The sequence below is a fragment of the Gopherus evgoodei genome, chromosome 9 (assembly GCF_007399415.2).
Source record: "Gopherus evgoodei ecotype Sinaloan lineage chromosome 9, rGopEvg1_v1.p, whole genome shotgun sequence".
In the NCBI taxonomy this organism is placed as follows: Eukaryota; Metazoa; Chordata; order Testudines; family Testudinidae; genus Gopherus; species Gopherus evgoodei.
In genome coordinates, this window is record NC_044330.1 from 50,655,826 (window position 1) to 50,899,618 (window position 243,793).

The window sequence follows — 243,793 nt, forward strand, 5'->3', positions numbered from 1 at the left end:
CCTTAAATGGAACAAACCATCCCATTTCATACCCAAACAGTCAGTAATTCTATCTGCCAGATCTCCAGCTCTCTTTCCAGCTGGAGAATCTCTGAGAGCAGCTAATCTGTTTCCCAGAGCACTCCCTACATGCTCTGTACCTGTAGGCAAAACCCCTCTGACATCATCCAGTATCTCTCTAGAATTCTAACCCTCTATTTTCCTCAGCTAGCTCATTCCTTTCTCTCAGGGTCTGCTGCCTAGCTTCTTGCAGATCAGCCAATTTCTCCTTGTACTTCTTAGCCAAAAAGACAAGGGATTTTATGCAGGTTTGGTAATTTCACAGGAAAAGCTAGTTTAGGACAGGGTACTGGTAAATACAGATTTAAACTGGGAGAAATAAAAATATTATTCTAATTTACTAATTAAAATTGCTGAAAAATATTTAGCGATTGGATAATACTTTTGCCATAATATGGACTGTTTAATTTAATTAAAGGAAATAAAATAAAACAAAAGAGACCCTCAACCTAAAGCTATACCTCTTGGATACTTTACCTAGGGGACAATCTGGCAACGTGTTTCATCTCATGAAAACAGGATCAGAGCCATGCTTGGCTGAAAAACGTTGAAAGGACTTTGGTATGAGCTTTGCTCTACAAGACAGGAGAGTATATAGTTAAGTCTAGATTCTAGAATGTGTGTTATAATTTTATATGTAACTATTTGTTTCCAATATTTCTGCTTGCTGTCATTTGAATCTTATCTCTTTGTTAAGCAAACTTTTGCATGTTTTCACTATAAATATATCTAAGTAAGTGTGTTAAATTGAGCGGCGTTCTGAGGTGTAACTAGTAAGCTGCACTGCACTGCTTCTTTGGGAGCAGCGAATCCTTGAATACTGTGTGTCCAGTGGAAGAGGGGCTGGACACTCCAGGGAGATGCTCGGGGATTGGAATGTGCCTAATGCTAATCTGCAGAGGAACAGTGCGGAGCCTGCATAGACTGGGAAGGGAGTGCTTGTGTTGTCTGTGGCAGTGGAGTCATGGCGCTGACCATAAGGCTTCATCACACTACAAGAAGGTGCTATTGAGATGTCTCATGGCCATGGTTAATCCCAAGAAGCATCATACTGAGCTATCTCCCATTACTCTAATTAACTTTCTCTTCCTTCTCCCCTTTCAGGGCCTCTCCCTGTGCACCAGCCTGGCCTCTTTGGAGAGTCTTGCCCTCAGGTCTTTCTGGACCCAATCCTGGGCTCTAACTTTTTCCCCCTTACACAGAGCTCTTCTTCATATCTGTGTAATATTGACAGCTTCTCTCTCTCACCAACAGAAGTTGGTCCAATAAAAGATATTACCTCACCCACCTTGTGTCTGTAATATCCTGGGACTGACACAGCTACAACACTCCATAGGCTAGGCAAATATGCCTTTACCACATCTTTACCCCCTTCTCCATCCACTAAGCCCCCTCACAGTTTTGGGGTAGCACTCAGGCCAGTGTCAGAGCAGTGAGATTCACTTAGACAGTCTCTTTACAGATCGTTGGGAGCAGCTGACTGATCACATGCACTGAGGCTCCACCATCTATTCCAGCTATACTGATTTCAGCCTTGTTTAGGCGCTGAGTAGTAAAGGTCTTACCAGAGATCATTCAGCTCTGCTGCTTACTTCTGCAGCTTCAGCGAAGAACACTCTCTGTTTCCACTCTCTGGAGGCACAAAATACTCCCCCTCACAAAGCAGGAACACTTGTCTCCTCTCTCAGTTCAGTTCCATTACCCAAACAATTCTGAGTTTGTATACCAGGGGTCGGCAACCTACGGCACGCGTGCCAACGGTGCCAGGCAAGCCGATTTGTAATGGCACGCCAAGGTCCCAGCTGCTGGCCCCACTCAACCCGCCGCCAGCTTGGGTGAACGGAACCACAGGCTGGCAGTGGACTGAGCAGGCCGGTGGCTGAGACCCCGGCTGGCAAAGGGCCAGCAGCCGGAACCGAAATCCATCCTGAACTCAGAGCCGGCCAATGCTGGGGCATAGCGCGTGGCGCACTCTCAGCTGGGGGGCTGCTGGCTGCGAGAATTCTCCTGCAGGCTGGCGCAGGCGGCCGAAGCAGCAGGCAGTCAGGCAAGTGAAAGGGACCGGTGGGAGGTGCAGTGGAGGTGTCCCCGTCCCAGCCTGTCCTACTGCCCCTCTCTCGCCACTGTGGCTGGACACCAGGGCACTGCAGGCACGAGCCCTCCCCGTGGCCCCTGGGGAAAGGGAGTGGCAGGCCAGAGGGTCTTCTGCAGGGCCGGCTCCAGCATTTTTGCAGCCCAGAGCAGAAAAAAAGAAAAAGAAAAAGAAAAGCTGTGATCGCGATCTGCAGCAGCTCTACCGCCGTCGCTTCAGTTTTCGACAGCTGGTCCTTTTCTCAGTGAGGGACCCATCGCCAAAGAGCCGGACGTGCCTCCCATCCATTGGTCATTCCCCTGGTCTTCTGTCGCCGCCCACCATTTGCCTGCAGATGTAGTGCCCCCACACAGTTGGCCCACAGATCCCTTGGCAGAAACAGGAACAGCATGGGGCAGGGAACAATCCACCATCCAGTTAACCCAGCCACAACCGGGACTGTCCCAGGCCATCCCCAAGTCCCCATGCCCCCAGGACTTCCCCCTACACCCCGCAACCTCCTGCCCTGAACCCCTCATGCCACCCAACCCTGACTCCTACACTCCCCATGCTCCCAGACCTGACTCCTGCACCATCCACATCCCCACCCCTTGCCCTAATCCCCCCACACCCCAACCCCTTGCTCTGAGTACTCCCACACCACATCCCAGCCCATGAGCTCCTCCCCCTGCGAGGGAGGTTGTAATACGACAGTACCTGTAAGAAATTTAAGTTACTTTTATCCCTGCCGGAACCCCAGACCAGCAGTGGACTGAGCGGGGCCAATGGCAGGCTGAGAGGTTCAGCCCGCTGCCAGTCTGGGGTTCCAGCCACCAGCTCCCCTTGCCAGCCAGTATCCAGACTTCCAGCCCCACTCAGCCCACTGCTGGCCTAGGGTACCGGCAGCCAGCCCGGGGCTCTGCTCCTGGCCTCCGCCACTCCCTGCTGTGATGCACATTGGAAAACTTGGCAAGGAAAAGGATCACACTAAACTGATAAGATCGGCATTTTAATTTTATTTTAAATGAAGCTTCTTAAATATTTTTAAAAAGTATTTACTTTAAATACAACAATTGTTTATTTATATAATATAGACTTATAGAGAGAGACCTTCTAAAAAAATTAAAATGTATTGCTGGCACGCGAAACCTTAACTTAGAGTGAATAAATGAAGACTCAGCACAGCACTTCTGAAAGGTTGCCGACCCCTGTTGTATACAGTTAAAGTGTATCACCACAGGAAATCTGGGTAGAAAGCTCAGTACAATTCCCCCTGTTTACCAACAAATGGAAACAGAGCGCTCCTTAACCTCAAGAGTGCCAGGCCACACGGCTTACAAGTGCAATGGGTTGAGCTCTATGTGTGCATCATACAAAGTTAGAAGAACTGGAAAAAAATTTCTCTGGTTCTTTTTTTTTTTTCAAGGCACTTTATGATGGGAAATCCTTGTTCAAATAATTCCAAAATTGCACCATTATACCTAGCTCATATGCCCAGATGACCCACCAATATTCAATGCAATCTGAATATATTGTGGATTTTAGAGAACATAAGAATGGCAGTAGTGGGTTAGACCAAATGTCCATCCAGACCAGTAGCCTGTCTACCGACAGTGGCCAATGCCAGGGGCCCCAGAGGGAGTGAATCTAACAGGTAATGATCAAGTGATCTCTCTCCTGCCGTCCATCACCACACTCTGACAAACGGAGGCTAGAGACACCATTCCTTATCCATTCTGGCTAATAGCCATTAATGGACTTAACCTCCATGAATGTATCCAGTTCTCTTTTAAACCCTATTATAGTCCTAGCCTTCACAACCTCCTCAGGCAAGGAGTTCCACAAGTTGACTGTGCACTATGTGAAGAAAAAATTCCTTTTATTTTTTTAAACCTGCTGCCCATTCATTTCATTTGGTGGCCCCTAGTTCTTATATTGTGGGAACAAGTAAATAACTTTTCCTTATTCACTTTCTCCACATCACTCATGATTTTATATACCTCTATCATATCCCCCCTTAGTCTCCTCTTTTCCAAGCTGAAAAGTCCTAGCCTCTTTAATCTCTACTCATATAGGACCCGTTCCAAACCCCTACTAAGTTTAGTAGCCCTTTTCGGAACTGTTTTCTAATGGTAGTATGTCTTTTTTGAGATGGGACCACACATCTGTACGCAGTATTCAAGATGTGGGCGTACCATGGATTTATATAAGGGCAATTAGATATTCTCCGTCTTATTCTTTATCCCCTTTATCTTATTCTAATTATTCCTAACATCCTGTTTGCTTTTTTGACTGCCACTGTACACTGTGTGGACGTCTTCAGAGAACTGTCCACAATGACGCCAAGATCTCTTTCCTGATTAGTTGTAGCTAAATTAGCCCCCATCATATTGTATGTAGTTGGGGTTATTATTCCCAATGTGTATTACTTTAAATTTATCCACATTAAATTTCATTTGCCATTTTGTTGCCCAATCACTTAGTTGTGTGAAATCTTTTTTAAGTTCTTCACAGTCTGCTTTGGTCTTAACTGTCTTGAGCAGTTTAGTATCATCTGCAAACTTTGCCACATCACTTTTTACGTCTTTCTCCAGATCATTTATGAATAAATTGAATAGGATTGGTCCTAGGACTGACCCTTGGGGAACATCACTAGTTACCACTCTCCATTCAGAAAATTGACCATTTATTCCTAGCCTTTGTTCCTTGTCTTTTAACCAGTTCTCAATCCACGAAAGGATCTTCCCCCTTATTCCATGAAACTTAATTTACGTAAGAGCCTTTGGTGAGAGACCTTGTCAAAGGCTTTCTGGAAATCTAAGTACAGTATGTCCACTGGATCCCCCTTGTCCACATGTTTGTTGACCCCTTCAAAGAAATCTAATAGATTGGTAAGAAGGAGCACTTAGAAAGGTTGACTGTTATACAGCAAGATCATCCCAATGTTAATTGTAATGGTGCTACCACTACTCCTGGGAGAATTCTGCACCACTGCACAATCCATAATTTTAATAGAATTAATATTCTGAGCAGAATTTCCTTTTGTTCTCTGAAGAATTGGCACTGCCAGGGGAAGTGGGAGAAGGAGCTGGAGGATTCCCTTCAGCTGCAGTTCCTGGCAAGCTCTGAGGGGAGAAGGCAGAGTGCAGGAAACTCCATACAAGTGTAGCACCCAGCAATGAGCATTAGGCTGTTTCTCCCTCTGGATCCCTGGATTCTGGGGTTGATGAGGTATGGGAGCCTCACCTCGAGGGGATGGGGCAGAGAAAAAGGAACTGGATGTGTCATAAACATACAGCTAAGGATAGCATAAAATCCCTCCTTTACCTGTAAAGAGTTAAGAAGCTCAGATAACCTGATTGGCATCTGACCAAAAGGACCAATAAGGGTCCTAAACTTGGAGGAACATTTTGGGGAAACAGTAACTCCAAGAGGTCCTTTTCCTAAATATTTGTCTAACTCACTTGGTGGTGGCAGCAATACCATCCAAAGACAAGGAAGGATTTGTGCCTTGGGGAAGTTTTAAACCTGATCTGGTAAAAATAAGCTTATAGGGTCTTCCATGCAGGTCCCCACATCTGTACCCCAGAATTCAGAGTGGGGAGGGAACCCCGACAGGGTTGTTGTAGGGATTTCTTTAACTCTACTCCTGTGGAAATCTTTTTTGTTGTCTGTGTCGTTACAGACATAGTTGCTGACAGGGTTTTCTGAAATAAATGACCAACATAATTTAAACTGGCCTGATTATATAGTGTTATGTTGATGAATAAAATATGCAGAATTTTAACATATTATGTGCAGAATTTTTTAAGTTTTTGGCACAGAATTTTTAATTTTTTGACATAGAATTCCCAGGAGTATACCACCCAGGATAACAAAGCAAGTTACTTTTGAAATACTGAGAAATATTTAAGCTACGTCTATGCTGCACTTTTGTCATTAACACTTTTGTTGGTCGGGGTGTGAAAAAAACACACTCCTAGCTGACAAAAGTTTTAATGACAAAAAGTGGTGATGTGGACAGCGCTTTGTCGGCAGGAGACACTCTCCCACCGACAAAACTACTGCATGTCATTGGAGGTAATTTTATTTTGCTAGCAGAACTCTCTTCTGCCAGCAAGAGTGACTACACTGTAGTGGCACAGCTGTGCCACTGTAAGATACACAGTGTAGACATAGCCCCACATGGCACATCACTGACTTCTCTTCTAACAGGAAGATGATCTGCAATGCCCTAGAATTTTGCTGTTGCTCAGCAAATGGGCAAGTCTGGTGTCAGAAGAAGGGGCAATAGTATCAATATTTTGGGCAGCCTGGAGAATACAGGGTGTCACAGTGCAGGGCAATTGCGCCTGTATTTCCCCCTCATGATCCAGCAAGGACCCAGTCTACACTCCCAGCTCCTCAGCCCTCACCTCTCTTGGCTGGAAATCTGACTGGAGCTTTTCCAGGCTGCACAGTTCCCTGCATGCACTGTGATATCCCCAGTAGAACAGATTCCAAAACAGTCCAGCACCTGCACTTTGACTTCTCCTCAGAGGCTATGAATAGTTGGACTTGCCCACAGTTATAAGCAGGGGTGGCAGATTTGTAGAAATTTTAGTGGTGCCCAGAAGCCGCCCCTGCCCAAACTCCGCCCCCCATCTGCCCAAGGCTCTGGGAGGGAGTTTGCGTGGGGGAGAAGGTCTGAGATGCAGGCCTTAGGCTGGGGTAGGGGATTGGGCTGCAGGGTGCAGGCTCTGGGAGGGAGTTTGGGGATGGGATGGGGTGCAGAGGTGTGGGGTGTGGCTGCAGATGAGGGGTTTGGGGTGTGGAAGGGGCTCAAGGCTTGGGCAGAGGGTTAGAATGTAGGGGGTGAGGGCTCTGTCTGGGGCTGGGAATCAGGTGTTTGGGGTGTTTGGAGAGGCTCAATGCTCGGGCAGGGGGTTAGGGTGTGGGGGGTGAGGGCTCTGGCTGGGACTGGGGATAAGGTGTTTGGGGTGCTGGAGGGGCTCAGGGCTTGGGCAGAGAGTTGAGGTTGTGATGGAGGGGTGAAAGCTCTGACTGGGGGTGTGGGCTCTGGGGTGGGGCAGGGCTGGGGATGAGTTTGGGGTGCAGGCAGGCTGCTCCGGGACAGGGGCCAGAGAGGAGGACTCCCCCCAGCCCTTTCCCTGCCAGCAGCAGCAAGCTCTGGGGGAGGAGTCCCCCTTTCCTGCCCCCCCCCCCAGCAGCACATGGTCACTGCATGTGCTCCTAGGGCCCCTCTCAAGTCCAGGAATGTCCCTCGCTTCCCCCATGGTGAGTGCCGGGGGGTGCTGCATATGCCTCCTCCCTTGCTGTTGCCCTTGACTGTAGCTTCACTGGGGGGTGAGGGGTGGGGCTGCCTCCTTGCCCAGCATGGGGCAGGAGCAGTGACTGCAAGCGGGGAGGGACACAACACCTGTGCTGCTGGAGGGTCCTCTGGAAAAGGGAAGGGTCTGAGGGGGAAGGGCAGGCTCAAAGTCAGTCTGCCATGGCAGTTGAGGTGGGGGGCACTAGGACCCCGAGGCAGCAGTTGCTGCAGGGAGGCAACATGGAGCTGCATGGAAGAGACAGTGTGTCAGTTTTCAGAGTAGCAGCCATGCTCCGGAGCCCCAGGAAGGCAAGAGCCAGACAGGGGAGGCATGGGGGGAGGGAGGGCCGGGGAGGACACTCGGCCCCAAATATTGGTGGAGCTGGGCCCCTGGGCTCTAAATATTGCTGGTGCCAGAGCACCACGTGCCTATGGAAGTTGCCGCCTATGGTTATAAGGTACCTATAAATTGCCTTTTCTAACCAAGCATGTTTATTCTTAAGGTAAAAGCATTTCAGATAAAACATATTAAAAACAATAAAGAACTTATCATGCCAATAAGCTTACCAGAGGTCACCACCAACTCCAGCAAGGGCTCTGGTAGGAGTCAGTTCTTCAAATCCCACAAAGGGATTTTTTGGTGGTTATAAGTTCATAATTGCCTGGTCTCAGAACAAGCACATCCATGAATCTGTGAGTCTTTCCCTTTGATATCTTGGTCCTTTAATCTTGGGACTCCAGGAACAGGTAATCAGCAGACAATTGTCCTCTTCTCAGGGTGTAGATTCAAAATGATGCTGTTTTGCATAGCCAGAGGTGGGATGGGGAAAATAAATGTATTCACCTCCCACTAAATATTTCCCAGGAAATCCACTTCACACATATTGCTCCCAGAAGTCCATTCTGTCTGGCACATTGTTCAATATAGTCCTTTGATCATCCAGGCCCACAATAATACATAAATAATTAATTTAATACAATGGACCCCAAAGACATGTAAACTTATTCAGTAAGGTCTCTCTTGCCCCTTCCTGTGTCCAGCTGGTACATGGACTGTTCACAGCCCCACCACCTTCCTACGACCCCCTAAATTTACCACTATAGGGACACAGAGTGGCAAGGAGGAGGAAGGAGCGGGCACAGAGGTGAAGGCACAGACCAGAGTATTTGTATGTGTGAACTCACAGCAGCAGGAGATATGTGTGTGGTCAGAGCAATGGGTGTGATGGAGGGAATGTCGGAAGGGCTGGAGTGGTGTCGGATCCGTATTTGAGGTCTATGAGCAGCTGGAAGGAATACGTGGGTTGAAGCAGCAAGGAGGAGTGTGGGGGGGTAGAGTGGAAAGGAGAGGATCAGAACTGTGCAGTGAGGAATGTGTGGAGGCTTCATCTCTGTCCCAACCCCTCCTACATCTCTCACTTCCCTTGGGATAGCATGTCCCTTAACTTTGTGTTTCTTGGTTTTCAAAGGTTTAAATTAAGCCAGTCCAGTGCGCCATGGCAGCAGCCAGCTACATTCTGGAAGGGCACAAGATGCCAGCCACGGAATAACTTTAACTCTATGTTAATAAAACATTCTGGGCATTTAACAGAGGTTAAGTTAGCTTTACTAACAGCTAAGGGAGTTTTTCTTTTAGCTCAACTGATGGAGGTCTCTGCAGGAGAACCTTAATTCTGGCATTTCCTAACATTAGAGTGTTTGACCTTGCAACCATAACAGTCTTTTAATGTAATATTTTATATGGAATATATTGTTTGCAAACTACACGGAAAATAGTACCAGAGGTGTAGCTGTGTTAGTCTGGATCTGTGAAAGCAGCAAAGAGTTCCGTGGCACCTCATAGACTAACAAATGCATTGGAGCATGAGCTTGCATCCGACTGAAGTGGGTATTCACCCAGGAAAGCTCATGCTCCAATACGTTTTTCAGTCTGTAAGGTGCCACAGAACTCTTTGCCTCTTTTACATGGAAAATGTAATGGATGAAAGATGCTATATAAATGTCGCGCTTCTGGAAAAAGGCGATATTGCTAATGGTTATTCAGAACTTGCTGAGTCCTGTGCTAATTGAAGAAAAAGGCTGACTGTCCGGTGAACTGTGTGCATGGAGGTGGACCGGTACTGGTAGCTTCTGCCAACAGCTCCCACAGAACACTACGCCCTTGTGGGGCGCTACTACATACATGGACTCGCAATGGACACATACCCACGGTGGGCATTCACGTGACTGCACACTCCCACACTCACAGGCACCTGCACGCAGCACGCCCACGTGCACACAACATGCACGTGGCCAGGCACGCACAGAGCCCGGATTTTGCACTAAGCCCAGAGCAGCACGCGCACGCCATGCTTGTGTCCCGGGAGCGCGCACGCCAGGCTCTGGCGCGGCCGCAGCTCAGCCGCAGCCGGGCGCGTGGGAGGGGGCTGACGTACAGGCGCGCTGGTGACGCATTAAGCACGCGCCGCGCGGCGGGATGAAGGTGGCGGTGGCCGGCTGCTGCCATGGCGAGCTGGACAAGCTTTACGAGACGCTGGAGCTGCTGCAGCGGCGCAATAACGTGCAGATCGACCTGCTGCTGTGCTGCGGGGACTTCCAGGCCGTGCGCAACGAGGCGGATCTACTCTGCATGGCCGTGTCGGCCAAGTACCGCCACATGCAGACCTTCTACCGGTGAGCGCCGGGGCTGGCCGCTCGCGCTGGAGTCTCGCGGCCCCGCTGCCAGATGCGCTACCGGGGACTTACAGCGGGGGGGGGGAGGGATGCGCCCTCTGCCCCGACTCGCTGGGTAACTGGAGCTCGAACCGCCCTCCCCGCCGCTAACGGCGGCTGTCCTCAGGCCCGGGCCTCCCTCGTCTCCTCAGGGTCTCTACGCACTCCGCGTCCCTGCCGGGTTCGGCGGAGATCGGGAGAAGACGGGGTCCCCCTGAACTGAAACGCAGCCCAAAACTGAGCGTTGTCGTTTTCATATACAAATAAATAACAGTAGCTTTGTTTTCAGTAAAAAAGACCGAGGAGTACGTGTGGCACCTTAAGACCTGCACAACTCATAAAGCGGCAAGGGCCATATTACTCTAAAGAGAACAGCTGAGGGCTGAAACCCCCTGGCCCCGCTGAACCTCCCCCAGCACCACCTAGCCCCCCTAAAACACAACCCCCCTGCCCCCCCCGGCGGAAACAAACCGTCCTTTCCCAGGGCCACCTGCCTGAAGCAGCGGTATTGAACCTTGGTAATATGTTATAGTGGGCCCTTAAGGTAGTAAAATTAAGGTAAAAGAAAACTGTCTTTTTGCTAGAAGTAGAATAAGATCTTCCCCCCACTTTGTAATCAGTTGCCCTGTTGAATGAATGAGATGTGAATGAGGAAGGCCTGGAAGGCAGCACCTCTAGCCAGCTGCAACCCTTGGAGAGGGGATGGGAGCCAGACCAGGTCAGCAAAACAGGTCAACCACCGACTCATAGCTCATATCCTCAGCACCACACCACCCACTTGCCTCCTTATCCCCCCTCCCCTGCTGCTGGCTCACTCACTCTCTGCCACTGCCTGCCTGTTTGCCTCCTCCGCCTCCCATGGCACACCTGCGCCTCCTGCCACGGCTCACCCACTCACCTCCTCAGCCCTTCTCCTCTGCTGCCAGCTCACCTGCTTGCCCGCCAATGCCTGCTTGCTCACCTCCTCAAACTCACAGTCCCCCGGCTCACCTGCCCCCCCACTCATCTTCTCAGCTCCCTTCTCCCCTGCTCACATACTCATCGCCCGCCACTGCCTGCCCCCTTGCCTCCTCAGCCTCCCACTCCCCTGGCCAGTGTTGATCTGCCAAAACCTTAACAACTGGCTCTCTCCTCACCCCACAACAGGGTCGTGGCCCACCCCCCTGACACTCCTGCACCATCCAGCCTCCCGCATTCCTTGACACCTCCCCCAGGATCCCTGCCCCATCCACCCCCCTTCCCTGTCCCCTGACTACCCCCTGCCATCCCATCCAACCCTTCCTCTCGTTCCCGATGGTGCCCCTGGGACCCCTGCCCCATCCAAAACCCCTTCTCCCTGTCCCTTGACCGCTCCTGGAACCCCTGCTGCTCCATCCAACCCCCTCCCCTTCCTGACGGCCCCCCCCAGGACCCTTGCCCCCATTCAACCATAAGCTTTTGTGGGCGTAAGTTTTCGTGGGCTAAAACCCACTCCATCGGATACATGCGGTGGAAAATACAGTAGGAAGATATATATATATACACACACACACACACACACACAGAGAACATGATAAAATGGGTGTTGCCATACCAACTCTAACAAGACTAATCAATTAAAGTGGGCTATTAGCAGGAGAAAAAAAACTTTTTTGTAGTGATAATCAGGATGGCCCATTTCAAACAGTTGACAAGAAGGTGTGAGTAACAATAGGAGAAAGATTAGCACAGGGAAATGGTTTTTACTTTGTGTAATGACCCATCCACTCCCAGTCTTTATTCAAGCCTAATTTAATGGTGTCCAATTTGAATGAAACAGGTTGTGTGGCTGATGTTTTCTGAAGGCTACACATTGTCTGCTACTTTGGGACTGTAAAATAATGTCTATCTTTTTAAAAAACGTAAAAATACAACATTTTTGCATGTAGACTTATGTAGGCCCACTCTCTTCTGCTGCTTAAGAATGTAAACATCTTGAGATATCACTTGTGTATTGTTAAGATGTTGTTTTTCTGTTTCTGAAATAGGTATTATTCGGGAGAGAAGAAGGCTCCTGTTCTCACGATCTTTATTGGGGGTAATCATGAAGCCTCAAATCACTTGCAAGAACTGCCATATGGAGGATGGGTGGCACCAAACATATATTACCTTGGTATGGAATGTCACTTAATTCTTTGATTTTTACAGATTTATTGAATAAATATGGGCTTGAACTTCTAGGGGTTAAATATTAAGATATTTTCTATAAACTCTTAGATTTCTGACTTGGTTGAGATGCATATTACTGTTTTGGATTTTGTTTTTGGAGTACTGGCTATATATTATTGGGAGAACCTCAGAAGGAATCAGTTTTGCTTCAGATGCTCAGTTGAAGATTAGCAGAATGTAGTAAGATGTCTTTGTCTGGGTTATCTCGTGAGCCTGAGTCTTCGTTTTTAGTGACTTCTGGGTTCTGTTTTTGGTTTCTGTCTGTATTCTTCAAGTGCCAGTGTTTAAATTATGTTGAGAATTTGCCAGTTTTTCTCTTTACCCTCCACCTTACCTTTTCTTTCCAATCTTTGATTTCAAATTGGCTCTGAAATTTCTTGTTGGATGACCTGCAAATGGATGGATTGCATCAAAGAAGATGGTAAGCAGGCAGACTTCAGTGCTGCCTTGTACAGACGAAGATGGCGATGCTTGCATGACGATCTGACAAGTTGATGGGATAAGGGGTAGATGACCAACTATCATATCAAACTCTCTCTGCAACTGAATTTAATCTTCCTTCTTAATTTCTTTACTCATGCTACATTCTCTCATCTCTGCTTATCTTTCCTATTTCCCAGGACCACTGTCTGAGTATTCTCTGACCTATTTTCTTACTTTATTTCTTGTTGGTGGTTTCGCTCTAATATTGCCCAAACTAGCTTCTTTATTATCCCTACTACTCCTAACGCCCTTCCCTGTGCCTTGGTCACTTTTTACAATTAATGTAACCCACCTTCTTCTGGTTCCCTCACTACTGTCCTGCTTCCGTTCAAGTCTATTTCCGTTCCAGTCAGTTGGACGTGCCGCTGCTAATGACCTTTTTCTCCTGCTCCTATCACTAAATTGGCTTTACTGCTTTCTGGATTAAGTTTAGGTTCTTTGCTTTTATCTACAAGATCTTATTTTGCATTAGAAAAGGGATGGCTAAGGGGGATGATATGATAAAGGTCTATAAAATCATGAATGGTATGGTGAAAGTAAATAAGGATGTGTTATTTACACCTTTGCATAATAGAAGAATTGGAGGTCACCCAATGAAATTAACAGGTAGTAGACTTAAAACAAACATAATTAAGTACTACTTCACACAATGCAGATTCAACCATGGAACTTATTGTGACCGGTGGAGCTTGGGCAGCCCTCACTGGAAATGTCAGTGTCAGGTCAGGCTGCAAAAGGGAGAGCAGATACTCCCAAGACTGGTGGGTAATACTGTAGTTAAACTCCCCAACCAATCACAGACTGCTGCTGATTCCCCACACTAGTTATCAAGGAGCAAACAAGAAATCAAATAGCTCCCTTTATTGCATTCCAGTCCTCGGGCTCCGAGTCAGCACATAGGTCCAGTACAGTGCAAATTTATTTAAAAAACTCTGCTTGGTGTACAAAATATTCTTCTGACTACAAAGGGTCAGCCACATTATCATATCAGTATAGGTTTGGATCTTATCCAAAATACAACTATGACAGCCAATCTTTTAGTGTCTAAAACTAAAGGTTTATTATGAAGAAGAGAAGAATGACCAAGAAGAGAGATGGTAAAGCAGTCAAACACATACAAAGACTTCAGAGTCCATCAGGTTCCTAGCAGTACTGGTGAGTTTACTGGCTTGAAAGTCCCTATGGAATACATCCACAGCTTGGATGGGTCATTCAGTCCTTTTGCTCGGCGCTTCAGTTTATTAGAAATGAGGTTTGATTAGACCAAATTTGTTACCCGTCATTGTTTATAAATATCTTGGTCATACCATTCCCCTTGTCTCACTAAGGGCTAGTCTACACTGGCAACGCTAAAGTACTGCCATGGCAGCGCTTTAATGTGGCTTTTGTCGTCGCGGCAGAGTACTGGGAGAGAGCTCTCCCAGTGCTCTAATAAAATCACCTCCACAAAGGGCATAGCTACCTGCGCTGGTGCTTTATAGTGCTGAAACTTGCTGCACTTGGGTGTTTTTTCACACCTCTGAGCAAGAAAGTTGCAGCATTGTAAATTGCCAGTGTAGACAAGCCCTAAATCTCTTGGCTGGCCATGTGTGTCCTCAGTGCTGCCAGTTATAGGGCAAATCTTCCCCCTCATCTGCCAGGTAGATTGTATCAACCCAGACACTAACTTTCAAATTCTTAGCTGCTACCAATTTCGAGGCTGACACTCATTCTTCCCCTCAGCAGGATTGGGTCCCTTTCTCCTAGAAGGTTGAAAATTGAACTTCCCTGCTTACAGGAATCCCTTTACTGGCTAGATGTGTTCACCAGCTGCAGCCCCTCTGTTCTATGAACATCTGTAGAGACCCTCTCCTGCATGTTTGCTTGTGGATCATCCATCACCACCAGCTAGAGACTGGACTCTGTCTTAGAGATACCAAACAAATTCAAAGTGTCTAAAGCAGGGATTGGCAACGTTTGTCATGCAGTTCACCAGGGTGAGCATGCTGGCGGGCCGGGCCGGTTTGTTTACCTGCTGCGTCTGCAGGTTTGGCCAATTGCAGCTCCCACTGACCGCGGTTTGCTGCTCCAGGCCAGTTGGGGCTGCGGGAAGCAGCACGGGACGAGGGATGTGCTGGCTGCGGCTTCCCGCCGCCCCCATTGGCCTGGAGCAGCGAATGGCAGCCAGTGGGAGATGTGATTGGCTGAACCTGCAGACATGGCAGGTAAACAAACTGGCTGGCCAGCCAGGGTGCTTACCCTGGCGAACCACGTGCCAAAAGTTGCCGATCCCTGCTCTAAAGGGTGAGGAGTATCACGGGGTAGCTGTATTAGTCCGTATCCACAAAAACAAGGAGTCCGGTAGCACCTTAAAGATTAACAGATTTATTTGGGCATAAGATTTCGTGGGTAACAAACCTCGCTACTTCAGATGCATGGAGTGAAAGTTACAGATGCAGGCATTATATAATGACACATGAAGAGAAGGGAGTACCTCAATCAGGGTGGATGTAGGCCTCTCCCAATAATAGATGAGGAAGTGTCAATTCCAGGAGAGGCAAAGCTGTTTTTATAATGAGCCAGCCACTTCCAGTCCCTATTCAAGCCCAAATTAATGGTGTTAAATTTGCAAATGAATTTTAGTTCTGCTGTTTCTCTTTGAAGTCTGTTTCTGATTTTTTTTTTTTTTTTTTTTTTGTTCAAGAATAGTTACTTTTAAATCTGTTATAGACTGTCCAGGAAGATTGAAGTGTTCACCTATTGGCTTTTGTATGTTACCATTCCTGATGTCCGATTTGTGTCCATTTATTCTTTTATGTAGGGACTGTCTGGTTTGGCAAATGTACATGGCAGGAGGGCATTGCTGGCACATGATGGCATATATCACATTAGTAGACGTGCAGGTGAATGAGCCCTTGATGATGTGGTTGGGTCCTTTGATGGTGTCGCTAGAGTAGATATGGGGACAGAGTAGGCAATGAGGTTTGCTACAGGGATTGGTTACTGGGTTGGTGTTTCTGTGGTATAGTGTGTAGTTGCTTCAGGTTGGGGGATTGTCTGCAAGCAAGGACTGGCCTGCCTCCCAAGATCTGTGAGAGTAGGGATTGTTTTCCAGGATAGGTTGTAGATCATTGATAATGCACTAGAGAGGTTTTAGCTGGGGGCTGTATGTGATGGCCAGTGGTGTTCTGTTGTTTTCCTTGTTGGGCCTGTCCTGTAGTAGGTGATTTCTCAGTACCCTTCTCGCTCTGTCGGTCTGTTTTCTCACTTCCCCAGGTAAGAATTGTAGTTTTAAGAATGCTTGATAAAGATCTTGTAGGTGTTTGTCTCTTTCTGAGGGATTGGAGCAAATTCGGTTGTATTTTAGGGCTTGGCTATAGACAATGGATCGTGTGATGTGTCCTTGATGGAAACTGGAGGCATGTAGGTAAGTACAGCAATCAGAAGGTTTCGGGTATAGGGTGGTGTTTATGTGACCATCACTTATTTGCACTGTAGTGTCCAGGAAGCGAATCTCTTGCGTGGACTGGTCAAGCCTGAGGTTGATGGTGGCGTGGAAATTGTTGAAATCCAGGTGGAATTCTTCAAGTGCCTCCTTTCTGTGCATCCATATGATGAAGATGTCATCAGTGTAGTGCAAGTAGAGGAGGGGCACTAGGGGACGAAAGCTGAGGAAGTGTTGTTGTAAGTCAGACATAAAAATGTTGGCATACTGTGGGGCCATGTGGGTACCCATAGCAGTGCCACTGACTCAAAGGTATAAGTTGTCCCCAGATCTGAAATGGTTGTGGGTGAGGACAAAGTCACAAAGCTCAGCCACCAGGCATGCTGTGACCTCATCAGGGATACTGTTCCTGACAGTTTGTAATCCAGGGGTGGGCAAACTTTTTGGCCTGAGGGCCACATCGGGATTGTGCATCTGTATGGAGGGCCTGGGTTAGAGCCACTCTTTCCCTCTGCAGCTTTCCTCGCTGGTAAAATGCAGGTTACCCCACACAAGCTTAGGAACGCTTCCTTCTTGGGTTTCAGTCAAGTCCAGAACCACTCTGGGACAAATGAAATCTCCTTAACCATCATAGGCTGACCAGCACCTTCTGTCTGCTCCACAAAGGACTTGGAAGTACATTCTGCTTCATTAGGCACACCGCTATTTGCAACAGACAAAGAATTGGAAACAGTTTTTTCTTCAACAGATAAACTATTGCTTTCTACAAACAGTGGCTCATCATACTGAGTTACTTTAAGCAAATAACTTTTTACTTTGTTCAGTCTCACTTTTATAAACTTCAGTTGCCAGCAATCCATCACTCACTAGAAATCTCTCCTTTCCTTCCTCACTTAGGGCTTCACGCTGACCATCAACTCTAATTTTCACTAAAGAAATGTTTTCCTGAGCTTCTTTCTGTGCTTCATTTAACTCCAGATTTATTTCTGATATATTAGACAGACATTCAGAAATATCCTCACCATATAAACTGCTTTTCTGACTGGACAAACAGCTATTTTCCACAATCCCAAGGCTTGAGAGACTCTCTTCCTTGTTATAGCATACCTGGTTAAACACAAATCTGCCTGTTACAGACAACATACAGAGGATTCACATTCATACTTTATCTGGGACTGGGTTATGACATTACCCTGATTAACATAGTTACCACATCATTATTAAATGACATACCAACATTCTTATAAACTGAAGTCTCTATCTCTATTATTGCTGTAGAGAGGAGCTGAGATTCCAGGATAACATGGTACCTGCTGTTCTTTTATTATTTTGATTTGGAGTTTGTCTGGCAGCATCGGTCTCAGCTTGCAGCAGATCCATTCGCCTCCTGTGAGATTTTCTCTGTCTCCAGCTTGCTTAGTTCTTTCCTCAGCTCGCCTGGCTCTCTCCACAGCTTCTTTTTCCAGCTGGGCCAAGGCTTGCTTCTCTTGCATTCGAAGTTCTCCATTTCTCTCTCATGCTGAAGATGCTGACACTTGGGGCTTGCAGTTTTGATTGTGGATCACTCATTGTGACTAACCTTAACCTTTGACACTCTCAGTTTTAAATTTCAAATTTTGAATAGCATGGGGTTCTGATCCAAAACCCAAATGATCCGGTTCTATGTTAACTACACCAATGTGACCTGTGGTGCCTGGGGCAGGCCTCACTGGAAATGCTAAGGTCAGGGCATGCTGCAAAAGAGAGAGCAAATACCCACCAGTCTGTGAGTAACACTGAAGTTAAACTCCCCAACCAGTCACAAACTGCGCTTCTGATTCCCCACACTGGTTATCAAGAAGCAAAAAAGAAATCACACAGCCACCTTTATTGCATTTCAATTCTCTGGCCCCCAGTCCACACCTAGGTCCAGTACTGTGAGAACTGTTTTCAAAAACAAAACTGCTCACATATACAAAATGTTCTTCTGACCCCAAAGGGTCAGCCACATTACCAGGTCAGTATAAGTTTGGATCTTACCCAAAATACTATGCTGCCAGCCAATCCTTCAGTGTTTAAAACTAAAGGTTTATAATAAAGGGGAGAGAGAACCCACTTGGCTTAACGACATCTCCTGGCAACAAAACTATAGTGGGGTTCAAAAGAGAATTAGATAAGAGCATGGAGGATAGGTGCACCAATGCTATTAGCCAAGATGGTCACTGACACAACTTCATGCTCTGGGTGTCCCTAAGCCTCTGACTGCCAGAAGCTGGGACTGGACAACAGGTGATAGATCACTTGATGATTGTTCTGTTCTCTTAATTTCCTCTGAAGCAGTGGTGTCAAACCTTTTTACACACAAGATCACTTTCTGAATTTAAGATCAACCCAGGATCTACCCTGCCCCTTCCCCAAGGCCCTGCCCTACTGACTCCATTCCTCCCACCCCCATTGCTTGCTCTCCCACACTCACTCACTTGCAGGGGGTTGGGGTGCCGGAGGGGGTGCAGGCTGGGGCCAGGGGGTTCAGAGTGGGGGAGAGGGATCCAGGCTGAGCCTGTAGCAGGGGGTTGGCATGCAGGAGGGTGTGAGCGGTGCAAGCTCTAGGAGGGAGTTTGGGTGCAGGAGGGGGCTCCAGGCTGGGGCAGGGGGTTGGGGTACGGGAGTGGGAGAGGGATGCAAGCTCTGGGACGGAGTTTGGGTGCAGGCTCTGGGCTGGGGCAGGGAGTTGGGGTGCAGGAGGGATGTGAAGTGTAGGCTCTGTCTGAGAGGTGCTTACCACAGGTGGCTCCCGGTTGGCGGTGCAGCATGGCTAAGGCAGGCTCCTGCCTGCCCTGGCCCCATGCCACTCCCAGAAGTGGCTGGCATGTCTCTGTGGACTGGGGAGGGGGAAGGCAGCTCCATGCACTGCTGCTGCCCCAACCCCCAGTGCTGACTCTGCAGCTCCCATTGGCCAGGAACTGCGGCCAATGGGAGCTGCAGAGCTGGCACGTGTGGACATCTGCTGCTCTCCCTCCTCTTCCCCCCACCCCCCAGGGGCAGCAAGTGCCGCCCCCGCAGCTCTCATTGACCACAGTTCCTGGCTGACAGGAGCTGCAGTGTTGGCGCTGGGAGAGGGGGCAGCATGTGGAGCGACTCCCCCCCCCCCCCCGGTCCGCAGAGACATGCCAGTCACTTCTGGGAGTGGTTGGGGACCAGAGCAGGCAGAGATCCTGCCTTAGACGTGCTGCGCCACCGGACTTTTAGTGGCTGGAGATCACGACCGACTGGCAGAGACTTCAGGTTTGACTAGTCAATTGCAATCAACTGGTTGGTGACCACTGCTCTGAAGCATCTGGCACTGGCCACTGTTGAAAGACAGGATGCTGGGCTTGATGGTCTAAGTATGGCCGTTCTTATAATTCTACCCCTCCTAAATCTCATCTTACTTCTAAAATATTTCTCTTTACTGCTCCCTTCTTTTCATCTTACCTTTTTTTTTTGGTCATCTTTCATGCTGTGTGACTGAAAGTCTCCATGTTTGCTTCTGCCAAGTATTTCTTATCCTTCAAATTTCTCTTTAAAAATCTTCAATCAATCCTTGCTTTTCACCTTCAGTTATCCCCAAATGACTGACTTGTCTTGTGCTTTTATTTTTGTCAGTCTTAAATTGTAAGACTTAGTTTTATTTTATTTGTAAAGAATCATGAAAATGTGTGGTGCTGCTAGGTGAATGACTTCAATTGTTTTGGGCAGGTTAGAAATACAAAAATTGCTTTCTACAATGATAGGTTTTGTCTGGAATTGGAAGTAATGCAGAGGCAAGTGAACATTTTCTACAATGTAACTCATTTGAACTATAGTTCTGGATGAGTTATTTTATCTGAACCAGTTCTTTTGTACCTAATGCACATTGTGTTAAAGTTGAACAGACTAGATTACAATTCCTGAAAGCTCCCTGTTTTCCTGATATGCAGAGAATTTTATTTTAATCTCTTGTCATTCTAGGTTATGCAGGCGTAGTAAAATATCGTGGTGTAAGAATTGGTGGAATTTCTGGCATTTTCAAATCTCATGATTACAAAAAAGGTAATATTTTATGTAATGTTGACTTTTTATTAACATATACATTCAGAAACATCTTGCAATTAAAATTCCATGCTCTTTTTATTAGATGTTCTATTTATAGTGTGTGTGTTGGAGAATTTAGAAGTTCTCCAAAGTTGCCTGTGAACAGATTCCCACAGTTGAGTCCATGTGTTTGTGTGCAGACTCTTCAAGCTGAAAACAGCCATTGACACCAGCAAAGGTGTCTTACATCTGGAGCACCTAAATGCTTGCTCATAATACTTTGGCAGTCATGATCAGAAAAAGAGCTTCCAGTGGATGTACAAGTCTTTGTAGCAATCATCCTAATGCTTCTTTGACAGCTTTCTTTAGTTAATCAGTTTTATAGATAAAACTATTATGTAAGTTGGCGTTTTGTGTATAAATCTCAAGGGACTGACTCAACTTGAATTTCAGAGCTTCAGAGTCTCAATGCTTTATTTCCCCACTTAACGCTCTGAACACCCCAAAACAGGCTCACTCCTTGCAATTTAATTCCCCTTGCTCCCTCTAGGAACCCATTGTTTCATGTTCTCTCTGTGTGTGTGTGTGTGTGTGTGTGTGTGTGTGTATATATATCTATCTCTTCCTACTGTATTTTCCACTGCATGCATCTGATGAAGTGGGGCTGTAGCCCACGAAAGCTTATGCTCAAATAAATTTGTTAGTCTCTAAGGTGCCACAAGTACTCATGTTCTTTTTGTGGATACAGACTAACACGGCTGCTACTCTGAAACCAATCTCTTGTGTGACCAGTTTTTCTTGGTATGTTTCAGGTCATTTTGAGTGTCCTCCATACAATCAGCAGACTGTAAGGAGTGCGTACCATGTGAGGAATATTGAAGTCTTCAAACTCAAACAGGTGGGGAGAAAAGCTTTTTAAAAAAAAAAAGAGGGTAGATAATACTGCATGAGATTAGGCTAATCTAGAGATGAGCATGTTGGTGATTCAAATTTACATTATCTGTTTCCATTGACACAATCAAAGTTTGCTTCTGCTATTCGCAATAGAAGGGTAATTCTACAGGCCTAGTCACTAGTCTCTGCATTGTCTCAAGACTGCCTTCTTCAGTTGATAAAGAAACACATCACACAGGTCTCCCTCACAGCATGATGCAAATCCTTAATTACACCCTCAGCAATATCAGGAACTATTCAAGGGGACTTACATTGCACACTTAACGCATGCACATTATTGGGAAAGCTGGAGGCTGTAGCTAAGGTTTTATTTTAGCATCTGAGGGAAACTAATGGGTTTCAGTTGGAAACTGAAGGACGTTTCCTGTAGTGATGCAGAGTCTAGCACTGTTAGCAGAGATGTACTGTGTTGGGATTGGGGTATAATTGAAAGGTGTGGCATCGACTGGCCCTTTGTGTGGGAGGAAGGGAATGCTACTTAATCAGCCTTAATTCCTTGCAAACAAAACTCAGGAATTTCCTGAGTATTTAATTCAGTGTGTTTTGGGAGAAGGCCTGAAAGGGGGCGCAGGGATACCTGCCTCAACTTCTCTGAGGTGTGTGAGGATATGGCAGGAGCAAAGATGTCTGTGGGTGGGGTGGAAGGAGGACCTTCATGTCTCTCTTTTGTCTCTCTCACGCCAGCACAAGGGTACCTGTATTCTTGGGCAGGGCGACCTCTCAAGTGCCATATCTGCTCTTCCAGGCTGTCATGGTTCCTCAAATGGGAGGAGCCTCTGTTAAAGCTACAGCGCTTCAGCAGACGCTAGTGAGCTTTCAGCACTGGAGCTTGTAGCTTCTCCCCTGCAAACCCTAGAAGTTTCTTCCTGACTAAGACAAGGTTTCAGTTTCCTGTCCATATAGCATAGGGAGCAGTCAGCTTCCCTGAAGGAAAGGCAGAGCTAAGGTGACACTTCCCATGTAACCTTAACTCTGCTTCCTTTGATCCCTACCCTAAGGAGGGAGTGACTGAGATCACAGTACTGCCCCTCCCTCAGCCTTTTTGTGAAGTGGGATCTCTGCAAACCAGCAGCGAATACTCCCCAGTATAGTCATCCTGCATGGAGCACAATGAGTTTGTTGGACTGTGTGAATAGGAGTGTTCCACTGGAGTTGTGCTGGGTACAGAGAATGGCATTCTTGGTTAGGGAAGGTAAGGTACTGTCGTTCTCAATACCTACTGCCATTCCTTCAGAGACCGTTAACGTGGTGTGGGAAGCGTCAATATAACTTGCATTTCGTGATTTTCCAGCACTGAAGGAGGTCCCAATCACTCCCCAAAAGATCCATCTCTGAATCCTGGAAGGTAAAAGGAATACTTTTCCTCTGTTCCCATTCAGAGACTGCTGATAGCTCTGATGGGGGAGGATGGTCCCTCCTAACCTAGGAATCCCGTGGCACCTTAAAGACTAACAAATTTATTTGGGCATTTCACTCCATGCATTTGAAGAAGTGGGTTTTTTACCCATGAAAGCTTATGCCCAAATAAATTTGTTAGTCTTTAAGGTGCCACCGGATTCCTCATTGTTTTTGTGGATAGAGATTAACACGGCTATCCCTCTGATACTTGGCCGCCTAACCTAATCCTCCTGTAGCCACTGGGAGGCCTGGTCTACATTTAAAACTTATATCAGCATGGCTATGTTGTTCAGAGGTATTAAAAAAAAACAAACAAAAAAACCCCAAAAAACAAAAAAAAAACCCCAAACCAAAACGCAACCTTTGCTATATAGCTATGCTGACAAAAGCCCCAGTGTAGACAGTTATGCAGACAGAAGAGGACTTCTGTCGGCATAGTTAATGTTCTAGGAGGTCGTGTTACTATACTGACAGAATTTATTTCAGCACTAGGGGACTATACCAATTTAGTTGTGCCAACATAGGCTCTGTAGTGTAGACGTAGCCAGAATGAATGAGTGACTGCTTCTGCTGCAGCTCAGAACTTTCCCAAGTTGCAAAAGAATGAAACTGACCTATTGCACTATGAAAATCTCTGAGCATGGTGCTAGAAAAATCACAGGCTTGGAGATGGAAAAATTATTATGCCTTTAAGCAGGGGATAGCTAAAATACTTCAAGAAAATAGCATAGATGGGGATTGAGAGTAACACAGGGAATCTCACCCATGCTTAAGTAGCTTGCCAGCTCAGAGAAGATAATGTATGTCAATAGAATATAACTAACTTATGTTTGTAATAACTATAATTCAAGTATAGTGATACTTTCTTCCAATGTTTTCTATTGTGTGAATTTGCTTTGTATATAGCGCTTATTATATGGCTATTATTTTAGAAATTCTTATGGCCTTATAACTGCTTGACATTTGCCTCTGAGGAGAGATATCAAAATGATACTGTGCACTAAAGGCTGGCTTACCTGTCCCAAGGAAAGCAAGAAAATGGCGCACAAACCATAGAGTTTAGAGAACGCAAGATCAAACTCAGTGGCACTCTGGAAGATTGCATCCAGTGATATAACCTCAGTGTTTAGAAAGTAAGACTGTCAGTCAAAATCCACTTTGGTCAGACAAAAAGAATCAAGTATGCACTCCCTTCATTGGTATTCATTCAAGTGCTGTTCTTTTCCTATGTTTATTTTTTGCTTTATAGCTAAAGCATCCTATGGATATATTTATGTCACATGATTGGCCAAGAAGTATTTATCACTATGGAAACAAGAAACAGCTTCTTAAAATGAAATCTTTTTTCCGCCAAGAAGTGGAAAACAATACATTGGGAAGCCCTGCTGCTTCAGAGCTTCTGCAGCACTTTCAACCCACGTATTGGTTCTCAGCACATCTTCATGTAAAATTTGCAGCTTTAATGCAACATCAGGTAACAAATAAACAAAAGCATGTCATGTATATATCTCAGGTTTCTGATGCCAGTAGCCAGATCCACACAAGCATTTTTCTCTTTGTAAAAACTTATTTGCTTTTCTTTTTTATAAATGTATTTTCATATCGCATATAGAAAGAACTCCTACCTATATTAAGTAACTATTAATTCACCCTAATAATCAAAGATTTAACATAATCTAAAGACTCTTAACTCATGAAGACAGAGAATGTTATAACTTATTCTGTTTATAAGACATAAGATACTTTTTGAAGCTATTTGTAGAACTATTACTTTGTTTTGAAAAAGATTGGCTTAAAACTATAAATTATTCTGCCCTGATGGTCACTAAACAAGTTGAGTTGCTGAATTAGAAAATTATATTTAATTTTAAAAATAGCTGGATTTTTCACTTTGTGAAGCAGATAGTCTGTAAATATAGTGAAAGGAGGGCAGAGAGCAATTCAGGGAAGATACTCGTCTCAAATAACCAGGTATTTTTTTTGATGCCTGAGATATGGCAAGGGTCAGAGCAGACAGGGAGAGTTCATGAGTAGCCCAGACAAAGCCAGAAAACCTGCTAGGTTTAGACCTGTTGGTTTATTTACTAGTTTCTTGTCAACCAGAGTAATGCAAACTAGGAAAATCATTGGCTACATTCTCTTTGTGCTCCTTAACAGTTGGTAAACTTCAAACAGTATAAAAATCACAAATAGTTGACAGCTCTTGTCTCTAGAGCTTTCTGCCTTGGCAAATCTCTTTTTGTCCTTTATGAGAATAGCCCCTTCCGAGGTTCTGAGTCTGTGGCCTAGTCTACACTAGCGATATAAGTCAATCCGTTATGCTAGGTAAGTTTTATGTAACTAAGTTGATGTAATTTACATTGATTTTAATGCTGTGTTGACAGGAGATGCTCTCCTGTTGACATTAAAGTGGATTAATTAAGTAGACAGGAGAATGCTGTCCTGTTGACTTATTTCTTCTTCACGAGACCTGTTAAATCGGTGCCTGCTGCTGCGATGGATGCAGTGGGCAATTTAGTCTGTAGCGTAGACAAGGTCTGTGTGCTTGATTAAACCCGATTGCTTCAGCTGAAGGAGACTTGCGTCTCCCCCCCAGTGTTGTTGCTGTCATCTACTCCAGTTTCCTCTGACTTCAGCTCAAGCTCTCCCTCTTTTTACCTCAGTCTTCCCTTTTTATCTCCAGGAACTTTGGAATATTCAGTTTTAATAGAAAATGTTTAAATTCTGCCCTGGAATCTCCATGTATAATTTGGTTATTAGGTCATATTTCAGGGAATCTTCAGCATTGCCAGTAATGCTTTCATTCCTGTTTCCTAGGCAAACATTGAAGGACAGCTGCCAAAAGCAACAAAATTTTTGGCTCTGGATAAATGTCTGCCACACAGAGACTTCCTGCAGGTAAGACCACCGTAAGTGGTCATCTACTACCATTTAGTACTTTATACATCTGGGCTAGGGAGTTCACAGTTCAGCAGGAAGCTGAAGAATGATTCTTCCATCCCCAGAGAGTTAAATCTCACAGTTGCTGCTCATGTACAGGAAGAGGATTTAATGGGGTAGTGGAAAATTTAAGAGGATCCTCTTGGTCTGCACAGAGGAATAGGAGGTCATAAGAATCCCTCCATATGCCCCTGTACAAACTGCCAGGACTTTGTAGCAGGATACAGGAATGAGGGGCACTGTGTATTTACTTATTACTACTATAGAGCATGAGGATGGGGGAATATGTGGAGCTTTTGCTCTGACCCCTCAACGTGCTGACCAGTGGAGCGTGTGTAGTGGTAACTTGCTGCTGGTATAGATCAGAATTAAATTACTTTTCTCTCCCACCCTCTTCTTGAAGCAAGTGGGGGTTGTGGAGGGAATTGTGATGTATTGTGACTTAATACCTCTTTCCTGGGAAGGTGCAACAATGGACCCCACCTCACTATGGGCTGTGTCCTGGTGCCACTGTATAGCCACATGTATTCTTCTGTCTTTGGAGGCAGTAGCTAAGTAACTGAAGGCCCCTGTAAAATGCCTGAAACATAAGCCTAAGGGAAATAAAAACGGAAAAAGACAAGATCCCCCATTTGAGGAAAGTGAACTTCCTGAGTCTGTCCTGGTGAGGGAGAGCCCCTGAACAGGCTTTTTCCCCCCTCCCTTATTTCATGATACTGTGGTCAGGTGATTGTGGGATGAGAATTTGACCAGGGTAGGGTGGAAAAGTAGCTGGTGATCCAGTGCACAACCCCTTAAGGACAATTATTTGGTATGAAATTCCGGAGAAATCCTAAAAGACAATCCAATCCAGACATCTTATTGAATTCAATATCTCACAGTACCCAAAAGAGGACTTTTTCCTTCTATCTGTAGTGGACTTTTTAGAACTTGTATTGCTGTAGGGCCTAAAGACCCTACCTGGCATTGGGATTGTATTGTGCTGGGCACTATATAAATGGAAAAGAAAATGGTCCCTGCCCCAAAATACAAGACAAACTGATACAGACAATCAACAAAATTAAGCTTGCCAGAAATACAGTACAATTTTTTCCAGTTTCTCCTTCACATAAGAACCCCCTCTTCTATGTACTACTGCCAGTCAAACTTCTCAATCCCTGCTCAGCCAGATTTTCCTCCTCCATCTCATCCTGCCCCATTGGGAAACTTAGCCCCATTCTGGGAAAGACACACAAACAAAAAACAACTCAAGCTGCCAAATGTCTGAAAGCGGTGGATCTCAGCCACTTCCTGAACTTGCAGTGTGGGCTGAATCCCATGCTTATTTCTAGGGGAGGTGGAAAGTGGATTACCTGACACAGGGCTGCTGCACCCACAGCCCCGAATCTGCCACTGGTTCATGAACATGTCCCCTTCCTTCAGTGGGGTGAGATGCTTTAATCAAGAGGATAGTTATTCCTTCTTTGGCAGAAGCTGCAGCAGTTGCTATGCAAATACTGTCACATCAACCTGTTTTACTGGGGTAATAGCAGCAGGAACCGGGCTAATGATTGAGGTATGTCAGGGACTGGAGAATTAAATTGGTACTGAAGAAAGTGTTCCCTGGCAGATGCATCATGAGGCACTCTGCATTAGAAGTAATAGATTAATTCTTAAAGACTTGGCTTCCTACAAACAGGGCCAAGTGGGTTTTCAGCGGTCTACAAGAGTGCCTTTCTGTAGTCTGGAGTTTTGAACTTGACTAAAACCAGAGACATAGTCTGGTTCAGAGATGGGAGGTAGAGCATTGGGGTTCCTGGCTATTAGTCTACTAGATCATTCTGTCTCTCAAGCTAATGAGCTTTACCTTTTGTGGCAAGAAGCCACACAGACTGCTCAGGATATGCACTGCTTTACAACCAAATATCAAGACCATTGCCCAAGGTCAATCCTACACGTAATTGTAAGGAAGATTATTAATGGCTAGTACTAGTATAGAGAAAAATCAGTGACTAATACAACACCAGTGATCAGTTCTGTGTTTTCAAGGCTATCTTCAAAAGGCCCAGGATCTCTTTCAGAATCCTTTAAAACAGGGGATGTTCCTTGCCCTATGAATCCCCTTCTTGGGCTGAAAGAGAAAAGCAGCTCTGTTCATATTTTGCCAAACATTATAGGTTGGATAGTTCTATAAATGCAGTTCTTGGGAGATGCAACTGTTCTTTCCCCACTGCCTTCCTTTTTTTGAGGGAAGGGTTAAACAAACCAGTTTGGGATTGGTGAAAACAAATGGACTAAAAAGTAACTTCTGCTTGTTAGTCTGTATATCAGATGCACCCACCTGGGCAGATTCGTGAATATATTGCCCACAAACTGTTTTCAACTTTTAACTTTAAAAATAAAGTCAAGCACTCACAAGGTTAGGAAATGCTAGAATTCATGTTGCCTGTGCAGCCTTAATTCAGCCTCCTTGCGCATATGCGTTATGATGATCTCTAATTACATGATCACATACTACTATTTTCACAGAACCCCTGCCTTATTCAGTGGGCAGGTATACTGAGCTTTTAATTAAGAACTGATTGCCTGAAGATAATGCTTAAAGATAGAATGTCTTCCTGTCAAGTTGAATTAAATGCCTCATTTGTCAATATTGTTTTTCTCAGGTAATAGATATAGACCATGACCCCAACGCATCTGATTCTCTGGAATATGACATTGAATGGCTTGCTGTTCTCAAGGCTACTAACAATCTTATTAACGTGACTTCAAACGCGTGGAACATGCCTGAAAACAATGGCCTCCATGCAAAGTAAGTAAAATGAGTATTAGGTTTAGGCTTTCTTTTTATTGAAAATATGCATATACGTTTGAAAAGGGAGATTTGGAATATAAGAGATAGGATGGGTGAGGTAATATCTTTTAATTGGGGGCCTGGGGTGCATAGTGTAGCATTCTCATCCTGCAGCCAGGCCCCCATCTTTTGTAGTATCTGGTTATCTGTGGCGTGCTATGCCAGATGGGCCCACAGAGCCACATTTTCATCATGGAACTGGGTGGATTGCTTGTGCAGAGCTTGGTTCTCTGTTGCGAGCTGTGATGCTTGGGCTCGAAGCATGGGGTGGTTTTCCTGGGAGTGGTCAACCCATTCTGCCATCTCAAATACCCTCTAGGGCATTCCAGGCAGGGAGTGGCCCACTGCCTTCATGTTCCCCCAGGGTAGGCCTCCACCATGTGGGAGAGTGCTCCAGACAAACTGTCAAAACCCCAACAAGGGCAGTTGGGACCATAGGTCAAAGAAGAGGGAAACCTGAGGTTGAGGGTCGTAGAGGAGTTCATAGTCAGGTTCCAGGCCAGGGTCAATGTCCAGGGTCAGAGTCTGTGTCAGGTTTCAGGTTCTAAGTCAGGAGGCAAAGTCCAAATCAAGCCAAAGATGAAGCCTGGAGTTCAGAAGCAGGAATGGTCACAGCAGCTACAAGAGATCGACACTGTTGCCTGGACACTCCCTGGAATACCCCTTTGGGTCCCTGTCCTATAAAAACCTATCAGGAACCAGGAGTTGGACTTCCCATGGTCTGTGTCCACAGTGGTTTGTGGGCAGTAGAGTGCAAGCTGGTTACAGCTGCTGTTGGTTGGCACATGGAGATGCCAGCTACTTGGCAGCTCTACTAACCTGGTTCTAGATCCATTGGGCTGTATGGCATGTTGGGGAGCTATCCTAATACCCATGACTGGTCCCCTGGTTTGGACAAAGTTATGTGTGTGTTGAATGTAAAGTTGTGGGTGAGGATGAAATAGATGAGTATGGTGATGTGTTTGAAGTGAATATCTGAGTGTTGGCTGCTGTCTTGTAGGTGTTTCAGACAGGCAGCAATTCTGTCATTGTGAGGGATGTTGGTATATAGGGAGGTAACATCCCTGATGGCAAGGATAGTGTTCTGAGAGAGGTTGTTAATGTTGCAGTTTCTAGAGACTCTGTGTGTTCAGAGCCATAGCCTGGGTGGCTGATGTTCACTGCTGCAATGGCTGCAAAAATTGTAAAAATGTGAGCTCTCATTAGTCCTGGTGGCAAAGAGCTAACCAGTTTTAGAGACTAAAATGCTGTGTTTGTCCACCTAAGCATTTAAATGGTCTCAGACTTTGAAAGTTATGCTGCTTTGAAGAAATGTGTAGAGCTGAGTCCCCACCTTTGCTGCTGCTAGACTGGAAACAGTCTTACACGAAACTGAAAAAATGGGGCAGCCCATATGTGTATATTGGGCTGCCTGTATCATCACAATAGAAAATGCAGCCAATTGTTACTTAAAGTACAAGTTCAGTTTTTTCCCCCAGTAGTTGTGACTTTCCTGTTCCTGATTATGCTGGCTTGTTTCAGTGAAATTCTTTATTGATTGAAAAATCAGTTTCTCTTTGGTCTTCCATGTTAGTCCAGATGTTTGGGCTATAGTCCCTCAATCAGTAGATGGAGATAACAGTAAAACTTTGGATAATGCCCCCATCCTTGCTTATGAGAGTCTGACCATCATTCAGCCTTCAGTTATTTGCTCTCTCTAGCAGCTGGAGAATGTTGTTCCTGATAGGCTGCTGCTAGAGGAAAGCAGCAAGATGCTGGAGGCTTAAAGGAAGTCCTGTGACACTTAAAGTGTGCAGCTGTTCTTTGCAGCACATGTACTATAGGGACAGTCTGTGGCCCTCAACTTCATGTACAATAGGGGAATCTTCCCTTAGCAAATGTTGATGTTAGCCCTATTGAACAACTCAGAGCACCTGAGCCCCAGGCAGGGTTCAGGCTCCAACTCAGCCTAACATTGCCAGCTCCTTCTGTGTAGACGTGAGTGGGAAGGGACTGTACTTGGCGAGTCCTGACAAGGTAGGGAAACCTCGTAAAGAACTCCACTCCACTGGGGACTCAGCCCTTGGGTACAAAGCTCTGGGTGCAGAGTCCTAGCAATAGGGGGGAAGCTGAAGAACTTCCTCCAGACCTGGGCCCAAACAAGGTCCAACCACTGGGTCCTGGAAATGGTAGCGTACAGAGATAGAAATAAAGGCTGATGCGAAACCTTGAGCAACTTAGCACAATGCAATAGACTTGTTGGCCAAATGGTGCTTGAGACCCTAAGCCACTTTCTGAATAGACAGCCATCTCCCAGGTTCTGGAGGATGAGAACAACATGGGGATCTAAGTCTTTCTCACTGTCTCCAAAGCAAGGAGTCTGTACTCAGTTCTCCATTGGAAAAAGTTCAACTTTTCTTAGGATACAAAGTATCAGAATGGAGCCACTTTAAAGGCAGTTTCTCAAGAAATGAACTTGGGTGGATTCTTATGCTTCCTGGTTATTCTGGGTATATCCCTATATGTGCCAATTCTGCAGTCTGAACAGAATTTTTGCAATTTATTATCCTGGACCAGCACTTCCGGTGCCAAGCCTTTCCTCCCTTGGGGCCCTATGAAAGGGCATATATTCTGTTGTACCTGGATAACTGGCTGTGTCTAAGGTGGTCTGTGTGTACTTGTAGAGGCATAGGTTGGTGATTAAACAAGAGACCTTGATCCTAAAGAGCAAATGTACTTGGAAAGTGGAGTTGATTACATCAGATGTTCAGTAAGCCTGCAAGATGTCTAAGTCTCACCGAGAGCAAAGTCTTTTCTTGACATTTTCTCAGCTGGATTTATCCTAGACTTGCCAGCATGGGAAGCTTTGACAATAGATACTGGCATATATGTAACTGAAGGATTATGTATCTGGCACATTTCCGGTTTATACTACCTCCCCACTAAGCCAATTTTAGAGTAGACTTCAAATGAAAAATAGTGTACCTTGTACGCAAACAAAGCCAGTCTACTTGTACTCAAGCTTTTAGAAAAAATCTGGTCTTGGGCAAAGACCAAGCATGGATCATTTCAGCCCCAAAAGGTAGAAGTTGGATCAGTTGTAAGCAACTGAAAAGAGACCTTAATGTTGCAGAAGCATATCCATTCTAAATGTTGTTATGCATTAAATTTTGTCTACAACATTTTGATATGAATACAAGTTTAATAAGATACATTAAATTGCTTTATAAAGTTAAGAAATATGTATTGCCTAATGAATATAGTTTGTGCAGAGACAGACTTCAAGGACAAAATCATGTTTGCAACCCATGGAAGACCCTCTTAAATTACTATAAAAGAGAAGATGGCTAATACACTCTGGGTCAAGTTCATCCCTATACTGAGAGGCCCAGCACAAAGCTATCCCATCTAAACCCTACTTAAGTTTTAAATGATGCATGCCTTGTGCTGACTTTATTCCCAAGAGCAAGTTTCACTCAGAGCTTTAGCTCCTTGTGCCTATATGTTACAGTAGATGAGTAAATCAGAATCATACCCATCAGAACTGCTCAACTGTTGGAAATTTTTCACATTACCTCTGGGGAAGGTGTTGCGGAAGTGTTTTCTGCTTTTCATTTCTTTTACTGTTCTGATAGACAGACAGCTCCTTTCAGGAAGATTTGAATGATTGAGGAACTTCTGCAATCAGGCAACTTTGTACAGTAGAACCTCACTATAACATGCTTCACAATAGCCAAACCTTGGGCTATAGCAGTGTTTCTCAAACTGGGACCCTTGAGGGGTTCATGAGGGAACTCCAGGGGGTCCATGGGTCCTGCTGATCAACTCCTTCCCTTCCCTCCCAGTGCCTTCTGCATGCTATTCCCTGAGGTGCTGGGGAAGGAGGGAGAGAGGAGCGGGGATGGGGCACTCTCAGTGGAGGGAGTGAAAAGGAGTGGGGGCAGGGCCTTGGGAGAAGGAATGGAATGGGGCTGAGTGGGCGGGGCGGGGGGGGCTGGGGTCCGTGGCAAAATTTTAAATCAAAATGAGGGTTCTTGGGTTACTAAAGTTTGAGAACCACTGGGCTATAGTGAACATGGTCACTGAATCCTTCCCTGGCCCTGCGGTCACAAAGGTGGAGGGCTTGAATGTGCTCCCCCGGGGCTGGAGCTATTCCCCTCTCCTGATATAAGGAACCCCTGGCTACACCTAACGAATGATTTGGATCCCCAGGGGTTCATTATAGCAAGGGTGTACTGTATATGCAAGTATGGTCTCATTTCAGGAAAACAGGTGACATCTTTTATATATTTAGCCCTCTTTCTCCCCTGCTTCAGACACCTCTTTAAAACCCACCTCTTCAACCACTTCTTACCCTCTTACTGGAAGTGTTAGTCCTTCCTTTCTTGACCTGTTTAAATATCTTTGTATGTGACTTGTTTTAGACTGTAAGCTTCCTGTAGCTGGAAAGGTTTTTAATCAGTTTTGTAAAGCACCATATAAATTTGATATGGAGAAATTTTGCTTGCTTCTAATAGCTTCCTCTTTCTTCACCAGTTCAGATGTTCGGGTTATAATTCCCCCCAAGGTACACATTGAGCCAGAATATTAAGGCTTTTGATTTCATATCACAGACAGCACTAGCTGTTTCTTCGTTTTCAGCTGAATACAATTAAAGCAGTACCAAACAAAGTCCGTCAATTGACAGTATTCAACAGCCATTAACTGATACATTTAGCAGTAGCAACTTGAACATACTGCAAAAAGCTTCAAGTGATTTGCTGGTGTGATGTGCATCCAAATCTTCAGGGAGCCTTAGAATGAAAAATGTTAAAAAGATGAAACTTTCTTTACTAAGTCCAGATGTTGAAACCACCCAAAGCAGTTATTTAGTTTAGGAGGGATTATTATTTGACTACTGCCTCCACTACCTTTCTTCAGAGCCTGCAAACCGTGAACCTATTCTATAAACTTTGGCAAAAGTGCAAGCAGAAGACAGCCTTGCAAATATCCATTAAAAAGGATTTCACTGCCCTGCCTGCCACACGTGTGTCCCTCCCTCCCCCCCCACTGTAAAATGAGAGCAAAAGTTAACTTTCCTGCTGCAGTAGTAAGTCTCTGATCAGTATCCTAATCCAGCAACAGACTATAGCTCTGGAGGCCACTTTATCTTGAAGCCTTGGTGATGGATCAAATGTCTGAGACTTCCTAAAAAATAGATCTTATTGTACTGTGGACATCCAGGTGATGTAGCCTTCCCTCCTTTAGGAATTTTGGGGTCAAATGAGGCAAGGGTGATTCTCCTGTTGGAAGACTGATTTGTTGGGCCTACATTCTGGCAGAGACCCAAGCATGACCTTTACCTTGCAATGTCATACGTTAGCTTGCAAATGTTCTACTCTTCTTACAAAGCATGCTACTACTAGAAACTGGACTCAAAAATAGAAGTTGCAGGAACACAAATTGAGTCAGTAATGTGATGGAGGTGCAAAAAAGGCAAAGGTCACTTTGGGATATAGTAACAGGAATGTCATATGTAAGACATGTGAAGTAATTGTTCTGTTCTACTCTGCACTGCTGAGCCTGGAACCCAATAAGTACTCTGTGCAGCTGAGCTCTCAGCTGGAGTACTGTGTCCAGCTTTGGGCACCACACTTTAGGAAAAATGTGGACAAACTGGAGAAAGTCCAGAGGAGAGAAACAAAAATTATAAAAGTTTTAGACAATATGACCTAAGGAAAGTGTGGGTTTTTTTGGTTTTCTTTTTTTTTTTTTTTTTTTTTTTTTAAATCGGGACATGTTTAATTTTGAAAGAACACTGATAGGGGAACCTGGTAAGTCATCAAATGTGTTAAGTGCTGCTATAAAGAGCATGGTGAGCAGTTGTTCTCCATGTTTGCTGAAAGTAGAAGTAGTAATTGGCTAATGCTGGATCAAGAGAGATTTAGGTTAGATATTGGGGGAAAAAACTTTATAAGGATAGTTAAGCTCTGAAATAGGGATGTTGTGGAATCCCCATCTTTGGAGGTTTTTAAGAACAGGTGGGACAAACACCTGTCAGGGAGGGTCTGGGTATATTTGATTCTATCTCAGTATGGGTGGCTGCATTAGATGATCTCTCAAGGTCCCTTCTGCGATGGGATCCCTGGGGTGCAGCCTGGGACTGTGGGACCGCTGTGCCCCTTAACTCTCTTCAGCCTGGGATGTCTTTCTCAATGCCTTGCTAGTGACAAGCAGCAAGCCTCTCCAGGTGCTATCACTGAGCACTACAGCATGTGGAGTCCCACACCCAGCTAAATTGTGTGAATGCTCCCAGAGCCACTCAAGAATCACACAGAGAAAGGGGCACCAGCCAGATCCTCCCAGCTTTCTACATTGGGAATACACGGTCTTGCACTGCTTAAGCAGTGCAAATTTATTAATTGGTTCACCACTTCATCAATGGAAAGTGGATATACACCAGCCTTTGTAAACGTGAGCAAACACCCTTACCAAACACTTCAGGCAAACTCACTGGTAAAGATGAACAGTTAAACAAATTTATTGACTAAAAAAGATGGATTTTAAGTGATTATTAATGATAGGCAAAAAGTTAGTTAGTTACCAAAATAAAATATAAGGGTTGAGAGTTTAGACTGCATGCTATTAGACTGGGCAACATATAGATTAAGCATTTTTTCTCACCCCACTGGATATTGCAGTCCTAAATATACAGGTTTGTCCTTAAACCTGGGCCAGTCCCCTTTGTTGGCATCTTTGGTCTTCTGGGTGATATTTGTTGTTTGAAGCATAGGTGGTGGAAGGAGAAAAGTCCCAGCATGTGGCCACTGTGTTCTGTTTTATACCCTCAGTCCATGTGCTTGGAGAACACAAGTCCAAGCATGTTTGGTGGGCATTGCTGAGTCTGCAGGCAAGGTTGAGCAATTCCCCTGGTATGGCCTTGTGCAAGTGTGTCATTGAATTGTAACTCCTCCGCTGGACAATGGCTGGTGATGTCTGTTTAGCACCCACCCGCCGGGCATTGATTACCTCCCTTGTCATTCTCTGGAGAGCTAGTATCTGAGTGCTTCCCAAACCCACAGCATATTTTAGTGACAGCGTACACACATTATCATAACTTCATATGCATTAATGATATACACATTTAGATAGAAAAATGACTTTCAGCAGATCATAACCTTTCCTCTGATACCTCACATGGCCTGCTTTATATGCAAGATCACAATTGTATATAAATGTGGGATAGGGGAGTTATAGGATGCTCCCCCAAAGTATAGAATGTCATACCCTCCAGCCCTACATTTCTGTGATTCTGTGAAATCCTTCCCAGCGATTCTAATAGGAGGTCACAAGACCATTCCCAGTACCAGGGGTACTACAGTACACTACAGCAGGGGTGGCCAACCTGTGGCTCTGGAGCCACATGTGGCTCTTCAGAAGTTAATGAGGCTCCTTGTATAGGCACCGACTTGGGGGCTGGAGCTACAGGTGCCAACTTTTCCAATGGGCCAGGGGGTGCTCACTGCTCAACCCCTGGCTCTGCCAAAAGCCCTGCCTCGACTCTGCCCTTTCCCCTGAGCCTGCCATGCCCTTGCTCTCCCCCCTCCCACACCGCAGGCCACAAAACAGCTGATCAACGGGTGAGGGGAGGGAGGGGAAGGCACTGATCAGGTGGGAGATGCTGGGAGGGGGGGAAGCTGATGGTGGGGGCTACTGACATGTTACTGTGGCTCTTTGGCAATGTACATTGGTAAATTCTGGCTCCATGTCAGGCTCAGGTTGGCCACCCCTGCACTACAGTATTGCTGCCTGGACTTCCATGAGATTGGTATTCAGGCCCACGATTTGATCAGCTTGCAGGAGCTCTAGGATGACTGCCACTGTGGTTTAATGAATCTCTCTTCATTTGCTAGAGTGAGGGGTTAAGAACCATATTCTTAATGAGCGTGCCCTGTTTTGTGATAACACTCTTTGCTGATATGCCAACATTTCACTGGCAGTACATGTGTGCATACATATGTTGAGTGGAAACTTCCGTTCCTCACACATTCTATCAATATTTGTGTTCATTTTGCATATGCCTGCATAAGAAAGCTGAGCTTTTGGTTTAAAGAATAAATCCTCCATTCAGAATAACTGAAGAACGGGAGTCTTGTTTAAAACATCTATTTGGGTTAGTTTAGCATAAATTAACCTATCCACACTAGTAATTATATTTTAGTCAGCCATAATATTTGGATGGGAATTCTGGCTTTTCCAGTATAAAGTAATTGTGCCTCATTGTTAACAGGTTAGAAATAATTATCTTCCTATAATGGTATCTCCTATCAACTGGGGCTTGCAGTTAAAAAGACATTAGGGTTTCAGGGAAGCTGAATCTATAGTCCTTATGTGGTGATTTCTAGCCTAAAATGTAGATAATAGTTCAGTCAAATGTAAAAGTTCCAATATTCACATCAGTTTGAGTGATCAAAATATTTTAGGTAATCTTAAATTCTTATGCACATCAAGGAAGACTTTGCCTCTGTCTATGGTATTTGTGAGATCATTACTGGACTCCATAATCTTAAAAGGATAATGATGAATTAGAGAGAGTTCAGAGAAGAGACACAAATAGTTTGAGGGATGGAGAAAATGCCTTACAGTGATACTCAGAGCTCAATCTGTTCAGTTTATCAAAAAGAAGATATGTCTATAAAGAGAACCTCTTCAAACAAGAACAGGAAGAGAGATGTCTTGGCTAATTGAGCTCATCAGAATCTGACATTTGTTTTTTATTCCTGTAGGTGGGATTACAGTGCAACAGAAGGAGCCCTCAAAGAGATATTGGAAGAGCTGAGCCATAACCTCAAAATTCCCTGTAACTTCAGTGTGACAGCTGCTTGTTATGACCCCTACAAACCGCAGAAAAATATGGAACCAGTTCATATAATCAATCCACAGACCACTGAGTTTTGTGCCCAGTTTGGCCTCACCGATATTAATGACAGGATTCAGCAAGTAAAAGAAGAGGGCTCAGTTCGGGGAGAATATGAGGAGGAGGAGGAAATGGACAGTACTGAGTCAGCAGAGGAGCCTAGTGAATATTGTACAGATAATTCTGGGCTGTCTTCATCTATTAACCCAGATGAAATAATGCTGGATGAAGAGGGTGGTGATGAAGATCAAAGTACCTGTTCTGTGGATCCTTCACCTGATCACCCTCCTGACTTTTCAGCAAGTTTTTCTGACACCAGGATCATGCCAGATTCCATGATGGTATCCTCTGATGATGCTATAGACTCCACCAATGAAGACCTGGAGAAATCTGGTGTGAGTGAGCAGACTGAAGAGAAGAGTTTAAATGAAAGAGCTTTAAAGCGGATTGGTAAAAATGAAAACGGAAACAGTGCCATGAAGAAAATTAAAAGACGGAATCAGGCTATCTATGCCACAGAGGATGAAGATTAAGTATAATGAAAATGCATTAAGGTCACACAGGTTTTATTAACTGCTGTAACTAGCTACCTTTTTTGGTGTGTTGGGGGCAATGGTGAGAACTTTTAAAATTCAGCATTTGAAGTGATCAGTACTATTTTTATGCTACATACTACAGTATGCTACAAAACTTCTAATGAAGCAGAATACCTGTTTAGTAATAGTCTTGCTCAGTCCTTTTCAACTAAGTGTATTGTAGAAAGATTTTAAGTTTGTGTATAATCAGTTGGTTCTGCTTCAGCTTTTGATAATTAACTCATTTTATTTACATTCTGCTTTGCCTCCATACAATAACTGTAATACTTAATTAACCGAGAGAGAATTTCTTTAAATTGTAGTTAGGTTTGGAAGGAGAGGATCTTTGCATTGCCTTTAATGCTATCTTTCAGCTAAAGGTAACACTTAGTACAGAATAGATAATACAGTAATTGTCTGCAGTGTGGTTAAAAGCAGTACTCTCAAGATAAAAAGAGCAGTAAGAGAAGATGATCATGATTTTTATTTCTCTGGAGTTACTGTTTCTGCAGTGGAAGATCTTGGCAGTTGGTGTCTTTAAAAATATGAATATGTATTATATGCATTGTCTAATACTGGTTTTAAATTTTAGTTCTATCTATACAGAAAAGAAATCTCACATTGCAAACAAATTATGACTGAGGTGGTTACACTAATATGTTGAAGGCAAGTGCATTTGTTTTCAATATCAATTCTCATGTGTTTCTCTCCCAAAAGTTCAGAACAGTATTTCAAAATTAAAATACTACTGTAAGCTAAAATTATCTAGCAATAACCTGATATACATTTTGTATCTGAATTACTGCCTCAATAACTCTAAATTTGAATCTTCTGACTTTATGGGTAAGCTGTTGTGTTTGGTGCTTTCAGGGGAGAGGGCTGAAAGTTTATACACTTACAGTAGGTAGTGATGCGTGTAGTAAATGTTACCTAACATGTTCCATTAAGATCCTGTTTGCAGTTGCTTATAACTTTGTCAAACTCTAACTATTTGGGCTAAAATGTTTCATGCTAGCTCTCTTACTTTGAAACTTGAAGTAAAAAAACTATTTCCTAATCTCATTTTGAGATAAGGAAATAAATGAAAGAACTAGGCACCTATCCTCTAGAGAAGAGAAGGATGAGGGACACAATCTTTAAATATGTAAGAGATTATCAAGGAGGATAGTGAGCTTTTGTTCTCTCATGTCTACCCAGGGTGGGAGAAGAAATATTCAGCTTAGTTTGTAACAAGGAAGTTTCAGGTTAGTTAGAATGTGTGTTTTCTAGTATCTAAGGATAGTTAAGTACAGGAACAGGTTACTTAGGGAGGCTGTGGAATTGCCATCACTGGAGGCTTTTAAGAACAGTTTAGACAAGCACCTGTCAGGGATGACCTAGGTTTTACTTGGTCCTGCCTCAGTGCAAGGGGGATGGGCTAGCTACCTGATGTCTCAAAATCCCTTCTAGCCCTATATTTGTGGGTGGGTTTTTTTTTTTGCACATTAAATTTAATTGTTTTGTTGAAGCTCTAGTGCCTCCATCATTTGGTGCTAAAATATGAGGGGGTTACCTTACTGTTAGTGATATGCCTTTCACTGTCCCCATGAAATTCTGTCAGAGTTATGAACCTCTGAAAATTGTTGCTTGCACAGACTCAAACTTCTTAGGCCTGGTCTACATTGGGGGGGAGGGGGGGTGTTGACCTAAGATACGCCACTTCAGCTACGAGAATAGCGTAGCTGAAGTCAACATATCTTAGGTTGACTTACCTTGTGTCCTCATGGCGTGGGGTTGGCTGCAGCCACTTCCCTGTCGACTCCACTTCTGCTTCTCGCTGTGGTGGAGTACAGGAGTCGACAGCAGAGTGATCAGGGATCAATTTATTGTGTCTATACTAGACACAATAAATCGATCCTGATCGGTCACTACCTGCTGATCTGGCGGGTAGTGTAGACGTACCCTTAGTTTGGCATCTAAGGAGGAAGTAGCCTGGTTAGAATGCAAACAGATGAGGAAGTGGGCCTGAGCAGAGTAGGGGGGAGACTGGGATGTGGAGTCAGTGGAGGGCATAGGACTGGGACGTGGTGTTGAGGAGGGAGGAGACTAGGAGTAGGACAAAGAGAGGTTCATGGGACATCCTATAAAAGTCTTAACTACTGTACACACCTGCTTCAGAATCAGAATGTTAAGGTTGCAAAGTCAAGGATTCTCAAAAGCTGGACCTGAAACCTGATCTGGTCCCCTTTGTTCATATGCATTATTGTAAACTTGCGTGTTTATTTTTTTTCCATAAAACCCCTGCTTCTTTTGGGGCACAGAATGAATGACATTTTGAGCAGATAAATCATATACTCATTTTATCCTTATCATTTAATGTGTGTGGCCCTATTGCCTTATTTACTGCACACCATTCACTCTTGATACAGTATTTCGTATGGGCAGTCATTGCTGTAGCATCTGAGTGCTTCACAAATGAAGGTAGCCTATGTCACCGATGGTGGTGCAGTCTCTGCAAAGCAGTAAAATGACTAGGTGGGAGTCAGTTTCAAGGTTGCGGTACTGATCTTATAGGATCAAATTCACTATCAATTTTGCGTGCATCACTCTAATGTGACTTTACTGGTGCACAGTACCCATAAGTACAAGTGTGCACCTTCCACCCAAAACATGGTGAGACAAGCAAAACTTCCAGATATCATGGAATGGTACAAGCCTTGAGCACTAGATATATCCAATGTACCTTTGGGTCACATAGACCAACTGTTGCCATTCAAAGAACACCTCAAGAAGCTGAAGAAGAAAAGTTATGGAATTATGTACTCCCAAAAATGGCCACCACAAAATGGGGAGCTGACCCCAACCCACTCTAAGGGCTGGTCTACACTACGGGGGAAAATCGATCTTAGATATGCAACTTCAGCTACGTGAATAACGTAGCTGAAATCGAAGTATCTAAGATCGAATTACTCACCGTCCTCATGGCGCGGGATCGATGTCCGCATCTCCCCTTGTCGATTCCGCAACTCCGTTCGGGTTGGTGGAGTTACGGAATCAATATAAGCACGTTCGGGGATCGATATATCGCGTCTCATCTAGATGCGATATATCGATCCCCGAGCAATCGATTGTTACCCGCCGATACGGGTGAAGATGTACCCTAAGCAACTAGTTTTGCTCTGTGCTAATCAATTATGGAGTATAATTATGTCTTAGTATTCCCCTTTTACTATATCCTCTGTGCACTGTAGTGTTTCTACATAGGTTTTTCTGGAACTCCATATTAGAGGTCTGCTGGTGTCCTTAGCTTATGTCTAACACAAGGAATGTTTAAACCAATAAGCCACTATCCTTTTATACTAGCTCCATCCCTAAGCACTAGCATATGTGTATACTATAAAGGGGTTTTGAATTGCAAGTAGGTTGAGAGTAGAGGGGTCACAAGTGTCATTAACACTGAAAGCCAAATCACACTATGGCAATGGTTTCAATTTTCACCCAGCTATGCAATGGTTTAAGCTCTATTGGCGAACCCATGAATGAACCTCCTGTACTATGAGCAGAGCCCCGCCAAACGCTGCACATCTGCAAATGTCTGGGGAGTCAGACTAATTTTCTTGTCAGTGGAAATGCCTGTGTTCCTCAAGACAGACTGCTACTTTAGAATCTGCTTGTATTTCTTTGGTTTCAATTTCAGATTGGCACACAAATCTTTCACAGATCATTTGTAACCGCATCAGTTCCTCCTCAGAAGTGTTAGAACTCACCAAGATATCTTCTTGCTAATACAGATAGGCTGAGAGTACTATTCCATGGAATGCTCTTTACATAAGAGTCCCAAAGCTAATAAGGGAACATAAGCCAAAAACCATTAATTTGCCACAGCTAATAAGGGAACATAAGCCAAAAACCATTAATATTGCCCTGCAGTAAAAGTGGTCTTTTCTCTGTCATTTGAATTTATTTCTATTGCCAAGATCTAGTGTAGAAAACCAGAATGAACATGTTTCAGCATCAAGGATATTTTTCTATTTGTGTTAATGGATAAGAATCCTTTACCTTAGTTTTCTATAGTACACACAATTGACTAGTATCTAGCTCCCAATCCTGCTGGAAAGGTATAACAAGTGGGGTTCCGCAGGAGTCTGTTTTGGGACCGGCTCTGTTCAATATCTTCATCAACCACTTAGATGTTGGCATAGAAAGTACGCTTATTAAGTTTGCAGACAATACCAAACTAGGAGGGATTGCAACTGCTTTGGAGGACAGGGTCAAAATTCAAAATGATCTGGACAAATTGGAGAAATGGTCTGAGGTAAACCGGATGGAGTTCAATAAAGACAAATGCAAAGTGCTTCACTTAGGAACGAACAATAAGTTTCACACATACACAATGGGCAGAGACTGTCTAGGAAGGCGTATAGCAGAAAGAGATCTAGGAGTCATAGTGGACCACAAGCTAAATATGAGTCAACAGTGTGATACTGTTGCAAAAACAAACATGATTCTGGGATGCATTAACAGGTGTGTTGTGAGCAAGACACGAGAAGTCATTCTTCCGCTCTACTCTGAGCTGATTAGGCCTCAACTGGAGTATTGTGTCCAGTTCTGGGCACCGCATTTCAAGAAAGATGTGGAGAAATTGGAGAGGGTCCAGAGAAGAGCAAGAAGAATGATTAAAGGTCTTGAGAACATGACTTATGAAGGAAGGCTGAAAGAATTGGGTTTGTTTAGTTTGGAAAAGAGAAGACTGAGAGGGGATATGATAGCAGTTTTTAGGTATCTAAAAGGGTGTCATCAGGAGAAGGGAGAAAACTTGTTCACCTTAGCCTCCAATGATAGAACAAGAAGCAATGGGCTTAAACTGCAGCAAGGGAGATTTAGGTTGGACATTAGGAAAAAGTTCCTGTCAGGGTGGAATAAATTGCCTAGGGAAGTTGTGGAATCTCCATCTCTGGAGATATTTAAGAGTAGGTTAGATAAATGTCTATCAGGGATGGTCTAGACAGTACTTGGTCCTGCCATGAGGGCAGGGGACTGGACTCTATGACCTCTCGAGGTCCCTTCCAGTCCTAGAGTCTATGAATCTATTTTTTGCTATAACTATGCACCTGTCCTTCCACTCACCACCTTGCGCTCCCTCGCCTTCCAGCCCCACCCCCCCACGTGCTCCCTCCTACTCCATCCTTATTCCAGTGTGCTCACTCACTTTGTGCTCCCTTTCCTTCCATTCCCATCCCACGTCCCTGCACGTCCATTCCCCGTGTGCCTTCCCTCCTCCCACTCACCTCCTTGTGCACCCTCTCCTTCCATCCTCACCACCCTGTGCTCGCTCACCTTCATAGGTTCCCTTCCTAATCCCACTCATGTCCCTGTCTTCCCACACCTCCCTGTTCTCCCAATCCCCATGCCCCTTCCACCTCCCCCAGCTCCCATCTCCCTACCTCACCTTTCCGCATTCCCTCCTCCCGACCCTGTCTCCCTGCGCTCCGTCCCCGCTATGAACAGGGGAGTCTGACGGTACCATAAAGACCTCTGTGGTGCTACTGGCACATGCGCACTGTAACTCTCCCCCCCCAACCAGGAAAAATTCACACCCCCCCTTCCGCTCTTCAGGGCGCCAAAGGCCTCAGTAGGCGCATGTGCACCGGTTTGGGCCACCTACAGCGAGTTTGGGGTTGGCGCTAGCCGATTCGTTAGAGCAACTCCTGTGGCCCAGCCGGGCGCTAGTACCGCCCCCTCCCCCACCCAAGCCGATGGGGCAGGCTCGGCGGCGGTAGCGCAGGCCGCCTCGCGCGCGGTTGGGTGCTGTCGTTGCCGCGCGCGCCCCCAAGATGGCGTGTGTGCTAGAGACGCCGCTCCGCATGAGCGTCCTTTCGGTGAGTACCTGGCCCTTCCCCCGCGGGGCACTCGGGCCTGCTCGGCGGCTTGTCTTGTGCGGGGTCATGTAGGTGGGGGAAGCCCGACGGAGCCCCAGTGGGGACGCGCTGCCGGGGGCTCTGGCTCCCCACTGCCCTTCCCCCGGGCGCCCCGGTTCCCTTACTGAGGTCAGTGTGGCTCTGTCCCAGGCGAGCAGCGTTAGGTGCTGTCAGGCGGGGACGCTTCCCCAGACTTGCCCTGTTGGGCCCGCGGCCAGAGGCTTGGCTGTGCCTGTCAGTTCAGAGATAGGAAGTGCCCCCCTGGTGTGAGTGTGACCCCCAGTGCCCGACGCCTGTGTGTCCCGGGGGAGGGGGAGGGAGACTTGGGAGAAACCACTGGGGCCCAGGCTGGGTAGAGAGCCACCTCAGATCGCTTTCTCGTCCCTGCCAGCTCTTACTCTGCTACAGAGGACGGTGGGCCCCAAGCAAGATAAGGCACCCCTTTGTGGAGCTGGGGAGGATCCAGGAGGGATGCACTGAAGGGGAAAGAGATGATAGTGTGGGTGGGGAAGCACATATAAGACATGAGGAAGAGGTGGAAAAGGGTAGAGGAAATAGATAAAATTGGACAAATTAGATAAAAGCATGAAAGAGGGAGAGAATGTGTCTGTTGGGGAAAAAAGGGAATACAGAAATGAAAATGGTGCCTCTATGAAGAAAAAAAACTTATAGCTTAGTGTATTTTATGTATGTATCTGTATTTTATTGTGTAGCTAATAGATGCCTTATAGTTTGATGTGAGGAAAGATGTAAGAGCCAAAACAGTATTTATATACTAACACTTCGTGTTGGATACTCTAATTTAAAAAAAATCAATGTCTTGGATGTTAAATATTCAGGATTCTCTGGTTCTTTTTGTTGCAATATATTCAATTCTCAGTGTTTTTTTTCTCTCCCCTCCCCCCCATGCAGATATGGTAGTATTACTTCCTTTTTTCAGAAAGTATTCATTTTACCTTCCTCTACCTGTATTATCTACACACACTCACTATAAACTTTGCACCGTATATAGGGGTGCAGGGTCCTTGCTTATGAAAACTGCTGTCAGTTCATGGCTTCTGAAGCTCCCTTGCCCATTCATCACTGGCAAGTGGTAGTTTTGTCTTGGTCACAGAAGACTGCTCTTTGTGGCATGTCCGATGGCCATGTTGCTGCTGTCTCGTGAAGAGGCTCATCCACTGCTGCTATGCTGACATGGTGTGTAGACAACATGTTGCCCTCACTCTACAGCACTGGAGTTTTAGAGTGGAAAAAAACAGGAATCATAGCATGAAAGCATTTCCTCTTCCTGTTGGCCTGAAGGGAGGAGATAACAGACAGAATACCCATGGTGGTTCCTCTCTAGTGCCACCGACTATTGCGCTGAGAAAAAGTGGGAGATTGTGATTAGAAAAAAAGGAAAGTGTGTCATTGTGTTTCTTTGACTTAGTTATAATTGGCAGTGTTTTTGTTTAAATAGCAAAATAAAGGAATACATTGCTGCTTCACCTCTGGGTAACAGTGTTTATTACTGAATGCAGCTGTCCTATATCTTAAAATGAAAACATTGTGAACCAAAATCCTACTCGTCAGTCTGAAATGGGTACCTTAAAAGCTGAAGTATCTCTGTCTTTAATTTTTATTATTAAGCTTTTAAGCAGCATGAAAGTAAGTGTAACTTGTGTTTGAATGGAATAGTGCCAAGGTTATACCCCAATCACTGCTTGTTTTTTATATTACAAGTTCTGTTCACTACTCCTTACAAGATTGAAGGTTATATATTTGAAATTGTGAGCAAATAAATTCTGGTAGCAATAACTATGAAAAAACTGTGGAGGTTTGACAGACTGCTTCTTATGGTTATTGGTGATGAGATGTTCCGCCCAGCAGTGAGTGAACAAGTTAACCTTTGTGTGGCAGGGTTAGTACTAGTCAATAGGCCAAAGGACAGTCTAGATTAGAATCAGCACTTATTGGGAGGTCTTCATTTTGCATCTATACACAATTACGGTTTGCTTTGGATATATTTCTGGTGGCAGTGAAAGTCCACTACTGAGCCCATTCTGTTCTCAAAAGCTTCATCCTTGGGACAGATAGCCAAACACTCATGCAGAATGTATGTGGCATAATGAATCGGGGCCTTTAGGTTCTTCTTGCTTCTCCCAGATAGTCATGAGATGGTAGGGAGGAAGATAGTGGACATTCTTGAAATCCAGCTTGAACAAGAAGAGTAAACTAAATCCAAGGGCAAGTATTTCCCCACTCAAAAAGCATGATTGAACTTATAGTTCTCTTTAATTCCTCAAGGAAGTCACTGGGGAGGAATGTGAGAAGTCCAATAAAGGGAATAGACTCAGCTGGCAAACGATACCATTTTTCCAGGTTGGCATCCATTCTTCTAAACTAGATGCCTGTGGTTAGCTCTATATGTTAGTTTAGGAAAGCCTACTTAAGTCGTCAGACTTTCAGGAGTGCTGAGTACCGGCAAATTCCATTAGTCAGTGGAATCCGTGGGTTCTCTTCACCTTTGAAAATTAGGCCACTTCTATTGTGGCCTGATGAATTCATTTTCTGGGAAGTTGAGAACAGTTTGCTGAGATAAAGGAAACGCTTTGTTGTATGTCATTGTGAGCTTGGAGTGGAAGCTTTCCCTCCCTTCTTCCACCGTTGATTTTGGATGCTAGTCACCTGCATGCACTTCCAACCTTGGACATCTTAAGGGAAAATAACTAATCACTGGCGCATAAATATTTAGCGGATACATATGTTGTTTCTGAGATCAGAGTTTTAAATTAGTCTTGTGAGGAATGCAGTGTGTATTGTTACTGTATGTGATGGAGTGTGTTGGACTTATTTATAGAAAGGCAGATTCTGTCAATGAAAATGATGAATGTGATGTGTGAGGGTAAGGTGTATTAAAGGAGGATACCTTAACTGAGCACTTCCTTGTTTTTAGGGCTTATGTAGGTGGGTATTCCTCTTGAGCAACCTTAACTGTTTTATTAACTTTTTTCCTGTGTGGGGTTATAATACATTTACGCAGAAAAAGTTAACCAAGCGGTAATGTTCTGCAAGTGTTGCTTTTCCATTCAAAAACAAAAAAGTGGTTAAACTGCAAATTAATACAACCCTGACATCTAGACCAAACATGACTCATATGCCTCAAACACAAACATTAGAATGCCCAAAAGCCCACACAATGCCTGTACAACTCCCTTTCATTCCCAATGTATGAATACCAAAATATGCACATCCCATTCAAAATTGCACTCTCAAACACAGTGTTAACTCCCAAATTAGAAGCTGTTTGGTTGTAAATATTATGCATTTGAATGTGATCATGCAGTTCTATCGCAATCTTTTCTGGTAGGTTTTATAGAGTTTTGTGTCTCATTAGGCATTGCTGTTAGTTTGGAATATGCCACTACATGAATTGACAAAGTTTAAATTGTCTTTTTCTCCGTAGGAAGTAACTGCTAGCAGTCGCCATTATGTTGACAGATTATTTGATCCTGATCCCCAGAAAGTCCTTCAAGGTGTCATGTAAGTAATATGAACCTGAGTTTAAAGTTCTATCATAAGTAGTCTGTTTGCTTGAAACCCAGCAGCTTTGCACTTGAAGGGAAAGAAAGAGGTACTCTGCAAATTTCTACATGAATTTATTTTGGAAAGTATTACACGGATCGATTACAAACACAATCACATTTTAGTATATTATCGCTTTGTAATGCATACTGTTGGTAGCGGAACCTCACAATCACCAGAAGAGCAGCAGATGCTCTCCTTTCAGGTCTGATTGGAATTCTGTCCTTATTCCGTCACCACAGCAGATGTGTGCAACCCCTGCTTCAACAGTCTTCCCTTGCTAGTATGTATAGAACATTGTATTGACCTTCTGACTCAGCCTCAACACAGGGAAGCCCTCTCTCAACTTGCTCAGGCAGAATCTATTTTTTCTCTTCCTCTAGCCTAGCATCAGTAGTAGTAGGGAGAGGGTGTTGATTTTGAAGGAAAACTTTCAGGGTTTGTTGACTGGTGCTATAAGGTTGTTTCCTGTCTCCAGTTGGGTCCACAAATGCTTCATCCCTCCACCTTTACACAGCAACACTGCAAAAAAGGCCTTGAGCTGCCCAGGACTCACTTCCTGTGACAGGCTGTCTCCTTGCCTTTCAACTGTCTCTTTCTGGCTGATGTTAACTAGGTTTACTAGAAGATGTGAAAAGACCAGGTATTCAGAGGGCCAGGAGACAGATAAGGGATGGGGATGTCTCATACTGCCCGTGGACAGCTTGTTTTTCCATGTGTTCCAGAATGTGTCTTGGTGCTAATGCCTGGCCCCTCTGTGGATTACTAGCTTGAAAGTCCACAAACACACTACAACACTGCCTCTTGAGTCAGTCTGCTCTTATAGAACTAGAAACACCTCAGGCTCCCAACTGGCTCTTAAGCCTCAAGTTGTTCTCTGTTTAAACAGCATCTCTGACTTGGATCAAGACACCCTTCCGTACCCCAAATTATGAAGTGTAAATGTTACAGATTCTTTGTCCTCACTCAGTGTAGAAAGATCAGACTCCATCTCCACTCTCCTTTTCCTCATGCTTGCTTTTTGAGAAGGCCAAGGTCCACAGTCTCACTGATGGTTCCTTCCCAAGCCCATCTCATTTTCTAGCCAAGTTTGGCCATAAGTCTCTAAGGAAAAAATGAAGCAAAAATTGCAGTCAGCCTCTTCAGATAACTCAACTAATCATCAAAAGCATTTCCCTAGGTCAGAGGCATCAGACTCATTCTGTGGTGAGGACTTTTCACTCAGGCTGTGGACTAGGAGTAAAATTCACTGGCAAGAAGTGAATCTTGCAATCTAGTCTGACTGCAGAATGTGCTCATCAGTTAGTGAAGTTAAATATTGCATTAAAGACAATTTTAAATAAATGCATTTTGTTTCCTCGCTTTTTGTCAAATTAGCTCTTTGTTCCCACTGTAGACAGTCATCCCCACACCCCTACCCCCTTTATCAACTTTTCGTGTCTCAATCCTGTATTCTGGACACTGCATCTTGCCTCTTTCTCACTGCACTCCTCCACATGGTACTTATATGCACTCCTTTCTCACCCATCCTTCCCCTTTGGGGATCTGGGGTCTCACCTCTTGCTTTCCCCACCTTTTGGGCACTAGTGCTGTGGGGTACAGCAGGGGACAATTCTCCCCTGAACTGGTTGCTTTAAACAGCCAGTTCTTCTGAGCCTGTTGCTGTGGGCCTTGGCAGCAACATGTGAGGGAGAAGCTTCCAGGAAGATCCTGCCTTGAAATTAGAGCAGTAGCCTCTGGGTGGTGGAGGCAGCCAATACTTTTTAAATTTTTAAATCCATAGGTCCAGGTAACTTGTATCCAAGAGGTTTTTAAAAAGAGACGGTTGAAGATCTTGCTTGAACATTGATGTTCATTTTCAAAAGGTCTTGGAATACTGGAAAAGTTCCAGAGGACTGGAAGAAAGCTAATTTGCAAATACATTAAAAGACTAAACTGGATGATCTGTGTAATTATAGGCCTGTCAGTCTGACATCAGTCCCAAACAAGATAATGGAGCAGTTGATGTGGGATGAATAAAGACTTAAAGGAGGGTAATATAGTTAATGCCAATCAACATGGGTTTATTGATGAGATAAAGTTTGATTGAGAAAAGTAACATTTTGATGTAATATACTTACCTCTGGAATGTAGACCAGCCCTAAGTCGATGTAAAGCAGCTTACTTTGACCTAACTTTGTAGGTGTCTGCACTACAATGGTGCTCCTGCTGATGTAAGTCTCCCACTACATCGACCTAGTAACTCCACTTCCACGTTCCCCCTCCCCTCCCCAATCCCTCACCAGGAGGCTGTCTTGCGTTCTTCTCTGCCTCCATCCCCCAGTCCCTCACTGGGAGGCTGTCGGGCTCTCCTTCTCCCTCCCTCCCTCCCTCAAATCCCTCACTGGGAGGTGACAGCAGGGCTCCAGATTGGCAGCCCCAGAAGCGGGGCTGGTGCTCTGGGCTGTGAGGGGCCATCAGTGCCCCATAATGCCTCACTTGAGTTGGTGGAAGAGCTCCTGGTGAGGACCCACACTGCCAACAGAAGGGGCCACTGTGGACATGAAAGCTGCTGTGATTACTGCTGTGGCTATATGTCGGCTTAATTTTTATGTGTAGACAAGGTCTTAGACTTCTGTGAGGCATTTGACTTGGTACTGCACAACATGTTAATTAAGAAAAAGTAGAACAGTATCAAATTAGCATGGCACATATTAAATGGATTAAAAACTGGCTAACTGATAGGTCTCTAAATATAATTGTAAACAGGGAATCATCATGGAGTGGGTGTGTTTTTACTAGGTTCCCATAGGGATTGTTTTTTGACCCTATACTATTAAACATTTTTATTAATGACCTGGAAGAAAACATTAATTATTACTGATAGTTTGCAGGTGACACAATAAATGTGGGAGTGGTAAATAATAAAGAGGATAGGTCATTGATACAGGGTGATCTGGATTGCTTGGTAAGCAGGCGCAAGCAAACATTATGCTTTTTAATATGGTTAAATGTAAACATATACATCTAGGAACAAAGAATATAGGCTACTCTTACAGAATGGGGGACTGTATCCTGGGAAACAGTGACTCTGAAAAGGTTTGGGGATATTGATGGATAATCAAGCTGAACATGAGGAGTTCCCAGTCCACTGTGTCAAATGAGCCAGTGCAATCCTTGGATACATAAACAGGGGAATCTCGAGTAGGAGTAGAGAGGTTATATTACCTCTGTAGTTGGCACTGGTGTGACTGCTGCTGCAATAGCATGTCCAGTTCTGGTTTCCACAATACTGGAAGGATGTTGATAAATTAGAGAGGTTCAGAGAAGAGCCTCAAGAATGATGAAAGGATTAGAAAACATGCTTTATAGTGACAGACTGAAGGAGCTCAATCTGTTTAGCTGAACAAAGAGAATAAGGGGTGACTTGATTACAGTCTATAATTATCTAGACGGGTAACAAATATTTGATAATAGGCTCTTCACTCTAGCAAAGAAATATATAATACGACCCAATGGCTGAAAGTTGAAGCTAGACAAATTCATGCTTGAAATAAGGGGTAAATTAACAGTGAGTAGTTAATCAGTGGAGCAATTTATCAAGGGTTATGGTGGATTCTCCATAACTGGTAATTTTTAAATCAAGATTGGATGTTTTTCTAAAATATATACTCTAAGAATTATTTTGGGGAAGTTCTATGGTCTGTGTTACACAGGAGGTCAGACTACATGATCCCAGTAGTCCCTTTTGGCTTTGGAATTTATGAAGAAGATATGCTGAGCACTTTCAGTAGCCACAGGCCTCAGTGAGATTTGTGTGTCCACTAGGGACATAGGAGTTATGTGTGGGTGGAGCATAGGGTGACCAGATGTCCCTATTTTATAGGGACAGGCCTGATATATGGGGCTTTGTCTTATATAAGTGCCTGTTACTCCCTAGCCCCTGTCCTGATTTATCTGGTCACCCTAGTGGAGTATGTTCATTGCAGGCAGATTCTTTGGAGAACAGCTGCCAGCCTCTAACAAAGCTCTGAGCATCTGCATATAACTTGGTCAAATTTGGGTGGATTTTTCACAGGGAAAGCAAAAGCCAGGCGCATCTGACACTAACGCAAACACCACCAAATTTCAGTTCCATGTTCCAAAACCTATAGATGGTAATGCTTCTGAATTAAACTTGGGAAACCTTTTTTAGCACAGGTAAAATGTGTATTTCCCTTCATTCTTGGATATGACTGAACAACTTTTGCTGACGGTTTCCAAAATGTCAACCAGAGGCAGGCATATATATGTGGATATGGAAAGTTTTTACCTGAACAGCTTGGCAGAGTTATAGACAATTGAAAAACAGGTTTTTGTAATGGAAAAGTGTTAGACAACAGTAGCTGCCAGTTCTGCCTAAAATTTCCTTGTTTTTCCATGGCTTTTGGGGGTGGAAATCAGGAAGAGATGAAAACACTAATTTTTCTGTTGACCTTGCTTAAATAGCGGTACAGAGAAAAGCAAACACAAACTGACAAACAAATCCAGTTAAAATTGTGTCTGTAAATATATAATTCCATGGATTGCACTGAAACTCTTAAGTCTTGGTGGAAACTTTTTAGTGCACCTGTTGTGAATTTTGTTTTCTTAACACTAACTCTTTCATAGTTGGTGTGGTGACTAGCCTTCAGTTAGAAAAAAACACACACACACAAACTTAATCTTCTAAAGTTTATTCTGATGTGTGGGTTTTGTTTTTTTTTTTTAAAAGGTACTTCACTTGTTTTGCTCTTATCTAAATCCCCCAAAAGGCCCAACATGGGAACGCTTTGGCTGTAAAGGGAGATTTTATTGAAAAAACTGAGAGTAAGGGAAAATAGAGGGCCTTAATGGCAGTCTGAACATTGCTTTGGATAGAGCGCTCTCTAATAGTGAACACTGAAGATGAGAAAGCATTTGAAAAAATTTGGGGTACAGTTTTACTTAATCTGACTACTGAAAGATTAGAGTTGTGAAATGCATGAACTGAACTTAGAGGTCTTGTGTGTCTTGCCTTTTTGCTAGTTAAAAGGGTTTTGAATAGTCAAAGATGAATTTTTTATGCTTTCTGCATTTGCAAAGTCTAAGCTCATTTAAATCTTGATACAGTTTTAGAGAAGCTAAGAAATTTGTTCTGTTGAGTTGTCTGTAAGCTGGTAATTTAACAGACCGCTGGTCTTCCCTGAAACTCGTTGAGAATCATGTGTATAATAAAAGCAACTAATGTTAAAAAATCCAAGTGGGTGCTTTGTGGTTTTTAGTATACAAAGTAACTTTCTGCACCATATTAGATTGCAAACTAAGCATTTCAACAGGAGCTTGGCTGGAATGTAGAACTCTTATATTAGACAGCTACCTCTTGTTTGGAGTAGTCCTGCCTTCTTATCCTAGGTACTATCTAAACCCCACTACCATGCAATCTGAGCACCTTGCAGTCTCTTAATGTATTTATTCTCATAACACCCCTGTGAGGTAGGAAAGCGCTGTTGTCTCCACTCTACTGCTGGGGAACCTGAGGCATAGAGGCTGTTGTTTGCAGTGTTGTTGTAGCCGTGTTGATCCCAGGATATATGAGAGACAAGGTGAGTGAGATGATATCTTTTACTGGACCACCTTCTGTTGCTGGAAGACGTGAGGTCTTCAAGCTTGTCTTTTCCACGAATAGAAGTTGGTCCTACAAAAGATATTAGCCCACCTTGTCTCTTGCCTAAGGTTGTAACCTTCATTAAGGTTATACAGGAAGCCTATGGCAGACCAGGGAGTTGAACCTTTGTCTCCAGCGTCCCAGGCTTGCACCTTAATCACTGGACTTCCTCTCCTCCTTCCTCTGCCCCTTGGTTAGAAGTGACTTTTCCCTGCTCCCGTCAGAACAGTGCTTATGATTTCACGTTACTGAGGTTTAATGTTTTCCCCACAGCTGACTTATTTTAGATGCTGGATGAAGTGGGTGGGCATGAACAAGTGGTCCATCTGACTTCATCAGTAATGATTCACTTCCACATGTGATTCTAATGTGAAGTGGTGTGGGTTTTTGCTCATTTGAATGAATTGGGGCATAGTGGAAACCTGGAGATCTGGGTTTTGTGGCCAAAGATGTTGGAAAATACTGTGTCCTGAAGCAGTGTTCAGCCATGTAGGTGCAGCATGGAGATCTGAAAGACTTTGATAGAATCTGTGGAAACAGGGCTCAATTCTATAAAATTTACTTAATACCTCAGCATCATTTACCAGGGTTTGTTTTTCTTTCTGGATTTACAGAGATATGAAAAATGCTGTAATTGGAAACAACAAACAAAAAGCGAACTTGATTGTTTTGGGAGCAGTTCCAAGGTATGTCTTCTGCTACTCTCCTTTTCACTAATTCGCATTAGGTTGGGGATACAGATCTCTACGTCACAGGCACTGCTTTTGACCTGATTTTGAAAGCTGTAGTTGACTGATTACTTTCCCTAATGTAACTTTGAGAGACTTGGAATTTCTAACAGGTGATTGAGTAAATATGCTTTTCATTGGGAATGAAGGAATTCATTAAAGCAGCCTTGGCATATTTTTATGAAAACCTACCAGCCTAAGTACAAAATCTAATTTCCAACTTTTACAACATTGATGATAGATAAGTGATTATATTTTACTCCCATGCTGTAGGAAATCACTTGGTGAGATGGCTAGCAGAATTTTACAGTTTTACATTAAAGGTACCATTCTAAAGCAATAATGTAATAAATACAAAGATAACCTTAGCCTCTGTCCCTTATGCAGTTCAGAGAACAACAAAAATAAAGAAATAATTTCACAGTATCACCAACTTATTGCTTCAGCAAGTGTTAATGCTTCTTGGTTCCACTGGTGCAAATTAATGGGATGCTTCTTTTATGCTTCTCTGGTATCCAATGAGAAATTGTCATTTTGTGACTCTTCCCTTCCCCTTCACAAGGCTTGGCTGTCATTCAGCCTTTAGCTGCAGCACGGTAACAGGATGGGGAATATGTGGAAGAACAGAGCGCACCAATTGTACTGTCATTGTGCAGCCCACTCTTGGTCCCAACTCAGGTCCTGGTCCTCCCTCCTGAGGCAGGTTCTGGTGGCTCATGAAAGAGTGATTTGCGTTAACAGGACCTATCTGCTCTTCACTGGCAGGATGGTGAGCTTCCGGGGTGACGGTAGTCTTCCAGATTCCCCAGGAGTTTACAGTGATGAAAAGGCTCTCCAAAACCTGGTGAACTTTCCCTCTTCCTTCCCTCCTTACCAAATGCAAATAGCATAAAGGAAGACCCTATCTTCAGGGTTGGTAAAAAACAGGTATTTGCTGGAGTACAGACAGAGTTCATGGTAGATTCCACCCCCCAAAAAGATGCCTGCTGAGGTTCTCCCTGTGGCAGAGCATTCTTCCTCTTGACTCTTCTAACAGGTGTATTTATTCTCCAGTTTTTGAATCTGGCTTTCCTTCAGACTGAGCAGATCTTACAAGCCTTTGTTTGCCCTGCATCTTCCCATCCTGTGCTATTGCTGTGGCTAGAGAGGATGGGGAGATCTCCCTTCTTCTGAGCCTGATACTGAAATTCCAGAGTCTGCATCCCAAATTCCAGAGTCTGCCAAGATCCTCAATGTCATGAAAATATGTTGTGAGGATCCTAAAGATTCATCCTGTAACTAGAAAAAGATTCTCCATTTATCCTGATAAACTTGTAGGGAAAAGACCTTGTCTGTTTTCATTTTGTACTCCTGGGGGTATTCTGTACTGTAAAAATAAAAATTCTGCACACTATTTCAAAATTCTGCAAATTTTATTTGTCAAAATAATACTACACAATCATGCCAGTTTCAATTATTTTGGTAATTTATTTCAAAATACCTGTTAGCAAGTATGTCTGTAACAGTATACTTACTCTCTCTCTCTTTCTTTTCTCCCCCATTCCCCCAGGAGTAGAGTTAAAGAAACCCCTGTGACAACCTAGTTCCTCTTTCTCTGTCCCCTTCCACTCCACCAGAGCCAAGCCAAGGGGCTAGGCACCCACAGCCCCTCCCCCTAAGAGTCCAGCCACGGAGCTCCCCGACCAGATAATATACCCAACCCCCTTCCTCCCCAGAGCCCAGTCATAGGGGGGCCCCTCTTCCCCAGACACTTGCCCTCTCTCCCTCCTAGAGCCCAGCCGTGGCTTCACCAGCCCAGACACCTGCCCCTTCTACCCCAGGGATCCAGAGGGAGAAACAGCTTGATGCTTGGTCCCAGGCTTGCATAGAGTTTCCTGCATGCTGCTGTCTCCTTCTCTCAGGGGAAGCTGGGAACTGCAGCTATCAGGAACCCTCTAGTTCAGGGGATCTCAAATTGGGGGTCAGGACCCCTCAGGGGGTCGTGAGGTTATTACATAGGGTGTCAGAAGTTGTCAGCCTCCACCCAAACCCCCGCTTTGCCTCCAGCATTTATAATGGTGTTAAATATATTAAACAGTGTTTTTAATTTATGGGGGGGGGGTCACACTCAGAGACTTGCTAAAACTTGAGAATCACAGCTCTAGTTCTCTCCCCCTCCCTCCAGCAGTGTCTTCTATGTCTGAGCTGGGCTCTGCTGGGTCCAGTGGCCCCTGTGGCGGCTAGCAGCACTGCAGCCAAGTTCTGTAGGGGAAAGCAAAAAGAACGAGGTGTACTTGTGGCACCATAGAGACTAACAAATTTATCTGAGCATAAGCTTTCGTGGGCTAAAACCCACTTCATACAGACTAACATGACTACCACTCTGAAACCTGTAGGGGAAAGGAAATTCTGTGTGCACAACATTCATTTCTGCAAAATTCTGCATTGTGCGGTGGTGCAGAATTCCCCAAGGAGTAATTTTGATAAAGATAATGCTGGGAAGTATCATATATTAAGGATTTTAGGCCATGTTTATTAATAAGTATAAACTGGACTGGGAGACCCTTGGGAAGACTTTTCTCCCTGGCTGGATCATTCAATGACAGTGTCCCCCAAATAATCCTCTGTCCCTTTAGAGGCTGATATAATCACCCCAGGGCCCCTTAGGCAGGGATAAATCAGATCACAGAATACTGCTTGGGAGACTTGTTTTGCTTCCCATAATGTGGTAGTGAAATTTCAGTTTAAAAAAAAGGAATGAATGAATTCCAAATCAAAATCCTCAATGTCCAATATAGTGAATGCTTACGGGAAGAGGGTAGGTTTAGAAGATAAAATAAAAAAAGAGCAAGTAAAAAATCACTTAGAAAAGTTAGATGCCTGCAAGTCACCAGGACCTGATGAAATGCATCCTAGAATACTCAAGGAGTTAATAGAGGAGGTATCTGAGCCTCTAGCTATTATCTTTGGGAAATCATGGGAGACGGGGGAGATTCCAGAAGACTGGAAAAGGGCAAATATAGTGCCCATCTATAAAAAGGAAATATAAACAACCCAGGAAACTACAGACCAGTTAGTTTAACTTCTGTGCCAGGGAAGATAATGGAGCAAGTAATTAAAGAAATCATCTGCAACCACTTGGAAGGTGGAAAGGTGATAGGGAATAGCCAGCATGGATTTGTAAAGAACAAATCGTGTCAAACTAATCTGATAGCATTCTTTGATAGGATAACAAGCCTTGTGGGTAAGGGAGAAGCGGTGGATGTGATATACCTAGACTTTAGTAAGGCATTTGATACGGTCTCGCATGATATTCTTATAGATAAACTAGGAAAGTACAATTTAGATGGGGCTACTATAAGGTGGGTGCATAAGTGGCTGGATAACCGTACTCGGAAAGTAGTTATTAATGGCTCCCAATCCTGCTGGAAAGGTATAACAAGTGGGGTTCCACAGGGGTCTGTTTTGGGACCGGCTCTGTTCAATATCTTCATCAACGATTTAGATGTTGGCATAGAAAGTACGCTTATTAAGTTTGTGGACGATACCAAACTGGGAGGGATTGCAACTGCTTTGGAGGACAGGGTCAAAATTCAAAATGATCTGAACAAATTGGAGAAATGGTCTGAGGTAAACAGGATGAAGTTCAATAAAGATAAATGCAAAGTGCTCCACTTAGGAAGGAACAATCAGTTTCACACATACAGAATGGGAAGAGACTGTCTAGGAAGGAGTATGGCAGAAAGAGATCTAGGGGTCATAGTGGACCACAAGCTTAATATGAGTCAACAGTGTGATACTGTTGCAAAAAAAGCAACCGTGATTCTGGGATGCATTAACAGGTGTGTTGTAAACAAGACACGAGAAGTCATTCTTCCGCTTTACTCTGCGCTGGTTAGGCCTCAATTGGAGTATTGTGTCCAGTTCTGGGCACCGCATTTCAAGAAAGATGTGGAGAGATTGGAGAGGGTCCAGAGAAGAGCAAGAAGAATGATTAAGGGTCTTGAGAACATGACCTATGAAGGAAGGCTGAAAGAATTGGGTTTGTTTAGTTTTGAAAAGAGAAGACTGAGAGGGGACAATAGCAGTTTTCAGGTATCTAAAAGGGTGTCATCAGGAGGAGGGAGAAAACTTGTTCACCTTAGCCTCTAATGATAGAACAAGAAGCAATGGGCTTAAACTGCAGCAAGGAGATTTAGGTTGGACATTAGGAAAAAGTTCCTAACTGTCAGGGTAGTTAAACACTGGAATAGATTGCCTAGGGAGGTTGTGGAATCTCCATCTCTGGAGATATTTAAGAGTAGGTTAGATAAATGTCTATTAGGGATGGTCTAGACAGTATTTGGTCCTGCCATGAGGGCAGGGGACTGGACTCGATGACCTCTCGAGGTCCCTTCCAGTCCTAGAGTCTATAAGTCTGAGTCTATGAATCTATGAACCTTTACAGTCCAGTTCCTTTTGGAAATCCAGCCAACAGGCCAGGCTTTCCCAGAGTCGGGGGTCAGAATAAGCATCCCCTAAATGTCAGTTCACTCTGTTCAGTAGGGTAATTAAGGAACCGATTTCAACCCCCCCCCAAATAAAATAAAATATAAAATGGACTGCAGTTATCAGGGCAAATTGATTCTCTCCATAGTGACATGGGGGCTGGTGGTGGTATGTTACAGAATTCTTCTCTCCCTCCCACACTGGATAGCCAGATAGAAGAATTCTGTAACATTACCCCCCCCCCCATGTCACTATGGAGAGAATCAGTTTGCCCTGAGTATATATAAATAAAACCTCACCAGCCTCATCTTTCTTCAGTGTAATTATTTTCTGTTCCTTTCCCTGTTCTTCCCTAAGCATTCTTTTGGCAAGTTTTCAATTTATCTTCTTGACAACGGAGCCACTTACTAATTCTCCCATCCTGATTATTTCTTTGGAGCATGCTTAACTTTTTTCCATTTCTCAAAAAACAAGAGGGACACTCATCTAAAACTACAAAACTAATTAGTTCATTAGTCCATTGTCAAAAATTAAATGGAATCTCATGGGTCCCCCCTTCACTCCTCAGACCAACGTTTTTTCTGGTGAATATAGATGTGCAAAATACTTTTCTTCACATCTGTATACCACCAAAAGTTCCAGCTGGAGTAGCTCATTAATTTTGTGCACATCTAGGAAATGGTCAAGGTGAGATCACTTGCCTCTCTACTGGGCCTTGTATCTTGTCAAGGTTACCCCACTCCTCTCTTCCCCCAGTCCAGTTACACCTCAGATCCTTAGAGCAGATTATACTGTGTTTGTGGATGCAGCTGGAGATGTTGGTGCATCAGTAGTCTCAGTGAAGAGATGCTCCAAACAGTGCGTTGGCCAGATATGAATGGAACGCCCCTACAAAATCTTCTTGGGTTGTATCTGACTAGAGGAGATGATAGTTTTATATGATGTGGGGACAGTGCTTAGTTTGAAAACTACACAAGATGTCTGGTACCTAATGGAAAGAAATTTATATGTTGTTATTGTGGAACAGATGCACGTTGGCTTTCAGAAACAAATCTTACTTGTCATCTTTTGAAGATGGACTGCACAGCAGTAGCAGCCTGTGTGAACTGTCCCTGCTTAAACAGAGCAGAAAAAACATGCTTTTTGGTGGAAAGAAACCTTAAAGAAGTTATTCGAGTGATTGCTCATGTGCATTCCAATAGGTGTGTGCGCATGCCGCTTGCATAAGCATCTGAAGGTTTTTCCCCTAGCGGTACCCGTTGGGTGGGCTGTGGAGATCCCTAGAGTGGCGCCTTTATATAGTGTATATAGGTCCCTGCCGCCTACTCAGTTCCTTCTTACCGCCAGTGATGATCGTTGAAGCAGCTGAGTCTCGTGCATTCACAAGTGCCTACCTAGTGGTTCCCTTTTCTTTGTTGTATGTAGTTGTTAGTTCATTATATAGTAGTTTGTGGTTAGTTGGACGTACTTCAGGGGGCTTCCCCCCACCCTAGTTTCCCCATCACTGTGGTATGCTTCGGTCGCAGGGGTTTAAGGTGTGCGAGAGGTGTGCAAAACTTATGCTCACAGATGATCCGCACTGTCTCAAGTGTTTAGGAGAGGGCCATCAGACAAATAAGTGCCCAATTTGCAGGAGCTCTAGACCCAGGACTAAGAGAGAGCAGGACTATGCTCTCCTCCTGATGCAGTTGGCCCTCCGCCCACAGCTGGCACCGGAAGCATCATCAGTGTGAGATGTCCCGGCACTGAGGAAGAACTCCTCTAAGGAGCACCAGCACCGCTCCTCGACTCGTAAGGGAGTGCTACCAGGCAGCACCGCTCACAGTCCCCGGTGCCGTATAAGAAAAAGAAGGCGGACAGGGATTGTTTCCCCTGTTAAGCCACGAGGGGACTCCAGCAGGGTGCGTCCTTCGGTGGGGTGCCCACGGTCTGGGCCTCAAGATCTGGCACCTTTGACTTCAGCCCCAATTGGAGGCCTGTTGAGTCCGATGCTAGTGGGGAGGGGGACGGGTGTCTGGGCAAGGGGGAGGCCCAAAGCTGGCCTGTTGAGCAGGTGGCGGGTATCTGGGCTGGAGGGGGACGGGGACGATTGGGCTCTGGGGAAGAGAGGTTTTGGGTATATTGGCTGGGTGGAGCCCCTGCAGGTGAGCTCTGGGGCGGCGGGGTTGTGGGTGTCTGGCCCCCTGTCTGGGCTTTGTGGGGAGGGAAAGTGGGCAGAAAAACAAGAACTGGGTTGTCATGGGGGTTTCTTTAACTCTCTACTCTCTGGGGAATTTTTGTGTGTGTGTATATATATTATTACAGACATACTTGCTCACAGATATTTTGAAATAAATTAACAAAATAATTGAAACTGGTGTGATTATGTAGTGTTATCTTGACAAATAAAATTTGCAGAATTTAAAAATAATGTGTGAAAAACTTTTAGTTTTTTGGTGCAGAATTCCCCCAGGAGTAAAAAGTTTAGGTCATACTTTCGGTATCCTGAACATGATCTTCCATTGTGATGCTGTGGCTAAAAAGGCTGATATGGTACTTGGGTATATAAGCAGGGGAATATCAAATTGGAGTAGGAAGGTGATATTACCTTTGTAATATGGCTTTGGTGAGAGCATTAGAGGAATACTGTGTTCCACTGTGGTCATATTTCAGACTGAATGAAGGAAAAGTGGAGAGGGTTCAGAGAAGAACTATAATAACAACTTTAAATCTGGAAAACATTCTACAATCAAATTAAGGGAGTTCAGTCCATTTAGTTTAATAAAGAGATGAGAGTTGACTTGAATAGAGTCCATATTTTGCTGTCACAGAGAGAAGATATTTTAATTGTTTACTAGCAGCTGATGGAATAACAAGGGCTAATGATTGGAGGTTAAAATCAGCTAAAATTGAACTGGAAATAAGATGCACACTTCTAAAAGTGAGGGTAATTAACCATTGAACAGCTTACTGTGGAGTGTGGTGAATTCTCCATCACCGGAAGTCTTTAAATCAAGATTGGATGTGTTTCTAAAGATATGCTTTATGCCCAACTAGCTTCTTATTTGCTACAGTATGCAGTTCAGGATGCTGATTATGATCTGTGTTGTCTGGGTCCTGGCTGCCAAAGGGACTCTCTTTTTTCCTGTTTACTATCCTGATAACTAACATCAGCCAAGGTGCTTCATTTATCATCTAGATTTGAATTAATATAGTCAGGATGTTCTCAGTGGAATCTTAAATGCTGGAATTTGCCAGAGCTCAACTTGCAGAAGGAGTTGTTTGGGGACGTTGTTATGTTCAAGGATGGTTTGGAATGTTAGTATTTGTCCTTATTGGTGTATTATTGCTTATTTTAGACATGGTTGTGGGATTTTTGTTGATGTAAATGTATGAGATATAGACGTGTTTTTTCCTGATGAAATGGAATTTAGCTTTGGGGATAAGTGCTACAAATTGTTTATGCTGATACTTAGTATTTGTTACAGACGTAACTGATAAATCTAATTTTTCCTGACAAACATATTTTAGGTGCCCTGTGCAATTTAGATCTTAAACGTGGCAGCAGAATTAATGCAATATTCTAGACTATTCAGAGTTTAAAGGGGTAAACTAAAATAAGCTTTTGAATACCAGCAATAATCTGTCTTCTGTTAACTATTTTTTCAGAGAAGTGGCATATTCTCTGCTCTTCACATTATTTGATTTCTAGATAATTGATCGGAATATGGTATGTTTGTGTATTGTGTAAAAGGTACAAGAAATTCTGATTTTGTTACATATTTGATGATATAAAGCATTTTATAAAGGGAGGCCATATTGTAAGGCATCTGCATAGGGATGCAGTGTTGAGATTGGATGTCCAACCTTCATGTTTCTAGACTTTGAATGCTCGATTTCTCAACCAATTAGTATTAGTATTGTATGAATTTCCATTTTTTGGAAAAAAAATAGCTGTACGGTTTTCTGAAACTATACCAACTTTGATCTCGTTTTTCAACTTGAGGGCACTGATTCTCCCTGCAACTGTTTCTAACTCCAGGCCATCTTGCGTCTTCCTGAGTGCAGCTAACAATCTTCCACTTCATGGTGCTTTTGAATTTATATGTTCATAACCTCAACCTTATTGACTGTTTTATTAGAAGTTAAGTTTTTAGAGCTGTGTAAGACGTACAAACAATGGTCGAAGAGCCATTTATATTTAAATTTGGCTAATTTGTCCGAAACTTGGGGAGGACCTTAAGAAGGACCAAGGTCTCTTGGACTTTGCAGTAACCTGGTCCTAAATGTTGCAGCAAGGTTTCTGGATTCTGTGGCATCTTCTTTTAAACAAAATACCCCTCCCCCCAAAAATCAGCTAGTTAAATGTAAAAATAATACAATAATATAAACTTCCTGTACCTTTTGTTATATTATTTTCAGTTTGTTTTATGCTCTTCTCATTTGTTTAACTTGGTTTGTCAAAGATGTTTCTGCTGACAAAGTGGAGGTCTTGGCAACTGAACAGAGAAGAGCAATTGGGGTTTTGGTCCCTATGAAGAACTAGGAGATTGTTTGATTGCTATGATAAGCGTAGGTGAATCTTATAATAATTATTAATAATAAACCTCTAAGAGAGTACTGAGAATATCTGTTTCTCATTCGCCCCTGCTCTAAACTTCCAGCTCTAATGGGGCAAGGGGGAACAGGCAATGTTTTTACTATTCCAAATTGTTGCTGGGGATGGGAGGCTGCAGAAAGGGGAGTGGATGAGAATGTGATAATGATTGGTCAATAGTACTCAGTAGGTTTCCTCCTGTAACTGCTATTGTTGATCAGTTTTTTTTGCTGACTGGTGCTATAGGAAGCCACAGCTGGAACCTTCTGTCTCTAGAGGTTGTGCTGTCCTCTTCTCAGGCAAGAGGCTGAAGTTATGATATCTGCCCTCCAGCTGGGTCAGTTCCATCCCTGTCAGGCCCCTACAGCCTGCCCAGACAGCTCTGAGAGTTTGCAAAACTGGAGAAACATGGACTAGAGCAGCAAACTTCCCTTTTCCGCCACTTAAAGGAGAGGTACCGGGGGGAAGAGTTGGGGTGGGATAGGATGGAGGGGGTTAGCAGTGTGTGTGTGTGTGTGTGTTAAATGCAGTTAGCTGGGATCCCTTCATCTGGCGACTGAGCAAACTGCGCATTTTAAAGGGACACCATGAACTTGAAATCTGCTCAGTTTCAAAATACATTTAAAAGTAGCTTCAGATACTGTGCCTGCTCCTGAGCTCCCTGCCAGTTCTTGTGGCTTTACTGTTTTCATTAAAAACAAAACAATTTTAAATTTGTTGTTGTATGAAAGACTGAGGAACTGAGGAAACTGACCATATAAGGGAAATATTGAAAATATGAATGGCAGTTATCATAAGCGACTCCATATTAATAAACATGGAAAGAATTCAGCAAGAGACACAAGGATACCTGTACAGTGTACTCTCTTTCTGGAGTGAAGGGATTCTGAAATTGGCTGGCAAGTCTCCATCGGTAATATACACTGGGACTGGTGATATGGCAGATTATTGAAAACTTCAAAGATCTCAGGAGGAAGCCGAAGAAGAGGCAAGTCCAAGTGATATTCTCAGAGATTCTTCTAGTCCCACGAGTGAAAAAAGGCAGAAAATCTTGTAGATGTACCATTGGCTATGCAATTGATATGAAATTGAAGGCCTGCGTCTCACAAATAGGGGCATAATCTTGATGGGAGACTAGTTGGAGCAGTCAGGTGGATGTTAAATGATCACAAGAGGAAGGTGTATGTGATACACGTACATACAAACGTATAAATAAAGACATTGTGAACATATAGAACCAAAGTGACAAAGAAGGTGGAAAGAATTTTTAATTGTTAGTTTCTGCTGTTGCGAGTTATCAGTAATGCTAAAACACAATGATATCTTCAATGTAGAACACCACCCTCTTGTCCACCCTATCCTTCCTAAACAAGTTTTAACCAGCTACTCTAGCAGTCTAATCAGGCAAATCGATCCACCAGCTTTCAGTAATGCAAATTATATCGAGTTTCTTCTCATTCTATTCCGCATAGGTTCTTAAAGATCATCAGAGTGTGTTTCAGTAAAGCATTAAGCAACATGACTAACATCTGTCATGTGTTCTTTGTTCTCTCATTCCCTCCCCAGGGACAGAAGAGTGTACAGTAAAGTGTCTTGCTTTGGTAGGCTATAAAGGGAAGGAGCGTTTCTGTGTTAATATACATGTTGCTATGTATTTATATTAGAGAAGATATGGTCAAAAACGAGTCTTACATTTGGAAAATGCATGTTGCATCAATGAGAATTTCCAAAACCTCTTTTTTATTACCCATAATCCTTGCATTGGTAAATAAACAAAGTCCAGGAGCGTATACTTGGAGGACTAGGGGTGTTACTGACCACTGAATGAAATTAGAGAACAGAATGAGTTGCCCCTTAAGTGTCTATCTGTAATATGTGGAAATAAAGCTATCATTGGGCACTTTAGTCTAGGGGAGATATGTTGGAGGTACCTCATGCAGCCAGTAATAAAACATCATTATCTTCTAAAAACTTATGATTTTCTCATACAAAAGGTCAACACAAGGTAGAATTGATCACTGGACTGGAAGCTAGTGTTTGCCTAGAGACTGGTGATTATGACCTGATTACATTCACTATGGGCAAACTGGATAGTCTCAATCACTGTTTGTTTGTTTGTTTTAAAGTGATCCTAATTGCCCCTCTATACCAACTGGAAAAGGCACGCTAATCACAATCACAATATTTAGTGAATCAGTGTCTTGTAAGGTATCCTGTAAAAGTTGGTGTCACGCTGGTCATGCATATGGTGCCCAGATAGCAAGTGTGAAAAATTGAGATGGGAGTGGTGTGTAATAGGCACTTATATAATATAAAACTCCGAATATTGGGACTGTCCCTATAAAATCAGGACATCTGGTCAGCCTAGTCATGAATATCGTGTGACGGATGTATGGTTGTGTAGGAAGCTATATATATGTGCTGGAAGTGTGTTTGTTTTGGAGGCACCAAATAAACAAGTTGACTAAGACAAGAATGTGGATTTATCTGTCTGCCTGGGTTGGTTACAGGCAGAGGATAATGAAAGTACATTTACATGTAAGGTAAACAAAGTGATCAAGCTAACAATTGGCAGAGGAAACAGCATAGTGAACACACCAGGGCACGCACTGGTGTCTGAACCTCTCAGGAGGTGGTCTTGGCTCTTAAGTGAGAATTAATATACTTTAGGAAATATAAGGGGAGCAAAAAGACATTCTTGTATCCGTCACTTAAAGGGCAGAGAGGACAGCGCACTCTGATTCTGTGAACATTGGCTGCTCTTACTGGAAGGGCTGGAAACTCTGGTAACTTGATGTAAGTGAGAAAGCTGTTCAGACAAAGATTGTAACATACTAAATTTAAGTCTTAGACACTAGGAAGTGTTTTTTATTTGTAACATTTTCTGTTTTTATCTCTGCTTAGTGTCATTTAAATCTCTGCCCTTAATAAACTTACTCTTAATTTTTCTATAAATTATCTCAGTGCTGTTTTAAGGTAGAGTGTGTCTTCAGCAAGCCAACAGGCTGGTGCGTACACTGTCTCTCTGGAGGCAACAAATTTAATTTGTGTGTGTCCAGTGAGAGGGACTAAACACTGCAGAGAAGATGTCTCTGGTGATCTCTGAACCTGTGGTCTAGTGAATATTATGTGCATGGCAAGGTAAAGACTGACAGTGTCTTGTGGAGTTTGCTGTTGAGGTGGACAGACTGCTGTGGTAGGGAGCTGCACAGTTTAAGCTCCAGCAACATTCTCCCTTGCTGAGGCAGAGAGGTAACATGGTGGCTTATGGTTCTGCTTGCCTTGTGGACATTATCACACATACACAAACACCACACAGAGCTGAAGAAAATTGAGTGAAATTTATTGGGAGGTAATTTTAGGCAGAAAAATGTGAATGAAAAGTGGGAGGAGTTTAAGAAGAATTTATTGGATTGTGGCTTTTTGGCAATCATGAAAGAGGACTACTTTGGTTAAAAGACAATTGTGCTTCAGAGAAGTGAAGAGAGGAATTAGAAAATTATATAAAAACAAATGTTAAGAAAAGGAGGGAGGTGGATAGGAATAAGTAGAAATCAGAAGTTATGAAGTATAGAAAATTGACCAGGGAAGCTGCTAAAGACACGGGAAAAATCATGGCTGGTATGGTTAAAGACAAGGATTTTAAGTATATCATGAAAAGAAAACCTGGCAATGATATAGGCCAAGGGTGGGCAAACTACGGCCCGCGGGCTGCATCTGGCCCTCCAGACATTTTAATCCGACCCTTGAGATCTTGCTGGGGAGCGGGGTCTAGGGCTTGCCCCGCTTCAGCCAGGGAGTGGGGTCAGGGGCTTGCCCCACTCTCCGTGGCTCCTGGAAGCAGTGGCATGTCCCCCCTCTGGCTCCTAAGCCTTGGGAAAGGCAGGGGGCTCTGCACACTGGCCCTGCCCCAAGCGCTGCCCCCGCAACTCCCATTGGCCAGGAACCACGGTCAATGGGAGCTGCAGGGCTGTGCTTGCAGCCAGGACAGCGCACAGAGTCGCCCGGCTGCACCTCCGTGTAGGAGTGGGGACATGCCTCTGCTTCTGGGAGTTGCTTGTGGCAAGCACTGCATGGAGCCTATACCCGTGACTCCCCCTCTCATGCCAACCTCCTGCCCTAGCCCTGATTCCCCTCCCACGCTCCAAACCCCTCAGTCCCAGCCCGGAGCATCCTCTGGCATCCTCAACCCCTCATCCCTAGCCAGAAGGCCCCCCCCCCGACATCCCAGCCCTCTGCCCTAGTTCAGAGCCCCCTCCCACACCTGAACTCTTCATTTCTGGTCCCACCCTAGAGCCCGCACCCCCAGCTGGAACCTGCACCCCAACCCCTAATTTCATGAGCATTCATGGCCTGCCATACAATTTCTATACCCAGATGTGGCCCTCAGGCCAAAAAGTTTTCCTATCGCTGATACAGGCCCATTACTAGGTGGAGATAGTAAAATGGCTGTTGATGCAGAAAAGGTAAATTAAAGAGATTTTTTGTTTGTTTGTTTTGTTCTAATTTTGGAAAGTAGTAGTCTGATGATCTTCTGTCACATGAAGGTGACAAGTGCTTTCCAGGCCATCAGTAATTGAGGATGTTAAACAGTGTTGACTGGCATAAACTTATTTAAATTAGCAGATCTGGAAAACTTGTACCCCAGAGTCCTGAGTTAATTTTTGATAAATATTGGAATATGGGCGAAATTCCAGAAGAGTGGAAGAGTGCTGATGTTGTGCCAGTATTCAAAAAAGACAATTGGGATGACCTGAATAATTATAAGCCAGTTAGCCTAAAATCAATCCATTGCAAAATATGGAAAAATGAATCCCAGATCAGTAAAGAACTGAAAAATGGGAATATAATTAATGCTGATCTGCATAGTTTTATGGAAAATAGGCTTTATGAGAAAAATCATGTTTGTTTGACATTAAAAGTTTGGTTGATAAAGGTAGCTGAACAGATAGAATATGTTTGGACTTTTGTAATACATTTGACTTAATAACACGTGACATTCTGATATAAATAAAGACATTACATGGATTAAGGAATGGCTAAACGGCCTCTTAAAAAGTAGTTGTCATTGGAGAATCATTACCATCATCATCAAATGGAGGTGTTGCTAGTGGGGTCCCTGCATGGGTTTCGTTCTAGGCTATTCAACATTCTAATCAATGATCTCATCAGATTTGCAAATGACACAACATTGGCAGAGTGGTAAAGAAAGATGAAGACACAGCTGTCATACAGAACTATTTAGATCACTGAGTGGGCTGGGCCTATTTAAGTAAAATAGAGCAAAATGCAAGATAAGGAATGTAGGCCATTCCTACATAATGGGGGACTATCCTAGAAAGCAGTGACTCAAAAGGATATAGGGGTCATAGTGGACAATGTGAGCTCCCAGAGGGATGGTGTGGCAGAAGGGGCTAATGCTATCCTTGGATGTACGAAGAATGGAGGGGAGAATAGTGGAAAGGTGATTTTTACCTATATACATAGCACTGAGACCAGTACTGGAATATTGAGTCTAGTTCTGATGTCCACATCTCAAAAAGGGTGTTGATAAATTGGAGAGAGTTTAGGAAAGAGCTACAAAAATGATTTGAGTGCTGGAAACAAATGTGTTTTAGTGAAAGACTTAGAGAGCTTTTATTTGTTTAGTTTATCAAAAAGAAGATTGAGAAGTGACTTGATTGCGGTTTGTAAGTATAGTCACAGTGAGAAAATACCAGGTACTAAAGGGCATTTTAGTCTAGTGGAGAAAGGCATAACAAGAACAAATAGCTGGACATTAAAACTAGACATTCAAATTAGAAATTAAGCACACATTTTTAAGTGAGGGTGATTTAACCATCGGAACAAACTCCCTAGGGAAGTGGTGAATTCTCCATCTTAGATATATCCTGATCAAGGCTGGATGCCTTTCAGGAAGATACATTGTACTTAAACACAAGTTATTTGGTTTCCTACAGGAGTGACTGGGTATTTTTCTTTGAGTGGTTCTGCATATTCCCACTTCTGGGTACTGTGCCACGTTGTGGTGCCTTACGGCAGAATCTTCTTCTAACAGTGTAAACTAGAGCATTCACACTCTCCCCTCCCCACCCCAGTCCTTCTCACTAGTGTCACCAGCTTTCTGAGGGAGAGGCTATGTAGTGGGCAGAGTGCCCTCACTACTTCAGTTCTTTCTTGTGCAGATGTGGTTTGCTGTCCTGTCCTATGCCTGTGCAGATGTGATTTGCTCTGGTGTCTTCAGAGTCAGTTTTTCTTTCTTCTTAGAAATAGTCAGTGTTAGCTTGTTCAGTATACTTAGTGTTTTCCTGGTACTGGGTTATGTAGGAACCAAAGAAACAGAGGAAACTAAGCTTCGAGAAGTGTGCTTCCTGCCTAGCTGTCTTCCTGGCATCTAGTGACTATGTGCAGTGCATCAAGTGTCTGGGAGAGGGGGAAATGCCTACTGGATGTTCAATTTGCTGGACTTTTACTCCCAGAGTCCACAAGGATAGGATGTCTATTTTGCAGCTCTTCCTTTTGAAGGAAGCTGTTGAGGCTATGCCCTCTGGATCCAGTCAGACCTTGCATCTTAGGTCTGAGAGGCCAGTCTCTGCCCTGTAGCTACCAGCACCACGTTACTGAAAGATTCCAAGAAACTGAAACCCTTGTCAGGCCCGGAATCAGTTCCCGCGGCTCCCTCAGTCAAGCCACTGAAGCTACAGGTGTCTGAAACGAGGGCTAGGTGGCTGAATCTGACTGCCCTGGAGCCAGAAGAGAGGTTCAGAGACCGTTTGACCACCCACACTGGTGCAGTATTTACTAGCTGCAGGACCAGATTCAGGAAGATAGAATTGATCAGTGTGTCAGAATCTGGGCCCTCAGCACCTTAAGTTCCATCTGTTGCAGCTCTGAAGAAAGAGACAAAGATAGAGACAAAACAGCTTCTGTTAGTGCTGCTGGTTCCCATGCATCAGAACTATTGGATACATCTGATTCTGACAAGGCTGCTACATTTCTGAAGTGGAGATCCTTTCCACTCCCATCTCCAGTAACGAGAAATGATTTGTGTATAATTTTGCATCAGATGTTGTCCACCTCATTGGATCTGTTGTTGGTCCTGGCAACATCGTCTGTTTCTGAAAGCTCTGTCACCGTGGAGCTCCAGTTCATTCATCAGATCTAGGTGTAAACCACAGGGTTTCAAGGAGGCATGTTTCCATGGTTCCAAGACCATCTTTTTCATCCTGTTACGAAGAGGCCAGAAACCATTGCTGGTTTTTCCCCTGACCCCCCCATCCTTTCTCCTTCTAGGACCCCTACGGGGTCCCCTCAAAGAGTTGGATCTCCATTCTTCCCTTTGGATCCACTGTTGTTCCTAGTGACAGGTTTCAGAAGGGTAGCCATGTTAGTCTGTGTCAGTAAAATAAATGGATACAAATCAGACATCAAGAATTGTAACATTCAAAAGCCAGTAGGAGAGGACTTCAATTTCCCTGGACACTTAACAGATGTAAAAGTGGCCATTCTTCAACAAAAAAAACTTCAAAAACAGACTTCAATGAGAAACTGCAGAGCTGGAATTAATTTGCAAACTTGACACCATCAAACTAGGCCTGAATAAAGACTGGGAGTGGCTGGGTCACTACAAAAAATAATTTTCCCTCTGATACTCTCACATTCTTATCAACTGCTGGGAATGGGCCACATCCACTTTGATTGAATTGGCCTCGTTAGCTCTACAAAAAGTAATTTTCCCTCTCTTGATATTCACCTCTTCTTTTCAACTGTTGGGAAGGGCCATATCTACCCTAACTGAATTGGCCTTGTTAGCACTGACCCCCCACTTGGCAAGGCAACTCCCATCTTTTCACATGCTGTATATTTATACCTGCTACTGTATTTTCAACTCCATGCTTCTGATGAGCTGGGTTATATCCAACAAAAGCTTATGCCCAAATAAATTTGTTAGTCTCAGGTGCCACAAGGACTCCTCGTTGTTGTTATTCCTGGTGCATTCTATCTGATCCAGACCCAGATTCTTACTGAGCCCACGTCCACACTACAGGGTAAAATCGATGTTATTAAAATCGATTTTATAAAGCAGGCTTTATAAAATCGATTTTGCGCGTCCACACTAGGGCTACTTACATCGATGTTGAGCGTCCATGTTCCCTGGCGTCCATCTTTTCCCTGAGCGTTGCACTCTGGGTACCTATCCCACAGTTCCTGCATGGGTCCCTGCCCTTTGGAATTATGGGTTACTAGCCCAGTGCATGATGGGATCAAAGTCCCCGTCCTGGGTGGTTCTGGGTACAGCCCCCCCCCCCCTTCCTGTAAACGGCACACAGTCAGTTCGCGCTGTTTTTACTGGCTGCAGTGAGGGAAATGCCATTTTGCAGCAAGCATGGATCCAGGTCTGCTCTTGTCCTTGATCGCGAATGCTGTAAATAATTCATGCATTCTCGTTCTATCACTGCTGACCCATGATGCAGAAATGCAAGAGAGAATGCTTGAATGCGGGGACGACAGCGATGACGAACTGGAGAACGAGTTTTCTGACACCCCGGGCCCCTGCACGTTGGAGCTCCTGACGGTTATGGGTGAGGTTCTACCCGTTCCGCGCCGCTTTTGGGCACGGGAAACAAGCACTGACTGGTGGGACCGCATAGTCCTGCAGGTGTGGGACGATTCGCAGTGGCTGCGGAACTTTCGCATGCGTAAGAGCACTTTCTTTGAACTTTGTGACTCGCTTTCTCCTGTCCTGAAGCGGCATAATACCAGGATGAGACCAGCCCTCACAGTGGAAAAGCGAGTGGCAATAGCCATATGGAAGCTTGCAACGCCAGACAGCTACCGGTCAGTCGGGAATCAATTTGGAGTGGGCAAATCTACTGTGGGGGCTGCTGTGCTGGAAGTATCCAAAGCAATCATTAAGCTGCTGCTTCGAAAGGTTGTGACTCTGGGAAACGTGCAGGCCATTGTGGATGGCTTTGCTGCAATGGGATTCCCTAACTGTGGGGGGGCCATATATGGAACCCACATCCCTATTTTGGCACCGGAACACCAGGGTTCCCAGTACATTAACCGCAAGGGGTACTTTTCGATGGTTCTGCAAGCCCTGGTGGATCACAAGGGACGTTTCACCAACATCCACGTGGGATGGCCAGGAAGGGTTCACGACGCACGTGTCTTCAGGAGCACTACACTGTTTAAACGGCTGCAGCAAGGGACCTACTTCCCTGATCAGAGAATAACAGTTGGAGATGTCCAAATGCCTATAGTTATCCTTGGGGACCCAGCCTACCCCTTGATGCCCTGGCTAATGAAGCCATACACAGGCAGCCTTGACAGTGCTCAGGAGTTGTTTAATTACAGGCCGAGCAAGTGCAGAATGGTGGTAGAATGTGCATTTGGCAGGCTTAAGGTGAGATGGCGAACGCTTCTTACTCGCTCAGATCTTAGCCAAACCAATATCCCCTTTGTCATTGCTGCTTGCTGTGTGCTCCACAATCTCTGTGAGAGCAAGGGGGAGGCCTTTATAGCGGGGTGGGAGACTGAGGTAAACCACCTGGCCGCTGATTATGCGCAGCCGGACACCAGGGCAATTAGAAGATCTCACCAGGATGCTGTGCGCATCAGAGAAGCACTGAAAAGTAGCTTCCTCATGGGCCAGGGTACAGTTTGAATGCTGATTTTCCTTTCAATTGATTGCTGCCCTCCCCGTCTATGCGGTGTTGCTGCTGCAAGATACTTTGCCTGCAGCATTCCTCAATTGCTTGCTTAGGTTACTTGCGATAGCTGTCCATTGGAAAACATATAATTCTGTATTTCCCAATTATTACCTACCTCCACCATTAGCTGCTTCCGTCTGCTGCTAGGCACAGGACCTGCAACCTTCCTTAACTGCTTTTTTATTGAAAATAAAGTTACTACTATGTGTTACAAGAATTGTGTTCTTTATTTAAAATCAGATCCTTTCATCAATCAAGCATCATGCTTGTTGTTACAATACTGTGCATGAAATTTCATAACTCAGCGTTCTATGGGGGACGGAGCGAGGGAGGTTTGGAGGAAGGGGGAGGGAGGTTTGAAAGAAGAAAGTGCGTCAGAGAAGACAGAACAAGAATTCTCATGGACCAGGTTACGGTATGGCTGCTTTCTTTGTTTTCCCTTTATTACCCATATCCCCAATTGTCAAATCCTGATGCTGATAACTAGCTTCCGTGCAGCTTTCCAAAGCTGCTTGCTTTAGTTCATTACCAAACTACAGTCACACTGCCTTAATAGCATGACCTGAGAGTAAAAATAGGCAAAGGTGCCACGGGAGAAGTTTGGATCATTAGAGGAGGGAAAAAACAGGACACAAAGGGCTTTTCAATCTAATGAAAGCCTTCTGGTTGGAGTGTCCGCAGCAGTGGAGGGGGCTGGTGCAGAGAGCCTTCCCCCACGCGTTCTTACACGCCTGGTTCTGGAAGGTGTGGGACAGGGTGAGTACTGAGGGAGGTTATACACGGGCTGTAGGGGCATTCTGAAACCACGGAGCTCTTGCAGCATATCACGGAGGATGTCAGTCTGATCACGAAGAAGATCCAGAGTTGCTGCTCACCAGCGCTGATCTTTCTGCCACCTGACATCATTTTTGGCGTCCCTCCTGTCTTCGCGTTGGTCCCTCCTGTCTTCGCGTTGACTGGCAGCCTCCCTGTACTTTGCGACCAATTGCTTCCAGTCTCCCTGCTGAGCTCTCTCTGTACGGGTTACTGCCATAATTTCGGTGAACATGTCCTCACGCGTCCTCCTTTTCCTCAGTCTTCTTATGATACCCCCCCCACGTAGATGAGAAGCGAGAGGGAGGCTGGAGAAATGTGCAGCTGTGTGGGGGGGGGGTGGGGTTTGGAAAGAGTGATAAAAGAATCATGAGACACATTTCACACAACCATTCATACAGTCTTTCTCCTCACTGACCTGTGCCTGTTACCGAACCTTGAACATTTTACTTTACCACAAGGTCACCTTAGGATTCCTTTAATACTTATTGCTTGTGGCTGAGGACAGAGAGTTCTGCTCAGACGCAGGTCAGGGAAGCACACAGACCTTGTCCGGAGAAAATGGGAAGTTAATAATGGCTAGTAATCCCTGTAGTAGATTGTACTGGTAATCAAGCTACTGTCCTTCCCTGCTTTGCTCTCGCGTTCCCCGAACAAGCAGGTCTCCTTGCCTGCGGTTTGCTGGGTGGTTCGGGGAACGGGAGAGCAAACCGCGGCGAGGCTGGTCTCCTTCCCAGCTTTGCTCTCGCGTTCCCCGAACAAGCAGGTCTCCTTGCCTGCGGTTTGCTGGGTGGTTCGGGGAACCGGAGAGCAAACCGCGGCGAAGCTGGTCTCCTTCCCTGCTTTGCTCTCGCGTTCCCCGAACAAGCAGGTCTCCTTGCCTGCGGTTTGCTGGGTGGTTCGGGGAACGGGAGAGCAAACCGCGGCGAAGCTACTCTCCTTCCCCGGTTTGCTCTCGCGTTCCCCCAACAAGCAGGATGGAGACTTTTCTAAAAACCACCTCATGGGTCAGTGTTTTAGGAAAGGTTTTTAATCTACTTGGTCAGTGACTCTAAGTACAGGTAGTGATTTGAAGCACCCAGTAAAAAAGGCTTTCATTAAACCAAAGCTTTTAGTAAAAAAAATTACACTCACCAGAGGACGGTCCCTCAGCTTCATTTTCTGGAGTACTGCCTTGAGATGGCTGGCAGGGAACCTCAGTAAGGGTGAGGAAAAGATCCTGGCTGTTTGGGGGGATAAAATGCTCTGTGCTCTCTGATGGAGCCTCCTCCTCTTGGTCCTCATCATACTGATCATCGCCATCAAATAAATCTTCTGTAGTGGCAGGAATCACGACGCCCACCTCTGAATCAACAGACAAGGGGGGGTTCGTCGTTGCGCTGTTCCCCAATATTGCGTTAAGCTCGTCGTAGAACCGGCATGTTTTGGGGGCAGAGCCTGACCTGCCCTTTGCTGCTTTGGTCTTCTGATACGCCTGTCTGAGCTCTTTCACTTTCACTCGGCACTGTAACGAGTCCCTGGTATGTCCCCTCTCCCGCATGGCATTAGAAATTTTTTCAAAGGTTTTCTCATTTCGTCTGCTCGAGCGCAGTTCTGAAAGCACCGACTCTTCTCCCCATACAGCTATCAGATCCTGTAACTCCTGTGTGCTCCATGCTGGAGCTCTTTTCCTATTTTCAGGAGACTGCATTCTTCTCTCTGCTGCTGAGAGCTCCACGCTGTGCAAGCAGGAAATGGAATTTCAAAGTTCCCGGGGCTTTTCCTGTTTACCTGGCCAGCAGAAGAGTACCTTTACCTGTGTAGAGCGGCCACTAGAGCACTGTGGGATACGTCCCGGAGGCCATTAACTCCGATGGCCGTCCACACTATCATAAAATCGATTTTAAAAAATCGATTTTGGGGTTACTCCTCTCGTTTTGATGGAGTTCCAAAATCGATTTTAGGGACCCTTAAAATCGATTTTATGCACTCTGTAGTGTGGACGGTTACAGCTTTAAATCGATTTAAAGCTCTTAAAATCTATTTAAAGCTCTAGTCTGGACCTGGCCTAAGAGAAAGATAGAGGAAGAATGCAGAGACCTGTCGCTCTGTTTGTAGCAGCTTATGCTTTGCCTCCTGTAGGCATGTTCCTAAACTGCAGTTACTGGGGAGACTGGCTATCCTGGAGTCCGTGGCCTTACTGGAGGCCACTTTAGGAATTTTTCAGTTACTCTGTGTGGCTGAAGAGTTAATTTTTTGTGTATAAAGGATCTGGCAATCCAGTGATCCCACAGATATAACTCCTATGGACCTTGATACAGATAACTATGCCTGAAATGCTGTCTGAGAAAGAAGATGAGGAGTTATCTCCTGCTCAAAAAAAGGAGCTGTTTGGAAATAGACCACGAATCCGATTTATCAGTGGGCGCTACTCAGTTCCACTGTTTGGTGAAATCATATTGTTGATAAATTGTATAGTCAATTGTTTGACCACACTTTGGTTTGTTATGAAATATATTCAAGAGTCCAAAAAATCAGTATCAGTCAGATATCCAATAATACTGGAAAAAGGTTCTGTAAGATACCGGTCTCTGGGAAACTATCTCATGCAGCATTGTAACATTCACCTTACACAGATGTGCTCCCAAAGTTACATTCCCTAAAGCCATCTTTTATCCCCTACCTGTTTACCAATAAAAGGTGGTATGTACATCATCTGAAATTAGATGTAACCAATCAGCTTTCTACCTTGTTTTTCAGGTACCATGATGTATCACTTTGTTTTGAACACATGCATTCCAGGTACCAAAGGGCATGACAGCACCTCTGAGGTCTGTACTAGGGTAGAACAATCATGTCATGTCCTCTTTCTTTGGGACACTTAAGTACTGGCCTCAGAGACTTCATAACCCTTCCTGTTATGATGAAGCACTCATCTGTCTTGTTGGTCTTGACAGCTTCCCTATTTGCTTAAGCCAAAACTTTCTTCAGTGAATGCAAGGGGATACTTAGCTTAGGTGGGCAGGGTTATATAAAAAGCATAGGCCAATTTAAGCTATATTATTGCTATTATATTACTATTATGTGCTTAATCAATACTGATGTGTGGTGTGCATAATATATTTAGGTAATGTGATTTATATCTAGATATGCTAACCTAGTGTATATTAATCAGCAGTATGGTGTCCACTTTTAATCTTCTTGCAGTGCCTGTGAAAGATACTTGGTGCTACTTGGAGTAGAATATCCTAACTAATTTTGGATAATTTTGCTACAGACAGCTGAATTTGTGAGAGTGATGTCTGCCTCTTCTGAGAAAGATGACAAGTTGCATCAGATGCCCTCTGAGGGGTTTTCCTACTTTCATATCCACCTTATTCCTAATTAAATTGTGGAGGCTACTACCAGTAACAGGGAAAGATCTGAACAATCATACTCCATCCAAACTGATAAAAATGGGAAGAGGCTTGATTCTTTGGAGAGGAAGGTGTTCTCTTCATCGTCCCTCAGTTTTGCGTGGAAAATTTTTAGGCAAGTTGTGGCTTGCTACCAATTTCATTTATGGAAAAAGATTACATTATTTTTACAGGATTTACCTGACTGAAGAAGACTGGTCAGTCTCATATTAATGGAAGGCCAAAACGGAGCCAAATGTTCCCTTAGGGCCTCTTTTGAGACTTCGGACTCTGCTGCCAGAACGTTGGTATCTGCTCTGACCATCAGGAGGCATGCCTGGTTTGTTCTTCCTCCTTAGCTCTAGACACGAAAATTAAGTTGGAGGACCTTCCCTTTGAAGGAGAGGGTCTTTTCAGTGTGAAAAACAGACAAGTTACTGGAAATATTAAAGGAAATGAAATGGATAGCCACTAGTTGGGTTTGATTTCCTCTGCTAGGAGACCCTCTACTTTCTGGTGTCAGAGACAGCACTACCCCCTAGTCTTGGTCTTACTCTTAATCAGGTTAGAGACTTCAACAATACCAGCAGCCTGCACCCTTCCAGAGTCGTCAAAATAAGAGGCTTCTCAGACTTAGGTCTAGGTCTAAAGAACTTGCATCTTCAGCAGCATCTTAGCCATGGAATAACAAGCCTCAGTTTTGATAAGATAATTGGCTCATTCACAGCTCTCAATGAGCTCCAACCTCCCCTTCTTTGCAGAGGGGCTAGCTCACTTTATCAATGCATGGAGACTAATTATGTCAGACCAGTGGGTTCTAGAGTTTGTAGAAAGGGGCTATGCCATACAATTTGAAAGATTATCTCCCACACAATCTCCTCTACCCTTCTGTCTCCAACAACCCCTCTCATGATGGTATTCTTCCTGCAGAAGTAGAAAAATTGCTTCTAATAGCAGCAGTTGATGGGATCCTTGAATACCCAAGAATCAGCTTTTATTCCCGTTACTTTCTGATGCAGGAGAAGCACAGGGGACTTCATCTGATTCTAGACTTATCGGAATTGAACAAGTACAGTTTGAAGTTCCATTTTCACATGTTGACTTTGACCTTCATAAACCCTTCGTTGTTGGTCATGGATTAATTCATGACTCTCTATTTTAATGATGCATTTTTAATGTGTTGATTGATCACACCTATCACAAGTACCTCTGTTTTTAGTGACCAGATGGCATTTCCAGTACAAGATGCTTCCATTTGCCTCTCCATTGTGCCCAGAGTTTTCACAAAATGCCTCTTTGTGGAAGCTTCTCATTTGAGAAATCAGGGTATTTTTTGTTTACCCTTATTTGGATGATTGGTTACTAATGCCTGGTGTCTGTGAGGAATTGTTAAGCCATATTGTTTTTACAGCAAGTCTCTTTTCAGATCTCTGGCACCTTCTAAACTGCCCAAAGTCAATTCTCTGTCCTACTCAGAGGATTCCATTTATAGGCTCCATACTGTACTCTGTGAAATGGAGAGCTTTTCTATCAGAGGACAGATTTCTCAAAATAAGCTAGTTTCTTTTAAAAATTCAACAGTGCTGCTGCTGCTCAGAGTAAAACCCTTTTTGGGTCTTATGGCAACCACTACTTAACATGACTTCATTTACTCGACTAAGAATGAGAAATATGCAGTATTGGATATCTTGGGTCTATACATCAAGTCAGGGCAGGCTCCATACATTGATCACCATACCTCAGATCATCATAGTCTGCCTAAAATGGTGGTCAGTCTAAATGAATTTGTTTAGAGGTGTGTGCAGTTCAGTCCCCCAGACCTATTGCCAATGGTGATGTCAGATGCATCAAGAAAGGGCTGGGGAGCCCTTCTGAATCAGTTGACAGTTCAAAGGCAGTGGTCTTAGCAGGAGACAGCCCTGCATATCAGTGTGTTGGAATGAGAGTAGTTTGGTTAGCTCTCAAGTCATGTCTTCCTCTCCTACAAGGGAGACTGGTGCAGGTGGTGACATACTGCCAATATATTGTCTATTACATGAACAGGCAGGGGTAGGGGGTGATCACTCCACTTGCCTGTGTGCACAGGCTATAAATCTATGGGATTGGTATATCCTTCATGATGATTATCCTGTGGCCCTGCATCTGACAGGGAAAACAATGTAGTTGGGGATTCTCAGCACAGACAGCTCTCAGAAGCATGAATGGTCCCTAAAGGATTAATTGATCCAGAGCATAGTCTCCATCTGGTGTTGACCAGAGGTGGACCTGTTTGCAGTGAGGTCCAACAAAAATTGTTCTCTTCTGTTCCAGTGTGTGGAGGGACTGTCTGTCTCTGTCCGATGCTTTCCTTCTACTCTGGGGAAAGGGCACGATGTATGCCTTTTCCCCCCTTTCCATTCATCCAGGAGCTACACCAGGTCAGGATGATTCTTGTTGTCCCATCTTGGCCATGTCAACAGCTGTTTACTGGTCTCCTGCAACTATCGGGGAGAATCTTTATGCATCTTGCTCTGTCTCCAGACTTCTTGTTTCAGCAGGAGGGCAAGATCTTTCACCTGGACCCAAAGTCTCTTCACTTGATGGAGTGGGTGATAGGACTTTAGGTGTGTCTGCTCTTGAGTAGTTGTGTTCTTGCCCTGTGCAGGATGTACTAATTATCTCCAGAAAACAGTCCATTAGAAGCTGTTACCATTTAAAGTGGACCAGATTTTGAGCATGGATGAAGGGAAAACCTGATTCCCCTGTATCCAGCTGTTTGGCGGTGCTTAGGACTTGCGGGTGTGGGGGGAGGGAGGGATGTGGCGTTCTCCGTAGAGGAGGTGGAGTGGGGGTGGGAAGAGGTGGGCCTGGAGTGGAGCAGGGACAGGAAGAGGCAGGCCTGGAGCATTCCCAGCAAAATTCAAGCCTGTTCTCTGGGGAAGCTGCCGCTGCTACTGCAAAGGTGCTTCCTAGGGTCCTTGCCTGCAGCGAGCTGTGCCTGTGTTGGGTAAGCCGGGGCACTTCCCAGCCACAGTACTGTACTGTACAGTATACAGTATAATGCCTTTTGTCTGCCCCCCCCCCCCCCCCAAAAAAAAATTTCCTTGGAATCTAACTCTCTGCATTTACATTAAATCTTATGGGAAAATTGGATTAGTTTAACATTGTTTCACTTAAAGTTGCATTTTTCAGGAACATAAATACAATGTTAAGTGAGGAGTTACTACATATGGTTTCTTCCCAAACTGCATTTTGATGGATTAAACAACATATTGCTGAATGTTATATGCTAGCAAAAGTTCTTGTACCTGCTTTGATTCAACCATATTCCAGTAGAGCTTGTGGCTACTTCCTTTGCTTGTCTTAGGCATGTACCAATTGCTGAAATTTGCAGAGCTGCAACTTGGACTTCAGAGCACACGTTTGCTAAAGCATAGTGTTTTGGACCTGGCCTCTCAGACAGAATCTGGTTTTGGTAAAGTGATGCTGCATTCCGTATTCAATTAGGATTCTGTTCCTGCCTTCAGATCAGTTTCCAGCACTGCTTAGCAGGCTGTCCTGTAAGTGGAACTATGCAGAGCCACTCAAAGTGAAGGTTTCTTACTTGTAACTGAGGTTCTTCAAGGTGCATACATACGCTTGCCACCTGCCTTCCTCTGTCTGGGTCTTTGTTCAGTGTATCCGGCTTTGTGGTGGAAGGAACTGAGGTGGTAAGGGTGCTTCACCCCCTCTATAGCCTTGCCCTCAGAACGTTAGTGAAACTTAGGGGAGGGGTGGAGGATGCAAGAGTGAGTTAGCTTACATTGCTAGAAGACTGTTCTGAAGCAAGACACCACAAAGTGGCTCAGTAGCCATAGGTGTGACATGGGGTAGTGATCGATCTATCGGGATCGATTTATTGCGTGTAGTGTAGATGCAATAGATCGATCCCCGATCGCTCTCCCATCGACTGCTGAATTCCAGCTTGGCGAGAGGCAGAAGCAAAGTTGATGGGGGAGTGGCGGCCGTTGATCCCGCGCCGTGAGGAGGCGAAGTAAGTGATTTTAAGTCCATCTAAGATACGTCGACTTCAGCTATGCTATTCTCATAGATGAATTGCATATCTTAGATCAATCCTCCCCTGACCTCCCACCCAGTGTAGACCAGGCCTAAGAGACATCTTGAAGAACCTCAATTTACAACCTCATAAATTCTTGGGTCTATGTTGGGAGGTCAGACTAGGTCAGGGGTGGACAAACTACTGCCTGCAGGCTGGATCTGGCCCCTCAGGACTTTGGATCTGGCCCGCAGGATTGCCTGCCATGGACCCCGCACTGCTCTCAGAAGCGACTGGCACCATGTCCCTGCAGCCCCCGGGTGGAGGGGCAGAGGGTTCCGTGCATTGCCCTTGCCTCCAGGCACTGCCTGCTGCAGCTCCCATTGGCCGGGAACAGGGAAACGCGGCCAATGGGAGCTTCAGGGGAGGTATCTAGAGGCGCATCAAGGGCAGTGCATGCGGAGCCCTCCACCCCCTTTCCCCCCAGGGGCTGCAGTGCTTCCTGGAGCGGCGCGCGGCCAGGAACAGGGCAAGCATGCAGGGAGCCTGCTCTGGCCCCAGTGCGTGTTGCTGCTACCCCGGAGCTGCTTTAGGTAAGCGGTGCCAGGCTGGAGCCCGAACCTCTGCTGCCCCCTGCCCCCCAACTCCCTGCCCTAAGCCCCCTGCCTGCACCTCACACCCCTCCTGCACCCCAACCCCCGCCCTAAGCCCCCTGCCTGTACCCTGCACGCCTTCTCTGTCCCAATCCCTTGCCCTGAGCCGCTTCCTGCACCTCACACTCCCTGCACCTCACACTCCCTCCCGCACCCCAACCCCCTGCCCCAGCCCTGCATACATTTTCCCCACCCAGATGTGGCTCTCAGCTCAAAAAGTTTGCCCACCCCTGGACTAGGTGATCTAATGGTCCCTTCTGGCCTCAAATGTTTTTCTTAACTTGACAAAAATTTTACAGAATTATAGCCTCCGCTAATATACGGTTATGGGACTGCAATAATGGGAAGCTCTGCTAGAGAACATGGCCTTTGGTATTTAATTAGTCACATGTGCAGCTTTTCTTCTACGCAATAGATTTTGAATCTATATTTATTGTTGTAACAACTAGAAGACAAAACCAGAAAAAAGTCTAATCTGCCTCACTATTGAGAAAAGCAAGAGCAAAATCTAACAAACCCATGTATAAATGGGAGAAAGCTATGATTTAGGAAATTTCTTTTTACTCTTAATACAAGAGGTAAGTTTGGGGGTGGCGGGGGCAGGCAGAACCCAGGAAATTAGTGTCGGTACCTATAAAGAACATTAGCATATGTCTGGCTATGTTTTGTTGGCTGCTCCTGACCTTTCAGCCATCCTGGGAACTTTCTGAAGGTGATCTCTGTATTGCATATCTTTGCAGGCAGAGTTTTTCTCTAAAAATACTTGATCACACTAGAAATCCTTTTTTCTTCATAGGCTTTCCTTTGGTGTGTCAAAGATTCAATTGGTGCCACTCAATTAATTCCCTGTGTTTCAGTGAATTCTCTGACTACATTATGCTTTTGGGTAATTGTCTGCAAAAACCCTGTAAAAACATGTAATTGGATTTGTTTGTATAACTCTTATGCCAAAATATTGCTCCATGACCTTTTACCATTGAGAGAGAATATTTTTCCTCACCTTGGAAAAATCTCTGATGCTGAAAGTTTTATGGCACCCTACATTCCTTATTTTCCTGTTTTAAAAAGTAGTACTGATTAGTGATACCTGAATATAGTAAAGGATAAGTTAAGTGCACAGGTTCCAACTCTTAATAGGGTTTATAGGGCATCAGGAAGCTCATATAATACTTTCAAAAATAACTGCTGGGCCTTTCCCGCTCTTAAAATTGCATCCAGATGTGGCTCTCTAAACATGGCAGTGGCTTCACATGCTGATGTCTGAGGATGTGTTAAATCAGATAATAGTAGTGATTTTGGCTGTTGTCTCATCTGTGAAGATCATGTCGTTGAACTTCATGTTGCTTTCAAGCCATTCTAGGGCTTTGTTTGTTGCAACTGTTAGTACTTAGGACCTCCTGAAGCAAAGGGCAATGTGTATTAAAAGAATATTAATTCTGTTACAGTTTTTACATTATTGTATTGTACTTCATACTTTTTCATACATTTAATTTCAGTACTTGTGCTTTGTTATTACATTCGACATCACTGTGTCTTTCTGTAGCACCAGCTGTTCTTTTGATCAATTCAGTTAACGTTTCTGGGGGTTATGCCCACCTCAAATTTCTCCGTGTATTCACTGATCTTAGGTGAAGCTCACAATCTTCTTCAAAATCACTTCTCTTTTTGAATATCACTTCAAGATAAAGAAAAAGAACAAAACTAGACCCAGACTTCCTTTTTATAGTACCATTTCTCTGTATTCACCATATGCATTTCCTTGGAGATCTCCTCTTATCCATTGCACAAACGTCCAATGACAAATATCTCAAAGGACTGGAACAAGAAATTTGGATGCCCATCCCAGCAAGTAGTGTGTTCCTCTGTGTGGCATCTCTTAGAGAATAGTGCTAAACTTTCAACTAATCTTGACCAAGTTACAGCTGATAAAATTCCTCATCTTTTTATGAAATTTGGTCTACAGCTCTTTTTAAGTAATCTTTTAAACAGCTTGTGAGCCAAGAGCCACCAATTAGTGGTCAAGCCTTGCTACTCCCAATTGTTCCAACAGTGTTAAAAGGCTGCTTGACTCACAAGTGGGGGACAAAGTCAGTTTCTTGGCAGTACCAGCTGGCATTCCATTGTGAACTAATTGCAGCATGTCAAGATGGAGCAGTCACAGATCATCCAGTGAGACATGAAGGCTCTTCAGTTTCTTAGTGAAGACAGCGTAATCATGGAATTTATGGAAACAAGACATCGGAAGGGTGAAGTTGAGGAAGGTGCCAAAGTAATACTTCACCACAAATGTCCAAGAGATGACAGGCAGTGATTTGAAGTAAAACTTCTCAAGATAGGAGGTACTGTAATTTGAACCACTATTCTCTGTGTTGTGTTCCACATGCTTGCTTCTGGGGCATGATGGAATACTACAAATGTTCCACCATTTATTAACAACTGAGTTTCACCATTTCTCTTCCTAGATTTCCTCTTCTTTCAAGAACATTGGAGATGTTGTGATGACTTTGAGATGGGACAAAAAAAGTCAAAAGAAAGCAAAGTAAAATGAAAATGTAGCTGAGAGAATAGAACAAAATCAGGGCCATTGTTGGAAACCCAGTCCAGGAAATCTTGGAGTGCTGGAAGAGGAGAAAATGTTTCATGAACACTGGGATTGGAAGTCTGAGGGTAAGACCTGGTTATTGGCCTTAGTTCAGTCAAAATGTATATTTTATGTAGTCTCATTGCTTTAGCTAATTCCTTGATGTTGATCTATTTTGAGACCAGAACATTGTTGCAGTTTCCAGTTGTATACAGATTAAAACTGCCTCATTCAAGTCTGTGCTTGTTGGGTGGGTTTAGTCAGGGCCCGGAACCCTCCTCACAAGTTGTAAAAGAGAAGGAAAATGTGAGCTATATGTCTTCCTTGCTGAGTTTCCCTGTCCATCAACTAACCCGTATGTTGTGCAGCAATTGTGTTGTCTTATATTTTTGTGTGCTCATTCTGTAGCATATTGTCGAATTCTCCGTGCTGAATCTCTGTCAGCTGTCTAGAAACTACTGTGTATCAATAATTGTCCTTATTCACCTGTTTTTCAGGCATGGAAGTTCCTGGAATATATCAAGAACGCCATCCTCAACCTGAACAGGCTTAAGCTACCATTCTATGTAGATGTGTTTGATTTCCTGGACACCATCACTGACATATGACGATGAGGTGCTCATCAGTATACTGACCACGAAGGTGCAGAAATAAACCTGAGAAAATGAGATTCTACATGCCCATTTGGGGAAAGAGCTCAAGAAACTAAGTAGGAAGTTGAAACAATTGAGTCCAAAGCGTAGGCATGGGCTCAGGAATGGTAGCCAAGGGCGATTACGTTGCAAGAATTTGCTGTTGGGCTTCCTGCCTTTCTTATCTTGCAGTGATGGACTTACCAGGGATATTGCAGACTGAAGATTGAGTGAACAAGGACATCAGTGTCTTCAGTGGTTTCTCCTAGATGTTTGCTCTATTAGTGCCTGCGCACAACATTCTTCATCTGTGGCTGCTGAAACTTTTCTGCCCTACATGTATTCTCATCCCCAGTTTTTGATGATGAGCTGGAGTTCATAGTGTATAGTGTAGAGCTGAATGTTATTGTTTTGGAAGTCACAAAAACCACAGAAGATCTTCAGAAACAGCACTGCTGAAGCCTACTGCAAATAGCCGAGAAAAGCCAGTGTACAGTTGGTCAATGGAAAATCTCTACTATTGGAGAACTTTGTGAGTTGAAGTGGAACAGAAGGAAAACTATTTTCAGCCTTAAAGAATGACTAGTATTTTTAATCACAGTTAAAATCAGTGAGGGTGGAACATTTTCAGCATTCCATCTTCAAATCTTAATAAATACCCCAAAAAACAAACATAAAAACCTCACTCCCCCCGCCCCCAAACCTCTGCAGCACATGATAATTGCTTTCCTTTCTAATTGAATAAAGTTATTTTTGTTGATTGTGTTACTTTAATGGATCCTTAAGATTTTATAATCTTTAAGAGTCTTTGCAAAGACAGGTTTGAGATAAACTTGAGTTTTAACTCTTTGATTAATTCCACCTCAAGTGATTACTTTTCTGTGAGATGGTGGAATGTCCGTTTAGTATCCTGTTGGTTCTTAAGAAAAGGTGGAAGTTCTTGGAATAGGAGGAGAGGTGCTGTATGATCTCAAAAGCATGAGATTCTGAAGCTGTTCAGTGGGAGGAAGTGCTCAGCACCTGATAATTTGTTAGAGGAGATATGAAAAAGCTTTCCATCCTTTTGCTACCACCCACAGTTCTAGTGATCATAGTGCTACTTGGGTCAACTATTGTGCGTGAACTCTTGTGATGTGAGTCAGACCTTGGCACAGGTAAGATTGTATTCTTGAAATCCCTCTAAAGTTAAAGAAATACATAGATACGTAAGTGAATGAATCAGATGCTTTTACTCAATGTAACCTTTTCAAGCAGTGTTGTAACAGGTAAACTCCAATACCTATAATCAGCTTCCAAGGAGAGTAGAGTTTCACGTTGTTTGAATTGGATCTCTTTATTGGCTTCATTCATTTCTATAAACCCATGCCCCCCAAACATGTTCACCTTTGCTCTAATGTTCTCGGACAGTCCCATGTTTTTGCCTCTTGACCCATCACAGTTCACTTTGCTAGCTCAAGATTTGTACTGTTGGTCTCCACAAAAACAAATTCTGCTAGTCTTATGGAGAAACTGAGGGAGAGTTTTGACAATTTCATTCTCTTTATTGGTCTGACAGTCTTAATGCTCTTATCTATCTGTGGCCCATCAGCAGTAGGTCTCCTGCATACAAGGCCTGTCCTCTGAATATTAATATTCATATTGTCTGATCCTTCTCCACTTGAGGGTACTAAATTGTTCTTCTCTGAAAAATGATTATTTAAAAATATTATAGGATACCATGGTCATTATTTTTTTTCATTTATTCTCTACCATCTCTGGAATGCTAAATCTTAACCTGAACGGCAAACTGACCCTGGACTTCTGCATTACAACAGAAGACTAATGGGGTTGTACCAGTGTAAATGAGGGCATAATCTAGTCACTGAAATATTTATTATTGATGATACATGAGAGAGAGAGAGAAAATCCAGCTCCTCTTTCAGACGCCAGGTTGAATTTGCTGTGCTGGCTGTTCGAGAGGGATAGGGGGAATCTCTTATGTGTAAGCTGAGCAAACTTGGAATGGAAATCGTTGAGAAATGTGGAACCCCACATTAACTCTTTAAGTTACTTTTCTGAATGGAACTGCAGTTTAAACCTTTCAGAACACTAAGCAATTTATTGTATGATATAGGGGAGAGTATCTTCCATCTGTCCACTGGAAGAGTGGAAGACGCATCTTCCCCTGTCCCCATGTGTTCCTGCACCCCCATGTGTCCTTGCACCCACCTGTCCACATGTCCCTTCCCTCCACTCAGATACCCACTTCCCCTGTCCCTATGTGGCTCTGTACCTGCTCCCCATCCACATGTGTCTCAGTGCCCCACCCAGCCACCCCCTGTCCCTATCTGTCCCTGTACCTCCTCCCCGTGTCTCTGTGCTCCCACTCAGCCGCCGTGTCCCTGTACCTCCTCCCCCTTTCCCCATGTGTCTGTGCCCCCACTTAGCCATTCTCTGTCCCTATGGAGCTCTGCACCCCCTCCCTCCCTCTCCCCTGTGGCCCTGCCCCTTCACTCCCATTCAGCCCCAGCCCCTGTTTGACCCCCCAGCACCTCATGCTGGCTGTCTCCCCATCGCCCCTCTCTCCTGACCTGACCGGCACTGCAAAGAAAGCAGGATCTTTCTCTTCCGTGGCTGGCTGGGAGCTGCTGCTTTGTTCTATTGACACAATGCCCTCTGGTGAGTAAAAGGTGGAACTGCAGAAGTGATTTTCTGCTGGGAGTGGCTGCTATTCTTCTACCACAGTGCCCTCTGGTGGGCAAAAGGCGGAACTGCAGCATGTTTCAGCAGCAGCTTTTTTGCACAAAAAATTAAAAATATGCATGGCTTATTAATTATGCATGCGCACAGTAGTGCAGAATTCCCACCGGAGTAGAGATTTTACTACTGAAAGGGAGAAATAGATAAAACTAGACTCACTGATCAGGGAATTCAGTAGAATAATATTGCTGTTTGTATTTGGCATTGAGATTCCCCTCTCCTCCAACTTCTTCTGAGAAATAAAAATGCTGCATGGCATTTCTGATTAGTGAGACATTTATATTTCAAAAGATACAGTAGGTGACTTGGAGAAATGTATATGAAGTGTAGGGAAATTTGCTATAGAACACAGCATTCAACATCACTAGATAATTGAAGTATAAAAATGTCTTGAGCTTAGAATTTAGTTTTAATCTTAGTGCCATGAGTGAACTGCATGGAACGACAACATATGTACATATGTGCTCCTTCTAAATTCAGAACATCTCAGTGTCTCAAACAAGGAAGTTGGAGCAGCTTGAGGAGCATGTGGTGGAATCTGCAGAGATTTTACCTGTCCCCACTTTACAGCAGAGTGTTAAATAATTAACCAATAAAGATAACTACTTGGACCAAACTTTAAATAAACTAATTGAATAGCTGTCAGGCCTTGGAGGCTTATTAGATAGAGGAGGTATGTGCCTTATTTTTGTGTGGTATGGTGTTTTAAGAGTTCCCTCTATTCAGACTGCAAGAAAGGCCCAAACTCTCAAGGAATTGGGCTATGCCTATGGGCTGGTGGGTGGGTATCAATTTTAAAAAATGTTTCAGTGTACAGGCAGTCTAGGACCCTGCTCCTGCAGATGTGCACTGTACTTTAAACACATGCATAGTCCCATTGAAGTCACGATACAATATAATAGTCAATGCTTAAGTGTATTGTTCCGTAAACAGGCAGGGGCTTAAAAATAAAAAGGTTTGAATTAATAGATATCTAGAAAATTGAGTTAAACTGAAAATCAATAAGAAATAGGCAGACGTAAAATTGACAAAGCAGGAGAACAATAACAGCCTCTTTAGAAGAGATCTCTGTGGATAGTTGTCTGATTGCACCTCTTCCTGAATATCTGAAGTGTTGGGTGCTTCAGGGTGCCATTTGGTCACTCTTTTGTTCAACGTGTATATGGGGCTGTTGGGAGGACTAGTAAAAAGCCATGAGATGTGGTGTTTTCAACATGCTGTTCATACCCAACTTGGCTGATACAGTTCAGCTCCTCAGCCAGTGTCTAGCTGAGATTAGGGCATGCATGAGTGTGAACTGGCAGAGGCTCAACTCAAACGAGAGGAGAGAGGTGATGAGTGGGTGAAGTAGCTGTGGGAGATGGTAGAAGTAATATCAGTCCCTTTGACTGAGGTAGTGCATCTGCCATTAGTCACTAGGGTTTGGAATTTAGGGGTGATTCTAGACCCCCTGCTACTGTCTGACCATCATGTTACAGCAAAAGCCTAGTCAGCTTCGTACCAGCTGCATCCGGAGAGGAGGCAATGACCTTTCCTTTTGCATGTGGTCATTGCCTCTGTTATCCATATCTTTGTCACCTCAAGATTAGACTGTTGCAATGTACTGCACATGGAGCTAGTCTTTAAAACCATTCAGGGACTAAAGCTGGTGCAGATAGAGGTGGCTAACTTACTGAATGGGGCATCTCATAGGGAACGCATGACCCCAGCACTCTGGGTTTGACACTGGCTGCCAGTTGGTCTCTGAGTAGAGTTTAAAATATTTGCTAAGATCTGTAAAGTTCTAACTGGCCTGGAATCTCCTCTCACCCTGTGCCAAGCTGTCATGGCTGTGGTCAGCAGAGGCTCTCGAGCTGAATCTCCCTTGTTATAAAAGAGAAGGGGCAGCTGGTAGGCTGTTCTCTGTGAGGGCTCTGAGATCCTGGAATTTGCTTGCTGCCTTGTTCAAAATGGCCTGAATTTGGTGACCTGGCATGCTGCAAAAGACATCTGTTTGAAAGGGTTTTGGGTAAAGGCTCTGAGTATGGGATGGGAAGGAGTTACTGTAGGTGGCTGGCTGAACTGATCACTTGATGCTGCTGAGATGTAACTGTGTAATTAATGGTGTGTTAGCACGGGGTTTCTCAGAACAAATTTTTGGTGGCCTCAGTGTGCAGCCACCAACTCTTGCTGGTTGCTGTGCTGACAATTTTTCCTAAAATACTTACTTAATTTTAGGAGACAAAAAGAAATATGCACATATACATGTCCAAATCATTGTAATTTATTTATGTAGGGTTTTTTCAGACTCAGTAATAAAAATAATGTACAGTGTCTGTATTCTTTACTGGCCCTAAATAGAATAGAAACACAAATAAGGTGCTTTGCTTGTTTTTCTGTTTCTGTTGTTGTTTCTTTTGCTTTTTTGAGATATATAATGTAATATTTTTTTTAATTTGCTAGCTAGTAAGTCTGCTGCGGTGATATTTGTATGTTTGTTAATATCACTTTTCAGCAGACTTACTCAGCCTTGGCAAGCCCTGGGACAAATTAAACCCTGGATGGGGAGATGGACAGGGAGGCTGCAGGGCCTAGGGGCTATGGCATGAATGGAGAGCCTGGGCCCAGAGCCCAAAGACCCACGGCCGACCCCACCGGCCACCCATGGAAAGTGGTGAATTAACCAGTGTTTGTGTCTCCAGAGGTTGGTAGGGCCCAACCCCTGCTGGTGGCCCTGGGGAAGCGGCCACTGCTCCCCTCCCCTCCCCAGTGACAACCCAGGAGGATGTGGCCCCAAGAAAAGCCCCTGGTGACGGCATTTGAGAAACACTGTGTTAGCGTGTATAGAACCCTGGATAGGTATCTTTTTAGTTATTATGTAAATAAAAATAAATTTGGGGATCCTTGCTTGGTGCGGTGGTGTGTCCAAATAAAAGAAAATGGCTACAACTACCTTGTAGTGGTGATCTCAGGCTGTTGTGGGCAGCCAATGCAAATTAGAGCAGCCTAATGGCTGCTATAACTCAAGCTGGAAGACTGGACTGGCACAAAGTGGCTTCCAGGGTTTTTCAGAGGAGTATTTCAATTGGATCTCATAATGCATGGGGGAAATCCTTTGTTGAAAACTGAGGTGGGCTAGTTGTATACATGGAATACTAAAATTGTTTATTTTCTATCTTGTATTGAAGATTTATGGAGTCTTAAGAGTTTAAGATATGTTGTTGGTGTTTTAATATCTAAGCTCAAATTCCTGGAAGCTAAAGTGTCATCATGATTTATTATGTTTTATCTCGTGTGGGGAAAACCCAGGAGAAGTGGTGAATGGTTAGGGTGGTTTTGATTTTTAACATAGATTTTAAGAGTTTATTTGCCTTTTTCTATTCTTTTCTGTAACCATAAATGGAAGTTTATAAACTAAGCCCATTAAAATTTTAAATTTTGAATGATGTAAAAAAGCAGATACCAAACAGAAAGTTCTGGAAAAAGTTTGATGAATTTTATTTTTGTAGCTCACCAATACAGTTTAAATTCTAAGAGAATGTACCATCCTCTGTGTAATTAGGGAACCAGAATGTCCCCCCCTTTTTTTCTTCTATTGACTGTGATGCTATGGAAATGAAGTACTAATATAGTCTTTTTAAAGGAAAAAAGGCATGAATTGAACATGGGGCCATCGGAATAGAAACAGGAATTAGAATAACATGTTAATCTTAAGGTATGTCTACACTTGGAGCCAGGGGTGTGATTCCCAATTTAAATAGCAATATTTGCACTAGTGCTCATAGAGCTAGTGGGCTAAAAATAATAGTGCAGCTGTGGTGTCATGGGCTGGCTACCTCGAATATGTACCTGTGGGCATGTGTTTGGGATGGCTAGCCAGTGCCACTGTCTATGCTACCGAGTATACTACCACTTTTAGCACACTATCTCGAAAGCAAGCATAGGAATGTCTGCATGAGCTGAGAATCACACCCCCAGCTCCAAGTGTAGACATAAACTTACAGAATGGCTGGTGAACTAGAGCACCTCCCAGGCTGATCTAATTTATGTAGAGGAGCAGACTGGCACTGAGGTGGCTGCCTCTTTGGGAGCTCTAAGCTACCTTTGCATAAACTGCAGCCTACACAAGTTTTGTTGAGCTTTGTCCAAAGTCATGTTCTGATTGGCTGGTTCTGCCTGTTGACGATACCTTAGCTGTGCACAGCCGTGGCATGATCATTGAAATGAACACCCAGTCCCTGGCCTTATGTTACATACATGGGATGAAATATTAATAGGAGGCAAAATTAATAAGCAGTCTTTGTGTGATGATGGGGGGAGGAGTTAAGAGTAATTATGGGGAGAATAGAGGAGCTGAAGGAGTTAAGTGTCAGTTGTTTACTGTCCACTCTCTTTCATCAGCTGTTTATGGCCTATTTAGCTACTTTTAAACTTAATTTCTGGTCTAAAAACTAAATTGGTAGCTATACTATAATACTACATTTGGACTATTTATTTCTATTAAGGCAACACCTAGAGACCTCAGTTGAGGATCAGGACTGCATTGTGTTAAACACTGTACGTAACAAAAGAACAGTCCGTGCCCCAAAGAGCTTAGCGTCCAAGTACAACATAGAATCATAGAACTGGAAGGGACCTCGAGAGAGCAGGACTAAGTATTATCTAGACCATCCCTGACAGGTGTTTGTCCAACCTGCTCTTAAAAATCCCTAATGATGGAGATTCTACGACCTCCCTGGGCAATTTATTCCAGTGCTTAATCACCCTGACAGTTAAGAAGTTTTTTCTAACGTCCAGCCTAAAACCTCCCTTGCTGCAATTTAAGCCCATTGCTTCTTGTCCTATCCTCAGAGTTTAAGAAAAACATTTTTATTCCATCCTCCTTGTAACAACCTTTTATGTACTTGAAAACTGTTATCATGTCCCCTTCTCAGTCTTCTCCAGACTAAACAAACCCAATTTTTTCAATCTTCCCTCATAGGTCATGTTTTCTAGGCCTCTAATCATTTCCCCCCCCTCTTCTCTGGACTTTCTCCAATTTGTCCACATCTTTCCTGAAATGTGATGCCCAGAACTGGACACAGTACTCCAGTTGAGGCCTGATCAGCACGGAGTAGAGCGGCAGAATTACTTCTTGTATCTTGCTTACAATACTCCTGCTAATACATCCCAGAACGATGTTTGCTTTTTTTGTTACACTGTTGAGTCATATTTAGCTTGTGATCCCCTATGTCATCCAGATCCCTTTCCGCAGTAATCATTTCTAGGCTGTCATTTCCCATTTTGTATGTGTGCAACTGATTGTTCCTTCCTAAGTGGAGTACTTCGCATTTGTCCTTATTGAATTTCATCCTATTTACTTTAGACCATTTCTCCAGTTTGTCCAGATCATTTTTAATTTTAATCCCCTATCCTTCAAAGCACTTGCAGTCCTTCCCAGCTTGGTATTGTCTGCAATCTTTACAAGTGTACTCTCTATGCCATTATCTAAATCACTGATGAAGATATTGAAGAGAACCAGACCCAGAACCAGTCCTTGTGGCATCCCACTCATAATGCCCTTCCAGCCCAGCATTACTGTGAACTAGTAGTTGCATATCTAGTGTTTGTTATATATAAAAGAATCCAAATAGTCTGCAGCTGAAAGTGCAGTTTGCTTTCTGGGGGCAGTGAGAAGAGTCTAAATACATCTGGGAACTGTGGGTGTGGGTTTTTTTGTGTGTGTGGAAGTGGAGTTGAAAATAAACACTCTTCCCTCCAGTGTGATGAATATATTTCTTAACTTTCCTCCTCCTCTTTTCTCTGTGTACCCTTTTTACCGGAACTACTTTTTATGCTGGAAGGATACATTGCATAAATGGCCACAAACTTGTAAAATGTATAATGAGCCACTCTGACAGTAATGAGCCAAGGCAGGGTATGCATTAAATGTGATAGGTGTACTTCCCTCGGGTACATTTGGCCTTTGACTCTGCTACAATAGATTGCTAATGCACACACTGATGCCTTATTGTCATTCTGTGAAGAGTTAGAGACAGCTCATCTCATTAAGTTTATTTTTGTGTGAAGATACAAAGAATAACACTGGTAAAACTGGGATCAGTCAATTTTAAGTTTTACTTCTAAATAATGAATTGATATTAATGAAAATTAGGGGAAAATTAGGGGAAGGGTGTGCTGGAGTTCACGGGATGCAACCTGGATTGTGGGACCGTTGACCCCTCTGTCCCACCAACCTGCGTACCCTCTCACACTGTGATGCTGTTGGCAAGCTATAAACCTCTGGCAGGTAGTGCACTTACACAGACATCCACAGGGAGAAACACAAGCAACTGAATTACATGAATGCTTCTCCCAGCCACTCATGAACCACCAATATAGAAGCTTTAGCCAGTTCCTCCCAGCTTTGCATCCCAGAACTGTACCGTGTTGCCCTGTTCAGAAGCCTAAACAGTCTTAAATTCATTACCTAGTCCGCCCACCCCCCTCACACCTGATGTGGAAAGGAGACAAACTAGCCTTTGTAAACAGCTGAGATTTCCCAAACACTTCAACCAAAACACATAATTTACCTAAAACAGTAAAACAGATTTATTAAGTACAGAAAGATTTTAAGTGATTATAAGTTGCAGGTGTAGAGATCAAAGTTGGTTACCTAAGAAATACAAGTAAATTGGCAATCTGAGTTTTATAAACTAAACAGGATTTGAATCAAGCAATGTCTCACCCTGATAGATGGTACAAACAGGTCACATATCTTCAATACGCAGGATAGGACTCTTTTCCAGCCAGGGACCACCCTTCCTATTTCAAAGTCTTTGTCCTGTAGCAGGGCTTCTTCATCTCAGTGGGTCCCATGCTTCCTTCTAGTGGTGGGTCAGGATACCGTCTCGTCTCTCAGAATTCCCCCTCCCCACCTGTTTATAGTGGGTAGGGAAATTCTGTCCCCAAGTGGTCTTCCTGTTTCTGAGCCTGCTAGGCCCTCACTGCTTCACTGGGGCTTCTGGCCTCATCGGTGGACATCCAGTGAGAGGAAAAGAGGGTGTGGGGGGGCTCTGGGCCCCAACCCAGGGACCCTACAAGTAACAGCCTCACACTGCCAGTTCCCAAGAAAGCTGCTAGCTTCCCTGGGTTATTTCCCCATGCCCCTTGGCTTATTGTCCCCACTTCGTTTGGACAGGGTTCTGCCCAACCCTCCTGCTGCGGGAGTGGGAGCCCCGGGTCTCTGGCGGGGTCCTTTTCTTCAGGTCTTTGGAAGGGTCCTTAGCTCCAGTTTAGGCTAGAGTTTCTCCCCAGTCTCTCTACCTGTGGGGTTCTCCCCTAGTCCTTGTCAGCTTCCGCACCACTCAGCTGTCCAGAACCTCACCTTCACTGTCACAATGCCTGTTTCCCCTGTTGACTGGCTGGGGAGAAGACTTTTAACCCATTCTGGCAGGTTCTTAATTGGCTCCACGGTTCCTAATTAATCTAGAGTAACCCCTGCTCAATTACTGGGGAAAAGGGACCTGCTTATCCTAAGGCTAATACCTTCCTTCCTGCACTCTCCTGTAGCAGTGTGGCCTGACCCTGGCACAGTCCTCTATATGTTTCTTCCAGGTGTTGAGTTGGGGGAGTGAGGCCAAGTCATGATATCACTGACCCTCTTTTATAGTGTCTTCCAGCTTGCTGGAAAGATCTGTGCTTGTGATATGGGGGTATAGCCCCATTGGTCAGGCATTCTCCACTGTCTATATGCTGTCTCTACGATGGTCATTGGGAGAGTGGATTCCCTTCAAAGGGCCATCAGCCTACCTGGCTACTCCATTGTTGTACCTGAAAGACTGCATGTGGATGTTCCTAACCTCATAACATATTTCAGTAACACACATATAGCAAAACTTCATAACCTCGCTTACAATGCTAACACATATACTCCAACAGGATATTAATGTTCAACAGATCAAGACTTTTTAAATGATACCTCACAAGGCATACTTTGTATGAAACATTTCATAATTATATGACAGTGGTAAATATGGGGGTTCCAGGTTGGTACTTTGAGATCCAGAGTGTCACGGCATTATTTTGGTCTGTGAGATCAGATCTCTGAGCATTGAAGGATTACTATCAAGTTAAATCATAATATAGATTTTTTTTTTATAATGTCCTTGCCTGTGTTGAAATAATAAGTGTAGAATTAAAATAGGTTTGATGTTTTTCTAAAAACCATGCTGTAGAAATTAGTGTGGTGAAGTTCTTTGGCTTGTGCTATGTGGGAGGTCAGTCTAGATGATCACAATGGTTTCTTCTGGTGTTAGAAATGATGAATCTATAGAAGTTTAAAATTGCATTCTAGAATTTTTCCATGTGTATGTATCGACTTCAGCTGGATAGGATACAGGGGCTAAGAAAAATTAGCTTTTGTTTGTCCTTTTCTCCATCTGTGTTTTAATAGAGAACTCCTTTCACTCCTTCAAAAAAAAATCTTGGTTATATTAATAGAATCATAGAAGATTAGGGTTGGAAGAGACCTCAGCGGGTCATCTAGTCCAACACCAACTAAATGATTCCAGCCAGGGCTTTGTCAAGCTGGGCCTTAAAAACCTCTAAGGATGGAGATTCCACCACCTCCCTAGGTAACCCATGCCAGTGCTTCACCACCCTCCTAGTGAAATAGTGTTTCCTAATATCCAACCTAGCCCTCCCTCACTGCAACTTGAGACCATTGTTCCTTGTTCTGTCATCTGTCACCACTGAGAACAGCTGAGCTGCATGCTCTTTAGAGCTCCCTTTCAGGTAGTTGAAGGCTGCTATCAAATCCACCCAGCCTCCCTTTCTTTTGTAGACTGAACAAGCCCAGTTCCCTGGCCTCTCCTCATAAGTCATGTGCCCCAATCCCCTAATCGTTGCCCTCCGCTGGACTCTCTTCAATTTGTCCACATCATAGGATATCAGGGTTGGAAGGGACCTCAGGAGGTCATCTAGTCCAACCCCCTGCTCAAAGCAGGACCAATCCCCAGACAGATTTTTGCCCTAGATCCCTAAATGGCACCCTCAAGGATTGAACTCACAACTCTGGGTTTAGCAGGCCAATGCTCAAACCACTGAGGTATCCATCCCCCCAAAAAAGGTGGCAGGGCCCACATGCTGTGATATCGCTGTCGAAGTGATGCCTTGACTCGGATACGAACCGAGGTTGCTGCATCCTTTCTGTAGTGGGGACCCCAAATCTGGACGCATACTCCAGATGTGGCCTCACCAGTGCCGAATAGAGGGGAATAATCACTTTCCTCGATCTGCCGGCAGTGCTCCTACTAATGCAGCCCAATATGCCGTTAGCCTTCTTGGCAACAAGGGAACCCTGCTGACTCATATCCAGCTTCTCATCCACTGTAATCCCCAGAAAATTTCTGCAGAACTGCTGCTTAGCCAGTTGGTCCCCAGCCTGTAGCAGTGCGTGGGATTCTTCTGTCCAAAGTGGAGGGCTCTGCATTTGTCCTTGTTGAACCTCATTAGATTTCTTTTGGCCCAATCCTCCAATTTGTCTAGGTCACTCTGGACCCTATTCTTACCCTCCAGTATATCTACCACTCCCCTCAGTTTAGTGTCATCTGCAAACTTCCGGAGGATGCAATCCATCCCATCATCCAGATTATTAATAAAGATGTTGAACAAAACCAGCCGCAGGATTGTCCCCTGGGGCACTCAGCTTGATCCTGCTGCCAACTACACATTGAGCTGTTGATCACTACCCATTGAGACCGACAATCTAGCCAGCTTTTGTCATTCATCCAATCCATATCTTTTAAACTTGCTGACAAGAATACTGTGGGAGACCATATCAAAAGCTTTGCTAAAGTCAAGATATATCACGTCCACTGCTTTCCCCATATCCACAGAGCCAGTTATCTCATCATAGAAGGGAATCAGGTTAGTCAGGCATGACTTGCCTTTGGTGAATCCATGTTGACTGTTCCTGATCACTTTCCTCTCCTCCAAGTGCTTCAAATGGTTTCCTCGAGGACCTGCTCTATGATTTTTCCAGGGACTGAGGTGAGGCTGACTGATCTGTAGTTCCCTGGATTCTTTTTCGCCTTTTTAAAGATGGCACTATATTTGCAATCGTCTGGGACCTCCCTCGTTCGCCACGAGTTTTCAGAGATAATGGCCAATGGCTCTGCAGTCTCATCAGCTAATTCCCTCAGCACCCTTGGATGCATTACATCTGGACCCATGGACTTGTGCATGTCCAGCTTTTCTAAATAGTCCTTAACCTGTTCTTTCAGCACTGAGGGCTGCTCACCCCCTCCCCATACTGTTGCCCAGGACAGCAGTGTGGGAGCCGACCTTATCTGTGAAGACCGAGGCAAAAAAAGCATTGAATATTTCAGCTTTTTCTACATTAGCTGTCACTAAGTTGTATTACTTCATGAAATAAAACAGTAAAACGTACGTTAGCAGAACTTACAGCGTAGTGCATGATTGTTTTTTCGAGTTGTCCCTGTAGGTTCACCACTTCAGGTGCACCTGCATCTTTGATTGGAGATTTCTGGTATCAGTGTCTATTTGACCCACACATGTACCCCACTCATCCTCATGCCCTGCGGCAAGAATATGGGGGGCTGCTCAGGCATTTTTGTGTGGATATTCTTCACATCACCCCTCAACGTAAAATAGCGTTGCCTGTTATTGAAGCACTTTTGTCTCTAGCCCATTATTTGTGGCAGACCCCTGACGCTCTTGTACCTACTTGTAAATGGACAGACAAAATATACATATCAGCCAAAAGGCTGAAATATTTCTTACCCCACATCCAGCTCTGTTGTAGTGCTTGCAGTCAACAAGAGAAGCAGCAAGACATACTCAAGATCCACACTTTCGGATGGGGAGGCAAAACACTTAGACCTCCCTGCAGGAAGAGCTATTACTCTGCTGCTCTTCAGTTTCAAGTAATAAATTTATCAGACTCTGATGACAAAACTAATGATTTCAGTAACTGCAAAATTTACTCATTTTATTGATGATTTTCCACAATACCAAGCCCTCTTTTCTGAAGGCTAACTAATCACCAGAGCTTCCTTACAGGCTGTTCTCAATGAGGCTGTGGCTGTGCAACGAGCATCTTGCCACCAGTCTTTTGGCCTCGCGAGAGAAGTACAAATAGAAGCCCTCCCCTTTGAAAGGCTGCAGCTGTTCAGTGGTGACAGTGACAGCTCACTGTGCGCCCTCAAGGGCAACCTTAGGTTGCTCAGGATTTATGGACCTGGAACAAAGAAGTTTCTTAGTAAATCCCAGACAGCACAAAGATCCTGGCCATTCCAGTACCATCTGGATCACACCTATTCCAGCCTTGCAGAACCTCCCAGAAAGAGATCCAGGTCTCAAAAGAGAGATCATGCCCAACAGAGACCCCTACCTGGCCTCCAAACAACCATTTTGACAGTCTATTTGGCCTCACAAAATTCCCTCTCATGAGTCTGCTGCATGTACTCCTCCTTTACCCTTCCTTCTGGGATCGCCTATCTTGATTTCTATCTGTTTGTTAGCTTATTGCCACAAACAAGTAGATTTTAGAGGTGGTCACTACTCTCTGCTCTGTATACTTTCAATCTATCGCTCGTTGTCCTTCCCTCTTCAGGGATCCCTCTCACAGGGATTTTTTTAAAGTAAATGGTTCAATCCTTTCTGCATCTGCGGATGACAGAGCCAGTTCCCTCAGAATTTGAAGAAAGAGGGTTTTATTTCATATTATTTTTTGGTTCCCAAAAAAAACAGTGGTTGGCAACTGATTCTGGATCTCAGGAACCTGAACACCATGCACAGTATTTTATGATCGTGACACTGGCTGCCATAATCCGATCCCTAAATGGGGGAATTGGTTACTGAGCCCAACCTCTAAGATGTGTATTTTCATGTCACCATACTTCCCTCCTACAAACAATTTCTGTGCTTTGTCGTCTGCTCAGAACACAGACAATACTGCATCCTCCCCTTTGGACTTTCCACGGCCCTATGAGTTTTTACAAGGGTCCTCTCAGTAGTTGGAGCTTACCTGCATCGAAACAGTATTGCAGTCTTCCTGACTGAATGATTAGCTTCTCAAGGGACGTTCTGTAACAGGGGTTCTGTCGGCAACCATCCAGGCCCTAACCTTGTTCCAATCTTTGGGCCTTCATATGAACCTGAAAAAGTCCACTTGAACACCCATTTAGAGGATAGATTTCATTGGAACTATGCTGGACTCCTGGACTGCCAGAACCTGCCTACCAGAGGACAGGTTTTCTGCCATATCTAGTCTATCACCATCCTACAGCTGAGTCCCCTGACATCAGGAATAACTTGCTTCTAAATTGTAGGTCATTTGTCAGCTTTGACATTTTGTGATACAACACGTGAGAGTACATCTCCAATGTCTTCCGGCTTGGCTCAAAATCCTATATACACTGAACAAACACAGCCTGGCCTAATGAGTTTTCGTACGTCCATGGGTGCTTGAGTACCTCACGTGGTGGGAAGACCCTTGAAGATCTGTATGGGAGCACCATTCTCATGCCTGCCAACAGTATGAATCATTACAATGGATGCCTCCCTCTTAGGCCGGGGAATTACAAAGTTCCACAGCACATGGCAAATGGTCTCCACAAGAAACGGTGCTTCACATCAACGGTGCTTCACATCAACATTTTAGATCTAAGAGCAGTTTGTTTGCATGTCAGTCCTTTTTCATGTGAGAATTAATGATAGAAGGGTGGTAAAGTACTGTATAAATCAATAAAGGGAAGCAGGATCTTAGTCCTTATTCACAGAATTGCTAAAACTATAGAATTGGTGTGTGGCGCGCCACATAGATTTCTATGATTTACCTATCAGGCCTCCAGAGCATGACAATAGATGCCCCGAGCAGAAACTTCCATCAGGATTATGAGTGGGAGCTCAATTACCTGATCTTCCACAGGATCCTGAAAGCCTGGGGCCTCCCCTTAACAGACCTCCCTGCAACCCCGACCAATAACAAATGTTCTACTTAAAAGGGGATGTGGCCACAACTTTTTATGAAAGGGACAAAAAGTCCTGTGGCACCTTATAGACCAGGGTTCGGCAACCTTTCAGAAGTGGTGTGCTGAGTCTTCATTTATTCACGCTAATTTAAGGTTTCGCGTGCCAGTCATACATTTTAACATTTTTAGAAGGTCTCTTTCTATAAGTCAATAATATATAACTAAACTGTTGTATGTAAAGTAAATAAGGTTTTAAAAAATGTTTAAGAAGCTTCATTTAAAATTAAATTAAAATGCAGAGGCCCTGGACTGGTGGCCAGGACCAGAGCAGTGAGAGTGCCACTGAAAATCAGCTCGGATGCCATAGGTTGCCTACCCCGTTATAGACTAACAGACGTATTGGAGCATAAGCTTTTGTGGATGAATACTCACTTTGTCAGATGCATTCACCCACGAAAGCTTATGCTCCAATATGCCTGTTAGTCTATAAGGTGCCAAAGGACTCTTTATCGCTTTTTACAGATTCAGACTAACACGGCTACCCCTGATACTTAACTTTTTATGAGATACCCTTCTAGTTTCCTGGCCCTATATTCTCTTCTGTGCCTACCCACCAACTCTTGTAATCCTCAGGACATTAATCAGACAGAAGCAGGAGGAAGCAAGGGTCATCTTAATAGCCCCATCTCGGCACAGACAAATGTGGTACTTAGATTTATCCCACCTTTCTGTTTTGATACCTTGACACCTCCTGCTCAGATCAGACCCCCGACACGCAACTCGAGCACCATGAGCCACCTCAACCTTATGTCTCTGGACCTCATAGTAACCTGGCTCCTCAATTCTCTAATTTAGAATTACACTGCTCTGTTGAGATCCAGTCTATACTTTTGAATAGTTGGAAGCCTTTCACATGTAAGACTTACCTGCGGAAGTGGAAACATTTCCTTTTCTGGTGTTCTCGTCACTCCATATTCACTTCTGAAAATCCTCTCTCAAGGATCCTTTATTACCTGCCGGAATTAAAAATATAAGGTCTATCTATGAGCTCTTTCAGGGTGCACCTGGCAGCTATCATGGCTTTCCATTTGCCTGTCAAGGGTTTCTCAATTTTTGCTCACCCTAGCATGACCAGATTCTTTAAGGGTCTATCTAACTTGTTTCCTCATGTCTGGAACCCCACACCCCAATGGGATCTTGACTTTGTCTTGAATGCCTTTAGAAATATTCCTTTCAAACCTATGGTCCCCTGCTCATTCCTTCATTCCTCCCTCAAGATCTCATTCCTAATAGCCATCACCTTGGTCAGCAGGGTAGGAAAAATTGGACTGGTCATGGCTGACCCACCTTACACTACCTTCTGCAGTGACAAGGTCACATTACATACCCATCTTCTCCTCCTGCCAAAGGTCTCTGTAGACTGTCATGTCAATCAAAATATCCACCTGTTGTAATAAGCCATAAATCCAGTGTCTGTATTAGGACCATGATTTTTAGTGTCTAGCAATTTAAGCTCCCAGGCTCATCTGTTGAAAGGGTTGTGTATGAACTCACCCCAGGGATCTTCTACAGGCTTTCCAAGATACACAAACAGGGGAATCTAGGCAGACCCATCATATTTGGCCACAGCACTCTTACTGAACCACTCGCCACTTCCTCCAGGACACAACTGACTTCCTCCACAAACTCCACAATATTAACAACCTCCTTCTGAACATCTTCTCCATCATGGATTTCACTACCCTGTATACCACAATGACTGCATAGCTGCCTGCCTCAAATATATTTACAAGACAGTGGACAACCCTCAGATATCCACCCCAAACACATAGCCAAACTCATCCACTTCATCCTCACCCCTAACAATTTTACCTCCAATGACAAACACTTTGTCCAAACCATGGGACCAGCCATGGTTACTAAGTTTGCTTACCAATATGCCAACTTCTTCTTAGGCCACCTTGAAGAAGAATAATTTCTGGACAGATGCACTACAAAATAAATGAAATGCCTGAGAGATATCAATGATATTTTCATCCTCTGGATATATGGCTTAAACTCCCTCATAGATTTCTACCACAACTTCAACAACCACCACCTGTCCATTAAACTCTTTCTGGAACACTCCCGCACGAGCATCAACTTCCTGGACACCAAAAGCAGCTTCAACAATGTAACCCTACAGACAATCATATACAAGAAACCCATGGACCTCCACCTCTACCTTCAAGATTTTAGTAACCACCCAAAACACACCATGAAATCTGTTATCTACATCCAGGCACTCGGATATGACAGAATGTGCTTTGAGGAAAAGTTCAGGATATACACCATAACACATTTAAAACCGCCTTCACCAAACAAGGACACTCCACCAGAGGAGGAGATCACATCATAGAACAGACAACCGAAATACCTCAGAAGAACCTCCTTCAATACAGAAATAAAACCCATGCTGACTGCACGCCCCTAGTTGTCACTTACCAGCCCACGCGGTTCCCGTACAGGGTATCCTCAAACAACTACAACCCAAACTCAGCGGGGACCCCATCGTGAAATAAATCTTTCCTGAACACCTCTTGTTCTGACCTTCAAACAACCCCTCTCCCGCAGCCTCTCTAAACTCATCATCAGAAATAAGCTCCCCACAGACCAGGATGCACCACCTCAGAGTGGCACCAGACCCTGCCAGAACAGATGCAAAATCTGCAGACCTATCTTCAGTGATAGAATAATCAACACCTCCCACAACACAACTTTTAAGAGCTGTGGATTCTACACAGGCTTATTACATATGGTATACCTCATCCAGTGCACTAAATACACCAATAACTGTGTGGTAAAAGCAGACAATCTCGTGAATGAACTCTCATAGGCAAATGATAAAAGATAAAAACAGCATCACCTACCTATGCATGAACACGTTTCACAAAGTGATCACTCCTATATCTGACCTATCATTCCTCATCCTCAAAGGAAACCTGCATAACACTTTGAAAAGATGAGCCTCGGAGTCTAAATTCATTACTTTGCTAGACACCAAAAATCATGGACTGAACCAGACAAACTGTATTTATGGCTTACTACAACAATCTGTAAACCACTAACCCCCACCTCCCTTTTTTTGTCTTATGACTGCAGAGCTGTTAATGGGCCACTCTACTTTGTATAGTTCCTTACAATGTGTGCGAACTATTTATGTTAAACAGTCTGTTCCACTTTGTATTTTGCTGTGATGTGGGAGTTCCTTTCTTAGGGTATGGCTACATTTGGAATTTCAAAGCGCTGCCCCGGCAGCGCTTCGAAGTGTGAGTGTAGTCAGAGTGGCAGCGCTGGGAGAGAGCTCTCCCAGCGCTGCATGTAAACCACATCCCTTACGGGTGTAGCGTGCAGCGCTGGGAGCCGCGCTCCCAGTGCTGCTGCCCTGATTACACTGACGCTTTACAGCGCTGTATCTTGCAGCGCTCAGGGGGGTGTTTTTTCACACCCCAGTTGCAGCGCTGTAAAGTGTGAGTGTAGCCAAGGCCCCAGACCTGAAGAAGAGCTCTGTGTGAGCTTGAAAGCTTGTCTCTGTCACTAACAAGTTGGTCCACCCACCCAGTCTCTCAAGACAAAAAAATAAATAAAAAAAAAAAGTTAAGCTAGAGTTAAGATTGAGAGTATGTATTTGAGATCTGGCAGTAAAATTATTAAGCAATGGTGTAATTATTCCCAAAGTAAGTATTACAAACCCAGGAATTTAGAGTTTAACCTTAACTTAAAAATCCAAACACACTGAGGTGTGCAAACACACAGATAAGGCACTCAAACGCTGCTAACTGTGCCTTGTAGTGACCACGTGCATATATATATATGTCTATAAGGCATTTGTTAGAGTATATTAATAATCTGAAAGGTCTGAAAGTGCTCTTTTGAGAACCTCCTTCCAAAACCTGTTGACTCTTCCCAAGACTCTGTTCTCAATTTACGTTGGTATAAATAAAGTATAACTCCATTGGCTTCTGCATGAAGTTCTCTGCAGTAGTGAAGTGAAGATGAGAATATGTTTCTGCATTCTTGTACACTGGAACAAATTAAAGGGTTAGGTGCCCCACAGGCACTCGTGGAGGCAGCTCATTGGTTAGAAGTTTTGGGATCTCACTGCTCCCCTTATATAAACTGTGAGGTATGTCACAAGCCCAGTGTGCTGTCTCTGAAGGAACAGGCTGTGCTCTCAGCCTGTTTGAGCAATCCTGACAGCTAGTCTTTTCCAGTGTACTCTCTCCTCTCACACTCCTCACCTAGTAGACTCTGAACCCAAATTCGTTAGCTGAGATGACTCATAGCAGGAAATGCAGCTAGTTCTTTGTAATAGTGCCTACTCCCCTTACTGCAAGGAATTGGGCTTCCCCTTGCCTTGGACAAGCATTAGACCATAGGTCTATACTGACTCCTCGTAAGGGGTGACAGTGTGCACTGCTGTAGGCTGGAGATGAGGCCTGGGCTGCCCTCTGTCTGAAGCATAATCCCTGCAGGGTTAAGGAAATCTGAACACTGGTCTGTGGGGTTGGGTTTAGGGATGTTCTCTGCATTTGTGAGTCTTCTGAGGGAAGCCCATTACTAGTGGCTAAAATACTCGCTATTTAGCCTCCCAGCCTCCACAGTCTGATGCAGCACAGTGAAGGACTTGTGAGGAGGAAGCCAAGCCTGGTCAGTGTGTGATCTCGTAAGGCTCAAGTCCTCATCTGTAGACAGAGGTGAAAGTAAGCAGGTACGGGTCGGTAGGGAGGACCAGTAAGAAAAGGAGACTAGTTAAGGTGGGGAGAAGCCTGCTCCCTGTATAAGAATAGTTTAAACTCAGCTGTTCCCTGAGTGGTTCAGGCCTCAGGGTTAGGAGTGGTTTCTGGCATCCTTGTTAATTTCACTCACGGTTGCTGGGGGGAATGGGGAGGGTGTGTTTGACCATGGCAGGGGCAGTCCTTGTCTGCCCCCAAGGAATAAGGGGATCTCTCTCCAATACTAATATACACAATAAATACAAGCATTTGGCTGCACAGCTTAAATCTGGAGCTAATAAAAGCAGGTGGAAGGGGAAAACTCGCAGTCACATTGGTTTCTCGTCTCCTCCCTCTCCTTCCTCCAGCTAGGCTGCAGACAAGGCTCTGCATTCCTCCCCCAGCAGGGGTTCTCCTCTAGGCTCTAGCTTGCAGTAGGGACACTGGCTGAGATGCCTGCTGCTGCTGCCTGCATAAGAACAGTTTAAACTCAGCTGTTCCCTGCGCATTTCAGCCCCCAGGGTTAGAAGCTGTTTCTGGCATCCTTGCTAATTTCACTCCCAGTTGTTGTTGTTGGGTGGGGGGGAATGTGTATGTGACTATGGCAGGCCCTGGGATGAGGGGATCCTCCTATACACAAAAAACACAATCAAAATCAGGAACCATTTCCAAGTTCAAATCTATCCCATTCCCTCCCCAGCAGAGGATCATAGTTATGATGTCCAAACTGCTTGCAGATCCTCTTTGAAATGGTACTGAATTGAGCAGGGAACAGTTGAGTTTAAACTGTTCTTATGCAGGAGGCAGGCTTCTCCCTCCCTCAGCCAGTCTCCCTGCTCCCTGCTGCAAGCTAGAGGGAAGCCCCCGCAGCTGCTGCTCAGTGCCAGGCAGGGAGAAAGCACGGAGCTTAGTGTCTGCAGCCTGGCTGGAGGAGGAGGAGGGAAGACACGGAGAAAAATGTGACAGTGAGTTTTCACTTTTTTAGGCTTATTCCAATAGTAAAGTTTTATTACAGACAGTACTAGTAGTAGTAATAGTAGCTTTATTTTCTCTATCTATGTTATGCAATGGGAGGGATCCATGAAGTACGCAGGAGAGGTGAGTTGCTTGCGACTGGACCATATGGGTAAGAAATGTAAATTACTTTCACCCCTGCCCAACCCCCAGGGCTACCAGCCGCCTCTGCAGCTGGTAGCTCTGGGGGTGATTTAAAGGGCCTAGCCCCTAGCTTCAGCTGAATCCCCGAGCCCTTTAAATCCTGATTTAAAAGCCCTGGGGTTTAAAGGCCCCACCTCTTCCAAATACAGGCCATGCCTCTTCCAGTTGAGGCCCCTCCCCCTCCACAGGACTCTGGAGTACCAGAAAGTCCTTTAAGTTACTTTCACCCCTGCCTGTAGATATCATTCCTCACATTTCTTTTCCCCTCTTCCTGCCTCAGGTCCCCACACCAGGAAAAAGAGATTAAGCTAAAAGTTAGAATCCTCGAAGAAGGGTCTTTGTTGTATTGAAGGAGAGGAAAAGCATTGTCCTTTCTAGACTCCTCACAACAATTTAAATCTGATTCATGATGCACATGTTACTGAATAGAGCACACCATCTTAATCCAAGAGATCTAGGAAAAGGACTACAGTAGAATCTCAAAGATACAAACATCAGAGTTATGGACTGACCAGTCAAGCAGACACCAAGTGAAACTGGAAATAATCAATCAGGCAGCAGCAGAGACACCTGCCCCTCCCCTGCAAAAAAAGACAAAAAAAGACAAATATTGTACTGTGCCTGTATTGCGTCTTAGAGATCGGCACATTTGGGCTGCCTGTCCCCACCCCTGTACACGGGGCAGCCACTTACAGCGAAACGCTTCTGCTGCTGGCCCAAGGCAGCTGGAGCCAACAGAGCAGGAGGAGCATTGGGGTCTGCACCATTTTCTTCACCCCTCCCCTGGCTGGGAGGGGCATGTGCTGTTTTTAACACCTCCCCCCCCTAAGGAGGACATGCTATTTATACACACACACAGCCCGCAAGGAGGGGGACAAGCTTGCAAACTCATACCAGTACTGAGTAGGGAACTCAGCTACCACTGAAACCTGGCCTGGAGAGTCAGTTGCTGGATCTGGAGCCCAAATTGCACTTTGTTCAGAGTTAGGAATATTTGAGAGTTACAGACAAATTCCATTCCCAATGTGTCTGTAACTCTGAGGTTCTAGTGTTTGTATGCTCCACAGACCTCAGAGAACCATTTCTCCGTGTCCTAGTCCATTCTTCCGACTCAAGACACTTCAGGTTTGTAGTGGGGGAGACTTAAATTCAGTAAGTGAACCTCCTCCTTCAATCCCATGAGATGTCTCCAAAATATTAGCAGGTGCTGATTTTCCTTCTGCTGAGGAGAGAGTATCCACATATTTCTCCAGGCAGTGGGTCTCTTAATTTGATTGCAGTGCTGATAAAAGGGAGTCCAGGTCTCTCTCTCTCTCTCTCTGGTCTATCAGCATAGATGTATGATCATCTGGGAAAAGAGCTGCTTATCTCCATCACAACAATCCATCTCGACAAAGTTATCCTGCTCATGGACTACAGAGAAACAAAGCCTTGGCTTAGACCCAATACTTCATCCAGCAAGTCCTTCTTTTCTGAGGCTTGATAGTATCATGCTGAGATGCAATCCAGTGGCCTTTCCTCTCAGATATTTTCTTTTATAGTTCTCTTCCTAGTATCTCTGCTCAATTAGATCCCGGGGTTCTCCTCCTAGTATCTCTGCTCAATTAGATCACTCCCACCACTGCAAATTTGTCTCTAAAATGGTGGAATGATTCTAGAAACCTGGCCTAGGGGAAACCTCAACTCAAGATCCCAATCTATCTGGATCACAGCAGACACCTGACCAGCTAGGGGGACATGCATGGATTTTTTTTTTTGCTATTAAGGAAAGCAATCACCTATGGCATGCAAAGGAACATCATTCTGCTGGAACAGCCTTTTTATATATCATCATGGTAGCATATACACCTTGTACCTGAGAATGGAAACTCTTCAATCTACCATCTTCTAGAGAATCAAAGCATTATAGTTTGTGTACTGTATTCAGGGGAAACTCAACATTCAAGCTGAGTTTTCACACATTGGGTACTGGGAAGCATTTTAACAGCACTGAATGGAACTCTGCAGAAGTGCTTTTTGCACCAAAATGCAACTAGAAGTAGCATATTTTATGGTCCAAACATTAGGAGAAAAACTTAAGGAAAATAGAAGTCTTCTCACCTGGTTGGATCTTCAGGTATGCACTTCTCTTTCCCCTTTCAACTCAGGTGGCCAGTAAAATGGGAAAAGACAAGGTCAGCATGTCCCTTATAGTCTGTATTTACAGCATATTTCTCCAATCTGAAGAAGTCAGCCTGTCTTCCCCCGCAGTTACTCCTGAAAGATTTCTTGAAGAAGGGTCCAGTTGGTTCCCAAAGCCCTGGCAAGTTCAGACTTACTGCCTGGATTGTGACAAGATGTGCCTATGGAACTGGAGTCTCTGTGAAGAACTCGTGGAAGACCTACTTCAGTCTCGAAAGCCATTCAGGAAAACCACTGCCTTGTTAATATTATACAATAGTAAGAACAAAGGCCTTGGTCCCTGTAAGATAGCTTTCACCTGGTGAATGTGGGTAGCAGTTAAGTCACTTAAGGAGAATGGTAAATCTTATCACCTTTCAGTTTAAGAGCTTTGTACAAAATCTATTTCCATTGTATGAGAAGAGAAATAAAGCATTTTTTGAGAGAGTCTGCAACAGAACAACGTTTGTTTTGTTTTTAAGGACTGTTTTTAAAACATTGATGCCTTTGATGCTAAATTTTTGTAGTCTTCTGTCCTCCGTTCATATATAGGTTCCCTAGCTCTCTTGCCTTTTTTCTAGGTTTTGGACTTGCTAATTCCCAGCAGTCTGTTTCAGATGGATTGTCTATGAATGAGACTAAGGCAATTTTGTTCTCACTTGTTAACAGGGTGTGAGCGTGTATACATGCCCGCATGCATGTTCTCTGGAGGACTCCACTGGGTTTTTGGCTCAGTTCCTATGTTTCTATAAGAGGAACAGTTGGGCCCCAAACTTCTCACTATTGACCTGCTTTCATGATTGCTAAAGGGTGTGGCTTACCCAATATTCCATTACAAATTGATAGATTGTCTCTTAACAGGGAATCTATTTACAGGCATGGACAAGATTGCCTATTTGTCAGTGATTGTGTGTGTTCATGTAAAGATGGGGCATTAGGACACTGATTTAAACTAAATAAAATTATCACAAGTCTCTCTCTCAAATTTTGAATTGTACCAGTATCTAGTAGGATGTTTTCTAGGATGTCAGTCATTATTGTGCTGTTATCTTTCTAGAAGATTCAGAATACAGTACCTTTCTGTAATAATGGGAAGTCTACTCCCACAGATACAGTAATATTTATTGTAAAAATACCTGAATGACTATTGTAGGATGTTTGTTTTATCCTCTTGTTTCGATTCTGTCATTCCCTCCAGTAGGAACAGTGTTCTTTTTACGTGACAGGCTGCGCTTGAATTTGAAGCTGTGATGCTATGGTTTTCTTCAGGCTGAATATTCCTCTGTAAATTCAGTACACTTTCTTATTTATTCAGATGGCCTAGGGACATCTAGAAGATTAGATAACTAGGCATTTGGATGAACAGAAGTACTGTGTTGAGCTGCAGTCTCACTAAGATAGAAATATGGGGAATGAAGGGAGTAATGTTGATATTTGCTTAATATTTTGCACTTTAAGTTTATTAAAACACCAAAATTGTATTAAAACCACTGTGTACATAATTCTGCATTTTTCTGAGCTGCTATACAAATACTAAGCTACTGATTAGTGCCAGCAGGCGATAGTAGATTGACTGAGAATTTACTAGCAGGTGATTGATTAACATAGGGCTACATGGGGGGCACACTGGGATTTGGATAACTAGGCTTTTTGGGTAAAGGGTAGTTGTATAACTGGAATTATTCTGTAATTCCATTTACAGGTTGCTGTATTTACTTCAGCAAGAAACCTCCAGCACGGAACTGAGAACTGAATGTGCAGTAGTGCTAGGAAGCCTTGCGATGGGTACAGAAAACAATGTCAAATCTCTACTAGACTGCCATATTATCCCAGCCTTATTGCAAGGTATCTTGGCTTTCATTTAATGCAATATACTTTGGTAACTATTTCTACAACACTTGTGTTTTAAATAAGCAAAAAGAATGAAACTATATGTATATTCACAGGATTGCTATCACCAGAACTGAAGTTTATTGAAGCTTGCCTACGATGTCTTCGTACCATTTTTACCAGCCCAGTAACTCCAGAGGAACTATTGTATACAGTAAGTTTTAAGCAATGTATCTTTGCTCTTGTACATAACTTCTGTTCATGCAATGCAACCTGTATTATGTGTGTGTGCTGATGGCATCTGTTTGTGATAATATTTGGGTATGGTGCTACTAACACTATTAATATTTCACTCATAGGCATCAGGAGTCTAGATAACCTGATCCTGTGAACATTAATTTTTTGGCAACGGGAGATTCTGACTACTGATGCCACTTGTACACCAATGAACTGAAAATTCTAGCTTTGTGGCCTATTGTGTATATAGAAGATGTGAGAATACAGATGGTTTGGTTTAATTCAAGGATCATTTAAGAGGGAGAAAAAAACCATGGTATCACAGAATCATAATAGTTACAACTAGAAAAGACTTACTAAGGTCTAATAAATCATGCAGGCAATACAGCATTTTCTTCTAACCTTACATTTTTAGTGCTTTATTCAGTTTTAAATATTTCAGGTAGCTTCCGTCATTTAGCTTGGAAGATCCTCACTGTCAAGATCTTTTCTTCTTATAGTTAATCTACATTGTCTCTTCCTTAGCTTGTTAGAAAGGGCAGAATTTGTCTGGCATAATCTTTTTTTCTGGCTCAGGCATCATCACCAGCAATAATCTATTTTGAGTCTCATGTGCCAGGCTAAATTAAAAAGGCTTTCCGTTAAAGGAAAAAACACTCCTGTTTGTACACTTAGGCCATGTCTTCTAAAATTTTGCAGCGCTGGTTGTTACAGCTGTATTAGTACAGCTGTATAGGGCCAGCGCTGCAGAGTGGCCACACTTACAGCAACCAGCGCTGCAAGTGGTGTTAGATGTGGCCACACTGCAGCGCTGTTGGGCGGCTTCAAGGGGGGTTCGGGGAACGCGAGAGCAAACCGGGAAAGGAGACCAGCTTCGCCGCGGTTTGCTCTCGCGTTCCCCGAACCCCCCTGCAAACCGCAGGGAAGGAGACCTGCTTGCTCGGGGGTTCGGGGAACGAGAGAGCAAACCGGGAAAGGAGACCAGCTTCGCCGCGGTTTGCTCTCACGTTCCCCGAACCACTCTGCAAACCGCAGGGAAGGAGACCTGCTTGTTCGGGGAACGCGAGAGCAAACCGGGAAAGGAGACCAGCTTCGCCGCGGTTTGCTCTCGCGTTCCCCGAACCACCCTGCAAACCGCAGGGAAGGAGACCTGCTTGCTCGGGGGTTCGGGGAACGAGAGAGCAAACCGGGAAAGGAGACCAGCTTCGCCGCGGTTTGCTCTCGCGTTCCCCGAACCACCCTGCAAACCGTAGGGAAGGAGACCTGCTTGTTCGGGGAACGCGAGAGCAAACCGGGAAAGGAGACCAGCTTCGCCGCGGTTTGCTCTCGCGTTCCCCGAACCACCCTGCAAACCGCAGGGAAGGAGACCTGCTTGCTCGGGGGTTCGGGGAACACGAGAGCAAACCGGGAAAGGAGACCAGCTTCGCCGCGGTTTGCTCTCGCGTTCCCCGAACCACCCTGCAAACCGTAGGGAAGGAGACCTGCTTGTTCGGGGAACGCGAGAGCAAACCGGGAAAGGAGACCAGCTTCGCCGCGGTTTGCTCTCGCGTTCCCCGAACCACTCTGCAAACCGTAGGGAAGGAGACCTGCTTGTTCGGGGAACGCGAGAGCAAACCGGGAAAGGAGACCAGCTTCGCCGCGGTTTGCTCTCGCGTTCCCGGAACCACCCAGCAAACCTCAGGGAAGGAGACCTGCTTGCTCGGGGTTCGGGGAACGCGAGAGCAAGCTGGGGAAGGAGACCAGTTTGATTACCAGAGGCTTCCTCAGGTATGCTGGGATACCTGCTTATTCCACGGAGGTCAAGAAAAGCGCTGGTAAGTGTCTATACTTGATTACCAGCGCTGGATCCTCTACACCCGAGACAAAACGGGAGTACGGCCAGCGCTGCAAACAGGGAGTTGCAGTGCTGGTGGTGCCCTGCAGATGTGTACACCTCCTAAGTTGCAGCGCTGTAACTCCCTCACCAGCGCTGCAACTTTCTGATGTAGACAAGCCCTTAGTGAATTCAATATGGCATTTGAGAGAAAATGAACATGGACCCCCTACAGTGACATTTTTACAAACACTTTTCAGTGTTGACCCACACTGTAAGCTCGCAGCATACATGCAGCACTCTGCATCTAAGCAATCAGGAGCCAGACTTGGGCTAAAAAGCATTAAGTCCAAAATTTTTAAATGTTTGCACTACTAACATTGTAGGATGGGTGGCTAAAATGTGTTGTTTAGACACTTTGAGATCCATTGCATTGTCATTGTGGGCTGAGCTTCTGCAAGAGTGCTTATAGTCTTCAGGTTTGAGCTGGGAATAAAGGGGTGATGAAAGGCATGGCCCTTAATTGAATTTTCAGATGCACTGAGACCGCCTCCTATACATCCAAACAAATATTGCTGCTCTAATCTTGCTAGAAGCATTGAGATGCATTCATATGGAAGTGCAGTTTGGTTTAACATCAGATCTAAGTATGTCGACTTCAGCTACATTATTCACCTAGCTGAAGTTTCGTAAGTTAGATCGATCTCCCCCTCTAGTGTAGACCAGGCCTTACATATTTTCTCAGTTCATATAGCACGTTTTAATTTTTATTGCAGGCACATTCCAAACATTGTAGAAAATCATCACCGGATAGATTTCTTGTTCCTTCAGTATGATGGGTTTTCTGTACAGTGTTGGTACAGCAGGATATTTTGATTAAAAAACTAAGGCTGCTAAACGATTAAATTAACAATTGCAATTAATCATGAGATATAAAAAAGTGATGAATCACAGTTTTAATTTCACTGTTAAGCAATAATAGAATACTATTTATTTAAATATTTTTGGATGTTTTCTACATTTTCAAATATATTGATTTCAGTTGCAACACAGAATGCAAAGTGTACAGTGCTCACTTTATATTTTTAATTACAAATATTTGCACTGTAAAAAAGATAAAGAAAAGAGTATTTTTCAGTTCACCTTATACAAGTAGTATAGTGCAATCTTCAAATGTAGAATTATTTATGCCTCTTGAGGGGGGAGGGGTGTAACAGGGTCCTGGCTAGGAGAAACAAGCCATGCCCCTGTTAGCCCTGCTCCAGAAGAAGAATGGTATTAGTTGGGCTGGCTGAGGGGCCACATCCTAATTACCAGAGTGGAACCATCTGCAGGCCTGGGTAGCCAGCCTGCCCTATAAAGCTGGCTAAGAGACAGGAAGCAGGGGGAGACAGGAAAGGGAGGAGTGTGGGCTCTAGATCCCTGCTGGCTGGGAAGTTAGTAGTCTCCCAGAGTGTTGGTCTCTGTAAACACTTGTAAATAATAGGTGATGGGAACGGACACAAACAGTAAAAGGATGCGGGTGCTGGACTTCAGCTGGTCTCTGACTGCGTTCTGTATAGGGGCCAGGAGCAGGCACCGCTACACTCACCCATCCTGCAGAAGTTTTCAAAGATAATAGCTAATGGTTCTGAGATTGCTTTCAGGTAGCCCTTTTAGTACCATAGGGTGAACCTTGTCAGGTCTTGCTGGCTTAAATTCATCTAATTTACTTAAATATTCTTTAACCTATGTTTTTTCCCTATTTTTGTCTTGCATTCCTCCCCCTTGTTAATATTAATTGTGTTAAGCATCTGGTTTCCATTAACCTTTGTAGTGAAGACTGAAGCAAAATAGGCACTACCTACATCAGCTAACATCCTTTATGCCTCGTAATCAGGGTTGGGACCAGGGTGGAGTACAGAGATTGTGCTAGAAGACAACCTACTTGTGGCTGCTGAAGCCCTGGCCGTCCCCGTTCCCTCACTAGACTGGGTCCGCACTCCACTGCATGTCTGCAGCACAGGGAGTCCCCCTGGCTCTGGCCGCCCCATTTTTTTTCCCCCCTGCTTTGCCCATCCCACAGGTTGTTTGTTTTTTTGTGTGTGTGCGTGTGTGTGCTTTGCCGCTCCAGCTGCCCCGCAGGTATGTGGTTTTCTTGTTTTTTGGGTTTTTTTGCTTCGCTGCTCCACGCGCCCTCCTGCGCCCCCCAATTTTTTTTTTTTATTTTTTTTTTTTTTGGCTTGAGGTGGCAAAAAAGCCAGAGCCGGCCCTGCATCCTGTGCAATGAATGAAGGCAGGTGTCTTATGAAAAAAAATCATGTAACTAGACTGTCGTGCATCTGCACAAAGGAGCAACCTTGACTCTGGTATTTCCTAACTTCAGATGCTTCACTTCGCAAACTTAGTAGCATTCTTTAACAATAACATTTAAAAAAATATTTCTGGCATCCTTAAAAAGAGAAAAAAAAAGTTATTTTATGTTCAACTGTACTATCTCCCCCTACGATCATCATTAGGCTTTCAACCCTAGACTTCCAGCATCGCATCACAGTCTTTTAGCTAGGCGCAGATTAAAGGATTTTGGGGCCTTGTGCAGTATGGGAATTGGGAAGCCCCTAGACCTTCCTTAAACTAGACAGAGCATGTGGTATACAGGACAATTGTTGCTCTAGGCAAAACTTCAGTGTGCCTAAAATCCACCCCCTCCCCCGCCAGAGAGGTTCTCAACTGGATGGGCACACTGAACTTTCAGTGGGGAGTGGTGGTGCAGAAAGCCTTCTGATGGTTTGGTATTTATGATAGTGGGGTGGGGCCCAACCACCACAGCACAGCACCAATCACTCAGGTTTGGCCCAGCTGCCCATCCATTGTGATGGGGAGTGTGTAGCTAGACCATACTTCAGTTAGTGGCATTGCAACCTGGTGCACAGAGTTTCAGTACCACTCAGGTTTGGGTTTTTTCCTGGTGGTCGGAGGGTCCCCTGAGATGGGGACCCTGTGCAAGTGCATTGTGTGCACATTGTGGTTAATCCGGACCTGCCTCTAGCACAGAGGTCGGCAACCTTTCAGAAGCAGTGTGCCGAGTCTTCATTTAGTCACTCTAATTTAAGGTTTCGTGTGCCAGTAATACATTTTAACATTTTTAGAAGGTCTCTTTCTATAAGTCTATAATATATAACTAAACTATTGTTGTATGTAAAATAAATAAGATTTTTAAAAATGTTTAAGAGGCTTCATTTAAAATTAAACTAAAATGCAGAGGCCCTGGACTGGTGGCCAGGACCAGGGCAGTGAGAGTGCCACTGAAAATCAGCTTGCGTGCCAAAGGTGGCATGTGTGCCATAGGTTGCCTTCCCCTGCTCTAGCGTTTGAGCTAAATGATTAACTAATATCTTCCACCTATTAGAAGTCCATTATCCTCTTCCAGCAACTACAGGAGAATGCATATCTCAATTAAATAGTGGGTTATGTATTCATGAACAGTCACATTTTACAAACAGCATAACCAAGTATTTAGATTTGGCAGATTCTGCAGTGTAGTGTGCTAAGTATTGATTGATATTTGAGTTGGTCATATTAGATAGAAACTGGATTCTCTTCCCTGTTGTGTAAACTTCCAATGGAATATGATACCTTACTCAGTAGTAATTGTTGTGAAGGGCACAGAATTATTAACACTAATCAGTAGAAATGAGTCTTCAACTCATGGGCTTTATTCTCAGTTATGCTGAGGAGCCTTTACACTGGACTGTAACTGAAAAATCAGACTCCCGGAGTTTCCTGGGTCCCAGTCTAGCACTCTGCCCACTGGATCAGTTTTTTTTTTCATATGTCTGCTTGTTGCAGCTTGTTTTCTTTTTGAACATACAGTAGAACCTCAGAGTTATAAACACCAGAGTTATGAACAGACCAGTCAATCACACACCTTATTTGGAACTGGAAATATGCAATCAGGCAGCAGTGGAGACAAAAAAAAAAAAAAAAAAAAAAAGACAAATACAGTACTGAGTTAAACGTAAACTACTAAAAAAAAAAGGGAAAGGGGAAAACATAATTTTTCTTCTGCATAGTAAAGTTTCAAAGCTGTATTAAGTCAATGTTCAGTTGTAAACTTTTGAAAGAACAACCATAACATTTTGTTCAGAGTTACAAACTTTTCAAAGTTATGAACAGCCTCCATTCCCAAGATGTTCATAACTCTGAGGTTCTTCTGTATTTCAATTGTCTTCCTCTTCCTCTTCAGGACTAAGTTCTTTCAGAATAGATATCTTTGGAGAAGAGAACATTACTGGCCTTTAATTCTGCTTCTCTGAAGATATCATTCCAACGAGTGCTAAATTAGCTTTTGACAGAAGTAATCTCTTCTGCTGGGGCAGAGAGTGTTTTCTCCATTTTAGTTTATTCAACTAGTTCAATTTAGTTCAATGATCAATTCATTCTAATTGGATGTTGAAAAAGGAGAAAAGTATGTTTTCCTCTTCCACACTGTAAATAAAAAGTAGGTGTGAGAGAGGATAAGATCTACTAGTTACAAAATCTTGAAGGACATGATGAACAGAGAGACATGGTGGGTGAGATCTTTTATTGGACCCACTTCTGTTGATGAGAGAGACAACTGTAAGCTCAAAAGCTTGTCTCTCTCAGCAACAGAAGCTGGTCTAATAAAAGATATTTCCTCACCTACCTTTTCTCTCTAATATCATTTAGTTTCTCCATTGCGGAGAAACTAAATGAATTCTTTGCATTGGTCTTCACAGCTGAGGATGTGAGGGAGATTCCCAAATCTGAGCCATTCTTTTTAGGTGACAGATCTGAGGAACTGTCCCAGATTGAGGTATCATTAGAGGAGGTTTTGGAACAAATGGATAAATTAAATAGCAATAAGTCACCAGGACCAAATGGTATTCACCCAAGAGTTCTGAAGGAACTCAAATGTGAAATTGCAGAACTACTAACTGTAGTCTGTAACCCATCATTTAGATCAGCTTCTGTACCAGATGACTGGAGGATAGCCAATGTGACGCCAATTTTTAAAAAGAGCTCCAGAGGTGATCCCAGCAATTACAGGCCTGTAAGCCTGACTTCGGTACCAGGCAAGCTGAAACTATACTATACTGAAACTATAATAAAGAACAATATTCTCAGACATATAGATGAACATAATTTGTTGAGAAAGAGTCAACCTGGTTTTAGTAAAGGGAAATCATGTCTCATGAATCTACTAGAATTCTTTGAGGGTGTCAACAAGCATAAGGACCAAGGGGATCCAGTGGATATAGTGTACTTAGATTTTCAAAAAGCCTTTGACAAGGTCCCTCACCAAAGGATCTTATGCAAAGTAAGGTGCCCCGGCATAAGAGAGAGGTGCTCTCATGGACTGGTAACTGCTTGAAAGATAGGAAACAAAGGGTAGGTATAAATGGTCCGTTTACAGAATGGAGAGAGGTAAGTAGTGGTGTCCCACGACCAGTCCTATTCAACATGTTCATAAATGATCTGGAAAAAGGGGTAAACAGTGAGGTGGCAAAATTTGCAGATGATACAAAATTACTAAAGATACTAAAAACCCAGGCAGACTACGAAGAGCTACAGAAGGATCTCTCAAAACTGGGTGACTGGGCAACAAAATGGCAGATGAAGTTTAATGTTGATAAATGTAAAGTAATGAACATTGGAAAGCATAATTCCAACTATACATATAAAATGATGGAGTCTAAATTAGCTGTTACCACTCAAGAAAGAGATCTTGGAGTCATTGTGGATAGTTCTCTGAAAACATCCATTCAGCGTGCAGCAGCAGTCAAAAAAGCAAACAGAATGCTGGGAATAATTAAGAAAGGGGTAGATAATAGGACAGAAATATCATATTGCCTCTATATAAATCCATGGTACATCCACATGTTGAATACTGTGTGCAGATGTGGTCGCCTCATCTAAAAAAAGATACAGTGGAATTGGAAAAGGTTCAGAAAAGGGCAACAAATATTATTAGAAGTATGGAACGGCTTCCATATGAGGAGAGATTAATAAGACTGGGACTTTTCAGCTTTGAAAAGAGACAGCTAAGGGGAGATATGATTGAGGTCTATAAAATCATGACTGGTGTAGAGAAAGCAGATAAGGAAGTGTTGTTTACTGCTGCTCATAACACAAGGACTAGGGGTCCCCAAATGAAATTAATAGGCAGGAGGTTTAAAACAAATAAAAGAAAGTATTTCTTCACACAATGCACATTAAATGTGGAACTCCTTGCTAGGGGATGTTGTGAAGGCCAAGACCATAATAGGGTTCAAAAAAGAACTCGATAAATTCATGGAGGATAGGTCCATAAATGGCTATTAGCCAGGATGTGCAGGAGTGGTGTCCCTAGTCTCTGCCAGAAGCTGGGACTGGAGGACAGGGGATGGATCACTTGATGATTACCCGTTCTGTTCATTCTTCTGAAGCATCTGGCATTGACCACTGTCGAAAGACAGGATACTGGGCTAGATGAACCCTTGATCTGACCCAGTAGGGCCATTCTTATGTTCTTAGATTCTTATCCTGGGACCAACACAGCTACAACAATACTGCATACATATGATGAACAGAAGCAATCAGTTCAATTCCCAGACTACAGATATCTCCTTTTGTTTAATTAAATCAGTTTTAAATATAAAAACATGTTTTGATAAAATTATTTCTTTTCTTGTGTATCCAGCACATTTAAGATACTCTTATTTAACCATTTTTTAAAATGTTCTTTTTGTGCATTTTTAATTGAATTCCAATTTCCATCCAAATACAGCTTGACACCAATATGAGTTAAACATTAATCATCTCGTAAATAGGAAATACATCATTCATCATTTTCTAGAACTATTAAAATGTAAATTAAACTATGTAATTGCTTAAATATGTTTATAAATAACAATGTATTCTCCTGGCTAGCAAGAAGAAGTAGCAGACTTAATGTAATGGCTGTATTTAGTTGCAAATCAACATGCTTTAATGGTTACCAACCAATGAGAATCAGCGTTTTGTTGGGAGAATAACTAAAAAGCACATACCCGTATACAAAACAAGATTAAAATCAGTGATTGAAAGTAAGGTTTGCTGTTTGGAGATTTAGATGGATTAAAATCTGATTTAAGTTGCCTTGATTTTGAATAAACACACTCTATTGTAATGTGGCATATAGCTGCAAGAACCTGTATATTACTGACATAGTGGAACAATATGTATATTATTTGATTTTTTTAAAATTTCATTTAATAGGAAATTATATTATTTTAAAAGAAATTAGCCAATTTGATTTTTGATGCTGAATTTCATAGGAAAAGTTTTTAGTATGGTCTGTTTTTGGCAGGGCTGTATTAGTATCCTATCACTGAATCCTATAAATTGATCAGTGATACTCAGCCTATTTACCATTGTGTTATGTGAGACTCATCCACACAATATATATATTACCTGTATGACCCTGAGGATGTCACGTGGTCTGCAGCTGTGTGCTGATTGGGCCGCAGGTTGAGAACTGCTGAATTAGATGTTCTCACAAGGTGGGTGAGGTAATATCTTTTATTAGACCAACTTCAGTTGGTGAGAGAGACAAGCTTTCAAGCTTACACACAACTCTTCTTCAGGTGTGGGAAACTTACCCTAGTTTACACTAGAAGCTCTATAGTGGCACCATTGCACCAATTCAGCTGCACCACTGTAGTGCATCTGGTGAAGATGCCCTATGCCGACAGGGGAGAGTTTTCCTGTCAGCATAATAAAACCATCTCCGTGACAGGCGGTAACTATGTTGTCAGGAGAAGCTTATTCACATCCCTGAGCGATATAAATTATCCCAACCCAAGTGGTAGTGTGTACAGACCCTCAGTGTCACAGCTAAATACAAGATGGAACAGATTGTTTAGTATAAATAGTTAACACACATTCTCAAGACCACTCAAGGTGAAGTGGCCCATTAACATCCCTCCAGTCATAAGGAGGAAAGGAAGAGTAGGGGGGGAAGCAGCTGAGGGGGATTGTTAGTGGATTATAGATGATTGTAATAAACCATAAATCCAGTGTCTCTTTGCTAGATACTAAAAATCACGGACTGAACAGCTTTGAATTTAAGCTCCCAGGCTCAACTTTTGAAAGTGTTGTGCAGGTTTCTTTTGAGGATGAGGAATGATAGGTCAGATATTGATCGTTTTGTGAGAAGTGTTCACCCACAGGTGAGATGGTATTTTTGTCTTTTATCATTTTCCTGTGTAAGTTCATTCGAGAGTGCAGAGATTGTCTGGTTTCACCCACATAGTTGCTTTTGGGGCATTCGGTGCACTGGATGAGGTACACCATATGTTGTGATATGCATGTGTAGGGCCCAGGGATCTTGCAAGGTGTTTTATGGGGGGTGTTGAGCTTTGCAGTAGTAGAACTGTCTGCAGGCTTTGCGTCTGTTGTCTGACGGGGTCTGGTGTCACTAGGAGGTAGTGTCTGGTCTGTGGAGAGTTTGCTTCTGATGATGAGATTGGAAAGGTTGGGGATTGTTTGAACGTCAAAAGAGAGGATTCAGGAAAGATTTCTTTCACCTTGAATGGTCCCTTGGAATATGTGTTAACTACTTACGCTAAACAATCTGTTTAATCTTGTATTTAGCTGTGACGCTCTGAGTAAGGCCATATCTACCCTACAGAATTATGTCAGTCTAACTTCCATCATCATACAGCCACTAAAGTTACTAAATTGCTTGTGTGTGTGCATGCTTGGCTCTTTATGTTGGCAGTGCACATCTTCGCCAAGAGCAGTTGTGTTGATTGTATTGTCAGTGAGGGGCATAGTGGGACACCTCCTGAAAGCCAGTAATAGTCAATGTAAGCAGTGCAGTGTATACAGACACTGCATCGAACTAATTACATCGACAGTGACTCTATGCTACTTGGGGAGGAGTGTTAAGTCAATGTAGAGAGGCACTTATATTATCGGGAGCCAAAATTAAGTTAAGACACTTCCATAGCTAGCTTGACTTAAGGCAGCTTACGTCCACTTTACCCTGCAGTGTAGACCAGGCCTAAGTTTCGCAGACCTGAAGAAAGCTCTGTGTAAACTCGAAAACTTGTCTCTCTCTCCAGCAGAAGTTGGTCCAATAAAAGATATTACCTCACCCAACCTTGTTTCCATAATATCCTAGGATAAACATGGCTACAACAACTCTGCATACATGTTCCGACAACTCATTTCAGCACTTAGGACTTTATTAGATGAGGATTTGTTTTTCCCTTTGAGAACCCTGCCAAGGTAGCTGTCTACATTTATTGATATTTTTTCCTGCTGTAGGTTTATCAAGACACTGGGTATTGACATCCTACTTTCAGCTGATGGAGTGAGAACATCAAAAGAAATTGGAGATATAAGGGCTGGTTCTGGCTGAGCAACCCAGTTTACTTCCTGTCTCCTGCAGAAACATCAGCCTTTTTTAGTTAGGCTTTTAACTTAATTTGTTTTTCACTTCTCTCACTTTTTCAAATGAGCCAGTTGCATTCCTACATGAGATGTCAGGGGTTTGGGTTAATTTCTTCTTGTCTTCACTTTGGAGCTCTGTGTGAAGAACATCCAACCCATGATGAATCTCCTGTTGCTCCTTCTTATAGCTTCATAGATTCCAAGGCCATAAGGGACCAGTGTGATCATCTAGTCTGACCTCCTGAATAACACAGGGCATAGAACTTCCCAAAGTAGTTTCTAGAGCAGTTCTTTTAGAAAAACATCCAGTCTTGATCTAAAGCTTGCCAGTGATGGAGAATCCACCACAATCCTTGTTAAATTCTTCCAGTAATTAATTACTCTTGCTGTTAAAAATGCATGCCTTATTTCCAGTCTGAATTTTTGTAGCTTCAAGTTCCAGGTATTGGATCATATTATTCCTATCTCTGATTTGATGGAAGAGCCCATTATTAAATATTTGTTCCCCATATAGAGATGTGTAGATTGTACTCAAGTCACTCCTTAACCTTCTCTTTGATAAGCTAAATAGATTGAGCTCCTTCAGTCTATCACTGTAAGTCATGTTTTCTAATCCTGTCATCATTCTCTTGAGTCCTCTCCAATTTATCAACAGCCTTCTTGAATTGTGGGCACCAGAGCTGGACACAGTATTCCAGCAGCTGTTGCACCAGTGCCCAATGGAGGGGGTAAAATAACTTCTGTATTCCAGCTCAAGATTCCTATTTATGCAAACAAGGATCGCATTAGTCCTTTTGGCCACAGCATCTTAGAGGAGCTCATGTTCAGATGATTATCCATCACAACCCCCAAACCTTTTCCAGTCATTGCTTCTAAGGATAGAGCTCCTATCCTGTAAATACAGCCTACATTCTTTGTTGCTAAATGTATACATTTACATTTAGCTATTGTGACAGATCCAAACCAGTGGGGTACAGGAGTGTGGTAAAGGGCAAATATACTGGTCACTGGATGAGTAGTTTTCTGTTCCCTGAGTGACCAGAGCAGGGGCTGCACTAGAGTAATCAGGAACTTGCTAGAACCAATTAAGGCAGACAGGCTGATTAGAACACCTGCAGCCAATCAAGGCAGGCTAATCAGGGCACCTGAGTTTAAAAAGGAGCTCACTCCAGTCAGGCGAGGGGAGCCAGAGGAGAGGAAGTGCGTGTGAGGAGCTGGGAGCAAGGAGCTGAGAGTGAAAGGGTGTGCTGGTGGAGGACTAAGGAGTACAAGCATTATCAGACACCAGGAGGAAGGTCCTGTGGTGAGGATAAAGAAGGTGTTTGGAGGAGGCCATGGGGAAGTAGCTCAGGGAGGTGTATCTGTCACACAGCTGTTAAAAGAGGCACTATAGACAGCTGCAATCCACAGGGCCCTGGGCTGGAACCCAGAGTAGAGGGCGGGCCCAGGTTCCCCCCAAACCTCCCAACTCCTGATCAGACACAGGAGAAGTTGACCCAGACTGTGGGGAAGATCACTGAGGTGAGCAAATCTGCCAATAAGCGCAGGACCCACCAATGTAGAGGAGGAACTTTGTCACACTATATTAAAACATATACTATTTGCTTGCACCCAGCTTACCGAGTGATCCAAGATCGTTCTGTACAAGTGATCTGTCCTTTTCATTATTTACCACTCCAATGTTTGTGTTATGTACAAACTTTTATCAGTGATTTTATTTTCTTCCAGGTCATTGATAAAATGCTAAAAAGCATAGGGCCAAGAACCAATCCCTGTGGAACCCTACTAGAAACACACCCACTTGCATTTTGAAAGCTCTCAAGTAGACAGCTCTTAACCCATTTAATGTATGCCATATTAGTTTTATATCTTTCTAGTTTTTTAGCCAAAATGTCATGAGTTACTAACATAAATGTTTTACAGAAGTCTATTACCTTTTTCCTGACACAACTGCAAGAACCTCAGTTGATGGTGGTTTCATAGGGTACCAGAAAAGTCAGTTAATATGTTGTTCTGTTGTATTGAGTCTTAATATGGCTTGAAATCTTAAATTGCCAAAGGTGAGTGAAAGGTGGCAGGATATGATTTTAACCTATATACATGTAATGCAAAGCTGTTGAAAGAAAACACAATGACGGCTAAGGAATGACATAAATTGAGTTTTTTGAACTAAAAGAAGAGTCACTTGGGCTTTCAAGCCTGGTGAATTTGCAGAATTGTAGCCACAGGCAGACGTGTTCTTGAGAGCAAACACGCAGGTATGGACCATCTGGCACTTGTTTTGGTTGCTACCGCTTTTGGATGTTGCTTTTTTGGGCAGCACTTGTCAGTTTGCTTATGCATGGCAGCAAGCTAATGTCTGGTAGGGAGAACTGTACTGCATCTCACTCTTGGCTGAGACTTTCAACACTGTTGTAAACCTACTGGGACTCAGGGATTTATGGTCATACAGTTGGGCCTTCTTTTCTTGGTGCTGAAAGATATTCTGACTAAACAAAATGTTGGGTGGAGAAACAGGCAATAGTACCATCTCCACAGTTGTGTCCTGAGCAATTTCTGAGATGGGAAACTAAAGTTCCTGCTGTTACTCCTGTCAGAGTTAAAGGGTGAACTGCAACTCAGATCCCTCCTGGTCTCTTTGAGTGCACCCCTCTCAGGCCGCTAGCCATTGCCTTTTTTTCGGGTAGAATTACAGGATTCTCCCACACTCAGGCAAGGCTGTGGGTTGCAGTCTCCTGTGATGTATTGTGAGTACCTCAGCAGGCCTGACTTACCTTCCATGCTGGTAGCTTTGTTCCCTCTGGGAGCAGTGGTAGTGGTAACCAGTGACCAAATAGACTTTGCTTAAATACTTTTTCTCAAAGCTGACTAAGGCTCACAGGGCTGAGTCTAAGGGGCTGCTTAATTGCTGTGTAAATGCTCTGTCTGGAGTCTGAGCTCTGGGACCCTCCCTTCTTGCGCAGACCCAGAGCCTGGGCTCCAGCCTAAGCCTAAATATCCACACCGCATTTAAACAGCCCCTTAGCCCTAACCCCACAAGCCTGAGTCAGGTGGCATGGGCAATTGCAATATAGACATACCTATAAAGGTACAACTAAGCAACAAGAAACAAAACAAAACTCCCGCAGCAGCGAGTCACAGAGCCTGTATCAATTGACTTGGTCTCATGCTGATCTGGCGAGGAGGATGGGACTCAAATCCTGGGATCGAGTCTGAGCAGGAGCATCTACACTGCTATTTTTAGCCCAGCAGCATGAGCCTCAGTCAGCTGAGTGGACAATGAGACTTGCTGCTGCAGGAAGTCTTTTGCATTGTAGGCATACCCATAGCATTGATAAAATTATCACATCTTAGTGTTCGACTGTGGAGATGCTATTTAATAATCTGTCACAGCTCCTTCCCTTATGTTTTCCTCACTTTCTCATTTCTTCCCTTGTATTTTTTATTTTTCCTTCTATCTAATGAGAGTCTGACTTAGCCAGCCAGCCAAAACTAATCTTGCAATAGTGCTGTGACCAGAGAGGTAAGCTGAAAGCAATAGCCTGAGTCCAGTAGGTTCTGGAGTGCTTAATAAGGTCTTGTACTAAGTGCTGACACTTTCCAGCAAGCAGCAGAGACAAAAGCTGTATTTACTTTTTTTTGCTGTTCTTTCCCCTGATCCCCAAAATTTTGTATGTGTCTCCTGCTTCTGTTAAGAGGAGATAGGATTAGATTTTTAACAGTGCCTAACAACCTAAAACGGAGTGTTTTATACCATCTGAGTGTTCGTTCATTAAATGTTTTTCTCATTAAAATATTCTGTGGAAATAGAGATAATAGGAGAGCTTTGTTAAGTTTACTTAGTTTTTTAAAGTTGTAGATGTTTTAATTTTTTTCTTTTTTAATTGAATTTTTGTTTGCTAATGTACAAGTGAAACCTGTATCCACTTACTGTTACTTTCTCTATTGCCATAACATAACAGATAAGGTAGCTGGAAAATAACATCCTAAAAAACCTGATCATTGCAATAGTTCTTACTGACTCCAGCTCTCCCCAGGTGAAGGGCTCAGTTTACCTGTCATAGTCAACATAGGCGCAACCTATTAAAGGGGGTTTCTGATATTTAGTCTCCTCTGCTTAAGCAAGCAAACCCTTTGTCTCAGAGATGATTCAATTGAGGCTGGCTCCCGGAGTTCATAAAAACTGCTAATCTTCCACTGCTTCTAGTGGCATCCCCACTTGTAGCTGGCTTCTGCTAAAATATATCTGTTAGATATCTTAAAGCTTTCATTGATTTATAACAATATGTAGGTATTTCTCACTTACTATAGTGATCTTAAGAAACAGGATTGGATTCTAAACAGAACCAAACAATGAGGAACAGGTAGCAAGGTGATCTCCCGTCTCGCTCTGATTTCTCTTCTGATTACTCTGTTTAGTTTTTCCCACTATGAGTGTGTGTGCATGTGCTATGTCAGTACTGAAGGAAACTCTTGAACTGGATTGTTCAGATGCAAGGCCAGTATCACTAAATTCTTTTGATGTCTTGTCTCCAACTGCTGGTGGGAGGACGAAAAAATCAATTGTCTGTACTGGCACCTCACTTCCTACATTCCCTCCATTCCCACCCTCTCAAAATTAAGAGATAACCAATTAGAAGGTAAGTAAATTACCGTTCCAGGAGAAGAATGCCACTAGGGGATTTTTGTCTCAAAAAAACACAGAGCTTTTTATTGAGTTATTGCTGTCAGGGACAGTTTGTTGTAAGCGGAATTCCTCTTTTCCTTTGTCCCAAGACTTCTAAGTAGGTTACTTAATGCAGAGATTTTCAGTGACACATAGCTGGGAGTTAGGAACATTGAATTTTGATGGGAATTGGGCACCAAGCTGTCATTTTCCTTGAAAATCACGCTCATAGTACTTCTATGGTCTAGTCCTTTTCCTTGTGCATCTCAGCAGGTCCCCTGTTTTAGGCTTGAGTACTAACTATTGAAAAGTTTAGAATGCAGCTTGTTAGTTACAAATTGCTGACTAATGGTGCTGAAATCTCTAGTTTTAATATTGTTTTCTTTTCTGACTTTTTTCTAGGATGCTACAGTTATCCCCCACCTCATGGCACTGCTTAGTAGGTCTCGATATACACAAGAATACATATGTCAGATCTTCTCACATTGCTGCAAAGTAAGGAAAGAGAATAAATATTCTCTGTGAGGGTTCTTGTGTTTCTGCCATTTAGAAACTGTATAAGATAATATTGACTTTTATGGCTGGAACAGTAGGACAATAAAGACTGAATCTCTCTCCTTCCCACCCCCATTTGCTGATAGTGTTTCTGGAATTATAGGTAGATACAGCTCTTGGATAAAGCAAAGTATGCAAATAATAAGAACTTTGGGTTTATTGGGAATAGAGTGTATTAACCAAACAATAAAAACAAAAATTGAATGAAACATAAAACTTCATTGTCAGCATTACTATATTTGAGGATTTCAGTTTTTCTTGTTGCTCTGCTTTGAGAATTTATTGAATCAACCTTAGCTCAGATTGCCTCTGTTGGCTCAAAGCAGCCATTTTGTACCCATGATACTTTGTATTTGGAGAGATTATAGACCAGTAAAAAGTGTTCTTGTATTAAAATTGTACTTTTCCTCATTAGTTCATATGCAGTGAGTGTGCATATGTATGTACTCATGGAATTGCAATTTTTTATTTAATTAAACTGAGAACTGAAACTAAAATGACATTAATGATATAATTGAAATCTCAGCTCTTAAAAGAGGCTTTCTTTTAGCAAAAGAATCAGATATCTAGAGGAAAACTGTTACAATACAGAGAATACTAGAGCAAAATATACAATTTCATGTAAAGTTGGTAGTTAACATTGTGAAAGAAAGACACTCCAGTTCCTATTATTTCTGCACATTTATCTTTTATGTGGAATCTTATTCCAATATTACCTTAAATCCTGCTAATCTTACGTTAGTTTGATGAAATCAAGGATTATCCAGTTTAGTCAGTTACTCCAGGGTCACTTATAAGATGAAAACTAGAACCTTTAAAATGTCTCAAATATGTGTTTTTTAACAAGAAAAAAATTCCAATATAAAACTGAGTAAGAAGACATAGTTTAGAAATGCAACACAGCATTCATTGTAAAAAAACACGACAATTGTTAGCACATTATTGTAGAAGTGTTAGCACAGGATTGATTGTATAAAACACAAGCTTGCATATAAATGTAAGTAGTACCTCAGCAGCACTACACAACCAAATCAGGTATATGAAAACTGGATCTCTTGCCCTTGAGTATCCAACTCTACTGTGAAAAGGATGAATTCTGCCTTGTTCTCCCTAACAAAATGAACATCTTGCCCTGTTTTGTAACACTTGCTAACTTTTCTGTATCATAAATATTTAATTAACTAAACGAAACCCCATGCACTAATAATAAAGAAAAAAGTAAAAAAAAGTCTTCTATAGCCAGTATGCTATTTTCACTGAACTGAAAAAATTGGGACATTTAGTTTACCATGAATATTTTGAAAACTTCACGTTTTACAGCAGAAATGTAAAAATCTTGAAAATTTTCACATGAAATTATAGAAACCATGAGCATGTAGGGCACACTGAATACATGAATGTGAACGATTGAAAATACAAATGAGTAATGCTAAATGAAATAGCTGGCAGAAAATAAATCCCAGAATCATAACAAGAAAACACTACTGTTTTAGAATAGGTAAGAGGATCAAATAATATAGAGAGAGATCCAAATTTTTGATGCTTTGAGGTTTTCTGAAGCTGTTTCTTAAATTGGTCAAAAACTCGTTCTTTGTTTTTCTAGATAAATAGAATCTTTCATGGGAAACTTGAAAATACCGTTTTTCTTTTTAGCTGCTTTATTCCATGGGTACAAGATCTAGCGACCAAGACAAATGCTCTACTACTGTGCCTTCAGATATAATACCAGGCGGTTGATATGTCAGAGTCTAACATACTTGCAAGGGTTAAAGAAAACCTGTTTTTCTGTCTTGTACAGATAGGCAAGATATCAAACACCCTTGAAAGTTTCAATATGCCTGTGGCAGTGGATAGTTCTGAGCTTGTTTAATGAAAGCTACTATCTTCCCTTAAACAGATTGTGTGCTGGAGAGAATCTTTCTCATTGATTTCTCTGGGGAAAACACATCACTATGAATACTGGTTTTAGGTAAGCTTCAACATGTATTTTGAAGGGTTATTTGTGCTTCAATGTATTTTTTTTCTTTTGTTTACTTTCTAAGCAGGTGGTCTAGCATTTGTGAAGATAACTGACACCACACTCCCCTTAAGAACCAGTGTTCCTGTGAAGGGTTCCCCACTGCCTCTCTCTTCCTGGGCAGAAGGTCAGCTCAGGTCGCAGGAGGCTTCTTTGATTATCAATTTTTTTTCTCTCTTTGCTGCCTCAAAATTTCACTGACAACAGCAGACATTTTCCTTAGATAGAAAATCCTTACCCAATGTTGTTAGTATGGTTTCATACTTCCTTTTGTTTGTGGCATATCTTTTACTATTTTCACTGAGTTTTGAGCTAGAATAAAAATTGAGTGGCAGTGACTGACAGAATGACGACTCTGGAGAGATTTTGGATGGACGTGAAGGAGAATGCTGGTTCTTGGGGCAGGTGTGGGAGGCCTGTTCTTTACATACAAATCTTGGACACCATCTGCCTATAAAATAAACAAAATCAAGTTATTGAAAACCAAGCTACAATAATGCACAAAGCATTGTAAAATGCATGTTGAAACTTAACTTGAAAGGGCATTCAGGGTTAAGGTTCTCTCTGTCACAGTTAATCTGTTTTCATGGAAGATGGGATAAGTGAAGAAGCTTTATTACGACTTTAATTGTCAAACTGAGCTTTTTATTTTTAAAAGGCCTATTATTTCTGATGCATGATTGTATGGTACCAAAATTTGGAAAATTAGCACTGGAAATATCATTTGAATGTAATTGCTATTACTGTTTAAATAACACTTGATCAGCTATGCAGAATAAATAAAATTCACCCCAGGCAGCAGTATAGCACAAGGCTTATAAACTAGCGAAATCCCTCTTAAGCCTTATTCTAAGGATAGAAGTGGGCCGTAGCTAGTTTGTAGGCCTTGTGCTGAACTTCTGCACAAGAGTCTGTTGCATCCAAGGATATTTTTGAGTCTTTTTCATGTTTGTCATCATAAATTGTTTGTTACATGGTTCTTTTGAACATCATCAGTAATAGGCCATGCTATTTTGTTGAAAATCAACTTTTTATGATGATCTGTAAGTAATGAATGAAAAGTAATCAAGAGCTGTTGTTTCTGTTCCCCAAATGCTACATTCAAGGAAGATTTAAAACTGAAATACCTTGAATCTTTGGAGGACAGGCACAGTATCCTTTAGATAGGTCCTAGAACTCCACCATTGTACTCAAAGAGTAAGAAAAGCAATTACCCCTCATTATTGACTCAGTTTCTGAGATATCTGAAATTAAAAATGAGTTATATAGTTTATAATCAAGTCTTCACATGTCTAGATTTAAAACAACTTTCTGTTTATTGTTGAATAAGTCTGACAGTAGAGTTCTTAAATGTGGGCTATTAATACATAGTCAGATTTTCCAAGATACATATGCATATATTAAGCATACCTGATTTGTTCAAGGAAACACTTTAAGTGCATGTTGAAACTGAATATTTTTTGCATGCATGTCTAGTTGTGCAGCTAACTAGCCATGAGTGCACACAGATAACTCATTTGTGTATTCATGGTGGTATTTAAACATAACAAATTAGATGATTCTCTTTGAAAATCTGGCACATGGGAACTAGATAAGTGAGATATTTATCAGGTTACAAAAACAAGTTAAATCAAAGCAATTCTTGACTTCAATTTCATTCATTTCTCCTCCCGTCTTTTAATATCTTTTCTTCAGCTTCGACACTGGCATAGCTGCGGCTTTAAATCGTCGCCTCAGCCACTTCTGTGTGCCAATGTAAGTGTTTTTCTACAGCAAAAAAGGTATTTTAATAGCATTTTTAATAGGAAGTTGTCAGTGGTAGCAGCTGAAGCATCATAAAGCAGCAGATATGTTGTGTCTAAAAGTAATGTTCATGGTTTTTCTGGAAAGGGATAATTATAAATTAAGTGCTAAAAATATTTTACATAATACCTTTAAAAAAAAATCCCTGTTTTTAAATGACTCCTCAAAAGCTTGAAAATGAAATGTCTCTAACATTGTCAGATGCACAGAGGTGTGTAGAATTGTTCTTGTATGCCAAGTTGGTTTAAGTATGAAACAGAACACTGAAATTTTCATTCTGGCAGGAAGACCATTATCATTTAGGCTGCAAATCAATCAAGAAAATTAGGCAGTGTTTTGCAGGTCAAATTTGATGTTGCCCACCTTTGTCTCTTTAAACCAATGAGATGGCTACAGAAGCTGTGCACAGAGCAGACATCACACCAATGTGAAAGCTCCAGAGCAGAAACTGGGGATATGTATTTTATTCTAGTGCAGGGGTTGGCAATCTTTCAGGAGTGATGTGCCGAGTCTTCATTTATTCACTCTAATTTAAGGTTTCACGTGCCAGTCAGACATTTTAATGTTTTTAGAAGGTTTCTTTCTATAAGTCTATAATATATAACGAAACTGCTGTTGTATGTAAAGTAAATAAGGTTTTTAAAATGTGTAAGAAGCTTCATTTAAAATTAAATTACAATGTAGAGCCTGTTGGACCGGTGGCCAGGACCTAGGCAGTGTGAGTGCCACTGAAAATCAGCTTGCATTCCACCTGCGGCATGTTTGCCATAGGTTGCCTACCCATGTTCTAGTGTGTAGGGAACTTAACTTTATTGGTAGGAATTATGTAGTTTGTGGTGACACATGCTGTCATGGCTGCTGACACTATTTAGAAATTTAACTCTGTGGGCCAAAACCTGACTCTTACACATTTGTAAAGGCAGTACAGTACTAGTCCCTTTACTCTCTCATAGAGGGATTGTACACCAACCTGGCCAATGTAGATGATGATCATATTGGTGTGCAAGGGGCCATAGAGTTGTTCCACAGCAATGGATACATGTAGCTATTAAAAGGGGCAGGGAGCCTGTGTGATTACTGGGGGTCCTGCCCTTTTCTTCCCATGCAAAAGCTAAGCAGACACCACTATAGCCTTGAGGGCATAGCAGCTCCTGTCAAGCAGCCATGGGGTATAGGGTAAACCAGGAATAGGGAACAAAAGGATCCCCTAAAATGGGAGCAGGGAGGAGTCTTTCAGGGTTGTGCCTTGTTCCTCCAGACATCCTCAGTCTCGATGAAGCCCATCATCCCCGTCTGACATCTCTGTTTTGAAGTTGCCAGCCAGTTCTGCAGGTTGGGGTGGTCCTGCCCTCAAAGGTGGGTTGTCATGGGAAGAGGCAGTGGGAGTAGAGTCGTGCACTCAACTTCCAGAGGAGGAAGGGCTCACTGATCACCTAGGATTCACTGAGATTGCTGAGGGTGGGAGGTCCCCTGAGGGTTCCATTTCTCCTCTGCTTCCATAGAGCCTGGCCAGACCACAGAGATCTTGAGGCTTTTGTGCTGTAGAGGAGACATGGGGTCAGTATTTGGACTTAGTTTATTTCAAACTGAACTTTTGCAAACTGAAAAATGTTTAACACCTCCAGACACTTATTTTTACTAGCTCTTTAAGTTCTTGAGGTTGATGAGCTGTCTTTACAGTTGATATATTTGAAATAGTATTATAAAAAGTTTTTAAATCTAGATTTCATGTGTAGGAGTTACTAGTGTAGGAGTGAGACACTACTCTCTCCACACTGTCAGTTGATGCACATTCTGATATATGGAAACAACTTTGGAATTGGTTACTTGCTATCTTTTCTGGGGTTGTTATTGCTGAAAATGCATGGGATTAATAACGGGAGAAGTGTTGCAGATGATTGAGAATCTTATACAATATTGCAAAGATTGAAACAGTATTTTGCCAATAGCCCTACATCAGCTATGAAAAATAAAATCCCTTTTGTCAGTTATTGTAGAACTCATCCTTCATCTATTAAATTGAAATATCTTCGCTCACTCTACTCCTAATCTCTCTAGTTTTGCTATTTCCTTCCAAGAATGAGAATGAAAATGACTATCAATAAATAGATCAAGCTCAATAGATGTAACAGAATGTTAGCTTCAGACGGTAAAGAAACTAGCACATTTCCAATGTACAAAGCAAAGAATGGCAGGAAAACCTGCATTTTAGTACTTACTGAAGTTACACTTAACAGGAAGCCTCTTCCATGTTTGTTTTTTAAAAGAATGAATACTCCCCCTCCCTTTTTTCCTTTATAGGGTCCAGATCATCAGACAATCTTGTTTAACCATGGAGCAGTTCAGAATATTGCTCACCTATTAAGTTCCACGTCCTACAAAGTAAGGCATTAAAACTGCTTGAGATTTTGATTTCACATCAGTTATAAAAGCAATCTGTATTAATGTAATTATAGAAGTTATATGTATGCACATATACATGCACACACATATAAAAGAATGCAATGCACATTTCTTGGGTGCCCATCATCGTTGTGTTTGTGTGGTATATAGAAATATACAGAAACCTGCAACAACATATCTGGATGCACTATAAAGTTAAAATACCAGTAATTGAAATAGAACTTGACCTAGAGGCAAGCAGCTGTTCAGCCAAACAAAAGAAAATGAGCAAATGAAGACTTGTTAAAAAAAAGAGCTAGTCGAAAGGGGAGCTTAGATGAGCTGACCTGGATAGAAATAAGTCAGGTATGTTTTGAAAACCTGATTATATAGTTGAAAGAGCCTGTGAGTGGTTTTTATTCCACTGAATCCTTTGGAGTCTGGGATCTACCATATGCTTTTGTTTCTGAAATCCATCCTGGATGGGTCAAGTACCAAAGAAGAATGCCGACTTGATTTCACAGTGTTGTCATGAAGTGATATTTCTGGGATAACATCACACTGTGTGAATTTGGATTTGGTGGCAGTGGTAGAATTCCTACCTCTAATAACTATTTGCTGGCAGTCTTTAACTAAATTTTCAAAGCCTGATTCAAGGAGGGAGGCTGAGCAAAATTCCACAGTTTTACTCAGAACTGCATGTCTGAGTGCACACACAGATGCATACGTGTTCTGTGTGAAGCTTTGAGAATTTGGTCCCTCAGGGCTAACACATAAGTAAATACATAGTTTAAACTATGTCTGTTGGTATATGCTTGTGGAAAACATGACTGTGGATTAAAGTCAGTGCAGTGACTTTGCGGAGGCTAAGCAAATATGAAAGGTTTTTAGAGAAGGAGCATATTACACTAATAATTAAGTTGGAATAGTATCACCCTATATAAACTTTCAAAATGAAATCTTTGAAAGTAAATAGTTGCCTCACTGATTTTTTCAGTTACTACATTTAAAAATATCTAAGGCTATATTGTTATCTTTTGGGGTGGGACTCTATCTTTTTGTTCACGGATCCATAGATATAAAGGCCAGAAAAGATCTTAATAATCATCCAGTTTGATCTCCTATATAACGGGCCATACAGTTTCACCCAGTTACCTCCTGCATCTATCACAATAATTTGTGGCTGATCTAGCCTTTTAGATAGAGATCCAGTCTTGATTTAAAGATTCCTAGTAATGTAGAATTTGCCACATCTCTTGGTAATCTGTTCCAATGATTAGTTACCTGAGTGTTTAAAAATTAGCTTCTTATTTCCAGTCTGAACTATGATGACTTCAGTTTCCAGCCACTGGATCTTTTTATACCTTTATTTTAGCAATCAGAGACCTCTATCAAGTATCTTCTTCCTGTGTAGGCAATTATGGACCATAGTCAAGTAGCTTCTTAATCTTCAATAAGCTAAGTAGTTGAGCTACTTTCATTTTTTTTTGTAAGGCATGCTTTCCAGACCATAAATCATTCTTTAGTTTTATTCTGAGCCCTTCAAAATTTTTCAACATCCTTTTTGAAGTGTGCACGTTAGAACTGGACAAAGTATTCCAGTGGTGGTCTCACCAGTACTGTATACTCAAGATAATATCACCTCCCTCTACGTATTCAATATTCTCCCCTATTTGTACATACCAGAATCACATCAGCCCTTTTGCCCATAGCACTGAGAAGCTCACATTCAGTTGGTAGTCAGCAATAACCCCTGAGTCCTTTTCGTTATCACTGAAGCCTCCATCCTGTTGTAATAGTAATGGGGGAGTCAATCATTAGAAATATAAATAACAGGGTTTGTGATGACTGAAAAAATTGCATGGTGAATTGCCTGCTGGGGCAAAGGTTGCAGTTGTCTCGAGACATCTAGACAGGCTTATGTATAGTGCTGGGGAGGAACCAGTGATTGTAGTATATATAGGTACCAATGACAGAGAAAGTGGGAGAGAGGTCCTGGAGGCCAAATTTAGGCTGCTAGGTAAGAGATTGAAATCCAGGATTTCCATGATAGCATTCTCTGAAATGCTTCCAGTTCTACACACAGGGCCAGTTAGATGGGCAGAACTTGCAGAGTCTAAATGCATGGATGAGATAATGGTGTAGGGAGCAGGGGTTTAGATTTATTAGGCACTGGGGAACCGTTTGGAAAAGGAGGAGCCTATAGAGCAGGGGTCTCAAACTCAATTTACCTTAGGGCGAGTGCCAGTCCTCAAATCCTCACAGTGGGCCAGTAATGTCACTGAAGATGGTGTTCACGCCACCTTTCCAGCCCATTTCCCACCCTTTTCCCTCACTCCCTTGGCCTCATGCTGCCCCAGCTAACTCTGCCTGGCAACTAATGATGCTGCCTCCATGTGTGACTGTTCCCAGCAACTAGTGATGGTATCTCGGTCCCTTTCCCCCAGCCAATGGGAGCTGTGGGAGGCGGTGCCAACAGCATGGCTGCATGGGTCTCTCCTCCGTGGCTCCGCCAGTAACAGCAGGGATAGAGAACCGCTTGCGGGGAGCCGAGCTGCCCGAGGTGAATGACATGTTACCGAGTGTAACACCTGGAAGGGTCCCAGGAGCAGCAGAATGGTGCAATGTTGGAGGGAGGGGCATATGAATCTCTCCTAGTCGGTCCCCTCCCTTTCCCTCCTTTGGCTGGCAGCCATGAGGGCCAGATGAAAGAACTTTTTAAAAAGTTTCTACGGGCCGCAGTAGGGAGGTTCTCAGGCTGCAGATGGCCTGTGGGCTGGAACTTTGAAATTGTGCTACATAGGAAGGATGGACTCTTCCTAAACCAAAACATGAGCAGATTGCTGGCATGTAAATTTAAAAGTTTATAAAGAAGTTTTTAAACTTAGGGTTGGAGGAAGGCCAACAGTTGTGAAGGAGCACATGGTTCAGACAGAGACATTCCGTAGGGGAGAAACAGTCAAGTGAAACAGTGCCATTCATTTACATCACATAATGGCAGGCAGCTGAAAAAGTGACAAATTTTATAAGTGCTTGTATCCAAATGCTAGAAGTCTATATACTAAGATTGATGAATTTGAGTGCCTTATATTAAATGAGGATATTGATAGAATAGGCATCACAGAAACTTGGTGGAATGATAGTCAATAGGACATAATAATACCAGGGTAGACTATATATAGGAATAACAGAATAGGTCATGCTGGTGGAGGAGTTGAAACTATATATGTGAAAGAAAGCAGAGAATCAAATATAGTAAACATCATAAATGAACCAAACAGTACAATAGAATCTCTCTCGATAGAAATTCCATGCTTGAATAATAAGATTATAGCACTAGGGACATACTACCGACCACCTGACCAGGATAGTGAGGATGACTGTGAAATGCTCAGGGAGATTAGAAAGGCTATAAAACACTCAGTAATAGTGGGGGATTTCAGCTATCCCCATATTGACTGGATGGAATGCAGAGATCAAGTTTCTTGATATCTTAAATGACTGCTTCTTGGAGCAACTAGTCCTGGAATCCACAAGGGAGAGGTAATTCTTGATTTAGTCGTAAGTGGAGTACAGGATCTGGTCCAAGAGGTGACTATAGATGAACTACTTGGTAATAGTGACCATAATATAATTAAATTTAACATCCCTGTGGGCTGTAGAACACCAAAGAAGCCCAGCACAGTAGCATTTAATTTCAGAAAGGGGAATTACACAAAAATGAGGAAGCTAGTTAAACAGAAAATAAATGGTACAGTCCCCAAAGTGAAATATCCATAAGCTGCATAGAAACTTTTAAAAAACACCATAATAAAGATTCGCATTAATCATATACAAATTGATTGTGACTGAGCAAGAAAATGGAAGATGAAATTCAGTGTTGATAAATACAAAGTTTAAATTAGCTGTTGCCACTCAGAGATCTTGGATTAATTGTGGATAGTTCTCTGAAAACATCCACTCAATATGCAGCGCCAGTGAAAAATGCTAACCAGACTTTAGGAACCATTAGGAAAGGGATAGATAAGACAGAAAATATCATAATGCCTCTATGTAAGTCCATGGTATGCCTGACATTGGCCTTGGCCATCTCCATGCAAAGGGTATCCTGGCTGTTCCTCTCGAGTCTGTCAGTGGAGGCTCAGCAATTGATGCAGGACCTCCCTTTCGACAGCCAGACCCTGTTCGCAGAGCAGATGGACAGTAAACTGCATGGCCTTAAGGACTCCTATACTACCCTGAAAACTCTGGGGCTGTATGTTCCAGGTCCAACTCACAAGTGGTTCAAACCTCAGCAATCTCAGGGCCAAGGGAGTCAACCCCACCAGGAGCCGCCCCCCCAAGAAGAGTAGGAGGTATAAGCACACCTGAGCCACCAACCTCCTCCTTCTGCCTGGTTGGGCTTGACCCACAATAAACAGGGCAAGTGAGCATTTTGAGGGTGCGCTCAAGGGCAACCTACAGGCTTTACCCAGATCCGTCTGTCCCGCTGTTCTTCAACCGCCTTTCTTTTTTCCTCCCCACATGGACTTCTATAACTTCAGACTAATGGGCCCTCAATGCTGTGGTGGAGGAGTATGCCCTACAGTTTACTTCTAGCCCCCTCTCCCTGTCCCTCTTCATAATGGGCATGAGCAAGCACTCGAAGAAGAACAGACAGTTGCCTTGTCCATAACTGATGTTCTTCGAGATGTCTTGCTCATGTCCATTCCACAACCCGCCCTCCTTCCCCACTGTTGGAGTTCCCAGCAAGAAGGAACTGAGGGGGGGTGCCATTGGCACCCCTTATACCATGTCATGCGGGTGTCAATCCAGAGGATGCCAGAGCCGGTCCCCTACGGATACCGCTAAGGGAAAGAACGTCAAGCACTGGTGCATGTGGCGAGTGCACACACCAATTACGGAATGGACATGAGCAACACATCTTGAAGAACATCAGTTACAGAAAAGCTTACTGTTTTTATCTAGACCATCCCTGACAGGTGTTTATCTAACCTGCTCTTTAAAACCTCCAATGACAGAGATTCCATAACCTACCTAGGGAATTTATTCCAATGCTTAACCACCCTGACAGTTAGACATTAGGAAAAACTTTCTAACCTAAACCTCCCTGGCTGCAATTTAAGCCCATTGCTTCTTGTCCTATCCTCAGAAGTTAATCAGAACAATTTTTCTTTCTCCTCCTTGTAACAGTGTTTTATGTACTTGAAAACTGTTATGTTCCCCATAAGACTTCTCTTTTCTAGAGTAAACAAATCCAATTTTTTCACTCTTCCCTCATAGGTCATGTTTTCTAGACATTTAATTATTTTTGTTACTCTTTGGATTTTCTCCACATCTCTCCTGAAATGTGGTACCCAGAACTGGACACAATACTCCAACCAAGGCCTTATCAGCACGGAGTAGAGCAGAAGAATTACTTGTGTTTTCTTACAACACTCCTGCTAATACATTCCAGAATTATAGTGGGGTTTTTTTTTGTTTTTTTTATTTGCGACTGCATGACTAGTCAAGGCCATGTGACTTCTCTGGAAGTTCAAGTTTAGAGCTTTTTTTGTGGTGGAACATTTTATACCCCTTGTATGTTTTGCATGCTCTTCAAGACTTCCAAGGGCCTCCATTCAGTACACTACGGACCAGTCTCCTGGGATCCTGTCACTTTGATTAACTGATAGACGCACTAGCTATGATCATATAGCCATCAGGAGGGCAGGATTAAGCTTTTGTGGGCCTGGCACCAAACATATTTGTGGACCCCCACTGAGGCAATGGAGTATGGCGTGGGGAGCTCAGTCGCCAGACAGAGGGGCCAGCCAGGGGGATGGCGTGGCAGGGGTGGCCCCATTCAGTGCAAGGGCACTATTTACAAACCGCCAGTTGACAGATGCACAGTGGCCCTATGATGCCAGCATACCCCTTCCCCTTGGGGGGGTAGCCCATGCCATGCCACAGAGCTCCCCACCCAACACCCCCTCTGACCCCCTATGATCAGAGGCCCCCCAGACTCACTATGCCCAGTGCCCCACCAGAAGTGTACAGCACCCTGCACAACACCACCCTTGCCCACAGCCCCAGCACAATTGCCCAGCACCCCCAACAGAACCGCTACTCTCTAGTGCCCCAACACATATCTTCCTCTCCCCTTCACAGCCCAGCATACCACCACCACCACCCCAGAGACCCACTCCCCCATGCCCTGCCTCCCGGCTGCACTCACCAGCCCTGCTGGGAGGTGAGTGTGTCTGCTGGGCTGAGCTGGCAGTGCAGGGTCCCAAGATTTGCTCTGTCCCTTCAAAAGTGGTGTGATAAGCCAGACCAAAGCCTGCCTCGGTCGGACTCCCCAAGATGCACTTGCTGTAAGGGCCCAGCCAAGCCCCTCACATTGTCCGCCCCTCCCACCCCAGATAACACTGACCAGACTTCTGCACCAGTCCCTGGTGGCTCAGCTCCGAGGAGACAGGCGGGACCCCACAGGCCTGGAGCCAGAGGTGCACTGTGGTCCTGCCAGGGGATGTAAAGGAAGTCTCGGCCAACCAGCAGGCAGGCCGAGGAGCAAGTGGTGGGTCGGGGGAGGAGCAGGGTCTTGAAGCACAGTGCAAGTGGAGTAGGCTGGGGCCCCTTCTGAGCATGGGCTCGGCTCCATGGAGCCACTGGCGCTATTGTAAACCTGGCACTGGCCATCAGGCACTGTTTCCAAGAGCAATGTTGTTTTCCAGGTGCTGAACCTGCTTGCAGCTCTGAGTCCCATGAATGTGTCAATACCATTGATGTTTGTGCCTTTAACAGTGGTGGTCATGATGCATTTGATGCTGGTGAATGCACCAATGAAGTCGGCATTCTTTGTGCCAGTCCTCCCAACTCAGTCTCAGGCTCCTTGTGTGTCAAGGCATTCCTCTCGCATCTTTTCCCAAAGCTATGGTTTTGGCTGCATTTTTAAGAGAACTGTGAGGACGTCTTGCCAGATTCTCCTCTTGGCTGACAGACATAAAGGAAGATTCTTCTTCGAGTGATTGCTCACATCCATTCCAGTTAGGTGTGCGCGCCGTGCGTGCACGTTCGTCGGAAACTTTTTACCCTAGCAACTCCAGTGGGCCGGCAGGTCGCCCCCTGGAGTGGCGCCGCCATGGCGCCCAATATATATCCCTGCCGGCCCGCCCGCTCCTCAGTTCCTTCTTACCGCCGTGTCGGTCGTTGGAACTGTGGAGCGCGGCATAGCTGTCCTCCACGTCCCTAGCTCTCCTAGTTTCTATCGCTTGTTTATCGCTTATCTCTAGTTCTATATAGTTGTTAATTAGTATTGTTAAGTAGATAGTTTAGTAAATAGCTGTTAAGTAGTTTCTTGCCGGGGGCTTAGCCCTTCCCGGCACCGGGCGCCAGGCTCATGCCTGTTTCGCCAGGATTCAAGCAGTGTGCGGCCTGCAAGAAGCCCATGCCTACCAGCGATCCCCACGAAGCGTGCCTGAAGTGCCTCGGGGAATCGCACAGATCTGACAAGTGCCGCATCTGTAAGGCTTTTAAGCCGAGGACAAAAAAGGAGAGGGATCAGAGGCTCCGAACTCTCCTAATGGAGGCGGCACTTGACCCGTCGACTTCGCAGACCGTGGTTTCGGCACCGGCACCGGATCGCTCCGGCACCGAGAAGACTCCTCGGCACCGACCTTCTCCGGCACCGGAATCAGAGCCTAGGCCGTCGAAGTCTAATACTCCGGCCAGGCAGACCCGGCTTGAACGCCCGGCCTCGACATCGGCCGCGGCGCCGCCGGCACCGTCAGCACCGTTGACTCCGGGCCCGGCGGGTCCGTTGAGTCCGGTGCCGCCGAGCTCCCCCATGAGATCTGGGGTTGAGATAATGGTCCCATCCACACCGGAGACCTTCGCCTCGGCTCGGGACCTTATTGCCCTGACGGAGCCTACTCGGCTGCCACCCCCGGTTCCTCCGGTGCGGGTCACGTCCAGAGGCAAGCCCATGATGTCGGCACCACCCACAGACAGTCGTTCGCCATCCAGGCCCCGACGTCTTGGGCGCTCCAGATCCCGACGCCGCTCGCAGTCCCGGCACCGCTCCCCTCAGAGGTACCGGTCGCACTCGCGGCACCGGTCGGCATCGAGACGGTCGCGGTCAGGCTCCAGTCGACACCGGCACCGCGACTCGAGGAGCAGGTCCCGACGCTACTCGCCGCACCGGTCGACCTCCCGGCACCGAGCTGGTGGCAGGTCCCGGTCCCGGTCCCGATCTCGCTCGACCTCCCGGCACCGAGCTGGTGGCAGGTCCCGGTCGACCTCCCGGCACCGAGCTGGTGGCAGGTCCCGGTCGATCTCCCGGCACCGAGCTGGTAGTAGGTCCCGGCACCAAAGCGGCGCCCGGTACCGAAGCGGCGCCCGGCACCGTGACAGATCCCGGTCCCGGTCCCGATCCCGGCACCGTTATGACTCCCGGCACCGGTCCCCGGCACCGAGACGATCCTCCGTGCCGGCCCGCGCAGACCCGTACCATCCAGGGTCGGCCCCGCCGTGGCCCTCGAGGCAGCCGTCCGTGTCCTCCCAGACGGACAGCGGCTATGCGCTGGGCACCGACCAGCAGGCGGCGCTGTTTGCTGATCCGCCGCTGCAGGACCAAGGCCCCCCACAGTGGGGATTCTGGACACCCTGGGCGTACCATCAGGCCCAGGGCCCCCAGCAGCTCCCTGCTAGGCCGGCGACTGCGGAGCGTAGGGCCCCTGAAGCCTCTTTGTCTCGCCCCCCTCCCTCCCCGGAAGGGGACGAAGGGTCCAAACAGCAGGACTCCGCTGCGGCTCCGGAGACAGAGGCGAGGGCTGAGGAAGACCCTCAGTTGGACACTATTGTGCCTGGGGTCTCATCATCCTCCTCCCCGGATGAGGCGGTGGCGGGTACCTCCTCCAACAGTCCCCCCCCGCTGGATCTCAGGGCGCACCAGGACCTCCTCAGGCGATTGGCTCAAAACCTGAGTCTGCAGGCAGAGGAGGTCTCGGAGATAGAGGACCCAATCGTCACCATCCTCTCTTCCGATGCTCCCACTAGGGTCGCCCTGCCGTTTATACGGACCATTCAGGCCAATGCCAATACTATCTGGCAGTCCCCGGCCTCCATCCCTCCGACAGCGAAAGGAGTCGAGAGGAAGTACATGGCCCCTTCTAAGGGGTACGAATATTTACATGTTCACCCGACTCCCGGTTCACTGGTAGTGCAATCGGTGAACGATAGGGAGCGTCACGGCCAGGAGGCTCCGGCCCCTAAATCCAGAGAAGCCAGGCGGATGGACCTCCTTGGCCGTAAGGTGTATTCGGCTGGGGCGCTGCAGCTCAGGGTCTCTAACCAACAGGCCCTGCTGAGCAGATACGCCTTTAACTCCTGGGTGGCAGTGGACAAATTTAAGGAGCTGCTGCCACAGGATGCTCGCCAAGAGTTTGCGGCCATCCTGGACGAAGGCAAGAAGGTCGCGCGCACGGCCTTACAAGCCTCCTTGGACGCTGCGGACTCGGCTGCCCGTACCCTCGCGTCAGGAGTTACGATGCGTCGCATCTCCTGGCTGCAGGTTTCCGGCCTTCCGCCAGAGCTCCAGCACACGATACAGGACCTTCCTTTCGAAGGCCAGGGCCTGTTTTCCGATAAGACAGACCCCAGACTTAAGAGTTTAAAGGACAACCGGGTCATTGCGCGGTCCCTCGGGATGCACACCCCCGTGACACAGCGTAGACCCTTTAGGCCGCAACAACAGCAGCACCGTCGGCCGTTTTCCCAGTTCCGCCAGCGGCAGGACCCTTACAGGCGCCGCGGCAGGAACGGGAGGCGCAGGCAGTCGGGGAACCAAGGGGGGCAGAACCAAGGCTCCTCAAAACCCCCGCCTGGTCCTAAGCCTTCATTTTGAAGGTGCGCTCGAGGGCGCAGTAACAGTTTCCCCTATGGATCCTTCCCCTCCGTTTTCCAACCGCCTTTCGTTTTTCCTCCCGGCGTGGTCCCAAATAACATCGGACCGCTGGGTCTTGAGCGTGGTGCAGACGGGGTACCGCCTGCAGTTTGTTTCGTTCCCTCCTTCCCGCCCTCCTTCCTCGTCCCTCTTCAGGGACCCCTCTCACGAGCAATTCCTTCGGCAGGAGGTGCAGACGCTCCTCAGCAAAGGAGCTATAGAGGCGGTTCCCGAAAACGAGAAAGGCAAGGGGTTTTATTCCCGCTATTTTCTGATCCCCAAGGCCAAGGGGGGCCTCAGGCCTATCCTCGACCTGCGAGAGCTCAACAAATACCTCGTGAAGTTGAAGTTCCGCATGGTATCCCTGGGGGCCATTATTCCATCCCTGGATCCGGGAGACTGGTACGCCGCCCTCGACATGCAGGACGCGTATTTCCACGTTGCCATTTGGCCACGCCACAGACGCTTCCTCCGCTTCGTTGTGGGGGCTCGTCATTATCAATTTGCGGTCCTCCCGTTTGGCCTGTCCACGGCCCCGAGGGTGTTTACAAAATGCATGGCAGTTGTCGTGGCGCATCTTCGGCGCAACCGTGTCCACGTGTTCCCTTATCTGGACGATTGGTTGATTCGGGGCACGTCGGAACAGCAGGTGTACAGCCATGTCCGCGTGATCACCGGCATGTTTGCGAGTCTGGGCCTCTTGATAAACACAGACAAGTCCACCCTGAGGCCCACTCAGAAGGTGGAATTTATCGGGGCCGTCCTGGACGCCACTGTGGGCAGGGCCTCGCTGCCTCGGCAGCGGTTCCAGACCATGGCGGCGATCGTTCAACGCTTGCGGTCAGCCCCGTTGACGTCAGTGAGGACATGTCTAACCCTGTTAGGCCACATGGCGGCGTGCACTTTTGTGACCGACTACGCTCGGCTCCGCATGAGGCCTCTCCAGCTGTGGCTTATCAGTCATTACAGGCCAAGGCAACCGCTAGACATGTTAATCACAGTCCCCCAGAAGGTCTTAGATTCCCTCGGCTGGTGGGTGGACCAGTCCGTATTGTGTGCGGGTCTTCCCTTTCACCCGTCTCAGCCCTCGGTATCCCTGACAACGGATGCCTCAGATCTAGGCTGGGGGGCCCACCTAGGGACCCTGCGGACGCAGGGCCTATGGTCCCAGGAGGAGGTGGGGCTACATATCAACATGAGGGAGTTGAGAGCGGTCCGCCTTGCCTGCCAAACGTTTTGTCATCAGCTTCAGGGTCGTTGTGTAGCCGTGTTCACGGACAACACGACGACCATGTATTATATCAACAAGCAGGGCGGCACCAGGTCCTCTTCCCTGTGCCTCGAGGCGATACGACTCTGGGACTTTTGCGTAGCCCACTCCATTCACCTCAGGGCTTCCTTCCTTCCCGGAGTACGGAACACGCTGGCGGATCGATTGAGCAGATCCTTCCTGTCACACGAGTGGTCCCTTCGACCGGACGTCGCTCTCTCCATTTTCCGGAGGTGGGGTTATCCCCGGGTGGACCTCTTTGCGTCCAAGGGGAACAGGAAGTGCCAAGCGTTCTGCTCCTTTCAGGGCAGGGAGCCGGGGTCGATAGCGGATGCCTTCCTCATCCAGTGGTCGACCCACCTGTACTATGCGTTTCCTCCGTTCCCTCTGGTTCACAAGGTCCTCCTGAAGGTGCGCAGAGACAGGGCTCGTGTGATCATGGTGGCCCCGGCATGGCCCAGACAGCACTGGTACACCATGCTGCTAGACTTGGCCGTAGCCGACCCAGTTCCCCTGCCCCTTCATCCGGACCTGATTACCCAGGACCACGGGTCCCTCTGTCACCCAGACCTGCAGTCGCTGCACCTAGCGGCGTGGCTCCTGCGTGGCTAACTGGTTCCGAGCTGCGCTGCTCCACGCCTGTGAGAGAGGTGCTCTTGAGCAGCAGGAAACCGTCCACAAGAGCCACGTATTCGGCAAAATGGAAACGCTTCTCCTGTTGGTGCGTAGAGAGAAATCTCCGCCCTATGGAAGTTTCGGTATCCGAAATCTTAGACTATGTTTGGTCCCTCAAAGAACATGGTCTGGCCTTATCGTCGTTGCGAGTCCATCTGGCAGCTATCTCCACCTTTCACCCGGGTGCGGACGGTCGCTCCGTCTTTTCTCACCCGACGGTGTCGAGATTTCTTAAAGGGCTGGAACGGTTATTCCCTAACGTCCGTCCCCCTGCTCCAACCTGGGATCTTAACCTGGTGTTGTCCCGACTCATGGGGCCCCCCTTTGAGCCGTTAGCTACTTGCTCCCTGCTTTACCTCTCTTGGAAGACTGCCTTTTTAGTAGCCATCACCTCAGCTAGACGGGTGTCGGAACTCCGAGCCCTTGTGGTAGACCCCCCATATACGGTCTTCCACAAAGACAAGGTGCAGCTTAGACCACACCCTGCCTTTCTACCCAAGGTGGTCTCAGCCTTCCACGTCAACCAAGAGATTTTCCTCCCGGTTTTTTTCCCAAAACCTCACTCCTCAGGCAGGGAGCAGCAGCTCCACTCGCTGGATGTCCGTAGAGCTCTCGCGTTCTACATAGAGAGGACCAAACCCTTCCGCAAATCCCCCCAGCTTTTCGTGGCGGTAGCGGACCGTATGAAAGGTCTTCCTATCTCCTCCCAGAGGTTATCCTCATGGGTTACGTCCTGTATCAGGACCTGTTATGACTTGGCCCATGTCCCTACGGGCCGTGTGACTGCGCATTCTACCAGGGCGCAGGCGTCGTCGCTGGCTTTCCTTGCCCGTGTGCCCATCCAGGAAATCTGTCGGGCAGCGACCTGGTCATCGGTCCACACCTTTGCTTCCCACTACGCCCTGGTACAGCAGTCGAGAGAGGATGCGGCCTTCGGAACTGCAGTGCTCCATGCCGCGACTTCTCACTCCGACCCCACCGCCTAGGTATGGCTTGGGAGTCACCTAACTGGAATGGATGTGAGCAATCACTCGAAGAAGAAAAGACGGTTACTCACCTTTGTAACTGTTGTTCTTCGAGATGTGTTGCTCACATCCATTCCACACCCGCCCTCCTTCCCCACTGTCGGAGTAGCCGGCAAGAAGGAACTGAGGAGCGGGCGGGCCGGCAGGGATATATATTGGGCGCCATGGCGGCGCCACTCCAGGGGGCGACCTGCCGGCCCACTGGAGTTGCTAGGGTAAAAAGTTTCCGACGAACGTGCACGCGCGGCGCGCACACCTAACTGGAATGGATGTGAGCAACACATCTCGAAGAACAACAGTTACAAAGGTGAGTAACCGTCTTTTTCCACAGTTTCTACTCAACTCATCAAAGGAAGGTTAAGAGAAATACCTTCCTCTGAAGAATAAGGCATCCTTTTCTGAAGAGGATGTCTGAGGTGGTCCCCTTTACTCTAGAAATGGCAAGTGACTCCAGGACTGATGTTACGGAGTTTTTAGGCCCTTTTGGATTTGGGAGCAGTTCCCTTCATCCTCACCTGGAATGAGTGAGGAAATAGCTATGGAAACATCTTATTCTATCCTGGTTACTTACTGTATGGAGGGTCGCATATGTTTAATGCAACAAAGTTCTGCTGCTCACTATTCCTCTCAGCCTGCCTCATGGATCGTCTGTAGTAGTGGAAGCTGCTGTGGTCAAGGATAAGTTTGTTGCTCCAAGATGCTGACTTTATGCATTGAGACCTGTCTGGCATTGCAAACAATTCAGCAAAATATGATTTGCACAATGGAAGTAGATGATGATTCACATTTTCTCTTCATGATTATGGGCTGGAGCGTGGTATCAGGTGAGGGTGGCCTTTAGTGCCTGTGAAGTGACAATGAGAGAGACGCTTTCATGGTGGGTCTTGTGGGCGCACTTGGTGGAATTTCTCAGGACTTCACTAAAAGTGGGAAATCTCAGACCTGTGTTATCTAAGTGGTAACTTTTTTGGGGAGAATGTGGTAGGCATTTTGTTATTTTAGTACTGCCATCCAGGCTTCTTCATCTTCAGCAAAATTAATGAGAGGAAGAGGAAAAGCAACATTTAGAAAACTGACCTCTTTTCTCTACTTCCAACAGCCAGCTGTAAGACCTCTCAGAATTAGAAGTATCTGAGTCCTTAGGTCCCCAACAGTAAGTACAAAAAAACTCATAGTGAGGTTTTTATTTGTGTATGGTTCCAGTGCAAACATCAGAGGTGTAGCCGTGTTAGTCTGGATCTGTAAAAGCAGCAAAGAGTCCTATGGCACCTTATAGTCTAACAGACGTATTGGAGCATGAGCTTTCGTGGGTGAATACCCGGTTTGTTGGATGCATATAGTGGAAATTTCCAGGGGCAGGTATATATGAAGTTAATCTGCAAATTTGACACCATCAGCTCAGGATTAAACAAAGACTGTAAATGGCTAGCCAACTACAAAAGCAGTTTCTCCTCCCTTGGTTTTCACACCTCAACTGCTAGAAGAGGGCCTCATCCTCCCTGATTGAACTAACCTCATTATCTCTAGGCTGCTTCTTGCTTGCATATATCTACCTGCCCCTGGAAATTTCCACAGCATGCATCCGATGAAGTGGGTATTCACCCACGAAAGCTCATGCTCCAGTATGTCTGTTAGTCTATAAGGTGCCATAGGACTCTCCAGTACAAACAGCCAGTCTGCCTGTATCTACTGTAGGGGCTCATGCAGGGTCTGTGATTAGCCTAAATTCTTTCAGGCAGTGGTGAGATTATGCCTTAACTAGTTAATTGACTTGCCAATATTTTCTCCATATCCTATCGTAGTAGCAACTATTGCTTATTATTTATTGTATTTCAGTGTACAAGGTGACAATCTTCCTCACTGTTTCTATAGTGTCTAGTACAGTCAGGGCAGTGGGCTCCAGGAATTACTGCAATACTGTACAAATAATCATCATGTTATCTGGGTGCATTTACACCAGCAGTTCCCAAACTTTTGAGGGTCGTACCCTCCCTTCCCCCATCTGTGCCCAGAGTTGGGGCCAGGAGTGGGGCCACAGCTCAGTGTGGGGTATGGATGTGGACAGGCGTAAGGGGGCCAAGGCTGGGGCTGCGGTCGGGGATGAGGCTGGGGATGGGAGTGGAGCCACAGCTGGTCAGCAGTGGGGACTGGCAGCTGGGCCTGCAGCCAGGTGTGACTCTGCTCCTAGGCTTGCCCCCAGCCTCGGCCCTGGGGCAGGAATGAGCCACATCTGGGGATAGGGCCAGGGCCAGGTGCAGGGACGTAGCTGGGTCAGGACTGGGAGCCAGGGATGCATCTGGGGGCAGGACTGGAGCAGAGCTGGGGCAGGGAGGGGCCTGGTGGCACTCCCTTCCTGCCCTGTGGAGGTTGGCCTGGGCCCCACCGTGCCTCCCTGGATGTTCTCCACACCCCCTGAGGGGGGCATGTCCCTCTCTTTAGGGACCTCTGATTTACTCAGACATGTTTTTCCAAAAATAGAGAGTTCTTCTTTGAGTAGTGTCCCCATTGTTGCTTCACTCTACGCTAGCATCCCCTGTGCCTTTGATTGGAGATTTCTCATAGCAATGTCCTTTCAGCCCCTGCATGTGTGTCAATCAGTAGCCTGTGCTATTGTACTGGCGAACCACCCTCAGTTCCTTCTCAGTCGCCTCAGCCTGAGATGAAACTCTGGCAGTTGTCCCATTGAGATTTCCTCAGCTTTCTGCTTCTTTCATTAATAGTCACTAATAGTATTAGTGTTCTTTTCTGTAGTTAGTAGTAATGTAGCTTCTTATCTTTTCTTTAAAAATATTTTCTTTATATTTAGGTAGATATTAGCTAGTTGGTAATTTTTTCTTTTACTGGGAGGTTATGCCCACTTGTCTCAGCTTCAACTGCTATCTGTCATGTTAGAAGGCGATCTCTATCAGCTACGGGCAGTTCTGCTGCATCCGTTGCCTTGGGGAATCGCATGTTGCCCAGAAGTGCAACTTTTTCTTTGGCACTGAACTCAAGAGCTAGAAAAAACAGATAAAGTTTCTTCTCCTCATGATGGAGAGCTCTCTATGCCTGGTTTCTAACCCAGGCCAAGAGAAATTATGAATTTCACCAAAAGAGACAGAGGTTCTATAGAAAGAAGCTGTCCATGTCCAAGCAGCAATTTTGACAGGTTGGTCACGGGCTCAAATTACAATCCTCATCCTCTTGAGCTGCGGCAATTCACCACCCTTATTTCTTTTGGTGACCACCTTCACCACTTCAGGTGCTGCTGGGATTTGATCACTATGGACAAATAGGTTTTGGATGTCATCTCCAAAGGATACACCATCCACTTCACTACACTTCCACAAACACTCCTTCCCCATCCCTCTTCAGGGACCTCCTCACAAAAGCTTGCTTTGTCAAGAAATAGACACTCTTACGTTTGGGAGCCATAGAATCAGTCCTCATGCAGCACGAAGGGAAGGGATTTTATTCAAGATACTTCTGGTACCAAAAAAGAGTGGCAATTGGAGACCATACTCATTACCTATGTGAAGACACTGAAATGCCAAACGGTGACAGTTGCAGCAATAACTCTGTCAATAGAGCAAGGGGATTGGTTATCAGTCCTCAACCTTCAAGACGCGTGTTTCCAAATTGCTATCCACCCATACCACAAATGATTCCTACGTTTCACTGTCTGCCATGACCACTTTCAATACTGAGTGCTCGCCTTTGGTCTGCTCCACAGGAAAGGTATCTTAGTATTCCCTTACATGTCTGATTTGTCTGCTGAAGGGCTGTTTCCTGGAACTGACATCTTGAGCAACCTCCACCGCCATAGGTCTCTTCCTTGAATTGGTCCTGCAATTGGACATTCAAAAATCCACTTTGACCTCTGTCCAAAGCTTAGAATTCATGGAGGGAAACCTTGATTCAATAACTGCAGGAGCCTACCTTCTTCTGCAAAGGTTGGTGGCCCTTTCCAACATAGCCAGCACAATTCAGCTCAGCCTCCAAACTATGATCAAGAACTGTCTTTAGTTGCTGGGGCACATGGTAGCCACCTCCTTTGTTACAGAATATGCAAGGTTTTGAAGGTGTTACCTTCAAGGGTGGCTCAGAACGGTTTAAGTCACCAAGCAGACACAGTTTAAATATGCTGCTTTCCATTCCTACCTCTGTACAGCAATACCTCAACTGGTGGAAAGATTATCACAGCATGTGCACAGGAGTTCCATTTGTGTATCCCTCCCCAACAGTTGTCATAAAGACAGATGCCTCTCTGCTAGGGTGGGTAGCGCAGCTAGATACTAAACAGGACTCTGTTTTGTTACCAATTGATGTTTAATTGCTTTCTTTCAAATTTTGGAGAATATTATAGGTCCTTTAAAAAAAAAAGTAGCTTTTTAAGGAACTATTAACATTCAGCAACAGTTTCCCTAGCCCCAGTAAACCAGATGTTCAAATCAAACTTAGCAGTTTTTTATTTTCATTTTGTTAATCATATTTGTTACGGTAGTGTCTAAGGGCCTGCAAAGAGTGGGCCCCATTGTACTGGTGCTGTATAATTGAGCCCTTTCCCAAACAGCTGACAATCTAAATAGACACAGGATGGGTGACGGAGTAGAACATAGAAGCAGAGTGAGCAAATGTGATGGCAGCAAATGTCATGTTAGTTCCATGGTTTTTGGTGAGTTTACTTAGGAGTGGAATCAGCTAAATGGAAAGAGAAGTGAAGAGTTGAGGGCGAGGGGAATAAGGCAGAGGAGAAGAGTCTAAGGGTATGTCTGCACTATGGGATTATTCCGATTTTACATAAACCGGTTTTGTAAAACAGATTGTATAAAGTCAAGTGCACGCGGCCACACTAAGCACATTAATTCAGCGGTGTGTGTCCATGTACCGAGGCTAGCGTCGATTTCCGGAGCGTTGCATTGTGGGTAGCTATCCCATAGTTCCCGCAGTCTCCCCCACCCATTGGAATTCTGGGTTGAGATCCCAATGCAAAAACAGTGTCGCAGGTGATTCTGGGTAAATGTCGTCACTCAATCCTTCCTCTGTGAAAGCAACGGCAGACAATCATTTCGCGTCCTTTTTCCCTGCATTGCCCTGGCAGACGCCAAAGCATGGCAACCATGGAGCCCGTTTTGCCTTTTGTCACTGTCACCGTATGTATTTTGAATGCTGCTGACAGAGACGGTACTGCAGTGCTACACAGCAGCATTCATTTGCTTTTGCAAGGTAGCAGAGACAGTTACCATCCCTATTGCACCGTCTGCCATGCCATTGTAAATTGGTGATGAGATGACGGTTATCAGTCGTTCTGTACCGTCTGCTGCTGTCATGGGTGCTCCTGGCTGGCCTCACTGATGTCGGCTGGGACGCATGAACAAAAATGGGAATGACTCCCCAGGTCATTCCCTTCTTTATGTTTTGTCTAAAAATAGAGTCAATACTGCCTGGAATATGGGGCAAGTGTACTAGAGAACCAAAGAGCACAGCCGCTCTGTGTCAGAGCCCCAGAGATCCCGCAGAAATGATGAGCTGCATGCCATTCTAGGGGGTGCCCCTGCAACAACCCCACCCATTGCTTCCCTCCTTCCCTAACCCTCCTGGGCTACCGTGGCAGTGTCCACCCATTTGTGTGATGAAGTAATAAAGAATGCAGGAATAAGAAACACTGACTTTTCAGTGAGATAAAATGAGAGGGAGGAAGCCTCCAGCTGCTTTGATAGTCCAGGCAGGACATTAAAGGGGGTGGGGGAGAGGAGCCCAGCCTCCCGCTGCTATGATAGTCCAGGCAGTACAGAATCTTTTCTTTAGACATGAAAGGGGGGGGTGCCTGGTGGAGCTAAGCCTCCAGTTGCTATGATGAGGACGGTTACCAGCTGTTCTATACCATCTGCTGGGAATGACCTGGAGTCATTCCCATTTTTACCCAGGTGCCCCTGGCCAGCCTCATTGAGGCCAGCCAGGAGCGCTCACGGGCTGATGATGACAGTGGATAGCAGTCATATTGTACTGTCTGCCACCGGGAAGGGGATGCTGGTGTTCAGCGCTGCAGCACCCCGTCTACCAGCAGCATGCAGTAGACATAGGGTGACATTGAAAAAAGGCGAGAAACATTTTTTTCCCTTTTCTTTCTGGGGGGGGAGAAGGGTGTAAATTGACTACATATACCCTGAAACACCCGGGAAAATGTTTTTGACCCTTCAGGCATTGGGAGGTCAGCCAAGAATGCAAATGCTTTTTGGAGACTGCAGGGACTGTGGGATAGCTGGAGTCCTCAGTACCTCCTCCCTCAATGAGCGTCCATTTGATTCTTTGGCTTTCCATTACGCTTGTCACACAGCACTGTGCTGTGGCCTCTGTCTATCACAGCCTGGAGATTTTTTCAAATGCTTTCTCATTTCGTCTTCTGTAACGGAGCTGTGATAGAACAGATTTGTCTCCCCATACAGCGATCAGATCCAGTATCTCCCGTACGGTCCAGGCTGGAGCTCTTTTTGGATTTCAGACTGCATTGCCATCTGTGCTGATCAGAGCTCCACGCTGGGCAAACAGGAAATAAAATTCAAAAGTTTGCGGGGCTTTTCCTGTCTACCTGGCCAGCGCATCCAAGTTCAGATTGCTTTCCAGAGCGGTCACAATGTTGCACTGTGGGATACCGTGCGGAAGCCAATACCGTCAATTTGCGGCCACACTAACCCTAATCCGACATGGCAATACTGATTTCAGCGCTACTCCTCTCATCGGGAAGAAGTACAGAAATTGGTTTAAAGAGCCCTTTATATCGATATAAATGGCCTCGTTGTGTGGACGAGTGCAGGGTTAAATTGGTTTAACGCTGCTAAATTCGGTTTAAACGCATAGTGTAGACCAGGCCTTTGAGAGGCTGGTGTGGAGTGAAATTGAGGGGAAGAGTGTGCTCCAATCTTCTCTCTCCTACCCTCACAAACAGCCAGTCAGGCCATGGCAGAGAAAGTCCAATAAAAACTGTAGAAAGTTCTCTGAATATCCAAAGGTCTGTGCTTTATCACTTAACTCAGAGTAAACATAAGTTTTCTCTTTAAAAAATATATATTTAGCTATAGTTGTATACCGAGAGTGTGAGGGCATTTTTATAATTGTACAGGATCGTTTTTTATCGGTGTTTCATCATGTCTGGACAACTTCAAAATATATTTCCCAAACTCCCAAAAATAGTATCAAGTCTGCAGCGTTTATCTGAGTTAATGGGTTTTTGCCTTCAACTGTTTTAATTACATCATCACATACTACAACTCCTTGCACATTGACTGCTGAGCTTTTTGGAAAATCTGACCCAAGCCGTGGGTGTTGGACCATTTTGAAAATTCTGGCCTTTGGGCTTGGTTTTCAGAAGAGCTGAGCACTCATTACTCCATTTGAAGTTAATGGGAGCTGTGAGTGCTCAGCATACCTGAAATATGAGACTTTAGGTGTCCCTAGTTGGGCCTCCAAACACTGAAATATCACAATTAGTTGTCTCTTCTGCAAATTTTGGCTCTAATTACTCTGTCTCAATTCCCATCTGTACAATGTGGCTAAAGTTATCTAAGTCACAGGGTTATTGTAAAGATAAATTAATGTTTGAGGTGCAAAAGGTACAATCATGAGTGCAATAGGGAAGCCCATAAAGATATTTATAATTATGTATTCAGAGCAGGATGGTGTGCAGTAAATGAGGTATGGAGGCCCTATTCTGAATATTGAGGATTAAAAAAATACTGCGCCGTTGCTTTATTTCACCATCCGTGCTGTGGAAAAATAACATACGATCATGTAGTGAGACTATATGATGATATATACCCACAATGGTAAAATTAAGTTTCCTTGGGCAACATTGATTTTAGTATTCCCTAAATTGAGTGTTTTATTCTGTTTTTAACGTCCTTTTTATATAGGTTAGTATTTTCTATATGGAAAGTATCTTTAACCAGGTACTGATTTGAAGTTTATCTTTTTGTTCTCTTAGTTCACTCAATATATGGATCATTTTTATTTTCTTGCAATGAAGTTTTCATGGTGGTTCAGTTAATTATTATACATTTTGCCTGGGTTTAGCTTTCAAATGTGCACTTCACATTGACCCTCCATTTTATAAATTCAGTATTTAATCTTGATTTTTTATTAGGGCTGTCAAGTGATTAAAAAAATTAATCACGATTAATCACACTATTAATCGTGCTGTTAATAATAGAATACTATTTATATAAATATTTTTGGATGTTTTCCACATTTTCAAATATATTGATTTCAATTACAACACAGAATACAAAGTGTACAGTGCTCACTTTATATTTATTTTGATTTCAAATACTTGCACTGTAAAAAAAATAGTATTTTTCAGTTCACCTAATACAAGTACTGTAGTGCAATCGCTTTATCATGAAAGTTGAACTTACAAATGTAGAATTACGTCCAAAAAAAACTGCATTCAGAAATAAAACAGTGTAAAACTTTAGACCCTACAAGTCCACTCAGTCATCCTTCTTATTCAGCCAATCGCTCAGACAAACAAGGTTGTTTACATTTGCAGGAGATAATGCTGCCCACTTCTTGTTTACAATGTCACCTGAAAGTGAGAACAGACATTTGCATAGCACTGTTGTAGTCGGCATTGCAAGATATTTATGTGCCAGATGCTCTAAAGATATATGCCTTCATGCTTCAACACCATTCCAGATGCCATGCGTCCATGCTGATGATGGGTTCTGCTTGATGATAATCCAAAGCAATGCAGTCCAGCGCATGTTCATTTTCATCATCTGAGTCAGAGGCCACCAGTAGAAGATTGATTTTCTCTTTTGGTGGTTCGTCTTCTGTAGTTACTGCATCGGTGTGTTGCTCTTTTCAGACTTCTGAAAGCATGCTCCACACTCCATGCTGATCAGATTTTGGAAGGCACTTCAGATTCTTAGATCTTGGGTCGAGTGCATATGAATGTTTAGTATATCTGGCACATAAATACCTTGCAGTGCTAGCTACAAAAGTGCCATGCAAATGTCTGTTCTCACTTTCAGGAGAGTGGCAGCATTATCTCCTGTAAATGTAAACAAACGTGTTTGTCTTAGCAATTGGTTGAACAAGAAGTAGGACTGAGTGGACTTTAGGCTCTAAAGTTTTACATTGTTTTATTTTTTAATGCAGTTATGTAACAAAAAAAATCTACATTTGTAAGTTATGCTTTCTTGATAGAGATTGCACTGCAGTACTTGTATGCGGTGAATTGAAAAATACTGTTTCTTTTATCATTTTTACAGTGCAAATATTTTCAATAAAAATAATATAAAGCAAGCACTGTACATTTTGTATTCTGTGTTGTAACTGAAATCAATATATTTGAAAATGTAGAAAAACATCAAAAATATTTAATAAATTTCAATTGGTATTCTATTGTTTAACAGTGTGATTAAAATTACAATTAATCGTGATTAATTTTTGTGTTAATCATGTGAGTTAACTGCGATTAATTGACAGCCCTTTTTTATATAATTATCGTGCTCAGCATTAATGAAAACTGAACAAGTGATTTAATCAATATTTATTTCAGACAAGAGCATGTCCCTTTTATTGTGTTTATGCATATATTTAACTCTATAGACAGTCCTGTGATTATGGTTACTTAGCAACAGAACTTTCCCTTTTAAGTTCTCAGACTTTCACCCAGAAGATTTTCAGGGGGGATAGGCTCAGTGGTTTGAGCATTGGCTTGCTAAACCCAGGGTTGTGAGTTCAGTCCTTGAGGGGGCCACTTAGGGATCTGGGGCAAAAATCAGCACTTGATCCTGCTAGTGAAGGCAGGGGGCTGGACTCGATGACCTTTCAAGGTCCCTTCCAGTTTGAGGAGATGAGTATATCTCCAGTTATTATTATTATTAGTGTCCAGAACACATTAAAATCACCTCTGCTTTTAAATTGACCTAGACAGAGCTACATGGTACAATTATACTTTTCTTAGTACTATTAATATGAAGTAGTTCTTTAAAACCACTAGTGTATTTATATTTAATAAAATAACTTTAACAGAAATATGGAATAACTTCTCAGCCAGGATAAAAAGAGCAAGTTTGCTGGTAACCTGAGATTTGGCAATTAATTTCTCAGGCTGGAATCTCCTCTTTATGTAAAACATAGAAATAGCTTGTGTTTCCTGTGTCTAGGGTCAATAGTGACCATTGATATAGAATATTTCTGTTAATAAAATTAATGCTTTATGGATGTTTCACATATTACAAATTCTACCTGCATGAGATATCTGAAAGAGTTGTTTCATCTACACACACAAAAGTAATTCTAGGGACTTGATCAGAAACAGTTTCATCAAACCAGCAGAGAAAAAACATTGTAGCAGAAAGTTGTAGTGAGTTCAGTGCTGCTTCTTCACTGGCATGGTTTGCCAGAAAACATTTTGATGGGGCTATCAGGAACCATTAATCTTTCCTCATAGATACTTTACCCTTCCCTTTTCCCCCATACTAACTGACTTGCTCCTTTTTACTTGGTATTAAGGGGAATTGCTTCAAACGGATGGGTCCTAGAAGTCATCCAGAAAGGATGTCCTACTCCAAGCTGCTTCCCCTAAACTCCTTGCCCAGCCCTTTTCAGGAAGCCTTCTTGTGAGAAAATGCAGAGAGCCTCCTCCTGTATTTGGAAACAAAGTTTCTTTAGCAGCTTTTGGATAAGGGGCTGTCTTCCCATTATATCCTTATTGCGAGGAAAAAAGGAGTGTTTTGCCCCGTCCTTGATTTCAGGTAGAATACTTATATCCAACAATTCTGATCCCATAGGGTGGGTGTAAATCAGCAGGATTTTTTGGGGGCTCTCAACCTCAAAGACACTTAATTTCATGTTTCACTCAGACTATCTATGTATGCAGCATAGTTGTAGCCATGTTAGTCCCAGGATATTAGACACACAAGGTGGATGATGTAATATCTTTTATTGGACCAAAGAAATTAGTCCAATAAAAGCTATTACCCCACTCACCTTGGCTGTCTATGTGCAGTCCTCATTACTTGTACTTGGTTCTACTCTTTGGTCTTTTAGCAACCCCAAGACTCAAGGGTTTCATTGTAATGAAAATTTAACAGCCCTGACACACAACCTATTTACTTATTTTTACTTTACCCTGATAAGGAAATACAAATTATTCTTCTGTGTTTAAATTAAAAAAAAACCCCAGAAAAAAACAACAACAAAAAACTGCCCCCGTTCATATGTGATTTTTGCAAGGCTGGCTTAATCTATGTGATTAGCCAAAAGAGCTCTTTCCACAAGGGGTGAAGTATAATTTGGACAACGTGTGTAAATGTTTTCGGTTCCTTGGGCTCAGGATCAACCACAAGAAAGTCAACATTCATTGTCACTCAACCCCTTGAGTTCACAAGGAGCCATTGTGGGCTCCACTCTGCAACAACTTATTTATTGCAGACTGATTCCTACAGGTTTGAAAGTCAGTTGTCCTATGTGAGATGGGCAAAAATAATTTGACTGGCATGGCACACTTTCTTTCCTTGTTTCAAGGACAAGTGTGGATGCTTCTTGGCAAACAACATTGCCAGCATCTAGTCTCTCCATGAGTAAGGAGGAACTTGATTTCTCCACCAAAGTCAGGAAGTGTCCAACTTCTGGAAGTGGTCCATTTGACATCAGATTAGACCCTATTTGGGGGTTGATTCCCTGTGTCTGTCATCACTCCACTCCTGATCCAGTGGCGGGTTTCAGCATACCATGATGCTATCTCTGACCTATTACCCATGCTTCTCTTCTTGTCCTCCTTGCTTTTGATACTCTCTGTCCAGTCGTCGCTCTCTACTGACCCCTCTAATGGTATTTTCAGTGGTCTGTTTGATTCACCACTCCTAACTTCAACTCTCCCAAAGGCCCCTGTCTTTTCTTTCTCTGTTCTCTAGCATCAGATAATCTGATGAATGGCTCACAAATCTCTCCCAACTGCAGACCCAGCTCCCTATGTCTAAACCAGCATCTTGGTCTCCTCATGATCTCCTATTTAAATTCACCATGGCCAAAACTGAGTTCTTGATCTTCCCCTCTCCACCCCACCAATGTCTTCTCTCGCAGGTTGGGAGGCCAAGGTTGATTGAATAGCAATAATCAATTTTATTTTGCTATATTCAAAAGACTATCTTATATCATGTGGTATCTTTATAGGTAGAGTAGCAAAAGCAAATACCAAAAGCAACATGAAAACCCACCCAGTATACACTTGCATATTATTGTGTTTAATGTCATTGTATAATAGCAATGGCAGAAGTGCAGATAGTAGTAATGATATATAATCTAGGGCTCTCAAGCGATTAAAAAAATTAATTACGATTAATTGCCTGTTAATAATAAATATCATTTGTTTAAATATTTTGGATGTTTTCTACATTTTCAAATATATTGATTTCAATTACAATATAGAATACAAAGTGTACAGTGCTCACTTTATATTTATTTTGATTTCAAATACTTGCACTGTTTAAAAAAAGAAAGAAAGAAAGAAATAGTATTTTTCAATTCATCTATTACAAGTACTGTAGTGCAATCACTTTTTCTTGAAAGTTGAACTTACAAATGTAGGACTAATTGCATTCAGAAATAAAACAATGTAAAACTTTATAACATAAACTCTGTCCTACTTCTTATTCAGCCGATTGGTCAGACATACAAGTTTGGTTACAATTTGCAGGAGATAATGCTCTCCGCTTCTTGTTTACAGTGTCACCTGAAAGTGAGAACAGACGTTTGCATGGCACTGTTGTAGCTGGCGTTGCAATATATATATGTGCCAGATGCTCTAAAGATTCATATGTGCCTTCATGCTTCAACCACCATTCCAGAGGACATGCATCCATGCTGATGGGGGTTCTGCTTGATAATGATCCAAAGCAGAGTGGACTGACATGTTCATTTTCATCATCTGAGTTAGATGCCGCCAGTAGAAGGCTGATTTTCTCTTTTGGTGATTCGTCTTCTGTAGTTACTGCATCGGTGTGTTGCTCTTTTCAGGCTTCTGACAGCATGCTTCATACCCCATGCTGATCAGATTTTGGAAGTCACTTCAGATTCTTAAATCTTGGGTTGAGTGTTGTAGCTGTCTTTAGAAATCTCACATTGGTACCTTCTTTGCGTTTTGTCAAATCTGCAATGAAAGTGTTCTTAAAATACATATGTGCTGGGTCATCATCCGAGACTGCATTAGCATGAAATATATGGCAGAATGTGGGTAAAACAGAACAGGAGATATGCAGTTCTCCCCCAAGCAGTTCAGTCACAAATTTAATTAACACATTATTTTTTTTAATGAGTGTCATCAGCATGAAAGTATGTCCTCTGGAATGGTGGCTGAAGCATGAAGGAGCGTACAAATGTTTAGCATATATGGCACTCAAATACCTTGCAACGTCTGCTAAACAAGTGCCATATGAATGCTGCTTCTCACTTCAGGTGATATTGTAAACAAGAGGTGGGCAGCATTATCTCCTGCAAATTGTAACCAAACTTGTTTATCTGAGTGATTGGCTGAATAAGAAGTACAACTGAGTGGACTTTAGGCTCTAAAGTTTTACATCGTTTTATTTTTGAATGCAGTTATGTAACCAAAACAGATCTACATTTGTAAGTTATGCTTTCATGATAAAGAGATTGCACTACTGTATTTGTATGAGGTGAACTGAAAAATACTGTTTTTTATCATTTTTACAGTGCAAATATTTTTAATAAAAAATAATATAAAATGAGCATTGTACAATTTGTATTTTGTGTTCTAATAGAGATCAATATATTTGAAAATGTAGAAAAACATCCACAAATATTTAATAAATTTCAATTGGTATTCAATTGTTTAACAGTACAATTAATCGCGATTAATTTTTTTGAGTTAATCACATGTTACCTGCGATTAATCGACAGCCCTGATATAAACACAGCAGATTAGATAGCTTTAATTTATTTTAATAGTGTAGATAAATTCAATTTAGCTATGCATTGCTCTCAAAAATCCAGAAGGGATTTAGGTGTACAAGTCCTATTAACTTTTAGTCAGATTTATCCTAACTCCTTGGGATGCTTCTGAAGCTCCCCCTCAAAGTATGCAGAGTATCATCGACTGTCATCCATGCCATTGGCAACAAGTCTTGCCAAGGTTTTCGCTGTGTTGGCAGATGACTTCTGCTCCTCCTTTTCCCCCTGGATCTCACAAATGTGCAAAATACATCATGCAGAGGTAGTATCAGATCTATCACAGAAGAGTCAAGCCATGTCCCCAGACACTTCCACCAGCCTTTCTGCAACATCTAGATTTCTTCATCAGCCAGTATTTCCAAAAGCCTAGTTAGCTTAAAATAGTGTAACACAGTGTGACTTATTTTGGGTTAATATTTATGAAACGTAAAGAAATGTAAATCCTATGTTTTTGTACAGGTTCGAATGCAAGCATTGAAATGCTTCTCAGTTCTAGCCTTTGAAAACCCCCAGGTATCAATGACTCTTGTAAATGGTAAGCTGAAAGCTTCAGTGGCTAATATGTTCATTTTACAAATTAACTGAATTTGAATTATTTCCTGAATCCTCTTTTTCATTGTTTGCAGTTTTGGTTGATGGAGAATTATTACCACAGATTTTTGTGAAGATGTTACAAAGGGACAAGCCTATTGAAATGCAGCTCACATCAGCCAAATGGTAAAATCCTCAACAGGAGCTAGAGGGAGAAGGGGCTGCAATGTAACTAATGCTTAAAATTGCAACTCTTACAAATCTTCTTGTAATGAAATCCTAAGTGATAGAATTGGGTGAAATGTTAGTCTGTGGATCATCTCCTTGCGCTTATGCAAGATAAACTCTTGTACTCCTTTAAAGTGTTGTTGTTAAATAATATTCAGTATTTATATTATACTAGTACCCAAAGGTTCCCATTCAGGGTTAGGGGCTTCATTGTGTTGGACGCTGTACAGATCTAGATAAGAGCTAATCCCTGCCCTGAAGGGTTTGCACCCTGAAGTAATATTTACTTCTGAAGGCTTCTGGTGTTGCTGGAGACTCCTTGGAAATTATTCCATTGCTATTTAATATTACGGGTTAATTTAAGATTTTCCTCTTTTTAGTTTCAGCCTCTTCTACTTTCCCTTACTGCCATTCCCATGATAGTGGCCCAGTGCACTCTGCAGCTCAATGGAACCAATTTTCATAGCAGTAACCACTAAATTCTTTATTAATATTAATGTATTATGCTTCTATAGCTTGTCCTTCCCATCTCTCCTTCTACACATCCCACACAGCTATGGTTCAAAGTTGGAAAATGTATCTGACTGTGTTTGACAATGATTATTTTGGTGGATGGGTTTTTTCATGGTGCTCTTTAGGCATCCAGGCTCCACACCCTGGAACTGTCCTCCTGGGAGAACCTTCTTCCCTTTGTTGTGTTAATTTCTATGGAATCAGTGTGCCCAGAGAATCAGAAGTGTTAATGTATCCCTGTTGCTGTACAATACTAAACAGTTTGGGATTTTGAGTACAGAGACCTCAGCCTGTTTAGTTCTGTGGCAAACACATTAGAAAATGTGTGCCAAAATTTGGAAATGTATTGATTAGGATAAACAAGAGAAAAATAATCAAAACAAGATATAAAGCATTTTGATATTGAAATTGAACGGGTATGGAAAACAAATGTAATAAAAAACTTATCAAAGCCCCATTTTCAGAGAGAGGATGTTGGTTGGAGTCTTTTGTCAAACAATCCTTCTCTTGGTGGGAAAGGAAGGGATTAGTTCTGTTGAATTCCAAGTTCTGAATGATTGGCACTCTTCCTGCCTTTGACAGAGCAAACAGATGCAAATTGGATAAGAGAGAGGTGGGGAAATACGTATTATTGTTGACTTTCTCAGGATATAGAGTGGCTAGGCAGTCACAGACGAATGCTCTGGGCTGGCAGTCAGGCCATAACAGCTGTTGCTCTGGACCCTGGCTCACATTCCTGGCAGCAGAACATCATTCAGTTGGTCATCTCCCTCTCCTTCAACAATCCTCCTCAGGCCAGCCAGAGCTCGATGGGACAGCTCATCTCATTGTGCTGGTGCTGTGTGATACAGTTGGTCTCAGGATCAGGTGAATAGCTGAGAGAGAGAGAGTGGTAGATGAAAAGGAAGAGGAATACAGAGCAGGATCTCATATGTATCAGACTGGGGTCTTTGCAGCTGTCTCTGCTGGTGTGCCAAAGTCTGAGTGTCACAACCATCCTTGAAACTCACAAATGAAGGAAAATCTCTGGAATGAAGCGGAGACCTGTTGGCCTCCACCAGGAGTTTTTCCCATTTGATTCCCCACTACCATCATCACCACCCTTTCCCTCCCACCCTTGACCAAAGTTTCTCTCTCTTTTGAGGAGCCCAGAAGATGTCGTAGGCAGAACAGCACATTCCCTCATTACTTGTCTGCCAATGAAGCCTAGTTTCTTACATCAGTTTTGGTCCATTAACTTCTAATTCCATTTGCTTTTTGTTTATTAGGCACAATCTCAATGCATTCCTTGAGTTGTTTTAGTAGACCTTTTTGTATGGACTAGTCCAGGCTTTTTGCCTTCCCTTTGTGCATCAACATATATTGTTGTAGGTGGTTGTAACATTTCACAAACTTTTACCCACTTACCAAAATTCAGCCCACAATTAGGATAGACCTGTTAGGCCACAATTATTAGAATACATCATGTGTCCCCCAATGGGTAGCCAGCTTCAGCAATTAATTTCCTTGGCTCCCCTAGCCTCGGCTTCTGCACTGATCTGCAGGTATCTCAGCTTGTCATCCTGCATGCTGGAAGCTAGACTCCAGGATTGGCTTCCTGAGCCCCAGCTGCCTAGTTCCATGGAACAGTCCAGGGATCATGGACTGGAATCCAGTTAACTCCGCCTTCTGAGAAAAGCTGAAAAGCAAAGGGAGTGGCAGGCTGGTCCTGGCAGGGCAGGGGAAGAGAAAGCAAAACTCCAGGCATCTGGACACAGCAAATTCTATGACAAGAATGCTGAATTCTATGGTATCTTGGAAAAATGCCAGATTCCAGAGTTGTGGACTCAGTGGGGTCTTTACTGAGATGCTGCTATACTTCTCAAAATTACTGTTTGAGGCTGTGTGTGGGGGTGTTTTCAAGTTAATCTCCATATCCACAAGGACTATAAACATATTTATTTTTTTAAAAGGTGAGTTTTTGGAGTATAATTCCAATGCAAGAACTGAATTTTGTTGTTGTGGACTGGTGAAATATATAGGGCCTTGCCTGTAATCATCTTAAGTAATTTGTTTCCTCCTGTTATGTTGTCATATTACTTTTTCTGGTACTGTATTTATTCTGGAGGTTCCCAATCTACTCTCCAGTAGTGAGGGTGAACGGCTATCAGGAGTTACAAATATTTGTTCAGAATTGTAACAGTTTTGCCCACTTATTTCAGTATTTTGCCTTCATTAAAGGCATTTGAGAGAGGGAAATGGATATACTTCAAATCAATTAAGAAAGCAGGCATCTCTGGAAAGGGGAGAAGCTCTGTCAAGCATAGCATACAAGTGCCTCTGGGAAGGGGAGAGATCTGAGCACAGGATGTGTACATCTTTAGGCTGTGATATCTGCAGGGAGTAATGCTTGTGTTAAATGAACAGGCTGCTCTATCCCCTGCTTGCTGTCTCTGTCCTCCCCTGTGTTAATCAGCAAGGTTCTGCATCCCATGAGTGGTTCCACCATGACCTGCCCTCTCCTGGTTGTTTTATGTTTCCCTTGTTTCCTACTCCATCCTCTTCTTATCTGAGGACTGTGTGTGATTGCCAGAACTCTGCAGCTTGTACTACACTCCAGGATCATTCACCCTTAGAGATAGCAAATTTACAGCATCTGGTTGAGTTATGTAGAAAACACCATGGAATGTGGGCACATTGTTGAAAAAAAGATTTTTTTAATTAAGTAATTAACCTCCAGACTTGTTGTATATCAGTAATTCTTAGTGAAAAATTATATTTTGAGATAATTACAGGGGAAACCTTACCTCCTGTGCAGCCTTTTCTGGACATCGATGGAGTAAGCAAGAATCTGAAAACCACTGTCATCTCATAAAGACAGATCAGATACTTTGAAGAACATTGTCATGCACTGACTGAATGTTTTTAAAAGCAGTCAGCACTCTCCTGCAAACTCGAGAGCAGTAAATGTTAACTTCTGCTGTTATTCTCAGGTGCCGCCAGTTTCCCGTGGAAGGTTATATTTTCCTAAATTTAAACACCAGAGACACCTTTTTGAAAGTTCCAAGAAACAAATGTACATAAAAAATACAGTATACCTCTTGTAACAAGAAATTCAAACTTTTACAAACAATTCTCTTGCATATTCTATTAATATATATAAAATATGTATTAAATTCTACTAAAATTCCTATATTTCAGTAAAACACTGAATTGTTCAGGCCTGTCTCCAGAAGTTGGTCCAATAAAAGATGTTACCACATCCACCTTGTCTCTCAAAACCTTGAGTAACTGAGTATTGACTAGATGTTTTTCAGTATTATAAGAGCATGAGAGATGAATTCTCTAAAGATTGATTAAAAGAACTTTTCTTGAATAAATATAATTTTTAGTACAAGTATAAAACCAATTTTAGAAGATGCTACTTTGTTTATTTGATTATATATATTGGGACTACGCAGTCCTGTTCAGTATAAAATATACAGTTGTATAAGCAGAAGGACTGTTGTTTCTATGGAAACAACTATGCCAATTTGGCAAATTTCTATGATATCTTTGACTTTCACCAGTCCTGGAGATAAAATGTTTTATAGGAACATAGGAATTGCCACATTGGATCAAACCTATGGTCAGTCTAATCTACTATTCGCTCTTGGACATTGGTCAATACTACAAGCTTTAAAAGAAGGTGCAAAGTACTGATATGCCCATGTGGGAAGATACTTCATGATCTCTAAACAGTTAGTGGTTGGCTTACATCCTGAAACATGAATTTGTACCCCTTATAAGTGTTTCTTGTTCATAATGTAGCTACTCTTATTATTCATATGTCTACTCTTTTTATCTTAAAATCTTAAAGATATCTTCATCCATTGCTAAAACACCTTCAACCTCACAAGGAACCTTGAAAACCTCAAATCGGCAGTTTTTACTCCAGCCAGTATTAGTTTACATAATACTTTAGACAACATTCTTCTCTAGGTTACAATGAGGTCCTGCCGCCTTTCATCCACTTTGAGCAATTTAAAACTTCAGCCCACGGCTAGTTTGACACCTTTACCATTCATGGTTCTGTGATCAACTGTCACCACCACTGTTCTATTATAGCACCCAGTGGATACAGTCGGCATGCTATCTTCTTTCTTCTCCTTGGCACCCTGTTGTCATCAGCTGTTTCAACACACAGTTCTTGACTACGTAGCATGGGCTAAATGCCATTCTGGTGTCTCTAATGCCATCGAACTCATTGTGACTGAGTAGATGGTTCATCCTTTGCTAGACTTCCCAGCTATCATCTTGTGTTCAATGATACTGGACTTCTCTTGCCTTGATTTTCTTACCACGTAGGATTCTCAGATTTGGTGAATCTCAACTCTCTGCTGATACACCTACTGATTTAATGTAGATGAGCTGAGATTAACCAGGGTGGTTTATTTAATCTAGATCACTAGCAAGGTCTTTCCGTTTGGCATTGAGACTAGGTGCACACTTGAACATTCTTGATTTTGGGGTAGGTAGCTGGTGAAAGAGGTCAGCAATCCAGCAGACTGGGGATAGTAGGTTGTTTTGGTATAGCTAACAACCTTAAATATTGGTCATTTTGATCTGGTCCACAACTTCCTAGATGTGTAGTAAGCATTGCTGGTGTACAGAGAATAGAGTGCTGAGAACACTTAGTGCTTTCTGTAGCAGATGGTGCAATGCACCTTGGGATGTTCTCCAGGTAAAGACCTGGGAAGTAATAGGACTGGTTTGCATGGTAACACGGTCAGGGAATTTCTATGTATGCAGCAAAGGAAGAGTGACAGTTTAGTTGCAGTCTTTCATGGTACAGGAGTCATGTTTAAACCATATTGTGGGTAACCAGGAGCAAACTCTGCAGTGAAACCTGGCTTCCCATTCAGTAAACAATCTGTAGTGTAGACAGGTCCATAAAGACAAAAGTTTTCTATAAGGAAACCAGTTCAGCATAAAATATATATTAGTTCTAGTTACAAAAGCTCTTGAGGAAGGTCGGGGGGGGGACACAAGCAGCCAAGAAAGCCCTGAGATGTGACACCAGCAGGCTCTTCGCAGCAGCATGTAGCTTGCTCAATTTTATGGTAAAACTCTCGCCCAGATGCTGGATCCAGCACAGATAGTGTACTTGTGGCCTGTGCGGTATATTCAAGTTCTTATGTCCTTATGTTTTCAGTTTTGCAGACATCTTTCTCAGTTGCTATCTCTGGACCTTGCTGGTGGGGTTCCCCAACCCCTTGAGCTTGTGGGTTTAATCCTCAAACTAGTAATTTTTGGTGGATTTTTCAATCCAGGATAGTCTGTCTGTTTCTTTGGATTGAGTGTCAGAGCAAGAGTCAGCTTCCTGCAGGGAGTTCCACATAGTTTTGCAGGAGTAAGTTCTCAGTGCACTGAGTGAAATGTGTTTAACTGTCTGGAAGAGGGACCTATGGTCTCACAACTGGTGAAAGCCCGTGTGGAGCATCTGTGTCCATTACTGATGACTGTTAATGGTTGTTAGCTGTCGATCCTTATATATGCTGTCATTTGGCTTTAAAAGTCATCATGTTAACAACGTCACTAATTATGTTGTCTGTAACCTCCCATTTTGGGGGAAAATCATTGAGAAGGTAGTGCTGATTCATCTCCCGTAGCATTTGGATTCCACCACTTCCTGGGTCCCTATTTGACCATTTTATGCCTGTGCATAGCGAAAAAGTCTGTGCAAATCTCATTGGTTGACCTCCTTTAGGCAAGGGTCAGAGACCAAGTGTCCATGCTGGTGTTATCAGATATATCAGCTGCCCCAGTATGGTTGGTTGGTTGGTTGAGAGTGCAATGGGCAATTTCTCTTAGGCTACATCTCCACTTGAAGCTGGGGGAGAGATTCCAAGTTCGTGTAGACGTGCCCACACTAGTTCTCTATGGAACTAGCAGGCTAAAAATAGTAGGGTAGCTGGGATAGCATGGGCAGTGGCAAGTGGCGGCACAGGGAAGCTTCCCTGAACATGTACTCATGTAGGTTTTTACTTGGGGTGGCTAGCTTGTGCTGTCACTTGTCGCTGCCTGTGCTACCCTGGTTATGGTGCTATTTATAGCATGCCAGCTTGAAGAGAGCTAGCATGAGTGTGTCTGCATGTGCTGGGAATCACACCCCTGGTTCCAATAGTAGATGTAACCTTTAGAAGGATCTTGCATGGAGAATCACATAGGAGTCCTTTCTATCTTCCCCTTCTGTTCATAGTTTACATGAGATAAGAGGAGATAGTGAGCTGTTATGGCTTGCAATTTCCTCCAAGTACATCTGCATCTTTTTCATCAAATCTGGATTGTCCCTTTTCTTGCTTTCCAAATACCTGGCCATGATCAGGACCTGGACAAAAGTGGACTGGTTGGCTTAGGCTCTAGCTGTGCAGGATGGAGACACAAGGAAGCATCTTAAGAAACTGGCAGGAATTTTGTCTGTATTCTCAGCTTAACATGTATAACTGCCTATTGTCATAGTGGTTTTCAGTATACCTCTACAAGTCCAGCACAATGGGGGCCTGACTCGAACATCTGGGCTCTGCTGTAGTACAAATGACATCAGGTTTTTTCTGGATCTAAAATGGTTACTGGTTTCCCAGGTGGCAGCACTGACTGACTGTACCCAATGCCTGTTAAGTCTGCTATTTTTATAATACTTAGTTCTCCTGTTCGCACAGGGGACTGGACTAAATGACCTCTCGAGGTCCCTTCCCGTTCTACGATTCTATGATAATGTAACTTTCATAGGTTTACCCTTGGAAAATCTTTCTGAAACTTTGGTTACTCAGACTGACTGCCTTTCTTGCACTAAAGCATAGTAAGGCTAGTTTAAACTGAAATAAGTATGTCTGTACAGTATTTTGCACTAGTGTAACTAGCTGTTTTAAAAATCACACTAAGTTAAACTGTTGCAACTCTCCATGCAGACAAGTCCTAAATCAATTAGGAATTGCTTTAAGCTAAACTGAAATAAGGCTCTCTTAAACCAAAATAAATATGTCCATACAGGAGTTTACATTAATTTAACTAAAATCAATTTAAGTTAAAACGGTGCAACTTTCTTGTGTAGATGAGTCCTAGCTGGGCTGGAGACACAGCTATTTGAGTGACTGGCTGTCTCCTTCTAACCAATCGCAGAAATTACAAAAGCGTGCAGTACTCCCCTGTTGGTTTTGTGAGGTTGGTAATATCAATCTCAGTGAAATATCCCTGCTGTGGGGCTCACCTTTGCTGACTGCAAGATCCCATCTGCTCACTTTTAAGGGAGAGTTGTAACGTGACCTCTTTAATTTAGCCTTTTCTTTATTGCAGGTTTTTAGTTGGGTTTATCATATGTTGATGGGCGGCTTAGGGCAGGATCACATTTGTTACCTTTGTAGAAGTACTTGTTTTTAATTATGTACATGTAAGTGGTGCCAGATACCATGACTGTAAGTGCTTGGATGTCTGACTTCCTAACCGCCATCCCTACTTACTCCTGAGTAGTTAACACAGACTTCAGTAGACTGAGGGTTTTCTCCCTTTTAACTTCAATTTTTGACATGTAAGTAATTTATTTTTGTTCTAATTTTGGCAAATTTCTTAAACTTATACATGATTTTTTTGATTTAAATGGATAGCTGGACCAAGCAGGAACCTGACATTTCCTTAGAGTCCCTCCAATGTCATTAGAAATGTAGGAGAAGACATAATAGCTCCCATTGCACCTTTCTTTTGAGACACCAGGGGATCATCCAAGAAGCCTGAGATGATCTGTATCCCACCTATGAAAATATCTTGGTGTGTCTTTCAGATCCCACTTTCTGCAGTTCTATAAACCCTGTAAATTTACCTACTGCCTTTGAGTACCTCTGATTCTTCTCCAACAAGCCTGTAACAATCTCACCCAATTTCCCTCAACCCACAATTCCATGATACTTTTCTTGTCACCCTCCATCTAACCAGTGTTTTCTTAACCATGCTACTAATCTTTCCTGTACACCTTCCCCAGTGCCACAGTCTCAGGGAGTACTTTTGAAAGAACATAGGGTGTTTAGTAAGCACCCTGGTATCTGGAAGGAGGGCGCACTTTCTTTAGGCACCATGATGCTCAGTTGATTGTGAGAACACAAGTTAATTTGTTTGCAGCATTTTTTATTTTAAAGAAGGAGATTAACTACAAAATGCTACTTCACTACAATGTTAGGGCTGAACATTTAAATGTGCAAAAGTTAGAAAACTCAAAATGTAAGGCTCCATAACAACATGTACTCTACCATTTTATGTACATGTAACCCGAGTCAGGAAAGCACGTAGCACATGCTTACATGCTATCATTAACAGGAATGGATTTAAGTCCTATTTACTTCAATGGGATTTAAGCACATGCTTAAGTCGTGGCCTAATAGAGATACTTTCCTGAATCAGGGCAATAATCCGGTTCTCCGGTGCATTTTGTACTTTGTTCTTTTAAACGTAGGTTCCAATTCTGTGTTCTCTTATTTTGATAAAATTATTCCAAACTTATGGTGGTGTCAGCAAGAGCAAAACCAAACTCATCTTACCATTGCTAGTCATTTCAGGGTTTGTCTGCTAAGTCTTTAAAGCGGCATGTAGAAAAATAAATTGTATTATTCAGGTGGTATATGGAATGGTGTCTGAGCCCAGTAACACTTCATGTGTTAAAATGAGTTTTATAACCATGTCAAGTAGTTATTCCATTGGCACAGCCATTTTTTAAAATCACTTTTTAATGTTTATAAAAAGCTGGAAGTAAGTGCGTTTATATTCTGCTGTCTTGTTACAGCCTTACTTACATGTGCAGAGCAGGAGCAATCCAGACAGATGATAACTGCATTGTTTTAAAGGTAAGCTGGTTACATAATTTGATTGAAATTTAAGCAACAGTTAAACCAGAGTTTTTAATCACACTATGTTTGTCACTATTTTATTTGTGTATGTCTGTCATTAAGTGTTACAAAAGCACTATTAATTCTATGGGGGAGCGTTTCAAAGGCACAAAGTGCAGTTAGTTGTCCAGCTTCCTTTAAAAATTAGTTGCTTAACTCCCATTTATGCCTTTGAAAATCTCCCTATGGAGCAATATGTTCATTATAAATATTTAATAGTGATAACATTTTAATTCTGTTTATTAAGCTAGTTACAGTAAGTCTGAATCCAGAAAAAAAAAGTTTGATACAGAATCCATTTTATATTTGTCAAGTTGCAGAAACTTAAAAATTAGAAGTTGCACAGCAGTATTGGACAATCATTTGGAAAGAATATGCAAAACGACTTCATCAGGTTGCTGTCTGAATGCAAGTGAAAACCTGTCATTCATGATTTTTTGTTTTAAGAGTATTCAACAGATGATACTCTCAGTGCTTGCTTCAGTTTATATTTTTTAATCTGAAAAAACACTCTGCTAATAATAATTTCATAAAATATTTTTCTTACGGATCTGTGTGGACATTTTTATGTTCATCGTTTCTTATATGGTGGCCGGCAAGTGAAATTTTTGAGACTGTTATCCTGGTGTGTTAGGTATGATTTGCATATCCAGCCTTCTGTCAGAAAATTGCCATTTTAGAGCACCCCTGTAGGAATTACACAACTTTCTGGTTAGTTATAGAACCATGGCAGCACTGAAATCTAGAACGATCCTGTATCAACAAGAGATCTGAACATTCTAGAGCTGAGGGATACAAAGAATGTGCTCTCTTAAGCATTCCTCACTTCCTCATTGTATACTTGACAATGCAGTCAAAGAACAAGGGCGTTCCTTTGTTCAGTCTGTTAATTGTTTGAATAATAATAGAATTTGGTAGGTTTAAGAGCTGTCTGTCCAGTGAGACGTCTGTATCCATCATCCCAGATAATGGGAGACAGTTCAGGTTTAAGAAATACACAGTCTAGATGTGTGGTTGAGCAGCATTCACAGTATCTCTTTGACACGTGTAACATTCGTGCTCCTAGCTGGGAGTAGGAGAAAACTCCTGCTGTGGATATGGCCTTCGCAGACAAAGAGTAGAACCAGCTCTCATCTCACTTCTGTGGGAGCTGATTTCCCTCATGGTGGCTGGATCCATGCCCCCAGCAATTACCTACCTCTTCCTTTTAAGTACTCCTTGATAATTTCCCGGGGGCCGCATCCAGCCCTCGAACTCCTGCCAAGAAGCGGGATCCAGGGCTTAGAATCATAGAATATCAGGGTTGGAAGGGACCTCGGGAAATCATCTAGTCCAACCCCCTGCTCAAAGCAGGACCAATCCCAGAAGCAGCAGCATGTCCCCCCATCCAACTCCTACGCAGAGGCGTGGCCAGGAAGCTCTGTGCGCTGCCCCCTCTGCAGGCACCGCCACTGCAGCTCTCATTGGCCACAGTCCTGGTCAATGGGAGCTGCAGTGGTGGCACCTGTGGAGGGGGCAGCACACAGAGCTTCCTGGCCACGCCTCTGTGTAGGAGTTGGATGGGGGGACATGCTGCTGCTTGAGGTGAGCCGCTCCCAGAGCCTGTCCCCCCTGACCCCATCCTGCGCCCCAACCCCCTGCCCCAGCCCTGACCCCCCTCCCATCCTCTCACCCCTTGGTCCCAGCCCAGAGGACCCTCCTGTACCCCCAACCCCTCATCCCCCGTGTTATCCCAGAGACCACACCCCAAGCTGGAGCCCTCACCCCCCTCCCACACCCCAATCCCCAATTTTGTGAGCATTCATGGCCCGCAATACAATTTCCATACCCAGGTGTGGCCCTCAGGCCAAAAAGTTTGCCCACCCCTGGGCTAAAAGGTTGGCCCAAATGATTCTGTGCCATACCAGTTAACTCTTGCCTCTGAAACTGTAGACCCCTGACTCAGCCTGCCTACTGACTGTCTTATGCCCTAAATGGGTAGCACACAGGGGAAGGCACTTTGGTCTACTGAATTAAGTATTTGCAGGCAGGAGACCTGGATACTTCTCCTTGTGCTGACACTTATTTCCTGGGTGAAATTAGGCCAGTCACTTAACCTCCTGCTTTACTACTCTGTGAAATAGAGGTGATAATACTTATTTACCTATTTCTAGGCTGCTGGGAAGATTAAGTGGGCATGTTTAAATGATAGTGCGGCACAAGCTGGGGTATAAATCTACAGTGCTCCGGCATGCCACATACCAGTTATCTATATGTATCCTGCTGCTGCACAGTAAAAGTTCCCTAGAGTGCCTTGTGTACTTCTGATTCAAACAGCAGTAGTTCAGTGCACACTAGAGAACTTCTATTGCACAGCAGCAGGGACCACAAAGATAGTTATTGCACAGTACACTGGAGCACTGTTGATTTACACCCTAGACTGCTGATCACTAATTTATGTTTAGACAAGAACATAAGAACGACCATACTGAGTCAGACCAAAGGTCCATCTAGCCCGGTATCCTGTCTTCTGACAGTGGTCAATGCCAGGTGCTTCAGAGGGAATGAACAGAACAGTTTATCATCAAGTGATCCATCCCCTGTTCTGCAGTCCCAGCTTCTGGCAAACAGAGACTAGGGACACCATTCCTGCCTATCCTGGTTAATAGCCATTGATGGACCTATCCTCCATGAATTTGTCTAGTTCTCTTTTGAACCCTGTTATAGTCTTGGCCTTTACAACATCCTCTGGCAAATAGTTCCAGAGGGTGAGTGTCCATTGTGTGAAGAAATAAATACTTTTGTTTGTTTTAAACCTGTTGCCTGTTAACTTCATTTGGTGACCCCTAGCTCTTGTGTTATGAGAAGGAGTAAATAACACTTCCTTATTTACTTTCTCCACACCCATCATGATTTTATAGACCTCTATCATATCTCCCCTTAGTTGTCTCTTTTCCAAGATGATAAGTCCCAGTCTTATTAATCTCTCCTCGTATGGAAGCTGTTCCAGACCCCTAATCATTTTTGTTGCCTTTTTCTGAATCTCATTCCAATTCTAGTATGTCTTTTTTGAGATGAGACAACCATATCTGCACGCAGTATTCAAGATATGGGTGTACCATGGATTTATATAAAGGCAATATGATATTTTCTGTCTTATTATCTATCGCTTTCCTAATGGTTCCTAACATTCTGTTAGCTTTTTTGAGTGCTGCTGCACATTGAGTGGATGTTTTCAGAGAATTAACCACGACGTCTCTAAGATCTCTTTCTTGATTTCTCTTATTTCTTGACTGGTAACAGCTAATTTAAACCCCATCATGGTATATGTATAGTTGGGATTGTTTTTTCCAATGTGCATTACTTTGCATTTATCAACATTGAATTTCATTGGCCGTTTTGTTGCCCAGTCACCCAGTTTTGTGAGATCCCTTTGTGACTCTTCTGAGTCTGCTTTGGACTTGGCTATCTTGTGTAGTTTTGCATCATCTGCAAATTTTGCCACCTCAGTGTTTACCCTTTTTTCCAGATCATTTATGAATAATTTGACCTGTACTGGTCCCAGTACAGACTCCTGGGTTTATCTGTCTCTATTCTGAAAACTGACCTTTGTTTCCTATCTTTTAACCAGTTACTGATCCATGAGAGGCCCTTCCCTCTTACCTCATGATAAGTCTAATGTTTGTACAGTTCTTGGAAAATATAAAACTCTGTGAGCCAGATTCTCTGCTGTAACTCTGAAGTGCAGTTATACCAGCAAACAGTTTAGTCCTATGATTTTAATTTACTTTATTTTATTATTTTCAGACTTATTAGGTGCACCTTAGAGGAGCAGGGAGCAGCTTTGAAAATGGAAAACCAGTCTCTTCTGAGTTCTACTGACTTCCACTGAGACTAGTTGTTGGTTGGGGGCTAGTGTGATTCTTATGGTACATAAGTAGGGAAAGACTATGGGTGTAATATAGAATACAGTATTATTAGTAGAAACATTTTATAAAGAGAGAAGCTGTTTTTAAATGAAAGAGAGAAAGTATTTAGAGTAGCAGTGGTACTTTCAGGCTCTGCTGGAAGGAATAGCTTTAGTGGAAATATTTTCTCCCTGGAGCCACTGGCTCAAATCTGGGCAGGACTGACTCAAACCTTTTATGCTCAGTATGGCTAAATTGGGTTCCATGCAATTTACAAGCCTTGATAAATTCAGTTGCCAATGGGAAGTGAGAGGGCCATCTCCTTGCCTACATTAGGGTCACCTTGCACCACTCCCTCAACTCAGAGCAATCCTAAAGCTGGCATATCCAGCTCTGGGAGGATCCCTCTGTATGGAAATCCTTGGGCGACGTAGAGGCACTGTAGCATCTTCCATGTTACCTTCTCCCTGCAGGCATGGCACAGGGAACCCTGGTCTCTGATCTTCTTGCAGATTTTCTTTACTAGATCTTCTGACTTGTCTGAGGCAGCTTTGCACCACAAGTTGGCTGTGAAGCAGGCACTCATTTATCACTTGAATAGGATCAGGATTTTCTGGAAAACCTCCATATTATTGGATTTGGAGGAAGGGTGCAAAGGCTGACCAAATAGATCCACCTTTGTATTCAGATCTGTTGTTTGCAGATAGGCTTTTAGTTCCAGGTGGCATTTAGCACCCTGTCCCACTAGAGCTACAGCAGATCCTATGGCAAGAGTGAGCATAATAGATGGGATCAAGAGCTAAAGATTTCCAGAGTGACCATATGAAACTCATTGTACGTTTTTACCCAACATATTCTCAATAACAAGCCTAGATCAGATGCCCATATTGAGAAAAGTATTTCACAATCCCTCTGCTGTGGCGGATTGCTGCATGTCTGATCCCCAGTGACTCTTTGGTGGCAATGTCACTAGTGGAAAACTAGATTACTTACTAATAATTGGAGTTCTAATAATATATGGTCTCCACACGCCTATACTCCCTCACACTTCTTTCCTGCTGCATCAGGCCCCTTGTGTTTCTAGTCCAGAGGACGTTAAATGAATGAGGAGAGGCCACATGCCTCTTTCTAATCTTTGTCTCACTGCTCATCTCCATGAGGGATAGTCCATGGACATCTCTTGAGGCTTTCTGCTTTCAGCCATTCTCAGGTCTCACAGCTTGAAATGCAGATTCCAGGAGTTGGACTACATGAAGGCAATATTTTTCTAGCACTCCAGTTGTTGTTAAGGAACTCAGCCTTTTTATTTACACCATGAGTATGAGACATGTTCTTGTTTGTATTTTTGTTTCGGAATCACTCTGCTCCTACTTCCAGAAGCTGCTTCTTGTGACAATACTGGATTGGGAATGTTAGAATCAAAGTGGGATACTTGATATGCTCATTTTTACCTTGGTACCTAGAAGCCTCTTCCATAGCAGTGCTGGTGAGTTCTGCAGACAAATCACAGGGTTCTTGTCTACAGCACGAGTAAAGCTTTGCAAGTAAAGACTATTAAGTGGACATTTGAACTTCCATACAGAACATTTGATTGTGGGTCCTTTCGGGACATGACATTTGCAAAGAGTATTATGACCAAAAAAGATGACAGGAGAGAACCCTATAGTGCAGTGATGAGTGCTGAGAAGAGCCTATAATTAAATAAGTCGAACTTAATTTGTGTGTATATTCCCACAACTGTTTGTACCTTTTTTTCTTTAAGAAACTTTGGTGAGGAGAGTTGTGCTAGACATGAAACTGAAATGGAGTCTATAAAGACTTACAAATTATCTTCTCTGAAACTAAAGTTGAATTCTGTACCTTCCAGGCACTGCCAAGTTTGGTTCGGATGTGTAGTAAGGAAAGATTGCTGGAAGAACGAGTAGAAGGAGCCGAAACACTTGCCTATCTAATTGAAACAGATGTTGAGCTCCAGAGGATCGCCAGTATTACAGACCATCTTATTGCAATGCTTTCTGACTACTTCAAGTATCCCAGCTCAGTCAGTGCAATCACTGATATCAAAAGGGTATGTGTTTTTCTCTGTCAGTTCAGAACTTCTCAGAGTACATGAAAGAGATTTTGAAACTGCAAATGTGTCTCTTAAGTACGCAGAACTTTAATTAAAATTGTCTTTCAGTTGTTGCACTGCTGTATTAATGCCTGATCCTCTTGAAATCAGTGGGAGTTAGATCAGGCCCTCAATGTTTTTGACTCTTTAGGCACAAAACCTTTCTATTGTTGTATGAGTCTCTCTCCTCCCACACTGAGAAGGAACATTCCAGGCAAATAACACTGTAGGAGCAGTGAGTAGGAAAGGCCTGTTAGCCAAGCACTCTGCACAAGCACCTACACCACCACCTTCTAGACAGCTCTTTAGCCTCCTTTGCAATGGGAGCATGGAGTTGCAGAATCAGTCTCCCTGTATTGCTTACTCTCTCTAACTCCTCTCCTCTCACTGGGGAAGGGAGAACATAAGAAAGGAATGATGATCTCAGGGATGGAAAGTATTCTTAGCCTTCCCCCGCCCCTTCTTCCACTGATTTGGAATGTACTCCAGACAGACAAAGGTCCTCTAATCCCCTTTGGTTCTGGAATAGCCCAGGAAATCACAATTGGCAGATTTAGTTCTCAAACCCCTATAATATGATGTCATAAACAGATAGCTAAGGGTTAGTGTCTCTTACACCTGGAAAGAAGTAACCTGAAACACCTGACCAGAGGACCAATCAGGAAACAAGACTTTTTCAAATCTGGGTGGAGGGAAGTTTGTGTGTGAGTCCTTTGTTCTTGGTCTTGTGCCTAGCTCTCTCTCGGCTATGAGAGGATCTCTGTTTCCTACCTTTCTAATCTTCTGTTTCCCAGTTGTAAGTACAAAAGATCAGATAGTGATTTATATGTTTTTTTTTTGTATTTACATGTGTATAGTTGCTGGAATGTTTTGAATTGTATTCTTTTTGAATAAGGCTGTTTATTCATATTTCTTTTAAGCAAATGACCCTGTATTTGTCACCTTAATACAGAGAGACCATTTTTATGTATTTTTCTTTCTTTTTACATAAAGCTTTCTTTTAAGACCTGTTGGAGGTTTTCTTTAGTGGGGAACTCCAGGGAATTGAGTCTGTGCTCACCAGGGAATTGGTGGGAGGAAGAAGTCAGGGGGAAATCTGTGTGTGTTAGATTTACTAGCCTGACTTTGCATTCCCTCTGGGTGAGGAGGGAAGCACTTCTGTTTCCAGGACTGGAAATAGGGAGGGAACACCTGGAAGAGGGAAGGGAAATGGTTTATTCCCCTTTGTTGTGAGACTCAAGGGATTTGGGTCTTGGGGTCCCCAGGGAAGGTTTTTGGGGGGACCAGAGTGTCCCAAAACACTCTAATTTTTTGGGTGGTGGCAGCTTTACCAGGTCCAAGCTGGTAACTAAGCTTGGAGGTTTTCATGCTAACCCCCATATTTTGGACGCTAAGGTCCAAATCTGGGACTAGGTTATGACATATGGGGTTACTCCTGCTTACCCATGTTTACAAAATGCTCTGAGAGCCACAGATGAAAAAATACCACAAAAGTACAAAGAATTGTTAGCCAAATTTTAAATGGAATAAAAAAGACAAAAAAGAGGTTCAGTAACTGGCTGGGAAGCATTAGACATTGGCTAGAGAATCAAAAAACCAACATTCCAGACCTGAGTCTGACACTGTGTGTTTAGCACTTTTTATGAATGTCCAGAGTAAAGATCAGCAGCATTGCACATGTATGTCCAACTCAGCCATTTGGTGAGTGTATCTTGTGAAATGGATTATATCTTGTAAATTGTAGGTGGAATGAGGCAGGGCTCTGCAGGATAAATTGTTCTATTTGAAAAATTGTGTATAATCATGAAGTAATGTACTGCACTGTAATGTGGATGCACTGAGGCAGAGTTAAGCTTACTCCGACAAACTTACCTTTGGCATTTCCTGACTTCTGAGTGCATTACCCTGCAACCTCAAAATTCCCTTGACAGTGTTTTTCATGTTGAATTAAATAGATACCATTGCTTCATCTGTTGGAGTCTTTCAGCCAAAGTTCTAAGAGCAGTTTTGGTCCCTTGATACCATCCATTTTTATTGAGACTACTATTTAGATCCTATGGCAGCTTAAAGACTAACAGATTTATTTGGGCGTAAGCTTTCGTGAGTAAAAACCCCACTTCTTCATACGCATGCAGTGAAAATTACAGAAATAGGCATATATATATATTGGCACATGAAGAGAAGGGAGTTACCTTACAAGTCGAGAACCAATGTTGAAGGCCAATTCAATCAGGGTAGTTGTGGTCCGCTCCCAATAATTCATGAGGAGTAAGGTAAGGTAACTCCCTTCTCTTCATGTGCCAATATATATTTATGCCTGTTTCTGTAATTTTCACTCCATGCATCTGAAGAACTGCGGTTTTTACCCACAAAAGCTTATGCTCAAATAAATCTCAGTCTTTAAGGTGCCACCGGACTCATTGTTTTTGTGGATACAGACTAACATGGCTTCCCCTCTGATATCTAGATCCTAGTAAATCTAGTTGTTTTCCCCCAATCTGACCATGTAACTCTTTCTGTGAGGTGACGATGGCGAAAGGAGGACATTTTATTCTGGCTTGTAGAGGAAGAAGAGAGTGGGACTCATTTTGTCTGGGAAAATGTAACTAATCTCATCCTGTATTTTGAGAGGTTGCATACATATGTTGCTTGGTTATTACTATTTATCTGTATAGGCTACAATTCAGCAACGCAATCACATGTGTGCTTAACTTTAATTGTTAACTTCAGTGGGATATAAACACATACTTAAAGTTAATCTGCAGTTTCAGTGGTGATCCTGCCTGTTTGGTGTGTAATGCAATATAAACCTGAGTAAACAGGCACTAATCTATAACAATTAAGAAAATACCATGTGCAACTTTAAATGCTCTCTCATAAAGCATCTGACTTTGATTTACCTTTTTTCAATAGCTTGACCATGATTTAAAGCATGCTCACGAACTGCGCCAGGCTGCGTTCAAGTTGTATGCTTCACTTGGAGCAAATGATGAAGACATCCGGAAGAAGGTGAGTCTGGGAGAGGATCATCCTTTGGTATTGGCAGCTGTCATGCAGGGAGAAACATCAACCTGAAAGTCATGGTGGAGTGCATTCTCGCTGATGGATTGAGATAAAGCAGAGAGAATAAAAGCATAAGTGAAGGATGAATAGAATGCAAGTTTGGTTTTTGTTCTAGTGTGCACATGCTGGATTGACAAATAATGTGTTATGTTAATCTTATGGTGCACTTATTTTGCATATGAGTTCCAGAGAAATTTGATTTCACACTGTGAAGCAACAAACACTTTGACAAAATAGAATACTATAAATGCTTAATTTTGGAAACACCTCCTTTCTAATGCCATAAAGAAAATATCATCTCTCATTGTATATTGTCCTTCAATATATGGCCTAGTTATGTTCTTAATTTTTGCTAGTATGCAAATATTGTGTATATAAAGCTTTAAGTGATGTGTTTATGGTAAGTGGTCAGAGGAAATTAAAAATGTCTAAAAGCTATTCTAATATATAGTATATCCCTGTGTTCTTTGAGCAGTGCCCCTGCATTTCTAATCGGAGAAATTTGGTAGGAGTGTTCACATGCAATCTCCCTCCCTCGTGGTCTTCCTCTAGGCTATCTAGCACTGCATGGGCACACTGCTTTCAGTTCCTTCTTGACCGCCTTTGGCCTCGAATGGAACTAGCAGTAGTCTCTTCCTTCTTTACATTGATAGTGTTTAATATAAATGCTAGTTATTCTTAGAGCTTCCATTTCTTTTTAGTAGTTTAGAGTTTCCATTTTTCAGTTTTCATCATTTCCTGCCTTTTGTTGGGGGGGATTACCCCTTCAGGGGCACACCCAGTTCCTCCGGCTTCAAAGGTGCCTCTCCTGCAAGGAGGTAATCACAATAATGGACAGACACTTTCATTGCGTCCAGTGCCTTGGAGAGAGGGACATTCTGCAGAAGTGCACCTTCTGCCATCTGATAATGGTGAGATCTTAACTCCAGAGCTCAAGTTGAAACTTCTCCTCATGGAGGGTGCACTTCAGCTGCCAACTGACCCTGGTCCTGAAGCCTCATCAGGATGCAGATTGTCCGCAGTGCCTTCAATCCCCATAGAAAAAAGTCGGCTGACTCCCCCCCCAAAGCCTCTAGAAAAAGGGTTCAAAGCCCTCAAACTGAGTCCTTGAGCAGCCAGGGAGGATCCCCAGCAGCCTCAGTTACCTTGGTACCGACAGCTCTGAATTGCGGTACCCAGAAATATCAGAAACCCTCCAGTATGAGCTTTGCCATGGCATCTAAAGGCCTTTATGTGCATAGGCTTAGAAGCAATGGCACTGCCCGCTAGGGATGAGGACAGATACTGTACCACCTCTAAGAGATCAGCATTGACAAATCCACCCTCAGCATCGAGTGCATCAAAGCAACCCTCATCAGAGCATTCCTCCCATAAATAACCGTCAGTACTGACAAGTCAGCACTGGCACTCTTTGACAGTACTGAACATATCAACAGTACTTCTAGGAGTTCTGTTTCTCGAGGAACCTTATGGTCACAGAGTAACTGGAGTCCCTGCTACTTGGTACTGGAGCCCCATTACCAAGCATATCTAGATCCCTGGAATCACCACTGGCACTGGGCCATTTACCCACAGCATCCCAGTCAGCTCCACCCTTCTCTAGCAGGGAGTCATACAGTGACCAGGACCACAGTCTCTCCCTGGCCTTGCACCATGTACCACCTTTGCAATGCCAGGGTCTTGGATATTCTGCATGCTTCCTCCTCTTCCAGAATTGTCCTCTCAATTAACAAGGCACTTCTGGACCCTGCCAAGATGATTTGGTAGATATCAGCCTTCACTGCACCAATGCGCAAAAGAGCTGACAAGAAGTATTAAATTCCTCCTAAGGAGGCAGATTTCCTCTTTACGCACCCTCAGTGTAATTCTATAGTAGCAGGTGTGATTAATGCACAGGGAAAGAAATATCATGCCAGATCAACCGCATATGGTAGAGGTTGGAAGAGGCTAGACCTCTTTGGAAGGAAGGCATACTTTTTGGCGACATTACAATTCAGGGTCACAAACTACCAAGTTGTAATGGCTAAATACGACTACATAAATTAAGGGAAACTCAGCGTGTTTATTGACCACTTCTCAGAGACACAAAAGGGACAATTTCAGGCCATTGTCAAAGAGGGCCAGTTAGCAGCCAGAACAATGCTGCAAACCACACTGGGCGCCGCAAACACATTGGCCCACTTGGTCTGGACACAGTGGTAATGAGGCGGGCATCCTGGTTACACCTCTCCGGATTGCCCAAAGAAGTGCCAATGACATTCGAGAATCTCCTGTTCAAAGGGCCCAAACCCTTCACCAATAAGACTGATGCATCACTCCACACCTTAAAGGATTCCAAGGCCACACTACACTCCCTGGAAATCTACACATTGGGACAGAAGAGGAAATACGGCTCACAACCACCTCACAGATCCTGACCACCCCAGTTCCTTCCATCACAGCAGTATTATGGCTCACATCATAAAAGACCCAGGATGCAAAAGTGGAAGCTGTCATCCTCCCATTCCTCAATCTCTCAACCCTCATCCTCTAAGCATCGGTTTATATCATACCCTGCACAGCTGGCAGTATTTTATCCAATTCCTCACCTTTGGCCTATTCCTCACCTCACCAGAATGACAGCGGACCCTTCACCCCAACTTAAGGATCCTCCGACTCCAGGCTTGGGTACTTCTTGGTTCCAACACTTAGAGAGCAAATGCACCAAGAGGCTGAAAAAGATGTTACTACATAGCATGAAATCGACCATTTGTCATACTTACCTGCAAAAATGGAAATGCTTCCAAATTTGGTGCGATTCCAAACAAGTGGACCCAACATTTTCCTCAGTCCCTTCGATTCTAGGCTGCATTGTAGGTCTGGACTCTCTCTTCTTAGTTCACTTAAAGTATATTTAGTGTCCATAACAGTCTTCCACCATCCAGTGGACGGGTGCTCAGTATTCCTTACGGGCATGGGAAACTTCTTCCCACATGTCAGACCATCCACCCCAACCTAGGATCTCAATCTAGTTCTGAGAACATTGACTATGGCTTCTTGCTCTGTTACACCTGTCCATGAAGACAGCATTTCTAGTGGCTGTTACCTCAGCACGAAGGATAGGGGAAATAGTGGGGTTGATGGCACATCTGCTGTTCACGGTTTTCTTTGAACACAGTCACCTTGAGGCAACACCCCAAGTTCTTCTGCACCCCAGTAGCCTCCTTCTTTCATGTGAATCAGCTAGTCCACCTTCCCATTTTTTCCCCAAAACTACATTCATTGAACTATAGAATATCAGGGTAGGAAGGGACCTCAGGAGGTCATCTATTCCAACCCCCGCTCAAAGCAGGACCAATCCCCATCTAAATCATCCCAACCAGGGCTTTGTCAAACCTGACCTTAAAAACTTCTAAGGAAGGAGATTCCACCACCTCCCAACCGAAATCTCCCCCACTGCAACTTGAGACCGTTACTCCTTGTTCTGTCATCTGATACCATTGAGAACAGTCTAGATCCATCCTCTTTGGAACCTCCTTTCAGTAGTTGAAAGCATCTATCAAATCCCCCATCGTTCTTCTCTTCTGCTGACTAAACAATCCCTCTTCCCTCAGCCTCTCCTCATAAGTCATGTGCTCCAGCCTCCTAATCATTTTTGTTGCCCTCCTCTGGACACTTTCCAATTTTTCCACATCCTTCTTGTAGTGTGGGGCCCAAAACTGGACACTCCAGATGAGACCTCACCAATGTCGAATAGAGGGGAATGATCATGTCCCTCGATCTGCTGGCAGTGCCCCTACTTATACAGCCCAAAATGCTGTTAACCTTCTTGGCAACAAGGGCACGCGGTTGACTCATATCCAGCTTCTCGTCCACTGTAACGCCTAAGTCATTTTCTTCAGAACTGCTGCCTAGCCATTTGGTCCCTAGTCTGTAGCAGTGCATGGGATTCTTCCATCCTAAGTGCAGGACTCTGCATTTGTCCTTGTTGAACCTCGTCAGATTTCTTGTGGCCCAATCCTCTAATTTGTCTAGGTCCTTCTGTATCCTATCTCTACCCTCCAGCATATCTATCACTCCTCCCAGTTTAGTGTCATCTGCAAATTTTCTGAGGATGCAGTCCACGCTATCCTCCAGATCATTGATGAAGATACTGAACAAAACCAGCCCAGGACCGACCCTTGGGGCACTCCGCTTGATACCGGCTGCCAACTAGACATGGAGCTATTGATCATTACCCCTTGAGCCTGACGATCTAGCCAGCTTTCTATCCATCTTATAGTCCATTCATCCAGCCCATACTACTTTAACTTGCCGGCAAGAATACGGTGGGAGCCCGTATCAAAAGCTTTGCTAAAGTCAAGGAACAATACGTCCAGTGCTTTCCCCTCATCCACTTATCTCGTCATAGAAGGCAATTAGGTTAGTCAGGCATGACCTGCCCTTGGTGAATCCATGCTGACTGTTCCTGATCACTTTCCTCTCCTCTAAGTGCTTCAGAATTGATTCCTTGAGGACCTGCTCCATGATTTTTCCAGGGACTGAGGTGAGGCTGACTGGCCTGTAATTCCCCGGATCCTCCTCTTTCCCTTTTTTAAAGATGGGCTTTTTCCAGTCATCCAGGACTTCCCCTGATCACCATGAGTTTTCAGAGATAATGGCCAATGGCTCTGCAATCACATCCACCAACTCCTTTAGCACCCTCGGATGCAGTGCATCCAGCCCCATGGACTTGTGATTGTCCAGCTTTTCTAAATAGTCCCAAACCACTTATTTCTCCACAGAGGGCTGGTCGTCTCCTCCCCATGCTTTGGTGCCCAGTGCAGTAGTCTGGGAGCTGACCTTGTTCGTAAAGACAGAGGCAGAAAAAGCATTGAGTACATTAGCTTTTTCCACATCCTCTGTCACTACGTTGCCTCCCTCATTCAGTAAGAGGCCCACACTTTCCTTGACTTTCTTCTTGTTGCTAACATACCTGAAAAAACCCTTCTTGTTACTCTTAATATCTCTTGCTAGCTGCAACTCCAAGTGTGATTTGGCCTTCCTGATTTCACTCCTGCATGCCAGAGCAATATTTTTATACTCCTTCCTCGTCATTTGTCCAATCTTCCACTTCTTGTAAGCTTCTCTTTTGTGTTTAAGATCAGCAAGGATTTCACTGTTAACCCAGGCTGGTCACCTGCCATATTTACAGTTCTTTCTACACATCGGGATGGTTTGTTCCTGCAACTTCAATAAGGATTCTTGAAAATACAGCCAGCTCTCCTGGACTCCTTTCCCCCTCATGTTATTCTCCCAGGGGATCCTGCCCATCAGTTCCCTGAGTGAGTCAAAGTCTGCTTTTCTGAAGTCCTAGGTCCGTATTCTACTGCTCTCCTTTCTTCCTTATGTCAGGATCCTGAACTTGACCGTCTCATGGTCACTGCCTCCCAGGTTCCCATCCACTTTTGCTTCCTCGACTAATTCTTCCCAGTTTGTGAGCAGCAGGTCAAGAAGAGCTCTGCCCCTAGTTGGTTCCTCCAGCACTTGCACCAGGAAATTGTCCCCTACGCTTTCCAAAAACTTCCTGGATTGTCTGTGCACCACTGTATTGCTCTCCCAGAAGATATCAGGGTGATGGAAGTCTCCCATGAGAACCAGGGCCTGTGATCTAGTAACTTCTGTTAGTTGCCGGAATAAAGCCTTGTCCACCTCATACCCCTGGTCCGGTGGTCTGTAGCAGACTCCCATCACGACATCACCCTTGTTGCTCACACTTCTAAACTTAATCCAGAGACTGTCAGGTTTTTCTGCAGTTTCATACCGGAGCTCTGAGCAGTCATACTGCTCTCTTACATACAATGCAACTCCCCCACCTTTTCTGCCCTGCCTGTCCTTCCTGAACAGTTTATATCCATCCATGACAGTACTCCAGTCATGTGAGTTATCCTACCAAGTCTCTGTTATTCCAATCACATCATAGTTCCGTGACTGTGCCAGGACTTCCAGTTCTCCCTGCTTGTTTCCCAGGCTTCTTGCATTTGTGTATAGACACTTAAGATAATTCGCTGATCTTAAGTATGAGACAGGAGTCCTCCCCTCTTGTGCTCTCCTGCTCTTGCTCCCTCCCGGTATCACATTTCCCCACTTATCTCTGGGCTTTGGACTCCTTCCCCTGGTGAACCTAGTTTAAAGCCCTCTTCACTAGGTTAGCCTGCCTGCTTGCGAAGATGCTGTTCCCTCTCTTTGTTAGGTTGAGGCCATCTCATTCTTTGCAGTATCATTTGGTGCCAATGTGGAGAAGCAGGAAGGGGTAACAATCCAGGGGCTTGATGAGTCTCGCAGTCTCTCTGTCACATCGTGAATCCTAGCTCCTGGCAAGCAGAGACCTCTCTGTTTTCCCAGTCAGAGTGACAGATAGATGACTCAGTCCCTCTGAGGAGAGAGTCCCCAACCACCACCACCCATCTCTTTCTTTTGGGAGTGGTGGTCATGGAACCCCCATCCCTAGGACAATGCATCTCATACCTTCCAATTGATGGAGTCTCCTTCTGCTCCCTTCCCTCAGATGTATCATCTAGTCTACTCTCCGCATTAGTACCTGTGGAGGGAACATGAAAACGGTTGCTCACCTGTATCTGCATTGCTGGTACATGGATGCTCCTCTTTCTTCTTCTGGAGGTCACATGCTGCCAACAGGGAGGCGATACTACATATGCTGGATGTTAGGAGATCCCTAGCATTTTATTTAGCCAGGACTAAGGACTTTATCAAGTCTCCTAAACTCTTCCTTTAGTTTGCGAAAAGATTCAAGGATTCTGCAATATCAACTCAAAGACTCTCCAAATGGGTCTAATAGTTGCTTTAACCACTTTTACCATGCGTATAACCTGCAGCACTCCACAAGATGTGTTTATACCTTGGCTGCGTTTTTTAAAGATGTCCCCATCTCAGAAATCTGCAGGGCAGCAACCTGGGCCTCTGGCCATGCTTTTGCAGAATATTATGTGATTACTCAAGACTTCAGCTCTGAAGAACTATCATCAATAACAGAAGCACCAGCACTCCATGGGGGATACTTCTGTGAAGTCACCTACAATGGAGTACCTATAGGGACACTACTCAAAGAGGAGGAGGAAATTACTCAACTTGTGGAGTAACAATGGTTCTTTGAGATGCATCATTCTATGGATGCTCCACAACCTGCCCTTCTCCCCTTTACTTCTGCGTTCTCAAGAAGGGGCTCTTCTCTTTGAGTAAGTTCCTGGACTGTATTGCAGACAACTTTTTATTTCAGAAAGTTGAAAAAGCTACTGGGGGGAAGCTGTTCTAGACTTGATTTTAACAAATAGGGAGGAACTTGTTGAGAATTTGAAAGTAGAAGGAAGCTTGGGTGAAAGTGATCATGAAATCATAGAATTTGCAATTGTAAGGAGGGGTAGAAGGGAGTACAGCAGAATAGAGACAATGGATTTCAGGAAGGCGGATTTTGGTAAGCTTAGAGAGCTGATAGGTAAGGTCCCATGGGAATCAAGACTGAGGGGAAAAACAACTGAGGAAAGTTGGCAGTTTTTCAAAGGGATGCTATTAAGGGCCCAAAAGCAAGTTATTCCGATGGTTAGGAAAGATAGAAAATGTGGCAAAAGACCATCTTGGCTTAACCACGAGATCTTGCGTGACCTACAAAATAAAAAGGCGTCATATAAAAAATGGAAACTAGGTCAGATTACAAAGGCCGAATATAGGCAAATAACACAGGAATGCAGAGGCAAGATTAGAAAGGCAAAGGCACAAAATGAACTCAAACTAGCTATGGGAATAAAGGGAAACAAGAAGACTTTTTATCAATACATTAGAAGCAAGAGGAAGACCAAGGACAGGGTAGGCCCACTGCTCAGTGAGGAGGGGGAAACAGTAACGGGAGACTTGGAAATGGCAGAGATGCTTAATGACTTCTTTGTCTCGGTCTTCACTGAGAAGTCTGAAGGAATGTCTAGTATAGTGAATGCTTACGGGAAGAGGGTAGGTTTAGAAGAGAAAATAAAAAAAAGAGCAAATAAAAACTCACTTAGAAAAGTTAGATGCCTGCAAGTCACCAGGGCCTGATGGAATGCATCCTAGAATACTCAAGGAGTTAATAGAAGAGGTATCTGAGCCTCTAGCTATTATCTTTGGGAAATCATGGGAGACGGGGGAGATTCCAGAAGACTGGAAGGGGGCAAATATAGTGCCCATCTATAAAAAGGGAAATAAAAACAACCCCGGAAACTACAGGCCAGTTAGTTTAACTTCTGTACCAGGGAAGATAATGGAGCAGGTAATTAAAGAAATCATCTGCAAACACTTGGAAGGTGGTAAGGTGATAGGGAATAGCCAGCATGGATTTGTAAAGAACAAATCGTGTCAAACTAATCTGATAGCGTTCTTTGATAGGATAACGAGCCTTGTGGATAAGGGAGAAGCGGTGGATGTGATATACCTAGACTTTAGTAAGGCATTTGATACAGTCTTGCATGATATTCTTATAGATAAACTAGGAAGGTACAATTTAGATGGGGCTACTATAAGGTGGGTGCATAAGTGGCTGGATAACCGTACTCAGAGAGTAGTTGTTAATGGCTCCCAATCCTGCTGGAAAGGTATAACAAGTGGGGTTCCGCAGGGGTCTGTTTTGGGACCGGCTCTGTTCAATATCTTCATCAACGATTTAGATGTTGGCATAGAAAGTACGCTTATTAAGTTTGCGGACGATACCAAACTGGGAGGGATTGCAACTGCTTTGGAGGACAGGGTCAAAATTCAAAATGATCTGGACAAATTGGAGAAATGGTCTGAGGTAAACAGGATGAAGTTCAATAAAGATAAATGCAAAGTGCTCCACTTAGGAAGGAACAATTAATTTCACACATACAGAATGGGAAGAGACTGTCTAGGAAGGAGTATGGCAGAAAGAGATCTAGGGGTCATAGTAGACCACAAGCTTAATATGAGTCAACAGTGTGATACTGTTGCAAAAAAAGCAAACACGATTCTGGGATGCATTAACAGGTGTGTTGTAAAGAAGACACGAGAAGTCATTCTTCCGCTTTACTCTGTGCTGGTCAGGCCTCAGCTGGAGTATTGTGTCCAGTTCTGGGCACTGCATTTCAAGAAAGATGTGGAGAAATTGGAGAGGGTCCAGAGAAGAGCAACAAGAATGATTAAAGGTCTTGAGAACATGACCTATGAAGGAAGGCTGAAGGAATTGGGTTTGTTTAGTTTTGAAAAGAGAAGACTGAGAGTGGACATGATAGCAGCTTTCAGGTATCTAAAAGGGTGTCATCAGGAGGAGGGAGAAAACTTGTTCACCTTAGCCTCCAATGATAGAACAAGAAGCAATGGGCTTAAACTGCAGCAAGGGAGATTTAGGTTGGACATTAGGAAAAAGTTCCTAACTGTCAGGGTAGTTAAACACTGGAATAGATTGCCTAGGGAAGTTGTGGAATCTCCATCTCTGGAGATATTTAAGAGTAGGTTAGATAAATGTCTATTAGGGATGGTCTAGACAATATTTGGTCCTGTCATGAGGGCAGGGGACTGGACTCGATGACCTCTCGAGGTCCCTTCCAGTCCTGGAGTCTATGAGTCTATGAGAAGGAATTGAGGGTGGTTCGCCAGCACAGTGCTATGTAGCCTTGAGGTGGGCCGACCTGACATTGCTACCAAAATTATCCGATTACGGGTGCAGATACACCAACAGTGGAGCACCCATAGGGTGACACGTCCCAAAGTACCATCTTTTCTGCACAAGATGAGTAACTTTCTCTTGTTTTGCAGTGTAGCATAATGCAGACTCTTTCTCAGAAGTAAACATAAGGAAGCAGTAATGTTTAAAAGGAGATTCATGGCTAGCTTCTACCAGGCAAACCACACTGCAGGTGGCAGTGCATATTATCCCCAGTGATAATAACCAGAGTATTCTCTCCTACTTGGCTTGTCCTCATCTGTGCATATGAGGCATTTAAGTCCACTTGGAGCTTGTTAGGTCTGATAGACCTTGAAGATGTTTATCATAACCTAAGAGTGAAATGTGGCGATAGAATTACTATGAAAATAAATATTGGATTTTTATTATGAATAAAATAGGATAAAAAAGCAAGAATGACGTATCACAATACACATTAATCCTGAAAATGCTACAAAATAGCTCTAATATAACTAAAGGAATATTCAGGACAGAAATGCCAATCACTCAAGGCAAGATTTAGCATTGAAACCTTACCAGGCTGGAGATAAATTCAGCCTTGAAACAGCAATTCTACTAGTAAAATAATTTACTACATACAATGTAAGGTGCTTTGTTTTTCATGGATGCTACTGAAAATAACGTCTGTCAATATTTTTTAAATATGACAGTAATATGGATTTTTAGGGGAAAAAGGATTTTTTGTTTGCGGGATAATTTTATCTCCTTCACTGAACTAGTTTAAATCATTTGGTTTGCCTTGACCTCTTCTAAAAGGTGCATCCCCTCTTTGACTAAAGCTAATGTGACTGCTGGAAAATGGAGCCCCACTAACCATACAGTATCACTTCCCAAATATCTGTCACCTGACACACATCCTTATGCCTTAGTCCTAATTGTTTTCACTTGTCCAAACAGTGTGATCTTTTATTTGAACATGCAATATCTTATTAACAGAAAGAAAGTGTTCATGTAAAAACTGATATTTAAAAAACGCACTGATTTATATTTATTCTAGCAACTCCATGCTTCAAAAACTATTTTAAAAAACTTGATGTGGTAAATAATTCTCTGTTTAACTCTTATATTCTGCCACTTTCCATATACGATGTGAAATTCTGCTCTCAGGCCAATGCACCCAGTTGACTTAAATGGAGTTTTACTGATGTAAATGAGTACAAAAGTTTGCTTAGTGAGATTTAAGTGTTTTTTTTTTCACTGCTTCCAAAATTTGTTTAATGTGAACTGATTCTGTACCGTGATGCTATTTTCCAGAATTTATATAGGCTTATGTAATGGTCTCCTAAAACCCATACGAAGCAGGATAAATGTTTCAGTTCAGTGATGATTCAAAAGGACTCTACATATTAAGATCTTAGCTCAGAAAAGTGCAGACTAACCATTAAAAAGTCTTTTTATAATATTATTTCTGTGTAATTTCTTTCTAATAAAATATTTATTTTTAAATTGTTGATTCATATTTGTGGTATCATAGTTTGTAGTCTTATTTGCAATATACCACTGATCTACAAATCATATGTTGTTTAAAAATATTGTATATGTAGCTTGTGTGTTTTCCTAACTTTTCTAAATAATTTTGTCATTAGCATCTCCACAGAATGATGAAAAATAGATGTTTGTAGCTGTAAAATACTGAATAGATGTAATTATTTGTGCTCCCCTAATAAAAAGTAGCTTTATCAGACTAGAATGTATTTTGAAGAAGTTAGCTGTATTCAGAAACATTGTAGTACACCGCCCTGCTTTCATGTACTGCAATAGGTTGACAGGACTTACAAAACTTGGATCATATTAGAAATATCTGTTCAGAATATTATGCCCTGTGATATGTACCATGTTTTAAAAAAAAAAATGGGGTGGAATTTGAGAGTGCTTTCCAACTGTTTTTTTTCAGGGTTTCTTCCTTACTAAACCAAAGAGATTCTTAAAGCATATCTCTTTTGTGAAAGGGATAAACTTCTAACAAATTCACAACAACTTTGGAGGATGGAAATAGTGAAATATACAATAATCTCCACAGTGAATTTATTGAAGAAATTGTAATAGTTTTAAGACTGATTAAAATTTTGATCAGTGTGTATCTTTAAATTCATTGCCCTCTGAGGGAGAAAGGTTGCTTTTGTGGTTAAAGCACTGGAGTGAGATTCAGGAGATCTCTGTTCATTTCCCAGTTCTTGCACACATTCCTGTGCAACCTTGGGCAAATCAAATAATTCTCTACCTCCCAGGAGAGTTGATTATAAATTAATTGTCTGTGAGGTGCATACATACTACTGTGATGGTGGCCATGTAAGTACCCAGATCATTTGCCACTCTTCAAATGATCTGTAAACAGGGACAGATTCCTGTTCTTAAATATATGTAAGATACTTACCTTTTTATTCAGTGTATTTCTTTGTAGCATCTAGAAAGCCAATGACTAGTAGTTGTCTTATTAAAATGTCAAGGAACAGAAGAAACTCCGATGAGGAAACATAGTCTAGTGCAGCGGTTCTCAACCTGTTTACCATTGTGGGTTACGTATGCAGCTCTCTGAGTTATGTGGGCCGCATCCACACACAATATCTATATTACCTGTATGGCCCTTAGGATGTCACATGGGCTGCACCTGTTTGCTGATTAGGCCGCAAGTGGCCCGTGGGCTGTGGATTGAGCACCACGGGTCTAGTGTGAAAAAAAACAGGACTAAGATTCAGAAAAACTAAGTTTGATTTCTGGCTCTGCCACAGAATTGTTGGTACACCTTGGCCAAATAACTTAGCCATTCTATGTCTTTCTCCATTGGTGAAATGGGTCTGCTAATACTCACCTGTGGTGTCTCCCAAGGGTATTAGTGGTTGTTTTGTTTGTGAAATGTTCTGAGATGCTCTGATGAAAAACACTGCAGTATTGCAAAATATTTATGTATGTATTCTGTCTTGTCAGCTGATATGGCTAACATTGATGCCTTAAGACCTGTCCTTTTCTGTATTTGTATGTTAGTTCTAAGTGGTATTCTGCAGGACTGTAACTTACAGTTGTACAGATTTGGTAGAAGTGTCTTTAGATTTCCTCTTTAGCTTCATACAGCATTGAGTCATGAATGCCATATAATGTTATGAAATTATACCCAAATGAAATAGAAGTTTTACTACTTGGTTCTAAGCATGCACTGAGCAAGGCTTTCCTCACAGGAAATTTCATTTGAGAAGATTGTCTTGGTCCCATTTTCAGGTACAAAGATTATGGGTATCATATTGATTGTATGAGGACCAGACAAGAGGTTATCACTTCCCAACTTCTCCTGTTCAGTGGGTCAGAAAAGGAGCAGGCAGGGAACAGATTTCACTTCTCCCTGTCTCATCTTGATGGGGGACAGGAGGGACAAAAGGGAGAACTAGGCGAACATGTAATGTGGAAGCAACAGAAGGTGATGTACCACTGAGGGATTGAACCTGCTTGTGGGGACAGGGTATCTCAAATAGGAGAGTGCATGCAAAAATGTTGTCTAACAGAGGGAATTGCACTGTGGGGTGATGGTAGAGGCAGCATTCAATGGAAAAAGGTATATGGGATGGTGGCTGGATATCTCAGAAAAGAGAGCTAGGTGTCTCAGAGGGGTTGTATGGTGTCAGTGGGGTCTGAGTCACCTTCAAAGGAGAGGGAGAACAGAATAAGGAGGCAGAAGAATGCGTCTTGGAGTAAGACTGTTTGTCCGTTCGAGGGTATGAAAAAGGTGCTTCTTGAGGTGAAAATGGGAATGACATCTAAGTGACTCCACCTTTCCTGTAGAGCCTATGCACTCGCACCCCACGAACCCCATGTGCTCATTACCTGCTGCTTCTTTGAGTGATAGTCCCTATTGTATTCCACTGAGGGTTTGTGCATGCTCACCATGCATCCGGAGCCAGAGATTTTTAAAGTACTTGTGTGCATTGGTCTGCATTTGCACCCTTGGCTTGCCTCATCCTTTCGTCCGAGGTGATAAAAGATGGGCCAGACTGACCACTTCTCCAGTTCCTTCTCACCGCTGCATGATCCGGGTCAGAACCATTAGGCCATGTCTACACTTACAAGCTTACAGTGGCACACCTGTATCAATATATCTGTCCTACTATAAGAGCACTCGTTTAGCCATGGTATGCCGACGGGAGAGAGGTCTCCCGTCGACATAGTAAAAACAGTTCAACGTGCAGTGGTAGCTGTGTTGGCGGGAGAGCGCCAGAGCGCTTATGCTGGCAAAACTTATGTCGTTCAGAGGTGTGTGTTTTTTCACACCCCTGTGAAAGAAAGTTTTGCTGACATAAGTGCTAGTGTAGACTTGTCCTATGTGTCCTCTTCATGTGACACACTGAAAAAATCTACAGTTGTACATAGTTAGTTTTACAGTTTTTACTATTTTTATTGTTTTTGTTGTAGTTTTGAATAGTTTGATAGTTTTAGGAGTAGGATTTGGTAAGTATCTGAGGCACTCTTCGCCTATTGCTCCAGCAGCGTACACACTTCCACTAGCTCTGACAGTGCAGCCGATAGAACTGAGTTTTAGTCTTTGGAGGACTCGGATGAGGGTCAGGGACCGTCCATCCCTTCCCACCACCATGAGTACCAATGGAGGCCTTCCACATCATAGCAGTATCCTCAACTCCAGCAGCCACAGAGCCACTGGAGCCCTCCTCAGCACCTTCCAGAACCATCATGCTGGCCCTATGGGGATCCTGGCCCCAATACCCTCCATTGGAACCTGCCTGTTCCATTAGGGAGGCTTCACCTATTTCACTGTCTTGGGCGCCTTTGAGCTTGTAACCAGTAATGGGAGATGAGCCACTCAGTCCAGCTCAGACAGTATTGCTGGAACAGTTGAGATTCCTGTTGTCCTCTCCTGATGCAGCAGTGGCTTCAGCATCCCCCATCTTCTGATGACTACTGCCAGTTCCAGGATCTCTTGCATAGAGTAGCAGGTGAGCTTCATATTCCTCTGGAGGAGATCCAAGACACTGAGCATAAGCTGCTGGATATACTTCACTCATCAGAGCCAACCAGAGTTGCTCTTCCAATCAACAATGCCATTCTCGAGCCAGCTCTTGCAGTTTGACATACACTGGCCATATGTATACTTACCCCAAGGGAGGCAGAAAAAAAAGATATTATTTACTAGCCAAGGGGTCTAAATTTCTGTTTTCACACCCACTTCCCAATTCACTTGTGGTGCAGGCAGCAACGGAACAAACTAGGCAACAGCATCCATGCTCCACCCATCTGACAGGGAGGGCAAGTGACTGGACCTTTTAGGCTGCAAAATCTTCTCTTCAACCAGCTTTCAGTTCAGGATTTTGAATTATCAGTCATTACTTGCCAAATATGATTTTCTGAATTAGAGCAAATTGGAGGACTTTGTCAAAAAACTGCCACAACAGGACCTGGCCCGCTTTCAGGCAGTAATTGAGAAGGGGATGCTGGTAGCAAGACCTCGCTCCAATCAGCAGCAGATGTGGCAGGTACTTCATTATGCTCAGTGGCCACTGTCATCGTCAGGAGGGAGTCGTGGCTCCATTCCTCTGGTTTTCCCAGTGATATATAAAACATCATCGAAGACTTCCCTTTTGATGAATCCCATCTTTTCAAAAAGAAAATGGATGATTCCCTCCAGACCCTCAAGGATTTTAGAACTACATTCTGTTCCTTGGGTATTGCACACCAGCGCCAAAACGTAAGTTCTACTACCCACAGTCTGCACAGCATTGCAGAACTTCAGTTTTTCCATCAACAGCCTTACGAATCACCAAGAAAGCATCAGAAGAAAACCACAGTCAGGCAAAGAGAGTAGATGCTATTGTCTAATTGATGAGTTCAGTGGTTCCATAAGGGGAAATAAGGGTGGTTGTTTCTAAGGTAAATTCTCTTCTCATATGCAAAATTTGGAATGTTATAAATCACAGTAAAACAGCAGCATTTACAAGTAATACAAAAGTTATCCACCTTATGTTATTTATGCTCCTTTAACCTTTTTCTCCAGATCATTGAGACTGAAAATATGATGGACCGAATTGTGAATGGCTTGTCTGAGTCTAGTATCAAGGTGCGGCTATCTGCAGTCAGGTATGAACCTTCCTGGTCTAAATAAAATAATTTTCATTTGCTAAAAATTGTGATATCCGTCAAACACTAAAACTAACCTAAAGCAGTTTCTAGTCTCCGAAAATTCATCAAAGAAAGTAGTAAAATATTTCTTGGTGTTGTATTAATTATCACAAAATTCCTAGCTTTATCTGTGTGGAAAGAAACAATGAAAGCATTTCACAGACCTCATTTCACTTTTCTTTGTAGATGTTTGCACAGTTTGTCCCGGTCTGTGCAGCAGCTACGGACGAGTTTCCAGGATCATGCCGTATGGAAACCCTTAATGAAGGTGAGACGAAAAATAGCAAGAATTATACACTTGGAAGTGGATGTGATCTATTCATAAGTTACAATGTCTTTTTGTAGAATCTTAATAGGTATCACCTTGACATCTGATATGTGTGATCTTCTCTGGAGGCTTACAAATCAGCAAAAGCCCAGTAACAGCAGACAGTGTCGTTGCCTGCACTTTCTCTTTTGAAATGTAACACAATGTATTACAAAATAAGACAGACACTGAGACCCAGATTGTCCCTAGCCCTTACTCAGGAACATAGGAAAGGGCTCCCCTCTGTTTCCCTGCTCAGCCTATAACTGGCAACTGAAGTTGAGGCTGCCGCCGTGGAGAGGGGATATTGATCCTACATTCCAGCTGCTTTACTTTCCCAGGGAGCAGGATGCTGGAAGAGGCAGGGCCATGATATGAATAGAGCATTCGTCTTCAGCCTAATGCAAAATCTCTCTCTGTTCCTCATGGGGCAGTGCAGTGCACTGCTGCCTGTGGCACAACCCCCAAGTCCAGCCCCAGAAGCACCAGCCCCAAGGAGGAGAGGGGAAGCATGGCGTATGATTTTAAAATCAGGCTGCCTAAACGTAAACTAGAAGGAAAAATAGCGCGTATTGCATTGTCATATGCACTGCAGTTTATTGAACAACTTTGAGTGGTTGTGAAGAACGGGTTGTACTGAATTAGTGAAAAAGGAGAGAGGAAGACTAATTGTACTGTATATGCTGCTCTATCTATGGGAAAATGGCAGTTTCTGGAGGAGAGAATGGGCAAACCAACCAGAAACAGTGTGCAAGGCTAAGAGATTTTGTTCCTGTGATTTGCCTAGTTAAGCATAGAACAAAAGAGCAGATGCGCTGGTACAGGTGAGAGAGAGAATGAGGAAGCTGTCAGGCACTCTGTGCAGAGTGTGTCCTATTTCTACAGTTCCCCTTTTGCCCTCAAGTATGCAGCATGCCTAAGCTTATTGCATAGAAGCCAGTGTTGTTATACTGAATAGCTGACATCTGCATGAAAACCTGTTCAGTGCACAGCTTTGATCAAAAAGGCAAATAAAATATTATGGTACCTGAAGAAACGGATAGAGTACAGCACCTAGCACAATGGGGTCCTTGCCCATGACTAGCACTCTTAGGTACTTCTATAATACTACTAATAAATAATAATAATGAAAATATGTTGTTGTTGTGTAAATCATGATATAACCATACCTAAACAGTGTGTTCAGTTTTGGGCACTTGACCTCAAAAATCATTCAGCAGAAATAGGAAAGGTACAGAGAAGGGCAACAGAAATGAGTAGACAAATAGAAAGATTAGGGCCATATAGCTTAGAGAGTTGATGAATTAATGAAGAGATGGTGGAGGTATATAAAATAATTAATAATGTTAAAAAATCAGTCAAAAATTCCTGTTTACTATTTTTCATATTACTAGAACAAGGGGACACTCAATGAAATTAAAAGGTAGCAAATTTTAAACTGATAAAAGGGAAATTATCCTGTGGAACTCATTGCAAATCCTGAGTTTAACAGGATCCACAGCTAAGTTAGACAGGATAAAAATATGTAAAGGATATAAACTGTCCTGTTTCATGATATAAGCCAGGCAAGCATGTCAGCAACTTTAGCTTCAACACATCTTCAGAGATTGTGGAAGTGGCACAGAACCAAGAAGAGCCAGGAACTCTGACAACAAGGTACATAAGGGCTTGGAGAATGCAGGCCTTTGTTAAAGGCAGCAAGAGTACTGCCATTTTGAGAACTACCCTGGCTTTAGTTCGCAAGTGAAACAACACAAGTGTATCAGATCCAAAGGGGTTTCTGGACCAAGAGATGACTCTCAGCCAGTCTGGTTGATGCTTCAGCAGTGAGTGCTGGGCCTTAGAATCTTTTCTCTTGCTGCTGACTATGCCACCAAATGAGGGTATGTTGGTTTAATTGTGGATGACATTTGACCCTGACTTGGGGTGGGTGACTTTTGTGGAACAAAGTAGGACTTCTTTGCCCATTACCCCTCAGATTTCATTAGTGCTGGCTGCCTGGACAGTCTTGGGTCTTAGTTTTTGGGTTTGGCCTCACTGCCAACAGTGGAGTTTGCAAGGAGTATCAGGGAGTTTCAGATTCAAGACTCTTCCTTTGTAGGTCCTTATCCTCCAAGCCTACAGTCAGGGTCTCTCTTGTACTCCATCCGTAGACACATTAAGGTTTCTTGCAGGCAGGATTTATCTGCCTTGGGCATCTCTAGAACCTGGATACCTCATAGGACAACCACCTTTTCTTTATGAATTCTAAACTCCTTGGCCATATTGACCTCTAGTTTCCACAATTTGAGTCAGCCTTCTAACCTTCAACCTGTCACTGGGGATCTGTTCTGGGTCCAGTGTTGCTTGACATCTTTATTAATTACCTGGATGCCTACTGATCAAATTTGCAGGTGACACAAAGCTAGGGAGGCTTGCCAACACTTGGAGAATAGAGCTAAAATTCAAAGGGATCTTGATAAATTGAAGAATTGGGCTATCGACAACAAAATGAAATTCAATGAAGACAAATGTAAGGTGCTACATTTAGGGAACAAAAACCAAACGTGCAAATACAGAATGGGGGATAACTGGCTCTGCAACAGCACTGCCGAGAAGGATCTGGGAGTTGTGGTGGAACACAATCTCAACATGAGCCAACAGTGCAATGCTGTTGCAAAAAAAAAAAAAAAAGCAAATTCAATTGTGGGTTGCATAAACAGAGGCATACCATGCAAGTCCTGGGAGATAATACCACTGTACTCATGCTGGTTAGGCCTCGGCTGGAGTACTGTGTCCAATTTTGGTCACTGCTGTATGAAAAGGATGTAGAGAAACTGGAAAGGATCCAGAGGTGAGTGACAAAAATTATCAGAGGGATGGAATGTAAGTCATATGAGCAAAGGCTGGAGGAATTGGGTATGTTTAGTTTGGAAAAGAGGAGATTAAAGGGGAACGTGATAGCGGTCTTCAAATACTTGAAAGGCTGCTATAAGAAAGATAGAGAAAAGTTGTTCTCTTGTCACAGAGGACAGGACAAGAGGCAATGGGTTCAAATTACAGCATAGCAGATTTAGATTAAGTCTCAGGAAATAGTTCATAACTGTAAGAACAGTAGGACAATGGAACAAACTGCCTATTAGAAGTCATGGAATCTCCTTCACTTGAGATTTTCAAAAAGAGGCCAGATAGCCATCTGTCTTGGATGGTTTAGACACAACAAATCCTGCATCTTGGCAGGGGGTTAGACTAGATGACCTTTGTGGTCCCTTCGAACCTTATGGTTCTATGATTCTTTGTGACTATCAGCTCTTTTCCTCTTTTTAGGTGAAGACAGCAGTTTGATATTTTAGAACAATGGCAGGAGAACCTGGCCATCCATTCCAAAAAAGCCTTCTTGAGCCAGTCCATGATCTCTGGCTCAGCCTTGTTACCCATCCCTGTTCAAAAGGGAATATAAAATGTATCCACATCTTCAAAATGGATCTGACTGTTTTACTAGCATCCTGCTCTTGGTTGCTTATTGTATTTGTGACCACAGAAAGAGCTTCCCAGTCCATTGATCAGGAGAAAAATTTTAGGGATGGATTTGCTTGGTAGAAAGGAATGTCAGCAATATTGTAATTAGGAATTTCACGTTTTCAGGCATTTCTCCATTACCAAGCATTGGCTGTCTCTCTTGAACTGTGTCGAGGCAAATTCATTTCAGTAGCTTTAGAGGTACATTGTCTTAAACCCTACTTTTGGTTGACTTTCCTGTAACAATTCTGCCTTTGTCCCTTCAGTATATAAATTATGCCCACTTACATATGTAAGTTACACCACATTTTACATCACCTCTGACTTTGATCCTTGCCTTTAAGTTAATGGCTCACTAGTTCCCCCAGAAAAGAGAAGCTGCTTACTTTTGAACAATTGAGTGTAGTTATTCAGTCAACTTGAAAATCATGTTTGAAAAGGAAAATATTTCTGGCTAGTGGTAAATAAATGTACAGTCCTTCTGTCAAACATAAGTGGGCACACTCACCATGGCATGTGAGGGACTGAGGCCCACAGAAGGATGCCATTGGATTTATATCAGTCCTTTTGGCCTTATTCTCCACTGTCCTATACTTTACTTAGTGTGTGTATAAATGACTATCCAAGGTGCCAGACAGTGGAGAATCGGGTGCTTTTTTAACATTGTGTTGGCAGCTAATGGGGAAAACTTACTAGATTTTTTTATCCTACATCTCCTTTCCACAATACAGAGTGTGGAAATGTCTCCCGGTATATACTTGTTGTGATGTAGAGAAAAGGAAGTTTAATCTCAAAATGGTTACAAAAATAAATAGACATGGACAAGCCTTCCTTAAGATGATCAGCTGAAGTTGTTATGGCTGTATAGAGGGGAGAATAGGGGTCTACAAAGGGAACTTAGTTTAAAGTTGCGTATAAAAAGGGATCACAAGTTCATAGGTGATAGCAGCAACAGGAAAGAAAACAAACTACTGTAACAACAATAATAATAAAGGTCAGGTTAAGAAAATGGAATAATTTTGTCCTGGAGGCAAACAGTTAGAAATTTCGTGGCAGAATCTAATTTACTGGGATTCAAGAACAAAAGAGAGACAACAGATGTCGGCAGTATGTTGAGTGGAAATGGAATTTGAGGCTCATACTAGTTTTTGCTCATGCATAGGGCTGCAGCACACACACAGTTAGGGCTTAGGAAGGAATTATTGTCCACAAGGTCAAAAGGATTAAAAAAAGAAGGGTTTTTTTGGTTTGTTTTCCATTCTCTGGTGCATTGAACAGGTATCTTTCAATGGCAAGTGGAGTCTATTCCTTGCCACAGCAGAAGGGTGGGAATTGGACTGTACTGTCCCTGTCTTCTTCTTAAATAAAGTGTCCTGTTCTGCCAATATCTGTAAGCAGTAACAGATCACGAACAGAGAGATTGCTACATCTTGATCCCTCCTCTTCTCTGCCTGTGGCACACAATAGTTTAGTTTGCTCGGGGCTTGTAATATTTTGGTCTAATTCTGGTGGTTGGCTTGGTGTGGGCATGGTTAGGGGGGTGTTTAGTGGCCTGTGATATACAAGAGGTCAGAATAGATAACCTGGTGGTTCCTTCTGGCCTTAAACTCTGACTTCGTAAATCCCAGTTAAAACCACTCATTCTCCTTTGAATATGTATCCTTATAGAAGCTCCACTGTAGGATGTGCGTGTATCTGTGCACTCTTGACTAGAGACTGTAATTCCAGCTACTTGGGAGGCTGAGGCTAGCAGATCACTTTTGCTCAGGTGTTTTGGGCTGCAGTGTGCTATGGGAGTCGGGTGTGTGGTGCTGCTGACAGTCTGGCCAGCGGGTGGCTGAAGGAATGGCTAAAACAATAAGAAGGATATGTTGTGATCGGCGTTCTTTCTGTGAGGGCTGATGGACCAATCTGACAAGGTGACAGTAACTTGAGTTTTTTTAGATGTTTTGTCCCTATGGGTGCTCTCTCCCCTACCCTTCTTTCCCTCTGCTGTGGAGTCTTTGGCTTTGTAGTCTCTGGTTTCCCGAGTGAGAAGGAAATGAGTGGCAGCAAGTTTATGCCCTCGTATCAAAGCACGAGGTGCTGCTCTGTGCAGGTGTGGACCTGCAGACACTGCTTTCACAGTCTCCGGTCAAGAGTGCACAGATGCGTCCTCATCCTATTTTGGAGCACCCATAGGGACAAAACATCTTGAAGAACTCAAGTTACTGTATCGGTTAGTACCTTCTTTTCCCGCATTCAAGAAGGAAAAAGTGGTTTTTGGTTTTTTTTTACTTTTATAACCGTTAAATGTAAAAAAGCACAATGATTTAAGTAAACACACTTAAGGATTGTTCAAGCAAACTGATTTTGTAGCACTCTGTAATCACAGTAATCATATAGTGGTAGATAGTTGCAGTTTACACAAAGCCCCTTGTAGGACGCTGTTCAGAGTTGCCATTACCCCAAGGGAGAACATGCATCTCCAATGACTCATTCCCTCCTGGCCTGCTCAGTGCATCGAAGAGATGCATTTTGTGCACCATTCATGGTGTAGGATAGTGTAGATTGCTCCTCTTTGATGTGCCAGCTCCGTAGTCCACCGAAAAGGAAGAATGTGACTCTTTCAAAATTATTTGCTCCACAAATGAACAGCTATTATGGCCCATGTAAGAGCAGGACACATGAGTGGTGGGGAAGACTATCAGCTGCTCCACCCCACCTTCAAATAGACATCAGTGTCATGCAGATCACAATGCCTAAAGGCTTTTTTGTTCAAAAACTGCTGTACTTCAACAGGATGACTGTGGAGGTGAATTCCCAAATCCCAGCATAACCCTTCATTGCAGTACGAGAGCACAGTGGCTCATCTGGTGGCTCTTGCTAAGCAAAACAATAACTTTGTTTAAAAGTGGTCTTAGTCTTGTTCATAACAATTAATGGAGCTCCCCACTCTCCTCCTCGAGCCCTTAGGTTTTACAGAATGCTCCAGATGAAGTCCTGGTGGTAGCATCTTCCACACTATGCAACCTACTCCTTGAATTCTCCCCAAGCAAAGAGGTTGGTATTCACCTATCATTTCTTCTTATTGCTTGTTTAGTAGAACTGTGTGTTACAGCAATGACTTTTGAGTAAGCAAAGAAGTTTTTTAATCACTATCAGGTGATTATACAGTAGTTATAATGTTTGGATGATGCAATTTTATCATTGATAGGCTGTCAGTTAAAAAAAAAACCCTGTTAATTATTTAGTGATACGACAGACTAGGTGGTCCTATCTAAAGTAGTTAGATGTGGGTATGCTGTATGAGACCTAACTTTATTAATAGACTCTTCTTTTATAAGATTTTAAAACACTTTTCATTTATAAATGTGCCTTGTTGCCTGTGCTGTATCTGCTCTAGAGATAAATCAGATAACTTCAGTCTTCAGGGCTGTCAAGCCAACAACTTTCACAAGCTCTAGAATCTCTTCTTAAAAAAAACCCATCTAGTTAATTGCTGATAATTTTAGCAGATAAAATGCAGATCGAGGTGACAAGTGGGGAAGTGGGAGTATCTGCAAGGAAGGAATTGCAGAGGGAAGAACGTAGATGGCATACAAAAAAAGGGAGGAAGTAGAGAAAAAGAGAAGGTTGGGGAAGAAATAGAAACAAAGGGCAGGAATAATGTTGTCCCAATGAAGAACAGATATCGCCACTGAGTGATGCTGGGTATGACAATGAGGGACTGAATAAATAGTAAGTTATAATCATAACTAAAATCTGTTACTACATAAAGGCCAGAGGCTCTCCTTGATCTCTATGCAAATCTCTCTTCCACATCTGTGGCGTGAGGGGAGTATATAGTACTAGATTTATCTCTCGGCCCATGGGCCATAATTAAAAATGGACTTCAGTCTTCTCCAGAAGATAAGTTTGACAGCTGAGAGGTAAGCCATGTGTTTTACCTTCAGCAATTTGAGTTCATAGACTTGAAACCCAATCGTGCCTTCAGTCAACACAATGGCAAAACACTGTTGGCGTCACTGTGAGCAGAAATGGGCCGTAATTGCAGGAATGTGATTTCACCAGGCTGAACAAAAGTGAATGCTCAAGAAAGTTTTTTTATTAATTGCATTGTATAATGTATAGTGCACTGGCTTATATGAAGTACATTGTGCATTTCACCATGCAGTGTATGTGCTTCATGCATATCAATATATGTTGCACACAGTGTACAATATACATATTGCCGCCCAAGAAGTGTAGAGTATGGTTAGGATATTCTTTAGGCATTTCATTTTATAATGTATTCATTTTACTCTGATATATGCGTTTCTGTATTATAATGGGCAAAACATTCATCTTTTGGGCTATAATTTTCAGTATTTGATCTAAGCCCATAGGTGACATTTTTTTTAAGTTTGAAGAAAATCCCTTCATCTGTTCTGTGATGAGAAAGGGAAAAAACACTTCTCACATTATAAAGTAATTTCATCCACACATTTTTAAAGATGGCTACAAAAAAAGCGACTGATTAGCAACTTGAAACTTGATGTGGCCATACATAGTCCTTATTGAAAATGGTTAAAAATAAAGATGTTAAAAGCAGTTGAAAAAATGCTCCTCAGTATGTTCAGTAGTGATATGCCATAACTTTATCAGAGCTTAGTCTTCTTTGTGACCTCATTGCACATTTCTTGCCTCTACCATGGCTAGGGGATCAGACAGAGACTGTTGCACTCTGGCTGCTAATGGGTCCATTTATATGGGCTTCTCTTCCCCAAGAGATTTCATCATGTTTAGACTTCATCATGAGGAGCAGAATTAGCTAAAAAAAAAAATGAGCACAACTGACTGGTCAGTATAGACAATGACAAATAGTGCTCAGCATCATGTCAACAGGCTGTGCTTATAGCCTTATCTACAGTGACCAGTCAGCCAAGGGTACTGTGGTGTCAGCTAACTCCACTCCTCATAACATCTAAATGTGGTCAGATCTCCTGGTGAAGACAAGCCCTTTGATGGAGACTTTCTCCATGAAAAAATGTGCAAGTTTATGCAAATGTGTCTTTACTTAGACATGATTTGCCAAAATAAAAGGAGAGGCTGTTGTGAAATTCCTTCAGATAGGTATGGAATGCTTTGTTTTGTTTAACATACTCTGTATTTTCTTTTTTATTTGCAGCACTTTAATAATTATACATTAAATACCAACTACAGTAGCAAAAATAATTTTGTCTGTATATTTAGTTGAGCTGAGCTGGAGTAGGATTTTTTGGTGCATGAAAAATTCAGTGTGTCTGAGGTTTTTTGTTCTGTCCCAGAACAAAAAAAATCCTGGAATTTTCTATGAAATATCTTCCCAGCTGGCAGCCTGCCCACCCTTTCTCCAGGGTGGAGGGCAGCCCAGGGAGGCGATCAGATCAGGAACCAACTGCTAGGCTCTCCAGGATCCCCGGCTCCACAGCAACCATCCAGCCAGGGACTCTGGGAGTCCCAGCTCCAGCTCCTGCCTGACTTCCATCAGCATTTTGCCAAACTTAACAGTTTGGCAGCTCCAGTATTTAGCATCTTAATTCAGATCCTTATTTCAGTTGCCAAGGAGTATCAGCATACTTTTCACACTCTATTATAATAGTACCTTTTCAATATTGAGAGAAGTATTAATACCACTGCGGAGATAGTGTTTATTAGAAAAAAGCTAATGGGATACATTTAATCTCAATCAGGTGATAAAATTGACAGTTAAGTTTTTGCATATATGACATTTTATTACTGTTTGTTCCACATAATTTCAGAATAAACCATGTCACCCTAGATGTTTCATCTTTAAACTTGTAATGGTTAATCCATATTTGTAAATTAGCATTTGCCAAATCATGTCACAGCGGTGTTCTGCCAACCTGTAATGAAAGACCCTAGTATAAAGCACATATGCAAGCAAACAGAATTATGGGGCAAATTCTGCTTACATGTATACTGATGTAAATTCAGTGAAATTCACCCCTGTGTAAGGGGTCCTCACCTATTTTGAGGCCTTATGTGACACATAAATGGTGCAGAGGGCTTTTGAAGACCTTGTGCACAGGGTGAATATCCCTCAGTCTGGAGTAATTCCATTGACTGTGATGATATTATAGATTTACATACCTGAGGGAAGAATTTGACCTGTTTTTCCCATGACAACCTTAACCCTGAGTTTCCTGATTGTTGTGGACTGTAGCTTCTGTTTCATTTAGTAATCTGGGGCTTTCAAAATCCATCTGTTGGTATTTGTCCTATAACCTCATTGTCTGATATCACAAGCGCTTTGAGTTTTTCTCGCGTTGTCACTAGAAGTCTTAAGAGTTAGCCTTATTACACTTCGTTGTTCTTCTGTTGTTTGTATACGTGTTGAACTCACTGCATCTCAATGTGTCTTCATTAGTGAATGTGAAGAGCAAATACAGCCTGTTTAAATGCAATTAAAGACAGTGAAACCTGTCTTTTGTGTCTGCTCAAGGGATCAAAAATCAGTTGCTAATGAAGGTGGTCTTTTATTAAAGGTGCTTCACTACTAGCAGTCTATTGAGACCGAAGATTGTCTGAAAAGGGTGTGTGTGCATACACATTTCATTATAGTTATGTCTACAGTTCCTCAATAAATAACCAAGATCCACCTCAAGATAAACACAGTGTGCAGTACCACATTTGATAGTTCATAGATGTACATGTAAGTCCACTAAATTCATGGTGTTCTAAAACTGTGTTTTTTCCTGTTCATTTCAGCCTATTTTAGAATCAGGAGCCATAGAACTTCTATGTAGTTTAACCCAGAGTGAAAATCTTGCTTTGCGAGTGAATGGCATTTGGGCTTTAATGGTAAGTACTCACTCCAATGAAACATTGTTTATACAAACACCACACACAACTAGCCAACCACCAAAACACACTTCAAGGAAGGGAGATTCAGAGCTTTAGTTTTGACCATGAAGATCATACCAGTTACTAAAAATAACGTTGCAGAAGGTCAGCCTGCCTATATTTGTGACTATACAAGATAATAGTAATCTGTCCCTAAAAGTATATTAAGAACATAAGAACGGCCATACTGGGTCAGACCAATGGTCCCTCTGGACCAGTGTCCTGTTTTCTGACAGTAGCCAGTGTCAGATGCTTCAGAGGGAATGGGCCAGAATGGGGCAATTTGTAGTGATCCATCCCCTATCATCCAGTTCTAGTGTCTGACAGTTGGGTGAACTATTCATGTTGACTTCAAGCTCTCTTGTGTGGTAACCGCTAATTTAGATCCCATCATTTTGTATGTACAGCTGGGATTATTTGTTCCAATATGCATTACTTGTACTTATCAACATTGCATTTCATATGCCATTTTGTTACCAGTCACCCAGTTTAGTGAAATCCTTTTGTAACTCTTTGCAGTCAGCTTTCCACTTTTTGTAAGCCAGTACATAAAAAATGATCTTGCTGATATGTCTTTATATATGTATTCTTGGCAGTATAGTTATAGCCATAACAAACTATTGATGTAAGCTTCACAGTGTGGTAATTTCCAGCAAATAATAAAGTAAGTGTAAAATCCATGGAATTACGCGAAGAGTGTAAAATCAAGAGATCAAAGCAAGAATAAAATTCAAACCTTATATCAATTTCACTTGTACATGTCAGTCATGAGCTAATTGAACAGCATAACTGATTAGTTCAAAGGTAAGGCTATAGTTGGGTAAAAGTAAGAAGGAAGATTTAAAACAAGGGAAAATGGGTGAGCCTTTGGGACTTTGTCAGGGATGTGGAGATCCAAAAATGTCCTTCATAAGCTGTAGTTCTTCGAGTGCTTGTTCCTATGTGTAGTGTACTTGAGCGATTGCACATGCTTTCCATGAGCCCAGAACTGGAGAATTTTTCCTGAGTGTCTGTTTGGTCCACACATGCGCCCCCACTGTCCTCATGGTCTGCATCTTAGTTCCTTCTTACTTCTGATGATCTGGCATGGAGCTTCAATGTACGTGCCGATTTCTTCAGCTTCTGTCTGTAAATAAATTGTCATTAGGATAAATATTTGGGGATCTATCCTTAAGATTTGGGACAACTCCCCATGCTCCTGGGGTGAGGAGTGGTTCGTGTACACCACTACCTCTCTCCCTTTCCCCCCAGTCTTTCAGTAGTGGGAGGAGGAGTATGACAAAAATCCCCATAAGCCCTTCCTGGTAACTATCACGGTACCTGTCTGTACTGCCTGCAGGAAACATGTCCTGCCCATGTGCAGTATCTGCTGGTTGTTCCCAAGTAAGGCAAAGCAGTCAGGGGACTTCCAATTCCAAGCAATCCTCATGGAGAGGTACATGAGATGGGGACAGCCTGTGACCCAGGGAGACTTTTGTACATCAGTCTGAAGAAGGTAGGAGCAGCCTCTTGAGTTCAGCTCAGGCCAGTTCCAGGGCCCCTGCACCCCTTCCCTCATCAGCTTCAAGACAGGGCAGAAGGGAGATGCAAACACTCCCATAAAGACAAGAGGGAAAGTTCCACATCCAAGCCCTCTAAAAGGAGACAGAAGTCCCCCGTCCTGCACCAAGTCAGGAGACACCTTGTGCTCTGGACCCGGGTGTCTGCTTCTGAGAAGGACCAGCCCAGGACTTCATCAAAGGGCAAGACAGCACCACTCTCCCATACCAAAAGTGGTACTTCAGTGCCAGCACCTGTTCTGCATTGGCACGATCAGATCCAGCGCCTTCGGCATCAGTGTCCAAGTTACAGAAACTACTTCAGCCTGCTTCTCAGCAGCAGGTGGTCTAATCGTATTTATGGAACCAGAGTCGCTGATACTCTGGACTACTCCACCCACTTCCATGACATTAACCATTACCAATATCTCTGTGGTCCCACTCACCATCGCCATCTGATTCTGAACAAGAATTTGGTGGATAATCAGCTGAACGTGAGCTCCCAGTGCAACTCTGGGGCCAAATGGGCTAATGTAATCTTGGTTGGCAGATGTCCAGGTCGTATTAAGCAGTAGTAGGAAGGACTCTACTGGGAAATGCTACACAGCAAAGTGGAAAAGATTTATATTCTGGTCTGATCGATAAGGAATTTCCCCTTCACGGTCAGGAATCCTAGATGTACTAGGCTAGCCAATTATCCTTAAAATACATGGGACACTGGTGGCTATTAGTGCATTTCACCCACCTGTACATATCTACTTTATGTTTTCTCTCTCAGTCCCATTTCTGTTCCTGAAAGGCTTGGTTAGAGTCTTCCCTCCAGTGGCAAAGCTGATACCAGTCTGGGACATGACCCTGGTTTATCAACTCTGACTAAGGTGCTGTTTGAGCCTTCGGGATCTTGCTCTCTACTTCCTTTCCATGAAGGTAGAATTTATCGTCTCAATCATGTCAGCCAGAAGAGGTTGGGATCTGGGGGCACTCATGGCAGATCTCCCCATCCCGGTACAGTTTTCCACAAGGATAAGGCACTCATGAGACTCTACCAGAAGTTCCCCCCTAAGATGGTATCAGACTTTCACATCAGCCAAATTATCCATCTACCTGTGTTCTACCCTAAACCACATACCAGGCGGAAGGAGGTGATGTGTGTCTCCTTGGATATGCATAGGGACCTTGTGGTCTGCCTACAGAGAATGAAATTTTGGAAATCTCCTAGACTTTGTATCATTTATGGAATGGATGAAAGGAAAGGCCATTTCCACACAGAGGCTGTCAAAAAGGATCCAGAGATGCATCATTTTCTGTTATGAGATGAACAATGTCCCTCTTATGGGCAAAGTGAGAGCACATTCTATGACAGCCCAAGCAGCCTCAGTAGCCAGCCTCAAGGATGTCCCTTTCATTGACATCTGCTGAGCAATGACTTGGGGTTCTTTTGTGAGACATTCTACGCTGGTGCAGGAGGCTGCCTCAGATGTTTTCCTGGCCAGGGCGGTTCTGCAGTCTGTTGTGGCATTGGACTCTGGGTACCCGCCTCCTTGAAAAGACGCTGCCTGTGAATCACCTGAAGTGCACTACACCTAGGGACAATGCATTTCAAAGAACTCCAGATACTGCAAGGTGAGTAACATTTCCTTGCATTGCTTGCAGGGTTACTTTATCAAGAACGTATGCACAGCAGATGGTGGTAATTCTTCTGTAGACAGAATGGAAAGCACACTCTGAGAAAAATTAAGTGAAGGAGAAATGCTAATATGAAGTGTATGGCTCAGTTTTTCTGTATGTATCTGTCCTTCAGAACATGGCATTTCAAGCAGAACAAAAGATCAAAGCAGACATCTTACAAGGTTTGAGTACAGAACAATTATTCCAGTTACTCTCTGATTCAGATGTAAACGTGCTAATGAAAACTTTGGGACTGCTCAGAAATCTTCTGTCTACTCGCCCAGTAAGTAAAACCACAAACAGATCCTCCAGAAAAGTTGCCTTCCTAACGCTAACCCAGCATTCATAGATAATACATTGTAAATCCATAATGCATAATACTCTTTCCAGTGATCTAGTAGGTCTGAAAAGCAAATCCTCTTTAAGTTCATTTTTGAATATTATTGTTGAAACTGTGAGGCCTCCATTGTGCATTATTGAAGTATCTGAACACTGATGGTCATAAAAGACCACAATGAAGTGAAAATTTTTAATAAAGAGAATTCTGCATATCTAGCTGGAGCTTTATCACTAGTTATGTCCTCAGATACATACCAATACTTTTTTGTTGGATGTTTGATTCTGTTTGTGTTTAGAAAGGCTTTTGACAGACAGACAACACATTTTTGTAAACTCTGTTAAAAGTCTAGTTAACAGGAGGAGTGGTTTGTGTTTTGAAATGAACTTACAGTGCTTATGGGGATGCAGATATCTTAAGGATACCCATATTTCTCCTTACTTATGGCTTGTCTACACAATGCCAGTAGTGCACATTAAAGGCATGTGATTTGGAGCGCACACCAACATGCTGCGCTCTGACTACTCCATGTAGACTCTGCTGGCACAAACTAAGATACCTTGGTACCAAGGTGAACTGGATACCTTGAGCCAGCATAGCCTATGCTGGGCAGTTAGAGCACAGCATAATAGAGCACTCTATGGTGCACACAGCCAGTGCCATATAGACAAGCACCAAGTGTCTGAGCTATTTCATTTCTCTCTTATCTGTCATTTTAAAACATTCTTCAGCCTTTGATTTTGATCTTCTGGATTGTGCATTCACACAGTTCGTATATCCTTTTTACAGAATAGAATAAGATGATATAAGATTTAAGCACGTGAACTATTTTATGGCAAGAAGTAAAGTGCTTGAGATACAAATGGAGGATGAGCAAGAGGCCCATCTAGTGAAGAATAGACAAAAACTGCAATAAATATTTGGCAAGGTGGACTTCTATGTAGGAACATAGCCACCTGTAAAGTATGCTTCTATCATGAAAAGTGACACTGTAAAAAGTGCACATTTAGGTTCCAGAATCATTGATTTTCAATTTTCATATCAAATTAGCTCAATCTAAAAGTTAAAATATCTGTTTTTTAATTGCCCTGTAAACTCATCCTGAGCTAACAGTCAAACTGGTGTCTAAACCATCAGTTAAAGTGGTTTTGCAGCCCAAATTATGGCCCTAGCTATATCTGAGTAACTCTATATTCTTTCATAGATTTTTTTTTTTAAGACAAGAAAGGACCATTATAATTCTTTACTCTGAGCTTCTGCCATACCATATTCCACAGAATTTCACACTCAAACCCAATAACTTGTCACGGAACTGCAGTATTTTGGGTGGGTAGGTGGGGGTGGTTTTTAGATTTTTTTTCATATAGAAAAACCAAACTTAACTTTGATTCCGAGTGATGGAGAATTTACTGTATCTTTGGTAATTGTTCCAGTGCTTAATTACCCTCACTTAAAAATTTGCATTTTACAGCGAGTTTGAACTTTGCTGACTTCAGTTTCCAGCCACTGATGTTGTTATGCCTTTTTCTGCTAGATGAGTCCTCCTGTGTATCTCATGTCCTCCAAGCATAGGTGCTATAGACAATGATAAAGTCACCTGTAAAACTTCGCTTCAGTGAGCAAAATAGATTGAGCTGCTTAAATATCTCGCTGTGAGACAGATTTTCAGGCCACAAATCATTTTTTGTGGCTTTTCTCTGAACCCTCTCAGAATTTCAGTTTTGAAGTGCAGACCCCAGAACTTGACACAGTATTCCAGTACTGGTCTCACCAGTACTGTATACAGAACATAAGAACAGCCATAGTGTGCCAGACCAAAGGTCCATCTAGCCCAGTATCCTGTCTTCCAACAGTGGCCAGTGCCAGGTGCCCCAGAGGGAATGAACAGAACAGGTAATCATCAAGTGATCAATCCCCTGTTGCCCATTCCAAGCTTCTGGCAAACAAGAGGCTAGAGACACCATCCCTGCCCATCCTGGCTAATAGCAAAGTGATATCACTACACCTGTCTGCTGTTTCTCCCTTTTGTGGAAAGATCATGTTGACCCATTTAGCCACAGCATCACACTGAGTTCTCATGTTCATCAGGTTGTCAATTTATGACTCAAAGATCCTTCAGTGTTCAGATTATGCCCTCAGTGACAACTGTGTTGCTCTGGGGAAGTCAGTATTTAAATGTTCAACAGGCTTCAATGGAAATAGGATCAATCATATAGTTCCTTATTCTGCTCCCTGTGGCAATGGTTGGCTAAAGTAATGAAAAGAAATATAAATCCTGTTTTCTGCTGCAGTGGGTTCTCACATTTGTGATACCTTGCATAAAGGTACTGGCACCTAGAAATGCTGATAATTCCACTCATTTTCATAATAAAAATGTCCCTGTTTTTGTCCTTTTCTCTAGAAAATGTATACTAATTGTGTATCTATAATTGCTTTGGCAGCATATAGACCAGATAATGAGCACCCATGGAAAGCAGATCATGCAAGCAGTGACTCTTATTTTGGAAGGGGAGCACAATATCGAGGTCAAGGAGCAGGTATCCTTTACTGATTTGTGTGTTCTCTTAACTGGGTAAAAGTGTTGAGAAAGGTTTACGCTGTTGGCATTCATCATGGGTGTATTACTAACAGGTCTTCCCTTTTGGGGATCATAAATATTTTACCATGATATCTGTCAAATTAAATCCTATGAAACTAACAGCTGTGCTAATGACCAGACCGTCCATTTTTCTTCACTACTGGAAGCTTAAGCTTAGTATGGCTCTGAGTGTTATGGTGGGTATTTGAAGTAAGTTCAGAATAGTTTTAAACTCTGGGATACTGAATTATATACGTTTGGCTAAGATCAGGACTGTGTGCAGTAGAGCAGCAAGGATGTAAGAAATGGGGGGAGTCAGCACTTCCCACTAGGTAGGGCCAGGAGAGAGGGAAGAAGGTATCAATAGGACTGAAGGAAGAGTGAAAACATAGGGGGTCTCTCTCACGACCTACTGGTCTGTTGGATGACCTGCCCACTAATGCCACAGAGCACCAAGTGCTCTATCAATGATGCTTCTGTGGAAGTAGTGGGCCAGGTCACCCCACCTGTCCATTCTTCAGACCAGGGGATTCTTGTCTTCTGAGAAGACATTTGTAGGAAGTTTAAATTGTCTGTTTCCACTGGGAGGCGAGGAAAGAGGTAGCAAGTGATGGGGTATGCTAGGGTTGCCAAGGGGAAGCAGTGAGGCACCGTTCTGCTAATTTAGATGGACTATATGGGCTGTTAACAAGGTGTTAACATGACCTAGTCACTTTCCAGTTTTAAACAGGGTTTGGGGTTTGGTACACAGATCCCTCAGCCCACTTAGCAAACAGTCTAATAAAAATCATTTTGACCTTTCATTAAAGATACAGAAAAGAATGAAAAACAGTTAAAGCATTTGAAATGTGAAGTATTAAATAAGGCTTTGATTTTAACATCATCCCTGGTTCCTTTAGCTGCAGAGAATCTTTAGAAGGAAAATCCCCCTGCTTGATAGTCTCTTAAATGGTAATAACTGACCTTTTGCGGGGAAAGAGAAGAAGTTAGGTGAGATGGGCTGAAGCTGTTGTTGAAGTCCAGTCCCATTTCCTAGTAGACGAAACAAGAGACACACACAAAGGGGGGAGAGAAAAGAACAGCAAAGACAGAAAATACAGCTTCTCTCTCTGATGTTGACTCTCCCTTGCATCCTCACTGCTGGAGAAACACAGGCACAGCACAGTCTTATCAGCCACTCTAAAATTTGGCATATTTTTGCCACCGTCAGACCATTCAGGACGTTGTGTTTAGTTGCCTCTTTCAGTTCACAGGCTTACAGCAGTGTTGCAAAATATGTGCGGCCAGCTAAATCAGACTCTTCTTAGACAGAAGGAAAAAGGAGGGTTAGGAAAGAGAAGAAATAAGATGGGGGAGGAAAAGGACACATGGACGGTGGAGGGTAGGGGAGGAAGAGAAACTCTCTCACATACCAGGCTGTTTGGGATTTAACTGGAGCTGGTGGAGGTGGCAGTGACTCTGTCTGGTCTGGTCTGGTAACTACATCTCTCAGAATTAGGACAAGGAAGGTCCAGGGTCCCAGAAGATTGCAGGTTGGAAGGGATGCCATGATGGTGAAGCTTGCTCTAGGGTAGTGAATTTTTCTCCCAGAAGTTTCTTTAAGGACCTAAAAAGGGATTGATGTATGGAATAGCCCATCCACTCATTATTTTGTCATCCAATTAGGTCTAGTTTCCGACACGCCAATTTTGGCTCATTGATTTTTGATCTCATGTTTTTCTTGGTTACCAGTCATGGTCCTAACACAGTCCTTGAATTATATCAATAGGCCTTTTTGTTTGGGCTAATTCAGAGTTTGTCTCCCTTTTGCAATTCTTCCCATCAACATTTAACATTATAGGTTATCGTTATGCTTTATATAAACTTTGATTCACTTTTTACAATTGAGCTCATAGAGTAAATTTGTAGACCCATTTATCACAACAGAGAGTACAGTGTGTCCCTTAAAGGTGGTGATTTTGGGGGGAAGCAGCATGAGGAGAATGAGAAGGGAGGTGGGAGGGGGAATGCAAAAATGCAGGGAGGAGGAAATGCAGGGGAAAGGTGGCACTAATTGAGGGAGAGGTTGAGGTACTGCAAGGTGTGAATGGGAGGGGTATGTGCTGGATGTGAGGGATGCAGCAGCAGGTAAGAGAGGAAAGGGGGCTTTTGCTTGGGGAGATAGGTGAGAGGGTGGCTGGGAGTTTACCAGGGTAGTGTGAAAGAGAGAGGAGTGAACTTACCTGTGAAATGGTGTCTCTGCCAATGGACATGCTGCAGGGATCACGCAGAGAGTCCACGAGGAGGAAAGTTAGAGACTGAAGGAAGGAGAGAGGCAGCTTTGATGCTCCCCAATGGCTGCTTTTATCTTTGGTGTGTTGGTGATGGTGGTGGCAACAAGGGTAATCATATATGCAGCCAAATTTGGACATTGCTGAATCCCCCATAGGCCCAGAACAAGCCAAAGCCAGAAGGGCTTTTACTAATAACGAGCAAAAGAGACACTATAGAGAAAGTAGTTTCTTAATAAATAAGGCACGAGATTAAATTAATGATTCTGAAATAGCTGATGATGATCATCTGTTTTTTCAAATGTATAGAAGAAGATAGAGATCTTGATAATAAGGAAGCCATAAATAACTCACAGACATAGCTTTTGATAAAGGCAGATAAGGGAACATTTGAACATATGCAACTCAGTGGCTGGAATGGCCTGCATCTCAGGTGGTTCAGGGAATTGGCTAATCAACGTATGAAACCTCTGAATTGTTTTTGAAAAGTAATGGATAACTAGGAAAGTATTATACGAAAGGGTTGGAGAAGAGCACATAAACTATAATTTATAAGGGCCTTATCCTAAGAAGTGCTGAGCACCCTCAGCTCCATGAACTCTTCTCAGGAGATGCTCAGCATCTAGGGGCTTGTTTTCACTGCACAGTTAACTCAGTGTAACTTAAGTCCCATCCACACTCAAACTCTCAACGCGGGTGTAGTGGTACTTTTAACTCGAGTTGGTTGGACTGTCAGGATAGAGACTAAACCTCAAGTCAGCTGCTAACACAATCGCTCTGAGGCGTGAGCCCAGGCTAGCTCCATTTGGGTTCTAGTCCTCCAGTGTTTTCCCACAGTTCCCCCAGGTGCCCAGAAAGGACAGACAAGTTCTTTCACAATTCACTGGGAAAGAACTCCTGGAGTATTTTAACTTAGTTCAATGCAAGTAACCAAGAGATATGACCCCAAAAGTCTTTGCACCACACATGAGTGAGTCTGGACACAGAAGCTTGGGTGTTATTTTGCAGCATGGCTGCTCTCACTTGAGCTAGACTAACTCAAGAGTTGTTACTCAAGTGTAGATAATGCAAGAGAAACGTGCAGTGAAGATAGACCCTTGCATGATTAGACTGGTGAAGAACTTCTCAAAAGAGTTTGGGCAAACAATCTCCCAACCCCATCACTTGCATCATTTAAAATGAGTCTGGGCAAAGCAATAGATTATGTATGACAGGGAACAGCCTCTGCCTCCCATGGGCATGAAGAAGGACCAGATCCTGGTATTTTCCAGCTTCTCATGGCCCAGAAAGAAAAATGTTGAGTATTTTCTAGTGTATTTCATCCTTTTTTATACACTGAGAACTGCATCTCCACACAACAGACATATGATTCTTCTTTGAGTGCTTGCTCATGTTGATTCCAATTAGGTGCATGTGCACTGCATGCACAGTAGCCTGAATGCTTTTCTCCTAGCAGTACCCATCAGGTTGGCTCAGGCACCTCCTGGAGTCGTGCCTCCATGGTGCCGTATTAAGCCCCTACCAATCCACTGCCGCTTCAGTTCCATCCTACCGCCTGTGACAGTTAGCTGGAATGCTCATTCTCTCTCGCTTCAGCAAGCCATTCTCCCTAGTAGTCTTCAGACTTTTCTCCTGTAAATAGGTAAATCAATAGTTAGTAGTAGTAGTTAGACAGTATATAGTTGGAATTGCAGTAGGGAATTGTTCTGGGGGTACCCCCGTCACGCCCCTCCCTGGCACCAGGGTTTAAACTCTGTGCAGCTTGAAGCATGCCTATGCCCAGGAGTGACCCCCACACTTCCTGCTTGAAGTGTCAGGGGGAATCGCATGAAAAAGATCATTGCAAGATTTGTAGGGGATTTTGCCCCAGGACTCAGAAACAGAGGGATCAGTGTCTGAAGATACTTCTGATGGAGTCTGCCCTCCATCCCCACTTGGAACCGGGGTCAGCTGAGCCAACTCTAAGCCCCTTGGCATCGGTGCACAGTGCTCCGGCGTCTACACAGGAAGCTTCGGCACCAAGAAAGGACTCGGATAGAGATCCTCAGCACTGACAGGGCTCTGTACATGGCAGTGCGCTGCACCGTTCCCAGTCCTTGGTGCACTGCACAATCTCCTCAGTGCCGAGGGCCAGGAGTAAGGAGCGGTCCTGGTTAGAACCTCATCTTCATCCTTCCCAGATGAGGCAGTGGCTGGAACTTCCACAGCTCTTGCACTCGAGGACAATAGAGTCAACCAGCAGCTCCTAGAGATCCAGGTTGAGTAGGTCTCTGAGACATTGGACCTCATGGTTGATATCCTAGTCCCCTCGGGTCCCTCCCGAGTTGCCCTGCCACTCATAAAAAACATACAACACATCACCAAAACACTGTGGCAGACCCTTGCCTCCTTGCCACCAACGGCAAAAAAGACAGAGAGAAAGTATTTTGTTCCCTCTAAAGGATTTGAACATTTTTATTCATATCCACTGCCAGACACTCTAGTGGTGGTGGCAGCAAATCAATGGGAAAGCCAAGTGCACCACGGCCAATCACCTGAAGCCCATGTTACAAAAAAAATGGACCTCTTTGGGAGGAAAATCTGTTCTACCAGTGGGCTGGTATTCGAATTTCAATCCACCAGGCGGTCCTTAGTAGATACAACTTTAATTCCTGTGGGGCTATGTCTAATTTCACAGAACTTCTGCCAGAAGACTCGAGAGCAGAGTTTTCTGCCTTGGTGGAGAAGGGAAAGCTTGTGGCAAGGGTGTCGCTCTAGGCAGCCTTGGATGTTGCTGATTTGGCCACTCGCACCATGGCTTAAGGGGTGGCCATGAGGAGGTGCTCCTGGCTGCAGGTATCAGGGCTCCCATTTGAGGGCTCAACCCTTTTCTCTTTAAAACAAAAAAAAAAGACTCACGGTTTCATAGCCTTAAGGACTTAAGAACAACTCTCAAGTCCCTGGGTCTCCATACTTCATTTACGCAGCAGAGATATTTTAAGCCCCAGCCCCTGCCTTGATTCTGCCTGCCACAGAACAGGCAGGACTACTCTAGGAGGTATAATAGAAACAACAGGGGGTGGTCTCCTCTCTCATCGGCTCAGGGCTCTGGGCAGTCAAAACAGTCCTCTGGTCAAAAGGAGGCCTTTTCAAGGTGCACCCGAGGGTGATGCACCAGTTCAAACACTTGATCCAACTATCCTGTTCTTTTCATGCTGACTATCTCTTTTATACCCTGAGTGGGCCCAATTTCCTAATCTGAAAAGCCAAAGGCAGCCTCAGGCCCATCCTAGACCTCAGGCCTATCCTAGACCTGCAAGAGCTCAACAAGTTCATGAAGAAACTGAAGTTCCACATGGTCTCTTTGGCCTCCATTATTCCTTCCCTGGATCTGGGGGACTGGTATGCCACCCTCGACTTGAAGGACACTTATTTTCATATTTCATTAACCATCCCACGGAAGGTATCTCAGGTTCATGGTGAGCCGCAATCACTATCAGTTCATAGTTCTCCCCTTCAGCCTGTCGGCAGCACCTCGAGTGTTCACCAAGTGCATGGAAGTTGTGACCACTTTCTTGCGGAAGCACCAGGTGCAGGTGTTTCCATACCTCGACGACTGGCTGATGAAAGGTTGCTCCAAAACACAAGTGGACGCACATGTGAGCCTGATAAGAGCAACTTTCAATGACCTGGGCCTTCTATAGAATATGCAGAAGTCAACTCTGTCCCCTCTTCAGAGGATAGAGTTCCTAGGGGCAGTATTGGACTCAAAACAGGCAAGAACATTTCTATCAGGGTCACATTTTCAGAGCCTTTGAGACATCATACAAAGATTCATAGAATTCCTTACCACCACAGCAAGGAATTGCCTAAAGCTCCTTGGCCACATGGTAGCCTGTACATGCGTAGTACAGCATGCCAGACTGAGACTCCAACCTCTTCAGGCATGACTAGCCTGGGTTTATCGACCAAAACGGGACAGTCTAGACAAGCGTCAGTCTTTCCTGGCCAGTTTTCAGGTCTCTCCTATGGTGGCTCAACCTGCATGCGGTGTGTGCAGGTACTTCTTTCTCCGAACCTCAGCCATCCCTGTCACTGATTATGGACACGTCAGCAATGTGTTGGAGAGCACATCCAGGGGAGTTCAGGACTCAGGGCCTCTGGTCCTCAGTGGAGCTCTCACTTCACATCAACGTCGGAGAGCTGAGGGCAATCTGTCTGGCATGCCAGACCTTCCAAACTCACTTGGAGGGGAGATGTGCATCAGTCATGACAGACAATACAACAGCGGTGTTTTATATAAACAGACAGGGGAGCACACTCCTCTCCTCTGTGCTAGGAAGCCCTCAAACTGTGGTACTTCTGCATAGCTTACTCAGTACACTTGGAGGCATTTTATCTCCCCGCAGTTCAGTACGAGTTGGTGGACTGTCACAGCAGGTCCTTTCACAACCACGAGTGGTCCATCCTCCCAGATGTTGTGAACGCTGTCTTCCCACATTGGGGAATTCCTCAGATAGACTTGTTCACTACAAGACGCAACAGGAAGTGTCCTCAGTTCTGCTCCTTCCTGAATCACAACCTGGGCTTGATCGCAGATGCATTCCTTCTTCCCTGGAAAAACCACCTCCTTTACGCGTTTCCACCCATCCCACTCATCCACAAGATGCTACTCAAGATTTGGAGGGACAAAGCCTCAGTGATATTGATAGCTCTAGCCTGGCCATGTCAGCAGTGGTACATGTCTCTTCTGAAGAGGTCAGTGGAAATCCTGATCACCTTACTGCTGCTCCCGGACCTGATAACTTAGGACCACAGCCGCTTGCAACACCCCGACATCGAATCTTTTCACCTCACAGCTTGGCTAAACCCATGGCTCCATGGCTAAACCCAACGGAGATGGCTTGATCTGATCCAGTTAGGGAAGTCCTCCTTGTCAGTAGGAAACCATCCACTAGGACCACCTGCTTAGCCAAATAGAAGAGATTCACATTTCAGTCATAGCAAAATCGCACGTCTTCTACGCATTCAACAATATCCTTTATCTGAACTACCTCCTGCACCTGAAGCAGCAAGGGCTTTCTGTGTCATCAATAAAAGTCCATTTGGCTGCCATTTTCACCTTTCACCCAGGCGTGGCAGGCTGGCCGGTCTTCACCAACCCAATAGTTGGATGCTTTCTTAAAGGGCTTGACAGGTTGTTCTCTCAAGTACGGCAGCCGATCCCAGCCTGGGACCTTAACCTTGTTCTCTCCAAACTAATGGGACTTCCCTTTGAACCACTTGTGACATGCTGTCTGTTCTACTTCTCCTAGAAGGTGGCAATAACCTCTGCCAGGCGGGTATCTGAACTTAAGGCCCTAACGTCTGAGCCTCCTTACAGTGGTGTATAAGGATACAGTTCAGCTTCGGCCACACCCAGCCTTCCTCCTGAAAGTTGTCTTCCAGTTTCATGTTCTCCCAGTTTTCTACCCTAAGCTGCAGACTAAGAACCGGGAACAAAAACTCCACTCCTTGGAGGTTCGTTGGTGATCACCCTTCTATATTGAATGGACAAAGCTGTTCCAAAAATCTATTCAACTGTTCATCACAGCAGCAGACAGAATGAAAGGGCTCCCAATCTCTTCTCAAAGAATTTCATCAAAGATTACATCATACATCCGGATGTGCTATGACCTGGCGGAAGTACCTGGCCCCCCACTGACAGCGCGCTCCATGAGGGCTCAGGCATCTTCAGTGGCATTCCTGGCTCAGGTTCCAAGCCAGGAAATTAGCAGGGCTGTGAAATGGTCCTCAGTCTACACCTTTACCTCACATTATGCCATTACTCAGCAGGCTAGAGATGATGCAGCCTGTGGCAGAACGGTGCTTCAATCAGCAAACCCTTGAGCTTTGACCCTGCCTCCAAGTTCCTGCTTGGTAGTCACCTAATTGGAATCGACATGAGCAAGCACTCAAAGAAGAAAAAACGGTTACCTACCTTTCATAACTGTTGTTCAAGTTGTTTTGCTATGCGGTCTATTCCAGTACCAAGGCCCTCCTCAAGATTTCCCTCGGGTTTGGAGAACATGGTTGCTTCTCGTTCCAGGGCAGGCGCTTCACCGGAGTCATGGTGGAGCTTCTCTCTGTTGTTGGCACCGAAGAAGAGGTCTCATAACTTTAATCACTTTCAGTATCTGATTCTCCCGTTCTGCCTCTCTTCTGCCCCCTCAGTCTTCACCAAATGCATGGCGGTGGTCATGCATATCTCAGGAGGAAGGGAATATACATCTTTTGTATCTCGACAACTGGCTGCTGAAGGGCAGCTCCAGAGAGGAGGTTCTCGCCCATCTCAACACCACGTTGCATTTGCTCAACCGTCTGGAACTCATTTTAAACACTGCAAAGTCAACTTTGGCTCCCAGGGGGAAAAAAAAAAAAATACTGAGTTTATTGAGGCCCTGTTAGACTCCACAAGGTCAAGAGCATTCTTTCAAACCAACCACTTCCAGACAATTTAACAGGTCTGCCTCAGTCTGCATTCTCAGCGGTTCATGACAATCTGCATTTGTCTTAGCCTTTTGGGCCACATGTCAGTCCATTTGCTGTTGGTACAAAATCGTCTTGGGGACCATCTCTACAGAGTTTTCTCCCTGAGCCCCAAATGGTCACTGAAGGAGTGCACTCTCCAAGTTATCTTCGCAACATGGGGCATCCCCACAATCGATCTGTTTGTGACAAGTGAAAACAGGAAGTGTCATCTCTTCTGCTCTTAAGGGGGTCCTCAGCCTGGGCTCCCTCTCTGATTCCTTCTGTTCCAAATGGTGGTCAGCTCTTCTGTATGCCTTTTCCCTCATTCTAATCATTCTGCAGGTTACCTTCAAGCTCAAGATGGATCAGACCAAGCTCATCCTCACTGTCTCAGCCATGCTCAGGCAATGTTGGTTCTCAGAGCTTGCGCTGTTGGCTCAGCCTCCCGTATCACTTCCTCTCCATCCCAGCCTGTTGGCTCAGGATCAGGGCTGCACACTCCATCCTACCATCAGCTCCCTGCACCTTTCGGCGTGGCTGCTACATGGCTGAATGAAGAGGAGAAACAGTGCTTGGCGGCTGTCCAACAAATCCTACTCAACAGTAGGAAGTCCTCCACTAGGATGGCCTACTTAGCAAAGTGGAAGAGGTTCCCCATGTGGTCTTTGGCTGATGGCACCCAACCAGGGCTTCCATCCAAGACATCTTGGAGTACCTGCTATATATTCAGAAATCAGGCTTTGCACTCAGTTTTTCGAGAGTTCATTTGCCACGATAGCAGTGTTCCACCCCGCAATTCAAGGGAAGTCAGTTTTTTCTAGTGCCATGGTGATAAGATTTCTGAAGGGGCTTCACTGCTTACATCCCCCATCTGAGAAATAGTTCCCATATGGTACCTAAACACGGTTCTGGTGACTCTGATGGGCCCTCTACTCAAGCCCATTGTGTCCTGTCCGCTGCCCCACCTGTCTCAGAAAACCATGTTCTTGATATCCTCCTTGCTGAAGTGATGGTTATGTGAGCTGCAGGGCCTCATGGCTGAGCTGCCTTACACTCAGTTCTCCAAGGACAAGATAATACTGATCCAAAGTTTTTATCCAAAGTGGTCTCTGTTTCATCTGAATCAGACAGTATATTTACCTGTTTTTCCCTAAGCCATGCTCTTCCCCGGCAGAACCATGCCTACATACTCTGAATATCAGGCAATGTCTAGACCAGACTTTGTGTTTCACCTCTCCTATTCGTGTTATATGCAGACCACATGGAAGGGCAAACGGTCTCTGCACAGATCATCTCTAGATGAATAACATCCTGTATCAAGGCTGCATATGAGATGGCTTTGGCTATGCCTCCTCAGCAGATATGGGCTCACTCCACGAGAGCATAAGTGATATCAATAGTGTTCCATGGTGACATTTCCACACTGGACATTTGGAGAGTGGCCACATGGTCTCCATAGGAAATTAGATTTGTTAGTCATAATAGTCCATGCTGGCTATTCTTATAATGCTATTATTCTCTAGTTGCTCACAAATTGATTGTTTAATCATTTGTTCCAGTATCTTCCCAGATATCAATGGCTGACTGGTCTTTAAATCCCTGGGTGCTCTTTGTTTCCCCTTTTTAAACATAGGTACTATGTTCTCCCTTCTCCTGTCCTCCGAGTCCTCAACCGTCCTCCATAAGTTGTCAAAGTTCATCACTAATGGTTCTGAGATTGTTTCAGCTAATTCCTTAAGTACCCTAGGATAAATCATAGAAGATTAAGGTTGGAAGAGACCTCAGGAGGTCATCTAGTCCTTGCTGACTTGAATACATCTAAATTATCTAAAAAGTCTTTAACCTGGTCTTTCTCTATTTTGGCCTAGGTTCCTTTCCCCTTGTGGTTAATATTAATTGTGTTGCGTATCTGGTCACTGTTACCCTTCTTAGTGAGGACTGAAGCAAAATAGGCATTAAACACCTCAGCCTTTTGATGTCATCAATTATTAGCTCCCCTTCCCAGCTAAGTTAAGGATCTACACTTTCCTTCGTCGTTTTCTTGATCCTAATGTATTTAAAGTACCTCTTCTTGCCTTTTATGTCCCTGGGTAGGTGAAACTCATTTTGTGCTGTAGCCTTTCTTATTTTTGTCCCTCCATGCTTCTGCTATTCTTTTGTACTGCTCCATAGCAATTCATCCACTTTTCGTAAGATTCCTTTTTGATTTTCAGATCACTAAAAAGCTCCTTATGGAGCCATATTGGCCTCTTATTATTCTTCCTGTCTTTCCTTTGCATTGGGATAGTTTGTAGTTGTGCCTTTGCTCTTGTTTGCTTAAGAAACTGCCAGCGCTCCTGAATTCTGTTTTTCCTTAACTTCTTTCCCATGGGATGTTACCTATCAGTTCTATGATTTTTAATCTGCTTTTTTGAAGTCTGTTGTTCTTATTCTGCTGCTCTCACTCCTTCTTTTCCTTCGAATCATTAAATCTATCATTTCATTATCACTTTCACCTTCCACCTTCAGATTTGTTACAGGTTCCTCCCTCATGATCAGAATCAAGTCTAAAATGGCTATCCCCGATGACTATGATTGTTCTATTAGTGTGGTTTAGTCAAGAACTCGGGAATAAATTCTCTGCTGGCATACCACCATTGAAGTCAATGGCATTGAGCCAGCAGAGTACTTGGTCCTCAGTGTAACAATCTGGAAACTCCAGATTCTGATAAAGAAGTATTCACCATGAAAGGATGGAACTGTCAGGAAAGCTGTGATTCATAGATGTACTGCAAATGACAACTTTCTCTCTTTTTCAGACATTATGTATACTTGCCAACATAGCGGATGGAACAACAGCAAAAGAACTCATTATGACCAATGATGACATCTTGCAGAAAATTAAGTATTACATGGTATGGGGAATTTCTTTGAAGGGTCTGCCCTCTCCTCTTTGCAGGATTTGAAAGCGGGTACTCTAACATGGCTTAAAAGTTATACAAATGACTAGTATTCAGTATCAAACACTTAATTTCTGTGTATCTATCTGTACAGCGAGTATGTGTGTTAGTTCAGTTCAAACACTACATGAAGGCAGTGTTAAGGCTGGCGACTCAGTCAAAAGGGAAATTCAAAAATTAAAGCTCCCACAGCAGCCTCACAGTGTATTAATGTACACATGTAGCACCAGACAGTAATGGAATGGAAGGTGATTCCACCTTAATTAGGTGTATCTGATAAAGAGTTTGATAAATGCTCCCCTTGGGGAAGAGGGAGCTTGGGGTCACCGACTCCAATCCTCCAGATCTCAGGCAGCTGCAGGAAAAGGAAGCTGCATCCTAGTAGCCAGCTAACCCATGTTTAGTGCTGTTTGGCTTCCCCCTTTCCGTAGGCAGCAAGATTCCTTCAGCTCCCAGGCCTTTCCAGCCTATTTAATGTTAATGTTTTATTGTACAAAACAAGAAGCCCCATCTTTGCATCCTGAGCACTTCTGACATTTATGTAAATAGGGTAAATTAAAAAAGAAACAGCGAATCCAAAACACAATAATACCAAATAACCAGCAGCACAAAGCAATAACCCAAATGCCCCATGCAGGGTGGATAAAATCAATGATTTAAAAAAAAAATCTATGGTATGAGACAATATAGTCATGTAATATTTTTTAAAAGTTTGTAAATGAGTTCCAATAGTTCATGGATTAGGGACCCAATTTTATGGGGTTCCAGGTGCTTCTGTATAGATTATTTAGGTTAATCTTTCTATCTATCCAATGGAACTCAGTGCTCAGTCTAGAAGATACCAACAAAGATGCTTAGTTTTGCAGTTTTCAGACTGTGGATTTGTGTCTCCAGAGATAACATGCTTGTTAACAGCAAAAATCTTTTTAAATAAATGAATAATATATAGAGGTGAGAAATAACAGACCTCAACCCTATTGTTCCTCTGCAAATTTCTGTACACAGTCAATCTCTTACCTCTCTATAAAAGTGCAAAGTTTCAAAAGGTGAATGAATAGAAGATTGTTGGGGGCAGAATAGATCTGGACAAGGAGAAGTCTGGAGATAAATGTGAGATGAGAGGAACAAGCAGCAGAAACAAAAGTGAAACTGTTTGAGCAGCATATTCCAGAAGTCTTGAGGACTTACTGAGTGTAGCCTTCATTGATTTGAGATCTACCATACCATTCTCTCACTAGAAGGGAAAACTATAATGGCAGCAGGCCATAAAAGAGACCCAGTTTGGGAATATGTTAATGAAGTTCCTCTACCTGTGGGTAAGATAAGCATGCATGCAAAATGCAAACAGTGCAACCAAGAAATGCAAGACCTGGTTGCCCAAATAAAACAACATCATGAGAAGTGTTCCTTCTCAGGAGGAAGCTGCGTTGAAGATGATGAAAGGAACCTATTTTAACATGCAGGATCTTCAGGTTGGTGAACTTTTTTATTTCATACTTCTTTCTTAAGGACTGCCTGTCTTCCTTCTGGACTAGTCTTGAATTTTCATGTTTGAGCAAAAAAAATAGTAATTACTCTATTTTAGATGCAGTTGTAATAAAAAATAAATAGCTGAAATAGGCAGATATTCCTTTTATAATTTCACCTTTAAAGTAGTATTGAGTGTCAGTGAATGCAATGAGTAATACTAAATGAGCAGTATGGTAATAATAATTAAATAACTGCATTGACTTATTTTGTTTAGGAGAATCCATCCTCAACACACAGAATTCTGAAAACTATCCACCATCAAGATCACCATCATTTTCTATAGTTTCAGAGTTATCTGCCAATGATAGTGTTTCAGTCACATCATGTATGTTACGCAGCCACAGTATATTATCTGTAGCAAAAAGGATAAAAAAAATCTCCATCATCCAGAAACAACCATAGATAAGTTCATGATAAGAATCAGCAGATTACAAAAAGAGTTAATTGATGAAAAAATTGCCCAGTTTGCTTATGCAACAAACTCTCCTTTTCGTATGACTGAGAACCCACACTTCGTTAACATGGTCCACTCATTAAGACCAGGATACAGGCCACCCAACAGAGCAGATGTTGCAGGCAAATTCCTGGATACAGTGTATGAAAGAGAAATGGAGCAGTGTGCAAAAGGTCTAGAGGGTGAAATTGTTAACCTTAGTCTTGATGAGTGGAGCAATGTCAACAATGATCTAATCACATCAGCCACGCCATCAGGAGCTCGTTCACCTGCACATCTACCAACGTGATATATGCCATCATGTGTCAGCAATGCCCCTCTGCCATGTACATTGGGCAAACCGAACAGTCTCTACGCAAAAGAATAAATGGACACAAATCTGACATCAGGAATCATAACATTCAAAAACCAGTGGGAAAACACTTCAGCCTCTCTAACCACTCAGTGACATACTTGAAAGTGGCATTTTGCAACAAAAAAACTTCAAAAACAGACTCCAAAGAGAGACTGCTGAACTCGAATTAATATGCAAATTAGATACAATTAACTCAGGCCTAAACAGAGACTGGGAATGGTTGGGTCATTACACTAATTGAATCTATTTCCCTATGTTAAGCTCTCCTCACACCTTCTATGGGTCATCTTACTTATCACTTCAAAAGTTTTTTTTCTCCTGCTGATGATAGCTCATCTCAATGGATTAGACTCTTCCTGTTGGTAGGCATACTTCCACCTTTTCATGTTCTCTGTATGTATAAATATCTCCTGTCTGGGTGTTCCATTCTATGCATCCGAAGAAGTGAGCTGTAGCTCACGAAAGCTCATGCTGAAATAAATTTGTTAGTCTCTAAGGTGCCACAAGTACTCCTGTTCTTTTTGCACAATGATCCTGTTGTACGTGCTTGTGTTACAACAGAAGAAGGGAATGTCTTCCTTACAGAAACAATTGATACATGAGGAAATGCACACAACAGCAGAATACTTACAAGAAGTAGTAGTAAAAGCTATAACAAACTGAAAAAAAATTCAAATGTCTAGTATGCAGCTTCCTCACGGACAATGCTGCAAATGTATCCAAAATGAGAAGAAATTTAGACGAGAGTGAAGAGAGTGGCAAGCCAATAACATACAGTTACAGTGCTCATTTGATGCACCACCTAGCCAAAGACTTCAGTGTTTCAGAAATAAAGGCTGATGTTGTTGAAATTGCAAAATATTCCCATAACAACCACTTTGCAGCAGCTGCTCTGAAAAAAGTGAGAGGAACCAAGTTAACTCTCCCACAAGACATGCGACAGAACTCAGTAAGTGACTGTTTTGAGCACTATATCAAGAACTGGCCGAATCTGATGACAGTGTGTGAACAAAACTGTGGAAAAAATAGATGGCACTGTCACAGCCAAGGTTCTCAGCATTGGGCTTAAGAGAAATGTTGAACACATGCTGAATACCCTGAAGCCTATTTCTGTAGCCTTGAAAAAAATGCATTGGAAATAGCTGTTTTATTGCTGACTGTTGAAATTTGGAAGGAACTGAGTGAGATCTTAAAAAGAGAAATATGCAATGACAGAGTTAAATTACAAGCAGTAAAAAAATGAATGGGACAAGCACTATCTCCAGCTCATTTTCTTACAAATATTCTCAATACTCAGTACCAAGGTCAAACCTTAACTGCTGAAGAAGAGGAGTTGGCTACGACACGGACATCCAGCAATCATCCCTCCATAATGACAACTATAATAAACTTCAGAGCTAAGGGTGAACCATTCAAGAAATGCATGTTTGCTGATGATGTTTTAAAGAAAGTCTCACCAGTGAACTGGTGGAAGTCACTTAAGCACTTGGATTCTGAGACGGTTGAAGTTGATAATCTTGCTTTTAACAGCAGTAGGTTCTTCTGCCAGTGTAGAAAGCATATTTTCTTCCTTTGGACTAATTCATTCCAAATTGAAAAATCGTTTGGGACCTGTAAAAGCAGGAAAGCTTGTTTTTCTTTTCCAGATTATGCACAAACAGGAAAATGAAGGTGTAGATGACTGCGTTAGCTGCAGAAGCCAATATTTTAAGTTTCTCATGTTGACCTGGCTGACAGTCAATTTAATTTTTTTTTAATTTTTAATTTAACTATTTTAGTTAAAAACAATTTTAACAAAAACAAACCTGATTTTAAAAAACTTGAATGTTTAACCAAATGCTTCTTTTGTTAAAATATGATATGTTTGCTGTTGAAGAAAAAAATCCAGAAAACATAACTTTGTAATTTTAGTTAAATAAAACAATTTAAATGTCTGTCTGGCGATGTTCTCCTCCAAATACAGCATGGCAAGAAAATCCTCCAAATATTAATGATCAGCCTGTTGAATTTGAGATAGTTCATCTCCCAATGACTTCATAAATATCTGCTTCAGTTACCTTTGGTAAATGAAATAACCAAACAATCATTCATTTTCTGATATAGCTGTAAAACTAATCTGAAAAGTTTTCAAAATAAATCACTGTTTAAAAATGTATAGTGTGTACCTTCTAAAAATGAAACCTACATTTCTCTGAGTTGTGAAGAATATGTATTAAGGTTATAATAACCAACAAGAATACATTTTTATGTAGAAATCCATGATGAAATAGAGGCTTCCTGACTAGTGATTTAAATCAAATCCACCCTGTCCCCATGTCACCCCTAGCAAGACTAGCCTTCAACAGCCCTGAAAAGGAGTGCCTTGCAGTATGGCTTGAAGAACAACAGATTCAGGCTTGTTCGGACTCCGTTGCATGTTCTTTAGCTGAGGCGAGCATGGACTCTAGTGTTGGTTTGTTAATCTGCCTGTGTGGTGTTAACACTGATCTGTACCCCTCTCATTGAGATAGATAGATAGATAGATGAGTTCATACCTTTGCTACTTCTCATTGGGGTAGGTCAATGGTTTTCAGACTTTTTAGGCTACTTTTAATATAGTCTGCTGCATACTCCCATCTGAGGTAAGCAGAGGCAATATGTGGCGAGGCATGCAGGGTCATGTCCCTCCCCGCAGATTTCTGCCTTCCATTTAGCAACAGCTTCTGGAGGTTTTCAAACTAGGAGGTGTGAGACACGTAGGGGGAGGAGGAGTATCAATGCCAGGTGGTTCGGGGCAGCCTCACACAGCAGGGCTCAGGGAGGGAGTGTCACCTGCACCTCCGACTCACCTTAGTGGGCTTCCAAACCTGTTTGAATTGAGGGGTGCAACAGAAAATTGTAACTCAGATGGGGAGCTCAGCGCAAAAAGTTTGGTGTCTGCACCCTCCTTAGCCTGCTCAGTTTCGCACATGGAAGGGCCTGCTCAACCTGCAGTCACATGACCCCATCATGTGCTCCATGAACTATTTATTAAAGGGGCAATAGAGGCTTGAAACAGAGTGAAGGGATGTGTGTCTGAGCCCCAGGACCAATACTTTGTTACACAACCAGTTCAGCAGAGAAATCTAAATAGAAATGTTCCCCCAACACCTATTAAAGACCAGGCTAGTTGCTATAGGAATGATGGCACACAGTCTGTGCATAGCTGTCCTTCCATTTGGTGCCTCTTGAACAACAGGCCACGGCAGAATCAAAACAAATATTTTATAACTGTGTTGAAAAGAACTTGCTGGTATCTCAAGACATAACAGAAACACAGCAGTCCTGAGGAAACCCCAGCTGTTAACAGACTCGTCCCAGCTGCCTGAGAGTGAGAGTCTGGAGATGGAAAGCAAGTCTGAGGAGAACACAGTTATGCTCAGGAGTTGTGTGGCTGGTACAATCTTCCTGATGACCTATAGGCTGGACTGGACTGGACCTGTTGCCAGATGACAGTGTCAGCAGCAAGGCCTCTTGGCTTCATGGTTAGTGTACTGAGTGTAACAGTGTCTACAGTATGGTGAAGGTAGAATCTGTTTTGAAATCAAGGAGTGACTCTCCATTCAAAGAACACTGTACCTGACTGCCCTAAATACCAGTAATGTCTTTGGTGCCGATCGTGGTTGAGGAATCGCCCATGTTTTTTACCTCAGTCCTTAAGTGAATGTTAGAAAATGTACATCTACGAAGTTTTGTGATATTTAGCTTCTGAAACTCCAAAAATTCTGTTTCTATATTCAGAGTCATTCGAATGCTAAACTTCAGCTTGCTGCCATGTTTTGCATATCTAATCTCATATGGAATGAAGAAGAAGGTAAGAGACTCTCATACTTTTATGTATTGTCTTGGACAGAAAGTATTGTCAAAACAAAATCCTTTCAAGGGAGAGAATGGCAAATGTTAGATAGTACAATGGGACTCAGTCTTGACTATGTATGCCCTATACAAACACAGTGGAATACAGTCTATGCCCCAGTGAGCTTAAGGTCTAGATGCAAGATGCAGCAAGTGATTATGATAGACAATAGGGAGGCTGCAGGAGGGAGGGAATGAGACTAAGATCCCAGCTGGTCCCTGTGACACCGCTTAATGATTCCTGAAGGGCAACACAAATCGGAGATGCTTTGTGCATCCACATTATGGACTTGCATGACCCAATGGAAGACGGAGAATATGCGTTTATGAATGTGATTGTACAGGATTTGCAGTAAATGAGGTATTGCCATTATCACTTAGTGAAATGGGGTGGGGGGGGAAATTGATTGCCATCCATTGTACTTGTGAATGATATAGCTGCTTATGCAGTGGAGGGGGGGGGCCAAGAACCTGTGAATTTATACTATTGCTTGAGTAGATGAATGTATTGAGAAACAGTGTTTGGACACAATTTACAGGTTACGCCTTATGTGTTTTCCTTTATTGTTTAAAATATACATTATATGATATATGGTGCAGTAATAGTAATAAAATCCACAATTAGCGGATACATGATTCTTCCTGCAGTTTGTAATAAATTTTGCATTGGTTCATAAACCGGAAATCCCTCCCATCCCTATATTAACAACAAAAAACATGGAGCCATAAACTAACCAGGCTGAGGGCTACTGCCTCTTGCTTCTGCTGCCAGTTGTGTGGCAGGCTGCTCCGCCAGGATGGCATCAAATAGCTCCTCTCAGCAGGGACCTAGAATGTGCTGCAAAGCTTCCTCAGGGACTGTCCCAGTTTGGTCACTTCAGTAGCCTTACCTGGTACACGATGGGTCCCCTCGAGTCCTATACTGGATTCGGGGGTGAGAAGATCACCATCCAAGCTTAACAGGCTGTCATGAAGCATTTGTGGCTCAGTGCTTGGCACAGTATCCAGCACCCACTCAAGCTCTTTGTAAAAGGGGCAGGATGACAGTGAGTTTCCAGAGGTGCAGTTCTCATGCCTGGCTTACAGTGGTCATTTTGAGCCGCTTAATCCGCTTTCTCCACCGCTTAACCAGTTAAGCGACTCCCCAGTGCTGCCAGCTTCTTTGCTGTTTCCTGGTCATTTCTGGAATGTGGTCATTTCTGGAATTCTTGCTGAAGTCAAACTGTGTGTTTACCTTGCACAAACAATTAACCAAAATCAGACTATGTTCCTGTGACCACATAGCAGCACACTTGGCAAAGGACTTCTACGTGGCCATCACAAACTCAGGAGAAGGTTCACTCTGCTTGCAGCTCAGTGGTCGGAATAAAATGGAAGGGTTAAATGCTGAGCACCTGTACTTTACCCAGAGGGGTGGCTTCCATTGCCTGGGAGTTGATTGGCCAGTCTTGGGATAAAAATCACAGAGAACACCATCCCATGGGAGTGTTGAGTAGCATTAATGGACTCTCAGGACCTGAGTCTGGGAGGCCCGGTCCTGAGCTGTTTCTACATTGCAAAATGATGGCATTTGGACCCAAGTCATTGCAGGACCTGGGCTGAAACCCTTCACCCCGTAGGGTCCTGGGCTTGGGCCCGGATCAGACAGAATTATGTGTTAGACAGGAAGGCGGTTTGGGCTTGAGCCTGAGTCTAAGCTCGGGCTTACATTGCAGTACAGACATATCCTATGAATCAGGAGTTGGAAGGCCATGGAGTTGCACAGCAGGAAATGGGAGCAGTGCTAGGGGGAGAGTGAGTGGAGATGGAATATGGGGAGAATGACTCTTAGATTGGTGGTTACATTCTCTAAATCTGCTGTCATGTTCCTCAACAAGGAGACTTATTTTTGTAGTTTGATCTCCCACTCTCCTGCTGAGTAATTTGAGAATGTGGAGCATCAGGAACAAATCTCACTTCAGCATGTAAAACTTCACGCTGTATTTCCAGCATTCTGATTTCTTGTGTTAGCTTGTGTTGTACTCTGAGTGCTGGAAGTTTCTCTGTAACAAGTTTTCAGCTAAATACACCCAGTATCAGAGACAGAGTTGGAAAGGAAGAAGCCAATCAGAGTCAAACTCCTTACTTTATAATAAAATCTCTTAAGGTTCTTGCCTGTTTAATTTTCTCTCATTTATTCATGTGAAAAAATTGAAGGGAAAAAAACGTAGTAGCTTCTTCCAAAAGGAAAAGACAGAGCAGCCATAGGTTAAGTAGATTTAAAGGGCTTCTTAGCACAGCATTTTATTTACATCCACATATTATATCCCCTCATAGCACATACCTGTCTCCAATTCTTTTTTATCATTTTTAATAAATCACTTGTTTGATGTTATACCCTATAACGTGATTTATTTTTTTAGGTTCACAAGAACGCCAAGATAAACTACGAGATATCGGAATTGTAGATATTCTACACAAACTGAGTCAGTCATCAGATCCAAATCTTTGTGACAAGTAAGTATAAAAGAACCCCCAAAATAGAGATCAGAGGGAATTCTGTGCCTTCTAAAAAAAATACATCTTGTTTTGAAAGCATTTGGATTACAGAGAAATACACGAGACAGTGCTGCATGCACAAGACAGGCCTTTTTGTACATTTGTGTCTGACTTTCCCTTTACATTGATGAGTCCTGCCACATATGAATAAAATATGATATTCATCTTCTTCTTCGAGTGATTGCTCACATCCATTCCAGTTAGGTGTGCGCGCCGTGCGTGCACGTTCGTCGGAAACTTTTTTACCCTAGCAACTCCAGTGGGCCGGCAGGTCGCCCCCTAGAGTGGCGCCGCCATGGCGCTCTATATATACCCCTGCCGGCCCGCCCGCTCCTCAGTTCCTTCTTACCGCCGTGTCGGTCGTTGGAACTGTGGAGCGCGGCATAGCTGTCCTCCACGTCCCTAGCTCTCCTAGTTTTCAATCGCTTATCTCTAGTTCTATATAGTTGTTAATTAGTGTTGTTAAGTAAGTAGTTTAGTCAATAGTTGTTAAATAGTTCTTGGCCGGGGGCTTAGCCCTTCCCGGCACCCGGCGCCAGGCTCATGCCTGTTTCGCCGGGCTTCAAGCAGTGTGCGGCCTGCAAGAAGCCCATGCCCACCAGCGATCCCCACGAAGCGTGCCTGAAGTGCCTCGGGGAATCGCACAGGTCTGACAAGTGCCGCATCTGTAAGGCTTTCAAGCCGAGGACAAAAAAGGAGAGAGATCAGAGGCTCCGAACTCTCCTAATGGAGGCGGCACTTGACCCGTCGACTTCGCGGACCGTGGTCTCGGCACCGGCACCGGATCGCTCCGGCACCGAGAAGACTCCTCGGCACCGACCTTCTCCGGCACCGGAATCACAGCCTAGGCCGTCGAAGTCTGCTACTCCGGCCAGGCAGACCCGGCTTGAGCGCCCGGCCTCGACATCGGCCGCGGCACCGCCGGCACCGTCAGCACCGTTGACTCCGGGCCCGGCGGGTCCGTTGAGTCCGGTGCCGCCGAGCTCCCCCATGAGATCTGGGGTTGAGATAGTGGTCCCATCAACACCGGAGACCTTCGCCTCGGCTCGGGACCTTATTGCCCTGACGGAGCCCACTCGGCTGCCACCCCCGGTACCTCCGGTGCGGGTCGTGTCCAGGGGCAAGCCCATGATGTCGGCGCCGCCCAGAGACAGTCCTTCGCCATCTAGGTCCCGACGTCTTGGGCGCTCCAGATCCCGACGCCGCTCGCAGTCCCGGCACCGCTCCCCTCAGCGGCACCGGTCGCACTCGCGGCAACGGTCGACCTCCAGACGGTCGCGGTCAAGCTCCAGTCGGCGTCACCGGCACCGCGACTCCAGGAGCAGGTCCCATCGCTACTCGCCGCACCGGTCGACCTCCCGGCACCGAGCTGGTGGCAGGTCCCGGTCTCGATCGACCTCCCGGCGCCGAGCCGGTGGTAGGTCCCGGTCGACCTCCCGGCACCGAGCTGGTGGCAGGTCCCGGTCTCGGTCGACCTCCCGGCGCCGAGCCGGTGGTAGGTCCCGGTCGACCTCCCGGCACCGAGCCGGTGGCAGGTCCCGCTACCGAAGCGACACCCGGTACCGATCAGGATCCCGGCACCGTGACAGATCCCGGTCCCGGTCCCGATCCCGGCACCGATACGACTCCCGGCACCGGTCCCCGGCACCGAGACGATCCTCCGTGCCGACCCGCGCCGGCCCGTACCATCCGGGGTCGGCCCCGCCGTGGCCCTCGAGACAGCCGTCCGTATCTTCACAGGCGGACAGTGCGTATGCGCTCGGCACCGACCGGCAGGCGGCGCTCTTCGGGGATCCGCCGCTGGAAGACCAAGGCCCACCACAGTGGGGATTCTGGACACCCTGGGCATACCATCAGGCCCAGGGCCCCCAGCAGCTCCCTCCCACACCGGCGAATGCGGAGCGTAGGGCCCCTGAAGCCTCCTTGTCTCGCCCCCCTCCCTCCCCGGAGGCGGAGGAAGGGTCCAAACAGCAGGACTCCGCTGTGGCTCCGGAGGTAGAGGCGAGGGCTGAGGAAGACCCTCAGTTGGACACTATCGTGCCTGGGGTCTCCTCATCCTCCTCCCCGGATGAGGCGGTGGCGGGTACCTCCTCCAACAGTCCCCCCCCGCTGGATCTCAGGGCGCACCAGGACCTCCTCAGGCGGTTGGCCCAAAACCTGAGTCTGCAGGCAGAGGAGGTCTCGGAGATAGAGGACCCGATTGTTACCATCCTCTCTTCGGATGCTCCCACCAGGGTCGCCCTGCCCTTTGTACGGACCATTCAGGCCAATGCCAATACTATCTGGCAGTCCCCGGCCTCCATCCCTCCGACAGCGAAAGGAGTCGAGAGAAAGTACATGGCCCCTTCCAAGGGGTATGAATACTTACACGTTCACCCGACTCCCGGTTCACTGGTGGTGCAGTCGGTGAACGATAGGGAGCGTCACGGCCAGGAGGCTCCGGCCCCCAAATCCAGAGAGGCCAGGCGGATGGACCTCCTTGGCCGTAAGGTATATTCGGCTGGGGCCCTGCAGCTCAGGGTCTCTAATCAGCAGGCCCTGCTGAGCAGGTACGCTTTTAACTCCTGGGTGGCAGTGGACAAATTTAAAGAGCTGCTGCCACAGGATGCTCGCCAGGAGTTTTTGGCCATCCTGGACGAGGGCAAAAAGGTCGCGCGCACGGCCTTACAAGCATCCTTGGACGCTGCGGACTCGGCTGCCCGTACCCTCGCGTCGGGAGTTACGATGCGTCGCATCTCCTGGCTGCAGGTTTCCGGCCTTCCGCCAGAGCTCCAGCACACGATACAGGACCTTCCTTTCGAAGGCCAGGGCCTGTTTTCGGAAAAGACAGACCCCAGACTCAAGAGTCTGAAGGACAACCGGGTCATTGCGCGGTCCCTCGGGATGCACACCCCCGTGACGCAGCGTAGACCCTTTAGGCCACAGCAGCAGCCGTACCGTAGGCCGTTTTCCCAGTTCCGCCAGCGGCAGGACCCTTACAGGCGCCGCGGCAGGAACGGCAGGCGCAGGCAGTCTGGGAACCAAGGGGGGCAGAACCAAGGCTCCTCGAAACCCCCGCCTGGTCCTAAGCCTTCATTTGAAGGTGCGCCCGAGGGCGCTGTAGCAGTTTCCCCTATGGATCCTTTCCCCCCGTTTTCAAACCGCCTTTCGTTTTTCCTCCCGGCGTGGTCCCAAATAACATCGGACCGCTGGGTCTTAAACCTGGTGCAGACGGGATACCGCCTGCAGTTTGTTTCGTTTCCTCCTTCCCGCCCTCCTTCCTCGTCCCTCTTCAGGGACCCCTCTCACGAGCAATTCCTTCGACAGGAGGTGCAGACGCTCCTCAGCAAAGGAGCCATAGAGGCGGTTCCGGAAAACGAGAAAGGCAAGGGGTTTTATTCCCGCTACTTTCTGATCCCCAAGGCCAGGGGGGGCCTCAGGCCTATCCTCGACCTGCGAGAACTCAACAAATACCTCGTGAAGTTGAAGTTCCGCATGGTATCCCTGGGGACCATTATTCCATCCCTGGATCCGGGAGACTGGTACGCCGCCCTCGACATGCAGGACGCGTATTTTCATATTGCCATTTGGCCGCGCCACAGACGCTTTCTCCGCTTCGTTGTGGGGGCTCTTCATTATCAGTTTGCAGTCCTCCCTTTCGGCCTGTCCACGGCCCCAAGGGTGTTTACAAAATGCATGGCAGTTGTCGTGGCGCATCTTCGACGCAACCGTGTCCACGTGTTCCCTTATCTGGACGACTGGTTGATTCGGGGCACGTCGGAGCAGCAGGTCAGCAGCCATGTCCGCCTGATCACCGCCGTATTTGCAAGTCTGGGCCTCTTGATAAACACAGACAAATCCACTCTGAGGCCCACGCAAAAGGTGGAATTTATCGGGGCGGTCTTGGACGCCATGATGGGCAGGGCCTCGCTGCCTCTGCAACGGTTCCAGACCATGGCGGCGATCGTTCAGCGTTTGCGGTCAGCCCCGTTGACGTCAGTAAGGACATGTCTAACCCTGTTAGGCCACATGGCAGCGTGCACTTTTGTGACCGGCTACGCTCGGCTCCACATGAGGCCTCTCCAGCTGTGGCTTATCAGCCGTTACAGGCCGCAAAGGCAACCTTTAGACATGTTAGTCACAATCCCCCAGAAGGTCTTGGACTCTCTCGGCTGGTGGTTGGACCAGTCCGTGTTATGTGCGGGTCTTCCCTTTCACCCCTCTCAGCCATCGGTGTCCCTGACAACGGATGCCTCAGATCTGGGCTGGGGGGCCCACCTGGGGACCCTGCGGACACAGGGCCTGTGGTCCCAGGAGGAGGTGGGGCTCCACATCAACATACGGGAGTTGAGAGCGGTCCGCCTTGCTTGTCAAGCGTTTTGTCATCAGCTTCAGGGTCGTTGTGTCGCCGTGTTTACAGACAACACGACAACGATGTACTATATCAACAAGCAGGGCGGCACCAGGTCCTCCTCCCTGTGCCACGAGGCGATACGTCTCTGGGACTTTTGCGTAGCCCACTCCGTTCACCTCAGGGCTTCCTTCCTCCCTGGAGTACGGAACACTCTGGCAGATCGACTGAGCAGATCCTTCCTGTCGCACGAGTGGTCCCTTCGCCCGGATGTCGCTCTCTCCATTTTCCGGAGGTGGGGTTATCCCCGGGTGGACCTCTTTGCGTCCAAGGGGAACAGGAAGTGCCCAGCGTTCTGCTCCTTTCAGGGCAGGGAACCGGGGTCGATAGGGGACGCCTTCCTCATCCGGTGGTCGACCCACCTGTTCTATGCATTTCCCCCGTTCCCTCTAGTCCACAAGGTCCTCCTGAAGGTGCGCAGGGACAGGGCGCTCGTGATCATGGTAGCCCCGGCGTGGCCCAGGCAGCACTGGTACACCATGCTGCTGGACTTGGCCATAGCCGACCCAGTTCCCCTGCCCCTTCATCCGGACCTGATTACCCAGGACCACGGGACCCTTTGTCACCCAGACCTGCAGTCGCTGCACCTAGCGGCGTGGCTCCTGCGTGGCTGACTGGCTCAGAGCTGCGTTGCTCTACGCCTGTGAGAGAGGTGCTCTTGAGCAGCAGGAAACCGTCCACAAGAGCCACGTATTCAGCGAAATGGAAGCGCTTCTCCTGTTGGTGCGTAGAGAGAAATCTCCGCCCTATGGAAGTTTCGGTTTCCGAAATATTAGACTACGTTTTGTCCCTCAAAGGGCAAGGTCTGGCCTTATCGTCGTTGCGAGTCCACCTAGCTGCTATCTCCACCTTTCACCCGGGTGCGGACGGTCGCTCCGTTTTTTCTCACCCGACGGTGTCGAGATTCCTTAAAGGGCTGGAACGTTTATTCCCTAACGTCCGTCCCCCTGCTCCCACCTGGGATCTTAACCTGGTGTTGTCCCGACTCATGGGGCCCCCCTTTGAGCCGTTAGCTACTTGCTCCCTGCTCTACCTCTCTTGGAAAACTGCCTTTCTAGTGGCTGTCACCTCAGCTAGACGGGTGTCGGAGCTCCGAGCTCTTGTGGTAGACCCCCCATATACGGTCTTCCACAAGGACAAGGTGCAGCTGAGACCGCACCCTGCTTTTCTGCCCAAGGTGGTCTCAGCCTTCCATGTCAACCAAGAGATTTTCCTTCCGGTTTTTTTCCCAAAACCTCACTCCTCAGGCAGGGAGCAGCAGCTCCACTCGCTGGATGTCCGTAGGGCTCTCGCGTTCTACATAGACAGGACTAAGCCCTTCCGAAAATCCCCCCAGCTTTTCGTGGCGGTAGCAGATCGTATGAAAGGTCTTCCTATCTCCTCCCAGAGGATATCCTCTTGGGTTACGTCCTGTATCAGGACTTGTTATGACTTGGCCCATGTCCCTGCGGGCCGTGTGACTGCGCATTCTACCAGGGCGCAGGCGTCGTCGCTGGCTTTCCTAGCCCGTGTGCCCATCCAGGAAATCTGTCGGGCAGCGACCTGGTCATCGGTCCACACCTTTGCTTCCCACTACGCCCTGGTCCAGCAGTCGAGGGAGGATGCGGCCTTCGGAACTGCGGTGCTCCGGGCCGCGACTTCTCACTCCGACCCCACCGCCTAGGTATGGCTTGGGAGTCACCTAACTGGAATGGATGTGAGCAATCACTCGAAGAAGAAAAGACGGTTACTCACCTTTGTAACTGTTGTTCTTCGAGATGTGTTGCTCACATCCATTCCGCACCCGCCCTCCTTCCCCACTGTCGGAGTAGCCGGCAAGAAGGAACTGAGGAGCGGGCGGGCCGGCAGGGGTATATATAGAGCGCCATGGCGGCGCCACTCTAGGGGGCGACCTGCCGGCCCACTGGAGTTGCTAGGGTAAAAAAGTTTCCGACGAACGTGCACGCGCGGCGCGCACACCTAACTGGAATGGATGTGAGCAACACATCTCGAAGAACAACAGTTACAAAGGTGAGTAACCGTCTTTTATTTGAAGAATGCTTGCTAAGTAGGATTTATGACAAGTTCTAAGGCAGGACAGACACCAAGAAGGTTATCCACTCGTACATTATCTCCCTCCTCAAAAACAGCAGTACACATTGACACAACATTAGCACTTTTCCAGTATTCCATGTTTTACTAAAAATTAAGGAGGTTTCAGGATCCTCAGCTAATTTTTTTTTAAATCTTGAATATAATATCCAGTCTTGCAGATTTAATGTATAGCTTTAGTAGTATGCAGTGTTGTAGCCATGTCAGCCCCAGGATATTAGAGAGACATGGTGGGTGAGGTAATATATTTTATTGGATGAACTTCTGTTGGGTGAGACAAGCTTTAAACCTTACACAGAGCTCTTCTTCAGGCCTGGGAAATGTGCTCAAAGTGTCACAGCTAAACACAAGGTGGAACAGTTTGTGTAGCATAAGTAGTTACATATTTCAAGGGACCATTTAAATACAGCCAAGTTCAAAGTTATACATCTAGGAACAAGTAATGCAGCCCATACCTACAGAATGGGGCATTGTATCCTGGAAAGCAATGACTCTGAAAAGGAACTAGGAGTGAGAGTGGACAGACAACTCAGTATGAGCCACTAGTGCAATCCTGGAGCAAAGAGGGCTTATGCACTCCTTCCATGTTGTCACATTTTGGGGTGCATAAGCCCTCCAGACCAGTGGATTTTAGATCTGGTTTAATGAGTGTTTGGCACTACTCATTGCTCATGTAGCATAAAAGAGTTTTCCTCCTAGATGAAGAAGACAGCACAAATGGCATTAGGCTCTACTTTTGCTGAGAAACCTCAGGCTTTGCCATCTTAACGTATTAATAGTTTAGCCGTTTATTGCCACACTAACAGTTCTTCCCTCACACACTAGCCTTGTGCACAGAATGTCATATCAGATAAATGTTAACCATGAATCTCCAGCGGATGTTTGTTTTTTGAAGTCCAAATTCAATGGTTAATGGAATATTTGTGATTTCAGGGCGAAGACAGCACTCCAGCAGTATCTTGCATGATCAAAGACTGAGTGAATCTTTGGACACCCCTCGTGTGTTTAAGGACTAAAAGGAAATAGCCTCAACTGATTCCTTATATTTGCACAAGTCACCTTGGGCTGCATTTCTCTCAGGTGCAGGGAGCTGCTTTGCAGAAACAGTTTAGGTGATCAGGTCTTCAATGCACTTGAACTTTCTTGAGGTAGTTCTTTACTCAGAGGACTATTGTGGGGGGGGGTCATTTTTGTGCTTTTTCCTGAGCTACCTGGACTCTAATAGAACAATCAATCATCATTTTTTTTGGGCCTACAATTTTCTGCTTTTGCTGCAGCCTGCCTGTGTGTTTGGGTGTGTGTGTGAGTGTGATACCTCAGAATTTTGTTTTCCTTTTTGTGTGAAAATCTTTTTCTACACATTTTCAAGGGTTAACCATTGTTTGCTGTATGAATAATTAATTATATACAGTTTGAATGAAATGTTATTTAAAAAAACACACTGTATCCCATAAAGTTTATTTTGAATTTTGAACAGATGAATGTTTTTAAGTAAAACATATGCATTTCTGAACCTAAGCTTAACTTATATTCCTTTTTGAAGAGAAAAATTGAGGAATACAGTAGACTCAAATAACAGCCAGCACATTCTGTGCTATGAAAAAAATCGAAGAGATAGCATTTTACTGCCCCGCAATCAACAGGTACTGATGTCATTTTCAGCTCAGCAGAATGGGTCAAAAGGATTGTTTGGGGTTTCTAAATTTTTAGAAGACAAGGGTAGACTCTCACTCTCACCAATTGTATAAGTGTTGTATTGATCTTCTGCCAAAAAGAAATAGGTGGATGTAATATCAGCACTGGCTTGGGGGAATGAGCTTATTGCTATGACATCCAAGATCTTGCTGAGATTATTGCTGAAAGATTGGCTTGTCTCAGTGATAAGGAACACCAGCTGACTGTGACACCAAGATACGTCAAACAGGTAGCAGCACGTTGCAAGACTTGTACTTTCAAGATACCAAGAGGGCCTGGCGAGTTACGGCTTAAGGGACTTGTTTGGTCATACCTGTACCTCCAGATTCAGTTCACTGCTATATAAAATATTTCTCCATAATATTAGCTTAATAGGTTAGATTACAGGAGAATGGGCACATTATTAGAAAATTATCTCCCAGTGACATTGCTATAGTAATAGCAATATATATACAGACATATCCAGGAATTCATATACATGGATAATAGCCCAGATTTTACTGCATTTAAAGGATCAGGTTATCAAAACCTGGCCTCTGTCTGTGTGCCTACAATTTGTGGGCACCTAAAATTGTGGCTTTAGTTATTTGTAGAAACAGCATTTACCTTCCTCATTGCAGTCAGATACTTGGACTATTAAAAAGCTGAAATTATGACTGACTAAATTATGATGAAATATTGTGTCTGCAAGAATTCATATCCACTCAATTGTGGGCAGGGAAAGGGAAAACCATTTAAGATTATGCTGAAAATCGGACCCTACATTATTACTGAATTCAGCTTCAGGAGTTAAACATGTGTAGAAAGAAATGAGTGCAGCAAGAAGCTCTCCCAGACGGCAATTCAGAGTTACTACTTTCCTCTTGCAGTACATTTACCACCTGCTTCCTGGTTTTCAGTTTAGGGAATGGCGTTAATAAAGTCAAAATCCCCACACGCTATGTCTACTTAGCACTAAAGGGCAAACTGAAGAATTCAACTCTACCTTAAAAATCTCCTTTTGCAGTTTGAGCTTCAGGTCGAAAGGACAGGACTGTAACTTGACTAACCAGTTTTCAAAAATGTAATCTCAAACCTTTATCCTTTATTTCTAAGCAGTGTCAGATTATAATTGCCTTACTTTTCTGAGTGGTCCTATTAATTTAATGGAAAATATTTGTGTGAGCGAAAGGTGATCACAGTTTGGCCCAGAGTTTGAATGTTATGTATTGTAGCACTGTTACCATTTGGTTGCAAAGGAAAATACAATTTTGCATAAGTTTAATGTAATTGTTTTCCCACTCTGAAAATCATATAAAAGTGAGCACCTAACATTTTTTCCAATGTGGACATGGCAATAAGTGAGTGGCCATTTCTTATTATTGCTAAAAGTCTTTGGTAATGGATCTACACAGAGAGGCAAGTATGAATATGTGAGAACCTGATAAATATCTAGTATCTCAGAAATGAAAGCCTTATTTAAAAAGTAAAATGAACCATAGTTTTGGTAGCACTGAGAAAACACTTCCTTGGTTAAACTTTATATATACATGGGGGCTAAATTTTGAAAATAGCCTGAGCTTGAACTCTAAATTTACACTCCTGATATTTTGTGCGCATATTTTCATGTGCTCAAGCTTTTGCATGTCCGTCTATTCACATCTGCAAATCTGAGTTTGTGTTCAAAAAATTGGATGACTACAATTGAAAAAAAAAATTGTGCAAATTTAGGTGTGCATGTTTAGAGACTTTTTTTTTTAAATGTGGCCCTAAATGTACCAGAAAACTTAAAAATGATGCTCAGACAATCTGGATACTGCATGGGGAAAAAGTCAACATTTTCCATAATAGCAAGCTGATAGGTCAAATGTCCAATGAAATAACATTTTTACATTCAGTTAAGCTTTGTGAATAATTTTTGATGTTGCTGTAGGTATGTACAAATAGAAAACATAAATACTGTAAATAAATATAAAGTACTTTACCAGAATACGTTGCTTCTACTGAACTTTATGAAGAAAATATGTATTTAAAATCTTGACTCGATGTTTTTTGCTCTACAAACTTTCAGATTTTACTTGGAGATTTATACAACACAGAGAGGACAACAGAAAATAATCCTGTACAAATTAGCCAAACCCTACTGGCTTTACTCAGGTAAGGCGTCCCAATAAGACAAGGGATTCCTTGCAAGAGTAAGACCAGCAAGATTTGTTCCATCATAGTTTTTCTTCTGCCTTTAATTCTGCATCACTCTCTTTCTTCTGGGTCTCCCCCTTCACAGTCGTCCCTGATTCCAGTCATGTATTTATATGATGATGATTAATTGAGTCAGGTGAGCAACTCAGTAAATCATAGAAATTGTTTTGTTTGATTTGTGGCCCTTTTCTGTTTTCCACAAATATTTTATGTCCTAATCTTTCAGCTCCATCTACCTGGCTGGTCATTGCACCTGTATGAAGTGCCACTGAAGTTAGTGTGGCTGTGGTGGAACGGGTATTGAGACACATGGGTGGAGGTGTAGAAGTGGGGTCCTTGCAAACACATGCACGAGCAGGATTGTTCATAAGTCACCATGAATTTTAAACATATATTAGAGAATATTTGCAGAAATAAAATTTTTAACTTTTAAGCTGTGTTTGTATCCAAATCTGATTGTTATACTTTACCTGTCAGGGAACAGAAACAGCATAGTGACACGCATGTGTCCAATCAAAGTTAACTAACATGCCATATGTTATAAATACAGTATGCAGTGTTGTAGCCATGTCAGTCCCAGGATATTAGAGAGACAAAGTGGGTGAGCTACATTCTCTCTCAAGTGCACGGCTGTGCAGAAAGCTACAAAGGGCCATGCAGGCATGCACACTGCACTCGGGCGTGGGGAGTGTTGATGGGGCAGCTTGGGGTGTGCAGGGCTGCGGCAATTCCCAAAGCCCCAGGGCTGTGGTGTGGCAGGGCCAGACACCTCTCCCCCTCCCAACCCCGGGACTGTGGTGCGGCAGGACCAGACGTCCCCCACACACAGCCGCAGGGCCAGACACCTCTCCCCAGCCCCGGAGCTGATGCGGGGAGTCCTCTCTCCCTGTTGCAACCCTGGGCAGCCTGAATCCCAAACCCCTCAACCCCACTCCAGAGCCCTCACCCCCCTGCACACCAAACCTAGCCCTGAGCCCCTTCCCGTACCCCAAACCCCTCATCCCCAGCTGTACCCCAGAGCCTGCACTCCAGCCAGAGCCCTCACCCCCACATGCACACACACCAACCTCTGCCCCAGCCCTGAGCCCCACCTCACACTCCGAACCTCTTGGCCCCACCCTCCCACATCACCTCTGTATTGGTGCACATAACAAAATTCATTCTGCACATGAGTGGGAAAAATTAGAGGGAACATTGTGGGTGAGGTAATATCTTTTATTGGACCAACTTCCGTTGCTGAGCTAGATAAGCTTTCGAGCTACACAGAGCTCTTCGGTCTGGGAAAAGTACTCAGTGTCACAG

The 243,793-nt window shown here is 43.9% G+C and overlaps 2 protein-coding genes and 2 long non-coding RNA genes across 9 annotated transcripts; 3 read left to right on the forward strand and 1 right to left on the reverse strand.

Annotated features, from left to right (window-relative positions):
• Positions 1-9,887: 9,887 nt before the first annotated feature.
• On the forward strand, positions 9,888-38,820 carry DBR1 (debranching RNA lariats 1). Its single transcript, XM_030576126.1, has 8 exons — positions 9,888-10,115; positions 12,161-12,285; positions 20,218-20,298; positions 21,093-21,178; positions 23,882-24,106; positions 25,450-25,530; positions 28,218-28,363; positions 37,150-38,820. The coding sequence occupies exons 1-8, from the start codon at positions 9,919-9,921 to the stop codon at positions 37,811-37,813; spliced, it is 1,605 nt and encodes a 534-aa protein (XP_030431986.1). The 5' UTR covers positions 9,888-9,918; the 3' UTR covers positions 37,814-38,820.
• Positions 38,821-43,484: 4,664 nt separating this feature from the next.
• Positions 43,485-242,890, forward strand: ARMC8 (armadillo repeat containing 8). Of its 6 annotated transcripts, none has more exons than XM_030576120.1 (23): positions 43,487-43,713; positions 47,198-47,274; positions 53,575-53,646; positions 109,982-110,124; positions 110,226-110,323; positions 126,648-126,740; positions 130,513-130,572; positions 132,922-133,002; positions 160,313-160,388; positions 160,480-160,570; positions 169,914-169,974; positions 175,771-175,971; positions 178,927-179,022; positions 194,772-194,854; positions 195,083-195,164; positions 201,657-201,743; positions 205,434-205,526; positions 208,908-209,057; positions 211,553-211,648; positions 223,247-223,342; positions 229,486-229,558; positions 232,002-232,095; positions 239,552-242,889. In XM_030576120.1, exons 1-23 carry the CDS (start codon positions 43,669-43,671, stop codon positions 239,583-239,585), a joined length of 2,082 nt encoding a protein of 693 aa, XP_030431980.1. In that variant the 5' UTR covers positions 43,487-43,668; the 3' UTR covers positions 239,586-242,889. The 6 variants fall into 6 exon arrangements, with proteins under 6 accessions (XP_030431985.1, XP_030431982.1, XP_030431980.1 ...); XM_030576124.1 differs by lacking the exon at positions 43,487-43,713 and adding an exon at positions 43,729-43,881; XM_030576125.1 differs by lacking the exon at positions 229,486-229,558 and having other exon boundaries at positions 43,485-43,713; positions 239,552-242,890.
• On the reverse strand, positions 47,338-106,891 carry LOC115657842. The gene is made up of 4 exons (XR_004002070.1): positions 106,813-106,891; positions 106,632-106,700; positions 101,134-101,220; positions 47,338-48,420 (listed from the first exon to the last, which is right to left on the reverse strand). It is a non-coding gene; the product is annotated as an uncharacterized LOC115657842 (long non-coding RNA).
• On the forward strand, positions 81,605-87,628 carry LOC115657841. Its single transcript, XR_004002069.1, has 3 exons — positions 81,605-83,638; positions 83,762-83,966; positions 84,378-87,628. It is a non-coding gene; the product is annotated as an uncharacterized LOC115657841 (long non-coding RNA).
• Positions 242,891-243,793: the final 903 nt, after the last annotated feature.

Excerpts from the sequence above, each read along its gene's own strand:
- DBR1 (XM_030576126.1), top strand. The coding sequence starts at position 9,919 with ATGAAGGTGGCGGTGGCCGGCTGCTGCCATGGCGAGCTGGACAAGCTT. Across the intron at positions 12,286-20,217 it reads ACCAAACATATATTACCTTG|GTTATGCAGGCGTAGTAAAA; the intron begins GTATGGAATGTC and ends TTGTCATTCTAG. Across the intron at positions 25,531-28,217 it reads CACACAGAGACTTCCTGCAG|GTAATAGATATAGACCATGA; the intron begins GTAAGACCACCG and ends TGTTTTTCTCAG.
- ARMC8 (XM_030576120.1), top strand. The coding sequence starts at position 43,669 with ATGGCGTGTGTGCTAGAGACGCCGCTCCGCATGAGCGTCCTTTCG. Across the intron at positions 130,573-132,921 it reads AGCCACTTCTGTGTGCCAAT|GGTCCAGATCATCAGACAAT; the intron begins GTAAGTGTTTTT and ends TTTCCTTTATAG. Across the intron at positions 211,649-223,246 it reads ATATCGAGGTCAAGGAGCAG|ACATTATGTATACTTGCCAA; the intron begins GTATCCTTTACT and ends TCTCTTTTTCAG.